At 41.4% G+C, this 266,928-nt stretch overlaps 4 protein-coding genes and 1 pseudogene across 9 annotated transcripts; 2 read left to right on the top strand and 3 right to left on the bottom strand.

Moving 5' to 3' along the window:
• The first annotated feature begins 10,659 nt into the window (after window positions 1-10,659).
• On the top strand, window positions 10,660-38,427 carry LOC116311271 (annotated as a pseudogene).
• Window positions 38,428-70,677: 32,250 nt separating this feature from the next.
• mkxa (mohawk homeobox a) lies at window positions 70,678-99,007 on the top strand. Of its 3 annotated transcripts, none has more exons than XM_031728332.2 (7): window positions 70,678-70,812; window positions 71,933-72,204; window positions 74,351-74,510; window positions 77,174-77,327; window positions 81,651-82,040; window positions 96,194-96,227; window positions 96,335-99,007. In XM_031728332.2, exons 2-7 carry the CDS (start codon window positions 72,029-72,031, stop codon window positions 96,540-96,542), a joined length of 1,122 nt encoding a protein of 373 aa, XP_031584192.1. In that variant the 5' UTR covers window positions 70,678-70,812; window positions 71,933-72,028; the 3' UTR covers window positions 96,543-99,007. The 3 variants fall into 3 exon arrangements, with proteins under 3 accessions (XP_031584192.1, XP_031584193.1, XP_039472843.1); XM_031728333.2 differs by having other exon boundaries at window positions 96,338-99,007; XM_039616909.1 differs by lacking the exons at window positions 96,194-96,227; window positions 96,335-99,007 and adding an exon at window positions 82,185-82,489.
• Window positions 99,008-118,616: 19,609 nt separating this feature from the next.
• LOC116311281 (ras-related protein Rab-18) lies at window positions 118,617-129,494 on the bottom strand. Its single transcript, XM_031728337.2, has 7 exons — window positions 129,274-129,494; window positions 127,210-127,265; window positions 122,598-122,659; window positions 122,242-122,314; window positions 121,704-121,822; window positions 121,223-121,289; window positions 118,617-120,549 (listed from the first exon to the last, which is right to left on the bottom strand). Exons 1-7 carry the CDS (start codon window positions 129,339-129,341, stop codon window positions 120,380-120,382), a joined length of 615 nt encoding a protein of 204 aa, XP_031584197.1. The 5' UTR covers window positions 129,342-129,494; the 3' UTR covers window positions 118,617-120,379.
• A 1,344-nt stretch (window positions 129,495-130,838) lies between these two features.
• itgb1a (integrin, beta 1a) lies at window positions 130,839-156,405 on the bottom strand. 3 transcript variants are annotated; one of them, XM_039617230.1, is made up of 17 exons: window positions 156,318-156,405; window positions 156,066-156,235; window positions 139,335-139,401; window positions 138,897-138,982; window positions 138,241-138,472; window positions 137,978-138,148; window positions 137,488-137,726; window positions 137,094-137,249; window positions 136,905-137,000; window positions 136,408-136,497; window positions 136,008-136,148; window positions 135,692-135,894; window positions 135,346-135,584; window positions 135,020-135,242; window positions 134,091-134,323; window positions 133,721-133,887; window positions 130,839-131,958 (listed from the first exon to the last, which is right to left on the bottom strand). In XM_039617230.1, the coding sequence occupies exons 3-17, from the start codon at window positions 139,399-139,401 to the stop codon at window positions 131,890-131,892; spliced, it is 2,412 nt and encodes an 803-aa protein (XP_039473164.1). In that variant the 5' UTR covers window positions 156,066-156,235; window positions 156,318-156,405; the 3' UTR covers window positions 130,839-131,889. The 3 variants fall into 3 exon arrangements, with proteins under 3 accessions (XP_039473164.1, XP_031584200.1, XP_039473165.1); XM_031728340.2 differs by having other exon boundaries at window positions 156,066-156,385; XM_039617231.1 differs by lacking the exon at window positions 130,839-131,958 and adding an exon at window positions 132,036-132,426 and having other exon boundaries at window positions 156,066-156,385.
• A 5,636-nt stretch (window positions 156,406-162,041) lies between these two features.
• nrp1a (neuropilin 1a) lies at window positions 162,042-224,039 on the bottom strand. Of its 2 annotated transcripts, none has more exons than XM_031728344.2 (18): window positions 223,512-224,039; window positions 221,798-222,267; window positions 220,354-220,528; window positions 203,230-203,411; window positions 195,552-195,779; window positions 192,100-192,255; window positions 189,400-189,566; window positions 179,583-179,738; window positions 177,375-177,519; window positions 173,643-173,974; window positions 172,240-172,384; window positions 169,144-169,233; window positions 168,364-168,414; window positions 166,258-166,401; window positions 165,888-166,165; window positions 165,708-165,804; window positions 165,530-165,580; window positions 162,042-165,430 (listed from the first exon to the last, which is right to left on the bottom strand). In XM_031728344.2, exons 2-18 carry the CDS (start codon window positions 222,090-222,092, stop codon window positions 165,147-165,149), a joined length of 2,976 nt encoding a protein of 991 aa, XP_031584204.1. In that variant the 5' UTR covers window positions 222,093-222,267; window positions 223,512-224,039; the 3' UTR covers window positions 162,042-165,146. The 2 variants fall into 2 exon arrangements, with proteins under 2 accessions (XP_031584204.1, XP_031584202.1); XM_031728342.2 differs by having other exon boundaries at window positions 169,123-169,233.
• Between the last annotated feature and the right edge of the window lie 42,889 nt (window positions 224,040-266,928).

Consider the following 266,928-nt stretch of genomic DNA (forward strand, 5'->3'; position numbering starts at 1 on the left):
GCATAACACACACATGTATACAGTCCTACAGTCATTTTTATAGTTATCTAATTTGTTACACAACAACCTTCCTCAGACTGAATCATGAACTTTTTGTAACTGATAGGAGATTTTTATTTTCCTGCAAAAGTCACTAACTAAAGACAAATATAATAATATTTGTCTTTAGTTAGTGACTTTTGTACATGTTTATCAATTTTCAGTTTACCTTAATTATCATGACCCTTTTGATTACTAAATTAAAAAATAATGCAGTAATTGATTTGGCTCACAGGGCATGACTTGTCTTGCTAGTTGCTAACATGTTAACCAGTAGCTGTCAGCAGTTGATGATGGCTAATGTAATGACTACCAATTCAAGATGAATCATTCTGTTAAAAAGTCCACCTGACCTTCTCAGAATATTATTAGGCTTAGAGAACCTTGAAGTGCATAGGGGTGGGTCTGTTTTATGCTACTGAAACCATGGTATGGAATACCCTAATAGAAATCTTTATCTCCTTAAATCTATATCCAATGTCCTTCAAGATGTATAGCCAGAATAAAATTTTAAACCTTTTATTGCTAACATGATAGTGTTAGCAATATAGTGTTAGTGTTAGAGGAAATATGTGAGCTAATAGTATGACAGTTTGGGATTTCCCATAGAATTTTGTAGACATGTTTGTTTTTAATATACTGATTGTTGTACAACCCCACGTGCCTCTAATAAAAGAGAGGTACACGTACTGAAACACATCCACAGATGTAACAAGCCTTCTTGTGAACCCCTAGAGATTGAAAGAACGTATTTCTTTTCACCAGTGTGAATTCTTGCTGCACTCAAAGACCTTGTAACAGTCAGTCAGACGTCAAGTTGTTATTACATTGTTCTGGGAAACATGGGGACATGTCAGAAGCTTTTGGCATCTTTATATCAACATGGTGCAGGCCCAACATGGACTCATGACAATCACACATGTATCCTTCATCATGTTCTCAAAGCCTTTGACCTTGAGGCCATGCACTCTACACATCATGTTTTGACATATTGTCGTCCTTGTTTTTGGATAGTTAGGCATGAAGAAGAGAAACATGATGGCTGCACACACTTCCTTTGTGCTTACTTTGTGTGTTTCTAATCAAGCAACTGCCCTGGCTTGATGGTCTTTTGTATCATTTGATGGGAACTCAAATGATTAAAAAACAGACAAAGAATTAAAAAGGGAACCAAATGAAAATAGGATGAGAGACTTTCTTTTTTGTAAAGGAGAAATAATGAGAAGTTGTGTGATTTTGTAATGGGTCATGTCCCTTTACGACGTGATGTAATTTCCAATAAAGAGCCATTGGTCCAGTGAGGATGCCAGTATATTATGTGTTGAGCAGACAGGAGACTGGGCTACCAATTCTTGTGCAGGCCAGATCTAGTGGACAGATGAAAAAAATTTAAAAACGTCTGTTCCACATGACATGTTAAACTGTCAAAACAGTCATGACTCATATGAAAGAAACCATGTGGCGGGGCCTTAGGACAAACAAAGCCTAAAGCAGTTCACCTTTGGCAACTAATAATAGTTAGTTTTACACTCCAGTGTGATGACTTTTGGAACTCTAAGGCGATTCTATGGAAATATAGCATGGAAAGGAAGGAAAGGAACGGCAAATCAAAAGGGGATCTGATGACGTGTAGAGGCGCCAGGAACGGAAAAAGATGCTTTGGGTCTTGTTAGGCAAAGGCGGGAGACCAGAAGGGAGTTCCTTGCAGCAGTCAGCTGGAGCCTATGTGTCATGTGTTAGCAGGTGTTGATGGCGGGGAGTGGTGCTGCAGTGGCTTGGGGAGTGATTGAGGTTTGGCTGTGGACAACATACCGTAATGAGTGATTCTTCAGAGAGGATGTTTTACAGCAGCCAGAAGTTGAGAGAAAGAAGCACCCTTTTAGCTGAACCCATCTGAAAGGAGGAAATGCCCACGGTCCAAAGTCTGGCTGCCTGGCACTCAGACGACTCTGCTAAGAGATCTCCCACCAGAGAGTATCCTGCCTTCGAGGCTGAACTCAACCCCCTCTCCAGTCTGTGTAGAAGGGCTCACACGCAGGCCACAGACAGACTGATTAGTCCTCAGAGGTTTGTGATCAGCCTACATTGTTAGCACTGGAACAGCACTGGCTTTGACTACCTTTTCTTGGCTTGTAGACAACTTGTAGAGAGCAATATTTTATTTTCAGAATTTTTCAACCTCAGCAGCTAGTGGACACTTCCTAAATATAGTGGTCCTTTTCTTTGAGCACTTTAGCAGTAGAAATACAGAATTCTACAATAAGATATACGTATCAAAAATCTTATAAGTAGTATAATAGCAATAGAGTATTAGACTTAAATAGACTGCTCTTTGTCTCTTCACTACCTAACAAGAAATTACCAACTAAAATGTTGTACAACCGCCTTGAAATATTGAAAACACTAAAATGTCTTAGACTTTTTCTACTCATACTCCTACCACCATGTTAAAGAAAAAATAATGGACAAAATATTTGAACAAGAAAATCTTTAACTCCTTGGGAGAAGCTCAGATGAATCAAAGGTCTCACAAAGTAGAATTTCTTTAATCTACACGTGATTACAACTCTAAAATACTTTGGCTATTTTACAGTTAAATAAGGGTTTTGCCACTTCCCAGTACAGATGAGGACAGGACTAGTAGCCTCCTGACATGACAATTTCATTTTTTAAAAGGTTTTTCCCATTTTTTAACACAGTTTTTCTAAACATCCTACGGTTTCTCAGTCACAAAAAGCAAAATTATTTCATAAAAGATGAAAACAACCAGGATCAACCACCCTGATGCTGCTTGTCCTTTTTGATGAATGATAACCTGCAGTCATTTGTTGCAGTTTTCAACAAGAGTCACACATGTCTCCTGAGCATTCCCAATCCATTCTTCTTCGACAAAATGACAAGCTCCTCCTGATTTGATGTACCTTGGTCTTCAGTTCACCCCACAGATTTTCAATGAAATTTAATTCAGGGCTTTGTGCACGTCAGTCTGGGGGTTCTTTGCCAGGAGTGATGTATGTTTTGGGTTATTATTATGTTGAAAGACTTCAGTTAGTTCTGTTTGAGTTGTCTATGTTTCCCTATTTAGGTTCCTCCCATGTCGGTGTCTTCCCTACTATGCAGGTTAGTGTCGTGTCTTCACTGTGTCAGTCTGACCATGGGGTTGAGTGACCCAGTGACACTCAACCCCTCCGATGAGCTCCGAGAGGAAATAATCCAGACTGTGGAATCACTATGCAGTGAGTGGTTGGAGCTACCCAAAAGGGAGACCGGAAGGAAGTGAATTGCCAGTTGCGTGGATGTATCTTAGGTTTTCCCTGGTTGATGGAGTCGGTACACCCCCTGGTAAGGGACTTCCTCCTCATCACCCTGCATCTTCTCCCACAGAAGCAGATCCCCAGCGTGCAGGCTTCATCTCCACTGCCTTGCTGTCATGCAGCTTTCCCTCCACCGTCCGCAGAGATAAGAGTCAGCTCACTGAGACTCTCCCCATTCCCAGGCTGACCTGTTGCTACGTCCATGTTACTACAGCAAAGGGACGCCTTTGTTATTTTGGAATAGGTTTGGACTGCCTTGAGCCTCCCGTGACGCACTGAGCTGTTCTTCTTAACAAACATTAGTTCACTGTAAATCACTGTATTTAATCAATAGTAATTATCAAATTCAGGCTTTTCCTCCAATAGCGTGTCTTTTATTCTCTCTCTTGCTCTCTGCTCTTTTCTCTTTCCCCTCTCCCTCAACTGGTCATGGCAAATGCCTGCCCCTCCCTGAGCGTGGTTTTTCTGGCTTAACATTGCAGCTGCAGCCATGAAAGTGGATTCTTTGATCTGAAAAGTTGAAACCATAACAATTAGGGCAGAAATCTAAGCACTATCTCTGTGGAACGACAGTCGATGCTTATGATTTGCCAATATCAACCCTACTGAGAACCACAGTGGTGACCAAATCATGTGGTAGCATATTTTTCAGCAGCAGAGACAGAGAGACTAGTCACTACTGATCTAGATAAACAAATACAGCAATTTCATCGAAGAAAACCTAAATCAAAGTGCACCCACCTGAGATTAGTGCACTGGTTCCCTTTTTAATGTAACCAAAGCATACAGTCCACACAATCCAGAAGTGGCTCACCATCTAAAAATAATTGTATTTAAACAAAAAACAAACGATAGACTACCCTTTGATCAGACTGTATGGAAGTCAATGCTGATTTGTACTGAGGGGTCAAAATTGAAAGTTTTAAGTTAGATCAGATGGATAGTTTCAGAAAAATAAAATAAAAGCTAAAAGGAAAATTACAAAAGCCAACATTTATTCTGGGCTCAGAATAAATGATGTGATGAACAACAGAGTTGTCTCCAGGCAAAGTCTTCTCTAAATTCTATCTGTTCACAAGAAGGTCTTATTTTTCTTTTCGTGCCTTTCATGTGGATGTCTCACTATTTCCAAGACGCAATATTCTCCCTTTCTCTTTTTGATTGGCCTGGCGGCGCCAACACTGGAAGCGCACCAACATAAAGGTCTCAAGCAGCACCTCCTTTAATGACGGGAGGACAGGAGACCAGTGCTTAACAAGTTGCCCTCTTTGTCTGTTGTCGCTCCTTTTATTCCTCTCCTCACCTTTTCCGTTTACATTTTCCATTCAACATCTATCTTCATCTCAGTTCACGTCTCAGTTTTCCTCAACGTGTTCTTCTTCCCAAAAACAAGCCGACCACTCATTGACTCTACCCTTTGGTCATTTTATTACCTCTTGCCTAGCCTATTTTCTCTTTTTCAACACATCAAACTTCCCATCATTCTAACACAGAAGAGGGACAGAACAAAGGTCCTTTGATGTCTATAATGCAAAAGTCAAACTGTATAATGCTTAGATCCCCAAGCATTAACAAGTGTGGCAATGCCAAACAATGGTGGTCTCTTAGACTGCTGTTTCAAAATGATAATTATAGTATAAAAGATGAAGTGAGGGGGGACAGAGGAGCAAGGAGGTGAAGGGAGTAGGAAAGGAAGAGTGAAGATCTGTGTTTCTATTTAAGTGTTCTGAACATTTTAAAAGAGTAGAAGCAGCTGCTATCTGCAGGCAAAAACAGGCAATCAGTCCAACATAATGGATTTTGGCAGCTCAAGGTTACTCAGAGGACTTTATGAACAGGTCAAGGTGGGGGCAACCTAACCTCACATGAACTACACAAAAGAAAACCACTATATTAGTTTGTTTGTTTGTTTTTCTTTTTTTTTTTCTTTTTTTTTAAAAAAAAAAACGAATTTAAAAAAGGACTTTTTTGGAGCATTTTGGCTATTACCTTAGCAGACAGACAGAAACAAGGTAGAGGAGGGAAGGCATGCAACAAAGATAACTGGACAAACTTGGACTGGGAAGGCTTAATCTCTAAGTGATTAGTATATAGCACACATAGCCATCAGGGCCGAGACCAGACTAATAACTGGCTGAAGCAGATAGCTCAAATTAGCCCACTGATCTGGACATTTGATTAACTACATTTTTCTGTGAATTTACACAACTTAATTACAACATAAACTAATTAGTGGTGATCTTGCAGAGAGGCTCATAATTCAATGTTAATTGTTTTAGTTTACTGGAATAAGTTTTTGGGATTATAATTACTTAATATCAATTGAAAAAAATGCTGTTGTCTGATGTCAGAGGAGAATGGCTATATGGCCACTTGTTCTGAAACACTGGAACTTAAAGCAGATGAACTACAGTAGCAGAAGACCAAATCCACTAGTCCTCGGCGGTCGACCTGCCATGTCTGTATGTTGTGTTTGATGTCCTTCTCTCTCGGCATCTTGTTTCCTACTGTACATGTTTGTATGTGTGTGTGTATGGCGGCATTCGCGTTTCTCTGCAACATCAAGCCAGAGAGTGTTTCCCGCCTTGGAGCCAGACACCTGTAGAGCAATCACACTCATCTGTTGCTGATCAACCAATAGGGCGCTACTTAACAGAGTAGCTGAGCTACGGACAACACTGGATCTTTGAGAAACACAGCCAGTTTTCCAGCTAGAAGGTAAAAGTGTTTTGCGTTGGCCGATTATGTGGATTGTACTAACTGCAGTTAAAATACAGTTTACAGTATTTCAGAAAACATTATTCTCTTCGTTATTATGGGGTGTTGTGTGCAGAATTTTGATGTGAAAATGAATTTAATCCCTTTTGGAATGAGGCTGTAACATGACAAAATGTGGAAAATGTGAATATTTTTCAGATGCATTGTAAATTGACTCACCTTTCAGGAACATTAGAGAAATGTGAGAGCAGATAAGGTTGCAGTATTCGCCCAGGTTACCCAAAATCTGCTGCAGGGATTTTGCTTGGAGCTTCACCTAGTTACTTGGCATGAAACACTTCATATATGGCTAGTTCGGAGAAAATACCATGGATATGTATTTTACAACATGCTTACAAGCTTACAACGTGCAAGACTAAATGTTAAGCATGTCCAGTACTGGTTAATATAGGTCATATATATAAGAAAATGATTGGTATGAAATTCTATAATTATAAAATTGAAATCCAAACAGTACTAGTGATCTGTTTTGCACAGCACAAAACTATGCTCATGACATCCATGTTGTTAACATGGCCTCATATTTGGCCTACTATTTTTACATTAAATGACAGCGTGTACATTTAAAGCAAACACTACATACCCATCAGCCAGTCAGTGGGTCTGAGAATATTCTAGTTCAGGGTGATATGATTTTCTCAAAGATATGTTTTGTGGTTACATACGCTCATTCAGCCTCTTTGGAAATACATAAAAGTTCTAGTAAAGTCCCTCAATGAATTCCTAGAGGAGCCAAGTGTCGCCTTGCAGAATTGCAACCAAAATAAACAATATATGCTTTAAGTCATGTAGATGTAGACTTTGTCATTGGTTTTCCCCATAAAGCCTATGGTCATAAATCTTGCATTACTTCTATATTTGACAAGAGTCTGTTCATTCCAAAGAAAGCACTGGCACTAAGCGATAGCCACTTGAAATACATACTGTACACAGTATTTGGAAGCCACAATTGCAGGTTTATGTCCATAAGAAGCTCAAGCAATGACATAGTTTCAAAAAAATACAATTTCTCAGCAGTATCAGATTATGTTTGCTGAGATTCATTTGGAACAGATTTTGATCATTTTCATGTAGTGATTGTTATGACTCCAACGCTTACCTCACATGGTTCAGGGGCGTTTCCAGGATTTCTGAAAATGGGAATGCACAGGGACAGGGGGCAGTCAAAGGGGGCCTATTAAATTTATTTGAATATTTTGTGAGTTACAATTATTTGACTTGTCAGCAAATATACTGGTTCCATTTATTCATTGGGCAATATGGCTGCACTGCCACAATAAAAAAACGAAATTAACATGGAGCTTGGAAAATAAAGGGAAAAAAGCAGATTATAACTATAAATATGTCTTACTCAGTAGCTGGAGAACAACAAATCTTTAGCATAGCAGAATAGTTAGTAACTGGTAGGCAGTTGAAAATATAACAGGAGTTGGTTTTTCAAAACTTCTAAAATGCATTGTTTCTCATCTATAAATAGCACAAGAACTGTCTGTGCATATTGATAAGATACCTCTGTTTGACCCATAATTTGCCAAGTTTGCATGGACTTGACAACACCATTTTAGGAGGCTTAGGGGGGACATGGGAAGGTAACTAAAGTCCTTCCCAATCGCAGGCCTGTGTTGGTTGGTTTTGCCTTAATTGCCTTTATTTCAATCTATTGTAACATCACAATATGATTGTTTAATGTGGGTAAAATCTCTGTGTGTGCTGAGGCATAATTATGTTCAGTTTTCTTTGGCAGTGCTCTGTTTGCTTCTATTACTGTTCTTTACAATGTAATGGGGGACTAATGCATCTTTCCATTGGCCTCTTGCACTGGTGCCTATTTAAACAGTCAATAAGTCAGGCAGTTCTTATAGCCACCAAATGATCTCACCATTGTCTGTCATATTCAAACAAGATAACCTTGTTAGCTGTGACCCAGAGCAAGGCTGCTCAATAGAGTAGTACACATGTGCCATGAACTATTCCTTGGGGGAAAAAAAGTTATATGACATGTCTTCAAGCTTCCTATCAATCATAAGTCACCCATGCTGAATCCAATTTAAAAGCACTTGCCCCCTGTTCTCCATGCCTAAAAACACAGAGGATTATGGGAAAAGACAGACAGGCTTCTGGAGCTTTTTACAAGTTGGGGATGTGGTCACAGCCTCTTCTTAGAGTCCCTTAAACTGTTTTCTATTTCAGAAACTCACATGGATTAGTGAGACACATCTTGCAGGTGCTCATTACAATGACCAGTGTCACCCTTTTCCTTTCCTGCTTTAACCGCACAGCTATAAGCCGCGCTCAGCTGGATTTGACAAGATGCCTGTAAAAACATCAGAGCTCTTGCCTGAAAAACAAAGAAAGAAAGAAATACAGGAGACACGCTTTTCCAGCTTCTTTCAAACCAGGAGCAGGAGTCTGCGCACCTCCACATCATCATTCTTGTTACGCATGCACAACCTTAGTGAATGTTTAATCTGGGTGTTAATGGAGTCTTGTGGTGGCTGGACGAACAGTGAGTGGATGCAATCACGATGTCAGTGTGTACAGACACGAGGCAACTTTGACTTTCTTAGTGTGTCGTCAGTGTGTTTCCATGCAGTCCAATCAGTAACTCAACTCACTCTGCAAAGAAAAAGCACAGAGAGCAGTTATGTTTATTATGCTGTATTAGGTTTTAGTCTGAGAAGATCTAAGAGTGAGCAGGTGCTTCTGAGCACAGTGTATATTTGTTTTACTTTGTAAAAGACCCAGGCTGTGGGGAACGTTTCATTTAATCCCCTTTAAGGAACAGCAATTAGGCAAGCTAATGAGACCCTGAGTATTAAGACCCTCATTTATCCTGCTTTTTCCTTCCCTGTTTTCTTTTAGTCTTCCATACGTCTTCACTAGATTTTTTTCTTCTTACTGCCTTACACACAGTTGCATGTGGTTAATGTCAGAGTTGGTGTCTGAGCTTCATTGCCTGAACCCACCCTCCAAATCAAGCAACATTGAAGTGTTTTTAATGTAGAAGCTGTCTAAATTAAAAACACTAAGAGGCACTGTCAGTCTACACATACAAAGGTAGTATTTTATCAGACTTCACATACCTGCATTGACAGGCATATTAATAACTTTGAGTGAACTGCGTGAACTTATTTGCTGTGCCTAAATACAGCGTATCCTCTCAAATAGAATGTTTTCACTACCCAGTGTTTGCCTACAGTACAGTGCCAAACCAGTACTGAGAGAGGAAATAGGCTCTCAAATATGCGGTCATGTGGACACTCTAAAAAGGAAAGCATACAGGGTTTTTTTTTATTATTGTGACAACATTTGACTTGACATTTTAGAGTCTCTCACAATTGTAAGTCTAACTGTAAAGTTAGGCTTGACACAGGTAAAGTACCACTGCTGTTAGTGTACACACACACACACACACACACACACACACACACACACACACACACACACACACACACACACACACACACATAGATACATAAAAATGTCCTTAGTTTCAAAGAATGGATTTGGTGAGTTTTGACTTAGCTCGCTTGCCATCATGTTTAAAAAAGGCAGAGTAAATTGTGTCACAAACATATGCCTTTATTTGTTTTGAATGAGCCATCATGGCTAGTCTATTATCACATTTTCTACTCTTGGATTTCTAAATATCAAAGGCCATATTCCTAATATGGATATCTAGATGAAGCTGTTATGATACCAATCACAGTTGACTATGCACATAGAGATCAAACCTTTTGTTTATAGGGGAATGTCAATCAGGAGAAAGATGGCTTAAAAGGAGCCAAAATGCTTGTTTAACACAGTTCATGAAATGATTTCCTGCAGCTAGGATTATGTTTTACTGTAAATCATCCAAATCTATTCTACTAGATTCCAAGAACCCTTTGTCTTCGTATAGTTTAATAAAAAAAATCATGATATAAGTAGTAGCCTAAGTAGCAGAGAAACGTACACAGGAACACAGTCTGAACATGTAAAGACTTCAGTTCCCTTTTGAATATGACAGTGATATAGTTCACATAATATAATAGTTTCTAATCAGATCAATTGTTTAGAGCGAAAAGACCCTGGTTGGAGAGGCTGACTGCATCGATAAGTTCTTAAAAGCTCTGCTATTTAAGCCTGTCCATGTAGAGCTTTATGTTTTTATGCTAATAGTAGAATTTTAAAGTAGATTCTGAATTTCACAGTGAAGCGAAGCAAGGATAGGTTTAATATGTGACCGCTGGATATTTTCGTTAGCAGTCTAGTTGCTTTGCCCTGAACTAACAAGCTATGGAGGACTTTGAGATGCTCATGAAAAATGAGGCAGGAGAAGATTAAAGCCTGTATTAAAAGTCCAAGATCACTGACTGACAGTAAAGGTTTGAATATGAAACAGCTGACCTTTATGGTCTTTTTAATGAAGGTCCACATGGGGCTCCAAACTCAGAAACGAAGAGTCATGCTGAATCTTTAAGAACCACATGCTATTTCAAATAGTTTTGTTGTTAATGTTAAGTTTGAGAATATGCCAGACACAGCGATGGGGATATCATTGACCAGGGCTGCCCAGTGGACCATGGTCAGCTCTAGTACTGGCAAACTGGCATTCACTCCAATGAATGAGTCCTTGTTGAAAGAAATCCTGCACTTTGTGGAGCACTTTAGTTCCCAACACCCACAGGAAGCTGAACATGTGTTTGAGGAGCCCCTCCAGTGGAGTACCACTTTAGTGGCATCTGATTTCAAAACAGACTACGACATCAGGTTGGTCTAATCATGAGGCAGGCAGCTGGCTGGCTCTCAGTATTATGTGTCTGTGCAGGATATGCTGTCACCATGGTGTCCAAATGTATTTTACCTTAGACATACTCAAAGCTGTATGTGGACCGTAATTAATTTGTTTTTCAGCTTCAGTAAGATTGAGAACGTTCCACTGTATTTCATCAGAATGTCTGCTCTACTTTAAGTGTGTGGTTTCCTTTGTGTCTCATAGTATGGACCTGAAATGTATAAAAACAAAGACTCAGATCTCCATTAACCATTTCAGGCAATTAAAGTTTCTGTTTTGTTTTTTTTCCTACTCAGTGACTCAGATGTTCAGTCCCACGAAGAGATAGTGAGGGCCATCCACTGTTGCAGCTCTCTCCACCGACTGTTTATGTACGCAGCTTCAGCCAGCTCTCTAAACTGCTTCATCTGGCACATGATAAGAAGCTGGCGGAGGTTTGGGCATGTCTAGAAGGTAAATTTGAGTCCAATTTGCATCCCAAGCAGTCCAGCCACCAGCATTCCTCCATAACCCACAGACTTAATTTGTTTGTCCTCCTTGTTACTCTGTACAGCCATCCAATTATGCTGCCATTGGTAATTCTTTACAGATATGCATTTACTTTAGGGCCACTGCCAACAAGAGATAAAGTAATATATATTTCTTTGACAGATGGACACATGATGAGTACAGTAATACTTATTTCATACTGCCAGTGGATTTGTTATGGAGAGATAATATTAGCTTAGCTTGTAAGAAAAAACAGAGTACATTCAAGACCAGCTGTTTTGATAGATTAAAATGAATCCAACTCACCTCTTGTGTTGTCAGAAAACAGAGAGCCTGTGGTTAGGATTCTTGGTAGGAGCTTTGCCTCTGGCCTGGAGAGAGAAGCCCATGCTGATGCAGTAAGTGTGGTAGACAGAAAGGAGGACGGCCTAGCCAACGACTAGGGGGTCAAGGTCAAACTGTTTCTGTTGTTCCAAACGTGGACAAACAGATCCTTGAAAAGCTTCTTAAAGAAATATTTGATATTTATTTGTATTCAGTAGTCACTTATTTTATTAATTTCTTTGATTTGGCTCAACCGCCCAGTCCTCCTCCCCCACCTTTTTCTTTTGTTAAGTTTGACCATCAAGGCAAGCAACCAATAAATCCTGCCTGATTCTTAACTGTCCTGTTGTCCTCCTCCTTCATTGATTGTAGTTGTCCGGTGTTGCTGTCTCCTTCCTACCTTTGCCTCCACCATGGTGGGGGGGACGTAACACAGAATGTGTAAAAAAGCTCATATAAAACAACTTTTATGAAACAACTTTTATAAAAAATAGCGATCAAACAGATTTTGGTGAAACAGTAAATTAAAAAAAAAAAAATATATATATATATATATATATAAATTCCCCTCTCACCCCTGTGGGCATCAAGCTCGGGTCCTCTACCAGTGGCCTAGGAGCTTGAGGTTGCTCTTTGCTGTTCCTAGGACTGCGCTCTTCTGGAGAGAGATCTCAGATGTTGTTCTTGCTGGAGCCACTTGCCTAGCTTTGCCTCTGTGCGGTCTTTCAGTCTGGCTCTGTCCAGCCACTGGTAGGATTTCTGGATCCTCTAATTTATTCAGTTTTTCATTATATCAATTCATTACATTTCATACTTCTATTAGCATCATCCAAGATTTTTTAATAGATACATTTATGGTATCAATTTCAAACACCTACACGGCTTCGTTCTCGAGTTATCACATCCACAAAGTTGGGTGTCTGCTTAGCCCACCCACTGGTCTGATGGGGTGATGACAATACCTCTCTGTTTTTTTCCCCTCTGGGTTTTACAGCTGAAGGGTAAGAATCAAGCACATAGGGATGCAGAAAGAATGTATTGCTCTCAGGAGCTCAGTCTGTTCCAGCGTGCTACTGGATGCTATATGTACATAGTCAACTGTGATTGGTATTATAACAAACTGGAAGCGATTGGGAATGACAACTACTCACCCGTGAAGTGGTAGGGCATGTAAAATCACAGAGTATGGTCAGAGAATGCTGAGGCACATAATGCGCAAAGCAAGGGCGTAGATTTGGCATGGATGGAAGGGACATGTCCCCACCAATATCCAGCGATTATTGAATTGTCCCCACCAATAATTTGATCTCTGCGAGTAAAGAAAAACAAACCCGATAGAAAGAAAAAAAAACGATCTGTCAACATCTCATTCACCCAGCGGTGAAGAAAGAGTTAAATTACTTTCTCTACTGGAGTCCTATGTCATGTGACAAATATGGCCAATGTGATTGGCTGAGCCTTTCAGGGAGCTCTGTTTAGTTTTAGCAGCGCCAAGCCTGCGCTGCGAGGACCTGCAAGGAGGAGAGGAGGATGGCAGCAAAAAGGAAGAACCTGAATATAAAAAAATATTTTTCAAAGAAACCTGCAAGTCAGTTAAAGTCAAGTTCACTCATAAAATGTGTCCGTCATAATAACGTTACAGGCTATGCTAGGCTTTGGCCCACATCAGTCTAAAATTGTCTGTAACCACGAATAACGTGTTTTGGAAACTAACTGCACAACAGGCAGCACTGTTAGTTATCTCAGTCTCAGAGTAGCATTTCTAATTTTGATTGAAACTGTCAGAGAAAACGGCGGCCTCGAGCAAGCCAGGATATTAGTTTACAGAGGCTGTTACAATTATATGCCTAACGTTAAAATGTTGGTGACACAATAATTTCATCCTAATGGCACTGACATATTCATAGGGTTAATTTTGAGGCAAAATATCATGAGGTAGTCATGATTTTGCAAATATTTCACCCTGTAGTGCAGTTTGCACAAATTGTTTTAAAAATGCACTCACCCTACAAACATTACTGATGAGTCAAGATCTGCACAAACTGACAGAAACACTGAAGCAGCTACACATTTTATTCTTATTGTCATGTATGTCCTATTTGTCAGGTGACAGAAGAACCAACACAAAGCTCAGAGAGTAATGGTGATACAAGATCACAGGTGAATTTGGATGGTGACTTGGTGGTTAATGTAGGCAAGTATATTTCTCCTTTTTTTAATCTTTTTTTTTATCTTTAGCAAAGACAAAAAGGGGAAAAAAAAGAAACAGGGCAGGGTTTGGTGGGTGAATTATCCATCCCCACCAATGCCAAAACCAAATCTACGCCCTTGGCGCAAACGTCACCAACTTTCTCCAGAGTCAGTCACTAAAGACCTCCAAAATCTTATGTGGCCTTCCAATTACTTAAAGAACAGTGCATAGAGAACGACATGGAATGGGTTTCTATGGCTGAACAGATGCATCCAAGCATATGTTGATGCAGTGGTGTAAAGAACTTCCCCGCTGGACTCTAGAACAGTGGAGGTGCAATATCTGGCATGAAAAATCACATTTCTTTGTCTGGCAGTTTGATAGATAAGTCTGGGTTCAGCGGTCACCGGGAGATTGGTACTTGACTTAACTGTGCCAAGTGTAAAGTTTGGGGGAAGGGAGGATTATAAAAGGAACTCTTATGCTTCAGTATACCAAAACATTTTGGACAATTTCATGCTCCCAATTTTGTGGGTACAGTTTGGGGTTGGCCCATTCCAGTTCCAACATGGCTGTGTACCTGTGCACAAAGCAAGGTCCATAAAGACATGGATGAGCGAGTTTGGTGTGGAAGAACTTGACTGGCCTGCACAGAGTCCTGACCTCAATCTGACAGAACACCTTTGGAATGAATTAGAGCAAAAACTCTCAGCCAAGCAATCAATGTCTGATCTCACAAATACACTTCTTGAAGAATGGTCAGAAATTCTCATAATAACTCCTAAGCTTTGTGGAAAGCCTTCTCAGAAGAACTGAATCTGTTATTGCTGCAAAGAGTGGACGGATATCATATTAAACCATATGAATTAAGAATGAGAGGTCACTCAACTTCATATGCATGTGAAGGCAAACAAGTGAATACTTTTGGCAATATAGATGTATCTGTCAGATTCCAGTTTCACAAGTCATTTTTCAGTCATGCTATTTGCTTCATTGCAGCAAATTTATCATGCCCATAAAAGTATTCAGCAGTATTTATCACACACCAAGTGATAAATGTAGTCTATGTCCTGTGTTCTCTGGTTAAATTGACACCTTCTACTTCTAAAAAAAAAGTACTCTCCAAACCAGCTTTGAAAGATGATGTTGTCACATGGCTTAGTTTTTTAGAGAATGATTTATATTACAAGTAAAACCATGGCTCAATCTTGGGTTCATGCTGTTCTCTTTAGAATATTATGTCCTCTTTAGCAGACCAAACACGTGATGATTTCACCGTTTGCTTTTTTTTCCTTCTATGGGGATGAACCTGTTGTGAAATGATATCATGCTGCACTTCATACCTTAATCATTTTTAAGAGTTCTTTTTTTGTTTATTTTTATTCATTTATTTATTTCATTTTTTTCGGTGGGCGTGGGAGGCTTAGACTTTAAATTTTCAAATGGCTGTGGTGCACTATCAAGAGAAGGTGCAGGGTGAGATTTGCTACCTTGTGATTGAGCCCTATGACAGTGGGACCCTCCACATCACCTGCAGCACAGCTGGGGTTTGTCTCAATGTGCTAAAACTAGGATTAAAGGCATTGTGATCCACATTTTGATCTTTTATATTTCTATCCAAACCTACAGCATAGTCACATTTTCATACAAAGCCATAAAGTAAGGGAACATATTACACAAATAACACAAAAATCTTTAAATTATGTGCCTTCAGTGACTGTTGGTCAGTCTTTCACATCAGCTTGGAGGAATGAAAGTGCAGCTGTAATTCCAGGATGCTGAGTGGGTGGTGGTGCTGGGTGGGGGTGTTTCCACATCATTTCTGTTGGTTTAAGATCAATACTTTGACTTAACAAAACCAAAACATTATCTTCATCCTTCTTTGACTATTCACTGGCAAGATGGGATTGGTGCCTAGATGCTTGACCCACTTTCTCTTTATGTGTAATTCAAGGAGAACTGTCTTAAAATTTTCCATTAGAAATCCTTGATGCAATTCAGAAGATCCAAACTTTGATACTTCCACCATATTTCACAGTTACAGTGAAAGTCATTCATTGCAATGCAGTGTTTTCCTTTCATGGAACAGAATGATTTTCATTTAAACCAGCAAGATCTATTTTGGCTTTGCATTGTTCCAGATGTCTTCTGGCTTGCCCATGTGACCTTTCAGAAACTACAGTTAAGCAGCATTTTTCTCGTAGGGGAGAAGTCGCTTTCTTTTTGTGGTCACGAAATACAAACCATTGTTGTTTAGTATTCTCCTGATTATGGACACATGGACACTGGCCAGAGTTAAAGAGATCTTTAGCCATTTAGAAGTTACTCTGGCTTCCATTTTTACCTCCCAGTCTACCAAAAACCCCACTGTTTAAATAACCTTGGTCTGTTAACCACTTCTGTTCAATAGAAGATGGGCTTCGGTTTCTTCCATTCATACACAGACTGTCATCATCAAAACAGGGTGATCACTGACACCTGTTTGTCATCCCATTTATTGCAATTGATAATTCAAATTTTATCTTTAAATTTGTTGCTAACATACAGTTTCCTTTTGCAAACATTGGATCGTTTTCCTGGATTTTAAAAAATGGTATTTATAAAATGTCTCAGTTCTTCAGCTGGCTTCTATTTAACTCTTTTTAGAAGTCAAGTAAAAATTCTGTGATTGAGTTGTAAACAAGTTTTAAACAGAAATTGTCCACAAACTTTAACACTGTACTATTATTAGATTTTTCTTTATTCTAAGCAGAAATATTTTTGTGAGTTTAAGACAAGACTTCAGAAAGAACATTATTATAGCAATAAATCAAACAATGTGTGTTACACATAGCAAAAGAGCTTAGACAATATTAAGTTGGGATGCATAAGCAGTTTCTAAAACTACCAGAACAAAGCAAAGACAATAAAGAAGCAGATGCATTCAGCACAAGTGCTATTTTCCACACCATTAAAAACTGACACCACCAGTAATCTCTTCTGACATTTTTAAGTCCCTCTGTACATTGTTCCAGCTGGAAGAGGCAGCATATTGAAATAAAGCACAGTGCTCTTTTGCAAAGTGCAAAACTATAATCAGCTATGAAGCACTGTGCTATGCTGTATCTTCAGACAAGGCTATTCTGTAAGAACTGATTAAGACAGAATACGGATACGGCAGGCATTTCTGAAAGTTGTAACACAGAGGTTTGGCCTGACTTGGATCTGAGCAACTCTGAGTGAGCAAATGCAAATGTGCCAGGCCTCAAGGATAATGGGTGGTTTGCACAACAAAAGCTGGAGGAGAAACGAGCTGACGACCTGTGAAAATCTCAGCAGGGGTGATTAACACCTCGGGACTTGCACCAGAAAATAAAAAAGCCAGTAATTCTAGGGGGTGTTGGAATTAGGGAAGTTAAGCAAATTTGCGCAGGTTTAGTAAATCTAGTGTTAAAAGTTTTATTTGGACATTGGCTGCTTCTTCAGTCATTTTTAGTCCAGTTCTTATACCTGACCATGTTTGTGTTTTGTTTTGTGTATTGGTAGGCAGCTCAAAACACCACATTCAGAAAACTTTGGAAGATGAGAGATGTCATTATGGACGCAGAGAGGTATAAAAGTGAGTGTATCGACATCTTAAATATTGTACTTCCATGTATGTTTGCACAAGTTACATAGATTTCCTATGTCCTAGCAAAATATGAAGAAATTGGAGACTCTTGCACACAGGAGTCTTGCACAGTACCCCGTCTGGTGAAAATATTGACTTATCGGCCTCCCACAATGCAACTCCCTCTTATCCCGCTATTGTAAAGAGAGCTTCTTGCATGCTTTGCACTCTTTTCTAAGAGAGGATTTTACATGCCACAACACCTTTCACTCCGCCAGTGACTTAGCTGACAAGCTTTAAGACTCCTATTACTGTTTCTTCAACTGAAAATGGTTCACACAAGTTGAAAAAAGTCCACCCTGAAACCGAAAGGGTGACATTGATGCAAATGAAACCTCAAAGAGGAGCTTTATCTTAACCGAATTCAGCAACTTGTATGATTTTACACTTCCTCTGCTTTCAGATACTTGGAGCTTCTAGCCTTAGCTATTCCAGCTGACATGTGGGCCACATTAAAATTGTGGTTTTTAGAATTAATGAAGCTGTTTTTCACTTTGTTTTCAAAGGGCATAAAACAGGAGGGGCAGGAGCATGGATATGAGTGAACAAGTGATACTTACAAAGACCTGGTAACACTTCTGAAGAGCAGATCTCCACACTTTGCTGAGAACATAAACAACCAGGTGGAGTGGAATATAAGCAATTAACATCAACACATTAAGGCTTGTCTTTTTATTTTAGCTGTGAATTATAACTCTCGAAGCAAAAATGTGTGGGTGCTGAAACGCCTCTTTGTCTTGTGAACAAGCTCCTTCTCTCTAATACTTTGATTTGATTTCTGATGCTGTGTGACTCATATTCGTAAACAGAGTTCGGATTGTGTAATCAGCGTCTGTGCTCTTCCACGCTAGTGAGCTAGTGTCTGGTTGTCACTGTGTTGAAAAATTTCTGAATTGACCTCCTCCCTGTTCCACCATCAAAACAGCAGAGCCACATCCCTCCCACCACCTACCCCCTTCACACTCACACTCACGCACACACACACACCAACACTTGCTCATTTCCAGACATTGAAATCTGTGTGATTTATTCAGTAGTGCTATTTCCTGCTTTAGAAATTTGACGACATAACAAATCGCCTCAATAATGGACTCCATCTGCTCTCGAAAATCTGTTAATCATTTAAAAACATATTTTTTTCTTACTCGAGCTGATATTTGTTGGAAAATGCGGCATCATCACAAGCTCATCAGGTCTTTTGAAAAGCACTTACAGCTTACTGTCTGCTTTGCATGGATATCAGGTCGGTTCGAGGTATTTCATCATTGTCTAGTTTTTTGTTTGTTGGCTGTCATTCTTATCCAAATAAAGTATGAGTGTGATTAAGAACAATAGTATTTGCACAGCTTTTCAAAGCAAGAATCAAAAGTAGATCAGCATGAGTAATAGGATTTACAAAGATCAACCAGAACTGACATGTAAATGTATTTATAATGTGGTTTTGCAGCACTGTGATACATATAAACTACATTTGAGATGAAAGCTGAAGTCATTTTAACAAAACAAAATGTTTCTTTGAATAATTTTTAATTTTTAATGTCGGAATTTATTTGGATGTTTGCTTTACATCTCATGCTTCGAACTGTCATTACCAGTCATTAATACTAATATTAGTATTATTTCATAGAAGTACTACACACTGGCAGAATGGCTCTGCGGATGTGGTGGATGTTTGTTGTCCACCACCTCTATCTAAATTTCCCAACAACTGTTGGACAGATTCCCTCAAAACACTTTGCAGACATTCATGGTATTCATATGGATAATCCAAATATCTGCACTGACTTTAGCACAATTCTGTTCAATATTATTTATGTAAAACTAACAACAGGCTTTTCAAGGTACATTATATTTATGACAAAAAGCCTACAATACTAGAGAGAAAAGTCCAACAATCAAAAAATCCCCCATAAACAAGAAGTTGGTGATAGTGGGGCAAAAGAACTACCGTTTAACAGGAAGAGACAAAACCACACCCGGGGCAACCATCTGCTGTGAAACTGTGAGGGGAAATAAGGAGAACAAGGAGATGAAGAAAAACACAAACTATGGCGAAAGAAGGCAAAGCTTATCAGAACCTTCAGGCTTTTATTTATCCAGTGAAAAGATCTATTTGTTGGACTGGAACAAAGTCCCATCAGGCTAAGCTCACTTTCTCATTCTCTTTGGTTTTCATCTTGCATCATATCCAGGTCAAAATCCTTCTCTTTATCAGTACTTTGTTTCAAGAACAAACACCTGCAAAATTCTTTAAATTTCCAGCAGCAGCTCTGTTGCTCTTATCGTAACTGTAAATATTAGCAGTGGAATAATACACTTATACACTGCATTGCCATTACCATTAAAGAGCTGTTCATGTTTGTATATTTTTTAGGCTACATTGGCGCAGTATCCCAAAAATGGACAGTTTTAAACACAAGTTTGAAAAAAGTGATCTAATGTGGAAGTGTCTTAGATCTGCATTGTTTCTAGCGGCCAGCAGGAGGCAGCTCCTCTAAAAGCCAGGAAATCTATGGGAAAACATTCTTTTCCTTTCTCGATTTATGACCTCACCGAACACTTTCCTGATGTATTTATGGTGTTAACTGGTAGTTTCACCTCTTACTGAATAAAATATGATGTTCATTTTGTAAATTACAATTATTGTTAGAATCCAAATAGATGAGAAAGCAGGGTATGCTTTTGGATATGACTACAGTGCGTTTGGGCGGTTACGGCATGAGCCTTCAGTGTCCCTTCGCTTGTCACATTCCACCGGGATTTGCCACATTCAGTTTTTTGAAGTCACAAAGACAGTGATGTGAAAATGCTTTATTCCTCTCTGAGGTCTCAAAACCAGAGTTTGCTAACCAGTCTAGGATCTGCACTTACTCTCAGTTAACAGCAGCGTGGTGTTCCCTCAGCTATTTTAGCTCATTATCAAAGTGTGATTTTTTTTTTTTTTTGGGCAGAAGTGCATTTTTTGTACGGTGGCCCTGAGAGGCCAAACAGACTGCAACTCAAGAGAACACCAGCAATAAGAAAAACGCCGCAAAAGCACACAAAACATAACAGAAATAGGAAAAAAGAAAACAGAAATAGGAAAAGACAGATTTCCAAAAGCACAAGGGAAGTGTTTCAGGGGAGACAATAACCCGACGGACCAGTTACAGGAACCCAAAACATGGTAGGTGTGTTTTATCATGATTCATATAATACTGATGATGGATTTTTAGGCTAATAGTTAGGCTAACACACTTACCTCTCATCTTTTCTTTCCTCACAAAACCGATAAACCTTCACTTCTTTTAAGTGTCTCCCAGCGCATTCTTAGCATATTTTGGTTCCTGCAACTGGTCCGTCGGGTTATTGTTTCCCCAGAAACACTTCCCTTGTGCTTTTGGAAATCTGTTTTTTCCTATTTCTGTTTTGTTTTTTCCTATTTCCATTGTGTTTGGTGTGCTTTTGCAGCATTTTTCTTATTGCTGGTGTTTTCTTAAGTTGCAGTCCGTTTGGCCTCTCAGGGCCACCATATTTTTGCCTTTAAGAAAAGCACTATATATTCAGTGTACCAGTCACTTTTCTGAACAGTCATACTTCCTTTTGTGTTAAAATAAATATATGATTTAAACACGTATTAGGTAAGACCTAAAATATCGATCATTTAGATAGTTTTAGTCTTGTCTTTATAGCTTTGCCTTCATCGTAGAAAAGTCGTTTCTTCATATTTGTGGCATAGCGGTGATGTCTGTATGTTTAAATACAGTAGGCGACGTAAAGATCTGAAGTGTTCTACGAAACCCATCATAGGGTTTATGATGACTACAATAAACCAATAAGAAGTATGAGGCTGAACTGTGTGAAAGAAAAAAATCTATAACAAAGAAAGTTATATACATATATTCAGGCTTTTATGTTTTATGAGTGCTCTGTGAAGAATGATGCCTTTAGTCTGAACGGTCTAAAAATGATGGACAACAGCCGTATAAATAGCTGTGAATGAGTGTGTGGAGGCACAAATCACTGTCAAGGTCTTTTTTCTCTTGGATTCTTTAACTCCTTTGATATGTGCAGCATGCAGTGTCCTGTAACTTTTGTCTAGATCTCTCTGCCTCTGCTTCAGCTAATCCTTTTCATGTGATGCAACTAAAATGCATCACGTTGAAATCCATTTGATTTATTGCTGACGACATCAATCAAATCTATATCATCCATACAAGATACTGAATAATTGTAGTCCTTATTGTCAGTCTGGCCCATTGCAGTTTTAATTTGAGAAAGCAACAGCAACAGAGTCTGTCAGGAACACAGTCTTCCACTGCTCCGCCTCAGTTCCCTGATTGCAGTACAGAGCCGAAACCCAAAAGACGATAGCCAAAGATAACAACACCTAATCTCCAAACATATCTGCTCATTTTCAGTCTGAGGAAGCAGGTCTTTTTTAACAGTTCTATTAGATTGGACAGGCTCAATCAAATGAGCTGCGGCAGCCAACGGAGACGGTGGCTGCAACGCAGGGAGGAAGCAGACTAGCCTCCTCTGTTCAGTGTTGCGGATTCATTTTGACATCACAGCATGATTGGAAATTGGACATGCTGTGTGTATGCATGCACAAGATGCTTACTGAAAAACACAAAATCCCTGGGTTGTCAATTGTTTTTGTTATTCACATCCTGAAATTAATACAGACTGCCTCACTGCCATAACCATTCACTAGCAGCTGCTGGAATTCTGACACTGACAGATGTTTTATGGCCACTGGCTTCACAATTTGTTGCCCTGCTGATTTTCCATCAGTATGGATAAAGTAATTAGATACAAATCTGCCCCAAACACATGTAAACATTTGGGGTTTAGGTTTTAGTAGTCGATTGCTTTATGAAAACGACAAATGAAGAAACTTGAAATGTCCTAATGGTGTAATGTTACATGCTATAAAAATATTTTTTTAACTTCAGATTTCAGGCGTCAGCCCTGCTTAGCATAGCATTTGTCTTTGGACCTGTACTGGTTTAAGGTTTTTGGGTTTTTTTTTTTTACTGCAGCATGTTAAGAAATGTTGAGTGTTCCCTTCTGCGTAAGCAAATGGACTTTGTCCATCTCACATATAATGGAATTAAAGAAAGTTGGTTAGTCTAATAAAGTCAGGATGTGGGTCTGTGGTCGGGTGTATTGACTTATGTTTCCAATAGCAGGTCACATTGTGTTTTATGAAAAACAAGTCTTTGGAAAAGTGATCAGGCAAACTTGGCTCCAGTTTGTGCATGAACACAACCCAAAGAAATACGTCTTAATTCTTTTCCCCTGCCCTTAAAAATCTCGAGCTCCTAACAGCCAATGACAGACTGAGCTATTTCTGCAAAAGCAGGTGTCTGTGATTAAAAACTCTCATGCCTGCAAACCTTTCATATGTGTCTTACTGGCGTTTGTGTGTAGGTTGTAAAGTTTGGTATAAAGACCTTGAAAACTTTACCTGAATAACAGTGACACAAAGGCGTTACTTAGCCTGAGCCAAGCTGTAAGGTTTTAGGTGAATGTCGAGAAACAATAAACTTCTTGACATTGTTCAGCCATTTAACCAAGAGAGACCTCTTCTGTGCAAAGCAATGGCAGTTTGTTATTTTATTTCAGTACCTCAATAAAGAATAATGTTGAAAAAATAAAGAGTTTTTCAAGTCTGCATAGGATTGAGAAGGGGCTTTTATGTGAATTTCATGTTTTTATTTGCCACATATAGGGTTTTCCAGTATTCGCCTTCTGAGTAGCATGAGCAATTCTTTGTCACACATAGATATGCGATGACTCTCCAATAATGAGAAGAGACAAATCATTGAAAAGAGTAAGTGGAAAATACACCACATTGACTGATAAGAAGTGAAATAAATGCGAAACAGATTAATCATAATAGCTATTTTTGTTTTAATAAGCATAAACTTGACAAATTTACAGCCAGATTACAAAGCACTTCACAATCAGATTTTGCTCATTCTGTTGCAAATTTGAAGAGGTATTTACACTCAGTCTTCAGCTTCTGGCTTTCCCCCTTACCAGCAGGATTCTGCAGTTCAAGAACTATCAACACAAAAGATTCAGCATGTGGAATCGGTTGATGGAGAGGAACAAGGCCAACCCCAGAGGTCTTACGAGCAACAGGAAAAGAATGTGCATGAGAAACTACAGCCTACACTCTACAGGGTAGACCGCAAGAAGATATATGAACCATGTCCACGATGGAGTGGACTTTGTGTCTTGTCTACATGTGGGTATGCGATAATTCCTCACGTAAGAAGTGTCCTGAATTTTTGTTGCATTGCAGAGATTCTTCTTGAATAGCAGATGAACTTTAGATGACTGTGATGCCAGGCCTTCAACACATGTGCTAAGTGCATCTGCCAGCAGTCACACATTATAAAGAGATGGTTATATGGTTTATAAATTTAAGGGCAAGTGCAAATATTCCTCATTACACAATAGTCAGAGTTAATAAATTCTCCATATAATGGAAACCCTTTCTGCTCAATTACAGATGCAAAACTTGGGAAAAAGTATGAGAAAAAAAATCCCCAAAAGATCTATCACATATGGTCTTTGATTGATAAATAGATCTAGCAAGGGCTGAGCTGTTGCAGCTGTACCTTGTGATAACTGTACCCATTTGAGGAGAAACTGGCTCAAGATAAAAGTATCTCAATTGCTAAAAAAAAGAAAAAGAAAAAGTCTGCTGAGCCCTGTCTCGAATTGTTAAATAATGATTATGTTAGAAAAATAACAATTTTCAAAATAGAAGCAGGCATAATGACTCTTATTTCACATCATTACAGTAAAACAGAGGAAAATAAAGGCCGTAAGAGTTCTGAAGAGGATGAAAGAGTCTAGGACAAGGGGCCAAGAGCAAGATGAAAACAAAATTCTCTGCATCTTCTTCACCTGGACACGTCCTCCCAGACACGGTTAGATAGTTCTCTTTTGTCAGAACCTATAAAGGTTCCTTCTTGCACTGCAGCTGGGGTAAATTAAACTCAGTAGAGGTTAGAAGTGCAAGGAATCTGATTGTATGTCTAATTAAAAACAAAGAGCTTAGAGATTACTTTGAAAATACAACCAAGATAAACGTGTCTCACTGGCTAAAAAAAAATCTGCTGAGTTGTTTTTTGAATTGTTAAATAAAGATTATGTTAGAAAACTAACCATTTTTAAAATAGAAGCAGCCATAATGTCTCTTATTTTAGAGCATTACAGTAAAACAAAGGAAACTAAATGCCTTAAGAGTTCTGGAGAGCAGAAGAACATTCTGAGGCAGAAAAGCCATGACCAAAATGAAAGCAGAGTTTTCTGCATCTTCTTTACTTGGACACCTGTCCTCCCAGAAACGTCCTTTTTTCGGTACCTATAAGGATTCGTTTTTGCTCTGCAGCTGGGGTAAATTAAACTCAGTAAAGGTTAGAACCGTAGCAGATCTGATTGTACGTCTAATTAAAACCGAATAGGTCAGAGGTTACTTTGAAAGTACAGGCAACAACATGAAGCAAATGTAAGTACACCTGTTGCCATGGTAACAAAAAGGAATAACACATGTAATTTCTGATTGAGGGTAATTACACGAATGAAGTTATAAAGTGACCGATGAACAGCACAGCTATCTTATAATTGCCTAATGCAAAGTGACTTACCAAGTAAGAAACCAGACTGCCATCCTTAAAAATGCAACAACAACAGCAGGTGACTACCCAAGAGCTACATCTTGACTCTGCAGGTCTTAGATAACATGTCAAATGTAACATTTCATGACAGAACAAAGAACAAATATTGTTTCTTTGGAAGGCTCCAAGAGAAGGGCATTTCTCTCTAAAATAACATAGAAACATAGTTTACTTTGCAAAAATTGCATATGAACAAACTGCCAAATTTCTGGGACAGAAAAGATCGAACAGGTAATGTCTGCCCATAAAGCACAGCACCACAGTTGGAGAAAAACAAGGAAAGCATATCAGAACAAACTATCAAACACTCTGGTGGTAGTTATGATGGCTTGGGCTTGTTTTGTAGCCACAGGACTTGGACAACTTGCAGTCATTAAGTTGGCCATGAACTCCTCTGTATATGAAAACATTCCAGTCAGTTAAAACACTAACTAAAGCTTGGCCCAAATTGGTAAAGATGAGGTTTTTTGGCTGAATTTTTATTGTGACTTCATTCTACACTTAAATGCATTAACATTACATGTGGTCTAAGTTAAAGAATTTTGACTTATTAACCATCGGTTTGCTGTTTTAATATTGACACAGTTTGTTATATACTCATAATCCCCCCCCCCCCAAAGCCAAAACTGAATTAACCTGATGTTTTTCACTATTAGTGACTTCTGCTTTCAAAACTGTCAGCTGCTAAAATTGTTCTGAACAAGAAGCTAAGTAAAAGGTTTTTCCTTGTTTGGCTCTTGGCAGGTACAGCACCTAAGCCATCGCCATACTTTAATGTTGTCTGTATACAAACTGCAAATGTAATAAATCATTAAGTCATTGACAGCAATCTTTGCTGATCATCATTTTCTATACATGCAATAAAGACTCCGGGGTGCATTCACTCAGTCACACTCATCACCTCACATCAGTGTAGGTCTGACAGCTACAGGAAGGTCTTGTTCAGTGTTTATCATTCTGTGTAGTGGAAAACACCCCCATCTATCAGCTAGCCCCGTCTGATAATACGCTCCCCTGGAAATGCTATTTGCATGTACCTGGGAACTGCCTCTCAGTGGGCCCATTTGAATGTGTACCAGATTTCATTGCTCTACAGTGCCCTATTTTCATGATACATTCATCCAAGTGGCCCATTCAGCTTTAAAACACCATCTGCATTTCTGTTTGCATCAGTAGTCAAGCAAGAACTTTGACTCTGTATGATGCCGACTCTACTCCTCTCGTGATATTGATTCCAATTTTATTTTCCTGCTACTTAAATTCTGTTAAGACTTGAATTTCAAAGTCTTTAATGGATCTTCTTGTGTGAGATAACCAGCTTGCTGCTTAAAACACCAGACAAGAGATTTCATGATCTTATATTACATCCCTCTATTTATCTCTATTGTTTATCCCAAACGGTTGGTGTTGTAATCTTTAGTAGCTGGAACTTTTCAGTGAGAGCTCCACTGAAAGTGAAGAGGAAGAGGAGCAGCCATATCGCCATCCAGAGACTAACACAGACCTGCCCTCTGAATACTGGCAAGTCCAGAAACTGGTCAAGTACCTCAAGGTATGAGAAGTTCACTCTGCACAACAGTGTTTCCTTCCTCTCATGAATTTCATCCAAAAAATAGTGAATTGAACTCAGCCACAGACTAGATCTTTTCCTGCTGTCTCTACAAGAATCTTGATGTTGACCTGAATCGGCATACAAATTTCCACAAACTCTCCACAATTGCATTTCAAGGAAAATAATATTTAGTCATGGATGCGCACCAGAACTTATAATGGGATATTTTCCTTTCACATAATCCCACCTGTCTGTTTTGTTCAATCACATCAAGGCACACTCAGCGACAAAAGGGATGTCAGATGAAATGAAGTGTAGGTCGCTCCCATTTAAAACATTGCTTTGTAGGGAGATGTTTATTGAAGTGGTAGACTCGGCTCGTGGATTCCTGGTTTCTGACACAGGCCTGTTTGGTTGCACATGCGAGCCAAGTGCACAGGGGGAAAGAGCTGTCTGACGGCAGCAGCTGTACGCATCGTTTGCCCACACCGCAGAAGCATAAAAATGAAATGCACTCGTGATAGGTCTGACGGGGCATATGGTGAATATTAATGTGTCAAAACATGGAAAGAAAAGAAAAAGAGGACAGAATGACAATTGCTCAGACTGGCTGTGAATACCTCTGACCGCTTGACTTGAGCGATTACCTTGCCTCACTCAGTGGGCCCAGTTATCTGTTTATGTGCACAGCATCATTCAAACAGATGATATTCAAGGAACCTATTTTGCTGGATGCCTGTCCTTTGGTATTTAGCCGTAAAAATACCTCAAATGCTGTTTCAGTTGAAAGAAAATGAGTGTTATTTCAGTGTGTAACATTAGTCTAGATTTCATATTTTTACACAGTGTGGGATTTCCTGATGTTGCTGATTTGGCTTCCGAAGCCCATAGCTTGGTGCTAAATAAGATCATTCACAGTGCAAGTAAAACTTTTATAGAAAACACTGCCATAAAGTACAAGCCCTGGTGAATATTTTTAGCTTAGCTAAACAGAATATAATGGAAGGAAATTCCCACTCTAAAAGCAGGCTGTTGCTCCGTTCCAGAAAAAAGAAAAAAAGATGTAAATGATACGAAATTCAGATTTAAAAAAAGAAAAACAAAAAACTCTCTGGTTTGTAGATTTTGTGCTTTTCAGTGGGATTGTGGCACGAGCTTTAGGGTTGTGTGTGCGTTCCTGCTTCAATACAATGCAACAATGCCGTAACCAACATGTCCCAGCTTTCTATCTGTCTGGACGCCACACAGCACAGTTATTTATGGGGTTTGTCCAGTAGTCATTTTATAATATCATTACCATCAGACGCTGAAAGTTACCATGAGCCAAGTTAAATATCTGTTTTATTTTAGGAGGAGATCTTTTTTCTCCTTCTCCTTCGCACTATAGACAGCCATTTGTACTCTAGGATGTTTAACACGTTCATAAAGTGACACATGGATGTTCTGGTTTGTGTTTTAATGATATTTATGTAAGAACATGTTTGTTTTTGTACCTGCATAACGGTGACCTGTGGCTATGCTACGGTAACATGTTTGTAAGTGTGCTATAGATGAAAATTTTAATTTACACTCCTTATTTATTAGTTGTAACCTGCATGTATCCTAATGTGTTTATGCTGATAAAGGCTGTGCATGCTAGGAAAAGAATTCTGCAAATTGTTATAAACACACAGGCTATGGAAAAAGTGCAAAGGAGTCAAAAGAAGGGCTGCTTTACTTATCGGGACTAAGCAATGTTAAACAGATACAAATACACTAGCTGCTATCAGTTATGTTAGACATATGGCTTTCTAAACACAAAACAAATTTCATATTCTCACAGCTACAAATATTTTGTCTCATGTAAAATATGTTACCAGTTAACAGATAAACTTTTCATTATTATGTGCTGTAAACATTTTAATAAATTTTAAATCATTAAATCATAAATCATTTTAAAACATTTGCTTGTTTTAAAATCAATCATTTTAAAACAAGCAAATGTGCTTTATCGTTTTTTCTTAACTAAATGTTTTTTGTCATCAGATTTTTAAAGTTTCTAAGGTGTCACTGTTAGAGCAGGCTTTCTCCTTAGCTCTAAACACATCACATACACACACACACAAACAACATTGTGTTCAGCCCTCATTATGGTTTCTCCCCCTCTGCTGGGCAGTCACAGTACTACTGGCCTGCGCTCCTCTAATGACAGCCATCCTACTAATGGCTGCACTGAAATTCATCTCCAGTGTGTAAAATCCCAATGTCACGTCATTTTCTCAGCAGCAGTGAATTTGGAGTTAATTATGTTGCACTGTGAATAATTATCTGTTCTCGATGCTGCTTTTAATAACTACAGCACTCAGTTAAAACTATTTTGCTTTTAGTGCTTGTAATGCATTTATAGCAAGTCTAATGTGGAGATTTATTTTTACAAGAAACATTGCATCGGTTCTTGAGTCAAGCAACTGTTCAGCTCAACTGGGCAAAGACCTGAGTCTTTGCCACCCAAAGACTCAGGTCTTTGCCCAACATGTACTGTGCTCATTTTATGACTGCCAACCCTATTAAGTGATCAGGTTTTATATTACAGGAGATCAAATATGGGTCAAGAAACAACATGTAATCAATCATTCTGTCCTTTTAGTACTCTTCCTATGAAAGAGATGGAGATTGGGTTTGTTCTCTCTATGGAAGTATGGAAACTGCCAAGTCTGAATCATTTTGTGTTACAATAATTGCTATGAAACACCCAATCCAGCATTGCTGACACACTCCTATGTATTTGAGCACCATTCTTAATATGCATGTTAACCCCTGCTGACAGGATGTTCAGGTAACACACATAAAAAGAGAAATACACCACTGAGCCCTCCATACACACACACACACACACACACACACACACACACACACACACACACACACACACACACACACACACACAAAATGTCTGAGGTCAACAGGCCATCATTGACAGCACTGTTAACCCCATCCCAGCTCCCACATACTCAGTGCTGTGATTTATAGACCAAGAGAGGCTCAGGCAGGTAGGGCTGCCACGATTAGTTGACTAGTCACGATTACGTCGACTATTAAAATTGTTGACGACTAATTTAATAGTCGACACGTTGTTTGAAGCTTTGTAAGATCCCAAAGACGCAGGATTAAGTAGTAGGATTTAAGAGTGTAATGACGGACTGAAACAGAAGATGGCAGCACTGCATGTACAAGGATGCCAGCTGCAGTTAAACCCCGAAGAAGAAGAAGCTGTGTCCCAGAATTCATAGCGCGGCCCTGCTCAGTTTTCAACAATGGCGGCAGCTAGTTAGTTTTAATATCACTTATTATTCTTTCTGGGTCACAAAATAAACGTTTAACATATTTTCAGGCGAGAATGTAGCTGTGTAAACCTCAAATATCTGCTCAGTTTATCAAGACATCACATATTTTCAAAAGCGCTCCAACGTTTTCGGAGACGTCTGTTACCCACCAGCTCGATAGCTAGCCGGGTTTGAAGGCTCACTAGAGCCGGTGAGAACACCGGACTCCCGGCAAATCGTTTTCAAACCCACCGCTGTCTTTCGCTACTCAGGTTAAACATGATATATAAGTCACTTAGATAACTTAAAAATGATACTGTTTGGCTTTTTTTAGTATTTTATTTGTTCCTGAGTAAATTGGTTTGGCTGAGATTAAAGTTATACAGCTGAATAAACGTCAAGCAGACAACTGATTATCAGAAGTGTGAGATGCTCGAGAATATACTCCGGTGTCCTGTTATATTTTAGATAGTAAGGAGCAGACGGCTGAGTTTATTAAACTCCACCGAAAGAATCTGCAAATGTCATTAAAATTTAATAAACTATCATCTTGTCTTTATTTTTGGGTAGCACATACACACTTAAAGCTGTAAGCTAATGATAGTTATATAAGAGCAGATGCATGCTGGTGAAATAAGCTGTACGTTTTACGTCCAATGGATGCATGATCTGATTAGTCGAATAATCGCAAAAATAATTGGTGACTAGTCGACTATCAAAATAATCGTTTGTGGCAGCCCCACAGGCAGGGCAATCTGTGTCTGCAGTATCTAGTCTGCTGCTCCAGAGGAAATCAGACTAGAATAAGACCTTCATTCAGTACTGTGGAGGCTTCTGCTATTTAGTAGCTCAAGGCTGAGACATCTGCAGTAAAGAAAGAGAAAAAATGTGTAAAGCATCTTTATTTGGCTGATGTCAAGTTCACCAATGGAGCTTGTGAATGCAATTGGATCCTATACTGCTTAATCCCTTCTTAACCCATTTTTGACTGCAATTTCATCAGACATTTAAAAGACTGTCGTCAATTATTGCTGGATGATTATTAATGAAGCTTATTAATTACATGGTGACAAATCCAAAGTGTGCTTAATAGGATGTCCTTAATGTGGAGAAAAGTGGTTGGCATGTATCTGTGCCTGGTATTTTAATACATTAACCAAGCTGTACAGCATATGCAGCATGAATTTATTTGCATTTTGATTTTTTTATGATTTTTCCATAGCCTCACTGTATGGCTTTAACCAAGTCAATGTCAAGGCAAGTTCATTTATTTTTGAGCACGTTTAAAAACAACACAGGTTGACCAAAGAGCTGTGCAAACTGAAAAAAGGCACTGTTATCTTTCTTTTCCATGATTAATGTAGCCAAAAGAGTTCACAATAAGGATACTATCAGTAATAATTCACATGATCTCATGCTTTGATAAAGTGTTTGCCGCTCTCTGAGTTTTGTTTTGTTTTTTTGTTTTCATATTTGCATATTACACACACGTAACCTGTCTAAATACAAAATACAGTTTTTAAATAAAGATTTAATTTATTAAGGGAAAAAAAGTTTTAAGTGACCAAGGCCTATCTGAAAAAGTATTTCACACAACATTACTGTAAGAGTGCATTGATGACTCATCAAGGAGGTTATAAAAAAAACCCAGAACAACATGTGAAACTTCTGGGAAAATATTCTGTGGTCTGATCAGACAGAACTTTTTGAATAGTTTATGTCCAGTTACATCTGGCATAAAACTAACAGCACTTGATAAAAAGTACATCATACCAACATTCAAACACGGAAATGGTAGCATGATAGTCTGGGGCTGCTTTGCTGCTTCAGGACCTGTACAATTTGACCGTATTGACGGAACCATGAATTCTGCTCTCTACCAGAAAATTATGAAGGAAAACGTTCGATCATCGGTTTGTGTCTCGAAGCTCAAGAGAATTTGGGTTATGCAGCAGAACAATGATCCAAAACACACCAGCAAGTCCATCTCTGAATGGCTTAAAACACAAATTGAAGGTTTTGGAGTGGTCCGGTCCAGACTTGAATCCAATTGAAATGCTTTGCATAACCTTAAACAGGTCGTTCATGCCTGAAAACTCTACAGTATGAGTGAATTAAATCAAGTCTGCAAAGAAGAGTGGGCCAAAATTCCTCCACAGCGATGTGAAAGACTTGCCAGTTTGCCAGTTATCACAAATGTTTGATTGCAGTTCTTACTGCCAAGGGTGGCAAAACCACTTATTAGTATTAGGAGTTAATTACTTTTTCACATAATGTCAGGTAGGTTTGGATAGCTTTTTTCTCTTTATAAATGAAATCATCATTTAAAAACTGCAATTTTGTGTTTACTGAAAGGCTCAGTCATTAAAGAAGTTAAATAACTATTTGTGGCAAAGCAGATGAGAAACATGCACAATGTTATTTCAGTCTGGTAATCACATAGAGGCAGTCCACCAAATCATTAAGCACTTAAAGTAGCATTATTCAGTATAGACATCAACCTTCCACAACACAAACTGTTTTTGAATTCATACAAACCCTCCCATTATTATGCAGACTCAGCACAGAGCATCATGTACCCCAGTTTCATGAGTGGAGAACAGATTTGTAGTCGGACACATCAGTGTAGTGGCAGCCAGCCTCTTTGAACCATGTTCAGAGTGGTATGAATTCTATAAAATGATAGCATTCATATCAATATGCTCTGTTTAGTAAAAATATAAGTAAAAATATAATGTTATAATCATTTTTATAAGAGAAAGTGGAGGATCCACAGTCGACCACAGGACAACACACTGCTTACATTTGTGAAATCCTCATAATCAATGAATGTAGGTAAAACAGAAGCTACAGCTTTATAAGCATCACTGATGTGTGTCATGAAATTACCTCTGCATCTTCTTTCTGCAGCAGCAACGATAGTTATTAGGCTACTAAAAGACGCTGCTAAAACACCAACACCTTTGTGTGAGAGACTGTAACATGACATCTATCCTGTACTGTCATCAATAGGAAAGTTAGGAAAGTCTAACATTTGAAGATAATTCCAGAAAATAATACTAAAATAAACTATTGTTAATACTCTTAATAGTTATCTTTAGGGGTGCTCTGATAAAAAAAGGGGGTCTCAACTCACCTATGGTGTCTAGTCTTTGATTTTCAAAGACCTTTGCACCCTAGTGGTGAACCAAGTAGCAGAATTTGCATGACGGCTGTTGTTACACATTGTTGACTCACTTGTCCTTGCCCCCTCCAAACATGCAAACACTCACCAGGCCTCATGAAACAGATATTAAACTTGCTGGAACTACTTTGAATTTCTTGTTCTGAGGTCAAATGGTGGTTGAATTCGTTCCATCTTGAGCATCTGCCTGTATCACGCTTGGAGAAAGTCAAAGATCTTTCACCATAAAAGATTGTCAGATGTTGTCAGTATTTTAAAGAATGTCGACAATACTTCAAGACCAAAGCTACCAAAACTGAAAGCACATGATCTGTTTTTCTCCCAGCTATCACTCCTAAACACAGCTTTTTTTGTTGTTTTTACAAGGTACGAAACTTGCCCGCCGAACCCTTTGAAGAGTGAGAGTGAAGGAGACAAAGGAAGCAGTAGATCCACTGCTGTTAATGGGCAAATGGTTCACATTTAGGCTCGCGTCATGATATGGGGAACACATGTGCCTGTTATCCTGCTGTGTCAGAGTACTGCTTTGTGAGCGAGATATGATCAAACACTACTTGAGACCGTGCTATAGGCCTAACCAGATCAGCCAACCCCTCCAACAGCTGCTTAAAACACGCTGGCTGTTTTCTACATATATGGGTAGCTGTTAGCAGAACATGATAGATTCATGTCCTGTTTTTGCTCACAGTTGTTTGTGCAAAGTTTGCCTTGGAATCATAGAGGCAGCCTTGGAGTTACTATAGGAGAATCTATCAGTGCCATGTTTTAATCAGTGCAATAAAGGGAGCAATATTTGATGCTTCACTTGCCAGAATATTTTAGACTGGACGTTTCAGTGACATACCTGACCCCCAACCCTAACCCTCCCTGAGCCTGATTCTGTCAGAGGTTTCTTTTGGTTAAAAGGGATTGTTTATTCCCACTCTCGCCAAAGCGCTTCCCCATAGGGGGTCATCTGACTGCTGGGGTTTTCTCTGCATGCTGTAGGGTCTTTACCTTAAAATATAAAGCGTCTTGAGGCAACTGTTGTTGTGATTTGATGATATATAAATAAAGCTGAATTGAAATGAATGTCAAAGCTGAATAAGAGTTTTGCATTTTGTGCTGTGAATGCTCACTCTCATGATGGAAAACACTGTATGTGAACAAAGTTTGTTACATAACTGCATGTGATACAGACTAAATACAGTCATAAAAAAACAAAAACACCACCACTGCCTGCATTTAACCATCACAAAGCAAGAACTGTAATGCTGGTATTTCAAGTGCTGTAATGCTGTCATCATCCATCCACAGCTAGGACATTATGTGGATTTATGTAAAGAGTATACGAAAAAACCAACAAAAACAAGTATTTGGACTCTAAATTTAAGAAAAAACAATAAAATAAAATTAAGGTTCTGCAACTGCGGCGCATGACAGCATTTGACCACACATGCACTATTTTAAGTCCGTATTGTTTCTTTCTTCTTCTTTTTTCTTTTTTTCTGTTTTTTGTGAACACATTGAAGTTAAGTGACAATAAAATCTAATCAGTTCCATTTCCTCCCCCATATTTATCGAGGGGCTTGAATTTAAATCAAAGACCAGACTTTCCTCCCTCAAACCACTTGTTGACTGAGTAGTGTTGTAGTTACTAAGTTGCTAATCACTGGTCTAAATTGATATGTGTATATATAGCAACTGACAAAATACACAACTTTTGAATTCTAACTTAAAATTAGTGTCAGGGTTTCAGTGTTAATACTGTCCTTTTTTGCATGAAACCAGAACACAGTGCTCTTTGTTAGCAAATTATTTCTTTCCATCAGTGTTAACCACGACAACGCTAAACACATACAGTACAAGACCATGGCATAAACAAAACAGCAGGAGTAGCATTATAACGAGAAACAACACAATGAGTGTAAGATGAAGGAGAAGTTTGGGGGAATGGAGGGAGGCTTTTCTTAATGTTCAGTTATTTCCTCCTCTCCTACTTTTAAATTCAATTGTGTTTGAAATTATTGTTTCAGGATGGTGACCAGATTGTCACTGTTCACACTCTTTGTGCCATGATGGACTTTAACTTGATGCAGGAGTCATGCCAAATGGCTATCCAGGACACAGGTGGCCTTAATGTCCTCCTTAACTTGCTGGATACAGATGAACACAAATGCAAAGTGAGTAGCCATGGCAAAGTTGGACCTGCATGGCCTGCTGGCATGAACAGAGCTGGCCATGTGTGCCAGCTTGTGTTTTAGTTTCAGAAACATGAGTGCAAGGTAGAAAGCATGCTGTCTAAAAAATGGGGTAGCAATTATTCTATAGCATTCCTAATGAGATGTGTGTGTTGGTGCTTTTCAACTTGGTTGTACTGAAACATTTTATCTACTTTTAGTGGAAATGAATGTTTGGCTACTAGAGACCAATTGTAGGCATAAGTTTCTTTATCATTATGTAATTTTTAACTGGTTATATGGGTTCTTACCACAACTCACAAATCCATCTGGTTATTGTTTACATGAGACACGTGCAGAGCATTGAGAAGATCCTGGACTCACCAGTTAAGGAACTGAAGGCCTTAGCTGCTGAGACCATCGCTAAAGTGGCCAAGTTCTGAAGAGCAAGAAGAAATGTCAGGTTATATGGTGGTATCAATAAATTGGTGAGTGTAAGCACAGTAAAATGTAAGTGTGTGACATGGCTCAAGCTCTTCAATCCCGCAGCAGGAAAAAACACTGCAGATTTGAACCTGATTTTTCTGTACTGGTAATAATGAAAAATGTCCAACAGTGGCAGATTTTCCTTGAAAACACATGTCAGCTTGTTAATGATGTAGTACTTTTTTGTACTAACTTCATAAAACTTGGAAACTTTGTGTTTTATTCTGATGAAATCCATATATTAACAAAGTTGAATGTGTAAAAATGTTGTTGTTGTTTTGGCTTCCTTGAAGCAAAGAATTATGTTCCCTTTTCACACAGTAAATGCCCGATAGTGGTCATCCATTTTTTTTAAATTAGAAAGTGGGTGCTGGGTACCAGATAGAATGTCTCCTACATCCTCTGACCTGCATTCATGTTTGTTGACGGAGGGACCTTTGATTAAAGCCACCATGCCTTGTATATTTTCCTCAGCCCCAAATCGGATGTTCTCATGTGCAAGTCGCTCACGGAGGCAGATTAATTTCACGCTATGCTACAAGACCACCTTTGAACTGTGCAGTCTGTAATAGCTTTGCCTGGTCTGTCTTGCTGGCCAGGAACTATGGATTAGAACACAGAATGATGGCCATAAATGGTCACACTGGGCTTTTCAGACCTAACATCAACATCTATCCTGACAGTTTTCCACTCCTAGCATCTCTGGTGTTTTCATCCTCTCAGACCCAGTGGTAATAGAACTTTAATTACACCTGTAATCAGGGCCAAAAACTTGCTATTTCCATCTGGAACCATCAATTATTACCCAAATCTTGCAGGCAAACTTTTCAGTTTAGTTCCTGAATTTATGTCAGTCTCACTGAGTTTCTATGTAGAGATTTTACACAGCTTTATCTGTGTGTTTATCTACATGTATGTTTGAGGGTGTCTATATCTCCAATCAGGTAAAGCTGCTGGACTGCCTTCCTAATTTAGCCAACCTGACCCCCAACCAGGAGGAGGATATAGAGGTGGCCTGTTGTGGGGCTTTAGCATTATGAACCATTCGTAAGGCTGGGGGTATCCCTCTGCTGGGACCCCTGCTCAAGTCTCCACTTCAGAAAATGCTTATTCCAGGGACTGGCACCCCACAGGAATATGCATCAGAGGTAAGAGGGGCCTAGGATTGACAACAAGTTGTCAAGTCATACTCAAGTCATACACAATAGTGTAATTTTATATTGAATTAACCATCTATTAAAAGTCTTAAAACATATACTGCAAAGGAAATGAGAAGGCTAACCATTTCCCTTTATTTTCTATTGCACATAAATTTATGGAGTCAGTAGCAATTCCACATCAAAAGCAATACTTTTGCTTCTTTGCCTGTCTCTCATTAACTTGTACGGAGCATGGACGTTAGAGCAACCTGTGTTTGAATCTACCATCAGCAAACACTACTATAGCATCAATCAGCTAACTTGGATGATGGAGAATCTTCATAGTCCAGGCTTGCTGTAGAGACTAGGCCATCACTCTCTGGTATTAGCTGATTTGGGGGTAGTGCAGCAAGTGTAGCAACCAGCGCTACTCTGAAAACAAAACCTGGTGCATCTCCTGTTAATTATGTTCTCCAGTGGTAGCTTGACAGGATTGTATTTGACATTGCGTTTGCAGTTTTGTTCATTGACTTTCTTTGACATGATTGAACAGAGCACACAATAAGACACTTTACATGTAAGAAAAGGAAAAGATAAAGATACAAACACACTCATTGTTCAGATTAAGTATGTATTAAGATGTTAAATTGTCTGTCAGACGGACATGCTTCTGACATCAAGTACAGCAGAAGTACGAGTCAGCAGTTTGTGTATAATAGCTATGACTGCCGGAAGGGGAGCACAGATCTGGAATTTACAATTTCTGTCTTTGCTTGAATTAGTAAGTGCAGGCAGTTGCAAAGTATTAAGAGACGATGATTCATTGTTGGATACGGTCTTCCCATGAAGTTTTATTGATCCCCATCTAAACACATTTTTGAGACATATTAAAATACTCTGCTTTAAATAATAACTCCTGTCTGATGGGATTATGTCGCAAGAAATCCCCCTCTTTTGTGTTTTTATTTAATTAATTCTGCTTATATGCAAAGTTAATTGAAAAGTTCTTCCAGTGTGTGGTGAATGTTTCCAGTTTTCACATTACAATCAGATAAGGTGTCTTTTGGCAACTTAAAAGTTTAATTTAAAGTTTGATTTCATTTCATTTCATTATGCAAGTATACTGTTTTTCTATTAAATGCTACACATCTAATAGTCTAGACAGTGAAGGTAAAACAACCAGTGATATAAGATTAACAAAAACATTTTTGAGTGGCAGGGGACTTGACTGAGCTGACAGAATTATAATAAAAGTCAAAATAAAGTTCAAAACTTCAGACCAGTGGATTCATTAATGGTTATGTGTCACTACAGGAGAGCTACAGGACTGACATTCAGACTTTAGGCATGATCAAGGAAACCTAAGCAGTGACAACAATTAGTATGACTTTAACAAATCACTCGATGAGCCTCAGTGGAAAAGCTGGTTGATAGCAGTAAACCATTGCATCATCCACATGTGCCCAATACTTTTGGATCATACATTTGCCAGGAAGATGTTGTTAACAGCAGTCTGTGAAACATCAATCGCAGCCATGGATATAGAACACCAACTTGCGTGCATCAGGGATGTTATACCATCACCACATGTTATTTTTATAGGGGCTTTCAGTCATTCACGACTAGCTGTGTCACTTTTTCCACTCGCATGCTGTTGTCATATCTCTCCTTTACTATTGTCTCTCCTTGAAGTCATTATTTGTATAAAATGTAAAGTTTTTGTACGGATTCTATCTGCTCTGATCTTTTATGTAAGTCTTTGCTTTTAGATTTTAGTCTTTTCCACTGCTAACAAAGGATCAAGCATGCGTGCTGATTTTATAGACGTAAGTGATGTGTTGGTTAGGGTCTTTTAGAAATGAACCAAAAATGGGCATACTGAAAGAATCAGCCTGTGAGACTGATTTTCTGTGATTTTCTAATGTCAGTAGATGCAGGCTGACAGGGCCTTTAATCATTTGTCTTGATAGGCAGGGGTTTATTTAAGTGTCATCTAGCCTGGTTCCTACAGTAATGACATTTGTGCGATGGTTTTGGACTTGCACTTTAGTGTCAGATGATTTTTAAATCAGTAATTTTCCCTCTTAAATAAACAATGTCCTCAGAGCATGCCCTGGCAGCTCAATACATTTCCACTAGTACTCTCTTAAAAGAACAATTTAGTTTTATTTATTCTTTTAGTCACTGTGAGTGTGGGACTGTAATATATAGCAAGCAGTGATTTAACACCTTGGTACCAAATTAATCAATTCAGAATCGAGTCCTTTCAGTTTAGCAAAGGAACTGATAAGCTATTCTGTTGTAATAATTGTTAGGATAAAAAAAATACTATATGAAGTTGAAAGCTTTTTCCAGATGTAAGATTATTTGAAAATGCCTTTTTTCTTATGTGTAGTTCAGATTTCAATGGAATTCTAAAAATAACAAGAAAAAGGGTTCAGTAGCACTCACAAGGCTTTCTGCACTTCATATATCATAACTGACACAATGATATCCTGCATTTAAAGTCTAGGTTAAGTCCTCCCAACTGAAACTGGAGTATCTGCTGCCACACTGAGTTACCGTGAATACCTTCACTTGAAGCAAAACTACGACAATAATATCCTTTTAGAACAAGATGGACAGATCAGTATCTCCTTAACACACACTTTATACTTAATGATAGAAGCATAAATGCTAAAGAGAGAAGTTCCCTCTTCATGGAACAAAACAAGGCTTTCAGCGGACGTTTTAGTCATTTCTTAACAAATAAGGCTTTAAAAAAAACAACTAAAATTGGGAACCAGGCTAACTGCAGCTTGGCATGGTGATAAAACATCTTAACTGGCCATGAGTAATGTGGCAGCTTAATACACTTGCTGCCAGTACAGGCTCTCTGCCATACTTAATGACTTGTCACACTGTTGCTATGTAAAACAGTTATCCCGCTACTGATAATAACAATAATAGAAGTAATTATAATGATGCCATTAATCTTATGTAAAGCACATTTAGTGACACTTCATTTACAAACACTAAAAAACACTTTGGTTGCCCTCACTCTAAATTTAACATGTCACAAAGGTATCTTAGTAAGAGTATCAACAGGCCGAAATATGAATAGAGTTCTCTCATTTTGTGGTTTGGTTCCCGTGTGTGTTGTGTTATATTTTGTTTTTTGGATGACATGCACAGTTGGATATGAATGAAGGTGAAATTGGCCACCTCTTCGGGAGGAAACCAGCATGATGCACAGCAAATGTTTTTAATGCCCACTTGAATGTGTAAGTGGATCTGTTTTTTCGTACTTTCTCAGGCTTATTTGAATCACTTAAAATGTCTAGGTCAGGCAAAAGCTTGGAATGAAGCGACAGAGCCATTACTGTCAAAAAGGAAAGGCTGTTAATGGTAACAGGGTTTTAGGGGCATGTGTTCATTTCAGAATCAATCACAGGCTGAGTGTCATACCGAAATGAAAATCATTTTGGAATATGTTTTGTTACAGCAATAAATGAGAGGCAGAGTCTGTTTTCTTCTCTTTTCTTTCATTAAGTTCATAGTCAAATGAAACAGAGCCTGTGGCCCACTGCAAACAACAGGATTCTTAGCTAATTTTTCATTAAGTCTGTTCCCTTTTGCCTCCTGGTTGTCTTGGTCTCGTCTGTGTTATGTCACTCTCTGTCTCTCTCTCTTTGCTCTCTGTGGCCCTTGCTCTTGATATTTAGTCAGTCTCGTCTCGGTGTTTTTTCCCCGTCTTCCTGTGTCTGAGCCATCAGCTTCCTGTTTTATTGTGATAGTCTTTTGTACTGTGTGCATTATGTTCAGTTCTACTTCCCTTTCTCATTAGTATGACTGGGTTCACCTGTGTTACCTTGTGTCTCCCTGATTGCCCATTGTGTGTATTTAAGCCCTCAGTTTACTTAGTTCTTTGTCACATTGTTGTTGGTCTTCCTGTCATTCTCTGTGTTCTGTTCGTTCACTTTGTGTAGGATTCTAAGCATATGTAACTCAGCAATAAAGTTACACTCCAGTGCACATCTGTCTCCAGGGTCTTGAGATAGGGTCCTCACGCCGTCTGCCACACAGCCGGGATACAACACTGACTGATGTTTTGCATGCTCTAGACAGTATAGAGAATGAGGCAGGGAGGACTTGCAATCAAGACAAGGAGCAGCAGTTATTAGCCATTTTCTTGATTAATGATGGATCAAAATGAAAGATGAGTGATGTCCTGAAATATAATTAAATTCATAATGTAATGCCACATTGCCATAACCTCATGTTATTCATAGGAGTACCACGATGCCTGGGTCAAAGCTATATGTATGAGGAAAACCTTAGTAGAAAGCTTGCTTGGAAACACTGCAACATTATTTTGTGCAGATTTATGGATGCATCCAGATGTGGCTCCTTGAGTCTGTATACTGAGGTGTTATGGACACACAAAAATCCTGTAAAAAGCCTTAACAAAAGGGTGAGGGAATAACTTTGCAATGGAAAGTCACAACTGCCAAGTTGCGGACTGTATTTGCCAGAGCAGTAATGCTCGGGGTCAAGATTGTGGGGTTCGCTTCCAATTACTGACTACCCCTCCATCTTACCTCTGTTCCAGCCCTATGATGAGCAGACCATAATTGCCTCTCTAAATGATACTTCTCGTTACCTCACAGACACTCTCTGCTCACCCAAGTCATTCAATGCTCTACAACATTTAAAAAATAAAATGAAATAGATTGATTTATCTGTTAAATTTCAGGCTCAGCAGATAACTTTCTCCTTCTAAGTTCATCATTCCTGTAATATCCTGCCTAAAAACTCTATAAAACATCTATAAAGCACAATTTCATCTTTCTACACTTGGTTGAATGTGTGACTAGCACAGATGAATGAAAACAGGAAAAGGCAAACAATCAATCATAAAGAAAGAAAATCTGCTCCACAGAAGCTCCACTGTGGTTCCTGCTTCTTCAGATAAACTTCCAGTTGTGCGGAGCCCAGTCCTTGCAGTAAAAGCCGCTTCGGGCAGTTTTGTGTAATGTTGCTCTTGCCATCACGTAATTACTTCAGCTGGGATCGGGTTAACAAAAATAGACACAACCTACTGTTCATTTATCAAAAGCTATGTCTGTGATTACAAGACAATTCTACAGTAGTCAAGTGCAGAAGACACTTCAGCAATGGCACAGGAAAACCATTGTTTTTTGTTATGGTGAATTTCACTGAAGTTATCTTTGGCAGCTCCTCTGTTCATTAGCTGTGTTTTCACTTGCGAGAATAGGCTGTCTGTCAGTGGACCCTGACCAAAACCAAATGACCTTGGCCATCTACAATAGCTTACAGGCCATGATGCCAGCAACCGTAACTGTGAATAAAAACAGTCGTAGAACTTAACTGTACATCAGAGGTTTGTTGAGGTTTTTGCAACCGCATTATATCCCTTTTAAATGTTTACTATAGTTTACCACTCTATAGCAGTGGCAAACAAGGCAAAATCACAGCAAAAGAGGGAGGAAATCTTTCCAAGCCGCAGCAAAGCTTTGGTTATGCAAATAATGTACAAGGGACAACTGTGAGGAACCGTGGGAAAACTGTCTGTACTGCTGAGTTACAGTAAGACATAGTACGTAGTGTGGCTGAGAGCTCTTCACCCAATTACGTATAATTAATAACATTCAATCAGGATCACTGTTAACAAAAAGCCCAAAACAAAACAAATAAAAAACATTGTAAATCGCATCTACAGTAAAATATTTGCTGATATGGCTCTGTTTTGGCACCTGGAGAGCAAACCTTCACACCTCTAAATACATGAGATGCCAGAGAAGGGGAGAATAACAGCCATCAAGAGACAAGATATATTGTCAAAATAACACAAAATGCATTGATTCCTTTTGATCCATTACCTGTCCCCATTGTGGATATACATGTATTTTTTTATGTCGATTTAGTCAAAAACAGCAGTTACAAAGTAGCAAAGATGAGGTGGGTTGCAATGTGGTTTGCAGATGCAACTAAGCCTAGGCATGCATGCCCTATGTGGAGTTTTAATTTGGAGTATTGGCTGAGATGTCAGCTGATGCTGGCGGGCACTGAGAGTAGCTGAGTTTTACTTTGTGGCCTAACTCTATGTTTACTTTTTATTAGAAAAGCTAAGGTTGGTGTTCTAGGAATAGTGCTAGTTGTTAGCCTGTTGGTTAAACCACTTCACACTGTGGTCTAGAAATTTCTCAGCAACTATTAAATGTATAAGAAGATGATCTTAGGATAATCTTCTGTCAAATAAAGTGAAGTAGTCTAAAAAATCTAAAAAAAAAAAAACCCCAACAACAACACATCATCCCATCATCCAAAGAAACACATAACAACCAACAGAATGGAGAAGATGATAGTGTGATGTCTGGGCCTGCTTTGCTCCTTAATGACCTGGACGGCTTGCTATACTCAATGAAACCATGAAATCTGCTCCCTGTCAGAAAAACATGAAGGAGAATGTCTGGCCATGATTTCGTTCCTGAAGCTTAAGCACAATTGGATTATGCACAGCTTAAAATTTTACTCTTGAGATGTCTGAGGAAGGAGTACCCCAGCTTTAGAAATACTCATTGGGTCCGAAGGAACCCTGAAACCCATATTAAAAGATATTTAAGTTTGCTTTTTTGCATGATTACATTTCATCAAATCTTGGCTCTTGGCATTACACAATACTGCAACTCTGATTTACTTCCTCCTACTGTCAAGCACTGCTCTGTCACTGCAGAACCACAGTTTCTCTTTGTCACTGCAGCTGACCATCTGCTCATTGCTGCTCCAACTCAGACCTGTTTCACTACCGCTGCTGCTTGTCAACCACAAAGGAGAAAAAGAGAAAAAGACGTGGCTCTTGGCAGAGAAAACAAGGTCCCCAATATGTGACTTCAATAACATCACATGAACTGGTCTTCCTTTTTATCTTAAGGGTTTTATCTTAAGGGTGATGCCATGTTTTAAACGTGACATACTGATTTATGCATCTACTTTGAGCAATCTAGCCAGCCACTGCTTGTGATTGGTTAGGATTATATGGTGTAAGGCTATGTCTCTTTCTGTACATCCAATCAGCTAACATGATCTTTAAAGTTTGCAGTATAATTTACAGACAAGACAAACAGCCTCATATAAGGTGTCTCTTAAAATGTGATGTGTCTGACTCACTGTTATTACTGAATTAGGTCCAAACATACATATTCTCGACCTCGCATTGATGTCATACGGTTTTGCAAAAGAATGACATCAACTCTAGGATCTAAACACGGTATTATTAACTGGTCGTGCATTGATGCTTCAAGAAATCTCCTGTTTTTTACATTTGTAATTATGCAGGTAGGTTGCCCTTTTATCCCCGGCTTAATGACAGATTTTAAAAGCTTTGTTTATTGTACCTGCTGTGTTAAATATGGTTGTGGTTTAATTCCTAGTGTTTTACTATAGGCTTGCGGTCACTGTTAGAAGCTGAGCTGGTCAGACTAACATACCTAAACCCTGCCCTGTCCAAGACTACATGAGTGAGAAAACACAGTGAAGCAGAGGCCAGAGCACTCTTTATTCTCTGCTCATTTAACCTCACCCTCAATACCGCCGAGCTTTGCGGAGCTTCCATCTGTGCCTCATTGCTTTTACGAGGTTGTTAAGGACTACAATACCCGTCTTAATTAGCAGTGGACACAAATGCAGCCTAATGTCAGAATTCCCATTGTTAGTTGGCTGTTAATGCTGTTGTGTGAACCCATTACATTTGTTTGGAATCAAAAACCAAGGAGCTCAATAAAAAATTGTCAGTACGATAAAATATAGGCAGTTACTGTGGTAAGTCTCACACAATGGGAAAAATGTGTTACATTTGTTCATCACGCTCTCCATGTTTTCTCACAGTGATCATATTTAGGCCAAAGCGTGGAATCTTTCTGCCTTCACACTTAGCTGTAAACAGACATTTATTTATTTCAGCAGCCACCTTTTTATGTTCTGCAGCGATAGTTTATTTTGAGACATGTGTGTATGTGTACAGCAGTTTGCTGAGCAATTAACATAACTCACATTTGGCCATTTCTTGCTTTGACCCAACACAGCTAGAGCTGTTTTTCAGATTACCAATGATAAACAGTGTTTGGCTAGCTAACAATTACGATGATATATGAATGATACCACACAGTTAGCTACAACAATCCTGTCAGTTAACATGACTTCATTATAACTAAAGAAACTTTTTCTCTAAACCCCCTTTGGTTGATCAGCGTAATCATTTTCTCATCATCATTGTTATTTAGGTCATCCATAACTACAGAAGACCCAGAACAAACACTGATTACTTTCAAGTTTTCCATGAAATACACATGTTTGTTTTCATTCTCAACCAGTAGGCAATGTGTGGTTAATGACATAACACTTCCTGAATCTTGTGTAGCTACAAGAGCGAACACACGTTGTTTTAATGCCTCCAAGGTTTGTGGTCTTCTCCTCTAATCCATCACTGTCGGCTGCAACTTCATTGCTAATCTATTTCATACCTGCTTCATGGGAAGACGGAGCAGTTTTGGCGGACGATATGACGCTTCACTTTTGTTTTGGGGCCGGATTTAAGAGGCCCAGCAGACTCGAATCTGATGTTATGATCCCTCTAGACTGATTTATGTGCAAACGGAAGACAGATGGCGCACGGGACGTCCCTGATGAGTGTTCGCTCGTTGCCAGTCACGGAGATACTGTGATTAGGGAGTGTTTAAGTAATTATGACAGCATTCAATGTCGGCCTTGTTGGTGGAAGCACACATGGGGAACACGTTACATGTTATTTATACCAGACAACGGGTGCACTGTGGCGTAATTCTTTGAGTTCTCAGACCTTGAGTGCAGTTTTGAAAACAGGCATGTATACTACATGAAATACAGCTCACGCTTAAGTAAACTTCACTCAGACTCAATGAAATATAGAACGACCTGTCTCTAGCTCTGTTTGATTTGGAAAGTGCTCCTCTTTTTGGCTCTGGTTTAAAAACAAACCACCAATGTAAAGTGTAAGTTTGTCTCGGGTTCTATTTATAAATCCATGTGTGAAACACTACACATAGATGTATGTGAGTTAACCTCTGGCCCTAGCATCACTGATCTTTTTCCATGGAGAATGATTTGAGTGAGCACACAGTAGAAGGGTTTCAGACCCTGGAAAGAAACCTAGATAAACTGAAGGCAAGTTGCGATGAAAAGCCACTGCTGAAATCAATTGACGCTTTGATCCTGTTTGGTTGTATTTGGATTGAGCCTGGTGCTGGCCGGGCTGATACAGCAGGAGCTCTGAGAAATAAACATGATTAAAAAGATATAATCATATATCTTTCAAGCAGGGAATTAGCTTGAGTGAAAGATCTAAATGAAATCACAATGTACCACTTTTTAAGATTTTCTATATTTGCTTGTTCATTCTTTTCTTTCATTCCCTCCTTTCTCACAACACTTTCATGTTTTTCTCTCTCTTCAGAATCATTGACCAGCTTGATGGAATCCGTCTGGTGTGGTCGCTGCTAAAAAACTCCAGTGCAGATGTTCAGTCTATTGCTGCTTGGGCTCTTTGTGCATTGAGAATGCAGAGGTACAGTGAAGTGCATATTTCTTTTAGTTCTCTGTGACTTAAAGCTAATTGGCCTTCTGCCTCTGTCCTGTTTCTGCGAAGTGAAGCACATCACCAGCACATATTTATCCTGTAAATCAAAGAGTTCTGCAGTGTTCGTGTCATTTCGGAATAAAGGGTTATCCCTCTCACAAAACAGAAGCCATCTTATATCATCAAGCTTGTCTCCTAAGCTCTTCCTTCAACCTGCTGCTGCTGGGAGGTTAGCAGGGGCAGAGCTGTGTCAGAAGAGGCTTACATGAACCTTGGGCTAATATGAAGCAGAGAAGCTTCCTTGGCACAAAGGGATTGGTGAATTGGGAAGCAGGCGGGGAGAAAGACTGAGTAATATCCTGTGGCATGGCTTCTGATTTCCCAGCTGAAAATCTTCTCTCAACATGCTACTAGCTCCAGAGGCACACAGTCTACTACATGGTTTTGAATGTTGTTCATATACGTTTAGATAGAACCATGCACAGAATAAGAATATATAATAATTTTTAAACAGGACATGTTTTCTTATAGAGTATATGGATGTAGCCACTGCGTCATGACCCATTGGTTTACCGACTTAAAGCTTCCAGTTCAGCCTTTTGGACACTGTTTTTTTTTGTGCACCTGAAGTGACCATATAGCTCCATGGTCTCATCCACAAATACAGGTTAAAGCTCTACCAGTGCAAAGAAGAAAGGAATGCAGTTGTGCAGACATTTTCTCTGAACCAAAGCTTATTTAACCTCCTAGGACCTGGCGTCCACATATGTTGACATCACATTTTGGGTTGTCTAGACCACAATACTAAATTTTGCTCTACAAGGACCTGATATCCACTTATGAGGGCTTTATACTGCCACTGTTCTATTGAAATTTTAAACGAATATCCTCATATGTGCATCTCATTTTTGTCAGAAACAAACATCAGGTAAAAAAAAAAAAATCTGGCAATTCTTTGTTTTTACACTCATCAGGTCCCAATATGCCCAAATATCAAAGAGAAATTAAAAATGCATGCCATGAAAGAGCTCAGGTCTTAGAAGGTTAAAATTGACTGAGGCAAAGTGGAAATTCTTTGTGGAAAATGTGGAAAACACCACATCCTTCAGACTAAAGAGGACAGGGAGCATCTGACTTTTTATCAGAGCCTGCATCTCTTACGGTATGGGAATCCACCAATGTGAATACTGAAGGGTATATGCAGGTTTTAGACTAACATATGCACGCATCCAGATTACTTCTTTTTCAGGGAAGGCCTTGCATATTTCAGCAAGACAATGCATAAAAAAGCTTCTGTGTAAGTTCAGTTAAGGAAGGAAGTTCTGTAATCAGTCATCTGCCTGCTTTCCTGGGTGTTAGACTGCTTTTCTGTTCTCTACATCACTACTGCTTTCCCACACTGTCAATACTGACGCCAAATACATTATTTTTTCTCTATCTCAATTCTTCCAAGTGATCTCTCCTTATTGAACTGCACCTATTACAGTAGCATGGCTTCGTAAAAGAAAAATCTGAGTGCTGTACTGGTCTACCTGTTCTCCAGACCTTTAAATAACTGAAAATATTTGGTGCATCAGACCTAGGGCTGTTGAGCTGCTAAACTATATCGTACAAGAATGGGACGACATTCCTCCCCACCGGTAAACATGGCCCTGTTTACCTGTCGGCCAGGTTTTCTGAGATGTGTTGCTGCCATCCAATTCAATATAGTTTTTTTAAGTAATAATGAGCATCTTTATGCTATTGTTTGAGGTCTTTAGCTTACTATTAAAATCAGTGCCATCAATCAACCTTAATTTGGGTTACATATCATCTGGTCTTTGATCTCCTGAACAGCTGTATTGTTTCCAGCCACACCTAAAGTTGTTTTATTAGATTATAGCAGTGATTAAAAGTAAACAGCTTGTCAGTAGAACAGTCTGGTTAAGTTTAAACATATTGGACCCAGGCAGGTGTCTTCGGGGGGGAAGTCTTTTTCTAGTGGGTTGGAATTTTTCTGGCCAGAAGTGTACGCATGGCAGCCATGTGGAGGGCGAGGGGGAACTGCAGACCCACCGTTGAGTGCTAACAAAGTTTGACAATGTTTGTCTGGATGTCAGCGTGCCAATTTTTAGGGAAATTCATGAACATGCTATTTGGGTGATTTTCCTGGGACAGGAGCAATGAGAAGAGCTAAATAGCGCTCTTTACCCATTGACACGGGGAACCTGATACTGCTGCTTTGGTGCATTTGTTATTTAGATAAAAACTCCATGTGGTTTGAGTTAGCAGTTCCATAGTGGATTTATGAAAGAGCTATGGTATAAATGCATCTGCTGGATGCTCCATACGGTACTGTTGCCCCTCCAAGGACACAGACATAGACAGACACTATGCTCTGTGTCCACAGGTCTACAACTTAAGTTGATTTAGTACCATTAAAGTACTCTAAAGACTTAGAAGTGAATCATTCATTTATCTTTGTTCTTAAATCAAGGAAATACAACCTTCCCACTCACACGTAATGGGGTGTATCATTAATTTGCCTTGGATGCTGAGGCACATTTAGATGCTTGATTTATTTTTCCTTTACATAGTAGCCATGTATGCTACAGAAGTCTGATTGCTCTAGAGATGGGGTCAGGGCATACTGCTGCCATTCTGGGCTTGGCTCACTCCCCTCAGCTTGAGATCACGCACAGCACATAATGTGTTTTCTATTTCATTTCATCCTGGGTAAGAGGAGGGGAGAGAGAGGATAGCAAGAAAGGCCTTTCCGTGTGCAGCCTCATAATGCTGTGGTTTCAAATCTGGGGGCCCGTCCAGGCCATGAAAGAGATTCTGGCTAGTCTGTCGCAGCTGGTGGCTTGAGAGAGCTTCCTCTGTCGCAAGGACTCCTGGCCAGCCATCATCAGTATTCCTGAGGAAGAGCTTCCTGTGCATCGGGGGGTCAGCTCCTGGCTCTGGCACCCCCCTCACTGGTCTGCACTGCACACATGGTTCATCCTCTGGCACAGCATCACAGGGCCCATACACCGCATCCTGGCTTGATCTTAGCTGTGAGCTCTCTGTAAGAGAGGAGAGCACAACAGTACATTAAGCTCTTTCAAAGTAGCTGTGCACTAAAACTGTAAATCAGCTCCTGCCTATTTTTCATTGCTGAATTTGATAGAATCCCATCATCAGCTCTGGATATGTAGATTGATGTCGAAACAGACTCAAAATTAAGCATACTTTCTGATTTGCATCCAGCGATCCATAATTGTATGCTTTGGAGAAATTTTCGGTTCTATTTTCAAAGGACTGAACATTACAGACTCGGGCACCTTGATGTATTCTTCCGTGGCTTACGATATGGTGAGTTGTGATTTTAAACAGTGGTCTGATGTGCCAAGCCAAACTGAAGCCGGTGTCTCTGCCAGCTCTTCCGCTGTGGTTCGCTCAGCGCTCCCCACCAGCTTTTGGATGGTTGGTAGGCATCACCCCACAAGTCGAAGAGAGTACCGTGAACTCAAACCATGAAGCCATGAAGTGTACATTGTGTCACACTGAGGGGAAGGTTTTAAATGTCACCTCTAAGCTCTAAATTCTATGTTTCTTTTTCATTATGACAAATTAGGGCAGGAGAAAGGAAAAGGTTGTGAGCATCTGGCTTGCTCAACAAAAACCAACACACAGGGCAGGAAACTGGAATACATTGCATAGCATCCACCAGTGAGATTAATGAGACTGAATATAGCTCTGCTTCTAAAAAGGCTGGAATATGGTTTAAAATGTAAATAATAACAATGCATGAAATTAGTCTTTTACAGTGGATCCACGCTGTTGTAATATGTGTACATGCTTTAGTTTTATATTGAGAAATGTTATTCTGTTGTTGAACCTTTTTCCAAAGTGGTCTGAAACAGAAAGGACAATCCTTCTGCATGTTAACTCAAGACTCGGCCTCTTTTGGGATACCTGTTTTACACTGAATCATCATCATCATCATGCAATGGACTCATTGTTTATTAACTAATCATTTCTGAGATGTGATATTTTTTTAACATTATACAACCTTTCCAGTTTTTTCTTGCTACCCATATCTCAACTCATGAATTAAGTTTCAAGTTTGAGTTTCAGCATTTGATCATTTCTCTTTGTGTAAATGATTTGTAAATGCTTATATTCTTATTTACATTTTTAAAACCATCCTGCCATTTTCTGGAAACAGGGTCAGGCTTTGTTTTGTCTGCGTTTCTCAAATGTCCCAGTCTGCATCTCTTCTTTCCTCATTCATTGGACTGCTCCCCTCTTCATCATCTTCTGTGTTCATTTGCAGCTAATAACAGACTTTTTGACTCTAGGATGCAGGAGAAACGGCACGCTCGCTCATCGGTAGATTTCAACTGATTGTTAAAATGCTGAGCTCAACAAACAATGAGGTGCTGGGAAGTATTCGGCTGCCATCTGGAAAATAGCCAAAGACGAGGAGAATCTGGCAATCCTCACTTAATTTCAAGGTCGTCCCATTGCTGGCCAAGCTGACTAACACAGTAAGAACACCTCACTGCTGGAGAAATTCAGTTCAATTCACAACAACAGTCACCTCAATGCGCTTTATATTGTAAGGTAGACCCTACAATAATACATACAGAGAAAAACCCAACAATCATATGACCCCGTATGAGCAAGTATTTTGGTGACAGTGGGAAGGAAAAACTCCCTTTTAACAGGAAGAACCAGAGTCAGGGAGGGGCAGCCATCTGCCTCGACTGGTTGGGGTGAGAGAAGAAAGACAGGACAAAAGAGAAAAACAACAGGGTTTTAATGTTATTGTCAATTTTCATATATCGCCTTTACGCTGAGTTTAGGTGCTCTTTAACCACTCACTGCTGTATGAATCCAGCTAATGAGGGGTGCGTTAGTAGACACAACTTGTTCTGGGCATTGTAAAAAATGCTCTCCGGGATTCAATAGGATCTTATTTCTCTCCATACTGACAACAGGCTCTGTCACCATCATGCTGATGCCATCGCACAGTGCTGCAACAATAGGGTATCATATCACAGCAAAGCCATTTCACATTACTTGTTACTTTTCATAAAAGTAATGAACTTTTGGTTACTCCATAAAACGACCTGAAATGCATTATTAAGAATATAAAGTTGAGGCTCCAGCCCCAAATATCAAGATAAATCTCTAGGCCTGTGACTGAAGAAGTCACTTAGATGACTGACAAAATGTTTCTCACACTGAAAACCCTACTCCTAGATGAACAGAATCAACTTTTGTGGAAGTTCAAAGAGACTTTAAAGCCACAGTGAAACACAAACATGCTCATCATTGCCTTCAATACCTGTTTAAGATAAGGCTCTGGCTGCTGTTCTTGGGTAGCTTAGTGTTAGAATGCTGTCTGTGCAGATGCTTGAGAAGTTGTGTTGGCAGCATAATGCTGTGGTTTCTGTCCCAGATAGAGTGTGCACTTTACCATCGCACTTTTGTCCATTTGTTCAATAAAAATAAAGGCAATGTCCACATGTGTGCTGTAGACTGCTCCATCATTTTCCTTCTATGACACACTTAGTGATCTGTATTTATTTAACTACTCTTTTTAAAAATAAATATATAGTTTATTTATTTATATAGTTTATGTTATTTTTACTTATGTATAATTTTGCTTTCTTTTACATGCAATATTGAGAGGACTCTGAGCCTAAGAATTTCATTGCCAGTAGCGGTATGCCATTGTTACCTGTATATGACAAATAAAATTTGAACTTGAAATCAGCTAATTGTAGTAGTTGAAGTATGCAGGAATAAAAAAACAACTTTGTTTCATGATTTTCTTTTATTCTATTCACCCGCCATGCAGATAACTGAAGAACCTTTGTAACATGCATTAGTAACATGCTACATTACTGCATTACTGGAAAATGTAATTTAAATACAGTAACACATTACTTTGGCTGTGTCACGTCCCTGTGTCAACTGTCCAAGTACCCCAACAACTGCATTACCATCAATGAGAAAGGAGTAGTTACAGTTACAGTACGGTTGTACCTGGATTTCTGACTGCATATTAATGCATTCTTTTTTGGTATAGTCAAAAATAGTGATTACTTGTAGTTTATATGGTGTCTTTGAGTATAAATCTAGCATGATTGCACCAAGGAAAATGTGCTTTGCTCTCCCACCGCCCTTGTTTTACTGATGTGTGAAAAACACTTGAGTAATAAACTTTGAAAAGCTGTGACTATTTTCAGAGCCTTTGACCGATGGAGCAGAAACAAAGTGGGTTTTTATTCGATGGCGGAAACATGACTCCACTTTCTAGCCGTCATGGGAATTCAGAAAAGCAAACAGCTCCGTGTGTGCCAAGTGCCATTTCTACGGTAGACCCTAGATGCCATTACAGTGCAAGTCAAAGGGCTGTAGCTGGGGGTAACTGTTGCTAAGGACTGTTCCTGGACATGAGGGTAAAATGTAGCAGCAATACGGTTCAGGCCAAAGAGTGGGGTCAGAGCTGTTCAAGACTAACAGAGAACAATGTTTTTTTATGGTCAAGTTTTTCTCCTCTGTCAGCCTACATCCGCCAGCTTTCCTCATCGTGGCAGTTGTGTAGCGCTCTTCCAAAAAGGAACAAGCATTGTTTTGTCTAACATTCGAGCCTGTCGGGCTGTTTCCATGCTCAGCTCCAAAGACTGTTTATGTTTGTCTCTGCAAGTGATGCAGAGATTCTGTATTAAGATTACACTGTAACTGATGTCTTGTCACAGATGATCATACACACATAGTTCAGCATTTTGGGCAAACATTGTTAGCTTCCTCTCTAATTCAATCATGTTTCACAGAACAACTTTCACATGAGAAGTCTCTCTGTGGCTATAAGTGAGTTTAAATCCTAAATAATAACAACTACATATATATATATATATATATATATATATATATATATATATATATATATATATATATATATATATATATATATATACATAAAAATATATAGTGGTTATGCCATTGCAGCCAAATATTCATTAAAAAGTCTGCTTTTGTTTGATTTGCCGTTACAGCGTATGTGGTTCCACACTAGCCATAAGTGGTTTGCTGGACTCAGCAGTGGGTGTTCCGAACACGTTATGTCCAATTTGCAAAAGTCATTAAGCTGAATGCCTTTTGTAGTTAAAGCAGCGACAAAAACTGGACGAGCCCTCTTTTTTTCTGCTCTCAGTGTGCGTGTGTGTCTATATTTGACATTCTAGTCTGAGAAAATGGGTGTATGTATGTGCAAATTCAAGAAATACCACCCTTTTTAATCTGTCTCTATGTTTGCCCTTATTAATGTACCAGTTAAGAGTTGCAACACTACTCCATAATGTATTTTTGGACTTTTAAAGAGCTTAATTACCAAAGGCCACGTAACTGCACCAGCATTGCATTTGTTCTTAATCTCAGACATGGAAACACAACACAGGCAGCCTCATTGTTCAGTGTGACCGCGGTCTTAACCAGTCTGGACGGGGAAGGCCGATACTTACCTGAGTGACCCCGAGGAAACATTACAGTGAGGGAGCTTGTCAATCTCCAGCACTGAGTGCGCACTGCAATGCTGTGGTTCATGATATACAGACAGCTGCGAGCAAGAATGTGTTAAAATAATATTTCTAATAGTTCTGACTGAGTTGGAGAGGGTTTATCGATTTATTGGTGCAGGGCTCTGTTTTTAATTTACAGCCCTGTGTAAAATTCTGGTCTGCCTCTTGTATTATTGCAACTGTATTTCAAAGAGTTTTTCTGTGCATTTGAGAAGCTCTAAAAACATGTGCAGTGTATAGTTTCAAATAAGCAAAAGTTTCTTCTGCTATGGCCCAGTCCCTTAAGATTCATGAGGGAAATTAGGCACTGAAAAGAATGTATTTCACACTGGAAAACACATTAGTGACCCGTCCTCGTCTGTTAGTGAGTCTGTCTTAACCACACAAAAACAAATGTTCACTAATTTATTTACTTTACTCTTCAAATATTAAAGATTTTAAGTAAATGAGTTTAAACCATGTTAGCTTTTTTTCCTTTTTGGTGAATGTGCTGGATCAGATCAGATCTTGTTTAAAAAAATGATTTTAGGTGCTCTCACTCAGAGAGATTAACATAAGATACGAGTTAGACTGAGATGAGTTTATTTGACGACCCCTCTTGGCGTCTCTCAGTTTCATACGGACGTGCTTTATTTTGTGTTGTACGCAGAATCAGCGTGCTTTCACCCTGTGCTTTACATCGCTTCCATGGGACTGGGGATTGTTTGCTGAAACCATAAATCCTTGTAGACAGCTTCAGCCAGCTATTTGTACTAAAGAGGCTCTTTCATAAGAAAAGCTTTGTGAAGTAAATTGATGAAAATTACAAAATGCGACTGGTAATTATTGGTAATTTTCAACTGAAAGCATTCCAAAGCGTAGCCTTTGCCAGGTCCTGGTATGTAGTATTTTAAGACTTTTACTAATCTAAATGAGAAAAACGTTTGCACTTTTGTTGCCATGAGTACACTTCTTGCCCGGCACGGCGAGTGTTTGTTTTCATTTTTTTTACTGTTACACGCTCAGAGTTTTTTGAGTGAAAGTGTGCAGCTTGGCTGTTTTTTTTTTTTTTTGGGGGGTTCAAATAAATCCAGGTGGTGCATCACAGGTTTACTTCTGCAGTTTCTTCTGGGTTTGTGTCAAACATGCTTTTCGTGGGTGCGGTGAGCAGATGAGACAGGCCCTTATTTTGTTGCTCAACATGTTTTGCATACATGGAACCTAATGTCGCCTTAAGCCTCCACCCTTCTTGTTGTGTCCTTCGGATTAAGGATTCAAAATGAAATATCTGCCTTGAAAGTTACAAATTTCAATGGTTCCCTCCCTGCTTTTCCCCTTCCTCTTTAGAGACACAGAAAAAGTAGTTCAACAGTCTCTGGCTCACTGGAGGCTGCAGGGAATGTTATTTACCTTGACTTCCCTCACCCGCTTCCCCTCAGCAAAACACTGCTGCCTGTTTGTGCTTTTTGCTTCTTCAGTGGAGTCTGCAACACTGAAATAGAGGAATGGCCTGTTGGGGGATGCTGGTGAAGCTGTAAGGTCTGCTAGACCTGGCACAGGAGAATTTGAACCTCAGATCCCACAGCCAGGCACCATCCAGCAGAGCACGCTTAACACCATGACACCTCCATGGGTGACAGAATGTGCATACACATGCAACAATATGTGCAGCCCTCCCAGACTGCATGCCTGCTCCTCCCACACCTCACCTCAGGAGGGGGAGCATGGTCCCCAGGTCCCTTCTTGGAGGTCAGGACTCACTGGAGTGCAAAAAGCTCGCGGTTCAGTTTTTAAATGTGGAACGAGTGTTCATGTTGCCACAGTCAGAGAGTAGCTAACAAGTGGAGTATTATATTCCTCGAGATCCCAGCTGGGAGAGAGAGCGAGCAAGAAAAAAGGGCAGTAAAGAGAGATACGATGTCTTATCCAAGCTGTGCACTTCAGGAGACTTTATTTGGTGAAATCTGAATATCGTGAGGTTGGCAAAAACGCTGCCTCTGGCACTTCTCAGGCATCCTCTCTTCTCACAGGACAGACTTGTTTCGTGAGCGTCATGTGGATGTATGTTTGCTTTTAGAGGTCTTTTGGATGCTATTTAAAAATCACATAAAACTGGAGGGCAAATGTTTCGCACACACTCCTCGACACTGATCAGACTGCTCTTTGACTTTTTCCACAAAATAATGTGGTTATAAGTAGAAGAAGAACAGCAGTTTCTCAGATTTTAACTGGACTTATGCTTTAAGTTCACAGCCTTTTCGCTCTCATACCCACAGGCTGGCTCACTTCATCTTTTGTGTTTTCCTTTCACGGTTTGTCTTTGCCCTGAAAATCCTGGGAATCCCTTGTCTCTGCTTCTTTGCTAACCACACTGATTTGTGGAGGGGTCTTAAGTTTGCATGTAACACATAGAAAGGTCGGAAGGTGTTTCTAATGCATTCTTTGACCCGGGAGAAAAAAAGATTTTAAATTGAGCTTCCATCTGGAATTAAACGTTTTAAAAATGAAGCTTTGGTTGCTCAATTGAGTTTTGACTAAGAGGCAGACAATGAGCAGGTGGAGATTAGCCAGAAGCTTGTAAAGTAAGGCTGACTGGTTCTTGGATTGTGTCCTTTGGACAGTAACAGTCTAGATATTGTCCCCTGTGCTGCTCCCTATCAACATGGATGTGACATTGCTGCAGCGAAATGAGGGGAACAAACACACCACTTAAGCCTGCTGCTACACAGTTTGCTAAAGTCTTCTTTTTTTCAAAGTCCACCAGAGAGCACAGCTTTTATATGTGGACCTTAAAAGTGCCTCAGACTTCTAAGCAATGTATTCATTGGGGCTTCATTATGTTCAGGAGCTGGCAGTCTTTAAGTGCTTAGCCGAGGGATGTAATGTTGCCATTGGTTCGTTATCTATATAAACAAGCCTATCTGGAAGAACTGGAAGTGTGTCACCGGAAACCTCAGTGGTACACCATTGTAATTTTACCACACAGCACACATTGTACAAATTTAGATTCATCCATTGAATCCATCCATTTACTTTTATTTTGATTCAGCCCCACAGCCGCCCACAAACATAATGTAGTGATTTTACTGCAGATACAAGAAAAAAAACATGCCACTCTGTGGTATTCCATATATCCAGTTCGTTCCTTTTTGCTTAGCTCCACATAATAATACCTCTTTGAACATAGGAAAACATTTTAAATGTTCAATTTTATATTAGCAAAAAATAAACTTCCAAACTTAGAGATTTCTGGAGAGCTCAAAACTTTGTTCTGCAATAAGATCTAACGAGATCCATTATACAAGCCACTAATAGTCGGATATAATCTGACCTTTGGAGCGGCGGAAAGGCTGTCGAGTGGTGTGGTTCATGCTCAGGTTTTTAATGTCGAGCCTACCCGGCACGACTTTCATGTGAACAAACTTGCAGAAGCATGTGCGCATGCAGCTGTAACCCCTTTGCTGAGCCACGGTTTAGAAGTGGGATATACATGCATACACACTGAATGCACACAGGGGGACACATGCCAGTGCAGTTGGAGACAGTCGTTGCACAGCCACCGCTCTGCAGGCCCCTCTGGGTAGTGGGGGTGTGCAGTGATTCCTGCTGACATGGAAACATTAGGAGGAAGTTATTTATATGGGCACTGGATGTTTTAGTGTTTTTTTTCCAAAGATGCAAAGATGTTTTCCCAAAGGTGTATAAGTTCACTAAATATTTTCCAAAGGTGTAGTAGTCCAGTGGAATTTTTTCCAAAGATGTAATAGTCACCTAGATATGGTTGACTTACTGGTTTTCTACTGTTTCGATTCACTTTGGAGAAACTCTGCTTAGGAAATGGGATTTTATGGGTATCATACATTAAGATGTGGTGGGGAAAATGGGAGACATCACTTTCACTTGACTGAACAGCAGATGCTGTCAATGTATTGTCTTCTAATCATTACACAAGCAGCAACTTCCAAAATGTCAACCCATCCATCCCCATCTCTCCCTCATCCAACAGTCCGCCTAAATATATCTTCAAACCCCACCTTCTCAATTCAAACTGGCCTTTCACAAATGTTAGGAATCACTGTGTTCATCCCTAACTCCCCTATAGTGGTTCTCAAACATTGTAAAATGAGTGCTTACCACACCTCTGTGGAGCAACGCATAAACAAAAGTATCAAATCAATCAAAGTAATTAAGAGACCTGTGTGAATATGATATGTTTCCTTTATATTTCATTACTGACAAATAATTGATAATCGTGGGATTATTTGTGAAAGTTAATCTTCTTTGTTTTTCCTTACCTCTGGAAGGATTATGTGATAAGCCAGCAATTAAGGCAGGCAAACACTTCCACAGCCACTGAGCAACATGATTGGTTTTGATGACAAGGAGCTTCAGGAAGCTGCTGCCAGCTGTGTGCGCAACGTCCAACTACTGTGCATGGCTAACAGGAGTTATTCACTTATAGAAACTGATCCCAGCTGCAGGGTTATTAAATTCAGCTTGAATTGTTTAATTGCCAGGAAAAAAAAAATATCTACAAAAGCCCAAAAAACAGTTTGACAGTAGTCAAATTAGCATTTGCCAAAATAATGCTAAACATGACAAACAGCATGAACTTTTTAGCTATTCTAGCTTTGTTTTTGATCATTAGAGGAAGAAATCCTGTCACTGACGCCTTTGGGCTGCTACTGTTTCATAACATTTTCACTTCACACACATTAAAGCTGCTTTGTTGGCACGTTATGTTATGGTTTAACACTAAGTAAATGTTCTGTTGTTCTGTTATAATACAGAACTGACGTGCTCATTATGTTCAGTCCCTACTAATGATACTTTAATGATCCACATCTACTCCTTCTGAAAGCTGCTTAAGGCAGTATGCAGTTTCATCCACATCACACTCAAATGGCACATCCCGTATTTTTGCAAGTGTTCAGCTTATTTTACAGCCAATTTTGCAACTAGAGAATATATTTAAAAAACAAGTTTGCCTTTCATTAAGTACGAACGACTACTGTTACTTCACATCTTCCCTGCTATAACTTTTGTACTAATACTGTTCATGTTAATGGAAATGTTCTGTCTTGTGGTTCACTGAAACTGTTGACTAAAGGGCTTAAGATACATTGTTATAAATATCAATACCATAAGTCTTTTTAAATATGTTCTTCTGAGAAGGGTTTCAAATAAAATGCTTTACCTTGATTGATGAGGGTGTATTTGTTTGCCTTCTTGCTTCCACTGTAGCAGGGAACTTTGATCCTGAACTCCTACCTTACGTCATTCACCTCATCTGGAGCTCGAGCAACCGTTTTCGGAAGCCTTCCTTGCTCTCTGACCATCTCCAGAAAAATAAATCTGACTTTCTCACATTAGTCCTTTCTCCAAATTCATACGTTTCTAAAACTCTTTGGAGCTACCTTCTCTCCACTAAGTAACTAAAAGAGACCTCGAGGTCAAAACAACATCTGCTTGGTTCTGAACACATCCAACCATCCAAACCTGCAACAGAGCAGTGAAACAGAATAATTCACTGTTGGTCATATGGCGTCAATGTGGAATACAGGACGTCTTGAGAAATGTTCTGGATAAGTACCCTACAACAGTCTGAACACATAAATTCAAGTGCTGTTAGCACAAGTGGATAAGAAATGTTTATAACAGTTAGGAACACAATAGAGTGTTGTTTCTCCACCTCAGCAACCAGCAGAGTACTAGAATTTAAATCATAATTTTCCACTGTTTACTTACAGTATTTTCAGATTTTGTAGGGCTTTTATTATAAATAGTAAAATATATTTTATAAACAAGCTCATTATTTTTCTCAGTAAAAACTAGAATGTTGTAGATATTTGGCTAGTTAGGATCATCTCTTTACCAAAGCAGTTGCATTGGCCTGAAATCAGCAGCAGCTATAAAACAATCTAATGAAGGATTTTTGTGAAAAACACTGAGCTTTTTCCCCAAAAGTAGTTTTTGTTTGTTTTGTCTGCCTTCGTTGCTGAGTTTATTTTAAAGGTTATTTCCATAATAATAATCCAGTACCACCCCCCCACCCCCACCCCTACACAGTGCAGTAGTAGTGAGATCCTTCCTTCATCTGATCCTTCTGTTTTCTGTTCCTGTTTCTTATAAACACCCCATGTCAGGCTCAACAGTCTCGCAGTAAAAGACTGCTGGCTTCTACTGCCTCTCGCTGCCTATCACTTGTTTCTCAGTTTCTTCTGTTCCTGCTGTCCTGGTCCCAGTTAGCTTAGATGCAAAGCACTCAACCACAAAGGGCTGCCACAAATTCTCACGGGGGTTCCATCATCAATATCAGCCACGTGCAAAAATTAAAAATTAGCAAAACGCTGAAAATATGTGGTTGAAAATCATCATTGCCATTTGAAGAGTAAACACTCCCAGCTGTTTGTGGGGGTCACTGGAAGAGCACAGATGAAGGAGGAGTGGATGAGTGAGTTTATTACGCTGAAGAAGCGACTTCCTCCCCAAAACACAAAAAGTAGGAGCTGAAGGCAGCCACTGTCTCTAAAGCAGTCAGAGCAAATAAATTCACAGTGATTAATGGATCTTTAATTCCATGTAGCAAGATTTGTGGCTTCAGCAACATGAGCAAATGTCAAAACTGATTCTTAAGAAATGTTTAAGCGAATCTCATTTCATTTTTTAAGCAAACAAAAAGGAAAATCTGTTTTCTTCTTTTGTGGCAACTTAGTGGCAACTCTGCTCACATGGATGTTTTATTTTATTAAATTACCATCAGCTCTTTTTCTTTTAGAAAAACAAGCTGGTCCGCTTGCACAAACATTGCTGTATAAATCTACTATTAACCAGTGATTCCACAGGATACCTCACAGGCATATGTCATGTTAGAGATTGTCTGAATTCAATCTCTCTACTGTAGCAATACAGTCAGCCTCACAACCTGACTACAGAAGTTACAGACACTTTGTTTTCTGTGAAAGTTTTCCTGAATTCTCTGAAGATTTGCAAACAGCTTGGCAGAATGGTGGTGTGGTGGTTGGACCAGTTGCCTCCCGGCAATAAGGTCCTGAGTTCAACTCAACCATCTTTCCTGTTTTTGTGTGGAGTTTTCATGTTCTCCGTGGTGTGTCTTTGGGGACTCCCAGAGTCCAGAAACATGCAGTTAATTAGTGATCCTAAGTTGCCTGTCTCTCTGTGTTAGCCCTGCGACACACTGGCAACCTGTCCAGGGTGTACCCTGCCACTCATCCTATGGCAGCTGGAATAGGCTTCAGTCTCCCGATGTCCTTGAACTGGATAGGCCAAAAAGGATGGATGGTTGGCTGGTTTGTGAGTGACGGCCTTGATGTTGAACCTTGTGGATCACAGTAGTTTCAGGAGCCTGGCCCTTAGCCTCATCGGTCATAAAGCCACAGCTGAGTGTATTAGTTGAGCCACAAACCCTGTGGGAAAGAAACTGCCACTTTCTTTGGCTTGCTGTCCAAAACAGCGACATTATTCAAGGGAAATGAGAGGTTACGCCTCCACGCCTCGTCAGGGACAGCAATTATGTCCGACTCTGGCCTTTCTGGTGACCATTCAAGATCCCATGATTCTCATCGCTTCACTGAATGGATGGAAATAGAGGAGGGATATCCGTTATGTTGTTGCTCCTGTTTTGAGGGTGCATGTGGTCCCTGTCGTCTGCCACACCCATGTATCCCAACTGTTGTGTCTCACCCTTGACCCAACCTTCACCCTGTCTCCACACACTCCAACAGATGTTTCCCATAGGTGGGAGTGATGGATGCAACCACACTTGTCTACTTTATTGCACATTACATGAGTCTTATGGGTGGAAATATCCTTTCTGTAGCTGTGAAATTTCTCTGTCCTTATTTTGGGTGGACAGGGCAGTAAATATATAACGCTTAATTTTTAGGCCTTTGCAGTCCTTTGAGAGTTTGCCATGTATTGTGATACGAGCTTAATTGTTTTAAAACACAACCGCTCTTTTGAAGTTTTTTTTAAAGATCCCACATCTCCCCAGGCGTTCTGCTGCAATATTTCATAAAAGAAACTAATGAACAGTAAAAATTCCTTCCAAATATTAGAAGTGGCTTTCTGTCCCCTCCAGTGTTTAAAGTGTATTTTTAATATAAAAATCACAAACTGTTGCACAGCAGCGGCAGAAGTAGTGTGGTTTGCTTGCCGATGCTGCCATCAAAAACATGCATGTGCACAACAACCTCTTAGAGCTCCATCCAAACAGACGGCTGTGCTCTCTGGTAGCCAGGGACTGGGGGGGTGAACACAGCTTCTGTTCTCAATCACTAAATTAGCTTTTATATTATTACAGCTCGCTCACACCATCAGGCCCGTTGGAGCGAGTCTTGCGTGTGGTGCTAGCTCGCTGTTTGCTCACTGCCTGCTCCCTGCCTGCTCCCTGCACCCATTTCCTTCTCACAGTTCGTTGCATGCTGTCCTTTCATGTACTTCCATTTCTCAGCGTTTTTTGCAGACGCTTTTAAAAGAGCTCTCATGAGCTCATAACGTATCAAGCTGGCATGACAACAAGTAGTGAGTAGTGAGTAGTTAAATACTATAATGTCTGTGTCAGATTTCAAAGTTGCAAGTACAATGTTTCCATAAAGGTCCCAAAAATTACTTTTTAGGTTCATAACAGTAACTGCATGTTAGTTCATTATAAGTATCAAGCATTTTTTTAACAGGAAGCTTAAAGTCACGGCCACATGTAACTGCAAAACCTGGAAAAAAGTGAGCCGTTAGTGAGTAATTAATTTTTTTTTTACTTTCAGAAATGTAGTTTTATGCAAATATCCTGTAAAATTGAAAAAGCGATATTTTCTTTCTCTACTCCACAAATAAGCACACTAATCACCCCTCTCAAAGAGTGTCTAAAAACCACACTTTGAGCAATTGCCTGAGGGTTTGAAGGTGCTCAGGACAGGGATTTTCATTGAGTGCAAATGAGTAAACCCGAGTTTACTTTGTTACTGTGTCCTTTTGGGGTAATAGCAAACATGTGAATAAACTGAATTGTTTTTCTTTTTTTTTACTTAATTTAACTGATGTGCTTGCAAAGTAAGGCCTGTGCTAAAAATGTCTTATCTTACTTTTAGCACAGCTTTTGTAGATAGTAGGTGAATTATAACAGGCAAAAGCTCTACAGTATAAAATATAAAATGCATTGCTAATGTGTTCAAACATGGGTTAAAATCTCATTTGTATTTTTGGTAGGCGTCAACTTTAGTTTAAAAACCTCTAGCAAAATGTTCTGGTGATTTTAATTTGAACACAAATAAATAAAGACTCATTAAACACATTCACCTCTGTCTGATGGTCTTCGAGCAGGTGATTTGGCCCCTGGTTGGTTTCTTTTATGATGAGAATGACAGTTTCATTCTCCTCAGATAAGATGAGCTAAGCTACAAACAAGACAAGCTAAAGCTACAAATTTACTTTAGCATGTACAATTTCACTCAGGAAAGTCGCAAAAACCTGAAGCAACAATTATGGAGGCAGGTGGTCTCACTTTGTCCTCAAGTACTCTTCAGAATGATGTGAAATTCATAGCTAAATCAATGACTGTGAGCCCCCCAGTTCTTAAGGCAAAAAAAGAAACCCCAAACTTACAGATTTCTTCCAGACGTCACAGGTGGTCTCCTGAAAAGCCATATTTAGACTGAACCTAACATGTCCTCGGTTGCTGTTTCCAAACAACTCTTTCATTTGTCTGTCTAGAGCACATTTGACTCTGTGTCCTTTGACAAAAGTAGTTCCCCTTCTGTGTTCCTCGTGGACAGCAAAGGCTTTTTCCTGGCACACCCTCCACATATCACATGCATGCTTTTTGTGACTGATGAAGTATGCATTTTGACACCCACAGTTTGAAGAGTTACCTCCAGATCTTCTTATAAAATTTGTAGGTTCTTGGAGACTTTTTTTTTGTGTCAAACAGCCTGCTGTAGTGTGGATTTTCCTGGCATGGCCAGTCCTAAACCAGCTGACAGTTGTTTAAAATCTACACCACTTGTAGATAATTTTCCTTATAGTAGAGTGATTTATTTTTTCAAATAATTTGGAGATCTTTTTAAATCCCCTAGCAGACTCATAGGCATCCAAAACCCCTTTTCTGAAGGCCTTAGAGGGCTCTTTAGATCTTGGCATGATGACACCAAACACTTTAGTAGCAAAGAGAACAGCAGGCCCTGGATGTCAGAGGTTTAAATAGGACAAGTTTGGGAGTCTGGAACGACTGATGATCATATTATGGATTTGAAAGTGTGATAATTATAGAGGTGTGCTTAGTTTTTCCATGTGACTGATCTGTTTGTTTGCGGCCAAGCCTTTAAAGATCAGGATCGTTGTGTTATACTGTAGTAAACGGAACATTTTTTTTTCTTGCTAAAAGCCCTGACTTTTTTCTCCAGTAAATATGAGAGGAAGAACAGACTGGATGACGCTTCGTGCAGCAATCACCCTGAACTGTTACGGCACTTAACATCTAAGCATTTCTAATGAAACACTCTTTACTCACCGGATCTGTCTGTTGTAGTCAGTGTAAAGGTAGATGAAGGGGAGGGGGGAACCTGGACTTTAGGACATGCCTGTCAGCCACATTAACAGATCATAGCTTTTTTCCTTACCTGACCTTGAAATCGAGGAAATTGTGAAATCTTAGAGACCAGTGCTCTGATTTGATGAAAGTTTAAATGTAGGACTCTAGTACACTGATTGGCCTCATAGGCTAACTGCAACATGTTTGCTGTCTTCCTTTAGAGAGACCCCCCCCCCACCCACCCACCCCTTTTTTAAAATATGACGTGATAATGCTCAGTGCACTTTTCAGCTTTGTATTTGCCTCACCTAAAGCCTCTCTTCTTGTGTTAACACTAAACTGGAAAGGAGAGGATCCTGATAGCCAACAGGCAGTTATATTTATTTGCAGACAAAGGATAGTAAAGATACTCAAAAATGCCAAGTTCCTCACACAGCAGACAGTGATGAATTGGCGTGTGCTCCCAGCTGCACAGCTGTGAAGCATAAGCCCGGCCAGGTTTCCCCTCGCTGGATCACGAACCAACCTGAGAGCTCCGTATGGCACCCCACCAAAAATTATATTATCCCAGAGTTTTCATCAGGCTCTTTTCATCAAACTATCACAACTCTGGACCTGAGGGGAAGACATGTAACTGAGGGGAATAGCACCAAATCAACAAATCATCAGCAAGGCATTATAGAACATCCTATTTAAATCTGTAACTGATTGCACACGTTAAGACATGAAGACAAAGTACAAAACCGTAGTAGACACCGGTGGCTTAAATTTCTTTGCAGAATTAACAGCAATATTTGTAAAAGTGGTCAATTAGGCCAGTACTCAAAAGGGCATTCTTCTTATTTGGCGTGTTGGCCACAGCATCTCATTGATGTGGCCTGCTATTCTATTTGACCTCTAAACTCAAACGTGTTTGTTCAACTTTAATTCTGACACTAATAAATGCCCTTTCTTTTTGCCTGATGCATAAATAACCCCTGTCCCAGTCTACCTCTTTGCTGTCAGTTTGCCCAAGCACTCCCAAATACTTCAGAGCTTTGCAACTGTCTGCTCACGGAGAAAAATATCTGGAGACTCGAGAACCAAAGATAGCAACAGCAGAATTATAGAGGTGATGACACACGAATGAGTGAAAAATTTCACTGAAGTTTTAACAGCACTGGCATTATAAATGAACAAGTCAGAAACGTATGCTTCTTTGTTATTCCAGCATGACTGAGGACTTTTGGCAAGACTTAAGTGTGCAAAAAAGCACGATTTGTTAATTCAACTTGTATCGACAGTGCATGAAAATCAGAGGGTTTGGTTTGCAACGGAAGATTGACAGATGAATCCATCACCACCATGCATGCTGGATAGTGAAGTGGCATCTCCTCCCTGTAGAGTACTATGTGCCAATTTAGTAGCCAGTTGTGTATTCTTGGAACGCCATATTTAGAGATGCAACACAGGACAGGAGGGTTAAATAGTACTGGGTGTTCCAAGTTGCAATTATTCCCCACTGTAATTTCAGGGATCAATCCCAGTGACTTCTAATGGAACTTGATTGCTTTAACTGGACATGTACAGACAGCACACGCTTCAACTCACTGATTAGTGCCCCAAATGTCTGAAACCCCTCCTTTGAAAACAGCAATTGGGTCATTTTATACAACCTGCAAATTTTCTTCTCAGTCACACTTTCCACCAAAGCTGGCAAACTTTTGAGAAAATATGTTTCTGGCTTTACAAGTAGTTATACTATGTAATTGCAACATGGTTTACATGGGGCAATTAGGCCCAAGCATGGAGTGAAAACATCATCTTAAATGAGGGGCAGATGATGGGTGCAGAGGCTGCAGCTTTAAAAAATAATTTGGATTGAAATGGCATAAGGTGTTGACATTGAGCTAACACTGATTTTAAGTAATGGCCACTTTTCATAGCCAGATCCTTTAATGCGCACTGAATGATGAAGTAGCTCAAGGCAAAACCGGGTGTTCCCTGTTGGATCCATGACGTGTAATGAATGTCTGCTTTTTAATTTTACAATCCCTGCCTCAGAGAGGGACACTAAAAAGGAAGTCTTTAGGCCATGGCATATAGAGCTACATATCAAATTTTCTGCAGCTTCTTTACTACAGCATTTTGTTAATTAAACATAAGACACATTTGAGTCCCTCTGGAACTGTAGGAATTAGAGTTGAAGTGGAAGTTTAAGGAGAAAACAAATGTTATGAGCGAAAGTGCATAAAACTTTAACTACAAACGCCTCTCTGGCAAGCCAGACCAAACCCACATACAAATGAACTCAGTTGATGTCATATAAAACAATACAAGAGAGACTGTCATTGGTATATAAAACATACAGACACTGGATGCAAGAACAGAGTTCCCACAATTACACTGACGTACGACATTTAAATAAATTAGTCTTGGATGGAGGGTAGGGTAAACTAATGGTTACTTTCTGGTATTGTATGAAAATGCTCCAGATGTTGTTTTCCTAAGCATAAGGGATCTGATATATACTGACATGAATCTATGAACCAGTATGGATATACTGACATTTGGTATTTTATGAAGGGAGAACATCAGGGGTTTAGTTTTATACAAACAAACATCAATATGGAAAGTTGTCAGACATTTCTTGTAGTTGGTCATCAAGACCATGCACAGGAATTTTGACTCAGTCCTCTTTACAGAAACCCTCTAAATCCTTTAGTTTTCTTGGATGACATTTGGCAACTCAAAACTTCAACTCGTTACACAGATTGAGGTCTGGAAACTGACAAGTCCACTCCATGGCCTTAATGCACTTCTTCTTTAGCCTTTGTTGTCTTGGTGGTACGTTTTGGATGATTGATATGGGTTGTGGATGATTTTTCCAGGAAAACAATGTTCTGGCTGAGGAAAGGAGGTTCTCATCCCAGATTTTATGGTACATGGGTCCATCTGTTGGCCCCTCAATGCAGTTAAGTCGTCTTCTACCCTTAGCAGAAAGCATAATGTTTCCACCTCTGTGCCTGGCTGTGGTAATGGTGTTCTTTGGGTCATACTCAGCAGTACCCTTTCTCCAAACAAGTAGATGCTGCCCAACTTTGGTTTCTTCTGCTTTCTCTTCTAGGGATGATCCACCACCTTACTCATGATCATCCTCACCACATATGGCAAGATCTTGTATGGAGCTCCAGAAGAAGTATGATTGATGGTCATTTCTTATTTCTTCTATTTCCAAATAATTAAACCAATAATTGTCACCCTCTCATCAAGCTTCTTGCTGATGGTCTTGTTGCTCTAGTCTACAATCTTGTCCCTGATGTCCTTGGACAGCTCTTTGGTCTTACCCATGGCAGTGGAGAGGTTAGAATTAAAGAAATTGATTCTACAGACACACATGCTTTATACATGTAATGATTTGAGATCAGTCAATTCAATTAGATTAAATTACAATCTCTGGAAGCCAGAATTCTGGCTGGGTTGTAGGAGATCTAATACTTATTTCACTCAGTGACTTGACTTTTTGGTTGATATTCTGTCTCTCTCTCCATTACTACGAGAATACCATAAATATATTAGTGACTGTTAATTTTTTTTTGCAATAAAGCAAACTTACAAATTCAACAGAGCATACTTACTTATAACCACTCAAGCAGATCATTGCAAAAAATAATGCAAAACATAAGGCACACGTGAAAGAGCCCAAGGTGTTGACCAATTCCAGCACCCTGTCCTGTGTCCTTGTCCTCACTAACACAGGGAGAGCCTATTCACAATAGGTGGTGGGTTGTAGGATATATGTGTATTTCCTTCCAGCCCTTTAATCCTTAATATGGATGGGTCGAAGTCCAGAAAGGCTGCAATACAAGCTGTGGTGACACTGATGACATCATCTCTGGGGCTTGTCTGAGCTCCATGGGAGACAAAATATTATTCAACTGTTTTTACAGGCTGAGTTGTAATTACCCCTTGTGAGTCGACTAGACCTAACTGATGGGTAAAATTGTGGGGGGACCCTCTAAAATCAGACAGTGAAAGTCTGGTGAATTCTTTTCTTTCTTAATTTTTCATCCAAAGCAGTAATGTGTTCCAGAAATGTCTAAACTGTGGAGTGGATTAAGACTGAGTCAGGTGTCACATTCAGCGTTACAAGACTTCATGAAAAATAGATTATACTGCAAAGCTTTTCAGCAGCAACCCATATCTCTAGACTAGAAATAAATAGTCACTGGTGCCAGGTTTCAAAAAAATCGTTTATAGTTTAACTCCAACACCCAAACAGATGATGAAGAATAGACAACAAAGAAAACAGATGCCGGTGTCGTTTAGGAACTCCAGCCAGAGATGAAACAGAACTGTGTACAGGGATCGCCTGCAGAATCCCTGCCACCAATCCTTATAGAGTGGGACATGATGATTAATGTTGTGCTCCTACCTGTTGAATCGTTTTGCACACCCACACTTGGATGACAAGCAGGAGTCACAAAGAGAGTTGCAGGGAGTAAAAGCAGAGGCTTTGGAGAGGGTAGATTAAGAACAAAGAGATGCCATTTACAAGCCTCCAAACTTTCCCAGTCAAGTCTGTGCTGAGCCACAAGTTTAGATAACACTGGCAAGGTCATGGGAGGTAACATGAGTTCACATCAGGTGAGAAGTCAAACATACATATTGTGTATAACCCAAGCAAATAAACTATTCTTAATTAAAGCCATTACATGACTGGGCCATTCATGGTATGTTTGCACATGCTGTTAGTAAAAGTTAACTTCCCCCATTAAATGAAAATAAGCACAAATAAACAATAATTACACAGGGCTCGAACCCTTCATATGGCTCTTGCTGCTTAGTCATGTTCTTCGAATAACTACCTTGGATAAACCCCAAAGGAACACACAAGTCAGAACCTCAGAATCTGTGACTCATGAGCCCATAATGTGACAGGTTTATAATGGAAGTCAATGAGAGGGTGCATCAGGAGTAATCAGCAGTGGCATGGCTATATACACTCAGATTTTTTTCTTTTTTCTTTTCAGTGTTACCAAAAATAGTTTAGAATTGTGTTTTTGTGCTGAATCTGATGGAATAACTCTCATTACAAGGAAAACATTAAACCTTGAAGATGGTCTGATACACTGATAGGCAGCTGTATACAAAAGTGCACTAAGTGGTTGCTAGAAGGGGACAAAATCTCTTGACACAGGACCATTTAGGACCCAAGTGTGATCTTGCAGGGATAAAACATGATACAGTCTTTACAAGCATCCACAACAGGTTTATTGCACTGTAAAGTGTCTGTAGCAGACAGTGGGTTTGACTCAGTCTACATCTTGCAGGAGCTAAAGAAAAGAAACCATAATGACTGACCTTGTTGCAGTATTTGGAGTTTTCTTCTGCTAGAAAAATCCCACATTTTGCACATCCTTTCCACAGCTATGACACTACATGTATATGACACATGTGCTCCATTGTTTTTTACAAAGCAGCGCATGACACATGGAATAAAAGCTGCTCATTTGGATTTAGTAGTGCTTTTTCGTGCTGCTTTCACAGTTTTTGCGCTTATTTTCTGGAAAGGACTGAAGAGAATCTGTACACGTCTACTAATTTATCATTCTAATTACTCAGGCTTCATTAATGACTAGTTATAATATTGCTTTGCAGTATTATGTTCCAAACAGAAGGACTAAATACCAGCCAAAGGGGGTTTTCACAAACTGACAACTCTGAGTAACATTTCAGACTCCACCGTGGATTCGTGATTTAGACAGCCTACTTTTTGCAGCGTGATGCCTCCCCTCCCTCTCCTCCCCTCTGCTGGCCCCGGCCCCAGAACAGGCGTAAGCCATCAACAGTATGTTCGCAGTCTCAGGCTGTGTACTAGGAAACATGAGCAGGGTGCGATATTCAGAGTCCCGGGCAGCGCGGCGCAGGCCGCTCGATAAAGCGGAGGAGGAGACGGCGGTTCGTGCGGTTTGAGCTCAGGATCTCAGGAGGGGAACATGTGAGCAGGGAATGGGTGACTGGAAACAGGATTATTGCTCTACACAGCAGAGAGACGCAGGAGGGACCCGGGACAGGTAACTGCGCTCACAGTGATTTATGGAGCCGCGTTACTGAGACTCAGGACAGGGATGATGTAGAGGAGGACAAACACGTATACAACTTTGAATGAACTGGACCGAGTTTGCATGGCTCTTTATTCTCACTTGTAACCCCATATAGAAAGCTAAATACAATAAATGTGACACAGGTTGGAACTTAAATATTATTAGTAATACTAGTAGTAGTAGTGGTAGTAATATTGCTTGGGTGTTTTATTTCAGTGCTGTTGCTGCGCGGAATTTGCGCCAGGTTAATGATGAAAGCTCAAAGGTGCTTCTCTTGTTTTGTAACTAGAAATTACAAATTGAGGGCGAAAGGAGGAAAAAAAAAAAGTCACATTTTTGTGAAGGCTGTAGGTTTGTTTGTATTAGATTTTAAAAGGGAGGAGGAGTGGAAGCACCAAACAAAATAAACCATTCACGAGTTCTTGACGCGCGACCGCAGAGCAGAGGACGATACTTGGAGGTGAATTCCACTTGAACACATTTTACAAACTCAAATTTAGTGTTTAAAGTTCAAATCTTGCAGTACCACTTCCCTGCTGTCTCCTGGAAATAAAGTGGAAGTGCATTAAATTGAAGACAGTGGAATTTTGTCACGTAGAAAAATCAGATAAAGAGCTTCATTAATGCGCACGTGTCACACAACATTTATTTACTCACTGTCTCATAACTGATCTGCTGTCTGCACGCATTCTTCACAGTTTTATTTATGTCCATTTCCTCACGCATAGCTTTGCACATCAATGGATATTTGTGCGTAATGAGTCTGCACAAGTGCTTCTGTTGTTTTGTTTGTGAAGCGGCTCTTTAATGATGCATCAAAGTTTCGCTGTTAGGTGCGTTCTGCTTTAGGTAAAGTCGATCAGCTTTTTAAATGTAGTGTAAATAAATGAGCGAGCATATTTAATAAGGTTTAGAATTTACATTTGTCAGAGAAACCGGTGTTTTAAAGCAATAGCATTATTAAGTGTTTTTCTTGTGATCCTTGTGGCCAAAGGTCAAGTTTTAATAGTTTCCCTCGCAAATTTACTTGACATCCTCCGAGGTATTTCTGAGCACGCTTTGTGTAAAAATATGTACACTTGTTCCACAGGAGAGACACTGGGACACTGTGACAAATCCGAGGATTTCCTTCCCTCCTTCTGATATTTTACGCGTCAGAGAAAAACGGTGGATTGTCTGACCTAAGATGAACACCATTGTCTTTAACAAGTTGAGCAGCCAGGTTCTGTTTGAGGAGAAAGCAAAGGAGGTGGAAATGAGCAGCAGAAATTATCTAGAAGTGATCGACGGACAGCATCCAGACCTCCTCTCCAGCAACCAGACCATCAGAGACAACCAGGCGATCAGACACCGGCGGAGCGGGTATGTGGAGCGTTCTGTTATGGTTAACGCTGCTGGTCAGCATGTGCGGAGTTGGATTAACTGGAGTTTCCCTCCGGGGTGTTACTGATGAGGAGTGCCTCTATTCCACGATTATTTCTCCCAGCACGAGCTAACAGAACGAGAGAGAGGGAACAACAATGCTGGTTTTGTTATCAGAGCGCTGTGGTTATCGCTCCAGTTTGTGCGCAGAATTAAAGACAGCAGACCAAACACCCAAGCCAGACTTTTGGGTTCAGATCCTGTTAAAATAAATATTTAATCCATGTGTGTGCACCAGCCTCACTGAGTTATAATACAGATGCATTTATTAACATTTGGATTTGATAAAGTACCAGCAGCAGTGCGTAATTGCGCATTTATGCACAAACATTTGAAACTTACGCAGGCCCCAATAAGCCACAATTTTGGTCGTTTATAGGTCCCAACATTATGCTCTAGATCTCAGCACTGAAAGAAAAAAAAATAATAATCAAGTCTAACTTTTTTCATGTGGATTTAATGCACCAGGATTCCAGGGCTCAGAGAATTTATATTTACCGTTTCCCAATCTGGGCTTTATTTTGGTGCTGATGTTCACAGCTAATCTTAGAGTTAATAAGTAGGTCAGCCTTGTTCAGTAGCGGAGGTCTCCATCTGTTTTCAATAAATAAATTCACCCTTGAGCTCTCTGTGTGGTCTAGTCAATCATGTAAGCAGGCATCGATTTTTTTAAACTATATATTTTCTACAATAGGAAGCAGGTGTAGGTAAAGATGTGTCCTGATATGTCCATGTTTTTTTGGCTTATATAAGAGCAACCTGGGGGAAAGCAGGCACTTTAAGGAGCCTTGTGAAGAAGAAACCTTCAGTAATATTAAAAGAATTTTATGTGAACTTATGTGAGTTGTAGGTGTGCTTTCAGGGGACGGATCAGACTAACAAAGTACATTAAATTATTAAACAGAGTGCGTGTGTGAGAGAGTGTGTTTAAAGCCAAAGTTCAGAACATGGAATGAAAAATCCTTTAAGATGTTCATAGCGATCTGGATTACAAGGAAAATATTTGTAGAACATGAACCTCGGGTAGACTTTGAGGTTAGACTAAAGTATGTTACATCTACAGTGAGAGCAGCTTTTTGGTGAGATAAAAGGAGAAATGCAGCACAGCACCATACTGACATCTACAGGTTCATAAGACCTGGAGCTACAGGTGAGACTGAGTCCATTACAGCTCAGGAAAAGCAGACTCAGAGAAAGACTTTCCAATATTCATTTAAGGGCTCATAGAAAATTCATATATTGTCATTTTTCATCTTGTGTAATTTCCCTGTAGTGATCTTTTATGAGTTGCTGTTGTAGCTCTACTCACCACTGAGTTGCTGAATTGGGATTTGAGAAAATATATTTGCGATCTTCCAGGCCACAGTGTATATTCCCTACTTTGATTTTCTGTAAGTGAAAACCAGAAGTATAATTTCAGCTTTTTGTCCGTCCCTTGTGTGATGGTTTGGCTCAAGCCGTGGCCTCTGCTACATTGTTCTTGATCCACTTCTGCTGGGTGTGAAAAGTTAATCTGGCAAATCTTTGTGCCTGAGCAGAATGTTTTTGTTTGTTTCATAGCAATGTGTTGGCGGTTTGTGGGACACGCAATGAAAAATAAACTGCAAGTGGCTATTCTCTCTCTCCCCCTCACTGACTCAGTCTCTCGTTCTTTTTCTCCGTCTCTACGTCTCTTTAACATCTCTCGGCTTAATTGCAGTGCTTTTGGTGAGAAAATTGCACACTCTGTAGAGTGTTCACTTTATGTGTCATGACTAACAAAGTCAGGCAACTTGCCGCTCCACTTAGGACTCCACTTGCTGCTCGCATAACACCGTTTGTTCATTTCAGTATACAGCACGATCCTGATTCTGTTTCATTGCTTTAAATTCAGATTTTATCACAGTTTTAAAAGCGGAATAATTTGTTTACTGTTTACTCTTTATTCAAATATAACAAGATTTGTGTTAACTTACAAATGCACTGTGAGCACATCGCCTATCTTACTCATACAAGGAAGATGTGTTAAAAATTAGGCTTTTAAGGAAAAGATAAAAGATTCTGCAAACTCAAATACCAGATAAATACTCTACCCATTTCTTCACAGGGGTCGTCCCAGTGGTGGTAAAGTCCGACACAAACGTCAGGCCCTGCAGGACATGGCGCGGCCGCTCAAGCAGTGGCTCTACAAGCACAGGGACAATCCCTACCCCACGAAGACAGAGAAAATCCTCCTGGCACTCGGCTCCCAAATGACACTGGTTCAGGTGAGACCACTTTCTGGTAATCCTTCAAACTTCCAGGTCAGGTGACAAAGAAATTGACAGTGAATACAGAGCATTAGAGTTACGTTAAACAGTTAAGGGTGATGTCTGTTGTTGAGAGCATTGAAAAGCTGTATTTGAATTTGCATTTGAAGTAAGTAGAACATGTTTTTCATCTTGAGTTCTGTGCACCAATGCAGCGCTGAATATTGTTGTTTCTTCACACTATTGTGAAAACACTTTGCAGATGACTGTTTTAGATTTACATTATTTTATAGGTCAGCTGTGAAAAACATAGGCGCATTTATATATTTTCGTTCCTTTATTTTTCTAAGAAAGCCTCACATTTTTCTTTAGCTTCAACCCAACACAGATTATACTGTAGTTACATTGTAATTATCAGTTCAGGTTTTCACAAACTTCACTTAGTTGCAAATAGAATTTTATGTCATGTAACTCTTTTGACTTTACGAGAAAGGCAATTAATTGAAATTCATTTGAACCATTGCTCTGTTTTTTATAAGAATCATGGAAAAATAGTGAAATCATTTTTTTTTTAGTATTATTATTATTTCTGTGTAACACGGATGTATTTTTATTTTCATTTGACAACACTTCATTGGGACTTCACGTGGGACCTCGAAGTGATCCCAACCCAGAGTTTGGGATCCTCTGATCTGCTGTACTGCCGTTAGAAACGCGAATTTCAAATACGCTTTAAGCTGTATTGCACCCTCTGCTGATGATGCCAGAGTACAGTGAACGGCTTGACTTTAGCGACTGACCGCTGAGAGGAAAACCCAGTGGAGAATATGAGTGTGTTTGGTGTCTGGCACGTGCAGCTGTGTATGTACAGTATCATCTGGCTGACAAGGTCACTGATACAGCCTCAGAAAGTCTGCGGCGGCTTTTTTGGGCTGCCGGCCACGGTGCTTAATCTGGTTCTCATTTTGGGGGCCTGATGGAGCTGTTTGTTTTGGTGAGGGCGAGTAGAGTGCAGAGGAATGCTTTGTGTTGGACACAGGGGTGCTGTGCCGCTCACACACACTACCACACAACTTCACACACACGCATGCATGCGTTTAAGCTGACACTCAAATACCACCAGCAGCAACGTCAAAGGTCAGTGGAATATTTCACGATGGTGAGCATAGGCATGCATGCAAGTTATAATTGCATTTTCCAGCATGAGGGAGGTATAAAAGTTTTATTAATTAATTTTTTAGTTGATTTTCTGTTAAGTGTGCCTTGCTGAGTCGATGTATCAGCCAATCAAATAGCTGACTTACATCAAACTATCAGAAATACACTGCTTCTAAAATCTCAAATCAACCTGTAGACAATTTTTCTCTTATTTGTTGAACTTTAGAAAGGATATAATCTTTAATATATGGGCATTTGGGACATAAGCCACAATTTTAAAAAGTGCTGAGACCATGTGATGATTGTATTTTCTCATTTTATAGACTAAATTCATTTATATAGAGTCATTAAAAAGTGTGATATGATAGCACCAGCTAACTGGTGACTCACATGTCTTTGCCTGTGCATTGATTGAGGATGAGAGCTACCCCTTTCTTCCACTGTTTAGTCCAGAAATGTAGAATGCATCACTTCCTGTGCATTTTCCCTGGAAACACCCACCTGGCACCAGGTGTTTAAAACAACTAAATCTGTCATGTTTTAGCAAAACAGCCTGTTCTTTCCATGTAAATATTGTGAATCAAGTGTGCTAAAAATCCAGTCCCATCTCTCCATCACCACTGAAATCCCTCGGCGTCCCTGCATGCCGTCTCCTCTACGGTACACACGCGGCTGACAAGCCACGGCTGGGAGAGCTTGGTTTGGCGATTGGGTCCAGCCTTTTTAGGCGTACCATCTCTGTCTCTTTTCCCTCAGCCATTCTTTCCCCAGCTCTCATAAGCAAGCTGTCTCATGTCTCACCTCGCAAATTCACAAGATGCCGCCGTCCTCCTGGTGTGCCACGGTGTTGGGCTCACGACAGAGGGATGTGGGATGGTCTTAGTTAACAAGAAACACGATACTGAAAGAGAGGATCGGAAAAATAAGTACTCTAGCATAAGGCCTCTGTCTCAGCCCCTTCATAAACTGCTTGAAATCTATTGAGCATGAAAAGTTTTTCTTGTATAATATCTAATAGTCTCCATTCCCAGTGAAAGGAAGAGCGCTGGATCAAGTGTCTCTTTTATTGCATCTTGAAGACAGTGTTGGAAAAAATGTCTTATTGGTGGGAGGCCGTGCGAGTCCAAAATAAGCATGGGCAACGTACGTCTCAGCTGGAACGTTAGTTAATGAAATGTTGCATTCGCTGGCCATCCAGCGTTTGAATGGTGTTAAATGTTCCTGCATGTTACTGATACAGAAAGGATGCATGCTGGGGTGTCTCTCTGGAGCGTCTGGGTTGTTTCTTAAATCTCGGCCTCAAAGAGCTCCTCTGCAACCCGACTCTGTATCTGTCTTTTGCTTCGGTCTCGCTTGGTTTTTCTGAATGAGACTGATGGCAGGCAGAGAGCAGACGTTTTCTTAGGGAATAGACTTTGTTTTGCTGGATATGGAAGAATTTGGAATCCAAACAATAACATATGTTTCTATTTGGTGTACGTTCCCACTTCCCTCTTATTTGTCTTACTCGCTCTCTCTCTCAGGTGTCCAACTGGTTTGCCAATGCCAGGAGGCGACTGAAGAACACAGTGAGGCAGCCAGACCTGAGCTGGGCGCTCAGAATCAAGCTGTACAACAAATATGTTCAGGGGAATGCAGAGAGGCTGAGCGTGAGCAGTGATGACAGCTGCTCAGAAGGTACGGTTTCTGAATTGTCAGCCATCCCATGTGAGCAACGCTGAACCAGGTTTACTGTGATGGGGGAGTGGTCGTCCTTTGACTAATTTCACCTCAGAGGAAGGATTATTAGCCAGCAATGTCAACACTCAATTTCCCCAATCCAGACCAATCCAATCCAACTTTATTTATAAAGCACTTTAAAATAGCCAGCACAGGACCAAAGTGCTGTATAGTAAATAGGTTAAGAGCAATAGAATAAAACAAAACAGCGAAAAATAAAACACATAATACATAAAAATAAAAATTAAAACAGCCATACATATACATAAAACAACTAAAAACCAACATGAAGAGATGGGTTTTCAGAAGTGATTTAAAAACAGGCAGAGAAGAAGCCTGTCTAATCTCTAAAGGCAGATTGTTCCACAGTTTTGGAGCTGCTACAGCAAAAGCGCGAGCTCCTCTAAGTTTACGCTCAGTCCTGGGTGCATTCAGGAACAGCTGATCAGCTGACCTGAGAGAGCGGGTGGGTGTATAAAGGCTGTAACAGCTCAGAGATATAAGATGGGGCTAGGCCATGGAGGGCTTTAAAAACAAAGAAAAGAATTTTAAAATGAATCCTAAAAGGAATGGGCAGCCAGTTAAGTGAAGATAAAACAGTGCTCAAACTTTCAAGTGCCAGTTAAAAGACGAGCTGCAGCATTTTGCACCCTCTGTAGATGAGTAATCTATGAAGCACTGACCCCTATATAAAGAGCATTACAGTAATCCAGCCAGGTGTTAACAAAGGCATGGATAACTAACAACCCTTTACTTACTACCATGTTTAATTTTGATCTGCAATATGGTTAATTTGTTTTATTCAAACAGTTATGAATAAAAGGGTGCCCTGTTTAACTTTGTTCACGTAACTGTAAAAACAGGTGTATATTTTCTTCTATGGCGGGAAGCTGGCATAGATACAGTGCACGTGCTGTATATCAGTCATTTGTGACTCATTCATATTTATGGAAGTTTTCCATCACATATAACGTTACATAGCACACACATAAGATCACTGTGTCCCATCAAATTTGTGTTGTTCCGAGTGAGAGGTGACATATATATCTATTTATCTATAAATAGATAAATAGTCCTGTGTAAAAAAAACAGGCAAAACCCATTCCTGCTTATTTTTGCTACTAATTACACACATGGACACAACCCCGTCTGGGTATTTATTGTTATTACTGTTAAAAAGTATTATATTTAGGTTAATCACTTTTTGTACCACCTCTCTGTAAAAATACACCAGGACCAGTCCTTTAGGTTACAGTTACAGTTACAGTTAATTGTAACAGTCTGTTTAAATCCAGTTTATCCCGTACAATTTTAAATATAATATAGAATATATAATAAACTTATTCTGTGGGTATGGATCGTTCCAAATCCCCATCTAAAGATAAAAAAATTGGAGATGGAGAGAAATGCATGTGTCGTAAATAGACGGAAAAGTATCACTGCATGTGTTTGTGTCCATCTTTTAATATTGGATTCTAGTCAAGAGTTATTCAGATGAATGGAGCTGTAGATGTGGATAAATTAAGAATATCAGCAAATATGAAACAAATTTAGATCTACTTGTTAAAATGTATGAGAATAGTGACAAGAGAGTGTGTCTGTACTTTTTAGCTACATCTTTTAAAATGCTACTGTGTTTGAGGTAACAGGAGGCCCATTAGGATAATATGAAGTTTAATTTGGTAATCTACGATGACAAAATTTATTTTTATTTTAAATCTTTAAAAAAAAACTGCCCGAAATGATCAGTAGAAGCATGCACTAATCAAACCTTGTACCATGTGCACCCATGCACAGCACACAGAGCAGATTGATGTGACTAATTCCTTTTCCATTCACCAAAGCATATTATCCATTTTCATTGGCACTAGTTAATCTAACAGAATTATAATAATAATGATATTTGAAAGGCCACTCCTTCTCTGTGTGTATGAGCAGCGTTGTTCTGATTTGGTGTTTGACCCTTCGCCTGCTCTTTCACTCTTATTCTGCAGTTCTCTGTCTCTCGCTGAGAGCATGTCCTTGAATGCTGAACATTAGAATAATTCAATAATGTGCATTAAAGAACAGTGGAAAACGTGTGCTGCTCAGTCAGTTTGATGGAAGATCACTTCTGAGATATCACATAATAATGGCTCCCTTATATAAACTGGTCACATGCTGTGAACCTGATGCACTCTGTACCGACTGACCCACGAACTTACATCACACTTGTTGTACCCCCAGAATTTTAAATGTAGTGTCACGGCGTGAACCGGTGCCAAAGGGCACTCCACCTCCTCCCGAGTTCCTCCTAAAGCGGGCCGATGCTCTGCAGAAACAATGTTCTAGGCCGGATATAAATGGCGAGCGCGTGATCCAACTGAGAGACGCCGAGGCCGATGGGCTGCGACACGCTGTCATTAGGACACCCTGCTGAGCCAACCTCTGCCTCCCAGTCTGCAATTGCAAATGAGCGGCTCCCTGTCAGCGTAGTGTATTTACTGCAAACACATGTTGATCCTCAGAGGGGAGAGACTGCCTTTTTGTACTCTCTGACAGCACAGAAAACATGGTTAGGAAACATAAAAAAAAATACAACTTATATCCCCGAGCAGTGAAAGAATAGAGAGAAAGGACGAGCGCTGTGGTGTCAGTGATCTCTAATTAGATTTTTGAGGAGCAGAAGCCGAGTGTGCGGCTCACAGAAGAATGTGTGCATGGTGTTTGCATTGTGTCTGCCACAGGCCACTGTACCACCGGAGGCTCTGTATATCTCCCTGACTCTTCTCCCTGTCATATTATGGTTATGAAGCTATCCGCAGCCTGCTCCCACTTCTGACCCACGCGCTAAAAGGCCCTCTATTATGTTTTTAAGCCTATGCTTTTGTTCCAGAGTCTATTTATGGGGCCAGATCTAACCCCACTGACCCGGAGTGCATTCCTCTTACTGTCTGAAATGGTCCAGCTTGTTTTGGAGTTGAAGTGCAGAGAAAATGTTGTTTTCTGTTTTGTGAACTGGAGTGTCATGGAGGTGCGAAAAGGGGCCTGTTTTCTTTAAAATACTGCAAGGACTTGATGTGAAAAGATTTATTTTATTGTATGAGTGACAATAGGAAAAATGCTGATTCTCTGATGGCGCACAGGAAGGAGAGCAAATACTCTCCATCCATGTGTTTCTGATATGTGGGAGCTATAATTTTAATTTGGCTCCGGCTGAATCAAATGTCCAACCTGTTCAAATTACAAAATTATGGTCTTGGCAGAGACTGTATCTAGAGCGAACTTCTCCCTAATTTCCCTTCTGCCAGAGGATATCTGGTTCTTCAGTGCAGTGTTTTATCTTCCTGCCCCCCCCCTTTTCATCAGGTTTGGACCTGTGCTTTAATTCAGTGTCTTCAGTTGCAAAGCAGCACCCTGGAAATTATTTATTTCTGCAAGGGAACGTAGGGGCAGCGCGCTTTTGATGGAGAGGAAATTGACTACCATCCGTTATGATTCAGTAATGTGTCTTAAGTCTCGGCTGTGCTTGCCGCTCTTGAAGGACAGCCAACGGGAGGGCAGGAGTGCCAGGTTCAAATCTCCCTGCCTAGTATTTGGATTCAAGTTCAGCTCAAAATAACCAGCACCCGAGTCAGATGGGACGCACAGAACTTGGAAAATCATTTTAACTCTAGAAATACAATATTTGCTGAAGAAAATGTGCGTGATTGTTATATACACTTATGCTAACTGGAGCTCCAGCCGCAATTCCTGTTTAAACTCCCCTTAATGCGTTGACTGAGTTCCATGTGCAGTAGTAGAGATCAGAATCTTTAAAACATTTTATGCATTTTGGCCATTTAACACTGATTAACTGCAGTGTTTAGCTTGTGAACTATATATGTGGTAACTGTGAGTTTATGTGCAGTCAGTGACTGCAACAGTATTGTTTGCACACAATGACAGAAACCTGATAGCAAATGAAACACAACAAATACAAATCCATATCATCCAATTTCCATGAAGGAACAGTATCCAGCTTCTATAGATCATGTTTACAATTTTTTTTAAAATCTTCATTTTTTGAAGTCTCTTAATTAATATATAAACGTGTTACATGAACTTTAAAAGGTTTGTGTGATTCACAGTTCTAATCTTGCCCCCTCCTCCTTAATTCAAGTCTTTTGATTGGCTGATCCTCTCAAACGCAAATCCTGAACAGCAGTTGAGTGGGGCGTCTGCTGACAGCTGTAAAAGTGTAAGAATATATTTCTGCAGTCCATCTAAATGAGTATTCTTATCCCTCTTATCCTGGCACAGATGGGGACAACCCTCAGAGGACACAGAGCAGCCCCGAGGAGCTCAACAAGCCCATGTACCAGAGTGTGATCAAGAAGGAGGGCTCCTCCATGGTGGGGATGGCCATGGGCATGGGCATGGGCATGAGCATGAGCATGGGCATGGGCGCGGGGCTGCGTTCGGCCGCCGAAGCTGCCTCACTGGCGGAGGACTACGTGTCTCCACCCAAGTACAAGAGCAGCCTGCTGCACCGTTACCTGAACGACTCGCTCCGCCACGTCATGGTGGCCAACGCCGTCATGGACGCTCGCAAGAGGAACCACTCCGGCTCCTTCAGCTCCAACGAGTATGACGATGAGCTGCTCTCGCCGTCCTCCTCTGAAGCTGAGGCGAACTTTGTTTATCGGGCTGGTAAGAAGCCACATTTCTTGCATTCTTTCCCTTTAAGAGTCTCCCTCACACACACGCCATCCTTCACTTTTGTTCTTTTTCTGTCCCCTCCATCTGCACATTTTGTTTTAATTCCTGCAGCTGGTCCATTTTTTTTTTTTACAGCTGTCTGCCTCTCCGCCTGCCTCCCTGCTTGTGTCGACAGTATATGACGCTTTATCTGGGTTGCCAGAGCACACCCTTTAACTGTCTTTTCACATGATGGTTGGCTTGCTCAATGAGATTCTCGTGACCACTGAGAGCCTTGAGTGTTAAGAAGTGTTTGATTAAATTATAGGAATATCCAGGAATATCCAGCGTGTGTCCAGTACCCTAACAAACACTCGTACACACATTCGTGAACCCATGTGCTGTCAGTTCACAAACACATAAGCATAAACGTGTCTTTCACCCATGCACCCACAGGCAGCTCTTCTGACCTAAAGGCCAGACACAACAGGGCCATGTGCATCACGCTTACATTCACACTACTGTTTGGGATGCCTTTGATTGTGACACGAGGTCCTGCTGACAGAGCAGGGCAAACTGCCTCTGTGTGTGTGTCTTTAAGCATAAACTTGTTTTTTTAACTAAAAAAGGATTTTTTTTTCATCTCTGACGTACGAAAATCTGCAGTTTCCACCAAAACCAACATCACCCTAAAAGGTCAGCTCTATTTTACATCACTGCCACTGCTGCTAATGTCTTTACAGTCAGTAGAGTTGGAGAGATCATTTTCCTCCCTCCAGAAGAAGACACTTGCTTCCGTTCATTTTCTACCGAACGAAAACACCTTCATATCAAAACAGAGGATAGATTTTGTTTTTCTATGCCTATTTCAGTATTTTGATATTTTCCACTCTGCTGTTGTGTTTTAGTAGAAATGGCATGGAATGGAATTCCCCACAAGGAAATCATCCTTAAAAAATGTTTCCTTACTTTTACATGGTTTTATCTAGGGCATTGCTTTTTTTCAGTTCAAGCTAGTTAGTCAACTTTTTCAATTTTATCTTTTTAACAAATTAATAGAAATAAAAGTAGCATGGTAAAATATTACATAGGGACCTAGTGGAGTCACCAATCTTTTATGAGGACCTTAAAAGAAGTGTGTGTATTATTGTTTTAAATTAAAATAAAAAATTCCAAGTTTTCATTGTCGGTTCTTAGAAATGACTGACTTGAAGTGAGTTGAATCAATTAACTGTTCACTGAAGTTATTAAATTCAGTTTGTAAAGAAGCCTCATTAGCATGTTTTGTTGTTTAAGGAAAGCTTACCCGTACTTGTTTTTGCACATTACATTACAGTCACTTGTGAGTCACCCTTAAATAATTACCCCAGTTGACTGCAGTTAGCTTATTTTTAAGTCTGCTGGGGGAAAGCTGTGCTTTTTAACCCGAACGGGCTAAAATGTCTCATAGCGATATCATTGACGTCGATGTTCTTCTAACCATGAAGTCACTGTCAGCCCGATGCAAATCACAGAAGCCTTGCAGCCTACAGAGGCTTTCACAGCGCTTCAGCTCACAGCTTGTCTGTGGCGAGAACAATCAGAGGTCTTCCTCAGCTGAGAACACTGGGCCTTTTGTTCGAGCAGACTTCATAACCAAAAGTAATGTTTTCACTTTCTGCAGAGCATGGACAGAACCCGGAGGGCCTGGATTTGAAGGTGTAGGTGGTGGAGTAATGGAGAAGTGTGTGTGTGTGTGTGTGGGGGGGGTATGCTGTCTCTTATGGACAAATGTGTTTCCTATTATCTGAGCATGAAGGAGCGTGTGGGGGTTGTTTTGTATGAAATGCATCAACAACTGCAACGGGTACAATTGTCTTTATCAAAAAAGAAGAAGAACTTGAAACCCCTTGACCTGAAAGAACATCAGGCTTTTTTCACAGTGAAGCACCTGTTGAGACTTACAGATGGAGAAAGAAAGAAAGAGATGAATAGACCATGTGAGACTTATAACTCCTTTCTACCAGATTTTAATAAGAGAACCCCCCTCCCTCCAAAAAAGGATTAATTCATCTGGCTGACCTGCTGTTTTTAATAGAGGGTAACTATTTTATCTCTATAGCTGATATAACTTCTTGGCTTTGAGGTGTCCCTCTTGGATTTCTTGGGCTTTGGCACCATTACAGAAGTGTTACTCTCTTACATGCAAGACAAGCTTTCGAATCCGCAGATGGAAAGTTCTCAGAGGCGGCGTTGACTCATGGGATCGAACACCTGCCGGAGGCCCTCCGATCTGATCGACCCGCTCAAAGAAACGAAACAAAGGAAAAAAGTCGAGAAGATGAAATTTTAATTCCGCATCTGATCCCCCAGACAGAGCAAATGACAGAGCAGAGAGAGAAATCACTTTAAGCTCGGGCTTGCGTCACTTCCTCTGCAACTTTTGAAATGTTTTTTTCCTCCTGTGGGCTCCGCTTCCCAGATACTTGTGCAGTGAACACATTCCTCTTTTGCAAATAGTTTTATTGTGTTTTTATAATAAGAGAAAAATGTTTCCCCGAGTACCTGATTTCACATAAATCTGTGCTTACATCAGAAACGCAGAGAAAAAAGAAGACAGAATAAATCAACTTTAAGCTCTCTGAATGTTCCCCCGCTTTCTTTCTGACAGTGACAAAACGTCTGACATTTTCACTCAGCAGGGAGGAATAGAATTTAAACGTAGAAAAAAACCCCACAACAGCTTAAACACAAAACGATGTCTCTCGCTGCATTCTTCTGCCGAATTCCAGCTTGCGAACAACCTCTTGCGATTGGTCAAAGCAAAAGTGGCGTGCCTGGCAACCATCGTGCCATTGGCTAAAAGTCCGTTAATAGGCCAGTTGGTTGTTGTGGCCGCAGCCTGAGCCCCTGTGACTACAGAGGGCAGTCAGACGTGGCAGGAGATGGTGAGTGTAGATTTACCCCAGTGGAAAACTAAACTTCTGCCAGCTTGAAAGGACTCACATACAATTCACAGGCCTCATACGAGCATAGGCACACACACATCCAGTACAAACACACACATACACACTGCAGTCCAAAGCCTGTGGGGAATTTCATTGAACACAAGGAGCAATAGAATTCCATCACACATGCCAGGGGTTTCATGCCAAATTACCCTTTAATGGGATATTAAATGGCAGGAATCTAGCCGAGTGTTTTTCTTGTTGCTCAGTACCAGATTTCGCCCCGTCTGATATCATATAGATCATTATACGCCAAATAACTCCCAACGTTTCTGCGGGTGGAGACCAAGAGATCTTGGTCAGACGTTTTACATGAGATTGACAGTAGTGCATTTTCTCAGGTTCTCCCCTTTATGGACGTTGGTTACAGCTGAGTACAGTAGCCTGATGGTGAATGTAGAGTTCTTGCCAGTGCATCTATTGATGTGGGAAAGCCCCAATAACTGCAACCTAGTCAGTAGCCAACAGCAAGTTCCCAGTAATGAGATTTTTATTTGCCTGTTTAAAAACACGCCTCTGTTAGGTTGAGATACTGTTAATAGCTGTTATCCCCATCCTAAAACAGAATGAAAATGGCAGCATGTAGGTGTTAGCATGCTAACATTTGCTCATAAACAGATTTTGTGAAGACACTGCATTTCGATGATTTTAGAAACATTTTGATGTCATTTCAGCGCTAAATGCAAAGTGAGAGGACCACAGAAGTCATTCATTTTATAGTTGCCATAAATGTACCCATGAACTATCGTGAAATTCCCCAAAAAGTTGTTGAGATATTGCAGCCTGGACCAAAGTACTTGTGCAACCACACAAAATTAGAGAAAAAAGCATTTTAGAAATCATCAGTTTTTTCTCTTTTCAGCTGACGCTGATGGTCAAAAGCACTGAACTAAATTAAAAAGACAACCGTAGAACACTTTCCCCCTTTGCTGCCAGTGCATTCCTCGAATCTGTCCCATACATTTTCACCAAAAAAAAGAAAGTGACACAGTAAAGTTGTTGGGCTTAAAGTTGCAACCAGAGATAACACCATGTATGGGAGAGGTTACTACAGTAAACTCAACAATGATTCTCAGAGAATTCTTTTAGCCATAAAAAATACCCAGACCTCTGCTAGATCATGTTTGGTACTCAAACCTGTCCACATGTGGTCTGCTTACCTTCTACCTGCAAGGTAGAAAATGATTCTTCACTCTCGCTCAAGATGAAGTGATAATTTTGAGTAAAATACAACTGAAATCTATAAAATAAAAGGTTTATTTATTCAAAGAATTAATATTTAAGAAAAATGCACTTAGTACAAACTGAATGTATACAAGTCATTTGAACAGATTCCTTTAGATTTAACATCTTGTGTTGTACTTATGTAACAAAATTACACTGAAAATTTACATGTAATCAAACTTTTTTTGAGGAATAAAGTTTTTTTGAGGGTACTGCCATTTGAACTGGTTTGGCATGAGCCCCGGCAATGTGCTTGCAGGAAAGAGGTAAAAGTTATTCTTCCTGAGGGGAATGTGAATATCTAGCGGCTAAAAGTGAAATATTTGTGTCGAAACTTGCCAAAATCGTGTAATTATTTATTTTTGTCACTTCCACTTGATACCTCCACTATTTATTGCATTTCCCATCAATAAGTCTATGAATTAGAGGATTTCTGCCACTGAGAGAAACAAACTGGCCCATTATTTATCGCATTCAACTGACTTAAATCTAAATCTGGTGGTTTTTAACACGTAGGATTCTTAGAAACCTGTTCAATGAAAACAGCAATGCTTGACAGGAGCCGCTGAGATCCTAAGGGCCTTTCAAATTAGGCTGGAGCCAGTGCCAGACAGTTATTGAATCCTGGAGAGTTTCGTAGCACTTAAGGAGCTGTCGACTTGTCCAGGTGAATGGAAGAAGTCGTCTCAGTGTGGAAAAAAAACAACCCGAGTGTTTGGATTCCTTGTCGTGAGGTGGAAGGGTAGAGAGATGTGATGGTCACTGCCGATAAAAAGAGATTTCTATCATGATTGTTTTCATATTTTCGACTAACAAGATATACTTAACTGGATTTCCCTTACTCTCTCTTGTTTCCTCTCCAAAGAAAAAAACCCAACAGGGATGATTTTTGCAGCAGTGTTGTTCAGGGATGCCGGCTGTTATGACTGATTTAAGGCTCTAATGTCTTTCTTGCTTGAGCGGCAGGGTAATTTACTGTAAGCCACAGAGTAACAGGAAAGACAGCGCTCGATACAGGGACACTTGATGACAATGAGCCACTCCTGGCGAGTGATGGATGAATACTCGTCGTCTCAGGAATTCAAAGATGTGGATAGACTGGCTACAATTTGCTCTTTCCACAATTTCATAGGAAAGAAGAAAGGGAAGACAGAAAGAGGAGGGGGTTGGAGATGTTGTTCCAAGGCGGCAGCTTTTGCCAAGACTGACTGGGTTCAGGTTGGGCTTTAGAAATCAGTGTGGACAGCAAGAGAGGGAGGAGAGGGAGGCGCTTGGTCCATCCAGATCAAGAGTTGAGTTTCCCCAGAAGTGGCCCGTTGGGAGAGGAAAGACAGCGTGGTGGCAGCGACTAAGACACACAGAGAGTGTGGTTGGAAGAAGTGAGTGTGTGCATGTGTGTGTGTGTTCTTGTTTTTTTTTTCTCACAAAGATAGGAAGATGAGGGGAAAAAGTGGGGACATCTGGTTGGCCCTTACTTTGTGATGGGGTTGTTTCGCACAGGAATGGGACTTGGGGATTGGGTGAGACTACTAACAATTAAACCGAGGTGTAGGAAAAGTTCATCCAAATTACAAAAGTGATCTATATATTTTTGTACTTACCCCTTGCGGTGTCTGGTCATGCAGATTGTTAATAACCATAATAAACGCCTCTGAAAAGTCTTCCAGCTCAATTGGGAGACGGTTGGAATTTTATTTGTCCTCCTCAGAGCATTGAAAAATTTCTTTAGAAAAAAAAAAAAGCAGCAGTGATTATTTCCAAAGAAGCTGTGTCCCCTGGTGCAAAGAACTCACCGCCAACTGAATTTTCTGGTAGAAAGGAGCTCCAGTAACAACTGTTGAAACTGTTTAAACCCTTTTTTCATTTAAAGACATAACAATGATGTAAAGTATGCAACATATTCAGACTCACTTTGGATTGAGTGAAATTATGTAAGCTTGATCTCACTTACAAGAAAAAGCAGGTTTCTTGATAGTAAAGATGATTTAAATGTTTGATGTGACAATATAGTTTGCTTCAATGTTGCCACACAGCAGAGCCTTTGGGAATCACTTCAGTAGACAGTGGACTGAAGCCTGTATGTATAAGCAATATGAAATTAGTGTTGTTTTATGTAAAGCTATAGCTATACATCAGTGATATCTGTGTGCTCGTGAATGTTCAGGAAATTTACTATAAGCTATTAAAGTTTTATTGCCCTAATAAGAGTAATATTTGCTGCCTCCACCAAGGAGCTCGTGTGATTGGTTTTGGCTTGTCTGTTTGTTTGCAAATACTTATGTTAACATAAAAGTTACGGACAGGTTTGCAGAAATGGGATGAGGCCCAGCATCGAGCTGGATCTGAATAGAGGAATTTTTGGAAGGATTACTTTTTTTCATTGTGAAGATGTCATCTTCACAGACCTGTATCGAATTCAAACAAGAAAAAAACATTCAAAACATTGCTTGAATTTACCAAGAAAATATCACAAATTAATATGGATATCCTTCTAGATCCGGAGCCTCAGTTTATGCGTGGTACAAAATGAATTTTCAGCTTTGTCCGAAGTATGCAGGCTTGGACTGATCTTGTTTGTATTATGTAATGATTTTCCAGCATTTTTTCCGATGAATTCGAAAGGTTACAAGATAAAAATGCATTCGTAATGTTCAGTATAATTTGTTCTTTGAAAGCAGCTATTATCTTTCTTTATATATTCTGTTTTTACAGTGGTGGTCATATTAAACTTGGCAAACTCCAAGTAAACCCCATAAACCGATAGCTGACTTTGATAGGTCTTTGATTTGTGTGACTTTCAGCCTCAATACAGTTATTTTAGGCATACAGCTCTAACTGTGAGCTAAGAGGCTCCACCCATCTTTCCACCACCCACCCTCTGTTTAAAACTTCTGTTTGGAACTCATGCCCAATCAGAGGAAAGCTGGCTTAAAGGGAGAAGAAGCTAAAATGGCTCATTTCAGACAATGGAACAAAATAAAAGGCAGCACCAAGCCTTCCAATAAGGATTATTTTTGAACTGTGACTCATGTAGAGCTACTCTAGCAGAGTTCATTAATAATAAAAAAAAATACTGAGCTAGAAATGGGTGTAATAGGTCCACTTTAACAAAGTATATTAAGGTATATAAGTGTCCCACCACTGTAGCTGTGTTTTTTTTCTGTCTTGTCACGCACAACAGAAAATAGAACTAAGAAAGGACGAGATTAGACACACATAATACGACACATAAGTGTCCTTCAGGGTGTGGCTGGTCCAACGGTGGGAACAACTAGGAGTTGGCAAAAGTTAGGCGTAATCCTGGCATTAAGCTGTGGGACAGCTTCAGGCAAATGGAAAGGTGGATAAAAAAGACAGAGAGGAAGAAAAAAAACCTCATGGTGAACCTCTCTGACTGGAAGATGGCATATTGGCTTCTGACCACTAAACAGAGGCTGGATGAGAGGCAACCAGAGAGGACAGCAGCAGACTGAGACAGTGCTCATCCTGTGGAGAAGTGTTAACAGACAAACACCAGCGCAGACACTGTTTATACGCAACTGCCTAACATAGAACTTGAAGAGTGCGGAATAATAAGCCCTCTCAACCCGATAGTTTTTAAATCATCAGTACACCAAGGCTTCTAGGGATGGATACACACACACAAACACGCACACATAATCATTTCATCGGATTCAGAAAGCACAGCTGCCTGCCTAGTCAGAGAAACCGAGCCACGCTGCCCTGTTCCGTATAAAACACAAATTGTTTCCATTTTAAAAACCGAGCCATGTCGAGAACAATCGTTTGCCATCACGTTCCCACGGGATGGAGGAGAGAGGAGCGAGTTTAACGAGCGAGCCGAGGTGTGACCCAGCGAGGACGCGGAACACACATACGCAGAAATCCCCCAAGAGTGTGAGAGGGCCCTGCAACTACCACTGCAGACAATTGCAACATAATAATGCAGTGTGTGCAGCACAAACATATCATTTGGCCAGATCCCCCTGAAAATAAAGGTTATTTTTGCACACATGTAAACACTTAAAAATCTGAATAATGTTTACTTGTGGTTTTTGCTTTTTCTTTTTTCCCCCCCCCGTCCTAATTTGTGTGTTTTCTGCACCGCAAGCAGTTGCTGTTCATCCCCGAGGATGTCGCTGAGAAAGCTGTGATGAAAGGGTCTGCCTGAGGAGACTGGGCCCCACTTTTTTTGTCTCTTTTGTACCTGCCGCGTCAAAGCGGTGATAAGAGGCTCATCTGTTCATCATCAGCGATGCATCCCAGTCGAACGTGATCCTCTTTTTAATCTTTCTGCGGCCACCCATGCTCACATCACATTCCACTTCCTAATTCCTGTTCGCGATGAGCCCCTTGGTTCCTCTTTTGGATGCTGTGGCAGTCCACCCACAGACAAGACACTCGCACACATTGCCATAACAGCGTATTTACTTCTTCTTCGTCGAGACACGCTCCTTATTTTGGCTGATTTACGGGGGCCCTGATTACTCTCTGTTTACTGGCACTCGTAAACACAATGACAACCTGGCAGCGTTTAAACATTTCAAGCACTGTTATTATTTCTCCATCTAGCAAGAAGACACAAGGCAATCCTCAATGCTAGGATCTTGGTTATCTGCCCCCAACCGCAGCCACAGCACCAGTGTGTCATCTGCCGGGCAGACATGGAAAAGGAAAAAAAAGAAGAAAAAAAGAAAGCGCAGAAAAAGCAGGAGATGAACGTCGTTTTTGGGCAGCTGCTCAGTATCTGTCTGGCCATGTCAGCGCATGTATGTTGGATTTAATAGTTTAAGAGCTAATTATTCAATATTTTTGTAAGCGATGAAAGTGTTGTCAGGGCGAATGGAGAAGGCATTAAATTCACGCCATGTATGATGTCTTTGGCTAGCTGAGTGGAATTGACAGTTTGCTTCGTTGGAGCCTCAGACTGTGTTCAAACGCGGCGGAGACGGGGAAAGGAATGGCTGGGAGGGGTGATATAAAAGTAGGGTTGGCAGAGCACGAGGCAAGCCGAGTGCCAAGGCATCCCTAACTTCATTTACAGACTCTTCTTGACATTATAAAAAAGCACAGAGCATCAGAGAAATATAATAAAAAGAGAAATCTGAAAGGCCAAACACATAGGCTTAAAGACTGTGGCAGAAAGAAAGAAGCTCAAAAAGGCGTCGCAGCACCTGAAGGTTTTTGGCATTTCCTTTAGCCAAGTCAAGAAGACTTGGCTAAAAGTAATTAATGCATCTTCTGATATTGATTTGACTTAACATCAGGTGAGCTCATCATAGTTCTAACCTGTAGGTCGAGCGCAGCGTTGTGACTCACCTGTGGTGATGGTAACTTCTGACTCATCCTCGGGTTTGGGCGGGCTTCAAAGAGGCTGCTTAATGACATGATGGTCCGTTCCTATCCTGTGGTTGCACAGGTCAGCGGCGACCAGATTGTCCAGTCTGCAGCACCACTCTGGTTCTCATCAGGTCCTGTTAGGGGAAATCAGCTTAGCTCATTTCCTACTTTAACAGTCAAGTTTGGATTCTGTCTTTGCGTCCAGATTCATCGGCCTTCATCCAGCGGTGGAATATTTTCTCATTCAGAGCAAAGTAAACATTTCCTCCTCTACCCAGTGACTTTCTACACTGCCTTTATTACTATAGCCTAATAAATTTAATAACAAATAATTAACAGATCTTTCAGTTTAGCCAATTTTGAGAGGAACTTTTTAAGATTCACAGAATTTATTCATTATTTATTTCGAAACTGGCAGCCCAGACAATTGTTAGTTTAGTTTTCCATCCATACTGGTAGTCTTACTCAGTTTACATATCCAGACAAAGCACATCATTTCTGTATTATCTTTAAATGTATCTAAAGTGAACGCATGTTTAAGTTTCAAATGGATTAGGCTTCTCTAAGGACTCCCTACACCCAGTTGATACAATGCTCCTATGATGTACAGATTAAGCAAAAGAAGATCCAGTGTGTTAATACTTGAGCTGTAGACATGCTGGTAGAGCCAAGCTAGCTGTTTCTGCTCTCTTCTAACATTCCAAGCTCTAGCTGCATGTGAATACACGGCAGCGGTATCTGCCAATTCAAAGCAGACATATTATACATGTGCTTTGCTTCTGCCATGTATATAATAATTTAAATCAAACATTCAGACAATGTTTTCTTCCATGCCACGTATGCAAGCAAAAAGTGCTAATAGCTCTAATGCAGTCACCTCAGACTGAAGACCAAAGCCCCACCAACCTGCACCTCAGCCCTTCTCTTTGCAGGGAGAAGCCTGTTAGAAGAAAGATTTAAACGGAGTGTTGCTTTAAAGGAAGAGCACTTGTTTCAGTCAACAGGGCTGCACCAAGGCACGATATAAGATGAATAAGGATTATACACCTCTGTGAATCATCCAGACCTACTCTAGCAAAGCTAAAGAATAAAAATATGGAGCTTGAAATTAGCATAAAAGACCTATAAGTATTAGAATTGTTAAACCCTATTGCTTTAAAATCCTGCACATTGAGCCATCTTTTCTGTTTCTAGGTAATCATTTGTTTTCAGTACAATTTCTATTCTATTCTTATTTTTAGATTCTTTATACTATCCATGGTGACTAGAAATTATTCTGGATAATACTAAGGCTAAAAGTCTGCAATATCATAAAATGCCCTTGTGTGTGCGTGTGTGTGTGTGTGTGTGTGTGTGTATGCTTATTTGTTTGCCTGATTCAGCCCAGCCCACAGTTTGTGCAACTCAGCTTTCCTTGTTTATTGTTGCGAGTTGCTAACAACAGCTCCAGATGGTAATGATGATAGTCAGCCACTCTCCTCTGCAGCCATCTAAACAGGTGGAACCTCATAACCTCAATAATTTGTTAGCCCTGCTTGTTTCCCTCATTTTCACCAAGTTTTGTTAAAGCTCCTTTTTCTTTTTTTTTCTCCTATGTTCTTTTTTCCCTTCCCCTCCATCACCCCGCTGTGATGTTAAGTGAGCTAGTATTTTTGGACTTCCAGCACAATGCCAGAAACCATCAGACTTCTTAGCTTTCCCCTTTGGCGGTCCGTGCAACCCCACTGTCAGTGAAGCCCAAAGGCAACAGCAAAGTTGACTGAGTATTCAGTAGCAAAGTAGTCGAGTTTAAAAAAGAAAAAAAAAAAGTGAAAATAATAAAAAAAAAAATCTTCAGTGATTTATTGGCCATTTATTGAGTCTTTGGCGCTGCTCTTGTTTTTAAAAATCCCAGTTTTAGATGTTTTAGGCAAAGGGCTTTGGAAACAGTTTTTCTGCAAGCAGTGGTGCGTTTTCAAAATCTGGGGTCCAAGGTCTCTTGAGGGGTTGAGAGCTGGTGTCTAGTCCCCAATGAGGGCCTTGGAGTGCAGGGTGGCATAGGTCATCCTTGCATCCACCTGCTAGAAAACTCAGAAAACACTATTTTATGTGTGTGTTCTGAAAGGAAGCATCTGGACAGTGGCTGCCTCACACACCCTGGAAACACTTAAAGCTGTGGATGGAAAGTCTCACACGCTGCACTTCAGATCCCACAAACACACACACACACTTTTCTTCTGCCTGTTGTTTGTCTTTGATGTTGCTGCTATCATTTGCTGTCACCAACCGATCTTTACACCGGGCACCACAGCCGTAAACACTGAGCTAATGTATCTCGAAGGCAGTGGGGCGGGGGGCATAAACAGCGCATGAAAACTGTGTAATTTGGCCTCTAATTACAGCGCTGTGATTACGGAGCATTGTGCACATTTTTAATCAGGACCAATCTGTTTTGGAGCCCTGGCAACAATCAGGAAAGAAAGATTGAGATAGGGTGCAGGGAGGATGGCTTCACAGTTTTCAAGTATTCAGTTGACACTGGCAATTTAGGCAGTTAATTTGAAGAATGGCTGAAGAAATATAGAGGGATTAAAAACTGGAGACTAAGAAGAGATGGATAATATCAGTGGCTTTAAAAAAAACCTGTTCTTGACGTAGCACAGAGTCACTCTTTATTAAAACAGACGGGAAACATTGCATTTGTTTTGGCTGGTTCCTGTCGAGTACCTCAATCAGGGTGTATTATAGCAAATCAAAAGGTGAACAGTCGACCTGGGGGACATCAGTAAAGGAAAAGGGGACTCGCTGATGAAGTGAGATAAAGGCAGAGCGAAAGACGGGACAGCAGGGAGTTGTGGCCGGACGGGAATGCAAGGATTTTTTTTGGAACACTTTGACACACTGAAGCCCAAAATCTCATCCTGTGGTTTGTAGTACTGGGTTATCACGTCCTCATCGCCCTCACACACGTGCACGCACACATTCCTGCTCTTCTTCTGTCTAAGAATGATTGACTTCTTCTGTCTGTCTCTTTCTCTCTCCCTCTTTCTGTGGATTACACCTATTACGGAATGAGTGGGAAAAGCGCAGGAAATGTTATAATCAGGCTCGCATTAGCTCTGGGGCCTCGTGAACCCTGACGCTGTCATGAAAGAGGATCAGAGCGCGGTGTTGGGAGTAATTAGGCGCTTCAAGCCTGAACGCTTCATCCAGATATTTGGAAAATCTACGGAGGGTTTGGCGAGGTTAGAGGTGACACAACAGAACGGTTAAATGTCGCATGTGCTTTCGCCGTCGCTGAACGAGCTTTGGCTCCTTTGCTCTCAGTGGGTCTCTGTTGGCTATGTCGAAGCCCGAACACAGTGACCTCGCTCAACCTTTTCCAGTCCCTTCTTACGACAATAACAAAGGAAATTCCAGCAAGAATGAAGGATGCAGATTTTTATTAGCAAAGAAGAACGTTGATGCATGCCCACCAACTGCTGCCTTGTGGTGACGGTGGCTGGTGGAAGGATCTTGTTAAAACACCAGCTCAGGTTTGATTTATGGGGAAATGCGACATTGGCGGGGTATAGAAGACTGGGTGACCCTGGGTGATTTAGCTGTGGGCGAGGACATTCAGGAAATCGGATTGACAGCCGAGCAGGAGACAACCCAGGTATGACGAACTCTGTTATCTTTGGACGAAATGAAAATTTGGAGAGAGTTTGCCCTCCTTTGAACATTCTTGAGTCATCCAGTCATCTATATCTGGTCAAGACCGAACTTCTTAAAAGCTCATGGGGCCTCAGACGTGTGTTTAGTTAACTTAAAGAGAGCGCCCGGGGGCGACGCGACTAGAAAAATCCAGATGCTCTGCTTTTTTCATTTTTTTGGTTAATGCCTCATGAAACGCCAAGCCTGTGTCCTCATACTCACTGCTGGGCAGATCTCACCTAAGGCTTGAACCAAGACAGCAGAACAGGTTCAGCTCAAACACACACCCAAATGACCCCCCTTTCACTCACACACACATGCATTCAGGCAACAAGAGCATGCTGAAATAAACACACTGGTTGCCCCGAAGAGAAGTTGGGTTTCATTGTTTAATGACTCTGCTATTCCCTCTGCTAATGTTTCACATATGAGATAAAGATTGCTCCCATTTGAAGAGAGGAAAAAAAAGAGAGGGAGAGCAGGCATCCATCTTTCTCTCACTGACTCACTTGCTGCCTTTTCATTCTCCCTTTAAATCTTCTGCGCTCAGTCATTTTTGATCTGATTTCCTCAGACAACTCAATTACGTTGGCCCGGGCCCATTTGTTTTCCAACAAAATATTAGAGAATGGAGCTTATGAGTCATAAGAAACATCTTTCAACTCGATCCTATTAGTCACCTTGTTTCTTGACGGCTTCTTGCAAAAAAAAACAACAAAAAAAACGTCCTTTTTGTCCAGCATCTGAGCGAAGAGAGAAAACAGAGCAACACATGTTTGTACAAAGCAGGGTATACGCAAAAGAGCGCACAGCACAGACCTCACACACTACTGCACACACTGCGAGCGTGTATGTTCAGCGACATTCCAATAAATCCTCATTGACCCCAATGAACCCAGCAAAATTAACCTTTTTTTTTCTCTCTCTCCTTGCTTTCAGAAACCACAGAGCATGGATCAAGTAAATGTGACAGGTGAGCAGCCTTTCTCTTAACGCTGCAGACCAGATCGAGTCATTTGCATTTGATCGTAACGCTCTCTGTTTTGTCCTTTCGTGTTGCATGGTCGGCTTGCTCATCAGCAGCAGCGGTGGCCCCGGAGCCACGCAGAAAGAAAAGGCAAAAGGCAAAGACGAGACATACTGGAAGGAGATCAACGCCGCCATGGCCTTGACCAACCTGGCACAGGGGAAGGACAGTGCCTCCGGGACCACCAGCTGCATTATCCAGAAGTCCTCTCATATAGCAGAGATCAAGACTGTCAAAGTGCCGCTGGTGCAGAAATATTAGCCTGGACGTTGTCCTCCCGTCCCCTCTATGCAAACCAGCAAACATTCCTGTTTCAGCAAACTCGCCAGAGTCCAAATAAACTCCCCTCTCCTCACCCCAAAATGAAAAGAACTGTTGTTTAGGGAGGATGGTGGTGGGGTGGGGGTGTTTGAAGTCAGGAAGTGTGAGGCAAAAAAAGAACTTTCATTCTTTTTGGTTGTTATTGGTGTCTGAAAAAAAAGGTTCATAAGAGGCCTTGACTATCCTTCTCTTTTGCGAATACTAGTTTTAGCAGCAGTATTTCTTAAAAAAAAGAAAGAAAGAAAGAAAAAAAACTTTTGTAATGTTAACTTATTTTTTTTCATGTTTTATTTTTTATTTCTTCTTTTTTTTAACACTACAAATTGAGTCTTTTTGCCAAAGTGCCTTTGTTGTTTAGACGAATAACTCACTGACTGTGGTCGATGGGGAGCACAGATACTGACGTGCCTCTGGAACACTTTTTTAGGGTCCCAGTCATGATTCATGATTCATGATTCAATTTGTGAATGAAAATTCCCAGCAACAGCATGTGCCTTAAGGGCTGAGTGAACTCAGCAATCCGAGGCGCCGACAAACTCGAGTGGCACACACTTGCACGGGTGCGCACCGGGCTTGTGAAAATGCCCGGTGTGAATCCTCTGAAGGCATTGTTCTTGTTTTGACTGGAGTCTTCATTTTGACTGTAAACTGAACTCTGTCCCAGTCCCACCCACGTCGATGGCGGGCCAACAGCAACTGCTGGCTACGCAGATAAGCAGCCAGCTCTCTCCTCCTTGTCCACATCTTGGCCTTGGATTTCATTAACCAGCGAAGGATTCTTTTCTTATCGTGGCTTTTTACTTGATCAGATGTGCACATGATGCTCAGCTGGACCCAAATGAAGACATGGTGACAAAGATATATGCATTTGAGGCGTGCTTTAAGGCTCAGTGGAGGAATGCCATGACCTAAAAGGGATGTTTTTGCTTTGTGTTATCAGTGTTTTATGCGGACACTGTTGCCTTTTCACGTCTGCGCTCAGAACAAGATGGTCTGGTATGAGAAAAAAAAAAACCATCGCCACGAGCACCCCCAGCCTTTTGATCCTCAGCCCTCTCAGCTGTTTAGCATTACATTCTAATTGCTGTTTACAAGGAGCCAGAGGATAGGCTTAAAAGTTTGACTTTCTTCCCCTTCACTCCGTTTTTTTTTACCCCTGACTTCAAAAATACATTTCAGTATTATCTTTTCGTCAGCCAAGCAAGTATTTGTTGTTGTCCGTCTGTGTGTGTGTGTCCAACTGTTTTGTTCTTGATCAAAATTCGGTTTCTCTTAAGCATCAAGCGCTTCTTCTGTCATCCAATGGAAAGCATCTAGAATGTACTAATGTACAGTGCATATGTTAGAAATGTTTGTGGGGACCAATGCCAACTTCACAAACAGGGGGAATGAAATTGAAGTCAAGGGGAGAAGTTGAAGTTGGCTCTCTGTGCTGACTTTTTAATTTTATGTATATCTTCAAGGTACTGTTTATATGTGTCAAAATGTACACTCCTTCAGAAATTGTGCAGTTTTCCTTCTTTTTTTTGACAAACCCAGACTGTGCATCTGGTCAAGGACTTTGAGAGGGAGTGAAGCTGCGCAAAGTAACTTTTTGACCTTTTTATGTGTCTTGAATGTGCAAACTGTTTAAAAAAAGCTGCACTTACAGTTTTCAGTGGAGGTGTTTTTACATAAAAATGAGTGGAAGTAAAGAGCAATGAAGGACAAATCTATTTTATTCCTGTTAGTGTGCCTATGGAAGTATTATGGAATGAATCGCACTAGCCACTCCCCAGGCACTATTTGCTTTTGCAGGTGAGGGGGCTCCCACATGTGTTTTTTATACACCTGATCCAGGCAGGGTGACTGCGGGGTACCGTCGGACCCGCTCCTTGTGTTTCTAATCGCACTTCTGAACCTCTGGGCCGCTCGTGACCCTCACACCTCACACAATACCCGCTTTCTGGGAAGAGGCAGAGCAAAGGACGGAGGCTTCAGAGACAACTAAGATGCCTTTGTTGTTCCTACCTGCCACCCCCACGCCCCCCAAAAAAGAAAACCCTACAAGTACAAACAAAGCCAAGAGTTTTGGTACTGTATACGTCTTTCTCCAGCACAAACCATGCTTTCACAACCATGCTGACGAATGGAAAGCAAACGTATATTAAAGCTTATAAATTATTATTTCAGACTTTGTCGAAACAAAGAAAGTGGTGACCATAGTTTGGTTCTTTTATTGTTAAGTTATATAAATTGAAATGTTATGTTTATTTGTTTGTTTGTTTTGATAGAGACTGGATTTTCAATCCAATGACCAAACACATATCTCCTCGTCTTGTCCGATTTGCTCTCATGTAAAATATCTTTTATAAAAACAGTTGTTACTTGATGAAAGCAATGAATAAACCTCTGAATGAAATCGATGGGGTTTGGGGTTTGTTTGTCTTTTTTTTCCATGTTACTGGTGCACTAATTGATGTTTTAAGGAACTTAATACCAAGCAAAAACTTCCACGGGTGAAAATTAAGCCAATGTGGAAGTTCTAAAAACCTTCCTCATTTGGCCAATTGAGGCCCTCTGTTTCGCAAACAGGTATCTGTTTGTGCTGATAGGGCGATTAACTATGATAAATAGAAGAGGAATCACAAATCTGCTGTTGTCTGCATACACAAACAAATTGCACCAAATGGAATGTCACATTAGCTTCCAGGTCAAGCCAGAAGCTCATAGGTTTGAAAAAAAAAAAAAGAATTCAGAAATTCATCCATGCAGTTGATGCATAATGCTGATTTAACTTGCATTGCTTTTATACAAGAATATAACAAGAGTACAACCATTTAAGTTGAGTCTCCTATTGCAAAGAGATGCATGACTAATGTGTTGTGCAGGCTGACTCAGACTGATTGCAACTTGTTGGCAATCTGTCCACATTTTGGAATTAGTTGGCAATGATTTGCAAACCTTCAACAATCTGTCTGACAGTGATTGCAGTCAGACTGTTGTTGTTTGGAGACAGGTTGCCTCCCACCACATGACCGCATGGTCACTGTAACTACTTGCAATCAGCTGCTGAAAGCAAAAACAACTAAGAAGAAAAAACCAAGAAACCAACAATTTTTCCTAGTGGTAAGTAGGCTGCCGTTCTATTTTCACTCTATTGTGACTGAGCTGTGATATTACTTACAACTACCTGCATCTGGCCTTGTTAACCAAGCTTCCTAGCATTAACTGATAACTTAGCACTCCACTCTCTGATCCCTTCACACTCCAAAAAACAAAAAGGCAATTCTCAAATCAAGGCTTTTAAACAGGCTTTTACAAACTACAGGTGGTTAAGGTGGGTACATGCATATACAATTAAAGCTTAAATATTAAAAAATTGTTAACATGTTAAACTGTTAGCAACATCAGCAATCACCGGAAGTGATGCTTTTATCGTAGATGTAAAGAACATTGGTGAGAAATGTGCGATCAAATCTAGGGTTTCTACATGTAAAAAAAAGAAGAAACACCAAAACATATATAGCCTGTGTGGAACTGAGGAGATCTGTAATAAATCTATTTGGGTTTACCACTATAAGCGAAACCTCTAATAGTAGGTTCAGTTACTTTATTCAGTTATAGTCCAGATTTAAATACAAACTGAAGAAATTTTACATGGTAAGAATATTTAGAGAGAATGAAAGAGCCCCAAATTACATACAGGAGTGTTATTTTTTTATCATTTCAAAGCTTTCGATGAGTGAACAACATGCAAACACAAATTCTGTAAACAGTCACTTTGGGCAACTTTAGCCTTCTTTTGTATATGTAAGGAGGCTAAAGTCTTAATTCCATCTATGGGCCACGGCTCGACACTAAATGCAATATAGGAGATGTTTGTTTATGACACAAAAGGCGTGGTGGTTTTTAAGAGCTAAACAAACTAATCATGACAAACCATTGGGAGAGCTGAATGTACACAGCAGTTAGCTGCGTCAACCGCATACCACACATTAGTGGTTTGGGCCCCAGCGTTTGCTATCTCATGTGTATTTTTGCTACCTTAACGAGAATGTTTGACTTTATTTGTTCAACTTGGGATCACATCAAAATCTGTCTCTTTACAGTTGAAGAGAGCAGAAGGAGATAAATGGCTTTGAAAATAGGTTTCATAAAGTTTGGGTTTTCTATATCCTCTGTCATGATGTGGATACCTACTGTAGTCTGCACCTATAATTTGAACATTTGCAGTATGGTGGATTCTGCATGATAAAGCCAATAGACAACCAAGCTTTTATACCGTGATGTGGCACCTCAGGAAGAAAGACTGAATTTATGCCTCACACTTCCGAGGTGTGTCCTTTTCCTTGGGGCTCAGTCCTTCCTGTATATTAATGGCTCTACCATGCCGCTGCGTTTCTCAAACCTGAGCTCTGCCACGGAGCCGAGGCCAAGACCTCTCTCTTGGCAGGAGAGGTAACAAGCTAGAGGAAACAAGGCTGCAAGGGTTTTGTAAGATGGTGACAGAGCTTTTACCAAACTAGAGAGAGTGAACACCACAATCTGGCTAGTGTTGCAAGAGGCAACGTCGGTTTTCCTGTTACACAGCTGTCTCTGGACCTGCAAGGTGGCTCTCGCTGACACTTCCTGAAATAATCCTTTCAGCATTTTTGACCTCTCATCCCTCACTGCACTTAGCTGGCCAAACCCCAGATTCCCTGAGCAACATTTTCCATTGAAAACCTAAGTGATATTCCACTCTGCCTATAGCTTTCCCAGTCACCTTTTTATCTGCGCCTTCTCTGCGTTTGCTGGTGAAAGACTTGACAGGAGGCGTGAAAGTGCACGGTTATCTCGGAGCACGAGACAGACTTCTCTGGACTTCACCTTCGCCATTTTGTCTGCCGCAAACTAAACTTTCACTGACTCCAGGTCAAACCACACAGAGTAAAATCTAAGAAAGCAGACGTTCTGAAAACCATTTCCCCATTCGATGAAGAAACACGACTCCAGTGGCATGCTGAAGTAATTAGTTACCTTGCTGCGAAGGATGCTTCAAGGAGCCTCTGTTCATTCAAACCAGGACTTTGTCTTTTGGATGCAAATACAAGAGAACCGCTGGTCCTAATTGTTAGATTCCTGAAAGAATTGACTGATTAAAAAATTCATCCGGCCTTGCAATCATTTCGGGTTTGGGACTGTTTTGGATCAACTGGAACTTCATGGGTGTTTGAGAAGGCGAGACATTAAGGCCACCGCTTAGATCACGGACACTGTGTGAACAGAACTAATCACATGGGAGGAAAAAAGGGTCAGCAAAGCCTTATTATTACAAATTAGACCCTATAAATTATTATGTTTTCCCAACGGGCACATCTGTACTGTAGATCAGTTTCACTTTAAGTTTGCATGAGTCTGGGAGCTTTGAGTAGACATGCAAGAATGAGCTGAACTGCACTACACAGTGCGCACATAGATAACAAACTAAAAGAATTACTTTCATTAGTTCAGAATTTTGGTTTACCTGTAGCTATTTCAGTTTCACAGTGAAGACAACGTTCTTTTCACCCAAGAAAGAATCCAACTCCTGCCTTTCACGCTTCATTTGTCTTGTCTTGTCTTACGTTCTCTTTCATTATGTATCATTTCCTCAAATCACTCACATTCCGCCTTTCTCTTCTTGATTCTACTATTATATTAAAGCCACATTTCTCTGCACTTCTTCTGCGTTGCGCTTTATTGTGGTGTGGTTTCTGACTCCCTCTCCTTGTTGAGCTAACCTAAGGCAGTTGAAAAATATTTCCTGTCTTCATTTCTCATAATAAACGTCTTCGCAAACCACCGAGAACAAGACGGAGAGAACCATGCTTACACGGAACCGCAAGTAAACACTGGTTTTGGCCAAACGAGGACACGCTGGGTGTTATTCCAGGTGGACATCATCTCCGTTTTGTTTTGAGAGAGGGTTGGGGGAAAATTGTGACACATGCCAGTTTGAAACAAAAAAGGTCAATTGCACTTGTAAGAACAGCATGTGGAGGCATGCACATTGTTCTGACCTGAGAGCACTGGGAAATGGATAAGTGTAGGTGGTTGAGTTGCCAGAGTAAACTCCTCTTACAGAAAAGAGAGACACGCTCTTCGTGAAACGGAACAGGAACGGGTCTTCGGGGGCGAGGGAATGCAGGAAATCTCTGCTTTGATACCTGGTGTCAAGTTTTTCAGCTTTCATTCACATGATTTCATTGACCGCAGGCGCTCCTACATGTGCCGCGCCGTGTTGTCGGCAAGAAAGCGCTTACACAAAGTCCAACCACGCAAATCGCGTGTTCCTCTCCTCTGTAAACTGACATAATCCCAGTCGCAGTCTCACCGCAAAGCCCTGCAACACAACAGCTCTCATGTTCAGTGCTGTTGTCCAGAGGTTAGTCAGATCTTTTACTGTTTCCCTCCACCATCCAAACAAGCCCACCACGAACCGCCACATGAAGTAGAGCTCCCTGTTTGTTTATTGGAGGATAATGCTTGTGAATTTCCTCCCTGGATCCCTCTTTTCAGTCCATCCAAGTGTCACACACGCACACAGTAATAGTAACAATGCTGGACAAGCAGTTAAGCTGCCTGCACCTCAGCTGTTTCCTAACAGCCTAAATCCTGGTAATTGGCCTTCCCCTGAGCTCCTGAGACAGGCCGACTAAACAGCTGTTACAAACAATGACACCCCTTCCAGAGGTGTTGTGTTCCCAAGCCAACATACAGCTGCCAACAAGGGATCAGGGACAGGCAGGATGACATGCAAGCCAAGGGGTGAGAACTGTTACTTTTACTTGTGTTGGTGCAAACAAAAGTCAAGAAGACATATCTATTTTCATATACACATGAAATCCCCCGATGGGAGTCGGTATGTCCATATTTCAGCACTTAAAATTACCCTGAGAATGTTTTGAACTCCGTTTCTCTTTTGAGTTGGACTTGAGATTATTCACAGTCATTGTTTTGGAATTGACAAACTCCAAACTTGCTGCTGGCCTTCCAGCATCCAGCCTCATCAAAGTACAATGCATCTCATTTTAGATCCAAAGGGGAACCGTGGAAGGATTTGAAATGCCTCAGGACTCAGTGTACTTGGCTCTCGTTCGCCCCAAGTTTGTACTTACTTTCACAATGCGTTACTAACAAACAGGATTTTCTAGATCTGCTCCTCCATAGTTAGTGTCAGATTAGCCCCACTATGATCACTGGTCTAAAGAACACTGGTTCCCAGCCTGGGAGTCAAAATTGGCAAAGGGGAGAGATTAGAATAAAAAAAAAAGTTCTCTCTCCCATCTAACCCCTCCAACCAGACCAGCATGTGCATAGAAACACCATATAAATAGTAACGCCAGAGACTACATAGACATTTGGCTTTACAAATGATACGAACTCAGCTTTCTTTAGTAAAACTGCTCTGTTTAACCCATTCATCCACCACATCCCACTGCCAATGTGGACACTTTTTCTGAAGCCTGAAACCAGATCCCACAGGAGGTGCACAAGTCAAATTTCCTCTCAGACAACTTTAATTACAGTATGCTGAAAGGTTATTACTGCATGTTTCCCCAGTGATGCCTACCCCAGCTTTAAGTGTCATTTGTTCAGCTGTGTACTTTTTAATGCAAAGCTGCCATTATTGTGTGTGTGTGTGTGTGTGTGTGTGTGTGTGTGTGTGTGTGTGTGTGTGTGTGTGTGTGTGTGTGTGTTTTGACAACCTGACATCAACCAAGGTTTAAGGTTAAGGTTAGACTAGTCTAAATTCTGCCACTGTAGTTAAGGAAAACATTCATAGCACAATTATCACTGCCTTATCAAAGTCATTGTCAATGTCATGTCACCTAAAACAGTGTCAGCTACTGTCAAAAACAACTTTTTTCTAGGCCTTAATATAGCAGTCATATTGGATCATGGAAGAATTTGAAAATTTGGTGTACAGGCAAAGGTCATGGTCGTGAGGTTTCATAACTTTCATTACAAACAGGCCTTATTGTTCCGCGGGAGGAAACCTTTCATTTAAGTCTTATTTCGGTTCCTGTGAATGAACTTTGGGTGTTGCCAGTTAGCGAGGCAGCATAATTCAAAAATAACACTCATGGCGGCACGATAAGCCATGATTGCATGATTGTTGTTTTCGCATTCTGTGGTGTCACCAGCAGCCACTTTGCCCTCCGATGCTGATATGGCTGCCCATTCCATGTGGGGTAAAACCTCAGCCAGGCACTGAAATGTGGGTTTTAGCCTGATGTATTGAGCAGTTGAGGAAAGTGGAATCTTGCAAGGTTTGCAATTTGCACACAGAGTGCCTCATTGAGGTGGGTGCATCATGCTCCCACTTTCCACATGTAAAAAAAGGAATTCTTGGATTTTTAACTCAGATGGGCGCACAACTTTAACGTTTTTTCTCTTTTTTTTGCTTAGTTATAGTCAATAAATACTTTCTGTTTTGTATTGTTGAAAAATCTTGAGCCACCACTAATTTCTTTGTTTTTGTAGAAAAATGGAAATAAGTGCTATTAAACATGCAAACATACATGAAAATACACTATATAGCGTTTGCACTTCTAGCTTGTGCAATTCTAACAAGCTTGAAATTCTCAATACAGCCTTTGACAATGTTGAGGCCCGGGCTCTGGCGAGGCCAATCTATGACTGATACTGTTTCATTGTGTGTTTTTCTATCCCGGTATCCTTTTACCGATATGACAGTGTCTTTGGGATGATTGTCATGCTGAAAAATTGGGCTTACTGCTAATTAGATGCTTTCAGGTGGTATTGAATGGTGGATCAAAATCTGATGGTGCTTTACTGCATTTATAATTCCAATAATTTTGACAAGATCTCCAAATGCACAGGCTAACATGTTGTCCATGATAGAGCCTTCTCCGTGTTTCACAGTTGACTGTTGTACCTTACTTCTGACCTTCAAATTTGGATTTGAAGTTAGGCACACCAGCACAAAAGTTAGGCGCACCCAAATTTTTCAACCAGATCGCTTAAAACCGCAGTTTTACATGTGCACTTTTTTGGGGGGAAAATTGCTGTCTATACAGACTCTATTAATTTGTAAATGATTAACTAACAATCTTGTCAACACAAAGTTCTTTATTTGTAGCACATTTCTACAAGAAAGATAAGTTACTGAAAAAGTGATTGTGCTTAAAGTGCTTTGGCACTCTTTGGTAATATTGTAGACAATGTTAAACTTAATCATCATCTCGGCCTCCTCTGACAACCTGTTTGCTGGCTCTGTGTCAGAGCACTGGCTGTGAATTTCAGATGGATCAGGCCTTAACTTAACAAAAAAATTATCAATAGTTCTTTTCATCTTTTCTTATTACCCAAAGCTACATCCACTTGTGTCAGGCCTAGGCTACTCACTATGACTGGGTATCATCACTCATTTCTATAATCCATTTCATTCCGACTCACAAGGTCCTGATTCGATTTGATTCAATTTTGCCTCAGATAGTCAGAAATATTATAATTCTGATCATTTATCAGTACTGATACATGTGAGACTTCATCAGAGGTGTGAGCATCAAAGCAGATGCCTTTGTGTCAAAGTAACTGAGAATAAAACTCAGAAAAACATGAAGGAGATTTTCCTGGCCTGGCTTTTTATAGCAGATAACCTTAAAAATATTCTGCAATTTTGCATAATTTTAAAAAGTTTAAATTTCTTCAGTATTGAACAACAAAAATTACGCTCTCTTTTCCGAGGTCATTTAAGTAAAAAAAAAAAAAAAAAAAAAAAGAGCGTCCAACAGGGCTGTAAACAACGGTAGACTGGTGGGTAATAAGCGAATGAATAATGCCAAAAACTGAGATTTGAGATGGGAAACTGTTCTTGAAGTACACAGAGAGAGAGAGAGAGAGAGAGAGAGAGAGCTGTGCATGAAGTGTGATTTTATCGTGGTGGAAGCAAAACAGCAGAAGTCAGAGGGAGTTCATGACAATAAAAAAAAAAAAAAAAAAAAAATTCATGACGATGTTTATCAAATGTGAAGCGTAGTTTGGATCTTCTTTTGGTGCTGGTTCAGTGAATTTTGGTTGGAGAGAGACAAAACATGCAGCTCAGAATCTAGCGCAAAAAAGACGTAAACACAAAGCGCGGACCCGACGCATCAGAATCAGTGAGCTGTCGGCTTTCAGCCCTGACGGCGTGTCCGTGTACGGGCCGTCGGGTGAGAAAGCCGAGAAAGAGAAAGCGGATTCTGGTGCGTCGGGTCCGCTCTCTGTGTTCACGTGGAATTCGTTTACCTGCTCTCATTTACTGTTTGGTGGTTGTTCAAATAGTTTTGTGAGCTTTAACCTGAGATTCTGGTGTTTCTGGCAAAATACATTTAAAAGTCGATTCATGAATTGATATCGCTTTATTCAACCTACTCACCTCCCTCTATCCGCCTGCCCTGCACTTTCAAACGTACACACGGAAGGGGTCCCGCCCCTGACTATCTCTGATTGGTAGACTTTCAGAGTTGTGGATTTTTTTACATTTTTTTTTGTAATCGGAGTCTTTTTTTAGTCGCACCATTGGTCGCACTCTAGAGCCCTGGGCCAAGATATGCCAAGTTTTCAGCTAACGGCACTTTGGAAATCACCTTGTAGTGCAAAAATACTGTAATAGTATGGCCCGTGTGTATCTGTGGTATTTTTCACAGAGTCCGCTGGAGAAATAGGAACAAATGATAAGTTTAATGGCAGCTGCTAGTAACAAAATGTCTAAAGATACACTTTAAGACACAAGTTGTCTGTTATGTGTGGACACAACACCAGCTCATCTTCTAAGTTAGATGGGGATTTTTAAACCTGGGATAAAATGATCACATCTTGAGGTGCTAGTGTTTCGGAACCTTTATACTGGCCAAAACATTACAGTCATTTTTGCCACTGATCCACTGGATGTACCATTAACTGATATTTTTAGGTTGTTGTTGGCATTTTTTGTTTTTTTGTTTTCTCTTTATCTTCCTGTATGATTATTGTGAGCATAATTACAATTCAAAAGCATTTTACAGGTTTGTAACTACAAGTCGTATATAAAAAATAACAAAAAGACTCATTTAGCGATAATAAATGTACAAAATACTCATAAAGGCTTACGTTGAATTATGTTGTTTCACTCCAAAGTAAAACAGACGCCACAACCACCCGTAACATAATGACAACTGGGGGATCTCAAATAAGACATAGAGGAGAGCATGGCCTGGTGTCTCTGTGTAATATTTCATCATAGAAAATCTAAATAAATTCCTTACTACAGTCAAGTGTAACCACGTCAATGCAGCAGATGTAAGAAATGGCAGCTGCTGGAGGAATGTGGTTTGGCAGCAAGCGAGGCCTGGAGAGAGACTGGAAGGTCCTCTCACGTTAACACTTTCTGTGTTTGGGAACACAAAAATACATTGTTGATAGACTGAGCAGGATTCAGTCAGGTCTGCCTGTTTGGGCGTATGTGTGTGTGTCTGGGGGGGGGGGGGGGGGGTCTCATCTTTGTAGTCACGTGGAAAGAAATCCCACACAGTCCAGATCTAGTGAAACATACAAACCCAATTCCAAAAAAGTTGGGATATTGTGCAAAGTGTAAACAATCAAATCAAATGATTTGCAAATCTCATAATCTTATATTTTAATCACAATGCATCATAGAACATATATCAAATGTTTAAACTGAGAAGATGGACCATTTAAAAAAATATTGGCTCATTTTAAATTTGATAGCAGCTTTTCTCTAAAAAGCTGGGACAGGGAAACATCTGCTCTGTTTTTTACCAACAGTCATTTCTCTCCCAAAAGAGCAGTTTCTGTTCTTTTGAGAGAGGAATGTTGTCCCACTCTTCTCTGATAGAGGATTGTTACATTTTTCATTTCATGATATGCCAAATTTTGCACGCAAGCCAGTTCAGCAATGGAGTCTTCTACCACAAAAGCATGCTATTGCAATAGCTGCAGTAGGCGGCTTAGCATTGTCTTGCTCAAATATGCAAGGCTTTCCCTGAAGGAAACTATATATAAGCTCTTCAGTCTGGAGGATGCAGTGTCCAAAAATAATTTCAAATTTCAATTCGTCTGACCACAGAACATCTTTCCACTTTGCCTCAGTCCATTTTAAATGAGAAGACAACGGCGTTTCCGCATCACATTGACATAGGGCCTCTTCTTTGCATGATCGACTTTAGACCACCATTTGTGGATGGCACAGCCATCTGTGTTCACAAACAATGATTTCTGGAGGTGTTCCTGAGCTCGTGCAGTGATTTCCATGACAGAGTTGTGCCTGTTTTTAATGTAGTGCAACGTGAAGCCTCAAAGAACACAGTCATCAAATATCGATTTTCAGCCTTATTCTTTGTGCAGATTTCTGCAGATTCTCTGAGTCTTTGGCTGATATTATGTACTGTAGATGACGACATTTTCAAAGTCTTCAGAATTTCATTTTTAACAGCATCATTCTGAAATTGTTCCACAATTTGTTGATGCAGTTTTTTACATCTGAGAAACTCTGGCTCACTAAGATGCTCTTTTTATACCCAATCATGTTACTGACCTGTCTCCAGTTAACCTAGTAGTTGCAAAATGTTCCTCTAGCTTTTTCTTTTTAATTACTTTTCCAGCCTTTTGTTCGCCCCATCCCAACTTTTTTGTTACTGTCATCAAATTCAAAATGAGCTAATACTTTTCAAAAAATAGTAAAAGATCTTAATTTAAGCATCTGACATGTTTACTATGTTCTATTGCGAACAAAATATGGGTTTATGAGATTTGCAAAATCATTGCATTCTGTTTTTTATTTCGGTTTTACACAGCGTCCCATTGGAATTGGGTTTGTATTTTAAAACGATGGCATTACAGAACAGTCAGAGTGGTATTTAAAAGGTCTTAAACACAGATGCTAAAACATATTTTACCATTTTATAAGAACATATTGTGATTTTTAAACATGCTGGGAGGTTGGGGGAGAGACATAGCGACAGTGTGAGAGGCAGCAGACCTGGCAAGCTGCATGAGTGTAGCAGGCAGTTTTGAAGGCCAGCAAATAAATAGGCTTCACATTGCTCAAGCACATACCCGGAGCCAAAGCTGTAATGTTACCATAAATCTGGAATTGAGTGGGCACACTCGGCCAATGCAGGAGCTCATTCTTCCAGATGTTAGTTATGGATCCCCTTTTTTTTCCTCCCCCTACTCAGATAAATGTGTACACATGTTAGGCATGAAATTGCACAGAGAAGCTGTCTGGATTCAGAATTTCATCAGTTTGATGAAGTCAGGTTACAAACTCCACTCACTGCAACCGTTCTGCTTAAGCAGACTGCTGACATTTATCAGATATCTAGTCTAGTCCAAAAAATGTGAGTATGTGACTTCTGGCTATAGATAAGCCCATTAGCACTGTTTCTCTATGTTTATGCAGGAATAACATATGCATCTGTGTTCCTTGGCTGTTGTTTGAAATGGCATGGACTTACTTTTCATTAATTATTTTGATTACTTATTATTATTAATAATGTTTAAGCCATCTAGTATATTTGAAAAGTAGAGCTAAGACTTCCAGTTCAGTGTTGATATTTCTTAAAAGAATCTAATATTAGTGTTTAAAACTTAAGGATTCTTTTAATCTTTTGGTGATGCGTGACTTGCTATCTTTAATTGGCGACTGTAGAGACAGTTACTGGTGTTTAGCAACTAAAACATTAACCGTAACACTGTAATTTATCTTCACTTAAAAAGCAAATGAAACCATTAACAAAACCCTGTTTATGTGTTATTTATTAAACATAATTGACACTGCTTGTAAATTTGTGCTATTCTTATTTTTTAGGAATCATCCAAAAGACTGTTATTTACATCACAAACCATATGTAGAGATCACAATTAGCTATTTAGGTAACAAATTGGGTTCATTTATGACTCCAGTCTTACATTTATAGTTGCTGTTGTGATATTTTTAATCATAAAAGATGTTGCCTACTTTCCACCTTCTTAGATTTTCTTACATGAACTTAAAATTGTACAGGGTAAAGGAATAGATGTATGTTAATATTATAGGCTTTGATTTTACTGTAATTTTTTTGTCTATTTTCAGTAATACAAAACAGGTGCCATAAATGACCCCACTGAATGAGGGCCACGTACAATCACTTGAAGGTTAAAAGTCTGATTTTATTTTATTTTCTCACAAATACTGTTGTTTGGTTAAACAAAAAAAGAAGTAATACATGGACCAATAACTTTTTAGACTGCATAAACCCAATGTACACAGTATTCCAGGACAGAAGTTTGAATTCATGGGGGGAAAGCAATCAAAGTTATTCTAAAATCTTGGAACAACCTGACTCATTGGAAATCCAGCGGCAGCCAAGGCAGACGTTTCAAAACCAAGACCAGTTTCTTAAGTGGACATCTGCATGGTTTCTATCTTCAGCTGTGGTTCATCTGCCTCTAAGGAGACCTCAGTTACTGTGTACAGTAGCGCTTTATAGCCTGCTGCGTGACTTTAGCACCATTTGGCAAGGACTGTACAAGACCTCCTGAGGCCTTTGGAAAATATGGTCCTTTCACTGCTACAGAGGACACTCTGTAACAATTCTTCTTTCCGAGTTCAATCAACATGCTTTATATAATTTTTGGGTGCAGATAGCCGCGGGACCACTGCTACTGGACATATATGGTCACAGACAGTATCGCTTTTATTCGGAGCAGTCTGGCTGTGACTTTTATGGGCTTCTTGTTAGTGATTGTAAAAAGACAGATAGGAGATACTTCCCTGAATCGGCATTACAAAGAAGGGACATTCAGAAATAAGGCTGTATTTACACTGCAGCAGAATGTGCACAAAGTCGTACCTCACAGCTTTTTTTTTACCCAGTGCATTCGGTGGTAGCAGGCCACATCCTGAGATACTCAACCAGCATTAGCCTAAACGCTTCTTGTCAGCGTTGCCATGACAGAAGGTAAATATGATAACTGTCAGGCTCCTTGCTGCTGAAATAGCTTGGCTGAGCAATGTTAGAATGAAGACCAGTAACATATTGAAATAAAGCCTAATGGCCTGTTTGGTTTGTATTTAGGGAGACAAATCTGTCAGTTAATAGGTTACTGAAGCAAAAATGTGTCTGAATGACACATTGTCTGATTTGAAGGGGTATATGGATACTTTGGTAAATGTGCTCATCTGCTTTGTTGCCAAGAGTTAGATGAGGAGTGCTTCTGCACATTTTTACCTTAGTATTTTGAGTGGAAACAGCTAGCCTGGCACGTGTTTATTAGTGAACTCTAAATACGCTGGTAGGATTGTGTTACCTTTGGAGCCGGGCTAGCTGTTTGCCCCCTGCTTCCAGTTCTAGGCTGACGTTTATGATATACTTATGTTTACATTTTAAGCTAACTAGCTGTTGGCAGTAGCTTCATACATGCCTGGGAGGTGTATCCCTATTCTCATCTACCATTCAGCGAGAAAGGAAATAAAGGAGTCAGACTTTGATCTCCACACAGTGGAGGTGGTAATGGCTGGCAGCTCATGACCTCAATGAAATATATATACGTGCTACTGTCTGACACTTGATTGGATGAATGTAAATATTTGAGTGCAGGACTGCTGCCTCCTGGGAAAACGAGCCCAGAAATCCATCTCCATAAGTGAATTTGGGAGTTGCTCTGAGCCCTGTGAAGAAGTCAAGGTTATAGCTGTGGGGAAGCAAGAGGCTACCCCTCCACCCATCCCATACACACAATTGTTATAATATCAGTTCACAGCCCCAGGGGGGGCACAAGGTATCAGTAGGGTGTGTGTGTGTGGGGGGGGGCAGTGTTTGTGAAAAGCTGATGTAAAGCAAGACATCAGACGGTACTGCTCTGCGTTAACACAAGCTGGAGCTCAGCGGGTAATAACATGAGCCATATTGCAACTGGGGGAACCCGAAGTAGCCAATCTAGCACTACAGCTTCCTTTATACCTCACTACGCTCACACACCGACACAGCCACAAAGATATTGCAGGCAGGCATACAGGAATGTCCACATGTATGCACATCTGGTTACCAAGTCTATGGCATCTGAAGGTGTCGGTTTCATCCAACATCTGAAACAAACTATCAAAAACAGTTCCTTTCCAAATTCCAAGAAATTCACAGCCACCTAAAGCTGAAACACAAGATGAAATTCATCAAACATGAGTGAAAACCAAATATGGCTACTTGGCAGTATAATAGGCAACAGAAATGTGTACTCAAAAGAAAATAAAAATTGCAAACCTCTATAAGTTATAGAACTCACCAGAAGTCAAAATCCAGAAGCAGAACCTTTAGTTAAGATAGATGTATATGGTCACCTCACACAATCAATCCAAAGAAAGTTGGCTCAAAGTAACATAGAATTGAGCTTAAAAGGGTTTTTAGTTCCTGTAGGGATTATTTTGAACTGTGAATCATGCAAAACAACTCTAGAAGTGTCCAGAAATTAAAAAAAAAAAAATGAAGTGTTGGAAATAACATGTCAGGCCCACTAGCTGTCTACCATAGGGCAAGAGGGGAGTAGACACTGGACAGGTCATCAATCTGATGCAGGGCTAACACAGAGACAGATAACCATTTACACTTACAGGCCATTTAGAATCACCAATTAACCTAACCCCACTAACCGCATGTCTTTAGACTGTGGAAGGAAGCACAGTACCAAGAGGGAACCCACACAGACACGGGGAGAGCATGCAAACTCTACACAGAAAGGCCCCAGCCAAATAGTAGAGTCAAATTCAAGACTTTGCTGTGAGGCAACAGTGCTAAGCGCCACACCCCCAGTTGTCGGGTTCAAAACATTAAGCCAATGCAGAAGTTTCTTAAACCTGCATTCTGTCTGAAATGCAACTGTGACAGGGAGGGGCAGCCATCTGTCGCCCCTCCCCTGGTTCTGCTGGAGTTGTCTACCTGTTAAAGGGGAGGTTTTTTTTCCCACTGTCGCCAAAGTGCTTGCTCATAGGGGGTTATATGATTGTTGTTTTTTTTCTCTGTATGTATTATTGTAATGTCTACCTTACAATATAAAGCGCTTTGAGGTGACTGTTGTTGTGATTTGGCGCTGTATAAATAAAATAAAATTGAACTGTGTTAGTCAAAAAACATTTATTGTGAATCAAATTTGTGGAGATTGCTAAGGCTTATCAAATGTAACTTCACAATATTTTTTATTAAAATGTAAATTGTTTTCATAACTGGTAGTTTCTTAACGTTTTGTTTTTTGCGGGGTTTTTTCTCCTCAGCATAACAAAGCTGCTAAAATGTGGTGTACTCCCCAGGAGGAGTGAACTGGCAGATCTCCACCCAAAGACCTGCTATCACTATAGCCTTAGGTAACCTAAGCTCAAACAACGAATTCTGTCAGGCCATTAAACAGACAGACATACCTGTACTTGAACCCGCTAAATGACTCTTGTAAGCTATGTGGTTACAAAACAATTGTCATGCCTCTGTTATTCCACATAATCTGATTGAAAGGAAATCCTGCAACAAAGTGGATCGTGGAAGACACAACCAGAATGAAATGAAAGTATTTTGTGTTTGCATGACCTGGCTGCGATTTCCTTGGAGAGAGCTTTATTTGACTAAAGGGTGCTGGTAGGAGGGTGGAAGATGTAGGTTGGCTTTGTGTCTTCAAATTCAATTGTCCACTATACAGTTAAGGAGCCCAGGTTTCCTGTGGTGTGTAGTAATAAACTTAAGCTCAGGTTTCATCCAAGGCGTAAAGGACAGCAAATGGTCAGAAAAAAAACAAAGTGATCTGGACCTATATATAAGGTTAGGGACATAAGCTGCAAGACGCTGGGAAATCTCGACACGGTGTCAGGAAGTTTAAACCTCAGAAATCTCTCCCTTCTTTCAAGCTAAGCTCTGGCCTGGCGGAAAAACGGCTTCTGTCGACTAACTGTGGATCTTCCAGGACCTTACAGACCTCCTTGCCTCTTCAAAGAGAATGAAATTGGGGTCTTTTAGTCTTGGTGGTTTACAACAAAATTCTCTGGTCTGGCCCCAAAATTAAGATCAGCTTGGAAAAGAAAAATAAGCAGTGAAATTACTACACAGGGGCCCAGATTATTTATACAAAATAATGAATTTGTTTCTATACATGCCAATCATCTCACCCAGAAGGGAGTTTATTAATTTTTTTCTGCAGTGCTGCAGTCAAACATGCGTCCTGTCCATGAAAATGTTTGAGGCATGTGGAAAGCTTACACCCAGTCCATGTTGATACAATGTGATTAGTTTATTATAGAAGCCAATGGCCTGAGTACATGGCTGTTTGCTTCCATGTTGCAGTGGTAGCATCTGGTGTGGCGATCTGACACGGTGGATGATGATGACACGGCTGCGGAATGCAAGACGCAGAGGCAGTGAGTGGCAGGAGATATGCCACACGGGATGGAAGTGACGTGAACATGGGGGATTATGGGTGGGGGGACGATGAATGAAGTTACTCATCCTGCCAGCCTGTCCTCAGCCCTCCCGCTTATTGCCACAGTAACCTGAGGCCGGGATGAAAGCAACCCCAACAGCAAGAGGACTTTTCTTTTCGAGGTTGAAGAGCACCCAATCTCCTGCTTTCTTTAGGACTTGTACACACGGTGCTGTGTTTTTGAAAATAACAGGAGTGAGTTACAATACAATCATTTAGGTTTAAATTAGATTGACAGGGTATCAAATATGAGGAAACTCAGTTACAGACCTATTATGAGCTGAACTGACTTACATGCATCCGAGGCCAGAGGTTCACGCCGAACAAAGACAGAGGTCTCCTGTTCACCCTGGGCCTGTTCTTATTAGGTTATGTGGAGCCTGATGTTATTATACACATATGCAACAAACATGCTGCTCCTGAGGATGTGGAGGAGCATATGTGTCAACAAAATCTATAGAAATTCTGGTAACACTATAATACACCCTGGGACTAACGTTGCAATCCCCCTATAATTAAATAGAATTTACTTTATTTGTTTTGTGATAATATTTTATTTGAAATTATGATATAGTTATATTTACAAACAAATACCTAAAAGCAGGTAAGTAGTTTTCACTATGCTGTACATTTTGGAGAGGAGGTCATATTGAGGAGGGGCTTAACCTTCACTAATTTCTACATCCTTTACAGAAAAGGTGACACAAATTATCCTGTGAATAATTTTAAGTTTATAATAACCTGGTCATTTCGTGGAAAAACCATATTTCACTATCTTACATCGTAAGCATGCTTTCCATTTCAGGGCATGGGCTGTATTATGGAGTAACTTAAGCTTACCTTTTTACACCTTTATTTAAGATTCATTTTGTTGTAATGGCGGAATTTTATTTAATTACATGGAAATTGTGCCCTTATTTGTGAACCTTATTGGAGTTTACCATTCAAGTACTTTGCTTAATTCCAACAAGCCCATACAAGGTTCAAGATTTTGTAGAATGTAGGTGGTTGAGGTGGTGGGTGTTCTTTGTGAGGCAAAGGACACAGGAGGTTGCACAGTTCAAGTTCAAGAGATCAGGCCTGAAACTGGATTCTACAGTTGCCTGACAAAAATGTCAAAGGGTCTAAATGTGAACGGGTGCAACAATGTAAACACTAGGTTCCTTCTAATCAAAGTGTTTCCACCTGCAGTGCCAGAGCCATCAGTTCTGGTCATGCAGGTCATTACCTCCCAGTTTTCTGGGACTCAGTGGCTTACCTAAGAGAGGCCTGAGCTCGACTTTGCTCCTTTTCCTTCCTCTAAAGTCGGCCAAAGGGGCATTTTCCTCTACCTCACCTCAGAAAGTAAATAGTGAAACAATCCGCAGACCTACGGGTTCCTTTTACCATCAACAAGTGAGGTTCAACCCCTAAGTGCAGAGGACATTGAGCTCTTGTCCAAAAGTTCTGTTATACTCAGCAAAGGCCTGCTGCACTTTTCAGCCCTATCCCCAACCATATCACAGCTCCTCACTACAATAGTCAGTGCAGGTGGTTGTACTAGAGGATGATCTTTTTCCAATCACCTTCTCACTCTCTTCCTCACTCATATAAGTTAACATGGCAAAACAATCACCTGATAGCAAAACGGCAATAAGCATGACAAAGTGAGTGACGTCTGGGAACCCAACACCTTATGAAACGATGCCCAACGTCTCATAAGGTTTTTACACACGACAGCATGACTGCTCTCCCGAGGAGCTCATCTGAACGCTAACCCATAAGGCCTGCTGCTCTGGCAGGCAGAGGAGGAGCAGGGAGACCAGGTTGTGCTAATGAGAGCCAGATCTGCTCTGTTAGCGTTGTGCCTGGCTGCATGCTCAGACACAGGCAGCAGGACAGAGAGCAGTCCATCAAGCAGTTCCACCAGAGCAGCTTTCAGGCTTCTGAGACAGCGAGGTGTGGCAGGACATGAGGTGTTCTGGGTGTTTTCATGTGACATCCTGAGGGTGCCAAAGAGTATTTAATCCTCCTTTCAGTGCTTTTCTGTTTGACCAAGGTTTACAAAAAAACTCTTTTCCTCAGGGAAGCCAGCGTCTTTCATCCACCCCTTCAATCCGTACTGTTGAATCTTCTACCTCATGAATTGCATTGAAACCACAGACACTGAGAGTGATCAAGTTATTGATGTGGTAATCCAGTCATGTTTCTGCAATGCCAGCACAAAGCTTGATTTTTTTGGCTTTAGGTGGATAAATTTTGAACATCTACCCCAGAGGTGGAACTGTAACAACTAAAGGTTTCTCAGAGTTTAGCATCCTGGGTATCGCTAGACCCATTTTACTCAATCGCAGGTTTGAGTGTGATGAATCTCTGAATTTAGCCTGACACTTCAAGTCATAAAAATACTTGATTTGACTTTATAGAGTTCCACCCCAAATCCAAGCTGCTACACTGCCCTGATATCCCTGTGTTCTGAATGTAAGTTGAGCCACTGTCAACACATTAACATTTTTGCCAAAAAGACAATTTAGTTTTTAATCATCACTTTTTTTAACATTCACTTTCCAACTCACTTTGGAAAAAGATTTACATTCGTGGACCTTTTTTCTTTTTTTTCACCTTAATTGACGTGAGTCATGTCTTTTTAGTCAAACACTACGGTGAAATTCAGATATGCCATAGTTTTAGAGTTTTTTCTACTTTTTTTGCATGGGTATGGCATGCAACTATTCAGTAACTCTTGGAGTGCAGTGTCCATTTATGTAATTGGTGCTTCATTAGAACTTTGTCTTCTAGTGCCTCTGGTTATGTGTGGAGTTTGCGTGTTCAAACCTTGTCTTCACAGTAGATCTAATCTCTAATCATGCTCCAAAAAAAAAAGTTGTCCATCTGTCTTTGCCAAGGACAGTTTCACAAAAAACAGATTCTAAATCTCAAAAAGTTCCATTTCCTTCTTTAAATAAAAGGTTCAGGATTCTGATGCATACAGCATTAGAGGTTGGGGTGGGGGTTAGAAAATTACCATCCACTGCACAACATGTCACTAAAAGGAATGTAAACCAAACAAACGTATTCTCCAAAATATATAATCTCTCAGCTCCTTGAAGACTGTGTTTTTTCAGTGTAGGCATGAGGAAACAGTGGTGCTGCAGCGCAGCACATGGTTGGACCACATGAAGACTTTGGGCTCCACGTCTCTCTTTGACTGGGACATATTTCCACACAGCTGCCCGGAGTGCGGCAAGAAATGAAGGGATACGCTACAAGGGAAGAGTCCTTGGTTTAGCTGCCAACCCCGACCCTTTTATAATGGCCCAGGAATTATGCACATCCCAGTTAAAGCACTGATAGAGTGAATTATGGCTGCAGTGGCGCTTCCTGAGGAGTTCGGCAAAAAGATGATTTAGACAGATCGCACGTCTGGGGTCTGAGGGCTCCTCGGACACTGTTTAAACACCAAGTCTTTATTCTGAAGACACAGGAATGTGATGGGTGCCGGGTGAAAAACCCATCACCTAGCAGCGACATTTCTAACATGGCAATGATGACAGGGGCGCGTCAAGTAACACATCAGCAGCAACACATCCATTTATACTCACTTAAAAAAAGAACTTTATTTAGTTTAATACATAGGGCAATTTGTAGTGAAATATGGATACATTCAGCTTTACAATTCATACACAAAGGCTCCCCAACAAATTCTTAAAATACGATGTTTATACGTTTCGACATATTTTAACACAAAAGAGACAGCTATACCAGTTTAATAAGTAAAAGTCTACTTCCTTTTTATTGTAACCATTAAATTTAAATGGTAAATTAGCATTTATTCATGTATTTTCATCTAAATAGAAGTAAGCCTCTAAAAGTCATTCACCAGCAGACAAACTGGGGAAAAAAAAAAAATGGCACACAGATTTCCCATGCAATTTAAAAAAAAAAAAAAAAAAAAAAATCAATGTGTGATGAGACATGCTCAAATTCATGTCACTTTCACTATCCCTGTTAGGAGATCAAACCCCCAGAAGTACATTTCCTGGAACACATACCAGCGCTTGAATACTGCAAACATGGTCAGAGGTCAGGGGTACAGTACATTTATGAGTGTTTCTCAGATGCTAACACAGAGATGGAGAACTGCGAAATCCATTAGCAAAGTGGAGCGCACAGCTTTTTCTTTGATTTTTCCAAATTCAGTGGAGACACCCATATGACTCACTGCCCTCTTTAATATTGAACACTTTTCCTTTGTCTCTGTCCAGTCAAAGGGATCTATATGAAAGACTAGCAGTGATGGTGATATTACTGATATTATCTGTCTGCGTGAATGAGTGCCAGTAGGTCGCACTCCATTAAAGCAACTTGTTACACACATTAAAAAAATTTTTTTTTAAAAAGGCGTGCAATTTTAAGAGGTCCCCTCTTCTTCAGCACCCAGTGGAAAGCATGTTGGTGCCAGTCTCTTTGATTTATGCTCTTTTCAAAAAACACAGCACTGGTTTGAAGTCCAAGTCAATAAAAGTCATAAAATACCATTCCAAACACTTGGAAAGAAATGAGGCAGTCATGTGCACAACAGAGTCATTTGATCCAAGCCTTTGACCGAGAGTGCCGAGATAAAATACAAGACGGCTCGGCTTGATAAGCTCCTCCATAAGCAGCATTATAATCTTAGAGCCTGTGCACGGGGAACAGGACAAAGTGCAGGGCAGAAGAGAAGTGACACTAACACTGGAGAAAAGTCGGCCCTGCTTTGATGCAGCTGTGCTTGCTAACGCGAGGTGCGCCGAGGACAAAAAGCATGCTGGAGACGAAAAGAAACCTAGGTCAAATACAAGAGTTTCCACTCTCATTATCATACTTCAGAGATTTAGCCATATGTCTGACAAGCTTTGGCTCACGATTCTGGACTCGCTTTACTGCATCGCTATAACTAAATCACACGAGTATCAAGCGAGAACGGTTAATGTGTTCACCGTGGCACTGCGACTGCACAAAACTGCGACTCAAAACAAAACAAAAAAGAGAGAAACACTCAAATTCCATTAACAGGAAAGCTGAGCTGTATTTGCATTTTAGCGCCGCGTTGTCACTACAAAGTGTGCAAAAGGTCTGTGTGTGTGTGTGTTTGTGTGTCTGTCTGCCAGAGAGAAATAAACACTTTCACCTAAGCAGAGAGGAGAAAGTTGGATCTCTAATACCTTGATGTGTGAGGACGGAGCTCAGGACAGCACACAGCAGGAAGGGAAGCTGTTCTTTTAAAGTGTGTGTGTGTGTGTGTGTGTGTGTGGATATGCTTGTATTCAAGGGTATTTGTCCTATGTAAATCTTTAAATGTGTGTGTAGGTAGTCTAGAGCAGGGAGCAGTAGCCGCCGCAGGTTCCACCTCCCGCGTCTTCGTCGGTGAGCTGGACTGCTCGACCGTGGTTCTCACTCTGCCATAAGCCAGGAGTCTGGATTATCTTCTCCACCAGCTCCTCAAACGCACACTGAACGCCGTCCCTCGTCTTTGCACTCGCCTCTGGGAGGACAGAGTGTAGAGGGAAGGAGAGAGGAGGGGAGAAGTGACAGGGACGGGAATGGGGAGGAGGCGGAGGTTGGAAAAGGTGGAGAAAAAGAAGACAAAATGCAGAAACAACAACTGTTAATGTCTGCGTCTTGATGTCATCATCTGCTGGCCCCCCCAGCAGGAGCGCCGAGTGGTGGAAAACATCTCAACAGTAACTGTCAGCTCCACGATGCTAATACTGGACCATAGCAGGTTATTATTGGCTCTAGTCAGCACCTGCTGCATAGCATGATAACATCCAGGAACATTTCAATTGTAATAACCATAGCATAAAGAAATAAATCCTACTATGACAAATCATGAGAAATATCTTTGGGAATTGCTTGGAAAACATGTCAAGAAATCTTTACATATTACCAAATAACACTTTAAGTGCTCAAGATAAAAACTAGGTGTTAACTTTTAAGTTCCCCCTTTTACTGACAAACCTGAAAAATAACAGCAGAGGGGGAAAAAGGAGAGTGCACTGAAGATGATATATGAAGCCTTCTTTATAAATAGAAGTATGCAAGCATTTCTCGGTGAGTATGATAGTTATTTCAAACTCTGCCTCCCCTGCGTAACAGTCTGGTGTAACTCATGTGCCCAGCAGCTCTTTGTAGAGCGGGGAATCCTCCTGACTTACCTATAAAAAGCATGGAATGTTTTCTTGCAAACTTCAGCCCTTCGGCCCTGTCTAACTCGTGGTTTTCCTAAAACAAAGGAAAGGTAATGGATTATTTGAGGTCTGTCGGGCCAGGCTGTCAGCTACTGTGGTCATCACGGGCCAGGGAGAGAAAGTGGTTTTCACAGACAAAGATCAGAATGCAATTAATTCATAACAGTATACGTTTTTAACTCCACTCACTGATTCTGGTATCGTGGCAAAGGACCAGCTGCCAGAAAATATGAAAGTGCTACTATCATTTAGCTTAGCAATCCATCAGCTGGTCGTGGGCTCACTTTGTAAAACACACTTATTTTTCGGGCAATCCATCTGCCTGTTCTGTGTGTGTATCACATATATATCTAAAGAGCTTAAACCAAGGGAAGACTGCAGTGAAGCTAAATATTAAAAATGTCACGTGCACCCTTAACATCACAATTTTATAGACAAACACACTCACCTTATCAATTTTGTTCCCTACAAGCATTTTAACAAGGTCATTCCTTGTACAGTATGTCTCCAGCTCACTCAGCCAGTTGTCGAGCTTTGTAAAGGTTTCCCGTCTTGTGACGTCGTACACTGTGACACACAGAATGAACACGTGGCTGGTTTATTTTTAAAAAACAAAAGAAAAACAAGGAGGGATCATAATCCCACTGATACACCGAGGCGCCTTCTGTTACTTTACATCATTAGTGTGGTCAAAAACCATGAACTGTAGAGGAAGTCTGCTTTAGAGGTTTAACTTATTTCCGTAGTGTGTGTGTGTATACATGCTGCACATGCATGACCTTATGAAGACTCTGATTTAAGAGTATAAACTAACTTCCAGAAAGAGGCAGGCGTATGTGTGTGAGTCACAGGATGAAAAGCCATCACTTGCTTTACAACAGGGGCATGACTGTAAAGTGAAAAGGCCGCACACATGTGCGCTTGCACACACACACACACACACGTACAGGTGTTTGAGCAATGACGGTGCTAATAGCTTTGCTTACCCAGGATGACTCCCTGGGCACCACGGTAGTAACTGGGCGTCAGGGTTCGGAAGCGCTCCTGTCCCGCGGTGTCCTGCAAAACACACACTACTGCTCACACTTGCAAGGAAAAAACCAGTGGCTACAAACCAGGGCAGACAAACACGAACAACACAGACAAACTCCTTGGTGTCCTACAAGGGGTGGAAATAGTGTTACATAAGCGCCATCTTCTGGTGACTTGAGAGAAGAGCCGGTCTGGACCCGAGCTGGAGCTGTTTCATAGTTAATTTTTCTGCTCTGACAGACAAGAGCTGCATGTTTGTTTAACCGAGTGTTACTAAAGCACTGGAATAATGATAGAGTCTGTAACATACCCATATTGCCAGCTTTGCCTTGTTGCCATCCACAGAAATGGTCTTCACTTTGAAGTCAACACCTAGACAATGAAAAAAAAGAAAACAGAAAAAAAGAAATGGGCAGTTAATCACCGAAACCCAAATGATTACCTCATCCTGCTTCAGGCCCAATATGATGACTCCTACAGGTTTGTTCAATTACTGCCAACAATATCATATCATGGTGACAGACCATAATTATTGAAGATGAATTGTCAAAACATACACACCACACAATGTCTATGAACTTGTCTTAACCTGTGGTTATTCAGACTGGCATTACGCCCGTCCTGTGTCCTGCACTTAAATTACAGTGTGACCGTGCATTCATATCCACGACGAAAGGACAGTGCGGTTTAATGTCCTGAACGAAAACCGACGAGGGTCTGCGTTAAAAAAAATGAAAGGCCGGCACCTGTAAAATGGCTCAGTGAGCAATGACTCAGTCTTAAAAATCCCTGCCAGGTCCCAGAGGAGCAGACATTTACATGAAAATAACAATGTTGTACCCCCCCCAAGTAAATCTCCTCTATTGCCTCTTTGCAGTGTCTCGGGGAGCGGAGCGTGCGGCGTCTGGATGACATATCGGCCTGAGTTTTAGCATCCACTGACAGATTTACCAGGGAAATGTACACTTGTGATGGGCTTGTTTTTACATCTGGGAATGAGAAGGGGAGTTCAGCTGGGAGCCAAAACAGAAGAGAGACGGAGCAGGAGAAAGGGGACATGAAGACAGGCTGATATATGGCATCGCACTCACACACAAATACACAGTCTGTTCACAAAGCCCATCACAACAACTAGCTCTTCCTCACGTCCAGCAGGGTTGCTCAGATACTGCTGCCAGACGCATGTGGAGACGAGTTTACACTAAAAATTTCCCTGAACCTGGACCAGTCTCTTCTGCTCTAATTCACTACATATACATACGGGCCTTTCCCAGGGAACACACAGTAACGCATCTGTTTGCAATATCACAACACAACAAGATGCTACTAGTGCTACAGGTCAAGGCTGGGCTGCTCTCTGCAGGCCCTTCTCTGTATGATATAAATACACCAAAGGCACAGCAGCACAACCCACTAGTTCGACACAGAGAGAGTTGTGGTGGGGAATGACACATCATTGTTAGCCTGTATTCTCTTTTGTCTTTAACCTTTTGCAACGATGACACCAAGAAGCAACAAGGTGCTTTAAGCCATCAGTAAAAGTACTATAAATGCAAAGCTGCTAATGTGCCTGCTGATCATCTTTGCAAAAGATCATTTAACACTCGGTGTGCTAGTGTGATGATGTGTCGAGACAGCCTTTGGCAATGGGAGAAGTCCAACCTCAGGGTGGTGAGAGGAAGAAAATACTTTAACTGAGACTGAATGATACCAGATTAGAAAAAAAACAGAATCTCAAGTCAAAGCAGGAGAACTGACTCCAATAAAGACATCTGTTTGGCAGAGAATCCCAGCTGGCCAAGTAAAACAGTAGCGGCCCGTGCCTTGACCTTGACAAAACAAAGTATTTTCTCCGTTCCAACCCCTCTTGGGATCTGTGCTTTTCGGCCGTTTTCACAAAGACAGCTTTGTGAGCTACAAGCAATTCACACAACCACATTAGTTTGGTTTGAAAAACTAAAAAGAAAAGAAAGCACAATTCTTCATCCAAATTCTCTCAAAAATATTTTAAATCTGGAGCTCATGGATGCTTTTGTCAAAATAAAGTAATTAAGGTAGTTGCAGCTTTAATAGCTTATGAAAGTATAGTCGGTGTGTCCTCGATCCGTCAACTGATTTATTCAATTACCAAAAAAAGCCTGATATTATTTGCAGATACACAGTTTGGGGTTGCCACTACTTCTAAAAACCTTTACCAGATAAGATGGATAGTTTGGTCTGCCACAGATTGTTTTTTTCTCCACACAGCATTAACTTTAAAATAAATCTGAAAGCTTTGTGGCTGTGTCGGTGTGTGGGATTGTGGTGACTTTACTTTCAGTTCGCCAAGTGCTGCAGAACCTCCTAAATGTCCACATTTCTGCCTAGCGACCCTAGCTTGACTAAAAAAAAAAAAAAAAGAAAAAAAAAAAAGAAGAAAAACGCTAAACTTTAACGGCTCTTTTACAGTTATCTGCAGTAGGTACTGGGGGTTTGGTAAACACATGCAGCCAGTATGCTGACTGAGCCTGGAACAGATAACATAAAAAGTCCGTCAACTTGTGGCTGCATTGCTCCAGACCATGTACAGTATCTGTCAGCAGCCTCAGCCAGGCATGCACACTACAGGCTGGGAAACAGAGTGAAGGACAGTACACTTAGCTGAGCATGGTTGTCACTTTAGTCTACTGCAGTTGTTTAAAGTTGTTAAAAACTCCAACTTTGGGTGGTGTATCACAGCACAAATATTCTGGCAGGCATCATTAACATCCTTACATTACTGAGGTCCTGATAAATGGTGGTGTTTACAAATAGTGCTGAGCAACAGGTTCGAAAAAACAAACAAACCTATAACCTCATTGTTACTACAGCTAATTTAAGAACTTTCTGATATTCCTAATCAAAATTGAATAACACGATCTATGAAAAGATCAAATGCATGTCTGAAAGTGGTCACAGAATGTACTCCGTTTTCATACATATGTCAACTGAAGGTGTACTTCAACTTATGTATTGTGGTGAGCTAGAGTTTAATGCTGTACACACAACAGCAGAAGTTCACGTCATGTATGACCACGACTGGCTTTTGCATTGGGACAGCGGGCATCTGGTCTGGTGGTCCTCCCTCAGGATATTTGGTCTTTTGGACACCAACTGTATCGATTTATGGGGAAAATATCTTTATGTAAAGCCTAAAACCAGGCACCAGTTGAATGATTCAGTATGTACTAGAAAATAATGCAGCAAGTCATTCTATAGAGTTTCTAAATCATCCATTTCAACGTTCCTAATTAAAACTCATTATTACAGATATAGAGCATAATTTTCTCTTCTGCCCTCTCATGTTTCGCTGGTCTAAGAGTCAGAATGCATGAATATCAAATATCAGACAATTCTATCTGGTATCAAGCTGCTTTTGTGTGTTTATCAGCTTAAATGGCCATTTTGCAACTGTTTATGACAAATTCATTTATTCTAATGTAGAAAACGTTGGTCTAGAGCCCAACTGACATCCATCACTTCTCTTCCGTTTATCCAATTTTAGGGTTGCAAGGGGGCTGAAGTTTATCCAAGCTGTCATAGGGCGAGAGACAGGGTACACCCTGGCAATCTGTCCAGGGTGTATCCTGTCTCTCGCCCTATATTGCCAGTCTATTACAGGTCTAACACAGAGAGACTGTTCCCGCTCACCTTCACACCTATGGGCATTAGTTACAATCTAACCTAATCCCACCAACTGCATGTCTGTGGAATTTGGGAGGAAGCTGGAGTACCTGGAGAGAACCCACACAGACACGAGGAGAACATGCAAACTCCAATTCTCAAACAACAAGTCTTTGGAAACTACAAACAACTACCAGCCTGAATTATACTCTTACAGACACGGACAGCTGGAGTACAACTGGCTGAGTAGTCATTCCTGTTACACTTCTTGAAGTCTGCTCCCTGGGTGCATGTGTAGTTGATGCGCTGTAATGTAAATTCTCTGTGGACAAGTCCACGTGGTCAAAAAAACAAACAAAAAAAACTGGCAGACATGGGGACGTCTGCACAGACCCTCACACTAACTGACTGACGACAGAGGCATTAAGTATAGACACCACTTTAAGCACAGCATATATGAATAATCTACAACCTGCTGTGACATTAAAACAAGTTCTTTTTTAACCTGCACTGTCATACTGTCTGAATAAGGACACAAATAATTAACAGACAAACAAAACAAAACTGTTTCGTATGCCTGAAGAAATTCAAGAAATGTTTCAAATCACAACAATATTCATATTGATCTTAAAATCCTATACTGGTTGGGCTCTATCCTGGCAACAACCTGCTGGTTCATCAAACTTTTTGAAACTCTACTCCTCCTTTTCCTTCCTGGCTCCACCATGGTTATACAGTTGCCTGCAGGAGCTGTGCTGCTGCTGCTGACTGAGATCACAACACTAAGTGTTGCATGTGAACATTAACCACTAAAGATTCAGTGCTGATATAAACTCACAGTCATATTTGATAGTATTTTGATAGATAGAAGCAATTTCTTTTTAATTCCTCCTTTTCTTTCATGTTTATCTTGTGGAGGACAAATGCATGTGTTGTTCTATGCAGCATACACCACAATCACCCCTATTTTAGTCTCTACTCCTGACAGTGCTTGGATGTTAAAGTGTTAGCGTACTCATATGTAATGTGGACATCATTACTAACCCATGAGACAACAGGTTTAAATGAGCTCATGCTGTTTGTGCCTCAGATGAATCGATGCATTGCTTATTATTACTCAAATTCAAGATCCTTGTCTTTGTGACTGTTTACTACTCTAAGTCTGTGTCTTATTTATTCTCTGCTGCTGCTGATGATCCTGTACTTGCCAGGACATTCTGATCTACAAAGCCACATTTTTTCCATTTTACTCTTTAACAGACCTCACATGTTCAACTCACCTATTGTTGCTGATTGTTCCGGGTCGAATGTGTCTTCTGTAAATCTTAGTAGGAGGCTGTTGACAAGAAGAAGGAAATAAGAAGATTAGACCTCATCATGACTCACACGTGTGTTTTTTAGTAATTGTATTCTCCTCTCTTGAGGATGCTTTTGAGCTGAAGTCAGGTTTCCAGTTGCCCTGACTCCTGCGGCAGGAGACAGTCTCTTTCTTTATCTCCTTCTATTGATCACTCTGTCCTTCACTTGCAAGTAAGAGGTGATGTCAAGCTCCAGATGACAACACCACTAGATTGCAGTCAGGAGGACAGGGTTCATTTCTTAACCATGACTAATCGAGTGCAAAGGCCTTAACAGCCCCGCTGACGAAGGCGATATGCTTGCTCCTCTCCCTTGACCCAGACATAATTCTCGTACTTTTTCCTCACGGGCCATCAGAAGAGATGCTGAAGCAGTAAGTGTTTATTGTTTGAGGGCCATATGGCTGATGAACTGATGCAGGGAGACAGCCAAGTTAGAAATGTATTCTGTACAGGTCAGGAAACATGAAACGCATACATTCCCCGCCAAGCATTCAACTCTGTCGTGATTTAAGGGCCTTCAGATTGCAGGGAAACAAAATAAATATCTGTAAACTATTCAAAAATAAGTGTACCTATTTGATAGTACCAAAGCTGGCTATGGATGATTCAAATGAGGACATTTGAAACTAATCATGGTCTGATTTTGTTTATTGTATTAAGCGAAATCCTATTTAATAATAATACTAAATTGCTTTCTGGAAACAATGCATCACGGCCTGGATGATGCAACGGCAGACAGCATGCAGTACAGCCGTCTAGATATTCTTCTGTTTTCTGGAAATATAAGCAAACACAGATCTGTGTTATGGTGTCGGCATAAAGCCAGTCCTTCCTCTGGGCCGAGCTTATACAGACCAGCCATCAAAAAATGCAAACTAGCACTACAAGCCCTGTTCAAAAAAAAGGGAAAAAAACTCTTTAATATAAGTAGACACATGTTGCACATCAATGAACTGACCCAGGAAATTGGAAAAAGAGAAACCATTTCAGCTAATAGTGGATACAGTACTGGGAGTTAAAATCTCAGCTGCAAAGAGCATAAATTATTGCAAACTTTTTAATCATTATCATCTCTGCTTTCTGGTTTAAAATCTAGCTGATTTTAACTTTAACACTCTGCCCTTGTTGATGCTGAAGCTCTAAGTCTTATTATTACCTCCCTTTGGTCTATTTTCAATAGATGGGTGTACTTTTGGTCAAGCACTTGTTTAAAGGCTTATAATGGCATAATTTTCTCGGAATGTTCTATGGCTATGGAAGGCATACTTGTAGTCAACACCATAGTCTACAATGTGATGGTTGATGGCCCAGGAAGGCTATCAGAATTCCTCCAGCAGCCGGGACCACTGTTATGGAGACCTGCAAACCTGGATCATGATCTCTTTTGGCAGGGACACACGCTATAAACTTCCACGCTGATGTGGGTAAAAAGCATTTTACCCTGCTTGGAATATTATCAGGTTGATTTGTGGTTGTTAATAAGGACTCTGATTACCACATGACGACAAGAGCAAATGTATCGTTTACATGTTTTTGAAGTCCCATCTGGAGAAGGGGTACGCTTACTTGAGCGTGACCGGTTCGGATCCATCCTTCTGCTGGGTTCTTAATGACGGAGATGCTAGCAGTACAGAGTGTCAGCTTCACGTTCAGCCATCAAATTAGTGTGAACAAAAACAGCCTGTTTCTAGCAATTATGTCAGACGTGCACATTGTTGATGTCACGTACAGAGCTTCTGGCATCTGACTAAGGTGTTAGCTAAACAGTTTGCACACTGTAGGCATTTCTTGTACATGTTGTACCACGACAGTTTGACCTCTGTTAGAATAAAAAAGAGGACAAATCCAGCGCTGAACCGTCTACATCGTTTTAAAAAATAAATTTTCTTTATCTGCACATTTGGTTAGCTGCTACGTCCCTGCTAGCGCTGGCTAACGTTAGCAGGGAGCCACGACATCACTTTGTTGATCACTTGGTCTTACCTGGACTTCCCAACGCCGCTTTCCCCTATTATCAGTATCTTCAGCGTGGTTAGCACATCGTCTTCCATTCTCCCTTCACTGTAAGCTGTGTTACTCTCAATAAATCTCTAAAAGAGACTTGTTAAAGCAAAGCTGACTAACTTGCGTCCCTGTTTACAGCTCACAGCACAGATAATAATATGACAGCCCTTTGGTGAGACGTCTCACTCCAACCATTTCCGGTATGACTTGTCACTACTTCCGCTGGAGATCCTTACAGGATATCTTGGGAGAAGATTATGTAAGACAAAGGACGCAGTGTTGCAACATGTTGACGTCATGTGTTCATGCCATTTTATTAGTAGTGTATATTTACCACTAGACTCTTTAAATGGGGATTAAATTTTTCACACTCCGACACATTTGTTACTAATGTAATTTCAAAATCAACCATTTGAAATTCTTATGTCACTGACAGTCTGACAAGTCATAGTCCACTGATTGTGATTGGCAATTTTGACATTTCGAAAAGGCTCATTTCTTTACATGAGGTCTGTATGCATGTCACGCAATTCTACTTCTAGCACTCTGTTTACCAAAAAAGTATTGGTTATATATGAAAAATGTAGGTTCCTATGAATTTTCCACTTTTCAGTCATGTTCACCAGTACCACTGAACATGATTTTATTAATGTTTTAAAATTATTTCACCCTGCAAAACCAATCTTATTCTAAAGACAGGGAGGGTTTTTGGTAAGCTAACTGTACAAAACAATATGTGGTGTTTCCAAAGGCTCCATTTTTGGTCCTCTTATGGCAGGTCTATAACTAGCTCTACAATGGCAAAATTGTATGGTAATTAATTACACCTATGTACAATATCAAATACAATTTTATTTTATTTTTAGTCATTTTTTTAAAAATTTATTGGGCCCTTTTAGGGTTTACTGAATAGGAACAGTGACGACAGACAGGAAAGTGGGGAGAGATAAATGGAAGACATGAAGCAAAGAGCCATGGGTCAAACTGGAACCCAGGCCTACTGCTCTCCGGCTATATTGCATGTGGTCGAATGCTCACACCCGAGCTAAACCGGTGGCTATCACAAGCCAGCTTGCGGCTGATGGGATAATTCGAATTTTGGAAAACAATTCAAACTAACTGAAACGATACTGTGAACTTGGAAAACTAAACTCAAATAAAAATATAGAAGAAATATCAAACCTTTGTGAAACTAAACTGAATTGAAAATTTTTAAAAAAAAGAAAGAAATAAAATAAAATACAAAGAAATTAGAAAACACAATGACTCTTATACTTCTCAATCAACTCCCCAATTACTTTTGACTCTGAAATTTTGGGATTGTGCATAAAAATGTCCATAATTCCTAAACAGTTCATGCAAGCTGGAAAGCTGAAAGTCTGCGCTTCCATCACATGTTGATTTGACTGTTTCATTTACAATCCGCTCTGATGGTTTACACGTGCAAAATTAAACAAACTGAATTATCGTCCACAAACTTTATGGACCTAACAGTATTTACAGGCCCTTCCACAAGTGAAACACCCGAAAGAAAGAAAATACACTTTTTTTGTCCATTATTTAATAAATAAGTCATAAACAGCACTGTGGGAGAACATGATACTGAAATAAAAGGCACTTTGAAAATAATACTGTAAAGGCTTGAGTGTGGTATCTCAGAGGCATTTGGGTGTGGGAAACATTTCAGAGGTTCTTCATGTGACGTTTCAAAGACAGTTTCAGCCTCACAGTCTCAAAAACTTAAAACCAGCACGATCGGATCAAACGAGCGACTTCACCAGTTCACTGACAGGACATGCGTTTGGTGTACTTGACAAGAAGACAGCAAAGGACCTGAGAATGAGTGTTAAAGTTACTTCATTTACCATATACAATCATATCTCATTAGTTAAGCAGTAATTTGTTTTATAGTAATAAAACTCCATTGATTGTTCATTACCACCACATTTTCAAAATCTGAACAAGTGGTATACGTTCCCTTTAATTATGTTTGAATCACTAGATGTTATTAAGCTGCACTAAATATAATATATACTGCATAATAGACTGTGCAATAGCCTAATCTAAGTCGAATGCTCAACATTACTCAGTACTTCCTATTGCAGTTGTTTTCGATATATACACACCGGCATACTGTCCTGATATGGCCAAGAATTTACATATTAAACTCAGGCCCTGTCAGCAAACATACAGAAACTCACAGGAGGTCAGTGCAGACAGAGACAGACGAGTAGAGACAGACAGAAGCTGAAGGAGTGTTGTGCACATGTTATATTATCCATGGTGTCTACGCGGTGTTGCTAAAAAAAAAGCCAAGTCCTCTGCCTGTACCAGTCCAGCGGCAGGAGAATACGCAAATACGCAACTTAAAAGTATATACACATACTGTACATCTAAAATACAACAAATGCATAAAAATCATATCATCAAGTGTTAGTAAAAATAGTGATGCAGTGGGCAAATGTATACACTGTAATGATAAAGCAAATAGGAAAAAAAATGCACATAAATTCCTCCGCACGCTCCTGTCAGAACTCAAAGCTACGGTAAAGGCTGCGGCTGTCGGATACTTGATAGCAGAGCTGAACTGTGGAGCTAACATTTGCCTTCATATTTGGGATTGACCACAGTCGTCACGGCGCTTTTGTAGATTGGATTTTCACCCTGGAAAAGAAAAGTTGAAATTTGGTCAAATTCTAAAACTCAATTAAACCATGCACGTTTTTGTGTGTGTGTGTGTTATTCTTCCAAAAACACTGGTTATGATTAAACATACAACAACTTGGGATATTCACTGAATTTACATGTCAGTTTTGTTGTATCACGCTTAGCAAACAGACATGCTTTTGTGACCACATACTAAACACCAGAAGGTAACAATCACCAAGCAACTTTGCTTGTCACAGCCTGTTCATGCAGTCTTCATTAATCTACTCTTAATATAGCTGCAGAGTCTGTAGGTCTTTAAAAAGACAGGTGAGAGAGAGAGATCACAGCACACACATAAACAGCCCGTGCAGGGAAAACCAAGTGGAAAGGAAAAGAAATACAAACTTAAAGAACAGCAGCTTTACGTCCATAGTTTGGGTTCTGGAACTGATTGATGGGACTCTTGTATATGGGGTTCTCTTGCTATGGGTGCAGACGAGCACAGGACAGAGATGAACAAGGAAACAAAGAGTGACAGTACAGGAGAGAAAAAAATACAAAAGGCGAGATAAAATGAAAAAGCATGAATCAGGTGCGGTGACAGAAGAAAAGACAGCATGTGAAATAGAAGGAATTCAGCTGGAAGCTCTTATTAAGCAATGAGCCACCAAAGCATTTTTCCTAACACAGCTCATCAATTATTCACTCGTTCACTTGCAGTTTTTCTTGTCTTTTTGCTTTTGGTTAACCGGAAGGTGCTCAAGCATTTAATCCTCCCCTCCCTGTCTGGCAGTTTCCCACCTCTCAAATAAAAGGATAAAAAGAACTTGACATCAGATTAAAACATTTACAAAAAAACATGAAGGGCACCTGTGATGTTTATTTCCGTTGTCAATTGCACCTAAAGATCCGTACTGAATGTATTAAAGTGTTGTTGCAGCTTAAATACAACTGTATCATGTCAATATACACAATATATATATATATGAATAGATCATAACTGATGGTAGATACCTAAAAATTATAGGATGAAGATAAAAACAAATCAAACAAAGCATCTGGGTATGATATTTGACACAGACGTCTTCCTTTTATCTTGTCAGAGAGCAGGGTTACATGCACTCTTATTTTTCAAAATTAAAGGGATGTGGAGCTTTAGGCCACGCTGCCTGTGGGAATAAGAAAGACCCCAAAATGCAGAGCAACTTTACTGCTGCTGATTAGAGACATCTGCACCGTCAACCCCATTATTCACTGCAGGTTTGACAAACTCCTGCCACTAGATGGGGGAATATTACTGCACATGGAATTATGCTGAAATCCAGATTTTTGTTATATTGATATTGGCAGATGATGTGGAGGGAGCAGGGAGGGGAGGAGTTGTGGCTACTCCCCAGAAAAAGTCCAACTATGCTCAGAGTGCATAGCATTCCCAAAAAAGTCCACACTGTCTTCAACATTTTTCCCTCTTTATTTTGAGCTCCGCTCAAAAGCAACAAATACAGTCTGTGTGTGCAGCTGTGGGACGGTGGAGAGTGAGAACAAGACACTTCACAATGATTTCGAAAAGTCTGCAAATCTCATCCGTTGCTAAAAAACAACAAACGATCTTCGCAACTTAATTCTCTGACAGCGGCTGCTGTTGCTGAGCGGCCAACCGACACCTGTTTTCCACATTTAACTTACTAACCTCATCCAAAAAAACCAAAACCAAAACAATCAAAAACATTTATCCTGCTCGTCTTTCACAGAGCCACTTCCTGTTCCAGGCACTCACTGTGTCCCATTTGGCGTTCATCTTCTCCTTTTCAAACTTGGCGAACTCTCTTCTGTCGTGGATGATCATCAGCAGCTTCCAGATCAGCAGCAGGGCTAAGCCAATGAGGACAATGCCTGCGACCACGCCGGCCACAATGGGGATGATGTCAGGACCGGAGGGGCAGTCTGAAAAAGAGCAGGGTTCAGCAGGCAGCTTGAAATCACAGTGCAGCAATAAGACCATGGGAGTAACATTCCATCACATAGCTATATGTGAGTAAACAAAAGCTCTATTTTTGTAAGCCAACCACCATGGCCCTTGTAATTAGCTTTTTCTGTAACAGAAACCTTCCACACCCTGTTCCTGGTGAGCCCAGCCCTCTCCTTACCCAGCTTGTCGACCACATGGACTTCCCTTTCCGTGTCGTTGACAGCGTAGGTATAGTAGAACCAGCAGTCATTGGCATCCCTCTCCTTGCAGTGCATCACAGGGTAAGGGTAGTCATTGGGCTGCGGCAGCTTGTTCCTGTCCTTCACTGTAATCAGGTTAAAGTAGCTGCACTCCTCTTTGCATGTTTTCATCTTCTCACCGGTGCCAAATGCCCGGCACTGGACACACAGTCTGGAAAGGACAAGGAGTGTTGTTAGTAAACACTCAGTTAGATTTGCCATGTGACAACAAAAAAGAAACATTCATTTTAGCTCAGAACAACAAAATGACTGTATCTGATCATTTTTGACCAGTTGCTTTCAAAGCCTCAACATGTAACAAAAATGTTATTTTTTTGTTACATGTTGACACATTATTATTAGCAATGAATATATGACAGATCAGCTATTACTAGTTCTTATAAGCAGTGAATATGCAGTCAGATTTTACTCAAAGCTGATTTACGTACATGTACTTGCATAGTACAGAGACATTATGAGAGCGAAGCATGACACTTAAAGAGAAATGTTCAGCAGCTGAACAGGAACACACATGCCTATCACTCTATTATTTTAATGCATGCACACAGTAGAGGTTTGCAATAGATTCGGTGAGCATGCACTCACAGCAGTAGTAAAGCTGTAGCTGCACCAATCACTACAGTATCTTGTCAGCACTCTGGATTGAGCCTTTAATTACGTTGTGATGCCTTGTGATTTATAAGTATGTTTTTTTAAACATCAGACATATTTCGCTTTTCTATAGTAAATAAAATATGGGTTTACGAGACTTGCAAATCATTGCATGCTGGTTTTATTTACATTTTACACAACTTACCATCTATGAAATATATGCAAAACCAGAAATATTTCTACACATCAGACTTACTTGTGTTCAGCGCAGACTCCTGGACAGGTAGGGCAGGTTTCACATGTGGGACCCTGGAACTTGGGGTCTGTGCACTTGCAAACGCCACACTCACATCTTCCTCTGCCGTTACAGATCTGCTTGTTGGTGGCCAAACATGTGCTGTTGTCCAGAGAACAGTCACAGGCTCTACCGCTCCACATGGGGTCGCAGATACACTCCCTGCACACACAGCGTCCATTCCCTAAGGAAAAAAGTTAAAAAAGGAAAATTGTGATTAAATACTGTAAATGGCCTAAACACCTAAATGAAGCCACAGATATAATCTGTAGCACTGACACACTCACCTCCACACAGTTTGTTTCCAGAGCGGTCACAGTTGAAGTTGTCGCACTCGCAGAACTGGCCACTGTACCTCTCCTCTGGGTTGGGTCTCTTCTTGCACTCGCATGTGCCACACACGCATTCTCCGTTGTTGCTGCAGATGTCTGTGCTGTTGTCTTTACGGCAGGTCTGATCCATGTCGTCTGTAGCCATGTCGTTGCTACTGCATTCGCAATTTCTACCCACACGGCCTTCGAAACACCTGAGACAATAGAGAGGAAGCTGGGATTCATTTTTAAAGAAGTCCAAGTACATGCGAAGGCGAGAAGTGAACGATGGCATTTTTCAGCAAAATATCTTTTGGCTTACCGGCACGCTCCACACTCAAAGGTCCCATTTAAGGAGCACTTTTCGCTTTTTTTAACAACATCGTTATTCTGGCATTGACAGTCACAGATGAAGTTGAGGATAATCTCCACCTCCTCTGTGAATCCCAGCGGCTTTATCTTGATGGTCTCGCTCTTGCCGTCATTTGGACAGCCCTTAGATGTCACAGTGATGTTAAAGTTGACCTGAATGGTGGAATAAGAAAAAAAGCCTAAATGAGAGAAGAATGGTGTGAAAACCGAAATAGAAAATATGAACTTTGAACTGCAACAAAAAGAAGTCAGTCTGTATTTCCCACCTCATCTCCAATTGAGATATTGGAGCACTTTCGTCCATCGTCCTTGTCGTTAACCACTCCGTTCTTACACTGCGATTTGTATTCTATCTCCACTCCCTCTGGGAGCTTGCTGTTGTCTAGAATAACTTCAGATGAGAGAGACTGCCAAAAACCAAAAACATAACAACATGAAGGTTTTTTTCCTGCTTTGGAATGTCATCTGGTAGCTTTGTTTTGACAGAGTACAATACACAAAGGCAAAGCTGTAGGTTAAATGAGAATACAAGTACAAAAAAGGCTTTGAATGTTCCAGCTCGGTAATCGCTACAAGATTTTAACAGAGTTCATATGAGGAAATGATAACTTGATCAAAGTTTTTTAACATTATGCTTACAGAAAAAAATCTCAACAATGTACTTACATTGTAAGCGTCTATGATGAGGTTGATTACATTGCTGGAGTTGGCAGACAGCGTACCCACTGCAGACTTTGGTATCAGATTTTTCAGTTCCTGTGGAGGAAGAGGGATGTTCAGAGCAAAACTTCAGAAATCTATTAATCTCGTGGCCTCAGAAAGAGGCACAGGTTGTTTCAGCTTACACTACAGCCCCCAAAAATAATGCTTTAACCATTTTATTGCAGATTCTGATCACACAAATTTCAACTATTGCTTTGATGGGTGTTCACACTTTGAAAGGTGGGCTGACTTGCAGAGCTAACGGCAGACTGGCCTGAAAAGCAACAGCTTGTCAGCAAGAAATAATGAGAACTTCAAGGGGATAGTAGTATTAACTTAGCAGATGGCCAAGCTTTTTGCAGATGTTTTTGTTGCACTGGACAAACACATGCATGCTTAAAAAATGACAATGAAGAAAGACGTGAATGAGTATCACAGGGATAACAAGAAGAAGAACTAACTTGGTACACAGGCTGAAACTCCTCTGTGACTGCAAAGATAGTCTGAATGTTGTTGTCGCTTAGCTTCTGGACCAGGTGAGCAATTGAGGGATAATCCTTAAAAAGACCAAGGAAGAGGAAAAGGCATATTTTACAAAATCAACACAGCTAACCTGTACAAAACAGTCAAAGCACAAAGGAACTGCTTACATAATAGTGGCTCATTGTGTACACATTGTCCTCCAAGTGACATTTTCCATCATTAGGCAGTACAATGCCTCCCAGTTTGCCATCTCCAGCAAAGTGGAAACCGGCATCAGTGGAGAACACCAGCAGACGCGTAACATTCCTCCAGCCAATTTCCTTCTGATAAATAAAAAAGAAAATACATTAAGAAATTACCTGAACAGTATGTGACACATGAACTTTTGACTACATCCACAAATCTCCTTGTAAACACCAAGCACTCTTAAAATACCTTTTCACACTACATCTAAACACTTTTACTGGCACCATATCCCTCCAAGCAAGCCCCATAACGATGGGAAAATTACTTGAGAGTGAAAATTTCCTACAGGATCACTTTACTTTTCTTGGTGCTTACCCTGCAAACAGCCACTTGCATGATGGCGTCAAAGCCCCCCTCTGGAGAGTCCAGGTTTCCTGAGATTTGCTGCTTGCCCACCAGAGAGTTGAACATATTGCCGTCGCTGGTCAGACTCAAGACATTCTTGTAGCTGAAGGGGCTGGTGCAGTTCTGGTCCCCCGTGCACGGGTTTAGCAGCTTGGACGGAGTGGTGCTGATGTACGGCATGACCGTCTTCTCCACAAACGAACCAAAACCTGCAAAATAAATTTTGGAGCTAAACTAGATGCTTGTTTTTAAATGAGAAGTATTGAAAAGAACTTCATCCGACCTCAAAATTGCTTTAATAGTATCCCTCTAAACTGTTTGTTTTATCTATTTATTTTTATAATTTTGAGGGGGGCTACAAATGTATATTTGTTCAGTTATAAAAGTCTTTCTTTACTTGTGTAATTACATTTTATGACTACAGTGAGAAAATTAAACAGGTGTTATTGATAATCCTCACCTATATGAAAGTCACTGGTGATCTTTTTCATCTCCAACATGAGACTGGTTCCCAGGTTCTTGACATTCTCCAGATCATCCTTCATTGAGTAGGACAGGTCCATCAAGTAGTACAGGTCAATGGGATAATCTTCAGCTCGTTTGAACTTCAAGTCAAAAGACTGGGGCTGACCTACATAAAGGGACCGCATTTAAAGTTTAAATAAAACTGACGTTGCTCCAGCCTGGATGCACTTCCAGTGACATTATAAAATGTGTTCTCACCAGATCGAAGGTTCAGTCTGAGTTTCTGGGGCTGGATCTGAGTGATTTCCTCTGGCTTTGGTTTATTGGTTTCGACCCCAGTAACCTTTTTGCGATTGGTCACAGGCTTGTTTGTGATGATCGACTTCTTGCCGATTGGATTCTGAATTTGAGAATCATTACAGCCCCTTTCTTTCAGAGACTCTACCTCATCACAACGGGTTGACAAGGCTTCACCCTGTTTGAGGAAGTCCTAAGAGCAGCAGCACAGAGAAAATTAAAGGAGCAGTCTGTCAGTTTAACAAGTGAAAATCTGTTCATATGTAGGCATCTTTGTTATGTGTAAACAAAGATGTTCTACAAAGCACAACAAGCCAGATGATTACTTTGGAGGAATCTCAGCTAGAGAGTGGAGACTAGAAAATTATAACAAAGACTACAGCCTACCCTGCGCTCCTAGGTAGGAGCAGTCTTTGTAAATTGGGTGAGTGTAAAATACTGGCTTCTTGCTCCTCTGTATATCATTGATATAAAAGATTGCTAAAAATGCCACCCTTCTCTTTGGGAATTGACGAATCTATCAATGTTTCAAAGATAACAAAGAGTATAAGCCTAAGATAAAACATCAAACTGGCTTCCTCGGCAGTGAAAACAGCTGACCACTTCAGTTCACGTACTTCCTGTTCACACCAGCCACATTTGGCTCCAGCCTGGATGCATTCCCCACAGTGTTTGGCATTGGCACTGATGCACTCGTTCCCCTCTAGATGGAAAACAAAGAGAGAAGAGAGAGCAGAGTCAGAGGGAGGAGAGGTATAGCGCAGTCGCTGCAAAGTAAGCAGTCCTGTTAAGCCCCCGCCCGCAAGCTTACAAATCGGTTCCTCTGAAACACTCCGCGACTCAATGGTAATGGGAGACACAGACGGATAATTCCATTTTTTCCATTATCCTCTATGCTGAAGTGGAGCTCTGCTCAGCGACATCATTAACCCTCCCTCGCCACAGTGGGACTCATCAAAATGAACTGCATGTTTACTATACGAGCTGACATCAACAAAGTGATGTAATCGGGACAAATGAAGGATGCTACGGAAATAGCATGAGTAAAATCTTACCTTTCTGAGGATTACAGTAGCAAAAGACTCCTAACAACAGAGATATCAAGATCACCTTCAGGTCCATCTGAGAAACAGACAAGGGGAAAAAATATATATATCGAGGTGTTGTGGTCTCGACACAAACAGAGCGACTGCTGTTTTGAAAAGCACAATGCCATTTGACTGTGCCTTTAATTACAATAACAGGATCTGGTGTGCTTGGTGGCCTGAGTGTCTGAATTAATAATATCCACGGATAAAAAGGTCCACAAGAGTGGGAACGAGTGTCCAAGAGATGACAGATTAAACCTGTAAATAGCTTGGTTATAACTGGAGGTAATAAATTATCCCGTTATAGCGTGCTTGGCTATTCTAAGATGGTCATAGGGTAACAGGCTGCTCATTTAAATCAAACCACTTTCACTCACGCACGCACACACACACAAGATTACATCAACTCATCCTTAGCTTGGACTGTACCTAATATTTCTCTCCCACAATTCCTTTTACTGTAAATAGCATCAGCTCCCTAGAGTCATCCCCTCTGTCGTCGTGTACATTGATCCCTGTCTGACTGCAGGCCGTTTGGTCAGCCTGGCTAGTTGCTGTTTGTGGACACATTTTATCACAGATAGCTCAAAGTTGCTAAAATGCTCAACAACTTATTTTAGCAACAACAATGCTAATGCACAAATATGTAGGCACGAGCTCCTAGTCTGGCTAAAAACAGCTGAATTCGAGTTTACAGGCTTTACTTTTATGTATTTTACTGTTTATGTTTTTTTTTACTGTTTTCACAGTGTTTCTTTTTTATCTCTCTGTGTCACTATAAATTCTGCATAACCGCTGCAGCCTCAAAAGATATAGTTAGTGCTGACATTCTTTAAGATTCGCAGCACCTCTTACTGGCAGACCTACTCAGCCGCAGCTGAGAAGGCTCCTCCACAGAACTGCCAACCAACCACCAGCCAGCAAAGGATCAGATCATGTTGAATCTAAAACATGTGGAAGGTATACCCAACACTCCATCTGACCATAAAATACAAACTGATGGAGAGTCATTACTAAAATATTCTCAGAATCTAGAAGTCTACCACACTACACGTCAAGGATCCACATTAGAGACTGACAGACAGTGGTAAAGTCACAAAACTTTGATTTTAACTTATTTAGACTACTGGCTGCTGCTGGCTATTCATGAAGGTTGCAATAAAAGACTGCATTCCCTCACACTGTGCTAAAGGAAGCTCTAACGTTCAGTGTTCACTGTGTTGATTGATGCATTCCTAAGCACTTGTGTGAATGTGTGTGTGCGAGTCCGTTTATCCAGACACAGAGGGGTAGACAGCCTGTCTACAGCCCCCCAGATTAGATCAGCTGGCTTGGCACTGCTGGGCATGGGCAGCGTGTTCTGGTTAGTGTTGGAGCTAGACATTTAACAGAATAAAAAGATCCCATAGCATCTTCTATGGTAGAATACAGATCTATGACCCCAGCTTTAAATGTTGCGAATGATTGGTTTATGTGTAGTCAGGATACAAGGTAAAGAAGTGACTCGGGTGAAAATCATGATCTTAAAATTAAAGAGGTTCACAATCCTCTTCTAAAAAACAGATATTTCTGTGTATGTTTCTTGTTTGCAGTTAGTAAGATAAAAACAATGGCAATAAGACTCTTTTCAGGTGTCAAGTTAGAAAAATAACCATGCTGTCTTCAATCCCATGAAGCTTTGCAGCTGCACAGAGGAATTTTTAGTAAATAACTACAGTACGATATAGAGCTGAAGACTGAGAGCAACCCAAGGAAGGTTCAGCAACAGAAGGTCATCCAGAAACGTCAGACTTCTAAATCAACTAAATAACTTATCAACATTTCCAGGTGCTTTTCCTCACACACTGTTATATGTTTTAGTAAAATAAAAAGGTTGAAAAACTATCACTTCGAAAACAAAAACCCACCACTGACAAGGTATGACATACTTGGTGGAAAGTTGTTTATTATACCAAGCATGAATGTTTAAACTCAACTGTAAATTGTCTGTTTGCATTTCATAAATGCAATTTATCAGGGCTTGCAAAATTTCAAAATCCCTGGTAGCCCTTCAGGCAGGGAGTCTTCAGTTTTTGGTAGCCCGAATAAAAAAGAGAGCAAGTTTTTGATTGATGTTTTGTTTCCTGTTTTGTTTCCTTTACAATATTATACATTAAAGTATAATATTGTAAAGGAAACAAAATATTAATCAAAAAATTGTTGAAACACAAATTACAACATTGTATAAAAATTACAATCATCAACTCAAATACTTGGTTCGAATTGAACAGAAATTTCTATGAACTTGTAAGAACTGTGTAGAACATGAATCAGTCTGTGTCAGGTCCTGAATCTGAAATTTCCACTGAAGTCACGGGTAAGAGATAAGTGGAACCAAGATCGAGGCCATTTGCTTTTTGAAGTTTGCAAAGACTGCTAAATTTTGCCAATGGTAGTTCACTCTTTGCAACATAGTACGCTGTTCTAAACAGATTTTTCAGGTTTATTTTTGGTATGTTCTTTGCAATTGGTGTTTGTTCTGGGAAAGATATTGCAGACTGAGCAATAATGCATTTCTTGCATTTCTCATGAGTTCTAATGGGGGTCTTTCTTAAAATTACTGGTCCCAGTAACAAAGGCGCTTGTCGACTCAGAAATCGAGGGAAAACCAACAACACACCCGGCAGAACATTATGTTATTTACAGTGGTGCAGGTGCGCATTCGCTGTCAAAATAAAAGACGTGCACCAGATAAGAAGTTGCAACGCGTGTTTGTGTACATATAAAAGGCACAGTTTTTGTCCGCTAGAGTGGGATTTTCACAGCATATTCTGCACCACATCTCTGTGCGTTCATCATTTGTTTGAAGCCAGCTCACCTCCTGCAACCACTTTTCCGAGAATATGCGCTTCTTTTGCGGTTCGGACTCCTTCTGACATTTCTTTGGAGGTGGAGGAACACAAAAGTAATTGCTTAAAGGAGCTTGCTGCTTCGACATCTTTAAGAGTTCTAAACAAATGTCTGTCCTCCTCCAGAAAATCTTATGTACGCAAACGTGCGTTGCAACTTCTTATCTGGTGCATGTCTTTTATTTTGACAGCAAATGCGCACCTGCGGACCACTTATGTGCACCCCTGGTTATTTAGCTCGTCATATTCCAGCCACAGAAATTCTTTTGTCCATGAAACCACAAAAGCTGCACTTTCTTTTTGCCTCATAGTCTGATTTGTCATAACTTTTCCGTTTTGTGGTAGGCTTTTCTTTGGCTGTCACTTCTTCACCCTGACCTGTCTTATTTGGCTCAGCAGAACTAAAATATATATCCTGCTGCTTTTACACACGCACTCACATAACGGTCAGCGATTCTCTGCGCAATCAACCTCTCACATGTTTAAGCTTGCTGCGGGAGATTTCATTTGTCAGGTTTGAATAGTAAGCTAATGAGTGATAAGACAATGTCAGAGGAACTGGTGCGCAATTAATCGTCACTCACCAATCAGTACTGCCGCTCTCTACACACCGTTCGCGTGAAAGTGAAAGCAAAAAACAAGCGCAAATTCAAACGCGATTTCAATATGTCACATATTGACAGTGGCTCACCGATGCCAATGACATATTTACCCAGCTACATTTCCGAAAGAATGCAAAAGCACTGACATATATTTTTTCTTCCTATGATAGCCCGACGGGCAGGGCTGAGATAGATTTTGGTAGCCCGACTGGAAAAATCGCTAGCCCCGGGACGTCGGGCTAGCGATTTTGCGAGCCCTGTTTATGCAATTCATAAATTATAAAATTCAGCGTAGAATGCAATCTGACCAATTTATCAGCTGATATTAGCCATCTGGTCTATTGGTGTCTGCATGTGTAACTGCTGATAAATGAAAATTTAACAGGTAAAGAAATGGGAGAGACACCCTTCAACTACTCTTTACTTTTCTTGCTGGCAGTCAGCTGATCCAAGCAGAGATGAGCAGAGTAAATATAAGAAAACAAAAAAACTACACAACATTTTTTTAAGGAAATGGTTGTGTTTCATGGGTCTGAAAGCAGCCAAGATGGAAAGATGACAGAGCATTTGCAGCTGCTGCCCCATATTTGCGGAATCACAAATTCCGGCATAAAAAGATAAATAAAAATGTCCTTGCACAGTTATAGTGTATAAAATCTCACAGCTAGATGACAGTAAGTTGCAGTAAGACTGTAGTCAAGTGAAATCTGTTTTCTTACCCCTCCCATTTCAAGTGCATAATCCTGCCTACGTTGACTGCTGTAGCACAAACAACTCTGGCCACTGTTAATCTGTAGAGAGTGTAGGCTGTCCGTCTACAGTACATCTCAGCTTGTATCCATGTCTAATAACTGGAGGCTGTAAAATTTTATGAAAGGAGTTTGGTATGAGTCGATGAATCAGCAAAGCTAACTTCTGTCCAATGACAGCGATGCTGAGGTGCATTGTTGAGTATATCCTGAACCTTTCCTGTCAGTAAGCCAAAGTTACTGAAACTGTCTTTGAAGTGGAAATTATATTGTTGGTTTCAGACACTTTCGGACAAAACTCAAACAAAATGAAATTGTTTATGAAAGGGAAAATGCTATTTCTAGGTCACAGCTAACATTAGCTGGCATAATGTTAGCGCAGTGGTTCCCAAACTTTTTTTGTTAGGCCTCCCTTTGTTTTATAATAAAATGCCCCCCCCCGCCGCTCCCTCCGCAAAAACACATCCACCAAGCGTAAAATAAATGGTTTGTTTTTTCTGTTTTTTAAAAGAGGTTGTGGTTTTACACACACCCATATGGCTGTATGTGTAAAACCACTGCCTCTTTTCAAAAAATGTCTCTCTGTGCAAAATGGGTTTAAAAACATAGACAACTGTGGGATACTGTTTGTCCGTGATTTACCACGGAAATAAATTGTGGCAGGATCAGTGTTGTGCCACCAACAAAATTTGTTCCCCCTGCATCGCGAGCATTTGCTGGGCACAAAGTGAGGATCCAGTTTACTCCGCCTCCATTACAGACAATTAGACCTGGAAGTAGTGATGTTTTAGTTTTGTGAAAAAGTGAAAAATGAATGTCATCACCATTCAGTTTGAGGGTTACAACAGAAAATTATATATTTATTGTTCTCACGTGGTACCGGACGGGATTATTTTAACAAACGAAGGACATTTTGCCTGATAATTATTTTTATCCTCCTGTAACTTGACTGTATAAAGAGGTAAAACCTCCAAACTTTTCAGGAGTAGGTAGTTGATATATGAAGTGTTTGTGAATTAAAAATCCAAAATGTGGGACACTGTTTGTCCATGATTTGGAGAGCCCAGTGTGTGTTCGAGACGCAGGGGAAACGAATTCTGTCAGGGATACCTACCTTGGAATGACAGCTGTTGTGCAGGTGAAGCCAAAGGCAAGATATGCTTCATCCTATGTTGTAGTCTTTGGCTTGGAAGGAAGTTGGTTTGGAAGCATATTTGGCGATGCTTCAACCTCTGCTTTGCATTTATCTGGGAGCCCCGTCAAAAAACTTGTCCATTATGCTAGTAGTGTCCAAGCATTCTTTTTTATTTTAAATTCATACCACCCCCCCACCCCCTAGTAAGTAGAGTATATTTATAAAACTGTGTTTATAAATATACTCTACTTACTAGGATATCTGAATATCAGATTTTTAAATCACAACATATTGGTATTGGTCTTAAAAATCTTATAATAGTCAGGTGCTGCTACAGGATGAGAAACAACACAGTTAGGCTGTAAGAAGAAACCAAATCATATTTTTGTAATTAATAAAATTGCTTGAGAATTACTATTACTATTCACTCAGATATGTTTTAATATGGTGAAATGTAAAAAGCATGCCTACAAGAACAGAAGCTGTGCAACTAAACGGCAGCACATATTATTATTTATAAGTTCCTAGGAAACCAGGCTTTTAACACCTGTCGTTATCCTGCACCGGTGTGTGGGAGAACTGGTTCCAGGCACCAGGATGCTGGAACCAGGATTTTATGAACATGCAAACTAATGCTAAGAATACGTTATCATCTATAATTCTCTTTGCGCTAACTTTGCAGAATTCATGAGGTTTGAAAAGAGCGTGCACCTAGAAGTATGCTTTCACAAACAACCTGGTAATTTTTACTGTGAAAAATATATGAATCAAACTTGGTAATGTGTTATTACATAACAAATGTAATGACACGTGTGCTCTAATGTGTGTGTGTAGATGAAAAGGGTAATATAGATAAATTCCCTGACTACAGCAGAAAGACCAGTTACTTTAACTCCCTGTCTCTCCCCTACTCAGACGTCTGCATACATACATGGATATTTTACTCTTCACGCACACCTGAACTGTGACTAATGGCAGCCCAGTGTTTCGTAGGCTTCTGAAGGCTCAATCGGTTGGCAAGAGAAAGTGATGTATGGCAGACGCTGTGGTGCGTGACTAAAACGGGCTGAGGCATTCCAGAGAGACTGGACATTGCCTGACCAGGATAGTAACCCATAACACTGTTACTGCACTTTGGGGAAATGTGAGCTGTTGTGACACCCAAGATGCATAAACACTTACTTATCAACAACCCGATTGCAAACCTACTTTTTCCATTTTTCCACGACTGTTCTCATCTGCGCATATTCCTTATGACATGTTTTTTTTTTCTTTTTTACATCAAGTTAACAGATATTAGCTTGGTGGTGGTGGGGGGGGGTGAAATCTGTGGTGCAGAAATTAATTGAGCTGCTTTAAAAGACTGGATTTACTTCCCTTCAAGCTGAGCTGCATTTGCAAGTACTTAGGACTACTTACTTCAGCAAGCACCGCCATGAATAATGACCAGTGGAGTCAAGGGAGAGAAACAGGGAGACACGGTAAACCATACAGTGGAGCTGCAAAGAACTGGTTGCAGCTCAGAGTCACAGCTCTCTTTGTGGCTAAAGGCCGGGTGCTTGGTTCCCTCAGAAAGACTGTTCTTCTAAGTCTGTGAAAAGAGGGAATGGAAAAGAAGGAAAAACAGGAAAGGGCGGTCCACAGCTCAAAGGGAAAAGGGTAGCCTCAAGTCCAAAGGAAAGGATCTCCGAGACTTTGCTTCTGCTCATTTATCTCCTAATCCTCTCTCCTCCATTTGCACTTTTACTGTACTACCTTTTTGTACTGTAAAATGAGCATTTCTAACTTTAATTGGTAATGACAATTACGTGACTATAAACAGGTCTTCACAGCTTAAGACTGATACACTTCATAGACACCGAAGGCTTGGAGTTTTTAGTTGATATTTAATTCCAGCATTCCAACATGTGTTCATTTTCCAGAGTTGCCTGTGGCATATCTTTGGCATCCTATACTCCCATCCCTCCCATTTTCTCTCCCTCATTTCCCTAACGCACTCCCTTGCGCTGCCTCCCTCCTCCCTCATATCCCCCGCACAATCGCTCAGTTCACTCCCTCCGCTGTGAGCGGAGCCAAGCCGGTGGCCCCTTTGACTCCACATACCCTTCAAACACAGCGGAGTGGGGAACATGTCTGAGCTCTGAGACGTACAAGCCGCCGGACAGAACTGAAGGAGAATACCAAACAGTGTCTGCCTGTGTCTCTATCCACCCCCACCATCATCCGGAGGACCCTCTCACAGCAGACAAAAGTAATGAATCAGGCTGCCCTCTGAGACCACGAGGATCTGATCCTTAAAGTGCTCCCACTCACCATCCAATTTTTTGCTTAAAAGGGCCTCTGTGCGCTAAATAATACTAATGAGACAAAAAATGATATTTTTAATCTTTTGGTGCTTCTTTGTTTCAAGGGGATTGATATGTGCAGACAATCCAATTTAGTAGTCGATGTGAAGTTTTGAACAAAAGAAAAGAGTAAAGCACTCCAGGTGACAGCGGCTGAGAAATGTCATAGTTTCCACGTTACATCAGCATGTTAGTTCTGTGCGATTCCTCAAGAGAAACAGCTTCCAGAAATGGAAAAAACACTAAAAATAACTGGCCCGAAGAGTGAGGCTGAAAGGCATGAGACGGGATGAGCAGTGAGTTTTCCTTCAGTCTGCCACCCATTATTTTTAGTCTAAAAAACATACAGTCAATATTCAGCTTCCATTTCTGTTTTCCCATTGCGAGAAAATGATCCAGGGGTTCTAAGAGCGGCTAACAAGTTTTTCATTGATTATGGGTAAAATATGTAATATAAAATGCATACTGAATATTCAACTAGGAAGCTGACAGAAGAAACAATTACCCAGTAACTGTAACAGAAAAACTGTAGCAGCATAATAGTGATGAGCAGATTTGCTAAGATCCTGACCTATAATGGCCAGTATTAGCTATTTGACAATAATTTCTTTCTACATTTATAAATTAAGAGATTAAAATGGTAAAGAAGACACAAGAGAAAAACACCCCGCAACCATGTTATTGATGCTGCATAGTTTGTCTCTGCAGCTTCCCTGTTGGGAGCACATTTGAAACACATTGACAAGCAGCATCTGATACAAGCAGAGTCAGGCATAGCCTGAAGAGAGTACATGAGTAATCCACCTATTGTGACTAAAAAACAATATTAAACTTTATTATCATACTCACTAAGTGAGACAGCATCAGCTGATATATCTGATTTTTAAATCGCCAGATATTAGTATTGGTATCGGACTTATAAGTATAAGTCGGGTTCCTTTACTTATTAATTCAAAGCCGTTTGTAGCTAAAAGTAGTCCATATCTCAGCAACAGTCACTGAATTCCATTTAAATTAGCTAGCTTTAAATGCTAGTGAAATGCACTAATGTGATTTGTATAAGATAGAGAGCACATGATTTCAAAAACCTTAACAGTTACAGGCAGTGGCATTTTAGTCATCTTTTTTAGTAAGTAAATGAGAAAAAAATGTGTATTTATGCACTTTCTGCTTCACTGCAAACCCAACCTTGAATTTGTTTTTGCCATTACAACCCTAGCGTCTTTAAAAAAGTGTGCTGTCACTCCTGATGCTTAAAGCAGCAATATGCCATTATATAAGAACAGCTGCTGACATTTTAGCTGTTAAAGGTGATAACTCATTTACATAATACCGGTAGAAGCAGTCTAGCTGTTTTCTTAATCAGGAATCCTGTTAAAATGTGTTTCAGGCAATGTCAAAATTTTCCAGAATAGTTCCCTGAGAGACCTGTAATTATGCACAGTGTGATAGTTTAATAGAGTAATAAGGATAATAGCTACAGCCTAAAAAACCAGTTTTATCAGTGGTTCGACAGAGAGCCTGTTGCTGGCCTTGAAAATTCTGCTGCAGCTTTTCACACAAAACACTTAGCCACGCATGCTCTCTTGAGCCCTGCCAACATTCTCCTTGTGTGTGACAGAGGCTAAAGATATACTTCTGAGAAGGGATATTGCCTTTGAAGGACTTTTCCACTCAGATAATCTATAACACTTTCATATGACTGGTTTCTTTTTTTCTAAAAAGAAAAATGCACATCAAACTGGGTTTGTATCTCATCACATCACATCCTCGCATAGTAGCTAAGTAGAAACAATCGAAACCCTGCCACAACCTTTGGTGGAGGGCCAAGACCATATCGCTATTCAGGGCTCTATCCCTGTGTTGAAAATAGCTGTGCAATGCTAACGTTATTTTGGACTCGTCCTCCCTGCCTGGCCTCTCCAATCTCTCTTTGGTTTGACACAAAGTTAAATCACAAATCTCCCTCGAGCCTACAAACATATAACCAATTTACTACTTGTTTGTGTAGAAATAACGACACACTTTACTCTGTAGCATTCTTGAAAAAAATTGCTGTTGAAGTAAGGCAGATTTGTTTGACAGAAGACAAGCTTTGCTTAGTTTTAAGGAGCCATCTGTTTTACCATTTACAGCAATCCTATAAAAGCAGAGTGAGACAAGGCAAGAGGGTCCAGTTTTCACCACTACCAACCACCAGTCTAAACTGTACGATGGTTTTGGAAATCTTGTGGGGTTATCTTGCTGTGACAGTGTGAGCCTTGGGCTCAGTCTGTGGAGCTGGGAGCAGCTGTACAATAAGCCCTTCCAAACTCCCTGTCTTTGCTAACTCTGTCCTTCCTGCTCTAAAACACAGGAAGCTGAAGAACGTACAGGAAGCCTGCATCAATATGCCTGGAAACCAGTCAGGCATCTCCTTCTTGAACCCATGAAAATGACATATATGGATGTTCAGTGGGAAAAGGGAGAGCGAGAGCCAGGAAAAAGCTACTTTACTACAAAGAGGTGAAAGTGTTGTGATCTGCCAGAACAGCAGCTTATTGACTTTCTGAATGAAGCGTGTCTGATCTAAACCTAAACCAGGTCATCACTGTAATCGGAACTGTGCGAGAAGCTAAACAAACTTGGAAACTGCTTTAAACAACAGCAGCACTGGAGCCAAAGGGAGCGATTGGAAATTAACTGACAGCTGAAGCATTTTTTAATTCTACAAAAATCAGAGCAGAACCTGGGCTGACAGCAGCCTGCAGTCTCCCATAAATATTTGCAGCTGTGAAATGATTAATGAATTGTCTGTTGGGATGGAGACAGGAATAAACATTATTTCTCCAGTACAGTCAGTATTCTGGGGAACTGCATTGTCTAGAAATAGGTCCATTTCTGCACTAGATGTGAAAATTGCAGCATTTCCAAGAGATTAACATTCTCTTTGTTACAGAAAAGGGACCAACATTGCCAGCTGCAGTCAAAGAAGGTGGTGCTAGAGTATGTCTGGCTATACCAAGAGATCCTCTCTGGGGAAGCAGCTGGGTGATATCAAGGACTCACACAACAGCATGTTAGTTCTGGAGGGATGAAGCTAGTTGACTGTCAGTTTCTTACTTGCAATACAAGAGTGAGGCAGTTATCCAGTAGTAAATCAATCACAGATGATGTCATTCTCTCAGACAGATTGAAAAAAAGTAAAGTTTTGTTGATCCTGTTCATCTGGACATTCAGCCGCTGTTTAGGTATTTTAATCAAGGCTATGAATGTAGACTACATAGTGGCAATCAAAGAGAACACACTCAAAGGGAAGAAACTACAGTGCCAGCGATCTGAGATTACATGTTTTTTCACAGATATGTGGATGGACATACATAATAAAGAAACTCTGACATTTGGTTTCACTGCATGAGGCCACCCATGGACACCTCAACTGTTTTTCTATGGAGAGCCTGCTTGAAACCACAGCTCATTAAAGACACTCAGATGTTTTTCATTAGAGCTTCATACTTTACACTATAAGTGAAGGACCTCCCCTTCTGCTTCCAGGAGAGACTGGAACAGTAAACATTTCACAGCTCAAATTGTTCCTGTTTTATGTGTTCATGCATACATGTGATTTAGACAGAACCATGGGGAGAGATTATTGCTCAAAAGAGGACTTGAGCATGAAGACAGATTGTGATGTCAGCAGTTTAACTATTTAATTACTGTAGCTAAGAGCCTGTAAAAACCTCTGTATATAATACATTTAATAGATGTTACCCATTGTATTATAATGTAACAGAATGCTCCCCCTAAATATCTCCTACAGCTGTGGTAGAAAAAAGTAGAATCTCTTTTAATTTTAAGGTTTTATGTTAAACGTTTCTTTTGGCTTCTTCCTTATTCACAATGGATCACCACTAGTGCTGGGCGATATGGAAAAAATATTTATCACGATATGAATTATTTTATATCACGATAATGATATATATCACGATATACCACCTGACCTGTGGTCATCTGGAAAGTATGCAGTCTGTAAACAGCGAGTGGAGAGGGTGCAGTCTTTGTTTTGAGTTATCGTAAAGCATGTCGCAAATCCGGGTGCACGTAAAGCAGCACCATGTCGCAAAACCACAAGACGGAGTTTCTTTGCGAAAAATATCATTTTTTTATACTTTTAACTTTATGCAAGAGAAAATAGAGCCAGAGCTTATCTTTATATTTTACATGCTGCAGTGCCATTTGTGGGAGCATTTCAAGTTGCTATACATCAATACAACCGTTATAGCCCAAATTTTAATAATATGTATGCATTAAGTCCATAGTAACTACATAAATTGCAAAAAAGTGCAATAAACTACCAAAAACCTGAAAATCGTTATTTTTTTTTTTTTTACATACATTTATAGTTAGAGAAATTTAAGAGGCTTATCCCTCAAAACTGTAAATACAAAAAAGTTGCACAAAACAGTTTCTAACCACGAGAAATTTATTTTGAGTGTCTCCATAGTTTTTTGTCTTGATGCATTCTCAATCATCCAGGAAAGTAAATCTCCAAAAGTTGAATCTGTTCATCTGGACGTAGCGTTTTGTGGGAGAAACGTTTCGTCACTCATCCAAGTGACTTCTTCAGAATCGAGGAGGGGGCCTAAGGGTACATCTTTCGCCATCTTACAATGCTGTGATTGCAGCCAATCCCCAACTCTCTGTGAATGGTACTCATGGCCATTGATCAGTGTTCTTTGATCAGTGGGTTTTGGTCAGTGATTGTTGATCAATGGTCATGGGAATTTGCAATATGATTAAGGAACTGACCTCACAGCCCATTGTTCCTTCAGTGGGCTGGTTTCAGTCATTATGCAATGTACTGTTTATAAGGTTTGGGGAAACCTGCAGTCAGCTGAGACTGAAGAAGTCACTTGGATGAGTGACGAAACGTTTCTCCCACAAAACGCTACGTCCAGATGAACAGATTCAACTTTTGGAGATCTCCATAGTTTTATTTTTGAGATACACTAATTTTTATATACTGCAGGAAAAATGAAAATAAATATTATATTGCAAATTTGCAAAAAAACAGCATGTGAATCAAAATAAACTATTTCCAACAGTGTAATTTGACTTCTAAGCATCCCAGAAACGATACAGAAAAGCATAAAGTCAAACATGACTTTTAAAACACCAACATAGGCTTTGAAGGTAAAAACTACATTTTTGCGAAAATGACGTCACTTCCGGTTTTGGACAGGTAATGGCGGACATGCGATAGTTCGCGCTGACTTATATTCCAAGTAGGAAGTGTTATGAACAGCTGATTGGATCGGCAAAGCGTGCTTCTGGAATATTATGTTTTTGTTGCTGCAAGTGTGGAATATTATGTTTTTGTTGCTGGAAGTGCTTTTTATGCAATTTTTGCAAAGCTATATGTGGAAGGAAACCGTGACCTAGGGCAAGCTAATGGAATAAGATGTAAGTACAACTCCTATGGTTTCATATGCAAAAAAAATTATTGCGCTACCTTACGTGGTTCCAGTTCTACAGGGATTTAAAAATAGTTAGGCAAAACGGAGTGTGCCTGCTCCGACCGGTTGTAAAGGGTTAATGATATATTTTATGTAATAATTTATAAAATTAGGGTTAGAAACGATAGAAACGATAGAAGACAAATTAGGGTTAGAAACAATAGAAACGATAGAAGACAAATGGACGATAGACATTTGTCGTGTGGACGATAGACACTTTTCTATCGTCCACACGATATATATCGTCATATCGCCCAGCACTAATCACCACAGTGGATGGCTCTGCATATCTGATTTGGCACAGGTTTTTCCAGCAATAACACTTCGGGTGCAACCCTTCCAGTGTGTCTTAAAATTAGGTAAATACATAGACTTCACATATTATACTGTGCCATTATTTATTTAACAAATTTTTAAGCCAAAGTTTAGAGGGCTTGTATGAAAATGAAGTACAGCCCACAATTCAATAGTTTGTACCTTTGGCAGCACTAAGTTGAAGGAATTGTGTTCTGTATGACTTAGTCAGTCTCTGGCATCATTGTGGTCCGCTCTTCTTTCCTACGTTGCTCAAGTTTATTGAGGTTTCCAGGCTTTTGAAGCCTTATTGTTTCTTCAAATTTGCAAACCAAAGCTGTGGTGCCATGTTTTTTTTTTTTAGAGAGAAGACGCTTTCCTAGCGTGCTATACTGTTCAGTCTTTTTTCTAATTGTACTGTCATGAGCTTTAACATTTAAAACGACACCTTTAGAGTCTCATGTTAAATGCCTGCAGATCAGTCAGTAACAATTATTAGTTAAAGTAGCAACGTGCTGCTTTCTGAGATGTCAGCACCTACAATGTCAGCAATCTAAGACGTAGTATGTTCTTTAAAATTACAAGGAATAAACTTGGAATGGTGCAAAATCGCAAGTTTGAGTCCAGTTGGGGACGTTTATTGCACACCATAGCTGTCTCATCTCTCATTTCCTGTCACCTCCCTGCATTTGCTTATCTGACAAAGAAACCCAGCGTAAACAGGCAATGAAAATTTGATATCTCTCCCCAAGTCTTCACACAACTCTAATGTCTGTTTCTTTTTCCCATCATGTAATTTTTCTGTGCAGCTAAACACAAACTGCCTCTATTTGTGAATTACACAAACTCCAAACTTCCAGTTAAACACTGACGCTGTCACGATAATAAACAAAGAATGACAGAGTTTACAGCCCTGCAAAAGTCTGCTGTCATTTACTCCCAGCAGAACAAATTCTTCATTTTCTCAGCAGACCTTGTAGAGCCGAGGTCAGCGTTAACCGCTTCATACCTCCCTGGTGTTTCCGGGGCTGATTTTAGAAAGAGGAGGCACCCCATCTAAAAAAAGAACGGGGAAGAAAAGGGGCTAGAAGTGCACTGCAGTTCAATGTGGTGAAAATACGGGTGAGCAAATGTATTTGTGCCAAAAAACTGAGGGCTATGAGAATGGCACCCAGTAAAAGCAACAAATCAAAGTGATTTTATTGTTTAGAAATTGTTGCTCTTACAGGATTTTTAAATCTCATAAGGTTGGAGAGCACTTGTTGATGTAGAAAAGACTACTGAGGTTGATCACATGTGAATGTCTTGCTCTTTTCAGAGCTCATCAGCTTGTTGACCCGCTTTCAAACTCAAGGTAGGATGAGCACGTGTGCAGGCAATGGAGGTGAATGGCTTTAAAAGGCAATTATTTGTGCCACATTACATCTTTCCGCCTGAAATCTTCATGTGTCGCAGAGGGCAATTGTACACATTCATCACTTATGTCTCACAGAGCAACACAAACACACACATTGATCGCATCCATCTCAGTGTGACAAGTTCGCACATAACGTGTGTGCCACTCCCCAACAAAGAACCAAACACACACTCATGCATGGGAAACATCACACATCCAGAAGAAACGCCTGGGTGTGGCTCTGAGTCTAAGTGGCATTATAAATCAGCTGGGAGCCCCCCCCCCCACCCCAGCAGCTGCTCCCCAAGGAGCCTGAGGTCACATCTATTCAGCTGGTGGCTACCGGCTACAACTCCCCTCATTGTCCTACATTTACCCTCCTCCTCGGTTAGCATTCTTCCCCCATGTCCTTACTGTCCTTCCTCTGGCCCCATCACCCTCCTTCATATCGCCTTCTACCCCCTCCCCCCTCCAAACTCCCTCCATCCTTGTCTCTCTTCCTGCCTCCATTTTACTGATTAAACTTCTAGGCTCTTTATCTACAGTGCTGGTTTCAGTGCGGTGGGCTATATTTATAAGGCCTTCACTCTCCAGCTCTCCTTTAAATGATTTCCAATAAATGGAAGTTGTTCAGCCTATCAATCATGCACTGCATGGGCAACAACAAGCAGCAGAAAGTAAACACTTATAAATTCTTATAGCTCTGTTTTTAGGCAGTTTGACAGTTTAAAACTTCTAATGTGGGCCTCCACGTGGGCTGCCTGCTCCCAGCGTTAAAACTAATGTCTGGGGAATTCAAATGAACTGTAAGGTCACCCGTTTAAGCCTTTTCATGTGACAATCCGAAGAAGAGCCGCCATCTGCATCTGCATCTGCTCCAAGAGTGATGATGCAAGGATGACTGGTGTTGTGCCAAAAAGTGATTTCCACTGTTTATGTGTGCTTTTTTTTTTTTTTTGCTTGTATTGTAAAATAGACTGAGGTCAACAGTATTTACAAAGTGGTTATATATAAAATAAATAAATTACATGTTTTGGAAGTATCTTTATGACTTTATGTGACATTGTACCTACATTATATATTGCAAATTGCAAATTATATTGCAAATTATCTTTAAAAAGCCATTTTTAATGCCAACGATACTTTTTAACTAGATAAATATAGGATACATTTTAGTCACTTTGCCAAACACTGATTGCATGTTCTACCTTGTGACAGGAATATTGTTTGTGTCTGAAGATGAATTGATATCATTTATTATGATATTATTTATTATTATACATTTGACACATGTTTTGCATATTATAGGCCAACAACTCATTTATCTAATCTTAATCTTATTTAATCACTTTTTGGCAAATACCGGAAATCCCTTTTTGAAAGACGATCAGGTTTCTGGCACAACACCGGCACACCGAACACATTAGTACACTTCAGTTTGACTATTAATGACAATGTAACACACTGACACATGGCCAGTAACCACAACTATGCCCCATCGTTTGAAAATTGCATTAAAAAAACAGCCAACATCGTTACATTCAAAATCTGCATATCTCTCATGTCAAATTAAACCACAACACAATGCCTTTGATTAGATTATTACAAACGGAGTAACAGTGAAAAAAAGTGGGCGATGAGAAAAGTAATAAAATGTTACAAACTTTATAAACCTGCCATTAAAATGTAACAGTGACAATATAAACTTAACCAGGCTGGTTAAGTTTATAAAAATAAAGAAAAAAGAAGGGAAAAAAAGGAAATAAATGAACAGAGTAAAGTTGTGAAGTTTACCTTGGCGCTGTTATTTCATACAGGAGACATAAGCAGAAGTAAGCTAGCGTTTGTAGTCCTCTGCCCGCAGCAGCGGCACAGGCAGACAGCAACTATCTGCCCTGCTGGCACCGGGGGCCACTCTCTCCTCTGAAAAGTCACGGGAGATTTATCCTTCTGCTCATTCCTCTCTGCAGAAAAATATGTCGGTAGTATATATGTTTAAAACCAAATATTCGGTAGCTGGAGAGGTAGACAGTATCCGCACACTACCTGGGCGGACCTCTTTACCGCGGACTAAATGAAGGGGACGAGCGAAGAGTGAAATCCTCAGTCCTCCGCCGCTGCTCCTAAAATAAATAAATAAAAAATGCAGCAGCATCGCGCACAATGGCGCACCGAGCCTTTCCGGTTACAGCTCCTTCAACATAAAATTATAGATAGAATAAAATTATTCTAATATCTGGGGTAAAATCTAGACCTTCTTAGTACTGTATCTTAGTATCTTCTAAGAAACAGATGTCCTGTTAACCATTCCAATGAAAGTTTTACTTCCTCTAATTAAAAAGCTTTCCCAATGCCTCATTAAAGTCTCTTTATGTATTCAAAAAAACAAAAAGAACAAAAACAACTTGCGCTAACGTTTGATATTTTTATTTTGAAGGCGCCCGAATTCGTTTAACCGTCTTAATTTTGCTCACTTGACCCTCATGTTGCCTACGTCAACACTAGAGGACAGCCCCACTCACGCTCACATATACACAGTGTGTCGGTATAATACTAACTCAGTCCGTAACTCCGATTAAGTCTTTCATCACCATCATCCTCATCACTATAAGGACAGGTGGCTCTGTACTTGTACCTCACTGTCAACTAACAGTTTAACACTGAAGCTAAAAAAAGATTAGGCTATAAAGTTTAAATACCTCTGATTAATTGATCTTTTAATCTGTAATTTGCTACAAAACATTTTTTTAAAATCCAGTCGTAATTTCTTCTACTCATATTTTAAATATGATAATTTATTTCAAATGTTTTTGTTATTAATACAATTAGGTTATATAATACAAAGTGATATAAAACCAATAGAAAACAAAAACTGAAAAAGAATAAAATCAAAGGTTTGCTATAAAGTATCTATATCACTAAAAACCTGAAATTCGAGTGGACTCTTTAAAAATGTGTAATTTTTTTTTTTAACAACCACAAAGCTGAAATTTAAACTTTTATGAAAATTCTTTTAGAGGTATTAGATGCCACAAATACAAAATGAGCCACTACCATTACTTTTTTGTATGAGTTATAGTAAAAAATAAATAAGTAAACTCAGTCAGCTATTTATTTACTTTAAAGTTTGTGGATTGTTATTTTGTGCCTGAGAACTAATGGACACAGTCGGGGGGGGGGGGAGAAAAAATAAACAGTGGGCCGGAAGACCCTCAAATTCTGTTTGGCCTCCTGGGAGTGTTTACAAGGGAATGCAGCTCTCTATCTCTCACAGAAAGATCTGTTTTAGAAACTACAGCTATTTCTTTCTACTTTTTTCAGGTATTCAACAGTAGTTTTAAAACTCAAAGTATGTTTTTTTGTATTATTACAAGGATAAACGTTGACATGACTTGTGATATGGCTCATATGGCTCATATAAACGATATGGCTCATATCATTCCAGAGAAACAGAAATTGCTGCAGGTTCCAATTAAGTTGTGGTTTTACTGATATACATCACAAATCACACTTCAGTAAGAATGGAGACATTGCTGAAAGGGAGCAAACATTCCCCAAAGAGGCATTTGTTTTGGATGGGCATTGACTGTTTGAATGCAAATCTAGACTATCCTACAGGCAGCTCCATGAGACATCCTGCAAAAAGAGACATGAAACACAGTGGATGTTCCAGCAGTGATCCACTGTGTTTCCACTGAATAGTGAAAATGGCAAGATACCATGCTATAAAATAAACAATAAATAATAGAAGCAAACAAACAAAATTTTAATATGTCGATTTTTGTGAATATATACATATAAAGATATACAGACTGTCAGTTACTTTTCTTGCCTATCGTGCCAATAGAAATTATTGTGAGCTGCTAGTATTTTCCCTAAGCTGGGAACTACAACAGATCTTAGTGTTCCTCCACTTGTCAAATCTCGCTGACTGTTCTTGTTTTTCTGTTTAGGTGTGGAGGTAAGTCAACCCCTATTTTTGTATTCTCTTGTGCTGCTGATGTTCTATTTAAAAACTTATTCAAGATGAGTACATGTATTAGAATTAGAACTTAGATGTGAATAACAGTTGCGTTCTCATGTGCTAATATTATTTTTGTATTACATTAATATAGCAGGAGGTCCAGTTATATGTGTTTATACTGCTCTTTAGTAATTATATTTAAACTCTTTCTCTTGACACTGCAGGGACTGTACTTAATTTCACTGTACTTGTTACAATGACAATAAAGATATTCTGATGCATAAAAATAGATTTGTCATACAAGGAGCTTCAAGGAACTACTTTTTACTTTCTTGCTTTGAGCACATTTCAGAGCCTGTAGTTTTTCATGTTTACTTGACTAAAGAAATTGATACAGTACTTCAACTTTTACAGGAGTATTCTTTAACACAAGTATCTGTACTTCTGCTTAACTACCGGATGTCTCTGGTTTTACCACCTCTGCTGATATGCAGACAACAGTCAGTTAAATATCACTTTTAATCCCCAAGATGTTTCTCAGATACAGGTCTTGCATGGGTGGCTGACATTTTTCTTCAGATTAATATAGAAAAGACAGAAGTCCTTGTTTGTGCCCCTGACAGATTTGTGCTTTAACTTAGAATGATCACATGAAATCTCTGGATTCTCACACTGTGAATTAGAAATTATGGCTAATATTTCTATCTCATCTTTTCTGGAATATTGCAATTGCTTGTTCACTTGTCTCAACAACACCTCCTCAGAATGTCTGCAAGTTGTTCAGAACGCACCTGTGAGTACTGTCAGGTCACTTTCTAATTCAGATGCACTGGCTCCTCGTCAACTTCAGAGTCCACTTCAAGATTCTGGTTGTGACTTTCAGAGCTCTCTGTGGGTAAACACTGATGTACATCACTGAACTTTAACATCCATTTGTCTCCAGCAGGTCTCTGATGTCCTGCAATCAGGTCCTGCTGGCTGTGTATTATACAAGAAATGGTAAATGGTAAATGGCCTGTATTTGTATAGCGCTTTACTAGTCCCTAAGGACCCCAAAGCACTTTACACATCCAGTCATCCACCCATTCACACACACATTCACACACTAAGAAAACTAAAGGAGAGAGCTTTTCCCACAGTGACCCCCAGACTCTCCCCCACTGAGCCTCAGATCTACGGATTTGATGGTTTCTTTTAAAAAACAGCTAAAAAGCCATCTTTTTAAGTAAAGTTGCTTTTGGGTAACTTTTTTAGACAATTTTTTGTGATATTTATCTTAAAAGGTGCTATATAAATAAAATTGTACATACCTTTCTGCAACATTCACATGATAAGATCAGACTTTAGCTTAAAGAAGATAAAAGCATGGCTCCATCCTGCCTCGTATAAACAATTCAAGCTGTTGCTTGTGGTGTAATATTGTGGTTCCTTGGCACACCTTAGTACTGAGCATCATTTAAAATGCCACATTCTACCTGAGTAGCTACTGTTGCTGATTATGTCTGTCCCTTTTTGACCACAGTGCACAATCTACTAATGATAACGTGCCAGGTCACAAAGCTCAAATTATCTCAAATTGGTTTCTTGAATATAACAGTGAGCTCGCTGTACTCAGGTGGCCTCCACCACCACCAGATCTCAGTCCAAGAGAGGATATTTGGGATATGGAGGAATGAGAATTTCAGATCATGGATGTACAACCAACAAATCTGCAGCATCTCTGTGATGCTATCATATCAATATGGAACAAAATCTCTGAGAAATCTTACAGCGTTGTTGAATGTATGCCCATGATATATTAAGGAAATTGTGAAAGCAAAATCGGGACCTACTAAAAACTTGTACCTAATGAAGTGGATGGGGAGTTTTTTGTAGCTTTTTTACAGCCAATGTTATAAAAGTGATGGGCCGTAATAGCTTAGGTATCCTGGATAAATGTCATAGGACTTCAGTGGATTCTGGAGCCCCCCTGTGGTGGGATTTGGCTACTGCATAGACAGGGGCATAACAAATACGATTTCAAATCTAAGTTTTTTTCAGAGCTGCACTTTGAGAGCAGACGACTTCGTCATGGAAAAATAGCGAGAGGCTTTCATGACAGACACAATTTCCACTTGTTATAGCAGGAAAGGCGCAGATAACTAACGGTTCTGTTTTATTTGGCAGCAGGCTACCAGTACAGACTGTGCAACACAGCAGCTTATGGAAGTCAGCCATAGTCACTCTGCGTCCGTGATAACATATCACAATACCCACAATAAAAAAAACAAACTGTGTAATATGTTTGCACGTGTTATAACTGGCAAATCAGTCCTAGTCACTAAATGATTTGCAGACTTTAAACAATATGGAAACAAAAAAGAAAAATAATGAACCATCTACACATTTATTGCAGTGCTCTACATTAATACATTAGATACCGTTTCATAATAATGTTCCTTTTATTTAACAAACGTGGAATATGATACAGAATAAGGAACTCAATATTACTCCACAGAGCCACCCAGTGGCAAAATATAAAACTACAAGTTTCAGAGGCGAGCCTTTCTAATGCTGTGGTTATGCTGCTATAACTTCTTTTCTGCAAAGCTAAACAGCCTTTACAAACTAGTAAGTCAAACATTTTCAAATTTCTAGTTGTGACAAAAAACAATGTGAGTGATTCTCCTCACAATGCGACTGTGGCTTTCATGTTTTGCTCTATGTTATGTTTGACCTGGAGAAAGAGATTTTTTTTTTTAACTGATATTGTAGCTACAGCTCTGACTGATTCTTAATAAGTGATAAACTAATAGCCTTTTAAGAAGGTGATTTAATAATTATTTGTGCAGATTTCAATAAGAGCGACTGGAAAAGCTAAACACAAAAGGGATTTTTCATTATCCCCTAAATTAATTATTAAAAATTAATCTTTAGAATTAGTAGACAACATATTAACAAAGAAGCAGCACTTTAAAGCCTCTGGAAAAGATGACTTTAAAACCCAAAGAAGTACTGCTAAATAAAGTATCCATATCAGACACTTTCTAATTGTGGTGTAGATCAAGCTACAATTCTCCATCAGTCGTGCCACACAGATAAATGACTGATGTTACTCTGTGTGTTAATGACTAATTAATTAATGATTAATTGATGCTAAGCATAGCTTTGCAAGATTATTGGTTTTCAGCAGTCTGAGGAGAGCTAAAACAGCGATGAAGTTGGGTTTGCATGCTCTAAGCTCTCTTGCAGTCAATAGCGTGTGAAGGATATAGCAGCCTAAAGATGTTAGGACTCTAATTTGCTTGCTCACGATGATGAGGGTCCTGCTATTTCTTTCAAGATGTGTATAAACATTCCTTAACGAGCTGCTTACATACTGTACTTCTATCTCACGCTCTAAAATGAAACTGACACTAAAACTAGAGATTTAAAAAAACTATCACTGTGGTGATACTTTCTGTCTCATTTCCTAGCCTGCCAAAATAAGTGGCAAAAAGATATGACCCCTGTAAAATTGGAAGAAAAAAAAATCAGTGAAAATGCAGTTTGAACTAATGATAGACCAGGATCAAAATCCAGCTGAGTGATTGATCCCAGCTCACATCAGCTTCTCATTAGTGGTCAGCACCCACCCTTTACTTTATGCCATCAATTTCACCCCTGTTAACTACTTCAGTAAGGTGGAAACTCTCACATTAGGCGACTTCTGATCTGGGATCACGAGGTTAATTTTCACCTGCCATTGCTCAGTGTCAGGCCAAACGAGCCGGTGAGTTGTTTCTCTTTTATTAAATGCAGAAAAAAAGCAAAACTCCTCAGCAAAGAAAAGTTCATCCTCCTTCATGTGGAGACGCTTTTTTTTATTGTATCTTTGGAAAGCGGTGGCAATGAGACAGAGACCAGACAAAAAAAGTTCTCTTTTAACATCACTGTGTTGCCTTGATAGTGCCTTCACATCTCAAGCAAAAACAACAACAACAAAAAATATGCTGTTTCAAAGAGCTGCTTGCTTATGAAGCTGCTGGTTTAACCCTTCACAGCAGGGCCGTGGTTTAGATTAGAGCAGAAACAGAAAAGAAAAGAAAAAAAACATTTCAAAGCCTGAATTACAACTCACAAATTCCCTTTTCAATTTTTTAAGGCCTTTGCTGTTTATTCCTTTCCCCTCCCGCCCTTCACAACAGTAATTTACAGAAGCAGTATTGAAAATAAAAATCTTAATTTCTTGTTATTGTAAAAAAAAAGAAAGAAAGAAAATCTGCACAAAATTCTGAATGACAGTACAAAACAAAGTGTTAATATGCCATGTAAATGTACGGGGGAGGGACATTACTGCTGGGAGGAAAAAAAATCTCTTCTGCCTTTTTCAATAATGAAAACATCTCAGTATTTTTACATTTCAGAATTATGTCATAATCTGAAACTATATATATATATGCATGTATATATAAAAAGAACAGAAAAAGAAAACAGGGTTTTTGATTTTCTTCAGTTTCTTTTTTTTTTTTTTTTTTTGCAAATGTATGCTAGAAACACATAAACCTCTTAAATATATTTGTCAGTGCAACATTATTTCTTTTGAGTCCGCGCTACAGTATCTTTTCTCCTTAGCTGCTGCAGCTACAGTGCTCTACAGCTGAAAGCACAGGTGGGGGAGGGGCAGGGGGCGGTGTAAAAGCTGAGGGGAGAGAGGGTCGCCCGGTCCTGAAAAATAAAATGAACAAGCTGAGAACGTGTGTTCACCACGGCACAACATACAAAGCACATCCATGTAAAAAGACTCCACGCCTCCCAGGATTGACTTTTTCTTTGATTGTTTTGACTGTGGCACAAAAACCCCGCACTGAGTTCAGGGGCCCCAGGGGCCTCGTGGGGGTGGGCACCACCACCCTGGGATTGAAGAGTTCACACCTGGGTGACGTTTCACTTCTTTTAAGCTTAAAAAGAGATAGAAAAAACAAACACATTGCTGTTCTCTGTAAGTTTCCTGCCATAGGCTCCCCCCTTTTTTTGATTTTTTCATGGGGAAGGGTGCAGAGGAGGGGGACTGTGGTCTCATGGTATTTTGTGTTGGCGAGGAACCCCTCCTCCCCCTCCAGCCCTCCACCATATGTACAAGGGGGCAACCATCCTTTGGTAAAACCACGGAGGGAGGCCTGGGGGTCTGATTCAGGTGACGATGCTCGATTCCCACCCCCAACCCCACCTCACCCCCACTCCAACCCGCTGTACCAGTGTCCTGTCCTTTTGACATCAGCTCTGACATCACAACATTATGGCTGCTACACGTGAAACACGTTAAAAACTCTTCACAGCCCCCCCAAGAGGAGGAGGTCGGGGCGCTTGAGCTACACTACAGCATGTGGACAATACAAACTGGGCTTTTTATTTAAAAAATGTTTTTTTCATCATGAGACACACGTGTCTGGCTAAATTACTGATAGCACCATTCGTCAGTTAGTGTGTTAACCCCTCTTTTTACAGGTTTCTACCATGAGGGACTCGCAAAACATAGTGCATTCAAGCTGCATTGTCCAGATAGCACTGCCTGGGTGAACAATCCACAGTGACAAGACAGTCAGGGATTTAGATAAAGCAAAAGCAACGAGGATTGGTGTTTTTGTTTGTTTGTTTGTTTTTGCCAAATATTTGATATATTTTACCACCTTCTCTGAAATTGGCACGAGTGCGTTTAAAGTTCTGGAAAACATCACATCGACCAGTTCAGCTCACAGCAGAGATATGGCGTGGTCATGAGTGATCAGAAGAAGTAGAGTGCTGAGAGTTCATCTCTCTTTTTTGTTTTGTTTTTGTGCGTTTGCTACCTCTCGATTCATTCATCCTTGGGGCTCTTTTTGAGAAGTGTTTCGGTGACAGATGGCTTGAATGCACATTGAAATCGCTGGAGCGTCAGCGATCGGACGAATCGTGCTCGCCTGAGCGACTAAAAATGAAACGCTGCACCTTCCACGAAACAGTCCAGGAGATTGTATTTACACACACGCACACGCACAAACCCATGACAAAAGGGATACTGCAGCTTTTTTTTCTTTTCCTTTTTACTTTCTTAAAAAAAAGGGCAATAAAATATATTAAAACTTATTTACAGTGTGTGTTTTTTTTGTTTTGGACAGAAAACAAACAAAAAAACAAATACAACAACAACAACAAAAAAAACTGTGATAAACTCTTGTCCTGTTTTGCAGGTATTTCTAAGGTCATGTGCCCCTGTTTCCTGTCATTATAGCTTAAGCCAAGTACAGTAAAAAACACCGATATCAACAGAGGATTCCAACAAAAACATATTAAAGGCACTGTCAGAACCATACATTGCCATGAATGGGACCCTCACTTCAGAGTGATAGGGGTCAAAGGGGGGGAAAGGGTACATGTCTCACGGCACACTATGTTTGCCACGCCATGGGGCGAATCTACAGTTTTTACCGGATATGGTTCACTTAGGATGTCGATACGTCTCTTTCTAAAAGGTGAAAACAGCCGTTACCAACTGATAGTAATAATAAAAAGACGTTTCTTTTTTTTCCAGAAAACGATAAATACTTTAAACATCATTAATAAATTGGTCTCAACACCAGCATCCGATTGTAAAAATGAATGAAAATCAAAATAGAAAATTAAAATATCATCTGAATCATCTGTACATATTTTTTTCCTGTATTTTATTTGTACACAGTGTCCCTCCCCCTTTACTGGTAGGCTCCGTTTTTTTTTTTTTAACTGCAGCTCCTGAGAAAAGCATGGATCAGTCCAGACCTCCTGTTGGTTCCTGGACCTGTCCCTCGTCCAGAGATTCGAGGGCATCAGCAGTCCCTTCTAAGCCCGTCTGCTCGCAGACAGGCGGGATTATATGCCTGCAGACAGTCTCGCGCGAGAGCCCGGCCCATCGCACACAGTCACATGAACCCGACTCACGCCTCCGAGTATGAGCTCTGTACGTTGAGTTTGTCTTTCTTTAGCTTGACGCCGTCCACAAGCTCAAAGTTATAGTTCTCCAGAGCTGACAAGTTCCTGTCCGACATGCCTCCGTGTGAGCAGGCACAGTACAAGACCACGCCGCAGATGGCCCCCAGGAAGACCCCGAGGGCAGACATGGCGATGATGGTGATCAGGATGGGGTCAAGCGTCTTTAGCATGCTGCCTTCAGGGATCTGGTTGGTCTCCACAGAGTCTGGATAGTCTGTGTTTTCCGGAACTAGAGAGGAAGCAAGCAGCAGAAGAGAAAAAGAAAAGTGAGAAAATAAACTATAAAAGGTTAGAATGCACAACAAACCTGATGTGTGAAAGAACTTACTGATTTCATTAATATCCTCCGGTAATATTGGCTCGGTGGGCACGTCTGGATCTTTAAAGAGAAATTCATATTAAAAGCAGAGCTAAAGGACAAGAAACTGCAGTCAGAGCTGTGTGCTGTAGTGCTGTTTTAGTTTAAAAACTGAATGAAGGCACTGAAAGTATGAACAAAGCTTCACCTTTACAGTCTGGCAGTGTGATCCCATCGAGAACCTTAATGTCATCCACAGCAATGTCTCCCCAGCTCTTTCTCTCCACAAGACTTTCGATCACCACCTTGGCAAAAAAGAAAAAGTGAGCCTCTAGAGTGACAGCACACACACAAAAAGCACAGGTAAATTAAAAGGTGGGTCAGTTACCTGATAGGGTTTGTTGGTGCGTGGCACGAGAACACGACCTTCCCTCCAGCGGTTGCCTTGGTGGCCACTGACCGTCCACAGGAGGACGTCCGCAGGTCCCTTCTCCGTTTGCTTGCGCTGCTTGATGTGTAGTGTGCCGATGTGTGGCCCAAACATGTGGTACCAGAATGACACACAGAGGTCCGAGTCCGGGGAGCTGACCACGGGGCTGACGAGTCGAGCCACCTCTGTCTCTTGGGGGCTGGTTGCTAAGGTGTAGATGAAATTCCCCGGTTCACCTGTAATGTAAAGCCCTTGTATCAGCGACACAGAGGTAAAATGCCACATGTACTGTGTCAGAGGTTGCGTGTCTATCATCTGAGTTACTTACCTGTGTGGTCCATGTTAGGTCCGATGTTGAGGGTAGGCGTGCCGCTGGACTGGATCTGCCACCTAGATCCCGTGTCCTCTGATGTCCAGCTGCAGAAGGAAGGATCGTTGGCTCGGCCAAAGTCGCAGGCGAACCAGAGAAAAGCTGTGCGAAGAAAGATCAAGATCATGTGTCACAGGAGAAAAAAACCTTAATTATTCTGCTTATTACAAAAGGAGAAGCTGCCTGTAGCCCTGGGCTCTATCGGAAAAATGACCGCAGGGCCTGTCATGGTATAACTACAGGCTACACTTTGGAGCTTCCTTCTCTTATTCTGCTCTAGAACAGACCACTAGAGGGCAGCAGATAACTGTGGGACATAAGCTTACAGTCCTACAGGTGGGGGTGACACAAGCAGCTAACTCATGAAGGAGAAACAGGAGTAGGACGAAAGGTAAATTACAGTTCTGACATGAGAAAGAGTGTGAACTAATGGCACAGACCTCATGCAGTCCTTATGTCTTGGCTGTATTTAATGATCTCTTCTAATGAATGCAACAGGGTATGTAAAGAATGCATTAAACGGGAACACAGAAGAGTCAAAACCCCCAATGGCAGAGACAGGAAGACAGATGCCTGGACACCGTGCCCAGTTGAGAAAGGAAACATTCATAGCAACCCGCTGAGAACGGAGGATTTTAATGAGAGCAGGGACATGGGATTCGAAGACAGCTATGGTAACAGCGCCGGGGCCCCACTCCAACAATGCCATCCCCTGTGGACACACGCCATGTCGAGGAAGCCTTCATCGAGGCCAGAAAATGTGTGGGAGCTCGGGCTTTAGTGTTTTCCAAATTAGATAAAGAAAGACTTCAAGGAACACTGGGGAAACGAGATGTTTGGGAGGCCAGCCATAGCTTTATTCTCCAGCATGAAATGCCTTTAGAGATACCACTCTCCGAATGACAAACTCGGCGAGCTAATATTCCCTTTAAAAATGGGAAGGATTTAACTAACTTCTGCAGGCAATGACGCTATTTACCCATTAAACACAAGGGATGGAATTCCCATCACATATCAACCACATTTCAGGGTCCAAGCCACCATTTTGCCCATAGAAACCCCATTCCCAATTAAAATGGCTTTGGCTTTTTTTTCCATTAATAGGAGCCTGTGACGAGACTGGATATGATGAGCAGCCACATGACTCACTTGGCCATCATATATATATATATATATATATATATATATATATATATATATATGTAAAAAAAAGTCAATTTCTTGATGAATGTGAGTGGAAACTATATCCCCTGAGATTAAGGTGCATGACACACACACCTTCACATGGACACACACACACAGCTTATTAGCATGCATGGTTTGAGAGTCTTGAAATGAAAAGTCAAATAGATAGGTGTTTACCTGTACTTCATTACATTCATACAGACATACACACACAAACACAAAAATATGCATAAATGCATACACACATTTGCATCTCAGAGCTACTCTAATAATATAGCTCATGCCCCAAATCGAAGACCACAGAGCCAGCTGATTTAGAGAAAGGGTGGAGCCTACGGCCCATTAGCCAAGGTCAGACTGGGGCACTGCTTCTCAGCTGCTGCCTCATCAGCCTGCTGTAGGAGACACTGGCTATGTGTGTCTGTCCATGCATGTGGGCCCCAAAGTGCACCTAACTTCCTCCAGTCATTTGCATCTGGCTTTTACAGGTCTGTGCGTGCTCTGTGTGTGTCGGTGTCAGCCTGGTGATTAGTGATTATGCTGAGAAGGCAGCAGCAGAGCACCAGTGCTAATCATCGGCTAGCCTTGCATCACGTAGCCTCCCTTTACCCTGTCAGCGGGAGCCTCTCAGGGCCATATCATCAGCTTTAATAACAGACACACATCAGAGGAGAGAGGCTGGCTCGAGCTGGCAATCATTATCTCAGGTGTGTCTCTTGATGAATTCATGAAATGAATTCAGAACAAACCATGAGCAGTTAAACATTTGCCCCGCTGTATGTTTCATCACTCTGGTGTGCAAACTTTGAAAGGTCAGTGCTTTGTAACATGAAGCACTGACCTTTAAAAAATATGTATATATGGTATTTTTTTGCTCACCTGGGATGGTATCCATTTCAGCAGTAGTGCTCTCTGGCATCATGTTACCACCTGTCACAATACAGAATGTTAGCACAGTTAGCCCAGCTTTGCAAAGAGCTAAGTTTCATTTTAAATAAGTATCCATGCTAGCTAAACTTGGCTAATCAATGCATGCCTTGTTGCTTCTTTCTTATGAATGCCCTTTTCCTGGTATTCCTAGCAGGAAGGACTTATGGAATACACATGACTGAGACGGTGCCATGCTCATCATTGGAGACTGCTGGTTAATGGGGAGTGCAGGCGACAGTGCAGGCTGAGATAGTTAACTGGTTAGAAGAAAAGTAGGCTAGGAGTGAGTGGAGGCAGGGAGCCAGAGCAAAAACCAAGTGAGAGATGAAATGATAGAGAACAGATGTGTGTGAATTTATTTCAGGTGCAAATGCAACAATGCTTTCTGGTGAGCGCTCACAGCTTAAGGTAAGAAGTGGTAGACTGAAGAAGAGGAGGTGGTAGCAACGGGGGCGCAGCAAATTAGAGATGTGTGGCTGCCAGGACACACGAGGGTGCATGCATGCTTGCCAGTGTGCAGGGTACAGTACATGGAAGACAGGGTTTGGTATCAAAATCTGACTGCGGCAGGGATGCTACAGAAGCCGTGATGGCGCCGAATCGAGGGGAGATGATCGAGCGCCAGCCACAGCAAAAGCAAGGGGGAATTAGGGTAGGGAGGGTTTGGGGGAGGGGCTGGTCGCAGTCTCATGAAGGCGATGTTAGCACCTGTCACATCGTAGTCATCACCTGTGCCACTGTGGCAGCTCGCCTGGTCGTCGTCGCACTCGTCAGACGGGGTGGTGCTCGGGATTGCGGTGGTTGGCGGGAGTGTAGGAGCTGGAGAGGTGACGGCGAAGGGAGAGAGAGGAAACAATACAAGTTAGATTATAGGTTAAACATGGAAAGTGCACTGATTTTAGCTTAAGGGATTTTTTGACTACTTTAAAAAAAGGTTACAGTGTTTTCCTTTGTTTTTAAGGCCAGTATCTATTGAATAGCATCCAATTTCTTTTTGTTAATTGTCTGAAATCCTTCTTTTCAAGCCTATGGTTTAAGCATATAGTTTAAACAAAAACAGAAAAGTAAAGAAAAGAAGAAGAAACAGTGAAATATATTTCTGTAAGCTCGGTTGCTGTGCTCACAGTTCCATGCTGAGCATCAGTGTAGAACTGAGCTATTAGTATCCCTCCTTTTATCAAGCTGTGGAGGTGTGGGTGTATAAATAGAGCTGAACTGAATACATGGTGCGTAAGGCTTTTAAACTAGAAGGTGGAGTAACAGGACTTGGGACTGGATATAGGCAGGGCTCTGGGCTGCCATTCCAGTCTATCATTATGGCCCTGCTTCACTTGGATGTGGGAAAGGCCCAAGATCCGCACCATGCTCCAGTGCCACACAGCGGTGTGCCTTTTGGAGATTTAAGACCCAATATTTCTCGGGACTCCTTGAGGGTATCTGCACACTGAGGAACTTCCCCAACAACTACATGTCTTCTAAGGGCTTTTTTATATGCTTTCCCACTTCTATAGGACCGCTAATGGCGTGATAGCCAGCTACAAACAAAACAGGACTGAGCGTGTGTTTGTTGTGTTGTAAGTTTCAGGATTACAACAGAGTTGTAAAAGCAGGGTATAACTGTGTGGCACAGACAGAATAGCTATTTGTCAGCACAAGTCTTTACACACACACAGCTTTGGGGATCTTTTACTTTATTCTAATCAGTCACTGCTTCACTGTGTGTAGAAGCTCAAGGTGAGAGGAAATGTGGGAGGACAGTTTTGCTTTGACGAGTGAACGCTGTGTTGCATTTTCCCCTCGTCACACATAGTCTTAACACGCTTGGACTTCACCGTTGTTCTGTTTTTACACATTTTGTTTCAACTTTACAGCTCTTCCCGACACAGCTGACATATATACTTGGATGATTTTAATTTTATATCAGCCAGTATCTGCAATGAAGTATGCTTACATCTAAACTAACCCACATTCATTCATGTCACTGACATCACTTCCTGTGCTTGGAGAGTCCATACGCTGAAGTAGGAGCACTGGAAACGATTTGCTCATTGCGCATCGGTTTGAAACTGCCAGCTTGTCTCTTGCTGGCATATCAGGCTCAGGTTGCCTAGGTGATTCTCTGTAAATCAACAGTATTCTTCACTGTCTTCGGTAGTGTCACTCGCTTAAAAGTTTATTGCACAACCTGACTACAGCCTCTGGTCTCTGGTCACCATGTCACCACAAATTCCTTCCAGTTTGTATGGAGCTTTGAAACGCTGCTCTTTGAACAGGGTTCCAAGAACTTTTGATAGTCCCTACTTCCTGCATGTAATTGCCGCATAAAAAAGTGTACTTCCTCCAATAGTTATAAGAGCTACAAAACAGTTTCTGTAGTCCAAACCTTTCATAAGTGTTTGCACTGTCTGAGGATTAAACTGGCTTCCTCAGTGCAGGCTGGGGAGGAGTGAGGAGAGAGGCGACAAAAGGGAGGTGAAGACAGATAGGGGCAAGCATCTTGAAAAATGTGTACAATATCTGTAGGTGTGCATGAGAGCGATTGAGTTTGTTTGTGCATGTGTGTGAGCCAATGCTCTTGCTTGCTCTCTCTGCTAGATGAAATATGAGGCAGATTAGCCCCTGTCAGATTCAGGGTGGGGAAGGTCAGGGATGGGGTCAGCGCTGCGTCAGGGGAGCCTCTCATAGAAATGAGGATTTCGGCCTCCTGCTACGGCTTGCTACACACATACACACAAGCACATTTGTACACACTAGGAGACGCACCTGCCTGTGCACTCGCCCGACTGTGTACAGTTTCCTGTAACCACATGTTTGGCAAGGTGATTGCGGTTGCTCTGTGTGCATACATCTGTGCGAGTTTGTGTGTATTTGGCATTAACAGTGAAAACAAGCATTATCATCTGACTAAAGCTCCCGGTGGGAGTCCATGAGGCTTACAAGAGAATGGGCCTCCCTGAAATCCAATATGTAAATCCACTTAGGGCTAGGATGCTCCGTGCGCTTATATTGCTGAGCGGTTTTTGTGCTACATCAGCTTTGAGAGAGGCAGATAAAGAGCTGGAAAAAAATAAGGGTAATTTTAAAGATAGCAAAGTGGGTGCAGTCCTTTGAAAGAAGAAAGACGTGCCGAGGTCGGGAAGAGTGCAATGAGGGCCAGGGTGCAATAATCCTAGTGGGCCAGGTGGGCTTTCATTTGATCCCCTGTAGAAGTGGCTAGCTATTGGGGGCAGCTTTGATGTAACAGGGAGACAAGACAACTGTCCCTTGTAAGGATAAAGAGCAGGAGCTGGACAGCTGTGGGCTCAACATAGGGAGCGCTCATGCGCGTCTTTAAATAAACAGGGCTGTGGCAAAGACATGACGCGCTAGCTCCTCACAGCCATGCCATTAGCTAGGATGATAGACTGCTCACCTGCGTGTGAGTCAACACACGTCAGATGTGAGCATGTAGTCTGAGAGGTCTAGGTGTGCCCACTAAGGTTATCATCACGGGGAGAAAATGAAACACAATTGAAGACAGTCTTGGCGTCAACTACGGGAGTGAAAATGTCATTTTCGAGGGCTAAAAGCATCACTATAGCTGAAAATGTCAACAGCTCGGAGAAAGGTTTCACTCTGGGGGAGTAACTTTGCCACCACTGGTAAACACATAATTGTTGCTGGTGGAGAAATGAGCACCACGGGTGGAAATGTCACCAGCGTCAGTAGAAATACTACTCTAATTCTTTTATAGTTTTGTGCATCAAAACAGAAAGGAGCATTTTAGACAGAGGACAGACAATGCAATTGATTTTATTGAAATTCCTACATGTTTTTGAGCTTTACCTTCAATCTCGCAGCCCAACAGCTCCAGCCGCAGGCCCATCCCAGCAGGAGTGGCCCTCTCTGGGTAAATCCTGACAAAACGGGTCAGCAGAGGCTCCACGGTCCTCAGTTCAGGAGTGTCATAATTACTGTTGCCTTCAAATATCTGGCAGGGAAAAGGGCAAGAGTGATAAAGATTAGTATTGACTGCTACAGCCCCCCTACAGCAAAATTACTCCTACGTTCTGAAATTGGATACAGAGGGTTGGTTGTGTTGGGTAGGTGGACAGATGAAAAGTAAAATAAATAAATAAGCTGACCAGATCTGTAATCTTGCTGATATCCAAAGCACAGACTAGATGAGTGACACAGGAGTCCAGTGGAAAAGACAGCATGACTCACACCTCTGACAAAGGTAACTTTCGGCTACTTTAACTCTTTCTCCGGTCCTCCATGTGGGAAGGTATAAACCAAGGAAAAGAGGAGGCAGTGTGGGAGAAGCAAGCCAAGAAAGAGATAGAGGATTGACGGAAGTGGATTAATGGGTTTGATCATGTGAAGACGCCTGGTGAGCCTTAGATGCTGGGAAACTCTTAGGCAAGAGGAGAAAGGACGCTAACTAGGACAGCCGGGATATGGATCCTCCTCACTCCCTTCATAAATCAACCATCAGCCCATCTGGATCAGATTTATGCCCTGTCAGGGACACTTGTAATTGGGGACGGGCTGCAACAGCTCTTCTCGGAGGTGTGTGTGCCTGCATCCGCGAGTATGCACACACTTACATACTTTGTGTTTAAATGTGTGCATGCATCGAGCAAAGTGTTGGCAAGTATGCCTTCAGCGCAAGGCAGTGCCACTGGGAGATAAATCTCTGGTCACTTCTCGACTGTTGCCCGTTCTTTCCTCTCTCATCCCTCTGACTCCCTTTCACCCCTCCTTCCTCTCTGGAGAGGTTTCACTATCCATTGAAAGGGTTGAACGGTGTGTGTGTCACGCAGAATACAAAGCAGGAGGAGAGAACAGGGGGAAGGACTCTGCGAGACTCAAGATGCTTATCCTAATGTGATTCAAAGCACTACTGAAATTGACTCACAGTGACTGCTCAATGACTCACAACTGCCCGGCGCGTAGTCTTGAAAACTGACTAAATGCGTCATAATCACAATCGATGTTCTGACGTATCTAAAAGACATTTTTAGAAGTTGGTATTCAAATCATTTTCCACAGTGCTGAAGGTAAAACCTTTGTTAAATCAAAACATCAATTCCAATCCATGCCCTTGAAAAAAAAAAACCTGGGTCCATGAATTGAAAAATGATCAAGAGTGCTTTGATTAAGGCTAATCTTCTGATTTGATAGCAGAACTGAACACATACCCAAGTAATGTTGGGCACCGTGCGAGGTAAGAGAGAAAAACCCACCTTCGGCCTGTTTCCACTGGTGTCGAGCACCATCCTCCAGTCCGAGCCATTGTTGCTGTAGCCCAGGCGGAACTTCTTCATGAACACCTTGTTTTCACGGTGCTTCCCCCCCTGGATGATCAAGCCCCTCACTAGCTTCTCCTCGCCGAGATCCACCTGTAGCCATTCATTAGTGAAGGGCTGTGGCTGGGGCAGCAGGGTCCATCCTGTCCTACTTGTTAGCAAGCGGGCATTCTCTGGTACCCAGCTCCGGTCTGTATGGGAGGACGCGGTGATCTGGTTGTCATTGATTAAGCCTGATACCATGCCCAACATGCCTGAACACGGGTACTCTGAAAGGCAAAGTGGAAAGCCAAAGGTGCTTAGCTTTTTGATACAAATGAAAGAAAACCTAGAGAGTGGATGGATGGAAAAATAAAACATGCGATCTGCATCCAAAGGCTTGAGGTTCAGCATCAGCCTTGCCACGGCTCTGCTTCGGTGAATTTGAGTTCATACAGGGGCATCGTCATGGATAGTCAAAGTCAAAGTGAGGACGACTATTCCCCAAACTCGTTGTGATGTTACTGTGATCTCTGCCTCTATTCTCTTTCTCTGTGTCTCTCTGCCTGCAGATCTCATGCATACTAATTCTTCTGCCTGAAGCGGTTGTCTCCAGGCAGCCAATTAAAACCCTCCTCTCTGTTGGTGTTTCCATCTCCTGCATTCTGGGAGCACTTTTTCTTTTCATCTCTCTGCCCCTCCCTCTATAGACTCATATACACACAAAAACACATTCTCTTTGTGTTTTATCTGCTGCTGCTGCACTGGTCTACCTTCTGCTCCGCAGCTGTTAACATCTGTGGGACCGCATCTTTGAACACCTTGTTGTTTCCTGTCCAGAATTCCAAACTTTTTTCTCCTCTTTCATTTTATTATTTTTTTCATTCTACCTCTGTGATCATCTAGCTCAACCTTTTGTATATTTTATGATCTTTGATTCCATCTCCAGTTCGTTTCCAAAGAGAGAAAGCTGGTTTTTTTTCAATTTTTTCCCCTCAGGCCTTGTTTCCAGTGACATCCCCTTGTATAATGAAGTAGAAGGGTACCAATTCGTCGCTACAGCTTGTAGAACCATCTGAATGCTTTAACCTGAAACTTTTTTTTTGTCCATTTTTTTGACCTTTCTAACACTACATGTGAAAATAAAAACAAATTTGTCTCAAATAATAAGTTTTTATGAAATCTGTGAAATAGTTTAGTACCATGCGAGTGATTGATACGGGCACAATAGCTCTGAACCCAAGACAGTGCTGTAAACACTGTAAAGGAGAGCGACTACACTCTTTTCCAACTCTGCATTTACATTCTTGACCTCTACTAGAGTAACTTTGCATGATTCATAATTAAAAATAATCCCAATGTTTGCTGGGCCTCAGTCCACATTATGTCTGAAACAAGCCATTTTAGCTCTCCTCTCTCTTAAAGTGAGAGGTCACCTTTACTTAAAGCTATCTGTCCTTTAATTGGCTGCCCCACACAAACAGAAGGTGGATGTGCAGCTCAATAAAAAGACTGCAGTAAATATTATATACTTCAGAAATTCTTCTTTGCATAGCTAGAAAGAATCCACAGGAGTCCACAAAAGTTTCTCCACGAGCTGCCACTCGAAGTCTGACACTTGTATTAGAAGCTTTTATTGGGCTTAAATCTTCCTGTGTGTCTCGTCCTAACTTTCCTCCAACACTTAATCCCAAGACACTGAGTCAGAGACCTGTGCTAAGCAATAATATATTTACTATCTGGCTCCCACGGAGGGATAAATCCCAGCATTATTACATCTTCTGTGTCTGTATGAGACAGAGCGTGCACTGTACCGCAGCAGGAATCAATAGCGTAGCTGCGTCTGGGAAAAGTCAGCGAAAACTTGGAGAAAACAAGGCCCCGTTCAGACTTGTCTTCCTCTCTCTCTTTTTCTCTGTCTCCGGTTATCTAAACCGGCTCCTGTGAGAACCCGTGGGACAAATCTCCGCTCCCGCATTCTCGAAAAGGTCCAAATTGGAGATCATGTAACAAATGCTGGCGGTGCGAATGCCCCTCGACTGTTTTATTTTTCTCCCACTTTCTTTCATCTTTGGCCAGAATCTGTTTGAGGGCGATCAGCGAGCTGGCCTCTGGCAGAGCAAAGGCATACTGAACCCCCTTTGAAGTGGGAGGATACAGAGAAAGGTACACATGTGTGATAGTGCGTGTGAGAGACACTGATCTGAGCTTAGACGCTCTACCCAAGTGCCTTGGTCATCTGGAGCTGTTAATCGACTTCAGCTGTGATGCCATGCACGCAGCGACACACCCAGGGGAGCAAGCACAAAGTGATACGCGGCTATGTGGGCCACGCTCAGGGTTTGGGTGGAGCATCAGTGGTTTATCAGTGATATTTATACACCACGGCATATTTACTAACAACAGGGTGGCGGATCTTGTTCATTAATGAGTAGCTGTTTATATCGGCACGCGACCATGATGATTTAAGGGAGAACATCTTGCCACATTCTGGGGTTTTACTCCTCCTCTCCTGTGATGCCTAAGTTATGGTTTTAAAGAAAAACTGGAAGGGGAAAACTTGGAAAAAAATGCAGATTTGAAAAGTCCTTTTTTGGTGAGAAAAGCGGCGATGAACTTTAAGAGCACTTTAAAAGCACTAGTTACTCAAGATCTTGTATCAAGGATTTGTAACTAAGTGTAGAACGGAGTGAGTCACTGAGTTTATGCAGCCCTCAAGAGCCTCAGAGCTTCTCGCTCTCTGCTAGCATGCAGTGAAGCTGGCAGTGTCTTCAGAGCACCCAGGGGTGCTGACGTCATGCCCGAGGCCCTGTGGTGACTCCGATCCTGTGATGTGTTTATGCTCTGCGCAGCGGTCTGGTCGTGCGCCCCGAAACACACGCCCCATCTGTAACCCTGCTGTACCCACAGTGCTCTGCATATGTACCAGAGAGCTACAAAGCTCCATTTAAAAAAAATTAAAAAACAACACTCGACCGGCTCACATTTAGCTGGCTGCAACTGATCCCATCCCTAATTTTAATCCAGGGCGTAATCCTGCACTAACAACATTGGAAAAAATAAAAGAAGCTTACTTTCATATTTTTGTCCCTGTTCACTTCATTTGTAAGAGCAGGGGAACAAGACACACATCCAAGCGCTAATTAGAATTCAATACACATGTTCATAATCCCGCAGCGAGTCAGGCAGATGTGCTAAAAACCATACAAAAGGGAGCCGCACACACATGCACATACCACACATTAAAATAACATCAACAAAAAAAAAAGGCAAAGATGAGACAAACAAAATCAAAGCTTTAAAAGCAAAGCCAGACTAAAGAGGAGGCTGAGGAAAGATCTGCAGGAGGGATGGGCCCAAACAGAGCCCACCCGGCTTCAGCTCACTCTGCCTGCAAGCTGTTGGTTTCATATATATTGGATGAGGTACATCTAAACATGGGGAGACATAAATAGGTAATCCTCCTTCATGCACCACTTCTCTATTATGCAACAGCTTGCTTTAGCCTTAAAGGAAGCAGATAAGGAGGGAGGTGTTTGCACCAGTGAGGCCTGGATGGGAAATATCAACTAGGTTGCCGCAAGAGAGCAGAAATTATGACTAGAGTCTGTGGTGTAAGCTGATTAGGCATATGAAAATGGAATATGGAGTCACTGTATGAATGTGTATGTGATCTCAGCAGCAACCAACCTGATATCTTACAGCCGTACACCTCGAAGCGCAGTGCGATGCCTGTTTCCCAGGTAACCGGACGTATCCGAACGAATCGCGTCAGCGTGGGCTTGGGAAGCTTCGTCTTGGCAACGTCAGTTGGGTTGGTGTTGCCTTGGAAAACCTGTGAAAGATGCAGGAGGGAAGTAAGTTATCGACAGAATATGCTGAGCTGCTGAGATGCAGAATTTCTACGAGACAGAGACAGAATTCACTGGGGCTCAGAGATCGGCCTTCATCTGCATTAAATTTACACAAGACGTAGCATTGGAAGGCAAGCTTTATGGCCACTTTTTTAATGAGATGGCTTAAATGTTTCCTCTTTCTCCATATGTAGCAGACCCCACAGGCTGGGTAATGTGACTATGAAACCTGAGACGAGATATACCAGATTGGCTCAAGATGCTCTTTCACTGTCCTCTGTTTCCTGATCAGTTGGAGGTTTTACTGCAGCGTCTTGTTGAAAGGTCACAGACGTCACTGTTCCCCCCTTAGGTCTGTTGACAGTTTACTAGCATCATATGAGTAGGCTGGCCACCCAGCCAAACAACTCCCCACAGTCCGTCACAGTTCATTCCGGGTAATTGAATCACAGCAGTGACCACATGACCTCCTGACCTCTGTGACTTAGCGGCAATGAGGCAAAGAGGAACCCAGCTGAAGTGAGCAGGATGGAAAGAGATAGAAAGGCAGTAAGTTTGGTAGTTTGGCTAATCAACTCTAAAGTAAAAAACTAAGAGTAGTTCACGCAGCCGTGTCCAATTGCTTGCCACGCACTCCTTCAGTACAGGGACATCACTGAGAGGACCCTGTAAGAAAACCTTCCACTCTCTCAAAAGTCACGCTGAGTCTCCTCTCCACTCGCTAACTGTAAAGTGGCTTTTTCCGGAGCTGCGCTAAGATGCCAAACTGCAGTCTCAGCATGTAGCAAATGGTGCCCCTCTGCACAAAAGCACTTTAGAGTCCGGAAAAACACAGGCTGAGTTTACCACGGTACCTTTAAGCTGCCACTTTATAGAAGTGACAGTGAACTTTGGAGAGGCCTGAGGGGACATGTACACAGCAGCACAAACAATCGTGCTTGGATGCTGTGTTGCCTTTGAAAACTTCTTGATAGCAGTGGTAGCCTCACACTCTTTTGATTGGAAATTGTGGTATTTACATGCCATGGAAACCTGGGGACTGTTGGACACACACATTCTTCCCTTGCCCTCTGGACACCCACAGAGAGGCTTCCAGATGGACAAAACCTGTTTGACAGGCTGATCTGTAATCAGTGGTCATCGCCTGTCTCACTCCGGTCAAGCATACTATCCCTCTCTTCCTTCCTTTTCTAGTCCCTCTCTGCCAGCTGCTCAAACACAACAACCATCGCTCCCGCTCCTCTTTATCTCTGGTCTGTCAAATCTTTGTTTTTCCCTGCTTCTTAAATGAAAAATTGACAGGTGCCTGACATAAAACAGAGGCAACATTCCAACACACTCCTCCATGCAGTGACTTTATTGCCGTCGTTTTTGCTGTAAATGTCATGCGCTTACATGGAGAGTGGGTATATTACCCTACTGATTTAAAGTGTATAATTACATGTTGGGAGAATGTGGTTTAAGTACATACAGCCTGGTATTTCCCCTTTAGTTGAGTTCGTAAGCAACTTTGAAAAGACCACAATTTAAATCAGCTAGATGTGCTGTTTGGACGGGATATTCCAAGTGTAGCACATGTGCACGGGTGGTTTTTCATGACACAGTCACTGGTCAAGGAGGAGTGAACGTCAGCTATTTTGATGATTTAGTTTCTTCCAAAACAGTCTTATGAAGAGCTACAGCCAAAGCATCTAGAAACACTATCAGAAAGCGAGCACAACATTAGTTCAGACAGGTCATGGAGTTAAGCTTAGTCGTAATCCCAGCCTGTAGGACACGCTATTTAAGCTTCTTTAACGAGGCCATAGTTGCAGCGGTTCTGGAAGCTGACCATAAACCTCCTTCACCTCGGCTCCCCCTTTCATGCTGCATCTGAACTGATCAATCTCACATCTGTGATCACTGGTGCCTGCTCTGCTCTGGGTTCTGTTCATTTATCTGAATAAATAAAGCTTTTTCACTGCAAAAATAGTTCATAACACAGAGGTGGTGCTGGTACACCACTCATGGCTCAAAAGAAACTTTTAATTCTTGAGGAATATACCTTCTGTTTGGAGCCTTCTTTCAAAGTGATCCAGTCCTCTCCATTAGAGCTGACATCCACTTTGTAGGACTTGACAAAGTAAACCCTCTGGGTCTCCTGGGAAATGGCGCCCTGGGTGCCGATGGCTGAGACGAACCGCAGGAACCCAAGGTCCACCTGAAAAGGATGAAGAGAGGAGAGACAAGTTTACAATGAGTTTGCCGATCACTTTACTTTCTCCTTTAGTGTTTCCCTGATTAGCCTGGGCATATAGTGCTACGATGTAATGCTCTTTGCCTGATAACTTTTGTAAAGACGTCTTTCAGCGCACAGCCTGTATTAATAATACACAAGACAAGTTGGAGAGTTAAAAATGAGTCCCCGCTATCTGATTCACCTCCGGTCATAGTCTCATCAGCAGCTACCTGGAATTTAATAAACAGCAATAAAATGATATTTGCATTAATGAAGCAGAGACAGGACGACAACTTAATTTCCGGCGAGAGCTCATTGGATAAATGTGAATAAAACAGGGTCTGCAATCACATCATCAGAACCGGTGAGCAGGAAAGAAAGATACAGACAGAATATCAAATGTTGTGTCTTTAAAATATGCAGGGCTTTATAAAGTAATCATGAACTGCAGTACATTACTGCAGGGCTATTATATTTTGACAAGGAGACAGCCAGAGGTAGCAGGGTCAGAGAGGTGGAGGAGTGAATGTCTGTGCGTCTCTGTGTACGTATATTTTCCTCAGTGCATGGGTGCTGCACTCAGAGATGATGCTGGGCAGAGAGTGGGGCTGGTTTCCATCAGACCTGGAAAAGGGAGCGCAGTCTGTGTCTGCCAGCCATCATGCCTGTTTAAAACCACCACCATCACTGCCAGGAAAGACAGAATCCACGTCCTTATATATATGTCCCCGCGGCTTCTGTGTCTGCGGCAGGAACGGCCTTCAAAACTTGCTTTGATCACGTTGATTAGTTTACCAGTGCAAAGGAGAAGCCAGGTATTGCTAGTCTGGGGATAAAGGTGTAATTTTTCAGCCACCAGCAATAATAAATGAGCTCGCTCTGACCACTGCAGAGGCTCCTTGGACCTCACCTATCATCCCATCATCCACAGCAGAGGCAAAGAAAAAGAGTGGGTGTGGTGTCGACCTGCAAAACTTTCAAAGAATCCTAAGCCCTTGGTGTAAAAGTAGCGTCTTAATTTTAACAAGCACTAACACCATCTTTTGACAGGCTGAGCTGACGGTAATGAGGAGTAATGGTATTGCGTGCGGGCACCGTTTAAAAAAAAAAAAAACCAAGAGAAATGCAAGAAGCTTTGGCGTTGGTGGAACAGATTTCCAAGATCACGGGGAAAGACGAGGCCTTTGATGTTGACGTGAGATGGGCTCAAGCCCCGACGGATGGCGACCAGAGTCTCGAGCAGATTACTGCATCGACTCAGAGGAGATAGTCGGCTTGAGCATGTGCGACAACAGTCAAATCCTTTATGGGAGTGTGAGCAGACAAGACACTTTAGCGTGTGCATTTTTTTAGGCAATCAGAGCCAGGGTTATCTTAGCAGAGTTCCAGCTCTGCTGAGACTAAAGCCACACAGAATCTACCTACTTTGCCTGCCAACATTATATACAGTAGTGTGCTTCCCTTAATGATTCAGAGCGAAGGGCAGGGAAGGAATATCAGCATGCCACAAAATGCCGGTCAATCCCGCTCCAGAAATATAAAGACATAAACAGATGGGAGCAATAAATGAGGTTCCACTCTGCTATTCTCTCACTCTCTCCTGGCTGCCTAAAGGATGTGGATGGATGAAGACTAACAAAAAAGACAGTCAGATACGGAGACAGAATACTTTTGTTCCTGTCTACAGGCTCAAGGGGCTTTTACAGTAAGTCCCCCTGATTTCTTTTGGTCTGCAAATAGAAACAAAATCAAATCCTGTCAGCTTCAGCCAGTTCCCATTTAATAACACAGGAACTTACTTCCTGTCTGCTGGCTAAAACGGCTGCATGTGCCAGTAGTGGATGGAGGAAGCTGGGTCTGTACTGGCGTTTAGTGCATTAGCCAAGGCAGGTCTTTAACATCTGCATTCAAATGGCCAGTCTGACATATTTTCAGCCTGGACCAATAGCAAAGCAGTTTACTGTAAAGGCTTCACTGAAAATGCTCTAATAGGAAGACTTGGCCTTGGGGTTGTTTTCTCTGAATGGATCTCATTAGGTTTAATGGAGGAGAAGAGCCTCTGGGAATGAAATGAGTGGCGGGGCTAATTGGGAACACTCGTGGGTGCTCAGACTCAAACAATCTCAGGACATGTGCGTGCCAAAATATTGCTGATTAGTAGAGACGTTTTGTCGGTGGGTAAAAATGAGCGTTTGTGATCACCTTGCGCTCATTTGTTTTAAACTCCTACAAACTATCACGGTGGTGGGCATAACCAAATCGCTGTAATGCTGTAATGAAAGTAAGTCCAACAGTGCAATCGAAGTAAAAAAAAAAGGGAAAGAGGAGAGGTGAAGGGCGAGGAGAAGGTTAGGAGGGGAGGAACAAGTGGCTGACAGTTATGCCTCGCAAGAAGTGAGGGACACGAGTGCAGAGTCTCCCGCGAAGAAGTGCACAGACTAGATCAATTTCACAGCCACAGCCTGATAACAGGGCCTGGGTAATGAGCAAAGCATGATTTATTAATGGCTGCTTGTTAGAAGCAGAAGAACGGTGCTGAGGCTGCGCTAACAGACCGGGGTTGCACGGGTCACGGAGAGAAGGCGGGCTGCCAGGGCACTTGGATGCAAAGCAGAGTCCATCCTACGCCACCGAGACCGCAGTGAAAACAAACAGGCCCAGATAATGATTACTAGTGGGACTCCTTTTAGCCCAGAGCACAGGACAGAACTTGCTGACCTATATACATAAACCGATAGCCAACATTTAGAAACTGAGTGCACAGCGGAGCTTGGGTAAATAGATCACTCACAGATGATAAGCCGTTTGTCATCTGCAGATGAAAGGCTGAGTCATGTCTAATGGGTGATGTAATGACTGCGAGGAAGGTGTGAATTATGACTCCTAATCGCAGGCCTAAAGGGAGGCTCTGCGTTTCCAGACTCTGCTGATCAAACAGAACGAAAGCTTGTATCTGCTGCGCATTTGCCATATTGTTATTTTTCCCCCTGTGTAAGTGTTTGGACTCAAGCCCACCTATAGATAAATGACAAGACACATTCTGGGATATGCCAGTGCACAGTAACTCATATCTGGTGGGACACACAACCTGAGCCATAAACATGCCAGGTGGGGTAAGAAATCACCCACAATCTTTCCATAAAGCAGTGGCAGGCTGATATGTGGGCAAGGCTTCAGTGTGTCCTTGTCTCCCACGAGTTTTTCCTGCTCCGGCGCAGTCCAGAATACGTGTGACTTTCTCTCCGAGTGTGCGTGCGCCTGAGATGTTTTCTCCCTTCCTGTTATGAGGCAAACTGATGAGTCAAAAGCCCTATGCCTCACAAATGCCAGTGTGCACAGCTCCGGTGGTTTCACAATGTAATGGAAGCAGAAAGGCAGAAAGAGAATCAGTCGTGGTCTCGGGCTTGTAACATCAGCCAGTTAAAGCCTGGTGTGAATGCAATCAGGCCGACACACTGAAATCAACAGAAGGCGTCTGGATGGTCTGATTTGATTACATCTGATTTGGTGTGTAAGTTTGTGGGTGTAGAAAATATTCACTTGTTTCACATTTTGTCATGTTACAGTCTTAAATTCAATTTCTCACCTCAAAATTCTATACACAATGCCTCATAATCAAAAAGTGAAAAAAGTATTGGGAAATTCTTACAAAAAAAGATTAATTTAATCCATATAAGGAACAAGTGAAGCGCTGTGAAGACTTTCGGATGCACTGCATGTGTTCAGACAGACGTTGTATTTCTGTATCTGTTTGCACAAGTGTGGCTTAGTTTGAAGTTTTCTAATTATACCTCATTGGCAGTGGGAGCTGTAGGCGTGATCATTAGGTGTATTGTCTCTGCATGACTCAGATGTGCAGCAAGGCCACATGATATGTATTTCGAGGCTAAAGCCTTGTCAGTTTTGTGTAGGTGTAGAAAGAAGACGTGGTTTATAAGGCCTGGGAGGGAAGGAGGGGTGTGTGTGCGTGTGAGAGTTGGGGGGACTTTAAAGAAACGGCAAAGACTCAAAAGCTCTATCTCTCGCTCCTTGATTGGCTTATAATTGAGTTGCCAAGGAGTTGCATAGAGCAATCCGTACTCTGGGAGAAGAAGTACTTTTCTTTGAAATCCATTTCTCTGCTTGCCCAACAGAGGGGGGGAAATAGCTTCCTATCTGTGTGGGCTGCTGACTGAATAACCAAGGCCTCTAGGGAACAAGTTTATTCGTTTTCCCTCACCAAAAAACAACAACAAGAGAAATGCCCAGGGTGAGAGAGAAAGGAGAGCTCCTCTGAGTTCCAAAGTCAACGAGCAGCTGGTAGACACAGACAGAGGCCCCGGTCCAGGAAACAACCCCTGGACATGCTTTATGGATCTCAAAGGATAGTATAGTCAGAAGTGATGAAGCAGACAGAGAGTCTCGAGTCACTTTCTTTTTTTTTTTTTTGGCATACAAAATCTGATTACAATCTTCTTTGTATGCTAATGAGAGGAGGCTGACATTTCGGTGAAGCTGACATTCGCACAGATACCTCGCCACGAAGCTAAAGAGATGCGCTTCCATTCCCAGATGCAGTATTTCTAAACCAGCTTTTGGCAATCTCTTCACTAATTTCTTCCGCAGTCACTTTTGGTGTAGCGGGAGCTTTGTAGGAATAGCGCAATTACCTGGAAACTGTAATTAATTCGTTCTTGAAAATTGTATTACTCAAATGCTCCGGGACCTATGAGCTCCTCTCACGACCTTCCATTTATCACAGTGTTCACCTGACAGGATTACAGTTTATTTTTAGCACCGCGGCACCTCTTTGGTGGCACTGAATTATGCAGGTCTTCCCATGCGCCGATCATTTGTTGTCTTGACAAAGAAGGATGTACAGGCTGGATGACAGCGATAGTTAAGTTAAAGGTTGCCTGGTTTGTCGCACGTGAGGTGGGGGTGAGATTAAACATATGCACTGTTGCGTGATTGGAGAGGGAGGATAACAGTCTGGCTTCAAGTTTTTCCTTTGTGAATCATCATTATAACACAACTCCAGGGTCATTCCCAGCCATGCCACACACATGACTAACGTGCTGAGTAATGATTATGAAACCCAGAAACAGTGATAGGGATGGGAAGCAGGGCAGACCTGAAGGTATGTCACGTCTGGAAGTGGCTGCATGATCTGATCTCAGGATACGCAGTTGCACGTGATCGCTTAGGGTTGATGACCGGCTACGGGACTTTCAGGCACTGAAAATGAAGCTGATTATGGTTGAGCTGAGGTTTTGTCTCAGAGTACTTATGCAGCACTGTTTCATTTAATTACATCATGCTATTCCTCATGTTTCGATTTCTAGTCTGACTTTTGGGCCGCTCCAGTCGAGTGTGGGTCTCTATTCTCTCATTGATTTTCCAATTGAGAGCAAGGCCTAGAAGGAGCAAGGCACAGACAGCATCCATTGTTTCCATTTGTATGGCACGATGATGATCTCACCAGCAGCTGCATGCCAGCCTCCGCTCCTCGGCTCTCGCTAGACTTCATCAACTGAGAAGCTGCTGTTAATTACTAGTCCATATTCTAATTACTTATCACTCGGTATGGGAAGTAAGCCCAAACAGAGGCTGAGGTAAAGAAGCAGACAATAGCAATGAAGGAGACGTTTTCACAAATCATTGATCTAAGGTTTAGAGAACATTTTGATATGATGGAAAACAGGGTGTGTCAGATCCAAGCTGCAACCCAGAGGGCTAAAAAAAGAAAGAAGCCAACGCCACAGTATCTAGCTAAAATGATGGATGTGGACACTATGACATCACGCAGTGGTTTCTGGACTCCTCATTTTCAAGTGTTAGCTTTTGTGCAGGTGACATATTGGCCTTTCAGAACCAGAAATAGCAACATTTGGATAAGCGAGTGGATAAATAAGTTATCCGCTAAAGCTAGCATCCACAGTTTGCATCTGTCCATCAGCGGAAAGTAACAAATGAGTAAGACACAAGAGTTTGACTCACTAAAACTGATGCATGAACCTCTTGGATGGTCTGCACCACACAGTCGACCAGGTGTTGGTTATGGCTCCCCGTGTTAGCATGCCCGTCAGGTAAAGATAAGCCTAAATGCTTTTTGGGCTATTGGTAATTTTTGGAGCATTTTCTATAAAATTAGCAAGATCAACTCTTAGGGAGTCCAGCATTGTAACTTAGCACTTATTAGTGGGAAATTATGTCTGTCTCATACACACATGATGTCTATGAAATCTTTTACTTACTAGCATTTGCATGTACGGTTAGTTCTGGCTGTAAAAGAAAATAAACAAACGAACTAGAAGCAGTTGCCCATAATGTTAACTTGAGGCTTCAAAGTGAGACTTTAAAATCTAATCTGACATAACCGTGCCTTTGTCCGTTTATTATATACAGCCTGTGGGCAGACCACATGGATTTAGTGTTCACTCTTATCTGATTGGTGGCAGAACTGCACCATTATCAAGGCTCTGTGCAAGTGTTTGATTGGTGAGGGTTTATCCGGCCTCAGATTCAAAGCACAGTTTGCTGTATGGCTTTGCCTGGGCAAATACACTCAGGAGGGGCTGTGCCCCCCTGTGTTTCAAATTCCAACATAAACCTGTGACAATTTCCCCCGTAAACGGTTGACTTTACCTTGAGATTAATATTGCATGTGGGAGATAAAGAGGCATATTGTGTCAACAAACACCGATATGCTTCTGAACCTTTGATGTCTGCCACAAAGGTGAGATTAAAGCACGCATGACAAGAGTAAAGGGACTCATTATCTCCATTTATGATTAAACAATTTAGCTTATCAGAGACACATAAAAAATACATAAATACTGACAAAGTAGTCAGGGATAATGCATCCTGACAAGAAGATTGAAGATAATGGCAGGATCCGTTCCAGCTAAATTATAGATATGGAGACAAGCTCAAACTCATGAACAAAAAAATAAAAAATAAAAGCCCCAGCTGTATGGGATAACGTGTGCTGTATATCGCCATTATGAGATGCTCAATAAAGAGGCTTTCAGGTATTGACAGTTGGTTTCTCTCCAAGACAGTCTAAATTATTCATGTTGTGTGTATGTGCAATCAATGGCAGCCGTCTCACAGAGATTCCGTCTTGGAGTGTCTTTTATTGAGTCCTTCAGATGCTTTACTGACTCTTGGTGACCATCAGATCCTTCTTCCGACATCCTTGACAAAGCCATTGTACACTATGTGAGCTTCTCAGCAATTTCCCTAATCACGCTCCCCGAGGAACCATTACACCAATCCATAGACTATACCTCCCGTTCAGAGTTAAATGTGTCGTACAGATGCGGATAGTTCCTCACTAGTGTTGTGTGAAAACTGGTGGTGTATCCTCAATTATTATTTTCCTTAATACCTCAACCTGCTCCAGAGAACCCCACTGCTAAGCATCTGAAAAAGCTGCGTGTTGCGCAGGCAGGTAATTCGTATAAATCTCTTTCTACCTTGATGTAGATCTGTAAGCCTAAAATTTTCAAGAAGAGGGAGGGGAAAAGTGTGGATCGAGAAGTAACAGATCTCAAGCATGAAAAAAGAAAGAAATCAAGGGCCGTTTTGAGGGATTATTGTTGCTTTCTTTCCTCCCTCTTCCCTCCCTTGTAAACCTCAAAGGACATCTGTCCATCTCCGCGTAGACCAAAGGGGCTGATTAATGACCTGGCTAACCCAGCACTCAATGCTGTACCCCACCACACCAATCTAATTACCCAGCGGAGAGCGCACAGACTCCAGCATCTCGCCCTCCTCCTTTCCATGCATCAGAATGAGGCAGTATTAAAATGGATGACAAATCTGGATTATGTTCGGCAAAGAAGAGGCAAAGCAGAGCAAAAGAAAATGCCCAGGAATCAAAGGCCGGGCTGTCATGAATAATAAAACTGTCTGCCTCAAACTGCAGTCAGGGGATGATAATGAAATAAATAATGAATTGATTACTATGCATCTGACTGCGCACTGAGATGATTTGTACGTGCCGCGAGGGGGGACTGAGCTTGTTGCAACACCACGGACAGGCTTAATGAAAGAGGAATGAAGAATTCTAGTCTTTTAATACCACTTGTGATAATTGGACTTCTGCTCAGGGCGCTCGGCACAAGTACATCCTCGGAAAAAAAACCCATAAATTACGTGGCAAGCGCAGACTTGGCTCTTTCACAGAGTCTGAAATTAGACAAGTCTCATTCGGTGTTTTCATCTGATTAGTATTGGGAAATCAGCATGCTCATTAGACCACATCCCTCCTTTTAAAAATGCAGATTTTACTGCCAAATCAAATCCTCAATATGATCAATACTAAAATGGGGGGGAGGCTGGAGTGGCAACAAATCATTGTGATAACTCACAACATGACATGGAGGAGAACCAGAGCGGCGCAGCCTTCAAGTCTAAGCTGTTACACTTATCGGGCTGTGAACAATGGACTTTCCTTTTAGAGAGACAAATGCTGTAATGCAACAGACCATCCAACCGCTGGAGGAAGTGGTAAAGGAGCCCGTGCCTTGTTCCACTGTGACACATGCTGAGTTCCTCTGCAGGACAATATGGACCCTGCTAGACAGTCCCACTCATCCACAAACTCAAGTATGAACGCACGAACACACACAAGCAGGGGAGACTGCACGTAAACTGGCGCACGTACACACTTGCACGCTGATTAAATTAGTCTGAAGGAGCAACAGGGGCCCCCAGGACAATATTTTCATTGCAATAATAAAGGAAAAGCTTGCTTATGGCCCTCCCCAAGCAAATATTTGGCTTTGGGTCAGCTCTATTATTCATCCCCCGAGGAATATGCCGGGGCCAAAGTTTTCAGCAGTGAAGCAAAGACTGTAGAAAAGAGGCGAAAAAACACAAACAGTCTGGGCATTTACGAGGCCTGGAGGCTTTCGGTTAATAAATCAAACAAGCTCTGAATGCATCTAGGTAGTGCATCAGTGGGTATGTCACTGGAGGGGGTTGTGCTGTGAGTGGGCTTGGAATATGTGACTTATCCCAGTCTAGGGATGGAAGAACTAAATCCTTAATCTTCCCACATAAAGTTCCCTTGGTGGGTGATGATCGCTTTGTGCAGATAAGCTGACAGTCAGAAAAAAATATGATGCAGCCTGTTTGTGTGTTTGAGAGTGTCTGTGTGTGTGTGAAGCCAGGCAGGACGCCTGGAATAAATCCCAGCATCCCCCAGAGGCGGTCTCTGTTATCACGGAGAAGGAAAAGTTATCAGATAGGACAAGAAGACAGAGGGAGGGAGAGAGAGATAGACAGGTAGGTAGACAGTGATAGAGAGAGTGGACTCGCAATTTTTGTAAGGCGTGAACTTAACCACCCCAGAGGTCCATCAGGACAGCTGACATTCATCATCGGAATTGTTAGGTGTTATGGAGAAGCTGCACCTCCAGAGGCCGAAGGACAAACACGGAGCACACCTACTGTGCTCAAGCAGGCAGCGGTCGCGTCAAATACACAACACACCCTCAGACTGTGACGCACCTCCAGAAACACAGACCACAGACAGCTGGAGAATTGTTCCACCCTGCCATGGCTGACCCGCGTAATTTGATTTAACTTCCTGTTAAAAATTTAATTGTTATCCGTGAAGCGCTGTTAACTTCCTGACAGTGGCATGGGTTACCTGTATCCACTCTTTGTTGGAATCCTCTGCTGGTGTCCATGCATTTTCATAGTAGTTGAGTCTGGAGCGCTCTGGGGACCAGCTAGGATTGTACTGGGATGAAACCATGATCTGATCTGACGTTATCTCTCCCGATTCCATTCCCAAAGGGTCGCTACAGTCAAAGTCTGCAAAGGAAAAATGTAAACAATGTTTATTTCTGAGCAAGTCAAAATGCAACACAGCAATGTCTTTTCAGGGCCCCCCACCCCCACTACAGAATCAGAGCTTATCTCTGGGAGGAGGCCACCGCACGACAGCCACTCAGCACTGCTGGCCGGGAAAGAGGAGCACATCAGCAGTGCCTCGGTAAATCCTTTCCGCGTCTCTCCCTCTACTTTTTAATGGAAGCAGGATGGAAGCGTTCCGCATTAAGACGTAAAAATGTCCTCATAAAACATTCAGTGTAGGCTGGTATTACGCGTTAGAGTGACTTTCCCTCCAGTAATTTATTTTTTTTTTCCCACTGACTGGATCAGTTTCCCTTCACTTCCCTGTGGGCAGTTTATCTTTTTTTTTTTTTTAACCTTTCTCCCCATTTTCTCCCTTATTTGGTCTCTTGTGGGAGTTTAGGTGTATTTAGTGTCTGTATTTGGGGACCATACATCACACTCAGTGGTCAAACGCCCCATGGGAGGAGGTGCTTCACTTGTTAGTGTTAACTCTGGGCAGCTGATTTGTGGTACCCGGGGCTCCGTAAACGAAAAGACTCCGCTGGGTCAGATTGGGGTCAGCCCCTCTAACCTCAGTTGGCTGGACATACTGACCCTGCTGTGGAGTGATGAAGAAAATGACCTTTTGATCCGGGCAGTTTTTCATTAAGTTCACCACAACAACACAGAGGTATGCGGAGGCACACTTTCAGCCACTTATGTAAGCAGCTCTTGTTTATTTACTTCTTTTTTTTTTCCCAATGAGGAAATTGGTCATAAAGCATAAAGCAAGTAGCATGCTAGCATAAATGTAAAAGCTTATGACCAAAAAAAATACAGTCATTTGCTTATATGCACACACACATGCACATATTCAGATGGCTCAGGATGGAGAGTAGTGTGGAACTGCTGTGTGGCTGCTGCCTAAGAGCTAACACAGATGGTCTCCCCATCTGCCGGCCTGCTCACGCGCCTCAGTCAGTGGGTCAGCGTGCATCCTTGTGCTTTACAGTGTCGACGTTTGGCTGTATACGCATGTGTTTGTGCACAAAGGTATGCTGGAGTCTCCGTGTGAGGCCGAGAAAACTGTCTCGCACCTCCCTGCATTCATTGTCACCTTTCTTTGAGAAGACAGCCTGTTCTTGCCAGACTTTTGTACTCGGACCTACGTCACCTAGACTACAGACCGCGATCAACGAAAAAACACAAGGAGGTTGTCTGTTCGCTTTCAAAGGTGGTATCTGATCACGTGGATTAGCGACCAAAGCGGGGTTTGATAGCTGAGAAAAATGGCGACAGTCGATAGAGGGGATGAGTGCACGAGAAAGAACAAAAGACAAGGCCTCTTTTCAGCGCCTTATCGCCTCTCATCAGTAGCTTTCAGCTGGAGCGTACCCATCCCTTCGCCACGGAGAAGCGAGAAAATCTACCGTGTATTATGCATAAGGGGATTATGAATGATTCAAGCAGTACAAGCCTGGAAAAGCAAAGACAGGGTCTGGAGATTTTTATTTTCATCTCGGATTTGCTTGAGTTGGTGATGTAAGCCAGAGCAACTGACTTCTTAATGAAGGTGTGCGCTGATCACAGGTCAGATATTTCACCGGGCCTCTTAAGGGCGAATGTGTAAAGCTGCCCCGTGTAATCTGATCTTGGACGCGTGATTAAAACAGCCTGAGTGACTCGGAGTAAAGTAAAGAGAAGTGACATAAACAGTCACAGCTCTTCTCGTTGCTGCGAGGTGGCCTTGTTTTCATTTGCAGCATGTGTACAACAGCAAAGTGTGCCTTCCCCTTTGGGTGAGATAAAACGCTCTTTGGAGATGATTAGTAGATTGGCTGGATTTCATCCATCTCTGCTGCTATTCAAAGACCAAAAGTGTGGGTGTGGGTATGTGTGTATGGGGTGGTCTAGCCTCTGGACAGATTTATGACTCCTACCAGGACTTTTCCTCCTTAATGAAATGTTTAGATGGAAAGTTTTGCAAAACAGGGTCAGGGGGTCAGGCCCCGTGACAGGGACACTGAACGTAAAAGCCCCAGGGATGTGTGTAAGTGTGCGTCCAGGGTTGTTACTGGTGAGGAAGCAGTCTTTTGGAGCCCGTCTGGGCTCATGGTGTGTAAATGTAAGCCTTGTAAACCACAGGAGGCAGACTTGTAACCAGTAACACATTCTCCAAATGAAGAGGCAGGAGGTGTTTATTTAATAACTCTTATAAGTTCTGCTTAACAAGTGGGAACTTGTCACAACAGGACCCACTGAAAGTAGCAGACAACATCTGCTTCTTTGTGTAATATTCTCCTGCTGGTTACATTCCTGCCCTCTAATTCTTTTACAGCTAGTAACTTTTAAAGTTTTCTTTCACTAAACAAATTTACATTTCTGCCTCAGTCATCCCACTTGTGTACCAATGTTCTTTGTCTACCTGTGATTCAGCCTTCCTGACATCCCCATCTGTCTGATTTTAAGTGCTTTTTCTGGGGGTTTTTTGGAGTGTATGCCAGCTCACCCTCTGGAACGGTTCTTTCGATGACGGTGAAGTTGGCAGAGAAGCCTTCCTTTGCGATGGCGCTGTCGGTGTTGATTGTCAGGGCCAGGATGCCTGTGTAAGAGATGATCCTGCCTGGGGTGTTCTGCCCGCAGTACCTTCCGACGTGTGGGCCAACTGGAGAGAGAAAAAGAAGGAATAAGCGCAAACATATAATATGTTCCTCGATATAGACTTGGGTGAAGGTCACACATGGCTTTTAACTAGCCCCTCACCCCCACCGTGGAGGTGTGAAACCTGGTGTGTCAATCGACCCAATAAAGAAGAGCGAGAAAAGACTCTGTTTGTTCGTTTGCCTGCCACAGGGGGAAAAAAAAAAGCAAGCGCAACCTGTGGCATGCGTGGGGGGGAGGTCATGGTCTCTATTTGCTGGCTGTAAATACCACAAACCTCCTGTACCCACAATTGTTTTCTTAGACCTGAGGCAGACACAGCCGTGGCCCAGCGAGGCCAAACAAGTAAAGACTGGAGCGAGACAATGGGGAAGCATTAAGTCGGAAAGCAATAAAAGCGGGAGACCGATGTGTTCGGCCGGGCAGACTGAGTAGAATGGGAAAACAGGACGGATGAAAGGTTGGAGGTGGAAAAATGCAAGGAGAGAGAGAGAGAGTGATGGAGGGACGAGGGAGGGAGAGAGAGAGGGAGAGCGCGGGAGCACAATGACCTTGCCCTGCGTCTCTGATGTGTGCTGTGATCCGTGCGCACTGGTGAGTGTGCGTTCCTGTTGGGGGAGCTGGAGCTTATCTGTGATTAGTAATGCTGTGATCAGCAGCGAGTGACAGTCCTGCCACCCCATGGCCTCCTGTCATCCAAAACATGCCACTTCCAGCCCGGCTCCTACATGAAAGGCAAAGGCCAGACTGCTGGGGCTCGGGGGCGGAGGGGCAGGAGCGGTGTGACGGCTCGGATTAATCTTGATAGACCAGGTGCCTGGTGTACAAATGTGAGACTCTACTGTATGTTTGCTTTTGAACCTGAGCTGAAAAAAAATCTCCTGGATTATCTGCATGAGTCCCCAGCACTATGTTATTTTCAAGAACCTTGCTGCCTTTTCTCCAGCCTGTTCCCCAGGGAAAAGGCATGCTGAGGTTCCACGACACACCTGTCGAGTGAGGTGCACTTTAAGAACAGGGGTAAGGGGTAGCACAGATCCTCCCCCCTGCTGCTTCACGAAGACCTGCGCCTGCCCAAACGTCTCCCACCTCTGCCTCCAGTCTTCCGTGCTAATGCATCATTATCGATCCTGCACGCACCACAGGAACCGCCTGGCAGAAGCCGACACGCTGCTTTCCTCCTGTGGCTTATTTTTATACAGGACTGTGGATCACACGCGGCAACACTTGAGTGACGTGACGCTACATCAGTTCAAAATGGCATTTTCCAGTTCCTGCTCTCATCAAAGCTTCCTGTATGCAATGATGAACTGAGACAGATCTGAATCTTAATCATCAAGCAGTGCCGGAAACGTTACTTTTTCTAGACCCCCGGTGTCTTCTGTAAAAATATGTATTAAAAGGTGATAATAATGTGGCATATTCTCAGCTCCCAGAGTCTTTGAGAATCGACTTAATCAACACCCGTCTTGAAAATTAGACATGCGTCACCTCTGGCGGGGAGGAAGGGTTGCACAAATGAGTTGTGGAAATATTTTGCGGAATCAAAGGTCAGCTCGGCAAAAGTTAACATCTACAGACACACGGGCTCAAAGAAAACTGAGCTTTAAGTAAACTTACTTGAAAAGGCGCCGCGATTTGCACTTCAACCTTATCACCTCCGACGTGAAAGCAGAGAATACCGATGTGAACTGGGCTGAACGCAACAAGATAAAATTCTTTCAATTTTCTGCCACTGATGGCTGAGAGAAGCTTTCATCTTGTCTGCACCCGTGTTGGAATAGCCAGGAGAAAAACTGAAAACTTCAAGAGGTGATTTCGCTCGCCGAGTTCAAAGCCTCGTCCCAGAGCAATGGAAGCCTTGCTTTGAACGCTGCTTGCTTGCTCTCGCTCCATCGCTCACCTGCTGATTTTTTTTTTTTTTTTTTGAGATAGATGGATTTTAGAACGCCATTTTAGGGGGAATATTTTGATTGTGTGTCTGGATCCACGTGAACGTTGTGGCCTGTGGTAAACCAAGAGCAGCAGACGTCCCGTGGAGTGCTGTTTGACTCTAATAAGCACTTCTGGTGAGAAACACAAAGAATCCTGCAAAGGAAATTCCTTTTGGAGCAATTTCCTGCAAGATCAGACTGTGTTCTCCACATGTCAGCACCCTGAAAAGCATCAACTTAAACATTACAGCCTAGATCGGACCTTGAACTCCCAAATGTATAGGCACTAACAAAGTCTTTGACACAATACGGTCTGTGACTGAAAAAGGAAGTATGGGAGGATTGTGACAGGAAGTGTTCGGCATTTGGCAAAGACAAAGGATTCTGTTAGACCACTGCCAATTAGCCTTCTTGCCGAAAGAATGTCATCTTATTGTTTAGTTGCTCCTTTCCTTTTGGAAAAACAGCGAGCAGAGAAGCTGAAACTTATCACTCCACTCACCCGCATTCTCACGCTCCCACCACAGGTTAACAGGTTTTCTAAATAGTGCGATAACACATATTTTCCCATGTTTGTTATGCTGGTGTTGACACAGCTAACTTCTACACTTAGTTGGACATTAGATCTCTGACTTTCAAATACCAGAGTTTTTAGTAGTTTTAGAAACAACGAAACGACTTAGTAATGACATAACTGAAAAAATTAATTATAACAGAGGAGCTCAAACTGTAGCTTAATTAGAAAGGAGTCATAAAGTGTACATGAGTTCAAAAATGGCAGCTCCACAGCAATGTCTACACAGATCAAGCACAGCATTACAAGCACTGACAGGTGAAGTGAATAACAATGATTATCTCTTCATCATGGCACCTGTTAGTGGGTGGGATACATTAGGGAGCATGTGAACATTTTGTCCTCAGAGTTGATGTGTTAGGAGCAGAAAAAATGGGCAAGTGTAAGGATTTGAGTGAGTTTGACCTGTTGCATGTGTGGTGCACAAGGATGCACTATGGAAAGAAGGCAACCCTGCAAAGGCAGTGTGATGTTTGGAGCAATGTTCTGCTGGGAAAACTTGGGTCCTGCCATCCATGTGGACATTACTACCTACGCAGGTAGTAGGTAGACACTTTCATGGAAATGGCACTCCCTCTTTCAGCAGGCCCTCGATGGGTCAGGGCGATAGGGGGACCAACACAATATTAGGCAGGTGGCCATAATGTTATTCCTGATCTGTGTATATTAAGTGATCTAACACTGCCCAGCAGGTAGCAGCGGTGCCCTAAATTGTTAAATGATGCATTGCTGCAATGCCTCACACTTTCACATTAAATTGCATTCATTTCTTTGTTCTCCCCATTCACTCACCTCCAGGGAACCCATCCCAGATCTCCAGCCGGTCATAGCGGCAGAACACACCAGTAGGGGGCGTTGGGTCGGGCTCCAGCTCAAAGCTCTCGAACTCCAAGATGATTTCCGACATTTTCGGGGCAAAGATCATGAAAGTGCAGTCCAGGTTGTTGGGGTATTTCTCAGGGAACCCAGGTGACTTAATGATGCCACTGTTAGAGGTGAAGTTCCTGGAGCATTCCGGACCTGCAGGAAGGATGACAGGAAGAAGTGAGATGAGAAGTGAGAAGATGAAAGCCGGACAAAGGAAGACATTTGAATGACTATTGCTTAAGTGAGATGGTTAGGTGTTAAATTAACTTTGAGAAGCTCAGCCTTCCAGCTGCCCTACTGAGGGGAGGACAGTTTACGGCCCATAGGTGCAAGACCACCTCAGTAGTTCTTGTTTTCACAAGAGGCTACATCTGGATCTCTCAACCCTTCCCTGCATTGCTCCGAGCTTTTGAGCACTACACTCCATCACTGTCTGTATGTGTGTTAAAACTGGAGGAACATCTGGGCTGAAAGTGTAAACATTAGTGAAAGGCCTCAATCACCAGAATCGGGGGAATGATGAATAAAGACCTTGATTCGTTCCTCACACACACACACATTCACACACAAGCTCTCATCAGGACATGTCTGCGAAACATATGAGAGATGCTCGAGCAAAATTACAGCGTCAGTGATGGAAAGCGAAGTGAACGACTGCGCATTCATCAACACGTGCGCACGCACACCTAAACACACAGTTTTACACCGGGAAAAGTCAAAATATTTATGCACAGCTCCCCGGAGAGCTACCTTTCAGCTGATGAGGAGTATTAACGCATTTCCCATGGCAGACACTTCTCACAAGCACAAAATTATGATTTAAGAATGATTGACATGTGATTAAAAAAAAACTGAGACTAGCAGCTGCTTGAAAATGTTTAAATGTATGTGACAGACATTAAGATGCGTTCACTATGCAGACTCAAGCATCAGTCCTGAGTGTTAGAAAGCCCCTATTTTATACAAACATATACACAGAGATAGAAAATCAGAAAAAAAACAAACTACTGTCGTTCGGGGCAATTATTTTGAGCCATTAGTTGTAGAAATGTACCCAGGATAACATCATTTTCATGCTAGTCTGGCAGCTGGCGTGATGGGGCCAATCGAAACCAAAATTGCAGGGAGTTATCGTTAGACAGAGCCACCGTGCCGCAGTCACTGCAGCTTAAATGAATGTGGCAAACTGCTTTTTTTCCATCGCCACTCAAGCATCTCACTGGGCCCCTAATTGAAGACCATCAACCCCACTTGAGCCTGTCCACCGGTGCTTTGAGTGAAGGGATGGAGAGCCACGTTGATTTTCTCCCCTCGCCCCAAGCTGAAAGCCGCGGCGAGCCGGCGCTTTGACTCCAAAAAGAGTTGACATTTAGTGCGGCGGCTAAAGTGTGGCTTTCGCGAACAGTGGGCGCCATTAATTTCTCAGCTTCCCCCTTCGTATTTACCCCAGGAGACAACGGAGTGATTTTTGTTCAGAGAGAGTGCTCCCCGGGATGAGAGGGTTGCTGGATGCTGGAGATCTGCACTTTGCCACATTTGAGATTAATGTCACACAGTTCTGGGGGTGGGGGGGTAAAACTATAGATGCAAGCCAGTTCTTTCTGTGGTGAGTGTTCTAGACAGCTGTAGCATCCAGAGTGCTATTCAGGTCAATGTGTTGAATTTCCTGTGGATATTGGCTCCAAGCTCCACTCTCCATCCATTTCATCAGCTTCTACCGTGACCCTTATCTCAGCTCAGCAGTTGACCAGAACAGATTTAGAGTTTGGAAATGGTTCATGCTGAAAACCTGTCGAAATCCAAGCAGTAGGCTGGCAGTCAAAGAGCACAGTACCACCACAAACCTCCCCCCATACCTGTTTCAGTTTTATTTATTTTTTTTATTGATTGATTTTTGTTAGTAGAACTACAGCTCTTACAGTATCATTTCTCCTGGTTTCTGATTATCTCTCATATTACCAAAGTCCCCACACCAGACTTCTCCTCTGAATGCTAAAAGGCATTAACCACAGATACTGTCCCCAAACTGAACCAACCTCACCGTCAACATTTCTGTTGCTATGTTCTTTCTGAACTGTCATAAGTGAGGCCAAAGCAAGGACAAACCTTCTTATACTGTCAGCTTTTTTGTTCCTGTCTGCATGCAACTCCCTCCAAATAAAAAAAGAGGAGCGAGAGAGACAGAGCACTCTGGTTGCTCCCACCGGTGAGATAATCATCCAACAGATCTCTTTTATCTGCCGTCTCCACATGGGAGGGCTTCTGTCCCCAGCTCCTCTCACTACGCCCAGGATGTTTTGTGCTGATGCGAGCGAGTGGCAAACAGAAAAGCAGTCATGCTTTCCTGTCGCATCACCCCTACATGCGCTGCGTGTGTCTTGACAAGGAGCTTCAGGAGACAAATATATCCAGCTGTCAGCCAAAGGCTAACACCCTGCCCCTCAGTTACTCCCCGTCTCTCCCTGTGCTGTTTTACTGCTGCAGTTGTGGGTGTCTCTCCTCGTAGATTTGTTAAAAACAGGAAAGGTTAAAAAAAAGGTTTGTAAACATGAAAAAGTGTGACTCGGCAAGCATGCGCAAACTGCAGCTTTTAAACTTAAAGCAGAAGGACGAGCCAGCATTTACTGGCAGCCTCCAACCAGACACTCCACTGTTTACCGCTGGCTGTAATGACTTCTGTTAACTCTCATTTATATGGAGTCCTTCTCTGGATGGAGGAGTAAACAGATGTCACTGGCAACTTGCTTTGTGAATGATTTGAATTTGTTTAACAGGGCAAGTTGTAGCTGGCAAAATGATATCTAATGGGGATTTGATTTCAATCTTTGCTAGAGTGAGAGATTCATAATGAATGCTAAATAAATGTGGTCTGGACATTAAGGGAGTGGTGCGCCTTTCAACTCTTAAGTCTCCCCTGATTGCTTGTGCTCTGTGTTGCTCTGAGTGCTGAGAGAAAACCGGAGACTGTGTTAATCATTAGAACAACCAGGGAACGCGTGTCAAATGTGACAGCCTCTTGCTATTTTCCTGCTTTTCCCCTCTTTTTCTTTCTGCTCCTTTACCACTTCAAACTTTGTCTTTCCATCTAATCATCACTGCCCCCCCACCAACCCACCCAAGTCAGGGGTATTAGTGGCTGGAGCCATAGAAGCTGAAGGTGTTGTTCTTAGGCTGTTAAGTACACCACCACTGTTTGTGTTCTATGTCGCTCTCCGGCTGATTATTATCCCAGTTCTGCCCCCCTGTGCCATTAATGCCCCCACCGCCTTCACGCCCGCCCCTGCCCGCCCCCGCCCCTTCCCATTTTGTCCTCATGCCACACTGACAGAAGGGTTAATTGCTGGTGGAGAATTAACTCCTTCCACACTAAATCAAACATTAACCTGGAGCCTGTGGAGTGTCTGTCATTGAAACAGATGGAGGAGGCAGGTTTACATTTACCCCCACACACTCACACACACACACATCCTGAGGCTCTGCACAACTGACGTGGTATTTAGCATGCGCCTATGACATCACCCTGCCTTCCCCACTTACAGGGATGGATGACACAGCGCTGATAGGATGGGGGTGGGCTGGGGACACAGTATCCCTCATGCTCCCCTGAAAGAAATTCGTTGTCTCGAGTTTCCATGAGGGCCTTGCATGTGTGCGTGTGTGTACAATGACAGTGCGTCTCCAGATGTGACCTCTGCCATCAGGATGTGTTGTCCACAAAAGCCGCCCTCCCATTAGGTCCCACCCAGCACACGCACACACCTTCAAAGTGTTTTCACAGGTGTGTGCTCAGAGTAAAAGCAACCACATCTCCATGACATGATAAACAGGGCCTTTGCATGAGAACATATATATTTTAGTGTGGCATGGTAGGCCTCACTCCAACAGGCTTATTCATTCTGCTGAGCAATTACGATGAGCTGTGCACGTGTGTGCGTGTGTGTGTGTGAGTGGGGTGGGGGCTACCAGTGGCACTATCTCTGCCTGCTCTCCCACTTCAATGGGAGCTCGGCCAGCCTCGGAGCAGCTCTAAGCAAACTGAGGAGCTGCTAAAAGAAAACATATGTTGCGCGTGTGCGCACACACATACACTTAAAGAGGACGGTTCTTTCCAGAATCCACTTGAGGATTTTAAGTGCAATTCTGTCAGATGACAGGATAAACACGGGTCTTCTTCTTACAAAAGCAGCCGGATTTCATTGGTGGATAATCCAACGTCAACTCATTTTACACTGAGGGGGGGGGAGCACATTACTGCTTTTAGCTCTCATTGTTGCTCAATTTTTGCAAGTCGAGGCCATAGTTTTCCCAGCGCATTCTTTTTAATTGACATTTTATTTTTATCTGGGCGTCAAATGCCTCTGTAGAGACGCACAAACACTAGCAGCTTGCTGAACTGCTCCCATTGGGCCAAACACTCCTCCCTCTCCGACTTATCCCTCTTGTCTATCTCTTTCTTCACCACCATCTAGCTCTTCCCGCCTCTCGCCAGACCTCAGCCAGCAGAGCGAGGCTGCCAATTTGTGGGCTATAAAATAAATAGCCCATGCTAATTAAGATGGTTGGATGGGACTGAGGAGTGAAGAGGGGGTAGAGACTGATGCAGAAGCAGCCATAGAGAGCCTGCGAAACAACCTGTTCTCTACCAATTAGACACTTTGCAGGCATGCCGCTGATGAAAGCCAGGGGTACAGATGCCAGGATTTTTCAAGTGTTTGTGAATTTGTAACTACACAGCTTACAGCTGACGTGAGTGAACCTGCACATATAAACATACTTGTAAAAGTTGGCATATGATCCCAAAGGGGGGCTGTGCATTTGAATATGTTTGCCTTGTGAGCATATTTATCTTGCGCGCGACCTTTGCTTGTGTTAAACCCAGGATGAAAGGCAGCAGCAGCCCCTAAGGTTGACTTCCAGTGAGCCGGGGCCTATAATCACAGTGATAAACAGCCTGCATTCTTTGCATTTCCTTCATTGACATGCACGGGCGTGAGTCTCCCGTTTCTCCATCCGTTATCGGAGCATCTGTGTATCATCATTAACGTTACATGTGTTAGCCAACACAATGTTTTCCCAACTAATGCCGTGCGTGTTGATAAGCTGCGCTAATCAGCTAGCTTTGTATCTCTCTTTCTGCTCGGTCCTCTCTTTCTCTCTCTCTCTCACTCCAACAAACAGAACTGCTAATTGATCTCAGAGCCCATTCTTGGCGGGAGCCAGCGCCACAGTAGTCAAAACACAGAGTGAATTCAAAGCTTAACGATGGTCTGGATCCACTAAGAAAGTGATGGCGCACCCACGGAGCTCTTCTCTGCAGGGGGGGATAGCACTGGGTGAAAAATATTCATATGAAAAAGTTCGACCCTGGCCCCGATTCGCTCTCTGTCCACGCTTAGATCCATGTTTCTTGCTAGATATGTATTCCCTGTGAGTGTGTTCAGCAGTTCCTCCCTATCGCCAAAGGGCCCCTAACACGCCTCATTTATAATCAGTCCTGGCTAATAGATGAGACTGGGAAATACCAAGCTAATCGTGGAAAGAATGTAGCAGATTTAACTAGCCTATCAGGGGGGAATGTGTGTGTGCGTGTGGACCGGTTTGCATATGTCGAGGTGGAGTGTCGCTTTGATCTCGTAAATGGACCCACACTCCACCAGCTGCCCTACTGTGATGGTGACACGCACAAACCCAGACATACAAGCACAAACACACACTCGCTCAGATTAAAAGGAAGGAGGAACCTTGCTGGGCTATTTATCATGTCTCCTGGGGTCACGGGGGGCTGTCCCATAGACTGCTGCTAGGGTTAATTAATAAAAGGAGTCTGTCGCACCTGCCTGCCCACTACTCTCTAGATATGCTGTTCTCCTCTGCCTTCTTCCAGTCTAAACAAAGGAAAGCAGCAACCCAACAGGAAATTCTCTTTCTTGCTATGCTGCGGTGTGATAAGACAGACATCCCCTAATAATATTTTTGATTTAACATACCTGGCTCCCACCTAAAATTACCCAGAGGTCCTATTTTTAAGTATTAAGGGAGGAACATGACTAACTGCATACTACTGTGGTGCTGAAAGCGCTTCCTCAGCTAGAGCCCTGCTAAGTGGATTGAAATCACTTTCTCCACAACTAGCACATCAGAGGTTATAATAGCTGGTTCATACCCTTGCTGTGGATTGCCATCTGACAATAAACTAACACTTGAAACAACATTTGTTAAATCAGCGCTTAGCAAATTATGCCCATGCTTATTGTCTAATAATTCACACCAGATGAAAACTGCTACAATTATGGAACATATGGGACTATGATTCATTGGTTTTGAATGAAGCATATTGCTTGCCATATTGCATTTGCATAATTTGATGCTCTAATGCCTTGACTAAATCACAAACAAACCATGAAATTAGATGGAGGGGCTCTTTCTTGCTTCATTATCAGAATTATTCCTCCAGCTTTTATAGCGTGTTGCACCGCGTTTGATAGATTTGACAAATTAGGGGACTGTGACAGCGTTCCCTCAACTTAAAGCAAGATGTCAACAACTACTTTAAGGTGTCAGCTCAGACATTTTAAATGTAATAACAATGCAAATAAGAACAAAATAAAGATCATCACAGAGTAAGCTTGCTCGAAGAAGGAGGAAAACACAACTTTGAATTCATGGCAACTAAATTTCCAAAGGTTTAGCAAACCACAGTGGTTGAAAAGCGAAGCTGATGCAAAAAGTGCTTAAAACTGCAGTTCCAATAATGGCCACTTGAGGTTGTCTCCAAAAAGCAAGCCAAGCCTCATACATCAGTAAAAAAATGTCAAAGGTAAGAGAAGAAATAGGCATGTCTACAGCCAAAAAACATTTTGGATCTCTGCTGCAAAGTTCATGATTAACAAGGGTGGATGTTTTTTTTCTTACCCACCCATTTAAAATGTTTCAGAGCTTAAAGCACTGTATGATTGAGAACATCTGCAGTTCAAGTGACAGGTGTGTGTTGACCCAGGTGGTTATAACTGCTAGCTGTCTAGTGAGGTATTACCTCAGCTAATTGAAGCCACGGAACGAGGCCCCTTGATAGTTTTTGTGCTGTTAATCGTCTTTGGGAGAATTTGGTGTGCAATTATGTGACAAGTGATATTGCTTATTGTTTCATTATTGTACTAACAAATCGTCCAAGAGGAATTTCAGTGAGTTAAATTCCCATAGAGGTGCTAACTAAGCTAGCTAATATTAGATAATAATAACTCACTGAAAAATGGCCCCTTCTGGCTCCAAAAAACAAGCAAACAATACAATTGGTGACATCACAGCAGCGATGTAAATCTTTAATATACAGTATGTGTTCAAGAAGAGCTACTAAATTTCCTTTAAGGTAAGTTTTGTCAGTTGCGTTTCTGTTTGTAACTCTGCGGCAGCCCCTTTTCTTTTTGTTAAAAAGAACAGAGGAGAAATGATTTCCTACATCCTTGAATAACAGCATGCACAATTTGATATTGCTGATGGAAAATATGCAACACAGCAATTTTTAAATATAAAATACAAGATAAATATATTTCCAATGTGAATGTGAAAAATATTGCTATTGTGCAAAATGATAACTGCCACCTACCTGTCTTAAAGATCTCGTATCGGATAGAGAAGCCTGCTCCGTGGGTCTCGTAGTCGGACACAAATTTGATGAAAAGCTGGTTTCCGGAAGAGACGACTGGAGAAGGGGCAATCTTTCCACAGTACTTCCCCACCAACTGACCGCTCTCATCGGTGCCATCTCGTACCTCCACATAGTCATATCTGAAGAGAGAGGTCACAAGGGAGGGAGTGTCAGTCCCAAATGTTGTATATGAATCTTATTCTTCTTTGAGTCTGGTGTTTAGTTTATAAGGTTGAAAATCAGACTATTACTGCTATTACATGCATGTGCACACATTCTCAGAGGACCACAGAGCAACACAACATACTGTGCAGGTTATGTGATGGAAATAACACACTGTGTGCTAATGAGGTCTCAGGTTAAAACTCAGAGAACAGGTGGGCAGAGTTTGCTTTCATTATATCGGTGTGCAATGAGCACACACACGCGTACAAACGCGCGCACACACTGCAGAGGTCTTTCTGCTCCCAGCAGCACCGAGGTCAGATTTATGTAACTGCTTTAACTGGTGAACTTGAGCTGAACAGTTGTCTATCTGCTGTTTAACCACAGGATAACAGCCACAGTGAGCCTGTTCTATAACAGAATAATATGGGACTCCAACGTAATTATATTTTGGCCTTTGGCTTAGATTGGTGTATAGAACGAGCAGGTGCTAAAGCTATTAAAACACACATACACTCAGAGAGACACACACATGTACACACACTTGAACATCACATTCAAATGGAATTTCAGACCCACGGCTATAGAAGGGAGCAGCCACTTAATTGAGTCAGCGCAGCGTTCAGGAGCCGAAGAGGAAAACAGCTTTGAAATAGGACACACACACACACACACACACACACACACACACACACACACACACACACACACACACACACACACAGATTCTAGCATGTGAAACTTCAGCTGGTAGAGGAGAAATCAGAGTGCCTGGCCATCGGGGGTGGTCTAACTAGCCCCTGGTTATCTGTGGGTGCGAGTATTTTCAGGCACTTGTTAAAGGTGTACATTAAATGCATTTGAGTTGTGGTTTTCACTCTAGTGCCTGTGTGTGTGTGTGTGTGTGTGTGTGTGTGTGTGTGTGTGTGTGTGTGTGTGTGTGTGTGTGTGTGTGTGTGTGTGCAAGTTTGAACCATGTGCAGGGATGAGTTTTCCGTGCTGTGTTTTGACTGTGAGTGACAGATTGAGTGCTCCTCCAAAAGCAGATTTCAGTTCAGGTTTCCAACATTCCTAATTGCCCAGAACACGAATATCCCGCCAAGTTTTCCGCTCTCCAGGCCACTTATCGTGGATATCCATACCCAAACCACGAGGGCCTGTGGCACAGTTCCTCCATCTTAATCAGGAACCAGACGAATAAAATATAATTCACACATAGTACATTTAAAATAAAACAAAAAAATTGATATATGTGTGTCTAAGGCGCAGCAAGTGTGTGGTCACAATCAGTTGTGCACATGCTCTGTCTGTCTCCTTAGAAGAAAATATGTGCCTTCTGGCGAGCAGGACCTCTTTTCATAGTTTTCCTTGATTCCCAAATTACTGTCAAAACACCGGGCCTCCTTAGTGATTCCGAACTCCCTTAATGCGTGGGATTTTACACAAAAAGGCGATTTACACTTTGAATGATGGCGAGGGTGGACCAAATCCCTCAGGTGAGACCTCACATGTATCAACATGTACCCTTTGACACCTTTTTCTGCTAAATGGTTTCTTCACCTGCCTCAAATTTTTAAAAATGTTTTTGTAAAACAGGAATTGAATTACCAGCGGTGGTTTGGGATGAAGTGGGAAAGAGAGTGCCCGCCGGGTTTTCATATGCAAAACATTAAGGCGAGCAAGAGGGACTGACATGTGAGAGGCGAGGACAGAGGGTAACTAACTGTAGAGCTGGACAGAAGTGGCAGCGCTCCAAATCGGGTCTCCTGAGGCAGCGCGGTGGATGGATGGCTTCACTTGTCTTTTGGCTCAGATGGGGTGATCTGGGGTGATATGGAGCTGTCAAGACACACTGAGCCTTGTTCTTCTTCTTTCCTTTATATCTTTAGCGTGTCAGGTTAAAGGTTTGATACCAAGAAAGCAGCTGTCTGCCTGCCAACAGCCTTGGATAGCCAGATGTTTAAATCTTTTTTCAGAATGACCCCCCACACAGGCGACGTCACTGGATTACAACTGTCATCATTAGCTATTTATAATCTCTGCCTCTCTTCTACAGTGCGTTTTTTGTCACATCTTCTTCCCATTGGCACATGGCTGCTCCTCCCTTAGCGTAGTTCTGCTGAATGTTGCTTCCTGCTAAAGGGAGTTTTTCCTTCCCACTGTCACCAAGACATCTGATTGATGGGGTTTTCTCTGTATCATCGTTTACCTTACAATAGAATAGAATGCCTTTATTGGCACTATACAGTTGTACAATGAGATACAGAGCATCTCCTACTCAGTGTAAACATGCTGGGGAGGGGCGGTACAGTTCTGCAGTGCTATGTACATATGGACAGTATAACATAGGGAAAAAGATATATATATATATAAAATGTACAATATACAAGCCGTATTTTTAAGAAAGAAGAAAAAAAAGAAAGTAATATGTAATAAATAGTGTTATGTATATACAGTTGAGTTATTGCACATAGAATTGGTATAAATAATGTTATGTATATTCAGAAATAAAGCATCTTGAGGTGACTGATTTTGCACTATATGGATAAAACTGAAGTGAATTAAAATGAATAGATTCTAAACTAGTTGAGTCACCTGAGAAAACAGAGAGTTTATTTTCAAAAGTCTTACTGGCATAGACATTTTCTTCATTTGAGTTTAACTTTTGACAGGAAGCTGCAACAATAAGATTTCTTTCCACTTTGTTTCGAGTCTACACACAATCAGTTTCTTCTCTCCTCTCCTCTCCTGTCCTCTCCTTTCCTCTCCTCTCGGTTCCCAGCTCACAAAAGAGAACATCAATCTTCCCATGGCCCTGCTCTGTTCTATCAGCAGACTTATAATTCACCTCAGAGCCTCTGTCTCTGCAGCTATCCCCCCCGCACCCCCCTCCCCCACAACTGCCAAAAGCTGAGCATTGCCAGATGCCTAAAAAATTGATGCAGAGATGCATCACTGCGATGAAGAAGGAAAGAAGAGCAAGCTGCAGTACAACTGATTTTCTAAAACTGATTGAGTTTCTATGTGTTTGCATGCATGCATGCATGCACACACATACACACACGTGTGCACGCTCAGCATTAGGCGTGTGAAAAGAAGCTAGACAACTAACTAACTAATGTTTTCATCTCATCAGCCCTCACAGACTACCTTTTCACCCCTCCAAGCAAAGAGAGGAAAAGGCTTATTTTGGACTTCTATTTCGATTCCGATCACACCGAGAAAAGCTGTTTACTGCATTTCCACCCTGGCACATCATCATCATCAGCTTGGATGGCCCTCGTGAAGTTGGCGCAGTGGGAGCGAGAATGCAGATGGAAGAGAGAATACGCCCCGGGGGGTCCTCGCTGTGAAAGAGAACGCGAGAGGAGACCTCCTACTCCAAAATGTCTCTATTTGTTCCTAAGTGACTGGTGCATCAGCCAGAACTCCAGCGGTTCTGCGCCACCGGGTCCCACATGCTCCGCTTCTCTAACAGAGAATCCATCCGGGCCCTTATCATCTGGAAGACATTACGGGAAAACGCTTGGCCGGGCACTTTGACGCCTTCAGAAGTCACTCCTGTTGCCAGCTGTGTTAAATGCAGCTCTAATCTGTTACTCTAAACACCTGTGGGTGCTCACCTCTAGGGGCTAAGAATCCTGAGGGGGGGGCAGAGGACAGTTAACAACTTCGATTTTGGATATTAAAGGCAGCACACGAACATGGCCTACTTATAAACCTCCCCATAGTTTTGGGGGGTTTGCTGCTTGTCTGCGTCCCACTGACCTGTCGAGCTAAACCCAGATTCCTCTTCTCAGGGGCCTGTGCGATGACCTTTTATGCTGCATCACTGCTGCTCTTGTTGTTATTCCCCATGACAATGCAATCTAGTTGAGCTGTGCACCTATTTATCTGTCTAGTCTGCTTTGGGCCTGGGTGGGCCTGCTAGCACACCACAACACACACAGATAATTACACACACACACAGTTAGCTGCCTACCACAGTGCTAATAGTGAAAACGGTTTGCCAATCCAGTGGGGAAATTAAAGGAAAAAAGAGAGGGAAAGAAGCGGTGGGTGGATGCGGAGGTGGTGGTGGTAGGGGGGCAATGTAATTCTCAACGACCTTCGCTTCACCGACTCAAATGTATTAGCCTGCCTTCTTTCTTCAGGCACAGAGAGAAAGCAATCCGCTAGTGTCAAACGAGAACATTAGCCCTCCTCACAAAGCTAAAGAGAAGGCGACAAACCACCGGCCTAACAATATAACAGTTATATTGCCTGAAGCTTTCCCATGGAAATAATCTGTCCTCCCTCTATAAATGTCTGCTTGATATGGTTCTACAAAAGCAATGCAATCTAAGGCAATGCAATAACGCTATGACAGACTGTATAAGGCTCACACAATTGGTTAGATTTCTTAATCAGACCATTTATAAGCTCAAGCTTGCTGCGGGAACCCCCCCCAGAACAAGAGCTCTTTCTTTGCTATCGCCCCTTGCTTCAGCTGCATAAAGAACAAATGCCTGACCTCCTTTCTCAAGCATTTCTCTGTCTGCAAGCTAACATGAAAACATGTCACCTATAACATGTAAAAACAGCTCTGGGGAACATAAGTGGAACTGGCTAAACAGCAGACTTGGGACAGCTCTGCAGGACCCAGGGAGACTTAACAGGAAAACGGACCTTGTTGTAGGCTGTCAGAAAATTCCAGGCCCAGGGACTCGATGTATTAATGAGACTTGTCGAACAAACTGCCACTTGGGGTTTTGGTAAAACATTGTTAAGGTTTGAATAAGTGAGCGGGGGAGGGCAAAGATCAGTTGATCTCTGAGTTACTTTTTCCGAGCCTGGGGGCGGGACATGCCTCGCTCAAATAAAATGATCTGTCGTTCTCCACTTTCCATCCCTCACAGCATCCCCATTGCATGTGACATTCATTAACCTGAGCCTAGAATAACAGGTTCCATTTTTCCTTGGGCACCAGTCCAGCTTTAATGACCCTTGTGTCAGCTTGCCTGGACAGACAAGGAAGTAAGGAAGAAAAAATGAGGCTGTAAACCAAGCCTACGTCTTAATGTTCGCAGCTCAAAACATTAACCTTAATGAACTTTCTGACTTCAAGATTTCGATTGGAGGCAGAGATCTAATTATTTAAACAGGAAAAAAAAACAAAAAAACCACAGGGTTGTTTTAAGCTAACCTTAACTTCTCAAACCACAGAAAATTATTGCACGAGTTTACGTTCTTGGAGCATGGCAGCACACCCAGTGGAATAAACCACCAGCCAATCAGGGCCGAAGGCTTCAGAAGTGGTTCTCACTTGCGAGGGGCGGAGGGCATGATTGGTTAACTCGCCAACCATGCTTCTGTATAGATGGATGGAGATAAAAAAGATGGATGAAAAGTTGGATATTCCCCACCCAGATGGCCCAGCTGCAACCGTCAGTGGGCCTCTCTGGGTGTCACCCCCACACGGTTAGACGTATTTTTAGACGCTGTAGCTGTTTCGGATTTTGCGGCAGCCCTGGCCACACGTTCGTAAGCATATTCGCTTTCCTAAACTGCAATTATCATTAGCATTGATGGATTTAGCATGCTTCCATCCATTAGCTCCCCTAATTACACTGTCGAGAGATCTGCCATCGCCAACAATCAAATTAATGAATTTGGCTGTTTAGACTCAATTATTGCACACCCCAACTCCCCACCCCTTCTGCAACAAGCACAATAATCCCTTATTCAGAAATATGAGCACCCAGACTGACAGGAGGGAGATTTCTGCCCCGGGGGGGCTCCTTCCCCGCTTAGCACAGAGCAGGCTCACACTAATGTGAACTTAAGGGATGATGGGAGGAGACAAGAAACAAGTGGGGGAAATAAAACTGACCACAAAAGCTCCCACTGTTAGCAGGCTGTCTGAATTGCCTGTGCTCACCTCACAAGTGAGGCCCACTGCACTTTGAACCCTGGGGAAGTATGTTCAGCTGACTCGCTTTCTGCTCCCATGAGCCACTGACGTGCCTACAGGGCCAAAACAGAGCTGTGCATATTTCCAGTAATTCTCCGTGGACACACTTGGACTTTATTCCCTTACTCGAACAATGAAGCGCGACTAGTCGGTCATAACAACAAGACTATATGTCAGTAGTTACCTTGTAGTTCCTTGTACTAGTGTGATACTGCTAATTTGGAGGTTTGGGCCTTTTAAGGTATTATCGAACCAAAAATAAAACAGGTAGTTCTTTTTAAGTAATGCACTTAACAAAATTTGGTTTTAATGCATCTGAAAGTTAAGTCCTGCTTCAAGACAACTCAATGAGAAGAAAAATGTGGATGAAATGCAAAAAAAACCCTGATGACTTTCCCTTAAGTAAAGTATTAAAATAAGAAGGAGCTGTTTTTTTCCATATGTATCTAAAATATTTTCAAATATTCTGAAACTTTTATATGTTAAATTTTTGCTACAAATTTGGCCAATATTTCGTTTCATAGTACACATCTTGTTATAATGAATATTGTGGAAATGAGTAACTACAATCAATTAGAAAACTGCCCATGGCAAAATGGGAACACACATTTAGCACATTCCCCCCCTACTTAGTGAGCTTGGGAAATGAATCTGTTTTGCATACAGCAAATACAGCATACATGCTTCTGAGTGCAGATCAGAGCGTTCACGCTCTGAATGTATGCGTTTCCAAATGAAGCGACTGGGCCTTTGGGTATTTTCTTGAAACATTGCTTGGAAGCAAAGTAGCTATATCTGTTACGACCTTATTATTTAGTCAGCTTGACTTGGAGCTATTATGAAGAACTATGTCAGCGATACACCGACTCCTGAAAAGGTTTAACATGTGGACAAAACACAGCTAGAAACTGTGTGATATCATTTACAAAGGAACCAAAAAAGGTCGGCAGGAAATTAGTATAACATTTTTATTTTTTATTTTTAAAGCATGAAAAGAGAGCAACCAAAAAAAAAGATACAAAGGATGAAAAAGGTGTGTGATTTCTTAAAGATAGCAGAGAGAAAGACAGAGAGAGAGAGGGGAGAGGAGCACTCCAGTCCATTTCTGGGGCCATTACAGGAGGGAATGGCTCCCATTTGTCCCACCTTGACATTTGAGAGGATCTCTGATTACACATGAGAGAGGGGCAGGCAGAGGTGAGCGAGGAGAGAGTCCTCCACAGGGGTCTGTGGCACGGCTCAGATGATACGCCGTTGTTACAACAATGAGAAGTCAAGGGTAAAAATAACAGGGCACCAGGAGAAAGGGGTGATGTGGCACAGCAGGGCCGACTTGGATACTGTCTTTTTTTAAGCGTGCTATCCCCACCCTTCTTCTTGTCGCCTACTCTACCCCACGGAGCACCTCGGTGACATAAGTACACGTGCACCCTGCTGGGAAGGAGGGAGCAAATGGGCCCTTTATCTGGACCTGTAATGAAGACTCAAAAATCCATAACCCTCAGCTGACAGGATATGTGCTGGTTTAACATTTCATCTCTTTATATAGCCCTTTAAGTAGGGGTCAAATATGTTGTTCAAGTGTAGGTAATTCAAATCATCTCTAAACACATTATAATTTAAGAGCACAAAGACTCGTGGTTTAATGCGCATGAAACATGGAAACATGGTGCTTTTTGCATATGAATGTTTCAATATGCAAAACACTTCATTGTCGTAAGCATGTTTGGAAAAGCCCAAGACTGTATGCCTCTGCTCGTGTTGAAAAATTTCATGCAGACTTCATTCCTGAATTGGGTTTTGTGCAGGCACAATGAGAAATGCCCGATTCCATCTGCTCTCACGATGCTAAAAATGACTACACACTCGGTTGATGTGATCATTTGTTCCTTATGTCGCATCATTGTGCTTGTAGATAACTGAGCACAGTTACGGACAAACACTTTGAATTTAAAACCCACATACCTTTTAAGAGAGGTATGTGGGATGGTGGTTCGCCGCTGCTCAGAATATGATTTTCTAATGACTGAGACCGTATGATGCAGGAGAGACTATAACCATGACACTGATCCGAAGGGTCAAAGAACAATATCCTGTTTATCCATGTCGCAAAAGGGTGTGTGCATTTGTGTGTGTGTGTGTGGTTTGGGGTATGGGTTAGGGTGCTTGTTAGAGGACAAAGTATTACTAGATATCCTGTTCATGACTGCATGTGTAGGATGTACAGCACATGATTGAGGTCAGGCTTGCTGGAACCATGCGAAAAGAAGAGCATTCAAAAAAAGGAGATAATTGTAAACAACTTTGTGCTAGTGACCCACTGAACTTCACATAGGACAAAAATCAGCTATGTGAGCTCTTCTTTGCTTCATCTTTTATCGCCTGACAAGAAAAAAAGAGCAGAGCCAACATCCAGCAGCATCTACAGAGGTAATCATCTATCTGCTTACAGCGGCACTCCCTGTCGAGTAATGAGCACGCCGCTTTCAAAGAAGAGGCAGGAGGAACCTGACGAGGAGAGTTAAAAAAAAAAGGAGGAAAGGAAGGGAGGAGGGGAGCTGAGTTTGAGGTCAGCTAGAGGTAAAGCCTTCGGGTGCTGTTCAAAACTCTCTCGCCTCTCCACAATGGACAGGAAGGGGAGAAAGAGTGCGGCGTGGGTGGGGTGAAGGTGTTGGTTGTGTTAAGAGGAAACAGCTGAGGGGAGATAGAGAAGTTCAGTTGGTGATAGAGGGAGTGAAGGAAAAGCCACAAAAGAGAAAAGCAAAGCATGCAAACAGCTGATAGAGGTGCCAGCACGAATCCAGTAAAAAGGTCAGTGGTGTGAGTTCTTGCACATGGCTGTGCAATGCTTAGGATGCTTGAGGGCAATGGTAATAATAACTGCACCGGGAATTATTCAATTAAATATCCCATCCATCCCCACTGGCAATCTCCCTCCTCTTCCCTTTCTCTGTCCTCCCTGGAGTGGGTCAGAGAGCAGTCTGGGCAGGGTACTTCATGACCCGGTCATCTGGCTGGACATCTAGTCTCTTGGCTGGGAGGAGGACAAAACTGTGAACATGTGAACATTCCCCCTCCCCCTGTGGAGGACTGCGACTGTGTCCTCTTCGGTATGAGCGACCGATTAAAAAAAGAACAAACTACACCTGACCTCAGACTCGAGACAGCACAACCTGAATTTCCTGTTAACAGGAAGAGGAAGGAAGCGAGAAGAGGAAGAAAATAAATGAGGGAAGTGTTTCTACAGTTGGGACATATGTTTGCACAGTGAGGAGATCGGGCGATGCCAGATTCGGGGCAGTTTCCTTTCAATGTAAACTAGCCCTTGGATGGAAAAGCTAATATTTAAATCCTCGTGCTTTATTTCACTTTGACAACTGCATTGTTCCCAGATTGTGCAAAGAAGTCAGATTTTCCAACGATGCAGCACTCTGTAAGCCAAACGGGCCGTGCTGTGAGGGCCACATGCCAAGCAGTGCATCTCTTCCGTGGCGTTGGGCAGAGAGGCTGGATTCTTGGCATTGCAGAGCTGATTTAAGTGCTGATGACCAGCCAGCTTCTGCCAACATTTGGAGGGCAAGGTGACTCTTCCATTTATTGCCCTGACAATTGAACTTTACCATCGAGCTGGATTAGCGGCATTATTTCCCTCTGCTTTCTGGTAAAGCCTGCTGGTGATAGGCATACATATAAGAGAGGGGCCTTCTGGTTGGTTATCCCCTCATGAGTGAGGGTCATGGTGGAAATGGTGGGCAGGCACCAGACACCCTAGCTACTTATATTACTTATAGTGCTACCCTACTGAGATAACACCACAAATGATTGCTGCTAGGCTGGATATAAAGGCCGTTTTTACAATTACCACCAACTAACAAAAGAAATATGCTTGTGAGGAAAAAAATGTAATAGTGGTTGTAATAAAAAAAAGAAAGGAAGAAAGAAAGACCACAACTACTGTTGCCAATTTAGTGAGGGGAGATCAAGCAAAGAGCAAACAAAGCGAGGGATTGTGAGTGGCTCTAACTCAATCAGAGAGCAGTGGGGTACCACCCCATCAATCACTGTCTGCTTGCTGCCCTCGCCGAATCACGCTGAGTTGAGTGGTGAAGAACCACCAGAGAGCCAACGACCCGCTGTGGCGCAAACACAGTGACCGAAAATGACCCCAGGAATCTATCTGGGGGCTGAGACGGGAGGGCCCCTTGGCTTCCTATTTCCTACCTACCTACCCTCTCACCCACTGCAAACAAACTTTACCTTAAGAGAACCGCTCTGGAGACTTTGGCTTGATTGTCTGAATAGAGAGCCCTGTGGTCGCCGAGACCACCCCCTCCCACCTGCTGCCCCTTGTGGATCTGTAAGCACCGTGGCGTTAGGGCAACAAACAAGCTGAGCAGGCCACATCAATCAAAATCACGGGCCCCCTTTCAAGGTTAGACCACTGAGTGAAACGTGTCTGACAAGCCCGGCCACGCAGCATTAAAGCGTCTAGAAGTCCCTCGCCTAGTCAACTAAAGGGCCTCCTATCCTCCCTTTTCTCCTCTTTTTCTTACATTTTCTTACAGTTAATAGATGTAGAGAGCCAAGATTACCAAATGTTGTCCTGTAATCAGGAGTCGCTCCATTCGGTTTCCTTTTTTTCTTACAATCTGTTTTGGATAAAGGAGTTAAAAAAAAGCATAAGGCTGACATCTCTAAGCTGTGTGGGCCGCAGCTCCACTCCACAAGAAACTTCCATATAGGGGAAGCTGGTACTGGGTTGGAAAGAAGAAAGAAAAAGCTGAGCAGTGTGCCAGGAGCAGCTTAGGGATAGTAGACCCTGGCAAACACAAGGCGCTCACTCCCACACTGAGATGACAAACAAAACGGGCAGACATGTGAGACGCTGATGCTTTTGTGCTGTCACAGATATGTGACTGCTGACTTGAAATCCGGAGGGTTGTTCTTGAGCCCAGAGCTTGTCGTCTCCTTTTTTTCCCCCCTCTTTCCTTTCCCTCCCTCCTTCCCTCATCCCTCCTTTCTCCCCTTCTCCTCTGCCGTGAAGTGGACCTGCCTCCTGCTGCGAGGCAGAGTGGCTCGCCTCCCGGTTGTGGTTAGGTTGTTGTGCATGAATCAACGCGGTGACAGAGCAGCAGGGAGGATGGCAGATGCCACGGCCAGAAAGCTTTTCAATCAGGCTGCCCTTCCAAGCTGCTGCCAAGGTGAAACACTTCACCGGTGGATGAAAAAAAAAGACCCTGAACCCCACGGTCACTCTCACTCGCTTGCACACGCATACATGTGCGAGCACACATGTGCCCAGACCTACTTTAATCCCGCTCATTAGCCGGGGAGTAAGCCCTTCATGTTTAAAAGAGATGAAGAAGGAGAAGAAAGGGAGTAATGAGAGTGAAGGTCAGTGGTTTTCTGATGCAACATCTCTGTCTGCTGTCTGTTCTGCTCTGGCCTCCTGTTAATTAACTGCGGCTTTCATTTGCTTTTTGCTTTAAACGGCTCACCTGCCTCATTAAGAGTTGCGTTTTTTGCACTGAGAACGCTCGTCTCTGGAAGTTTTTTTTTTGGAATCCTTGCTGGCAAAATAAGGCTCCGTATAATTACAGTGAAGTCCAAACAAGACACATTCAAAGTGGATTGCTTGCTCTTTGAGATGCTGCTGACAAGCTTTTTTTTTTTTTTCCTAAGGCGCAGTGTTTCAATGTAATTTCGCCTCTGATTTGATTTCCATTGTTATGAGCTGTAGGAGTCTATTGCTGCAGAGAATACCAGGTGCACAATTTGAGCTGCCATTGTCAAAGCCGCTAGTTAAAAGAAGCGGTGTCGCCCTACGCACTCCGTTTTGCTGCGCCTATTTCACGGCGCCAATTTGAACTCCCCCACCCCTACCCCCACCCCAGCATGGATGCTTCAGCCACATGCACTTAAAAAAACACATAGAGAACAGAGTGACAGCAGAAATGAATGCCCTCTAACCAGCCGTAAGTATCTCTAACAATCCACGTCAATTTAGAGACCCAACTGGCAGCACTGTGGGTCACAGCCCCTCCTTTCAGAGCTACCACCACCACCACCACATCACCACCTGCTAACAGAACATTTCTGTTGCATTCCTGTTTTTTTTCTTTTTAATTATTTTCCTCTGACGGCTACTAAACAAACAGTCCACCTGTGCTCCTTTGCCTGCAGTTACCTTGCACAGCCAGTTTTGAGAAGAATAAGCAACACTTGTTGCACGTGTGAGCTGTAGTGTCAGAGCAGCGTTTTGTTGTTGTTGTTTTTTTTAACTAACTTTTTGTATTTGCTTAACTGAAGTCTTTCCCTGCACAAAAGACACTGGTGCTCTGGGGAAAATGAAAGCAACAATGCTGGAAAAACAGCAGAACAGCTTCAGGGACTGCGACACTCAAGCACCAACACAAGGGCTGGTTGTTTCTAAGTGTTGCAGCCGTCTTCCAGAGACCACACGTGGGAAAGAAATGCACGTGTGTTTTGGATCTCATGAGATTAGATTTTTCGTGTTATGATAACTTTGTATTTTTTCCATTTTATGTGAGCATCAGAATTAAGTACAAATCTAGTAAATGTTATGGGTTTTTTTTATGAGGAAATCATAGTACAACTTGTATAGAAAATAGAAACATTCCTCTCATGTGGTGGCCCTCTGTGCAGGCTTGTGCCTTGGGATATGCCACGTCCATTTTTTGAGCCTCGCCTGCAGCTGCAAGATAAGTTACAGAGTGATTGTGAGGTGGGTAATCAAAACAAGCAAGCAGCAGCTAAGATTAAGGGAGGAGCTCTTGCTTCTGCTGGTCTTTATACTGTAGCTGCTGTGTGCTATTAAGGCTGGAATGGTAACAAGGGAATTAGGAAAAGTGGCCAAGAGGATCTTGTCCCTAAATCCCCTTCTGTCCTCCACTCTCACTTCCTAGAAACAGGTGGCAGTCACCTTTGTGGGACACTGTGCCCATGTTGAGTGGAGTTAGTGGGATTCCACATGACAAAGAAAGAGCCATGGTTACAGGGTCAGTTAATACCCCCACCCCCCACTTCCCAAGTTCCTGTCACCTCTGGATCTCCATGCCACAAGGGGTAGGATGCCTATTATAAAAGGGACATAGCAGAGAATGTTTGTCTTCCCAGCAGGCCAAACAGCTCTGTGTGTGTGTGTGTGGGGGGGGGGGAATCAGTGGGAGCCTGGAGCAAAGGGGCATAAGGACAGAGAAAGGAGAAAACTACAATTAAGAGAGGATACAGGTGCTTTTCCAAGCTTTCAGTTACAGGCACCTGAAGATTTGAGGGGGGGCTCGATGACTTTTGAACTCTGTGTTGAGGTGGGATGTTTTCGATCTCACTCACAAAGAGCTGCTCGAGAAGGCATTCCTTGAATATCTCCTCTGCTTAGTACCATCCTGCCATACGTGTCATCTGAACCCCTCCTCATGCTACTCTGCAAGTTGGAATTTCAGCAAGTTCCCAGGAAAATACCAGGGAAAGGCAAAGAAAGCAGGGAAGGCTAAGAAAGAGGAGGCTGTGTCTCCTTCTCCTTCTGGTTTTTATCCCTCTCTCTCTGTTCCAGCACGACTTCAACTGGCTTACAGACTGCAAGGGAGTTTTCAGTGAGCTGAAGACAGAAGAGCTTTTTTGGAGGGGGTTTGTTTTCTTGCTTTCTTTTTGGTTTGGTCAGCAAATCCAGTGCTATCAATGATTCATAATGTTGTCAGGAGTACATCATATCTCGAGAAAGTTGGCTCCCCTCCTTGACTCAGCAAGAGAGGAGGAGGAGGAAAAAACAGCCTCCAGCTTCAGGTGAAATATTTCTAGGTCTTGATTTAGTTGAGTTTAAAACTAGAAACCTTCACCAGATTTACTTGAATCTTACAAAATAATAATAATAATAATAATGATGATGACACGAGTCTGTTAATCATATATGAAACCTTCTCATCACTTCTTTAGATCCATCTCCACTTGACAGAGCTAGTGGAGCCAGATGAGCCTGACAGGCCTTATCAGATAACCGTGAATAAAGAGGGAGAATAGGTGCGCGGAGCGAAAGCATATCTGTTTACTCCAGCTTTTCACTCCGGCTAAGCTTGCTCATTCCGACGACTTTCAGAGCGAATTGACTTCAAATATTTGCCTTGAAGCGGGCTGCGCCTTTGCCTCAAACTTCATTAGCTGTGCGAGGCAAGTGAGGGCGGCTCCAGCTCCCCCCAACCCCCGCCCCCACGAAAAACTCCACTCTGTGAAAGTCTACAACGGTGCGTGAAAGGTAAACACGTTCTGCATTCAGAATCGCAGGGCTCACTTAGTCGCCTTATCTCCGTGATGAAGTGTTTTCCTCCTCCAGCTCTCAGGATACAGGCCCCTGCACTTCCCCAAACAAACCTGTCAAGGGGAGCGAGCACGTGCAACAACAGCAGCAGCAGCAGCACGGCAGCCAGGCTCCACTCACAGGGAAGGCTGTTTTTCTTTTCTTTTCCAGGAGCACCACTTTGAGTGCTTCTTGTTTAGTTTGCTGATAAGACCCATGTTGGAGAACATGTGGTGCATGTGTGTTCCATTTGCCCACTAATTAGATTGCAAGGCAGTGCACTGAAGCATGCATTGTAACCCCACCGCCTCCACCCACTCTGCCGGTCCATCAGATAAGGAAGCCATTCTGGGCTCTCATCAGTTTCCATTATGTAAAGGGTTGACTTGGTGAGTGGGGCTCCAAGAGGGACTCTGATGGCTCAACACAAATCGCACCCAACCCAACTACTGTCTGCAGATACATGAGTCACTTATGTTCCCTCACTTATAATCAAGTTACCCATGGACATTGCCATGTCAGCTATTAGGCCAGCAATCAGCCTTCATGTTGCACAGTGCCATAGTTTTGAAATTAAGGAGGGTGGAGTGTGTGTGTGTGTGTCTGTGTAGAATATGTTGCGAAGTAGAAGCAAAGTCCCATGAAAACCACTCCATTAACAGCATTAAAAATGAAACGGCACACGGGGTTAAAAATAGGAAAAAAGCTGTGGGTTAGGCTGACCCCATTTTCAGGTGCAATCTCTGTGAGGCCCACATGAATCAGAGACTCAGTGACTCAAGTCATCTGTTAATTTTTTTCTTTTTCCTCAGGACAAGCAGGTTATAGCTTCCTAACCACTGAGTCTTCTTCAAATGTAATGAGAGGCAAAAGAAAACCAGAAGCAGCAACAAGGCCCTTCTGACACCCACTGCACAAACTTCATTTGCTGACAAACGCATGAGCGACTGGTTAACTGGAAACCACCAAATTTGTGGCTGCTAAATGAAAGAGCAGTGCTAATTTGCAAATGACACATCAGTGGCTCACTGAGCTCAGTCCTCCCTCCTTTCAAACAAAAAAAAAAACCTTCCTTGCTCCCGCAGCAACTCCATTCTCCTTGCTGCGTGTGTTTAGACACAGGAAATTCATTCCTGACTAATTTGATTAACACAAGCATTGTTACTGCTGCCCCTACTCCTACTCCAGTCCCTTCCTCACTCTCAGTTTCTAACTAAGGACCTCAGACAGCTTAACGGCCCCCGGGTGCTGAAATTGAACCCAAAAGAAGTGTCAAAGGAGCACCTGCACTCCAAAAAGCAGTAGCATCCCACTCTGCACTAAACCCCTGTCAGCAGTAAAGAAAAGTTAAAGTGGGATTTAAATGTGGGATTATAATAAATAAATAAATAAAAGAAGCCTGCGAGCGTATATACTGGGGCCAATTCAAGGAGCACAAAAGAAAGTGTAGGGTCCAGGTTTTGGGTGGAGCGGGGATACAGTAACAGGATCCAGCAAAGCCCTCTACTCTCTGGAGCCCTGCAGCGTAAACAAACAGCTGAGACAGAGACAGGGCAGAGGCACCGACACACATGCACACACACACACATACACACTAAACACCACATCACACACAATCAGACTGAGGCAGTCTGCCCAGGCAAGGCTCACCTCAGGGCACCCACACTGACACCGGCTCATCACATTACTGTCTGTCTCTGGTTTCATCAGCTTAAACTATCTATCTGACAACAGCTTAGCCTTTTTGCTGGATGCAACAGCTCACAGCTTACAGGTCAAATAAGGATCGGTAAGTAACTGTCGCTGAGAGCGCCACCTTAAAAGAGTGCTTTCAGTAAGTTTGGGGTGAGGTGGAGGGGCCCTAGTGAAAATAAAATAAAATAAAAAATCCCATGTCAGCCAGATAATTTCACTTTGTTCTGACTTTATTAAAGTGGTTGTCTAATTAAAACAAGCTGTTTTTAATGCAATCACTTCTTTTTTTTATTTGTTTAGAAAGTAATTGGATTTCGAGTCACTGGTTTACTGCTCAGACACTTTATTAGACATTCTTTTTTTCATGCAGTGGAGAAAGTAGCCGCAATTAACCGCCTCTGCTGAGGTTTTGGCCTCTTCAATCCCCTTCACCCCCCTTCCCCTCGCTCCGTCTACTGCAGAAGCACAGCAGTTCAAATCAGTATTAAATGCTGGTGACTTCACTCCACAAAGACGAAAATCAAGGACATTCCAAAACCAAATGGCAGGGGCGAGACATTCCTACTCCCCTATGTAGTGCCAGAGCTGGATTACAATAAGACAGTTTTCACTGAGCCCACATCCGACACTAGATGGCGCAGTTTCATGAGCAATGGGCATGAGGGGAGAGGAGGAGTGGGATTCAGACTTGCGTTACAGACAGCACTTTAACAGTGCCTGTAAATCAAATATAAATAAACTTAAATCTGTAGGTGCTCCTTCCACCGCCAACAGAAGAAAAACACACATTTACTGTTTTTGGCAGAGGTCTCACTGTTCTTTTTTTTTTTTTTTTTTTTTTTTTTAAATTCCCTATCTTTCGATCAAATTGGGCCCCCGGGGACAAAATCTGCCGGAATGAACGAGCATTTGTATTTGCACATGTGTTTTTCATGGAGAAGAAGCGCGGTTCACGTACTTGCACTCCCGGTCCTCCAGATCAAAATGCGGATTGAAGTTGATGAGGATCCGCTGGTGAGGACCAGGCGCCGAGATCACCCACACGCATCTCTGAGAAGGGGGATAAGACGCGGGGTATCCGGGCGAAGTGAGGTAGTTGGCGGTTGAGATTCTGATGTTGCCCCCGCATTTATCTGCAGCGGGGAGGGGAGAGAAAATAAAAGAGAGAAGTTCTTAAAGGATACGGAAACAAGCGAGAGTGATACTCACATCCTTGGCAGCTCAGCGAGACACAATAGTTTGGACTACTACAGCGAGCTTTACATGACCATCTCTCTCACACACAACACACTGCAGACAAATCATCTTCTTCTTAGGAATAATGTTTTGGTGTAAGTGTGGAGCGAAAATGTTGTTCCAGAAAACCAGACCGCTGCTCTGCGAGATGTTGCAAACGTGCTTATCTATCTTTAGAGTGGAAAAAATAATCATCCTTTACCAGATTGCGACTCTACGGTGAGGGTTAGTCAACAGCAAAATAACGCAGTGATGGAAAATTATCAGTAACGAGCGAGTGAAATTCGCTTAGTCGTTAATTTCATGCTGTGACATGCACACGCTTAAATTACACTGCCACACATTACGAGGAGAAAATGATAAGCCTTTGCTGACTGATCCATATAACACAAAGGACCGAACAAGAAGACGCCCTTTTATTATTTATTAATTATTTATTTTTATTATTTGCAGTCATTCTCCTTTAATCTTGCATGTAAAAGTATCCACTCGTTAAAAAACAAAGTTCATTTTGCTTTTATTTCTGTGTTATAAAAGCTCCAGTGTGCTTTCCTAACGCATTCTCCCTCCGAAGCCTTTCACAGCGGAAAATAAAGCTGAAGCGAAACAGAACCTCCGAGAATAGAAACCGGGAAAGTTGTGCAAGCCGAGCGTTTGGGCTGACTTTTTGAACTTCATCCTGACTTAGAAATTCTTTACCAGGAGCACAAGAACCTGGATGCCCTAAAAAAGTAGTTGAATTGGTTTAAAAACTGCTTTATTGTTGGAATTAAGTCTTTGAAAAATATCTGCAAAGAAAGCAAATATTCAGGAGTATTTTAATGGCCATTTGGTAGAAAATATTTGAACGGAAACAAGGTAACAACCCTAACGCGCTGGTCAACAGGAATATAAAAGAGATCCCATAAATACAAGTGAAATCATATAGGAGTAAAAACGGGTTTAAAGAAGGCTACAGATGAGTGTCAGTAAAGTCACTTTACTAAGTCTGTGCGGAAATAATATCAGAGGGGTTTTCTTTAGGCGTTGGTAGAATGAGCAGGTGAGCGCCTTGTGAGTTTGCCCGGAGATCAGTGAGGGCTAATCTTTAGAAAAAACACCGGGATTAGTAGCTTTGCAGAGTACATAAAATCTTTATTTATAGAGAGATCAGATGTCACACTTACCGTTTTTGAAAGCCTTGGCCACCGAGAGGATTCCCATGAACAGGATAAAGACTAATCCACAATGCATCCTTGTTTTATCACCAGAAAAAAAAATAAAATTACGAGTATATAGATATAAAAAAACAAAAAACAAAACAAAAACAGAATCCTCTGAAAATAAACTCCTCCAAAAGATTTTTTTTCCTCCCGGGAAAGTATTCTTCTCTCTGCTCTGACCAACAAATAAAGCTGAAGTGTCTCTTAACGAAGTTATGAGTGATCTGAGTGTGGGCTCAGGTCGCTGGCATCCTGTCATTCAGCTCCGGTTTCCTCTCGCCTGCGCCGTCTGCTCTCCACTCTCCAGCGCCGACCTTGCCATATTCTCTCCAAAACAAGCCAAAGCGCAAGGCGGGCGAAGAATCAGCCACTCCAACCCGGTCTTTTGCGTCCTTAGTCCTTCAGAAGGTGCCCGGGCAGGATGTAATCCTTGGCTGTGGAGTGCACAAAAAACAAAACAGCACAAACGTGAGAGGTGAGCAGACTATGAAAGCGTGTCGCCTCCGTGCGCACTGGACATTCCCCAAAAGTGTCTAAAAGCGCCTTAACTGACACAATTAAGACTCTGAAGGCACGGGTACACCCCTTTCCCCCAAATTGTGACCCGCTTTGCTTCAATAGGCTTAGAGTAGAGACTGGGAGAGGTTGGTGATTGGCTTGATTACAAATAGCCAACCTATGTCTGAGAGCCGTCGCGTCTTTATAAGTAAGGAGAGCGGCACACTGAGTCGCAGAGCACCAGCGGTCCGTTAAGTGACACTACTCTCTCTCTCTCTTGCTCTCTCTCCCTCTTTCTCTCTCTGTTACTCACTCACGCTCTCTTCCGCTCTCTGTGACAACAAGGAGTCTGACATTAATGCAAGATGTAGCGACACAACACTAAGCCCCCCACCCCAGCAACTATCTGAGATCTCGCCATAAACATCAACAGCAGCAGCAGCAACAGAATGCTACTCCTGGAGAACAGGCTACCACTCAAGCCTGGATTTTAGGCGGTATTGTAGAGGGCATTTCCCCGGGATGTGGTCATTAGCTTGTGTGTGGGACCGATGCCTTTATGTTATAAACCTGAACTATCTTTTCCGCCCAAGTTCCCCTTTGTGGCTCCAAGTCCTAAAAACACAGATAACATTGCTCAGATGTAAGCCCATTTGTATCGAAGTGCTTATTGTGGGTCTATTTTTTCCACTACAGTGTTTCCATCTTTCTCTTTTATTTTGATTTTATTATTATTATGTTATTTGCATGCCTTTTATCCACCACGAGCTATGTAAATGCTACTGCTCTTAATAACCACCCCACATCAGTGACACCATTTAGCTGGCACTCTGAAAATTTAAAAGGAAATCAATTAAAGCATAAATTACGGTATAGCCTCGAGTCGGTTACTCAAGGCTGCCCTTACTGGGTCACACTACACAAAAAGGAAAGAACCTCAGCAAACACAGCTTGCTCTACTCTAAATTCCTGCATTAAAAGAAAGTAAGCCAGTGTATGAATAACAATAAAATCGACGGTAGAATAATAAAATGGTCATATCAGCCAAATGTGTAAAAACTGCATTAAAAACGATGACAGACTGCTCTGACATTAAGTGGACTCACAGCAGAAGATTTCTTTCAGTCCCTCACACAAGTTAAATACATTCACACAAAAAAAAGAAAAAAGCTGCATTCACCTGCTTCTTCGGGACTCGCAAACCTGCAGGCATCCAACCCTCCCCACTCCACTTTCAACACGAGTGGAGCGGAGTGTACGATCCGATAGGCTTCCCCCAAATCCTATTAAAATGACACCAAATCTTCTTCCGAGCTCCCAAAAAAGCAAGCCAACGTATCCTCCCCCCACGATAAAAGAAAAAAAAAAAACTCCTCCCTGGGCTACACGCCGTGGAAGAATCCAGTCCAAACCGCGCAAAGGCGCACTGCCGACACCCGGAGACGCTCTCCCCTCTCCGCGTACAGACGGTCCCTTCGCCGCGGATCTCTCAGGGTCTCCCTGGCTGTTTAGCTCTCATTCACGCGCGGTCCAAACTGCAATACGACCAGCGTGTGGAGGAACAGTGTTGAAAATTCTTCAGTGAGGGGGGTGGGATAAAAAAAATTCAACAGGATAAAAAAAATAAAAGTCCTTATTGGTTTAATTCAACTTGTTTCCCGTCTCTCTCCGTGCGCCACCGCTCTCGGCTCCTCCACTGATGCAAATGCAGAGGGTTTGAGTCCCCTGCTAGCCACACACACACGCACACACACGCCCCTCTACGAGAGAGGAGCGCGCGGGCGCGCGCGTGTCGGTGTGTGCGTCTCTGCAATGCTTATGCAGATTTCACTCAACTGCCTTTCTCTACCTGCCCGTGGGCTTTGTTGGACCCTTTCGGGATGTCACATTACACGTGAAATACTGAACCGACAACGTCTCTACGCACATGAGCCATCATGAAATATTATTATTATTATTATTGTTATTATGATGTATTTATTTATTCATTCATTCATTCATTTATTTATTTGCACACACACCATCCCGTGGGGAGCTGGACCATTAAATACAAATGCTAAACATTATAATCCACATAGAAATGTCGCATTAACACAATATAGACACTGTGTGGTCCTGTACAGTTTTCTGGAAGCTTATAGAGGCCCAAGGGGACTCGACGAAGTTGTGCTGCTGTGATCAAAGAAGCTGTGAACTGGTCGTGAAAGACATTAGGGATGTAAGAAGCAACACTGACAAGGGAGATCAAGTTGGCTAATCATGGACAATATAGTCCCTTTATTTCTTTATTCCTTTATTTTTATTATTCACTTATAATTCATGAGAAGCAAGACCTTTCCAGATCAACAGATTGTTTAGCGGAGAGCAGAGTGACAGCAAAAGTTTTACTTATGAATGAGGTTGTGAAGTCATTGAAAGGAACTCCTCTAATGACATTTCATCACAAAGGTTTGTCAAAACATCCTTCAGTGGTTTATTCAATTGTGCAACTTTCCAGAAAGAGGAACTCAAAGCAAAGTTTCATTGTTTCACACAGATTAAACTTCCTTCACTCTGCTTCTTTAGTCGCACTCGTTTGGCCCCAAAGCCTTGCAAACAGGCTTTCACTGGAGCTCTCTCTGCTGTTTTTAGCTCAATTAACTGCAATAAGCGGAGGTTTCCGAGCGCAGGTCCGTGGCTGGCAGTTTTCTGCCCTGTAGGGGGCAACAAAGCAGGCGAGCAGCTCAGAGAGAGCAACCCATTGCTCCTCAGGCTCACCTCACTGTGCAGCCTTTGAGATTGCACAGCTGTGTTTATAACCAGAGCGCACTCATTCAAGGATTTTGCAGACTTAATCATTATATTCACTATAAATCCAGTTTACCATGTGTCAGCATTAAAGTTGCTTTTTTCACTTCCTAGCATTAGTGGCAGCACAAGAATCTTAATATAGTGTATATTATATCCTGCTTGTTCTATGATAAACACAAGCACCACTTTGTTGCTTCAGAAGGCTGATGTGCAGCTATACAAAATGTATTGAGATGTCTCCTGTTTGAAAAGTTTCTGTCGAACAATTTAGCAAGATAAGCTCGCAAACCTCGTCCATTATTATTTCTTATTCCTAGAGAGAGAGACAGAAGGAGGAACAAGTGGCTTTATTCCCACCCCGGCCTCAGTAATTCTCTGTCTTCCTGATAACACAAATGCTAAAACGGTGCCGGGCATCTGTATCAAAGGCAGCACTAACTAGCCTTTCGTGTCTCCCGGATAACACAAGGAACAATGGCTTAGAGTCATTTCACAAGGGTGCCTGTGAGTGCCATATCTAAAATGAGCCAGGGGATTGTAAAGGAACAATAAAAGAGCCATTTAAAGGATTTGCTTCTTCATATATATCCTCACTAATCTTTAGTACAGCCTCGATGAATAATTAGCTCGGGTACAAAAGCAGACATTTTATGGCTCCTGTGAGTAGTGGACTTGATTTCATTAGCCTGCCCTTTATTCACCAAAGTGAGTGAGTCCAAGTGAAATGTACAGACTCAAAGTGTCTGGCACAACGTCACAGCGAGCACTCTACCCCAGTGTCTGATTGAAAAGTCACCTGTTAGCTTGAGAATTTGGAGATGGTTTCATACTTTTTGCGATATTTCAGGTGGGGGTGGGAGGGGTTATAGACATAAAGTAATGATTGAATAATTAAGTGAATAAATAAAATGAATAAGTTGTGTTTCCATATCAAGAACAAGCTCTGAGTGAATGTTTTTGATGATTGATTAATACATAGTAGTTTAAGAGACTGGAAAATGAAATATGTCAAACTTGGTTAGAGAGAGGAACACTGGCTACATATGCACTTAACCAATGAGCAAAGTGAACATGCTGACATGGAAACGAGGTCTAGCAGGTCTGAACTCCCATCTCAACTTAACTGACCACTACCCTAGCCATCTGATTTAGCCTAACGTGCTGACTTTCTGCATTTTCCGATTTCAGCTGCACAGCCAGGATTGATGTTTCCAGCCTTGCCGCCCTAAATAACTGGTCGCACAATGCTTGTCCTGATGTCATATCTTCAATGCATCATGCACTGATCTCAGGTGGACTGCAGGTCTTGCTTAATGCCATCACGCAGACCATCAAGACTTTTGGATGCATTCAATAAAAAGTCAGAAAGGTAAAAATAAAAAACAAAGAAAAAACCCCCTAACAGGTGCTTCATCTTATTCGTATTTTCTTAGTAAGAAAACAACAAGTACTCAGACTGTCAGAGGGGATATCACTGCAGTGCACACTTTGGTCTTTTAAGTTCAGTATGAGATGACAGATACGGTATTTACCTCAGCAATAGGAAAACATAAATGCATGTTCCCACCCTACCGCAGTACAAAGCGGATTAGAGACACAGCCTGAACTTTTTCAAAGACTTTGTTACCTACTAATCATACAGTGTTCCATGGCAACTGCTTCCAAAGGCAGCCTCAAGCTGAAAGGTTAATGTGCACGTGAATAAGGGGCATACAGCTCTGACACTATAGAAGTTGCTGTACCCGTTTCACACTTTTGGGAGCTGCTGATAATTACTTGCCAAAAAATCTTTCACACACTCTCAAACAGGCTTGCTGGCATAAATGACATACCTTCAAAATGTGTCTAATACTGTGGGGTTTTTTTTCTTTTTGTGAATGGGGGCAATGTTGAACACGCATGTGCATGTTTGTACGAGGCAGCGGTGGGAAAGAACCAGGTGAAAGAATTCAAAAACAAAGCAAACAGAGATAAACAGGAACCAAAGTCAGCTCTGTGAGGACACAGGAAACCGAGGAGACCCGGAAAAATCCATGCTGACATTTGAGGGGTGAGTTTGTAGTGGTGGTGGTGGTGCAGGCTCAGTCAGATCAAGGTCTGGTGTAATTGCTACAAAGGCAGCGTTTCTCCTCTGGGGCGTTTGCTGGAGCTGAAACTAAGCGTGAGAGGAATTAGCAGAATCAAGCACTTCTGAAGTTTCGAGACCTGCAAGAAAGAAACAACAAACCCAAAACATGTTTGGGGATATTTGTCATTCAAACAGAAGCTGGAGGGAAGGGAACAGAGGAGGAAGGTGGTACAGGGGGAACAGAACAAAAACATAAAGAAATGGTTTTATTAGAAGTAGAAACATTTACAGTGACATTTAGTAAAGCGGGCAGGATGTATGAATAAATATGCATAATGTTGCCGGGAAGCATTGAGAGCTTCTCAGGGGCAGAAGGAGGGTGAGAGTGTTGGCTCCTGAATTAATGATGAGGGAGCCTACTGTCTGTCTCTGTGTGTGTGTACGTCTGTATGAGTGTCTGCACATGTGACAGCATTTAGTTGCAAATGTGTGTGTCTGTGTGTTTGAAGTTAGGACACACAGACACACACACAAACACGCACGCACACACACACATCCAACTCACTCTTGCAACACCCCAATTTCACATCATCACTGATAGAAATTACCCATTCCTAGATACCTAATCAAGCGATCATTTTTGGGGGGAGACACACAGATTTGCGATTGTCTCTGATGCTTAATTACATTTCTGGAAAGCTGAAGAGCAAACCTCGGGGTAAATTCCAATTTTTGGGGTAGATATGTTTATTTTTTTCTATTCAGGTCGGGTAATTTTTGATTTTCCACTTGTTTTTTTTTTCTTCTCCACTTTGGAGGCTGAGATGATGAATATTGTGCAGCTCATCATCAAAAGCGCAGGGAGAAGCCCCAGAGATCAGGCCAGTGGAGGAGAGGGAGGGATGGGTAAGAGCGGGAGGGAACTGTCAGGAAGAAATGCTATGTAGGTCAATGAAGAATTGCACTGGGATATTGCCTCCTCAGCTCACAGTCTGGGAAGCTGATTTGATTTCCGGTGAATCCATCTGACTTGAATTATGAGAGATTACCCTACCTAAAATCACCTCAGTGACTGCCGTAGGAACCCTCTCCTCTCAGGGGGATCTGTACCTTGAGATCATTACTTTACCTACTTTAGATCTGTCCAGATTCTTTAAAGAAACCTCCGTCAAACAGCTTCTGTGGGGGTTCCTTCAGACTTCCTCTCAATCAGTTTACCTGGACCTTTCAAACCGACACACATTACTACTGTGCATGGTGAACCTATAGACTTTACTGAAAAGGAGCTACTGTCATGTCACCCGTTGGTGAGGTCCAGTTGTATTCAGCTGAGAATTTTTGTAGGGTAGTCACTTCCTCCTGGCTTCATTTTGCAGAAGTGAAAGCAATGTTTATCATTACAGAAGCAACCCATCACCTGACAGGAAAGTTGATACTGGAAACTTCTTATACAGTATTGTCCAAAGGCCTATATTTAGCTAGGAAAATGACAAACAGGTACAGCAGTTTATTGGACATGTGTTGGACATACTTTAATTTGTTCCTTTTGTTCCTGAAAAGCACTATATGAATGAACTTTCCTTACTTGTGATGAGGCTTTGGCAAATAGCTGATCAACTCAAGGGCCAGATGTTTCTTCCAGGTCCCGTATCAGGTTGTTGCTAGATTTTTTAAGGATGTGGCTTTCAGATATTGTTCATCTGCTGTAGAGAGGTTTTTTTTAGGCTGGCTACGTCTTAATTTGCCCTCCACTTGTCAAGTTTACTTAAAACTTTTAATTTCACACTGCACACCCACATGTATGCCACGTTTTCAGCTAATAGCTCTTGGGAATTGTCTTGTTGGTGCAAAAATACAATTTTATTCCTGTCACAGTGTGTTATCTTTGCCTGTTTTGTAAATCAACCAAAGAAAGGGGAATATATTGTTTGATTTTTTTTCCCAGCAGGCTGCTAATAAGAAAATGCCTGAAGATGGTTCTTTTCTAAGTTGTGTGTTATGTGCAGACACAACACTGGTTCATCCCATGGGTTAGATGCCTTTTTTATGGTTCAGTTATTCATACTGTAGGTCAGTTTTAAGTGGCTTAGCAAACCAAAAAAGAATTCCTGAGATAATGATCAGGGTCATGGTTAGTGAAAAAGCAAGCAATGTCTAACAAAAGACCTCCAGAAAGCCTGCAGAGTTATTGCTCAAGACCTTTTTAATCAATAAATAAAAAATCTGGTTACTTAGAAGAAAAATATAAAGAAATGAGGCCCATGACTTTTGCACAGTACTTTAATAGTATTTTAATACTCAGTTCCTGTGCTTAAGGAAAATACTGTCCAGTTAAGGTCAGACAAAGGCTTTTCCACTCACATCTGTGAGAATAATTTCTAAACTGACAAGAGCTGTTAACAGGTCTTAACTCGGGTGTCCTTTCAAGCTCAAGAAAATGAAGAAGAATAGTGAGATCAAAAGGTAATATTCAAATCAATGAACAGGAAATAAGTCTTCCTCCAGTTCAGGACATACAAATTAGCGTTGCTGTATATTATTTATATGTTCAATAATACAAGAGAGTGCATTCTGTGTGGATTTTCCATTAGGGGTGCACTAAAGAAGCAAACAGTGGTGCACTGGAAGTCACACGCTAGTGGACGTTATGATGAAAAGGTCTTCAATAGTTACATGGTTGGTCAGAAAAATGAAATCCTATGAAGGTCAAGTCAGTTTAACCGTGTCATATATTAATTTAGAGTTTCAGACATTTCAAAACAAAAGCTGACGCTTAAAAAAAGTCTCATGAGTAAAAATAATAACGTCTTTTATTCTGAGCAAACAAATAAAAAGCCAATATTTCATTGAAACCAGTGAAGGCTTCATGACTTTCACAAAGCTTCTGTTAAGACGTCTTGTAACATGACACCATTAAACTACCCATTCATTTCCTCAGAAGGCTTTTTCTTTGAGCTGGCAAAGGGTGGAGGTGGAGTGATTCGGTCATTGTTCCCATTTTTGAAGCACTTGCTCCATGTTGTTTATGTACTTTCTATTGAACCATTAGTTTCTGGGGATGGTGTTTTCTTGTCAGCAGCAGTATAAAATCTTATCAAATCTTTGGCTTGCCTCTCAGGCAGACGTGTCGGAGAGGAGGACTTTAGATATAAATCTAATGAAGGCAGCGACCTTTTGATTAAAAACAATCGACAATCGTTTTCCAGAAAGAGATGGAAATTGCTGACATGTGAACCCTAGCCCCTCCTTGCCCTCTCCGCTTTGTTCAGTTAGTAATTGCCTCAACAGGTGGTAAACCTAGCTGCCCTCTGGCCTTCAAGACTAACAGTAGGGTTAAACACACACACACAACTGGGTTAGAAATGGAGCCCGAAACAGCAGGGTGGTAAGAACAATGCTCAGTGTCCTAGTAATTAAGAAGAGGAAATCTCAACAATGGCGGCTCGCCCTGTGATGATACAGAGTAGGAAGATGAGATGCCTGCCTTTATACACGAGTGTATGTGTGTGAGACGCTGGAGGGGAGGGAGTACACCTCTATCAGTTTCAGCGTTTGTGTGTGTAAAGAATGTGTGCTGTCATCCTTACATAGCACATTTTACGTGGCTGGTTTTGTCTCTGCCACAAGGTTTGATTGTGGTCTGACACAACACTGTATCATGTGACAGAACTGGTGATTTATTCTTGCATTATTTACAGAAGACTTAAAGGATGTGACTAGATGCTGAGACACGATCACAGGAAAAACCTGTGGTTTGGCACCAGAAGTAGTGTTTGTGTTTTGATAACTCATGCACACAGTGGCAGATATATCACAAGACTGCATTTCCCTTAAACCTCCGAAGATGGTCATATGGAATAAAAAAAAGAAAAAGAAGATGTTATTGCTGAACTTAGGTACTTTCCAGAAAAAAAGTTTTGTTTTCTTCAGAGGACAGAATAATAGCAGGGACTTTTCACTGCAAATGTATTTGCAGTTTATTTTATTTCAATTTTACACCTCAAGAAGCTTTATATTGTAAGGTAATAATACAGAGAACCCCAACAATCAAACTATGCCCTATGAGCAAGCACTTGGCGATAGTGGGAAGAAAAAACCTCAATTTTACCAAGAATCTTCCTCTGGCAGAGGAAGTCAGGATAGAAAGTGAAAAGAGGTGAGTGAAGAAGAAACACTCAGTGCATCATGGGAAGCCCCCAGCTTCCTAGGCACATTGCAGTGTAACTACGGGAAGATTCAGAGTCACCTGATCAGTTAGGGCTGGATCAGGTGAAATGAACTTAGTTTTTGTCTTCCTATGTCTTTTAGAAGAGCCAACTGATGCAACTTGCTGCTGTGCATGTGACTTCTCTAATGTTCCAAATTTTTTTAGGGGGGATAATGTGTTAGTAGAGAAACAGGATTGAGTGAAAATCCAGATATATGACTAAAACGTATATTTTAACAAAAATATTATAGATTTATTTTAAAAGAAATTTATGTAGGGCATAGATGGCATAAGCTGTCACCCAAAAATGAAAAAAATTTTTAGGATCTTATTCATTATGTTTTATTGTATAGTGTAATGTTATAGAGTGAGGGCAGGTGACAAATACTGCTTAATAATAAAATGTATTTTACAGTTAATCGTCATGAGAATTTATAAATAGAGTTTCCAGGGGATGGAAATGGTGGAATGACTCATAAGCCTAATCAAAAAGGAAAGTTTTAAGTTAAATCTTAAAAGTAGAGAGTGTGTCTGTGTTCTCAATTCAAACTGAAAGCTGAAGGCTCTGCCTGCCATTCTACTTTTAAATACCATAGGAACCACAAGTAAACCAGCCAGGAGGAGCCAGGGGCACCTCCAGAATTTTTTCATAGGGGTGGCCCTATGCTGTTGTCCAATGTAGGTTACTTAAAAATATGTCTCCCTGCTGAGAGCAAAGTGCTCTATATTATGAGGTTTTGAAGATAAGATGGGGTCTAATTATGCAAGGCCTTTTAGACCTTTTATGTGATTTGATCCAGTTTGATTCTGGATTTAACAGGGAGCCAATGAAGAAAAGCCAATATGGGATACTCAAAGAGTTTTTAGAGCCACCTAATAACAGTGAATTACAACAGTCCAGCCTAAAAGCAATAAATGCATTACTAGTTTTTCAGTTTCACCCTGAAACAGGATGTTTCTATTTTTAGAGATATTGCGCAAATACAAACCAACTCTAAGATTCCTCACAGTGTTACTGGAGGCCACGGCCACCCACAGTAAGTATCTGGTTTGACACCATGTTTCCAACATTTTTAGAGCCAACTTCAGTTTTATCTGAAATAAAAGAAGGAATTAAGAGGTCATCCACTCCTTTTAAGACATTACTGCAGCTAACTTTTTGTTGTTTGTCATCTGGCAGCATGCAACCAAGCCATAAGCAAAGACCTAAATGCATTTTTCTGTCAGATATGTCCACTTATTTCGACTCTAACAAGAAGGTGCAAAATTAAAATGCCACAAAAAAAACAATCACTGTGAAGGATAGAGTCATTAATAGGAGTGAAATTCATCTGGCAGCAAAATGAAGCACAACATTTCACATTCCACACTGCTTAGGATATATATCATCATCCTCGGGCCGTGCTTGGACAAGACTTCTGGATATTAATTCTTCGAAATGAATCTGGCTTTCACCCGAAAAAGCTAATAGGCTCTCCACCTCCCCATCATCTCTTAATGGGATTTTAAGGTGCAGCAACAGCGAGGAGTATGTTTTTCAGTTTCAGTTTCGGATAACACCCTTTCCTCTTTATAGACAGGTACTAACACTTAACAAAGAAACCCATTTGTGAACTGTGGGAAAACATTTTACTCTTCAAAATGACCATGATGTCCTGTTGTGGTTTCAGTGGCTCCTCGTGATTTAGAGTTTCAGTTCCTCTTTTCAGTGTCTCAGCACAATGGCAGCCCAATTCCAGACTCACAGTACACCTGAATCCCACTCAGTATGCTGACCTCATTTCAGATGCATTGGCCACAGACTGGCCTGAGAGCAGCTACAGTACTGGGAAGTGAAACTCTGACGAAATTAGCCTTCTAGTTTGTTATTTCTTCAATGTGTTCTCATGAGCTTATTTGTGTCACATTACTGTCATAAACTTTCAACATTAATCTTTAGTGACACAGATGCAAATGCAGTACAGGTTATCTGAGGGTTTTTTTCATTGCAGAGCTAAATTGCTCTGCATCATTAGACAACTAAGTGTTTTTACACTGCTTGACCTTGATTTAGAATAATAAACAGAGAACAGACCAGATGAGAGCACAAAGATAGATCTGACACACAGCAACGCTTCTCCTGCAAGATACCAATTAGAGAAGTGTGATATGTGATGTATATATAAAGAAAATATAACTGTACATGACTGTTTTTGCACTGCTGCTCTTAGACTAACATTCTGAACACCTTACAATATGAGCAGTGGCAGAAATGCATATACATGTTTAACTGGAACGGCTTTATATTTTGCTTGTGTTTTCATCCGATAAGTGGCTGGTACTGAGTCAAAGTTGAGAGAATATTTGCAGTGGAGATGGCTTTCTGTAAAAAAAAATTTAGCTATTTTTAAGTTTCTGCTTTTGTGTTGTCCAGCATTATAAACACACTATGCCCAAACCTAGGCACAGTTTTATGGCTCTCCACACAATGTCTATGTAACCGCTGTAGTCTAGATGTCTACTTTTCAGGAAGTGCATATGTAAGCTAAGCAGTATTAACCCCATAACAGAGGAGTTCACAGTGCATGCTGTTTAGTACTAACAGGGACATCTCTGATTGGTCACAATCGATTGATTCTGCAGTCAAGACCCATCTTCATCTACAAGAAGGGCAAGAAATAAACCCCACATATATCTGTTCTTATACTCACTTTCATGCATAAGTGCATTCATCCTGAAAGGTTTAGCTACATAAAATGCAATACCAGCTCCTGGATGATTCACTTATAACTGTTAAGGGAGGTATTTAGCACAAGAAGGGAAGCAGTTTTTAGTTTTTAGACAGTAGCAGGAGGAGCGTAATGCCACGTTTCAGGCACCTTCGGTATTGGATGTTGGAACTCACCAAAAAAAAAAAGTGAGGAAAAACAGGAATGTTTTGGTCCTTAAGCTAGGTAAAGCCATTTTTGTATCACTACCAATACAGAATAACACTAGTTTTTTTTTTCTGTGCTTAAAAACACAGCTACAGTATGTTCATGAAGAGAGCCTGGTCAGTCTGTGTATGACTTATTGACTGAGTCACAAGTACACAACTGTGGCAGTAAAGATTTACTATTGTTCACATTCAGTGCCACCTGCTTGGATTGCTCAGCGTTACTAAGGCTGTCCCAGCTGTTTCCAGGTGGAAAACCTGTGTTGAGGGGGCGTTCCAGATTAAAATTCCAACTTCGAGCTTATTCAGGAATGCAGCATGTCTTAGCACAGATGGTTAGACAAGTGCAGCTAACTAGTTAGCATCTGCGGTCAAGAGATTTAACAAGTTATACATTTTCAAATAAATGGAACACCAGAAACAAGAATTAATTTCAGAAACAACCCAATCCTGTTGAAATTCACACACTACACTAGTAAGTACAAGATTACAAAGTGTGCTCCATGCAGTATAGGCTAGTAATGTGAGTATCCAACCTGGGAAATGTCTGATCCCCCAGACAGGAGGAGTACTCACACCAATGTTGTTGGCTTTCATAACACAAGTTTTCTGACAAAGACTGTTCATGACATTACTTTTTTAAGGCATGCCCACTTGGCCTGCAACCTCTTACTCATGACTCTAAACAGAGCTTTAGTCTTACCGCGGCTCATTGTGTTAATTCTAACATGCTGCTATCTGTGCACGTAACATTTTTTTTTAAGCAATTCCAATGAACCACAGTCAGCGGATCACAAAGGCTGTAAATAAATGCTCAGGGTTTGTAAAACTTACCACACTGTCCTGCAGCTCTCGCTCTGACATGTCAGATGCCACTTTTTGTTTTACTTTAAAATAAAACAATCTTAATAATCTCACAATGTAAACTATTCAGCAATAATTAATATTCTAAGAACAGCCTTATCTTTACCTCAGACAGTCTTGTGGGCTTCTGTGTTTACCTGCAACTGTACCTACAGCTAATGTCTGCAGTGGTTTGAAGCTTTACCGCTTCTTCCTGCCAGCTCTCGGTGACCCCTGAAGTCCTCTTCCTCCTCACTGTCAATATCTGGAGTTGTTATCCTGACTGCAAAGTGCCTCCGTCACTGCAGGAACAAACTAACTCCATTTCACCATGTCAGAGTGCAGCCCTCAGAGAAACCAACCTGTCCACCGAGACAAATAGAGACAGACAGCAAGAGAAAGAGATGCAGCAGGACAGAGTCCGAGAGGGAGAAGAGACAGGAATAGACAAATGGAGGCAGGAGTAGAAAGGGAAAGGAGCAGAAATATGTGGAGCCAGAACGCAGAGGAAAGGGACAGTGAGTGAGAAATGTATATACATCAAGAATGAGAGATGGAACTCGATGTAGAGAGAGACACGAAATTGTGCGCAGCAGAGAGGAAACTAGGAAGGGGGAGCGAGAGAGAAAGAGATTTGGAGCTGGATGCAGACAGAAAGATAAGGAGAGAGAAATGAAGGTTGACAAGGAGAGAGACAAATGTAATTGGATGCAGACAGCGAAACCAAGCAACAGAGTCAAGTAGAGAGAAAGAGTGGAGTGAATTGGGAGATTATAATTTATTATTGTCTTTGTAAACTTCACTATAATAGGCGAAAATTAATTATACAAAAGTGTGGTGCAGAATATTGGGAGCTATTGAAATTGTACTCGTTTCCAAAACACTGGGACACTTTGCTAACAATGCATTAACTAAATGTAACTGAAAATAGTAGAAAGACTACACTTTAAATGATCAAACTGAGAATGCATTCATCTGTTCCTTAATTTATGCTAATGTGGAATTTCATGTAAGGAAGAAAGTTTTCATCCATCCATCTCCTTCTGCTTATCCAGTTCAGGGTAGACTGGAGGCTATCCCAGCTGTCACAGCATGAGAGGCAGAGTATACAGGTCACTAGGTTTACAGAGAGAGGCAACCATTGTGGAGTAGAGTGGAGTGGATATGCTTGTGAACTGCTGTGATGAGCATCACTTGCATTAATGTACAGAAAACTGAAAAAATGAATACTGATCCCAGGTCAGTTGGAGATCAGACCCCAGTTACTATATGGCCATGACATTAGACAGGCTACGTCAAACAAATACTTAAGGGTACAGATTGATAGAGCACTTACTTGGCACATACATGTGGAAAATGTCTATCAGGGTCTTCATTTTGTTATTTTTTAATGGGGCAACAGAAAAATATATAAAGGATCTGTTGCTAACATCTTGGTGCAGGTACCACAGCACACCTTCAGGGGTCTAGTGGAGTCCATGGCTTGATGGGTCAGGGCTGATTTAGCAGCAAAAAGGAGAACCAACTTTATATCAGGCAGACTTGGTGGTCATAAACCTGATTGGTTTATACATGTTTTGGAGCAACATGTGTTGCTATACCATTTAGATGATGTCTTTTACAGTGAAGGTGCTGGTTATTAAGACTATGCCAAACCCTGTTAAGGTACAGTACATATTACAAAGGCAATATGTACAAAACAGGTCTCACTGCAGAACTGTCACCTGCTGAAAATATTTGATGTATTATAAATAAATAAAATAAAATACAACAAAGGAGGCTCTGAAGTGTTGAGCAGCTGAAATCCAATATCAAGGAATGATAGGAAAACATTTCACTTTGAAAAACTGCAGCAGTTGTTCTTCTCAGTTCCCAAACACACACAGTGTTGTCAAAAGAAGAGGTTGATGCAACATAGTGGCAAACATGCCCTTCTCCTAACTGAGTATACTCACATACACATGTATGTGAGTGTGTATGTGTATATGAGTATATTCAACATTTCATATGTTGTTTTTAATTCATAATTTCCTCCTCATCCCAACTTTTTGGAAAATGAGGTTCTATTTATTTTTTTGGCATTTTCTTGTCAAGATGAAAAAGATTTAAAAAAATAAGAACAACAATAAACCTCTCTGGTGGCCAAAAAAGGTTGACATACAAATAGAGAGAACCAGGCAGTGTGAAACCCTGCAATACTGAAACCTCTACTGCTTCCACAGATTTAGTGGCTTTTTAATCGCAAAAGACTGTTATCCAAAAGAAAAACCAACCTGATCCCCACTGAACATCAGCACTCTGAGACACACAGTCTGGCAAAGTACATGTTTATTGGTACAGACCTACAACACATGTCATAGTGGTTACTAAATAGTTTCTCAGTGGTCTTTAAAAGAGCATTAGAGCTGACTAGAGTGGGTTAAAAACACACAAGAAAAACCATTTATATACATATTCAGTGCACTGGTGTCTGGTGTTAAACTACAGTTTTTTTCCAATGGCTTTCTAATATTTCAATTTTGTCAAGACAGACAAATGGATAGTATCAGATGGAAAATAAACGCACAGAGAGTGGCACAGGGCTTCCCTTACCCTGTTTAAATTTTCAATAAAGAATCATGAAATCATCCTCCAAGAGGAAGCCAGGCCCAGTTTTTGGACAGCGAACAAAAGCAGCAGCTCACCACAGCTCCTCCAGTCATATTTTATGGTTAATTATAAAGCGTTTGATGCGAGTGGCTGTTTTTAAAAGGCCAAATGGATTGGATTGCTGTGAAGCTACAGTGTTCACAGACTAGACATATGGCTGGGTGTAATCACCACAAGGTTTCAGCACACGCTTTAGAAAAAAGAAAAAAACAAACAAAAAAGAAAAAAACAAAAAAACAAAAAAACAAAAAAACGGAGGCCTGGCATGAGAACACAACAACACAAACAACAGGCTTGTTCCCAACACATTGCATTCTTGTTAACTGTTACTTTAATTTGCAATTGGACACGCAATCATTTCAGGCTCTGCTGATTTTTCCGCCCTCCTTCCCCACCCCACTCGCTGATATGAATCAAATGGCAGACTGTGAGCTACAGTACCATCCTGTGGCTCTGTTACAATACTGTGTTGGCTCTGGGGTTTGGTTTATCAGCTCCCCTGTTTCAGCGCTAACAGCCATACCAACTGCAGACTGGGACTGACATTGTGATGATATTGACCTCTGACCCTATTTGTTCCACTGCAGGCATCTGATGTAGAGATATGCTTCTGTCTGTTTTATCAGTCCTGCTCTGTGCCACTCCAGCTTTGCACCATCACAGTCTCACAATGAGCACACGCACACACTCGCTTGCACAGAAACACATATATACCAAGCATGACACATCCATACAGAGGTTATCATGGTTTGAAATGTCAGTGGCAATCAGTGTCACATGTGGGCACAAGCATATATATATATATATGAAAGTGAATTTTTCTTCTTGGCCTTTTGGTCTCTTGTCTGCTTGTCCTCTCTTTTTCCCATTACACCGCCCCCATCATCCTGTCAAGCTGAGGAAGTGTGCCTAAGCAGACACTTAATTTGTCTTGTTTTGTCATTAGCTCTGCAGCCACAGTGCAACCCACCAGCACATGCCCCGCGTATCGATTTAATGTCAGCCGCCGCGTGGCAGTGATGCACGAATTGGCCGCCCTTGTTTTGGTTTTAGGAAAACTGATGGGATATAGCGATGTAATGTATGTCACACATTGACAAGATACAATGGGCAGGGGGATGACAAGTAGGACTGATGGCATTTGATACGATGTGCCTTCGCTGCTTTGAAAAGTTAACACATATGGCAGGCTGGCTGTCTGAGATGATGAACTAATGGAGGGCTGCCTGAATTCATAAAAGGCAGGAAATCCTGTGTGTCCGCTGATCCTGCTTCTAATCTTGTTATCACACATTTCATGACTGTTGAACCAATAAATTGAACCAGTGGCTATTAAATAATTTCCCTAAAAATAACAAAACATTTCATTTTGGCCCAGTTTTCTGAGAACTAGTGCTCAAACTTCTGTGTATTCATATATACCTTTTGTGAATGACAGTTTATGTAAAACTGTCATCACTTTGAATTTACAGCAACATAATTATATGAGCATTACAGAGATTTTGTGTTCAACCCTTAAAATCCAAGTGTATCATATATGATACATGAGAGTGTGTTTTTGAGACTTCTACGTCATAAGTGGTATTTTTTAAAATTTCTTATGATCAAAGACAAGGTGAAAATGGTCCTATGAGGATGCTTCAGTTTGCTCTAGAAACACCAGTATTATCTTAAAAATACATTTAAATAGATAAAACTTTTGCAAATAAAAGGTGACCTGCTCACTTTGTAAAATGAGTAATTTCATTCATAAAATGACCTTAAAATATTTGATCCAAAACCCTCCTCTTTTTTTTAACCACAAAGAGCAGCACTTTTACTGCATTAATTAAGTATCAGCAGATATAGCTTTCCCAAATGGATGAATGTGTCGTCACACTGATGCAGTGACTGACTGCTTTGTTGTGTACCACAAAAACAGGCGGATCCTTCCAGTGCGGCTAGTGAGGACACATTTTTCAAAAATTGATTTTAAGTGACTAATAGCTATCAGTAACCACAGTAAGTAATTTGATTTTTTTTTTCTTCAGAGTCCATTTTTTCATTATTGTCACATTCATTAATGTAATGTTGTGTGATACTTTATGTGCTGTGCTATCTCATTTTACCAAAATTGCTTGCTTTTTTGGAATAATAAGTCAATTAGGCATTTGTGGCAGTCCAGCTACTTCAGCTGTCCACCGCCTGGTCCTGTCAGTGTTGCTGCTTTACAGCACCCCAGACGGATGAATGAATTTATTTATGTCAGGCCTTTCATCCCAAACACAAATTGCTTTACTGTCATGGGCATAACACACTAAGTGGTCCCTGATAGCATATTAGTAAATGTGTGTAGATTCTTAGAGTAAATTGCTGTTTATAACTTGTGCATAGTTGCACAGCGTTTTATTTAAATGGGCTTTGTGATACACAAATATTGAAACAGCCATAAACTAAGCTATGTGTTCTCCCATCACCACACAAGACACAAAAATCTGCCTCTTCAACTATTTTGTCATCTCTGGAAAATACTAGAAAATACTTTTCTGAAAATCATCCTTATTCTGTGCATGAATAATACTCATCTTTACAGTTTAGCGAGCTTTTAGGTACCTCAGTGTCAAAGATGATACATGCACAGCTAAAAGGAGGTTTACCTACACCGAGATGCTTGTGAGCTCTGATTTAGTCCAGGCAGCTTAGTTCCAGGTTACAGTTTACTGCTCCAACAATGTTTTTTGAACATTTTCATATTTCCACCACAAACAATTTATAATTCCTTTGAATATTTCTTGTGACCAAAATCTGTCACTCGTACACGACAAGCCTAAATGAGGCATTTCTGAAAACGCCTTGTGCTTTCAACTTTGTGGCAGCAGTTTGGGGAAGACCCTTTCCTGCTTCAGTGTGATGGAGCCTCTGTAGATAAAACCAGCTCCACTTCAGTTTAAACTAACTCCACCCCCGGTAGGTGAAACTGGTAGCAAACTGAAATGTCACATGTGCCAAACATCCATCACCGTGCATTTTTCTGATACATCATTAGCTTCCCCCACTTTTTTACTTTTGACATTGGTGGGCAAGATCCCCAACAACATCCCACCCCCATAACCATTACCATTTACCTTACCATTTAAACCAGAGCCTGTCATCACATCATTGCCTATGATAGCACAGACACCAACACAGGCCAAGGCAGCAGTAGGTCTGCAGGTAGGTGGAGTTTAAATACTTGTATAGATCACAGGCAAGATATTTCCACCACCCTCACTCAGATCCACACAGAGCAGATGCAGCAGAGCTCTGAGAGGAGCAAGCGTTTCCAACTTTCACATGATTACGTTTGCACAGGGAGGGGTTGGGTGGATTGATGGGTGAACCAAACTTCTAGAACGTGGGAGACTACTGTTCATGTCTTGTTTTCAGCCTCAAGGGAGCTTTATATTTTAGACATGAACACAATTTTGTCCCTTAAGTTTATAACTTAACTGTAACTATGACAATAAAGATCTCACGACTGTAGCTCATTCCATGACATCACCACATAATTTCTAAGGACTTCCACTCCTACAGGGGTGGCCCTGTAGGTATCCCAGTCCATAGCTATAAAATGCAAAACATAAACATCATGTGGTAAAATTGTTTTCAGTAGAAGGGCACAAAAAAAATTCCACTTTCAGATTTTTTCCCATGTTTAAGGTTAGAGTGAAATAGCTTTACTGCTTTCACTAATTTGATTTCAGAAGAGGATTTCTACCTGATAACAGTCACCTTTGACCACTGCAGCTGATAAACACGTACAAGTTTCTGTTCTGGTTTAACTCCGCTTCTAGAGCATGCTGTAGTTATCATTTGGAAACAGCTGCCACCGTGTGAGGATGTGCTGGTGGTAAATCCTTAACTTCCCAGTCAGTCTAGTGAAGACAAAACTGACGATACAGAACCCCATAAACAAGCTGCAACTGAAGGTGGCTGAAGGAGTCATTGATTGCATCAAAATAGTCGTTATATTTGAAATCATTTTAGTCTAATTATTATTGAATCTCAAAAAATGGGGGAGTATAATTCCTAATCAGTTTTTGTTTAAGCCCTGAAAGTCTGCACTTCAGTCGCAGCTTAATCTTGATTGGATTTCAGAGACAACATTACAGAAAACTGTCTCATAGTCCAAACAGTTATGAACCCAACTGTAAGCATATGTCAGCATTTTGTAAGGAATAAAATTGACAATGCAAGAAAAATGAAAGGATGGAAATAATGTTATTATTAACTTATTGTCTTTTCATTATGTTAGCGCTAACTTCTTGCAAGAAGGAAGAAAAGAAGAGGCTCTTCATTTTCAGAAAAAGAGGACGGTCCCTTTTTTTATTCGACATTAACAGCTAAAGACCACACCCTGAAAAACAAATTGCACTTTACTTTGACTTGAAAACTTTCCATATACTTTATATAACAAGCTTCAGTGTTTACTTTGTGTCAGAAGGTGTTCTCTGCCTCTTCACATCTCTTCGTAACACTCAGTTTCCAGGCAACTGAAGGGCACGGTGATGAGAACAGCAGAGCATAATACAGGGCTGGCATAGCTGCGGCAGGAACTTGACAAGTTTAATGAAGACAGGCAGGGAAACAAAGAGAAAGGGGGGGGTGAGAAAAAAATAAAACAATGGCGGCGATGACTGCAGGTCAGATGAATGAGGAGAGAGCAGAAGAGCAGCACAGCGGCTTGCAGATGGCTTCCAAGTCCCCCGCAAATTCAAGCAAAAAGACCAAAGCCTGGCCATGATATATGTGGTAATAAAGTTATTAGAGGCTTGGTAGGCAGTTTGCTTCAGGGGGTGATTCAACAAAATGACCTCACTTAGATATGATGCTGCTTTGGAAATGGCTCTGGCAGTCTCCAAAGCTGAACCCACAACCCTCCCAAAGCTCCTCTGATATCAAAACATGTGGAATGTTTCACTTGGCTCAGTAACACAATACAATGCTTGGAATTTATTTGGGTTTTCAGGGTGGGCGACGGTTTTGTGAGCGAGGGCAGTTTGAAGCTCAGCTGAGAGCCCCAGGTGGGTTTTGAGGGTTTAGCTCGGAAATTGGACGATTCAATAAGATGTTTTGAGGAAACTTGCTCATACTTGGATCTTTCACTGTGTGTTTAACACAGGATTCAAAGGGCTTCTTTCTCGCTACCCACATTCAGGGTGGTTAAAAAGATTTCATGGCTAAGGTACCCACAAAAGGCAATGCTAAACTGTAGACAAGACATAACTTTACAAGAAACTTTGAATGTAAATATTTGAAACCTGCTGTAAATCTAAAAGCAAATACATGAAACCAGAAGAGGACAAAAACAACTAAACCAAGGAACAACATCCCCGTTCCTCGAATTCGTCAGAGGAGTGGCTCACATATACCAAGGAAACCCTTTTTCCAAACATGAAAGCAGAACCCGTGTTCCACCAAACCCTCGAGACAAGAGGGGAGCACAGATTTAAATAAATACTTTGCAGTGCTCTGGTTTGAAGTTTGAAAAGTACAAGTTTATATGTCTCTGCTGGGCTTCTGTAAATACTATAATGGTCTGTTAAAAAGATCAAAAAAGTCAGCCATTGGTGGTGTTTGTTTTCAAAAAGAAGAGACCAATACTGTGTAAGTTTGTGTGTATTCGTCTGTTGTAATCAGGAATTAGACTGCAGCAGGGGAACATGTAGTTGGCCAGATGATCTCATCAGGTTCCCCTTTGTTTACTGTAATTAAATTAAGTCACGTGTCTGACTGGACTCTTTTAGCATTCTTCTCTTGTTGCTTTATACTGTATATAGATTTTTTTTAGCTGTTTGTCACCATTAGTGTCACTTTTAATAGTTTACAGTGGTTTGTCATATACTGACAAACCACCAACCACCGTCATCCCCCGTGATCCTCGTTCCAGGAGGATATCAGGCAAGTGTTTAGGGTTGTATATGATGGGAACATCACACGTTCTCCGATTCATCCACAGACAGACATTCCTACAGATACCCCGCTGGCTCATTTTCAAGCTATTTCTGAATGTTGACACATTCAGCCTGTCCCCAGACTCTCTGTTTATCAAGGAGGATGGATGTGAAATGTGTCTTTTCATGAGTGCCTGTTAAGTTCACATCAGAAGAGACATGCCAGAGCTTTTGTCTGAGTTAATTACTAAAACAGCATCAAAGAACAGAACAGAAAAGCACTCAGTGGATAGCCTCCGCTGGCTGGACAGTTTGTCACAGCTTCAAAACCACATCCTACTGCTGTGATAAGGCGTGCGTGTATACATGTACGTGTGTGTGTGGAGGTGTTTGTCAGTTGGACAGCAAAAGGCTCTGTGCGTTTGTCTGTATTTGCCTGATGCAAGCTTGTGTGTGTTGTCATGCTGGGTGTCCCACAACAATTTTGACAGTGAGCCGATAAAGAAAAGTGCCTGCATGTGTCCAAACATTTTAGCAGTGCACAGAACAGTGTGAACACCTTTTTGCAGCGATTTTGTCAAATATTTCCCTGGAAGCAATGCAGGCGAGATCACAAAGATCACAAACAGGGCTTCCAGGGGTGTATTTTTATTGTGCAGGGGTTTGGTGACACCTCAATTTCCATGTTATACCCACCAGGTCACATCAAGGGGTTCTTCACAAATCCAAACCACAAAAACATTTTTGTAAATCAGGAATGGTGGAATCTGCTCATGTAGATTTAAATATTCTGCTATCTATATATTGCGCCTTAAGAAAGGAACTTCCAGAAATACAGAGGTGGGCGGATCCAAATATTTGACAGTATTGATACCAATGCTGGTATAGGTATTACATCAGTACTATTACTTATTATTATTTCTAGCCTACAGCACATTTAAACAACAGAAGGTGACCCAAAGTGCTTTAAAGACAAGCACATTTACATTACATGTTTGGTAAAAACTCAGTGTCAAAACACATTTTTTGTGCTGTGTTTTGTTTTGTTGATTACTTTTTACAGAAAGTAAAAATCACAGTGATATAGTGGTCATTCAATTGTCATGGCACACTGCTCTCGCCTATAAAACCTGCCTTCTTAGGTAAAAAGTACTGGCATAGGCATACCTGGCCTGTTATTAGTTAGTATTGAATCAGTGACAACATTTTCAGACAGCACTTTTTTTTTTTGCCAAAACACAGTTTGCACTGACAAATCTGTCCCAAAGTGTTAAATTCAACTGGAGGAGTTGAATTGCTAGGCACAGGGACAACTGGGCCCTCATAAAGAAATAAAAAAAATAGCACTGAATAAATAAAACAGTCTGTCCAGATTCATGGCAGTAAAACAGTCGTCATTAAGCTAATGGTTGACATCAGGGTGGCGACGTCCATCTTTAACATAGTCTATCAACATGATTTGTTTGGTCTGACATTTCACTCAAGCGGCCTTTGTCAGACTTTTACTTTGTCCTTTGCACTTTAACACTTCTCAAAAGCTGAAATTTTTGCATGCGAAAAACTTTTAATTATGATAGGTTCTTTTACGTCTGTGTGATCTGCTTGAGCGTAAAGTAAATCCTTTTGTAGCAGTTATATAGTGAGAGGTACAAAGGCCCAAGGTCTTTGAAAAGCTGTTTAATTTTTCAAATCCAATTTTCAGCGCTTTGTGCAGCATAAATGAAATTTGAATCACATCTATTGTACTGGAGTGGAGCCAAAAGTTAAAGCTAAATGTGAAGCTAAATACCAAAAAAGGGCAAGTGAGGCTCTGTGTGCGTGTGTGTGTGTGTGTGTGTGTGTGTGTGAGTTTGTATTTGAGAGTGTGTTTTGGGTGAACTGAACCTTTAAACAGTGCTTTTATCCTCTACCTTAAGTTTGCAGTGTTATACTGGCAAACATACACGAAGAACAGCGTTACAGAAAGATCTTACAATACTCTGGAATATGACTTTGTGAGCTTTTAGCAAAATCACTGTGTCTTTATGTGGATTTTTTGAGTACTTAAGATTAAGAGCTATCAGTTTGGGAATACTATTCTTCTTGCACTATTGTTAGATATTTCCTACCATCTTCAGATATAATCATATTGTCAGCTCTTTTTATTAAAGTCCCTATTTCAATATCTTTTTTTCCTATTGGAGTCACGTCTGGGGCCCAGTGAATGACACAATAAGTTGATATCTTATTCAATTGAAATGCCATGGAGCAATAACGATTTGGTACAGCAAACAGCTTGCAAATAAAGCTTGTCTCCCTGAGCGGTAATAAAAAGCCTCATGTGGAAGAGGTTATATTAGGACTGTGAGAAATCAAATAGATAGGATCTGGAGTGCTCGATTTCACTCAGAGCTCTGAAAAGAGTGTTAGCCTGGCTTGTGGGACCCAGCATTTATTGAAACGCTGCAGATAAACTAAGTCAAGGGAGTTGAGCAACATGCTGAAATGCCAGCAGGTCACACATAGTCCAAAAGCTTCCTGCTCAGTGTCTGGGGCCACACATTGGGCCTGATTGACTGAATTTTGTCAATTTTAAGCCAGTGAGTTGAAATACACTCAGCCAGGCTGCTGTGAGCTTTCTGCACTAAATGTCCCAAGAAACACAGCCTCGGAATTGAGCTGATGAATGATATAAATCTGATTTATCCTGCAAGATTTGTCCTTAATGTAAATATGTAAGAAAAATTGTGTATGTTTCTGTTCTGTGTCCTGTGTACTGTTTGTTTGTATATGTGTCTTTTTGGCTGCTGTTACAACCAAATTTCCCCTTGTGGGACAATTAAAGGATTATTCTATTCTATTCTATTCTAAGATTTCTTCCAAATAAATACGTTTTTTTCCCATTTTTTTCTGTGACAGGTTTGTTTTTGTCTGAAAGTAGACTAGAACTAGAACTAGCCATGGACCTGCAAGTAGAGAGTGTAATCAGAAAACCAGCATTTTATAGAAAAAAATGCTAACATTAGCAACACCAATACTGGTTAGCTTTATAGCTGCTAGCTAGTGCTCGTGTCATCATCATTGTTGGTGCTCATTTTTCCACAGTTTGATAAAAATTAGATTGGTGGTTGCTCTTTTACTAAATAGCGAAGATGGATTATTACAGTACTGTATTCCACTCTACAGCTATGTGTACACTCTAATATGTGAATCTAGAACAGTTACTTTTTAATGGCTGCATGTAAATTAAATGTTATCGATACTAGGTAACTGTGAAGTTGTTCTCAGTGTTACGGATGTACTGGCCAGGTAGGTGGTTTAAAAAAAGTAAACACACGTTTAGCTTCACCTTGTGTTTCTTGGAAATAGAGCGTATAGTTTTACATACTTGTACACTTACACGGGCGATGCAATCCATGCTCGAAGGTCAACAACTACAAAAACCTTTTTACTATGCAGAGTGTTAACCTTTAACCAGGGGCAGCTTTCAGGTTTCTGCATACACAAAGCTCAACAAGGTCACACAAGCTTGGCATCCTGTGCACATGGCTGCGGGGTTCAGACTCCACTTTCAGCTGGAGATAACCTTACTTAACAACAGAGGTCCTGGGACTCTGGGCTGAATGAGCCACTGATTATCTGTGTTTACAAAGGTTGGCGTCATTGTAGCCCTGGACGTAAAGTGTCCACCAGCTTATCTGTTGTTCCTTGATGCTTCTTATCAAATGGGCTCCCATATGAGGAGTGGAGCTGTCAGAAGATCTGGATGGTAAACAAGCTGCAGCTGACCTAACATGTCTGATAGATCCCAGCAAAAGTTAGCATATATCTGTATTTGGGAGGGAAAAAGTTTGTGAGGAGTGGGGGTGGATAAATGGAAGCCCCTCTCAGCCCTCAGGACATAATTAGACTTCCCCATTCCACCTTGCACAACACAGTGGAGAGTACCCAACTCCAGGGCTCTGCTACAATCTTTTGATTAGCTAGCCAGGGTTTGTGGAGGAGCACTGCCTTCATCTTTCCCCAACTATGTGCCTTGTAGCAGAAAATGTACATGAGATGTTATTAAGGAAAAGAATATAGACCGTGCATGGATTTCACGTCCTTGTAATTCTTAAGGCAAATTAAAAAAGGGCTGAATTGTAAACGCTCTTGATACATCGTGATACATTTTCTTGTCAACACTGGCTTGCTAACATATGCTATTAACATGATGTGTGTGAGTGTGTACGTGTTATTGTCTGAGTGCAGTTGAGGGGTAAGCCTGTCAGTGGTGCCAACTCTTGAGCACGCAAAACACATTTTGCAGTGTAATTACATGCAGCTAGCTGCTAAACAGCCATGTCATCTTTGCCCTAAAATTTTACTGCCTTGGCTTTCACTCTGCGTCTCCGTCTCTCTCTCTCATGCACAAACGCACACTGAAGCACACACAGGTGACATCCCTTATCCATCAAGCGTGGAGGAACAAAGAGGCATCCACGGGGCAATTGTAATCTTCAACGTGTATCATCAGTCTGTTTGTACGCCTCCTTTGTCTTGAGGAGGAGGAAGACAAAATGATCACCTGCCTCTAATAGAAAGACAGACAGAAACCCTTTTTGTCATGCCGTGTCGCGTGACATATGCATGAGCAAAGAAAAAGGCATGCACACAGACTTCCGTATGCATTCTGAGGGCAGCTGTGAGGTGAAATGAATAAAGAATGCAAATATAAACAGGATGTAGAAAACGAAGTAGACAGCAAACAACAAAAATTATAGTCATGTAAGCATAAAGACTTTCTTTGTTGATTTCAGTTTGTGTGGCAGTTAGTGAGTTTTAAAGCGAACATTTTCTTTAGTCTTTTTATGTCTTTAAACAAAAATCGAGTATTTGAACTGTGGGATGGTGTTATTTTGTACTATTCTTACTTTCAACAAAAAATAAAAAGACCAGTGGTGCTTTGTGCATAGTTAGCTTTTGTCTTTGTTTTCTAATGTGGAAAACAAGGACAATATTGCACAAAACAAATACAGTTACTATGCAGTGTATTGTAAAGATGTAACAATAGTGAGACGTTAAACTTCCTTATATGCAGACGGTCAGGGCATGATTTTTAAGGCCTCATTCACAACTCTGTAGCACAAAAACTGGATATATGAATGCTTACTTGACAGATTTTACTTTCCCAAGTCGCTCGTCTGTTGGATCTGCTCACACAGGCCAGCTTTCACTCTCCACATGTATCAAATAGATAGGATCTGGAGTGCTCGAACTTTGGCTGCTCAGGACCCAGTCTCTGGTTCACCACTGTTCCTTCTTTGGACCACTTTTGATAGATACTGATTACTGCAGACCAGAAACAGCCCACAAGAGCTGCAGACGCTCTGACCAGTCCTCTAGCCATCACAGTTTGGTCCTTGTCAAACTCACTAAAAATCCGCACGTTACCCTTTTTTCCTGCTTCTAACGCATCAAGTTTAAGGACATGTTCACTTGCTCCCTGATAGATCCCACCCAGTAACGGCACCATGATGAAAAGATAATCTGTCTTATTCACCTGTCATATTGTTATGCCTGATCAGTATACATGGCGGTACAGGAGCAGAATCAGCTGGTGTGCTTGTTTCACAAATTCAGTGGCAACAGTATTTTTTTGCTAAAGTTAAATACACATTTTTTAAAAATATTTTTTGGCTGTGTCTTGGCCATGACAGATAGCAGACTACATGTTGAACCTTCACCTTCTTTGGTTAAATTTGGTTGCAATGGGTTGAACATCCTGTTGTTATATATTCTCAGAACAGCACCACCAAAATAAAACTTTGCAGTGTTAAAAACAGAGTTTATCATAGAGGTGTGTGTGTTTGTGTGTGTGTGTGTGTGTGTGTGTGTGTGTGTGTACCTGTTTAGATGTCTTTGTGGGGACCAAAAATTGAAATGTTACTATACTTGTGGGGACCAACAGTCATTTATGAGGACAAAAGTGCCTGTCCTCACGCGTTTGAAGGCATTTTTGAAAATGTGTTTTTTGTGTCAGATTTATAGTCAGGTTATGGTTCGGTTTAGGCTAAGGGTTAGAATTAGCCATTCATCATGATGGTTAGGGTAAGGGCTAGGGAAAGCATTATTTCAACTAGATGTCCTCAGCAAGATATCAAAATGAGAATCTGTGTGTGTGTGTGAAATGTAGTTTTGGAGCAAATGCCATTCACACATGATTGGCGAATGTATATGTTAGAGACTACAGTTTTATAATAACAACTTACATGTACTACTGAGCATTTTGTGGGTTGTAATTAAATAAGCAGTCCATACTGGTAATGATGTAACTGATTTAATAGGTTTAGACAACGACGAGGATTTTTGGCATGTTGGAATAATCATACAACACAGGCGATGCTTGTTAGCAGGATCGATTCTTTGTTGCCTTGGATCTTGAATATAGCAGCAATATATGTAATGGCAAATTCGCACCAATTTGCTCTCCCTTGGAGAATGCTCTGAGTGTTTGAATTGACAAACAGCCTGCCACTCAAATCGCTTGCGCTCTTCTGAGATGTTTCATTAGAACATGGTAGTCAATTTGTCTCTCTTCCTTTTTCCCCCCCTTATTACTCCCTCTCCCTGATAGTTCTGCGCCGACCCCAGTTTAATGAGGCCATTCCATTCTCTGGAACCCCTATACAAAATAAATGTGTTGTTTTAATCAACACGGCCCGGCTGATTGCATTTCCACCATGGAACTTTGCCTCCTCTATTTGCATCACACTTGGAGCTGTCACTGTGACCTTGCCATGCACCTTCTTCGGGATTCACCCTCGAGCGGGCCAATCAGCCCACCCACTTGTGTGATATAATTCCAAAACAGTGCTGGGATATTAATGTCAGATGCCTGTCACACCCACTCGCATAGATTCACTATCAGTAATGTCTCTGATGGAACGGAGAGAAAAAGCAAAAACAGCCTCTCGGTTTGGAAATGAGGCGACTGTGAACATTTTTGAGGTGTTGGCTGTCGGATTTCAAACAGCTGATGGGCTTCCAACAACACAACATTTATGTGTGCGTGTGTGTGTGGTGCAACATGCGAAGCTGAGAGGGACAGGATCTGTCGGCCGGGTTCCCCGATACGCGTTGATGTGCCACTTTCGCTCCGGCTCCCTACTGCTCCTGTCAACACTCCATTCATCCACCGCTTCATGCCTCACATCTTGTATTTCCTGTCCAGTGTTGTTATACTCTTTTTCTTCTTTCTTTCATGTGCTCTTTATTACAGTCTTTTAAGGAAATTATCCCAGATTCCCTTTTCCTCTTGTTGGAGGGATAATGTGCATGGGAGACGTGCAGCCTCTCTCAGTCTTGCTCGTTGGCAGCTTAATGCTGCCTGTCTGCTTGACTCCTTCTTCTCTCAGACGGGGGACTTGCGGTGATGAAGATGCCTCATCTCTCTGTCTCCTCTGGAGGGCCAAATTGCAATGTTGTGCCATTAACCAGAAGTTGCGCTCATGCCTTGGCAGCTTATTAACATATTTCATCTGCCAGCGCTGCTCTCTCTTCACAATTTAGCCACGCTTTGTGTTTTTTTTCTTTTCTTGCAGTAATGTGGAAGTTATAAGTTAAAATAACTTATTTTGGGCAATTCAAGTGAAATAATCACTGTTTCCCATAAAGAACAGAGGCAAGGATGTTAACATATAATTACAGTGTGTGCATGTGTGTGTTGGGGTGGGGGTAAAAGCCAATGCTGATTTATGGTGCTCTGCGTAATGTTTTGGGTGACAAAGAAAAGACAGAGGTGGCCACACACATGCAGAGATGGAAAACAAATAGCTGGCCACACACCGACATTTAACCGCACGGCATCTGTCAGCAGGTTATGACAGAATCTGGGAAGAGAACAGTTCTTTTCCTAAGCAGTGTCTCAGAGTCATTACTGGAGTCTTTCAGGGATTGTACACGCACCGATACACAGAAACATGGACTGCCACCGCCATTAAAAGGCACCTGCTTCTGCTCTGCCCCCTCTCCCTGTTGCCCTCTTTTGTCTGCTTCCTTTTGTTCAATGCTAATGGTCCACAGTAACCTTTGGTCAGTCCAAGAACTAGGAATGCTGCATCGACTGGCCGGCAGAGAGGAGAGTTAACCCCAGGACCAGGGAAGGCCTGGAAGGGCTAGGGGAAACAGAGATATTTTTTAACACAGTGATAACACAGAGAGCTCTTATTAGCTGTGCGGTCGTAATTTACTCAGTGTAAATGTGGTGGGTAGATTGGCAAGTGTTAGCTCTCAAGTTGGACTTACCATATGGCAGTGAGAATTATACCTTGTTAAAACGGCTACAACTGGAGAGCTCCAGCAATTAGATGCATTACTACAGTATTTCTGGTTTGACTTCCCTAATAGATCTGCTTCAACAAACAGCTTAAGCAGGAATGCGACTGTCTTCCAAGTGATTTGAATGAGGCAACATGTGAGAAATAAACAAACTATACTGATAATATTTGCTTTTATTACATCCAACTGACTGCTCATGTGCAAACATCGGAGATAATACATGGATTTCACTCCATTAAGGGGCACGAGTGAGCTCCTTGCAAACTTGTCATCAGTGGCTCTCCACGATCGAGCTAATTATTCCTCATCATATCCAGCAGGTAGTAATTAGGCCTTTGTTACTCGCTATCACAGTGTTGATACAATACAAGGCTCTCAGGCTGCAATTGTTCTCCGCAATTGTGAAGAGGTAAAGGAGATTATGCATTTTAATAGGTGAGAATTAAATACGAGGCAGAACCCAGCAAGCAGAGAGCCCACCTTCTTTGTGTTTACTACTGATGTTTATTCATGGAATATAGGAGCATAATATCATGAATCATCATGCTCAATTGAGTGTTCTTGACTGCCGCTTATGATCAAAATGCAAAACCGGGATGACTCCTGTCTCGGCTGATATACAGCAGAGGCAAAACAAAGAGCAAATTGGCTATTTAAGACGTCAAGCTTTAAAAAGCTGATTGCTGAGTGTGTTTTCTGCAGATATTGTTTCGCATAGAAGGGGATGAAAGGGAGCCTAAGTGATAGGCTAGCTAATTTTGAAGAACACAACACTCAGAAGACTCTTAGCTGATTGCTGTTACACCCCCAATCACTATCGTGTACAGTGTTGTGATGTACTTCCAACAGCTGACAGTGCTGTCTTCTGATGTTTGCTTCCTAACATCAACCAAGTAGTTTCTGTTACCTAAACCTCTCTAGAATGAGTTGTGTTCATGTGTGCATGGCCTCTTCAGAGCTTGAACTGTGCTCCTTTTGCAAAAGTTCCTTATCTCTACGGGACAAAACATATGGGAGGATGTTGGAGATGTGGGGTAGATGGGATTTATAAGGAAACTTATGGTGGACCGCAAACTAGGTCCAAATTGTCCTGCTTGCTTGCTTGGTGCATTTACAGTTTCACTTACATTATTACATTATTATATTCTTCAGAATGACCGAGAACAGGTCAGAACAACCACTGGGCATTTCTACTTCTTTTTTTCATGCTGGCTGACTGGTTGTTACACTAACTCACTCTCCTACAAACTGCTATTGTATGAGTATCTCACCAGTGCTGGCTGGTTTCCACGATAATGTCAGAAGAAATCACTGTGACACAAACCAAACATGTATTTCAACTTCAACAATCTTAAATACTGTACTTTAGGGCCCATTTTGGTAACCTCTTGTCCCAAGGTGAAATCAGTCACGAAGAGGGTGCAGTACCAAAACCCCCCACATGATTGCTTTGGTAGATTTTTGTAGTCACCTACAGAATGCATGGAAGATGCTGACTTATTTGCACTCACTAAGTAGTTAGCCAGTCTGTTAGTGCCTCAACCAACACATTTCAAAAGGCACAACTCTTAGTTTGAGGGCAAACATCTCTGTTTTTGGTTTGTGTTGCATTTTTCACAGTTTAACTACTACTAAGAGATGGTCTGCTACCAACCAAAACATGGTACAGCACCATGCTACTCTTTTTCGCTTGAGACGGCTAGCAACTATTTGCAAACGAGTTGGGTAATACAGATTATTCCCCTACAACCACTGGTAACCAGATGGTTGAGGACCAGTCTCTAGGCCAGTGTGACTGGATCCTTAATGTTCTTATTTGCTGTAAATGTGCAGTCACAGGGGTCCCACGATTGGATGTATCCTTATCTCCGAAACCGTGGTCTCTCAGACTAAAATAAAAATCCCCTAGAGAAACTAGTTCTGTATTTGGGGAATCACACTATATTGCACTTTCTTGCAGAGACTTAGATCAGACAATTCCAAGTTGATATCTAGCCTTTAAGTGTAAATATACAGCCAGGAGATGCCAAGTAGATCAAACAGATCAAAAGCTCAGCAAACTGTTTGATCTGTTTGTGTTCTTGTGTGTCTGTGTTGTCTGTTTTTGGTGCTTCTGTTCCTAAAATCAGAGCTGCTCGTGAGAGCGTTTTGATTTAAGAATATTGTGTCAGAAACCCAGTACACTCCTCCAGTTTTCTAACTAAAGTTTTGCTGCCATTGGATACTTTGTTATTCTTTCTCACATTGTTCTGTGCTGCAGAACTTACTGTCCGAATGTAGGGTTTCTTTGGAATTTCCAGCTGTACACATGAATAATGATTACCACTTTAAAAAATGTCTGACCAGGGTAATGTAGTGGGGAGACTATGACTAAGTGTATTTATGTGGTTATCTGGTCAGTGGTCATTGCCTTACAACATTCCACTACAATTGTGGAGATAAAGGGAAACAAAACCATGACGGTATCATTTTTGTAGTGTGGTCTGTGGTGCTCTCTCTGGTTATAGAGCAAAATGAGAACAAGCAGCACAGTTAATATGGATGCAAACCTATTTTTAAACCCTGGTACAAAAATCTGTTTTTGAAAAATGGGATAAAATGTATTTGCTTCTGTCGTGGAAGTCAGTGATCTTGAGCCTGTCCTATATTTCTTTAGCTAACTGACATTTTGAATGACAAAGTGTGTAGAACACAAACTCACACCAGCTTCTAAAACAAATATGCAATCACATAGGCTATTATCCCCTCGGCAGTCACAGACAGGGATAAAGATAAGTTAACATTCATATACAGTCAAAAGGGCATTTTCCAAATGGGAAAAGCCAAAAAGATTCTCTACCACAAATGTAAAATGAATCTTAAGATGCAAACTTTTGGGGAATTGTGATTTTAGTATTAAAATATATTAACTGGTAATTTTATGTTAAGCTAAAATTTTAAATCTACATAGTAGCAAAAATGTGTACACATTAATAACACAACTTCATAAATTTCAATATTAAAAGGACAGTTCTATCCTCTTTGCATTTCGGTGCTTCCTTTAATCTCCAATTGATCCCAAAAGGAGGTTGTCCTTTTAAAAACCTGCTTCTACAGAAGGTCTTTTCAAAGTGCAGATTTATGTCTAGGTTGCTGGACCATTGGAGTTCTCTCTCCATGGTCATGATTCTGTCACAAACTGGTGGACTGGTGGAAGAAATATCTAGACACAGATAACTCAGTTTCAAGGATTTTATAAACAAGACTGAGAACGTACATTCCAGACAGAGAAGGTCTCAGGTAGTGATGGCATGGAGCAACAGAGAGCGGGCAGGCAGGTGAGTATTCCAAGAGGACGGCTCTCAGTGGTGATTCAGACTGACAGATTTCAGATAGTTTGGTCTGCAGGCACACACACAGGAGGAGTCTAAGGTGCAAAGACAGGTCTGGGTGAGTAGAGGGAGTCAAAGACAAAGCTAGCCACATGAGTGAGACTGAATATGGTGTCATTTTTACAGCTGTAACAACCTACTCGACAGTGGATGACTGAACTGCTCCCAGAGAACTGCAGGTGGATAATTAGTTGATGGAGTGCAGATGGGCCAGCTAGAGAACCAGCAGGAACTGACAGGAGGACATGTCTACGGAAGGATCTCACAGGTGAAACCTGCACACTCATGCTTAGAGAGGGAGGAAGACAGAAAGAGAGACAGACAGGGCTAAAGCAAGAAAGAGGCAGCCTGCATTGGAGCCAAGCAGGGATTGGACCCCCTTTGTCTTGCAGAGCTGCCTTATTTCTTTGCAGTATAGATTCAAACTGGAGCTGCAAAGATTCCCCAATGATTCTGGCTGAGATGACAGCATCACAGGTCAACTGCAGATTTACTGTGTCTACAGTCATGCTTTTTACACCAAATTCTGATCATTCTATTGTCGTAGCAGAAATCAATAGGATTAGAAAGAAGCTTGGAGACAAAGTAAGAGAGGTAAGGCTGCGATGGTCGGGACATATGCGGAGGAGAGATAGCAATTATAATAGATGCTGAGGATGAAGCTACAGGTGGGAGGAAAAGAGTGAGACTGCAAAGAAGAGACTTGGCTGTAGGGAAGGAGGATGTGCAGAAGGTTGGTGTGACAGAGGAGGATGGTGGGGATAGGGTGAGATGGAGGCCAATGAACTGATTTGCTGACCCCTAAAGGGAGCAGCAGAAAAATGAATTAGTAAAAATAAAATCAGCATTCACTCGTGTGCACACCTGCAATCTGTGTTCAGATTTTGCTCCTTACTTTTAATTAAAACTTCAGAGCTTTTAATAAATTCTGCCAGACGTAAACACACAAATCACATCTGATAAGATAAGAACTTGGCCAACTTACAAAAACGTTGCCCTTTATTGTGTCCACTGTGTGCAGCAGCCTAACGCTCACTAAAATCCCCACGGGAGTGGGAGAGGTAGGTGTGGGCTCTCCGTCAGCGTGATTCATGAAGTCTTTCAACTACACAAACCTCCACTTTTTTGCTTGTTTCCTTCAGATTTTGTGTTAAGAGCTTTTATTAGGAGAGTAATAAATCACCTCTAAGTATTGAACACAGGAAAACTCCTGCCAGCTCCACCTGCACAGCAGAGTGGATGATTGCTTAAGTTTCTACATAGGATTATAATTTGTTTCCTTCCCTGGCTTTTCCAGAAGTGACAGAAATGGAATAGTCTCGACCTTGCCTACGAGTATGGTGGTTTCTGAGTGCATGGCTAAATCAGACTTTTTATCACACTGTGCACATAACCAATGACAAAGTGATGCAAACTTCTCAAACGCCTCTTTGTCAGACAGCGAAATCTGATCTGACTTGAAACGACTTCTTGAGCTGCAAAATCTGTAATTCACCCTGACTGTTCTACATCACGCAGGTATATTGAGCATTTTCTCAACATAAATACAACCTCCTCCCTTCGACTTAAGAGCTTCGAAGCACGGATGTTTTCGGCGTGGTGAATCAAGTGGTGTGTTTGTGCTCCTTGTGAACTAATGCATTTGTGGCGAATGCTCCTCTTGAGCCCTCCTCATGCGCCTCTATTGTCCTCTTCATGCCGATATTATCAAACACAACAAATGCGTCCTCCTGTTATATTTTCTTACAGGCTTTCATCTGTGCTTGCCTTTATCTAAGAGGAGGAGGACAGGGAGTGCTGTGACATTTATCGCTGTGTTGGTACGTGAGCATGCGTGCGCATGCAATATGGCCCCTTTCTCTTTATCTCTGAAGAGTGGGTTTGAATGCACGCAGGGTGTCAGAAAGCAGCAGAAGAAGAAGATAGTAATGAAAGCTGTAATGCTGGCCTCTCACTGGGTTTGCTGCTGAGCACGGTGGGGAAAGCTCCTACCTCTGTAGATGTAGATGTAGACGTGTGCTCTGTGAGGCCATTTAAAGGCTTTTCTGCCAAGTTTGGGTTTAAGAAAGAAAAGCATGGTGTAATAATGTAGCAGTGCAAAACTGGAAGTCCTGAGCAGAAGACTTGGACTCATTTAGAGCTTAAATCAATGTCAGCCACAAGGATGTTCACCAGTTTCTGATTAATTCTTGACAATAAAGCAGACAGGACCTCTGGAAGCGCTTAGGGCTTCCCAGATAAGAGCTGCTGTGGTTTGCAAAACGTGCTGTCGGGCACGGTTCACCCCTTTGAAGACAGCCCAACTCAGCAAAGCTCTAGCTCAAGATTAAAACTTCAGTGTGAGGGACCCCGTGCCTTACTGACACACATTTATCATTATGGCTTCCTGCTCGCTCCGTAAACAACTCCAGCATTTACATAGCCCAAACAACATCCCCCGCAACCCCAGAACACACCGTTGAGTGTAAGAGACAACCCAGGTTCACAAACTGGCTTCAACTAAGTTTGCTTAGAAGTTTCGAAGTGGCTTTTTTAAAAAACATTTTTTAATGAAAGCGCTTCAAAGAAAAGCAAAAGTGGAACACCATGTGATCGACTTTCAAAGAGACCCTCAGGAATTGAAATATGAGTATCTTGTTTGTAACTCAAATATTCCGTTTACACCTTTTTTTCTTTCACCTTGTTTTTCGGCTTTAGTCACAGAGTCGATGACAAACTGTGGGAATTATGGATTTAGCGGGAACTCATGTCAAAAAAGTGAATAAATAAACAAAGTGATAAAGCGATTCAGATGGATGGAGATTATGGGCGCTCTAATATATCATCCCTGTCAAAGGCTTGTCAACAAGCAAAACAAGCAAATAACGGCTGCTCATTTCAGCCAACATCTGAGTTATTGAAATGAAAGGCAGAACGAGTTACGGCTGGAGAAAAGTACTGCCTGTCTATAAGAAGGGGGCGGCCACATTGATGGGCTGTACTGGAACGGCTAAAGCGCTAAATCCCACCAAAATGTCATCAGTCAAATCAGCCTTTTCATCTCCTGCCCCCAGCTGCTTCAACCAGGAGCCCATCATTGATTGACAGAGGACTGATTGATGAGGGCTTCTGCATGAGCTGGCTTGTGCTGCTGGCACATGCTCTTCAACAGTTTGCTCGGAACAGACAAGATGAAGTCACTGTTTCTATGATGCTCTTCTTTGTCTCAGACAGTGTGACAGTTGTCTAAGTGCATATCACTTATTCTCAGCATCCCAGTTTGTTCTTGCCAATTAACAAGCTCCTCTGTGTGTCTGTGTGTGAACTGCTTCTGAGCAACTACAACTGCGTGCTGGCTCCTCGCTGTCCCCTTGGGTTTGGTTCTGGGCAGCAGATAGCTTACTGTTAGCGAAGGGTAGGTGAGGAGGTGTGGGCGGGAGCTATCGAAGAAGCTGCCGAAAAGCCCTCAGTGGAGGCCCGTGTCTTGCAGGCATGAGGGCGGGTGTGATGAGTGACTGGCACCTGCTTTGGAGACACCAGATGGCCAGGCAGGGACCCATGCCAGTGGAGTGAGGGGACCCTGTGCCACTCTGTGCATCTGCAGCCTGTGTCAGGATTCTGGCAGGGCGGTGAAGTTCGGCCAGCCGTTGCTACTCAGAAGCCTGCAGTCAAGAGTATGAAAATTCAAGCTGGGCAAGAGATGAGTCAAAATACAAGCACCTGATGCTGGTGGAGGGAATCAGTGGCAGTCATCCAAACAGGATCTGAGAGTATGGACATGAGGCGAAATGAGATTGACTTTGGCATCTGGACATCCTACCTGGATGAGGTGAAATTTAAAGCTCATCAAAAAGTTCAGTTTCATTGCAGACTTGGTTGGGTGGGTTTAAGTGCCAAAGGCATATTATTTTGAAAACTCAGCATCATAGAGCATGGGTTGACTTTAACATCTAAGCTTCTTTTCCTTATCTCTGCTAGTCCTCATTTATCCCCAAGTGCTATCTGTGCATTGATCTGAATCTGTTGGTTAGTCCTCTGATATCACATATATTATCAGATACAAAGGCCTCAAAACCTGGGAAATGATGTGATTTGGCAGGGTTTAAATGACTTTGTTCAGCATGAAGGAAGGCATTTGGAGAGGTGAATTGCTAGAATGCCGGTGGGATTTAGATTAAAGTGAAAAGAACAAGCTTATAGGAGTTTCCTACTCAACAACTGCTTTTGCGTGGATGTACTAAAGTGTGTATACAGTTGTATAATTAATCAAGGAGTGGTAACTGACATATCATGGCATTTTACTGCTGGCTTTCAAATGAGATGACATTTGCAATTGAATTTGTCACGTTATATCTGTGTGTATCCTGTGGAGTCTGGTGGGGATAGAAAAGGATAGACCTGGATTCATACAGGAGATTATTGCTCCATATGAGGACACTGCCACTCTTTTTCTTCACCCCCTTTTCTCCTTTATGATTTCACAGTTACACTTCATATTAGTGGACATCAGTATAGAAAATAGAGAAGATGTAAACATGCCACATTGTATCCATATTGCTAATTTTTTTGTGACCTTGTGCAGGTAAAATAAAATGATACAATATATAAAAATGATCAGTAATATTTCAGTTTCATTTATATAGCACAAAATCACCACCACCACCAAGATACAACCATCTTAGAAAGTGTCACATTCTACTTTTCTGCTGTTTCCCTTCAAGCTTCAAATTAAAACACAAATGCAGACAAGAAACAGAGCTCACAAGAGCTTTGAGGTTTCTTTCATCCAATGCGCCTTGTATTGGTTTTGTGTCTTTTATTCGCTTCCTCTTTCATATTGTGTATGGCAACACTGAAATTGGACAAAACGCTCTTGCGTGGCCTACTGAACCCAACTGATCAACCCTCCACCCCGGGTCAATCCTCGGGGACACGTCATCTGGCAGAGCTGAACAGAATGTCAATACAAAGGTGATGCTCTCCTTCCTCTTCTTCTCTCACTCTTGCTCTCTCTCTCAGAGGACTTACTGCTGTGATATAAGCAGCGGCATCTGCCAGCAGAATGTGGACAAGCCTGCGAGTTCTTTCTCTCTCTTTGTTGTGCAGCCTTTTCCACCCACCACCAATTCCCACGGGCGACTGGCTGGCTGAGACTAACCAGCTCAAAGACAGCTCCACTGATCAATATTTGAGCAGCTCGGCACTGCCTGAGTACCCCATCCATGTCATCGGGGTCCCCGTTCCTCGCGCTGGGACAAGCGCCAGGACATGCCAGCCTGTTTGAGGCCTGCTTACTGAGGTGTTCCAGTACCAGGAGCCAGAACATCCCTTGATCCATTATAGATGAACTTGGGAATTTCCTGGCAAGTTGTAAGCGAGTAATTGAAGGAAGCAATGTGGCAACACTGGTGCACAAAGAACAAATATGTATACAAGTTGAACACATGCCAAGCGAGAATCATGCATTCATATTGTAAAGCCCCGAAACACACACACACATCACTGCAGACAGACAATTGAGTATCATTCCTCAGCATTACAGAGGTCTGAGCAACAACCACTCAAGACTCGACACACGAAAGGGTGGGTGGATGACAAAAAGTGACACTTCAGTCGTCGCACACTGTTAGGAGCTCAAAATTTGCAGCTGTTAAGGCAGAGTCCTTGGAGTGTTTGTCCTCATCTTTGTACGTTTGAGAGCTAACCACCTACGCAAACGCTGCAAGTGCAAATGTGATCCGGCTGAACTATCACTGCAGTGAAGGATGGACCGAGCTTCCTCCTTTGATCATGGTGGCGACGGATGACCGCAAAGACCCATTCTTCAAAATCCAACGTCTGCAAGAGAATAACAGTTTTGTGAACGTCTTCAGATGCTTTCGTGCATCACCACAAAAAACACATCAAAAACAAGCCCTGAAAGGTTTTATAACCTAATCTTAAACTTGCTTGGATTATTTTTCCCTTGCTCCTCTTGTACTTATGAACAGACTGTATCCCAGACTTTATTTTCCTGATAATTTATACACTAAACTAAACTATTTTGCATCTTATCAAATCAAGCAATACTTTGATCACTGTCTAATTACACAGGAGAGAGAGAATTGTGTTGCCTGATAAATACTTTGGAATACTTCATCAAGCTGAATGTATGCAGAGCGCTGATTTATTTTGTTGTTCTAGTAATGCTCCGTTAATTAGAACAGGGGAGGGATGTTTAATTAATGCCGGTGGGGAGGATTAGGGACAGGGGGGGGCAACAGCTTTCAACTTGTCAATGAGAAACATGGACGTAAAACAACGCAAGGCAGATAACTGACAGATACACCGGCTGAACACAAATGAGATGCTAACAAGGTTGATGCCGGTTTTCAGCCGGGCTTTTTGGTTGCATGTTTTGCTGATATCGCTCAAAAGATCAGTTTCTCATTCTGCCTTGTTAATTTGTTTAAGGAATTTCAAGGGAAAAAGGGGCTTGTCTTCACATTTCTTAATGTTTTTGCTCTGTTCTTTGACTTCTCTTGTTTCGACTTTCCTGAAAAGGCACTGTCTTCTCTTTGAGCTCCATCGTCACCCGTCACTATTCCACTTGTGTCTGAGCGTGCCGGGCACAAATATTTAGAAGATCCAAATAATAATTGCCCTGCAAACTCAGCTGGTCTCCTGCCTTGCTTCTTCAAGTCTCCCTCAACCTTCTGACATGAAACTGTAGATTTATTTCATTCACTGTTTCCTTGGCAACTCTCTCTGAGAGACCAGCAAGGTTTCAGCAGGAGACAGAGTGCGGCAGTGGAGTCATTATTTACTGCAGGGCTCAAGCTCTGATATTCACTGACAGCGTCATCCCCTTTCTTCCATGTCTATTTCCACCCCTCACATCAGGATGTACATAATTGCAGTCTCCATGGCGATGCAGTTGGTCAGGTTACTGACTGGACATTTTTGAATGCAGCAATTATCTATTATGAAAAACAGTGACAAATCCCTTGTTGTTTGTGGTCTGTGGCAGGTGGAAAATATTATATGTTAACATAAAAAAACATACAGGTTTGATAGGGCTTTAATACTGTTGAAGTTCATTTCCAAATATATGCTTCAAGGCTAATTAGAAGAATTATTCTATGTGCTAATCAGTGTTTGCTGGTTCAACGTCCTCACAATGAGGTAAGGCAGGCGGCAAGGCCACCTTCTACTGGGTGATAAATCTAAATTTGAAAAGTGTGAAATTCAATAAGCCGGGCCCTTAATTACTGCCCGTGTTCACTTTCTCCATTCATCCATGACCATAAACTGAACATGAGCGCTCTGAGCGGCCGGAGTATGCATTGAGAAACAAATGGAGTTCACCTTGTCCCCAAACCCCATACATCATGAGCTGTCAAGACCACAGCAATCTTAGTTCGCTTTCATTAGTAAGCACCTTATGAACTTTGTTTAACAATTAGAAGCTACAAGACAGTGAGTGTAACAATAATTTACCCATATGCTTGAAATTCAGCACTTTCACGTGTTTGGCCAGCCTGCTTTTGTTTTCAACACAACAAATGCTTATGTTTTTCCAGAGCTCGTGGTGTCTCAGAGATACCCACCCAAGGATATCACCTCGGGAACACAGGGTGTCTTTGATGTTCTGTCTCTGGCATGGTTTTGGTCACGCAGCTTCAAAGTTGCACAGGGCTTTTATTTTGAAAATTGATCAGATTCTTGATGCTTCTCTTGCGTCTGACTCCCCTTGGCCTGAAAATTCACTTTGTACAGCTTGGTGTGACTTTCTTTAAAAAAATTGACTCTACACTATTGTTAGCAAAGCAGTGCAGAGAGCTTCTGGGACCCCATGCACTGCCACTCATCTGGGAGAATCACAAGCAGCATTGTTTTTAGTTGGCACAATCAGCTCTGCTGGGAGCGTAGGAGTCAGGTTGTAGTGTTCTGGTTCCAGCAATAGCAAGCCTGGTCTCACTTTCAGCTTGTCATACATGGATGCTTAGTCAGGAAACTGTGGTGTCACATTGGTTCCACCTTACATGCACTTTCAAGATCACAAAGTTCTTCACAACAAAATACTAGAGCATAAAAAAAGAGTTAACTAAACACAAGTCTGAAAAGATGAGTTTTTAAAAATAAATAAAACTAGAAAAATTTGCATTTCCTGCGAAAATGCAGTGTGGATGCTGTAATGCTGAAGCTGTCTGCTGAAACTAGCAGAAAAAGCTGAAAAGTTGCAGAATTTGTAAAAACTTTGCAGAAGCAAAGGAACTTTGCTAAAATGTAGTAACTTAGCAGAACTGCAATATCTTAGAGGAAACATAATACTTGGCAGAAATACAATAGCATAGCAGAACTTAGCAGAAATATTGTAACTTACCAGAAACACGATAACTTCTCAAAAATACAAGAATTTAGGAGAAATAGTATAAGATAACAGAAAGAATATATTTAGCCAAACATTCTTAAACATTACAGAAATACTATGATTTAGAAAAACAGTACAACATAGCAGAAATGCTGCGATTTACCAGAGACACTGTAATTTACTATTAATATTGAAATTTTTTTTAAAAAATACTATGTTTTAGCAAAAATACTGTAATTTGACAGAAATACTATCATTCGGCAGAAATACTATGTTTCAGCAGAAATACTCTGGTTTAGCACAAATATTATAACATAGCAGTAATACAATTATATAGCAGAAATGCTATATTTAGAAAGAAAAATATAATATAGTAGAAATACTATGATTTAGCAGAAATACTGTAATCAGCACATATACTGTAACATGACAGAAATTCCTCCACTTAGTAGTAATACTGTAACATAAAACAAATGTTATGATTTGGCAAAAAAACCATAATTTGGCAAAATACTATGATTTAGCAGAAATACTATGATTGAGCAGAAGTACTAAGATGTAGTAAAAGTACTTTGATTTAACAGAAATACAATTATGGAGGAGTAATACTTTAAAATGGGAGAAATATTGATACACACACACATACACAGAGCCTAAAGGGAAGAGTATTTGTGCCATGGAGTGTTAACAAGAATCTGAGGTCAATATTAGAAAAGCTGCTAAAATCATAAAAGTTTGCAGAATTGTAATAAATGATGAATATGAATTAGTGGTCTGTGATAGTGTATTAATTTGTAGGAAAAAAAACATGTTGCCCAAGGTGTAATTGAACCCACGACCTTTGGGTTGCAGACCTGTGTCATTACCAACTGCGCCACTGGGAAAGAGAGCGAGCGCCTGGAAAACAGGGTGATGAGCAGTCAGAATTAGATTGCGGTGAGAGGCGAAAAACACAGTTTTTTGGAGTTACAAAACGTCGTGTAACTCAAAAACTAGGTGCACTAGAAGCATAATTCTTATACTGGGGAATCAGCGTGCTTTCGTGTACTTTGACTGTGATTTGCATTGCTCTTTGTACATCTGTCACTGAGATATGACGAGAGAAGAAAGGGCAGACCTCAGATATGATTGGCTGGCTGGGAAGCCGTGCAGGCCCTGATATGTAAATTTTATATGTATCAGGCCTCACAGAGGATTAGCTGCCTGGGGACCTGGCAGAAATATATACAAATAGTATGATTAAGCATAAATACTACATTTAGTAGAAATACTATAAAATGGCAGAAATACTATAATTAAGCAGAAATACTATATTTGGCAGAAACACTATATTTAGTACAAATCTTATGAAATAGCAGAAATAGTATGATTTAGCAGAAATGCTGTATTTGGCACAAATCTCATAAAATAGCAGAAATAGTATGATTTAGCAGAAATGCTGTATTTAGCACAAATACTGAAAAGCAGCAGAAATGCTATGACTTAGCACAACAGTAATAACTTATAGAAAAATTGGAAAAGCAAAATGGACAGCTGGAAAAATCCTGAACATGCTAAGGGTCCCTCAAATCTAATTGTTAATTGAAAAAAAAAATCAGCAAAAAAGTATAACAGTCACACAATCACAAATATGGGCACATATGGAAACACACATGCACAGAGAGACACACACAGGACCAAATTCAGTCAACCAGTCTAAATATATTAAATTTAAGTGATATAATAAGATGCTCCCATCAAAAGGCTCTCTCTCGCTCTCTCTCTCTCACACACACACACACACACACACACACACACACACACACACACACACACACACACACACACACAGTTTCTAGCTCAGTCAAGCAGCCTGGGAGCTGCTGAATTTGAATCCACCAATCAGAGAGCCTGTGCACTTTTTCCCGCCAAAACAGGTGCACGCAGCACAGAGAGACACAGGACTTTTGCAGTCTATTTCTCATAATGACGACTCCCCTCAAACAAATGACCATAATTTCCTAACCGTAGGGGCTAGAACAGTCATTCTTACACCGTTTTGTTCAGAAGAGATGGGGAATCTTAAAGTGTTGACACTTTATCATTAAAATATGAATTATTGAAGATATTTGACTTCTAATGCACCATAACTGAGTATAGGCAAGCGAAAACTGCCTTGGCTTGCCCTCAAACAACGCTTTCTAACTCTAAATCTATTTGGAGTATCAATATCATTCTTTCACCGTAAGAGACAGCAGGCTTTGGTGAACAGTCATGGAAATTTTCAGGTCTCTGTGAAATCCATCAAAAAGATATGACGAGAGAAAAAAGTGCCTCATTTCCAGAGTTTGAAATCTGAAGAAATCTGAGCGAAGGACGAATTTCCTACCCTCAAACAAGTCTAACTCATTTCAGAACAGTAATAGGTGAGAAAAAATTCTTGAATTGTGAGCGTCAGGAGTGTCTGAAGATATATGGGGACAAGCCTCATGTTCTAACCGCGCCGTTAAGGAGATATGACGATTCGAATATGCCTCTCATTAGAGAAATCAAGCGATGATTTTGAACAAACTCTCCATTGACTTTCTATGAGAGTTTTCTGACTTTGTGTTGGTCTGAGGAGATTTGCCAAAATTCTATAAATCTCACAACAATGATGGTGACATTTTCTGAAAGCCAGCAAAAAAATACCTACGTTTTGATGTATAATTTGTGTGGGTTGAGTGAAAATTGAGCGAGTAGCAAGAAGTTGTTCGGACATGAAGAGAAAATTGCCAAAGGTACAGTGGCTCACTTAGAACCAAGTGCATAGCAACCATAACAACGCATGTATTTTGTGAAAATCACAAAGATGAAACTCAAAACTTAAAGAGGGATAAGATGAAAACGGTAACAGATATAATAAAGCTGAATCATTCCTGAATAGCCCAATAATTTGTGAACATTTTAAAGTTTGAATGGTTGTTCTACGTGAAAGTAGGAAAAAAGTAGTTAAGTTTCAAAAACAAGCAAGTTTTAGCAGAATTGCGGAAGTTTCCCATTCATTTCAATGGGACAAATTAAAGAAAAAGCTTAATATTTTAAAAAGTATAACAGTATAAAATACCAAAAGTCATAGCACCCATCTCCAGAAATAGCAGAATAGTTTAAAATTTGAACGGTGAAAATCGGCTGAAAATTGTGGAAGTAGTTAAGTGCCAAAAACATTACAAAAAGTGGCAACTGGAATAATAA

This window comes from Oreochromis aureus, linkage group 9 (assembly GCF_013358895.1).
Source record: "Oreochromis aureus strain Israel breed Guangdong linkage group 9, ZZ_aureus, whole genome shotgun sequence".
NCBI classification, from domain to species: domain Eukaryota; kingdom Metazoa; phylum Chordata; class Actinopteri; order Cichliformes; family Cichlidae; genus Oreochromis; species Oreochromis aureus.

Excerpts from the sequence above, each read along its gene's own strand:
- mkxa (XM_031728332.2), top strand. The coding sequence starts at position 72,029 with ATGAACACCATTGTCTTTAACAAGTTGAGCAGCCAGGTTCTGTTTGAG. Across the intron at positions 72,205-74,350 it reads ATCAGACACCGGCGGAGCGG|GGGTCGTCCCAGTGGTGGTA; the intron begins GTATGTGGAGCG and ends ATTTCTTCACAG. Across the intron at positions 82,041-96,193 it reads GAACTTTGTTTATCGGGCTG|AAACCACAGAGCATGGATCA; the intron begins GTAAGAAGCCAC and ends CCTTGCTTTCAG.
- LOC116311281 (XM_031728337.2), bottom strand. The coding sequence starts at position 129,341 with ATGGAAGACGATGTGCTAACCACGCTGAAGATACTGATAATAGGGGAA. Across the intron at positions 122,315-122,597 it reads AGGCAAAGCTGGCAATATGG|GACACCGCGGGACAGGAGCG; the intron begins GTATGTTACAGA and ends TGTGTTTTGCAG. Across the intron at positions 120,550-121,222 it reads ACATTCCATGCTTTTTATAG|AGGCGAGTGCAAAGACGAGG; the intron begins GTAAGTCAGGAG and ends CTGTCCTCCCAG.
- itgb1a (XM_039617231.1), bottom strand. The coding sequence starts at position 139,401 with ATGGACCTGAAGGTGATCTTGATATCTCTGTTGTTAGGAGTCTTTTGC. Across the intron at positions 138,983-139,334 it reads CTACTGTAATCCTCAGAAAG|AGGGGAACGAGTGCATCAGT; the intron begins GTAAGATTTTAC and ends TTTTCCATCTAG. Across the intron at positions 137,001-137,093 it reads ACACAATGAGCCACTATTAT|GATTATCCCTCAATTGCTCA; the intron begins GTAAGCAGTTCC and ends GGTCTTTTTAAG.
- nrp1a (XM_031728342.2), bottom strand. The coding sequence starts at position 222,092 with ATGACAGGATGCCAGCGACCTGAGCCCACACTCAGATCACTCATAACT. Across the intron at positions 172,385-173,642 it reads CCAGTGGAAACAGGCCGAAG|ATATTTGAAGGCAACAGTAA; the intron begins GTGGGTTTTTCT and ends TTTCCCTGCCAG. Across the intron at positions 165,431-165,529 it reads GGAGGATATTAATGAAATCA|TTCCGGAAAACACAGACTAT; the intron begins GTAAGTTCTTTC and ends CTTCCTCTCTAG.